At 37.5% G+C, this 288358-nt stretch overlaps 3 protein-coding genes and 1 pseudogene across 3 annotated transcripts; all 4 read right to left on the reverse strand.

Moving 5' to 3' along the window:
• Positions 1–1776: 1776 nt before the first annotated feature.
• LOC149305425 (protein FAN-like) lies at positions 1777–25214 on the reverse strand. Its single transcript, XM_089477249.1, has 28 exons — positions 25200–25214; positions 24469–24519; positions 22572–22643; positions 21769–21816; positions 21145–21197; positions 19032–19161; positions 18303–18374; positions 17314–17422; positions 16770–16946; positions 14997–15076; positions 14492–14582; positions 12376–12439; positions 12235–12286; positions 12007–12137; positions 11912–11922; positions 11634–11765; positions 8192–8234; positions 7913–8076; positions 7530–7626; positions 6086–6144; positions 5838–5905; positions 5241–5308; positions 4769–4892; positions 4047–4130; positions 3329–3479; positions 2753–2855; positions 2400–2509; positions 1777–1871 (listed from the first exon to the last, which is right to left on the reverse strand). Exons 18-28 carry the CDS (start codon positions 8046–8048, stop codon positions 1777–1779), a joined length of 1095 nt encoding a protein of 364 aa, XP_089333375.1. The 5' UTR covers positions 8049–8076; positions 8192–8234; positions 11634–11765; positions 11912–11922; positions 12007–12137; positions 12235–12286; positions 12376–12439; positions 14492–14582; positions 14997–15076; positions 16770–16946; positions 17314–17422; positions 18303–18374; positions 19032–19161; positions 21145–21197; positions 21769–21816; positions 22572–22643; positions 24469–24519; positions 25200–25214.
• Positions 11572–31841, reverse strand: LOC149305426 (protein FAN-like). Its single transcript, XM_089477503.1, has 20 exons — positions 31704–31841; positions 29055–29272; positions 26517–26590; positions 25721–25784; positions 25545–25623; positions 25336–25403; positions 25200–25236; positions 24469–24519; positions 22572–22643; positions 21145–21197; positions 19032–19161; positions 18303–18374; positions 17314–17422; positions 16770–16946; positions 14997–15076; positions 14492–14582; positions 12376–12439; positions 12235–12286; positions 12017–12137; positions 11572–11765 (listed from the first exon to the last, which is right to left on the reverse strand). Exons 1-20 carry the CDS (start codon positions 31839–31841, stop codon positions 11572–11574), a joined length of 1944 nt encoding a protein of 647 aa, XP_089333629.1.
• On the reverse strand, positions 14006–14186 carry LOC149305427 (U2 spliceosomal RNA; annotated as a pseudogene).
• Positions 31842–72332: 40491 nt separating the features above from the next.
• Positions 72333–194699, reverse strand: LOC149305428 (thymocyte selection-associated high mobility group box protein TOX-like). Its single transcript, XM_089477431.1, has 9 exons — positions 194598–194699; positions 130954–131019; positions 112544–112786; positions 94564–94842; positions 88922–89152; positions 85413–85493; positions 80046–80435; positions 73284–73435; positions 72333–72369 (listed from the first exon to the last, which is right to left on the reverse strand). The coding sequence occupies exons 1-9, from the start codon at positions 194697–194699 to the stop codon at positions 72333–72335; spliced, it is 1581 nt and encodes a 526-aa protein (XP_089333557.1).
• Positions 194700–288358: the final 93659 nt, after the last annotated feature.

Raw genomic sequence — 288358 nt, forward strand, 5'->3', positions numbered from 1 at the left:
CTACTAAGTATCCACAAGGAAGGGCCTGCCCTTCACTCGTAACGAAAGTTAAAGCACATAACAGGATGACCGGAGAATGCAGACGTCTGACAATGCTATTAAAAGCCGAGTGCGTTAGAAAAATAAAAACTTATTCAGATCAAGCTTTTTTTTTGTAGTTCTAGGATTTTAAAACATCTCCTAAAAAAAAAAAAGTTTATACAGGTTCAAGAAATATGAAAAAGGAGAATCGTGGCTTACACACGTCAAAAAACACCCACAAAAGATATTTTAGACCTGGGACTGAAGGGGTTAAACAGCTGCTGTTAAATAGTACACTTCCACTAAAAAAAAAAAGAAAAAAGTTACCTACTGTTTAAATATTTAGCTATGAATTTAGATTATTAACACATTTAGAGTATGGTTGTTAGAAATACTTGGTCACCACAAAGCAAGAAGTGTCTGTCACTGATGCCCTTCCTGCCAAAGCTGAGTGGTGGTGTCTTTGTAAATTACTATTTTACACCTTAGTGGCGGCTGCCCCTTTTCTTTGCAAGAAGTGCTGCTGACGTTACCACAGGAGCATTTACGCTTTTCCGATGGATTTCGTCCTCTGACGGGATCTGCAAAGGAATGATTTTCTGACCTTTGCTCCCTTCTATCCTTACAAGTCCAGATGTGTATTCCTCAGCTTTATCGTTAAGGAATAATCACACCTGTTTGTTGTCCTGACAACAGCTACTCTCGCTTCTCCAATACTACGTACATAGCATGCGCAGCTTCACACAGGTGTATTAATTGTTCTGAATTTGACGGTGACATTTGCCTCCGAGTCCTTTGCGCAGCACAAGGAGACGGTACTTTTTGCAGTATAATTCCCCCCCCCCCCCCAATAGATTTTCCATTAACTTTAACCCCTTCAGTCCCCTGTAGCCATTCCTGTACATCCTAAAAATGCATCTAGTAAAGCCTCTCTTGCAGCGATAGGGACACATCCTCAACAGCCTGGACTCCTCCTTGTCAGCAGAAGCCAATGCTGGTCGATTGCTTGTAACAACTGCCTTTACATTTAAAATGCCAGATCGCGCAAGTGGGTATTTTTGGGTTGCAATCCCTTGGAAAAAAACAATATATAGTTTACATGGGTACACTATTCTCAGGAAACGGGAATAATCGCTGAAATGACATACCGCAAAAATGGCAAAACTGCTCCAGGACTTGAGGTACCAAAAACCCCTAGGACTGAAGGGGTTAAAAATAATGAAATCTACAGAAACGTGGACCGTGTCACCACCTAGGCTTTAGAAACTCCATGGTTTTGCTCCATGATTTATTCTGTACGTTTACAAAAGCGAACCGAATAGACTACATCTTGTTGCCTCATTTAATTCTAACTTAGAAAATGCACAAGTTTGGTAAATTAGAGGCAAAATATTAGACTTGCTATTAAGACCAAAAAAGTCTATGCATGACAATTATACTTGTGGAAGACTTTATATTAATAGCCTGTCTTCAGAATCAAAAGGGGATCACCTTAGAGGTAGGTCTAGCTCAGACTCCTAATTTACAGTTTTTCATAAAAAACAACCCCATTAGAAGGATCAGTTTCTAAAAATCAAGGCACATCACAAAAGTGGTACAAAAAAAAAAAAATAATAACAAAAGGTAAAATGGCCAAGGCACAGTCTCGCGAGGGCATACATTCAGCGGAAACTTTGAATCGTACATTAAAATAAAAGTTAAAAATATATTCAAGTTTCATACAGAAATTCATGTGGAAAGAGAAAGATTTAGCAATCAGTATAGTAATTTCCAGAATAAAATTTGTCTGTCTGCAGATCCTGTAATCATAGTGTTGCATGGTTTATTCATCCAAATACACGTTACCGCATCTATGAGGGGTGAAAAAAAATATATACCTGAATGAACAACACAATATTTATTAAATGACATCCTACGCACACAAAAATACTGCAGAACACCTGAGAACCACCACCATAGACTGAATTCCGAAACCCAAGCAGGGAGAGTACTCAAAGCAATTACTCAAATATATGTTTTTACTACTAACTACTTTTCTAGATTATTTCCAAGATCGCATATCAGAGAGGTGTAGTAATGTGATATCACTGAGCGGCGTGCTGCAAGCAGATATTTAGTTCCAGAGACCAAAGGTGAAAGATAATGAAGGTGGCCTCACAAACGTCGTCTTTTGTTTTCAATATTCATGTGGTCTATCAGCGGGGATATTGGTAGACATCAGGACTTCAAACAGCCTGTTGCTGTACACCCCTCATTATCATTTCCCTCCGTTAACAGTTTATAGAAATGACATTAAGTTCATAAGCTCATCATATACTTATGTTGCTGTGCAAAGCTACGCTTGACAAAATATTTATAGGGGGCATTGGTTCAAGTACCTGAATGTCCTGGCATCCTTTCAAGAACTCGCCCTCCAAGTAGGTCCCAAACCAATATCTCACCAGCGTCATTTCCAGACAGAACTGTATGTCCATTCCAACAGAAACACCTGCATACAACAGAATAGGTTATAGTTTTATATATAAGATATATATGGTTTTTGAGTGTCCCTAAAGTCGCAGGCACTGTATTGCAGAATATCATAGTGGCCAACCCCAAAGATTAATATTCACACAAATGATATCACTATGATGTCATTTGCTGTTACACCACTTTGGAATGTGTACGTATGAATGGAAAGCTGACAGAATAACTAGACAAATAAAAGCACATATTTCCATGAACATGTTACCTTTGCTCTTCCCCTGAGGGCAGAGAGGACAGCAACATTCCAGTTTGAACATCAACCACTTTCAAGCATCCATCTTCTCCAGTAGAAAGAACGTGTCTATTGTCTGAAAGACGAGGGCAAGTATTTTGTAGCTGCAGGCACATATTCCTTGCACAACAGGGTCTCATTAAAATATTTACTCCTGTATTAATCAGTTAAATTGAAAGTTGGAATTCCCAACTTTAACATCCGGAAAGCTCAAGTCCTTGCTAGAATCCAAACAAATCCTTGATAGAATTACACTTACTAAAAAGGGACCGATGTATTGAGCTCAACTACACATTCATGCCAAAAATACTTCCTCCACAAGTCACAGGTGGCAATGTGTGTCTCCTTTAGCTACTGAACTGCTATATCATCAACATCTACTGATAGTAGGTCCTCGTATCTCCATTGTACAACCAAACAACCGTTTAAATGACATACCCATGGTGTTACCATTCCTATGAATAATTTGCAAAACTCTGCACAAATGGGTAAAGAATCTGAAGTCAACTCTAAAACACAGTGAATTTCGAGCGAGAATTCCCAACCTACCAGGACTGAATGCTATATCATGCATCGTTCCGCTGTGGCAAGGAAGCTGATGGAGCAAAGTAGCTGTTGGAATGTCCCATATGCTCATATGGCCCTCCTTTGTCCCAGACACTAGAAGGGAACCGTCAGAGCTCACCGTGATTGTGCTTACCTATAGATGAAAACAAGAAAAAAGATCCATTAACAAAAATGGTTATAGTGCCCACTTAAGGAGATCCAAGCAGGTATTATCGCCCATTATCTACATAAGGCACATTGCAAAGAGCGTATGAAACATAACATACATTTTTGGAGAAATGGCTTTAGAATGACTTTTGTGATATCCGAGGGTACCTGCTTTCGACAAATAAACTTTTTGGGGCAGCTTTGGAATGTGTGAATTGATGATGTGACAAAATGCGTGGGAAAAAAATCAACGTGTGTGTGTAATATATATATATATATATATATATATATATATATATATATATATATATATATAAAATCAAACATACTTATCCTGTAAATATATATATACATATATCACAGCGGATATATGTCCTAAACACACAATGTCAAGACAATCAACTTGGGCTCTACTTAAAAGCGATATCTATTGCAATGTGAAAAATAAGATTATTTTTCTGTACACATCTACAATTTATGTTATAATTTTAATTAGTAATATTATTCAGGAGTGAAACGGCAAGAAAATAACACAAGAACCACCAGAACTTACACCGGCATCATGTTCTAATTCAGCAAGCATTTCAAAATCGTTCCTCTTTGTTCCACATACATTGTCAGGGACACAGCTCCACACCTAACAAAATAAACATAAAGCCTTGATTTAACTTTATGAAAAGAAGTATTACCTTCAGAGTACAAATACAATATCTACAAAAGTATGGAATTAAATGTAAAGCAGACTAGAAGTAACTTTCACTTTGTGTTAAAAAAAGGACAAAAGACGTAGATATTTGTAAAGACAATGAGCAGCATTGGCCAGAAGTTCCAGGATTTGCTCACAGCAAATTGTATCAGACGTCGTCTTAGCAGATAGGAAGAGACAAGAGAGTCTTTTTCACAGAAGAAAAATATTTCGTTTGAACTGCCCTGACGCGTAAGTCGCTCGAGGATGCCAGAGTAACGAAGACAGAAAGAAGAAGCAGGGAACACAAAGAAAACGAGGAAGGAGGAGAAGAAACAGCTTTGGAGATACAAAGAAGGTAGGGAGAGAGTGAGCGACAACGAAATCTGTCCCAATCGAAAATCGAAATTTTAAAAAACAAATGGACTAACTAAACGAAAAATCTGCCTGAATAATGTTTGATCCATGTGCAAAGTCTAGTATTAATGCATAATATCAGTGGGTGGCAGTATATTAAGGATAAATGTAATAAAAACAGGGTGTGAAAACCTAGGTACTTTCACGTTGAGAAAGGGGCAAACCATACAAACCTTTACTGTAGAGTCCCAGGAAGCCGTGCATAGCCTATTGTTACTCCAGTGGATCTTACTCACAGCATCATCATGTCCCATTAATGTGTCTCGTCTTCTTCCAAACGCAACAGAATAAAAATAACTAGGAGGAAAAAATTAAATCAGCCAATTTATGTAAAAAAAAAAAATAAAAAAATTTGGATTAATACAGATTAATTCGCTAATTTAAATATTTAATTTTTATTTAAACCTACATGCAGATTTCTTTTTACAGGGCTTAATAGTGTTACACTGAAGTTTTTGTTTTGGGTTTTTTTTTTTTAATATATTGAAGGTTGGTGCCTTTTGATTTCATAGTTCTGTTTAAAAGTAAGGACTTTGTGGGCTGTGTTGCTATAAAACCGGATAATCTGTCATGTGAAAAGGATCATCTATTTTTGTTCTCAGTTTGTAAAAGTCCAGATTAGTTAAAATGGTGTTCAATACGCACACATTGTTGTCCCAGGAAGAGCACATGACAGTTGTATCTCCAGGCAGGAGGACACAGGATGACAAAGCCTAGTAAAAAAATAAATAATAAAAAATCAAATACCTTAAGTTCAAGACAATGCTGTGAACTCATCGCAATCACCGCACCGAAAGTAAATGTGTCACTGACTTCATAACTTTCACGCCATGTTCACATTCTGAGCGTTTCATCCGTGTATTTGGCCTCTGCTGTGTGTCTCACTCTGAATGCCCCGCTCCTCCATGGTTAATGCTGCGCCTTTATTCATGTGTGCGTCTAGCCCTCTATCTCTCTCTCGCTAGGCAAGACTTCTAACTACTAACTATCACAAGCAAAAGATTGATTTGTTTATGACAGTCTGTAAAGATTTTACAATAGCTTTAAAATCGCCATGATGTCATCAAAATCCAGTTAAGGAACCTCTCCTTTATTGCTGCTTAGTAGGTGAAACAGTGGTTGGCAAGCACACTGACTGTGTAAATATAGTTCTCACACTGCGGTCACACACTACGTAGGTATAATGCATTAGTTTTACTTCGTTTTCACATGCTTTATCATGCACACAAATCAGATTCTTACCATGTTTGAGAACGAAACGCTTCTTTGAAGAGACTTCTGACTTGTAGAGAACATTTTCAGTGTGGAGTCTGCGAAGTAATTTACAAATCACCATAAAAGAAATGGTTTGTGTATAAAATTAACACAATGCTGTTTCACTGGTGATTTAGAAACCTATCACAGTGAAAGGGTTCTATGCTTCTAAAACATTAAGGACATTTTAACACTCACAGTCATCACATTAACTATCACAACGGCTAAAGACTAACCTTGAGATGTTGTGAATACGGAAGATCCATCGGAAGTCACAGTAATCCCAGTAATAGACCTGTATAAAACGAGAAGACAATTTCAAAACATTTCAAAGTGGCCAAAAATAGTTTTAGATATTTGCTTACTACATAAGGAAATTGACAACAATATTGCATCAGAGTCGTGACACTGTTCCTAGAACTATAATTGTACAAATTTTGTAGTAATGGGCAATCAGTTGTTTGTTTCAAGGTACACTCCAACCCTCATATGTACTTTAATCCAACTGATAGCTGAACCTCAACTGCATTCAGCATTCGCCACAAAAATGCATATTAAAATACTAAGTATTTAATACGCTTTCATGTTTGACGAGGCTGTGTGTGGCAGCAGTCCCTCTACCAGCATACATTGTACATCACGTGCATATTAGGCTTCTCTAGCGTCTATTCCACTTGAGTAAACCTGCTAGTAATCTATCAATAGATATAAACTTCTGTCCTATTTTCAAGTATAAAAAATAAATAAATAAAAAATAAAATAAAAAATGAAGAGCATTGGAGATTAACACTACAGTCACCATACGCAGAATACAAATGAGTAAGGGATCCTGTGGGCTTTCTATGTATAAACCACTGAACTGAAGGAAGTGTTCAAACATACATGTAATCATTTGGAGAACTTGAGGAATAACCGTGTTCTATGTCTTATTTTAAAAGATAAAAGAGAAAATAATCAAGATTTACAGAGTGACAATCGATACTCGAATACTATATAGTAGGACATGAATTGCTGTAAGCCACACGAGGTAAAAGGAAGAATGCACAGGACTTTAAGGATCAGGATTAGGAAAATGGAGAGCTGTGGTAGATCAGGTATAGAAACATAATATCATGGCAGATAAGCACCGTTTGGTCCATCTAGTCTGTCCATTTTTCCTCTGCTCTTAAATCAGTCCTTAATCTTGTCTCAGATTCAGGATAGCTTTATGTCCATCACATGCATGTTTAAAACTCCTTACTATATCAGCCACTTCTGATGGGATGGTGTTCCATTTATCTACCACCCCCTCAGTAAAGTAAAAAAAACCAAAGACTGAATTGAACCAACAACAACAGTTTCCAATAAATTTTATCAAATTAAGAAATCAACGTTGTTTATGGCATTTCATGCACATCAGACCAGAACTTAACCCCTTAATGACAAAGCCCGTACATGTACAGGCTCCAAATGCATTGTTTTCAATGGGTTTAGGAACTGCCCATTGTCCTTAAGGGGTTAAGGTTACTTGGAGCATAATAGTAACTAAAACCCACTGACGACAGCATGAAAAGAGTTTATCCCTTTCTGTGGACTGTTTAATGACAAAAAAAAATACTTCATTGCCATCTACAGGAAACTGTGCAGGTTTCTGGTTAATTAAACATTTACATAAACATGTTAAAGGAGGTTTTAACTTACTCTTTGTGAATTTTATGTCCGTTTTCTTTCTTCAATTTAGTAATGTTGCTCCAAGAAAAAGATTTACTTTCTTCCATCAGATCCTCAAATAATTCTTCTGTGATGGAAACTGCAAGAAATAATAAATAAAAAAAATGTCTTAACTATTTTAAATCACTATAATAAAAAGGTACTTAGCTACATTACTAAGAAGAGACAGATGTAATCATACAGTCTTCATGGTTCATTACAAAATTAGTTTTCCAGGCATGTTTGTTGCAGAATATTTTAAGATCGCTGTAGATTGGGTCAACACACAATTAAAACACATTATCTAAGTAAAAACTTAATACACACACACACACTAAAAGATGGTAGCGCCTGTTTTAGTAACGTCTACTTACCTGGGGATTCTACTATGGACATATTTTGACTGGATGAACGAGAAACACTCCTAGTTATTGTACAAATTCTTTTCGGATGAGGTTTAGTGAAAAGTTGCTTTGGAGTTTGGCCAAATTCCAAAATTTGAGTTAACATAGCGATTTTCTGATCCGGCTCCTCAATGCTAAATGAAAAATAATAATACAAGAAAGTATGTATAATGGCTGAACTTTAAAACAAAAAGGTTGTAAATAAATAATACTACAAAGTTAAAAAACACAAACAAACCACTGATATACCTGTTTAAGTCAACTTCACCTTCATAAGTTACTGGATGAAACACTAAAACATATGGAATAGTAAAAAAGATTATCTCAGTAAAAATATACAGGCACACAAAGGTCATTTTATTAAAAATAAAATACTGATTTCCCCAAACTGCGTGTAACAGATCTCATTGGCCATCAGTCATTTACAAAGTGGCATTTAAAGGGGTTCATTCATTAAAGGTAGAGTTTGCAGTAGAGCTGTAGTTAAAACTCTCCAACTTCATTATACATTATGGAGGGCAGAGACTTGTAGATTCCTTGGGGTAAAATGGCTGATCTACATAATTTACAATTCATTGGATGAGCAGACTTGGAGCTCTTATTTAAACTATACATTTTTTAGGTTCAGCCAAGAGTTCCCTGCGGCAAACGCTCATTGGGGTTGGACCTCCATGATGTATAGTGAAGTCAAGGAGCTGAAACACAACTCTACGGCAAACTTACCCTCTTCAGGTTTCATTTCCTCTAGTCCAATAATAAACAAAGTCAATATTCCTAAAACATTAAAACTAAAAAATATATTAACAGATTACCGTATTTCCCCATGTATAAGACGCACCCTTTTTAGAAAAATTTGGGGTCTAAAAACGTGCGTCTTATACAGTGGTTGTAGATTGCAGTTACTACTTCCCAGTCCCTCCCTGCAGTCACACTGATGATTGGCCCCGCCCCTTTCCTTATAGCATCCACATGGCTAAGCAACTCATCTAACAGTAAGTAAAAAAAAAAAAAAATAAATAAATATTTGGGCTACTGAAAGTTAGGGGAGGTGGGGTCAATTTAGGGGCAGTTAATGGATGGGAGTGACAAGGATGAGTATGATTTTTATTCTAAATAAAACTTGAGTTCAATACCTATGTAATACATTCCCCCCAATTTCCGGCCCCAAAATTAAGGTGCATCTTATACATGGAGAAATACGGTAATATAATACGGTAATATATACCATCTTATTCCTATTCAAGTACAAAAAGGGTGTAAGGAACAAAAGATATCAGTATCTACATTACATAAATAATAAACAATGCTAAAGGCAAAATTATTCTGCATTAGAAAAGTGTTTGCAAAAAGGAGGACAATGCCACTTAATGAAAATATGAATATATTTATGAAAGTGAATAAAAATGCAAATTCATATTATATCATGCAGATTAGCAAAGTCAATTATCAATGCCTTGCTATGAAGATCAGATACTGGAAATCACATTTATGGAGAAGCATCTTCGAGCCATTAAACAACAATTAATAAAATTACAAACGCAGGCACTATACACAAAGTCTTAAATACTTGGTTCAGGATAAACCAAAAATACCGTATTGGCTCGGATATAGGCCGCACCCTAAAAGTTAGGTGCTTTTTTAAAGAAAAAAAATTCTTAGTAAAAAAAAAAAAACCACTTACATATGCTGCCACTCTGCCCCTGCGAGATATGCTGCCACTCTGCCCCCCCGAGATATGTTGCCACTCTATCCCCCCTGAGATGTGCCCCCCCCCCCGAGATATGGTGCCACTCTGCCCCCAAGAGGTCCCCCCTGTCATGATTAACTCATATAACGTAGTGGATGCATGGAAGGGTAACCCAGCAGAGGTGGTTCGTTTCTTTGTTTAGGCATTCAATGAGTTAATCTGAGGTTGATGTAAATGTGTTTTTGTGCATGCCCTCTGTATCTGTTCTGGCTAGAGGTGTCATCTTCCCAAAGGACCCCTGTGGTGATTCATGGCCTAACAGATAAGGACCCTGAGTTATCTTAAGTGGAGGGGTTTCCATCACCTTTACCCCACCATAACTAATTCTCACATCAAAGATGGGACCCGATTCTTGGGGATGGGGTCATATAATCAGTCATGTGGTCAGAGGGGCGTTTGCTTGCAAAAGTCTGATTTAGGGACAATGCAGCGACCTCAAAGCAGAACTCCATGATATACTCTGATCGGAACAACATCGTAAGAAACCATCTGGACTTAAGGAGTTCCCACAGGCCTACTTATTGGAGAAACTCGTGAGTGAGGGTCCTGTGTTTAAGTCCCATTGTTTTTAAGAACTGTTTGCTGTTTTACTTTTATTTTGTATGTCTTGTTTTTGTAATTTTGGCACTGTGTAATCTTTGTCTTTTTGTTATTAAAATATTCATAATCCAAGTCTGTCTTTGGGCTCTAGTATCGATATCCACAAACCCTAAGAGAGGATAACACGTTACCATATTGTTATTAAGTTCTACAGGAGATATATATATATATATATATATATATATATATATATATATTGGTTGCCCGGGGTGGGTTGATATATATATAGAGATAGAGGTTCTAATTCGGATTTCTCACGAATCCGGTATCAAAATCGTGAGTGGTGGCAGACTACCTGGGGGGATACAGGCAGGATTTGGGGGTTAATTTGGTGTAACTTATGCCTTGTTAAGGGGTGAAGTTAGTAAATCCAGAGGCCTGGTGCTATTAACCCCTTCATGCCCACGCCCTCCACACAGTCACGGCTTGGCAAGTAGTCCTGACCGTGACACCCCCCCCCCCCCCCCCTAGACTTACCGGTGCAGACTCCCCGGGGTCTTGCAGGGCCGGCGGGGGACAGCTACGCAGTACGCGTACTCAACTTCTGGTGCTGGCACTTCCACTGTGGGAAGTGCCGGCAAGGAAGATAGTTAGCGTACATCGCGCAGACGTTCACTGACTGCGGCGATGCAAGCGTTAACAACCTCCGCTGCCGGCACGTCTGCACGATGTGCTTTAACAATCTCCCTTGCCGGGACTCCCCCAGAGGGAATTCCCGGCAAGGGAGATTGTTAAAGCACATCGTGCAGATGTGCCGGCAGCGGGGGCTATTTATGCACATCGCCGCTGCCGGTAAATGTCTGCGCGATGCGCTTAGACAATCTCCCGTGCCGGCTCTCCCCCTGTGGGAAGTACCGGCAAGGAAGATTGCGCGCGCAGACGTTCACCGGCAGCGGCGATGCGAGCATAAACTGCCTCCCAGAGGGAATTCCCGGCAAGGGAGATTGTTAAAGCACATCGTGCAGATGTGCCGGCAGCGGAGGTGGGAAGTGCTGGCAGGGGAGGCTGTCTGAGCACATCCGAGAGTAGGATACAGGTCCCCTGCACTGTATCCTAACCCTGCTGACTGCACGTCCCGGGCGTCGGGCGCTAGACCCCGAATATAGGAAAAAAGTGCGGCCTATATTCGAGCCAATACGGTACATACAGCACAACAGACGCTATATAGAAGGTATGACATATCATTAAACAATCTCTTAAAATCCAGATTACCACGTATAGTTTGGTCACGTGGATGATAAATCAGGATCTTTTGTTTTGACAACAAAATCTAATCTACATTTTAGTGATCTGTAAGCCGAGGTAGCCATTGGCGTGGCTTTATAAACGCTACGTTTGCCTTACCATTATGAGCAGCCACTGCTTCACAGCCCCTCTGCTTACAGCCAAATATCAAGTCAATCCATTCATGAAGATGGTCCGATACGTACTGACTTTCTAACGCTTCTCTGTTTTTCTGCAGGAAGTCTTCAGGATCTAACAAGATTTAAAAAAAATAAAATCTTTGGGAGTTAGTGACACCTAAAGAAGAAGAAAAAAACCCAACTATTTTAGTATTAAAAGAAATGTGATGCAAAGTCATAAGTTATAAGGTAACAAGATGAAAGACCTTGCCTTTCCACTTCCCAGTACACTAAATGACTTTATTAGTGATTTTTTTTTTTTTTTTTTTTTTTAACTTAAATATGCTCATATCTGTTTTATGTTCACAATGTACGTTTACTGACCGGATGCCCAAGGAGGCAGCTCAATATCATCAACTAATTTCCCTCCTTGTCTCTTCCCCATTTCAAGGTTCATGCTGTTAAGTAGGAAGCTCCAATCATTTCCATAAAACTCTGGAATTAACTGTAAACAAACGATAAAAACAAATTATAGCTGTGACCGTACAAATGGAAGTATGTGTGGCATACTTAAAAAATAAAATAAAAAAATTGCAAATTACCTCCTTAAAGTCAGTTACCCCTTCTAGGCAGTTCTTCCAGGTTTCTGCAATACTAAACCGAAACACAGAAGATAAAGTATATGCAATACTAACATTATTAGGATCACGTTCTTATTAAAACAAATCAGATTTGTAGCCAACCTGTTGAACATCCTATCTGCATAGTCAAACTTCCCATTTTGGATACAGAGCATGTATTCTGGAGCTGCAAAGAAAATAGCAGTGGATATTCAAATAATACACCAAAAACCCCATAAAATTATTAATATTTTATTCACTATAAAATGAGCGCAAGCACTATTTTGGTGTATCCAAACAATAGCCCAAACTTTTTAACTGTATGCCAAATACTGTTAACCCTAGCCACCTTATTCTTTCATTTTAACCACCGGAGCTGTGTAATCTCATAGGTTTCAACAATGGCAACAATGGAATAAATCATTGACGGATTGATTGTCAGAAATGCATTCCTCCTGGTTATAATGGAGGCATAGACAAAAGACACAGAATGTACTGGTACTTATATAGTGCCTTTCTCCCAACGGGACTCGAACCTATCAATTTATTTGCAAAGTTCTGCGAGTGTGTGACTATTTTGGACTCATAGCTATTGACCTCACTGCACCAAGGCTGCTGAACAAATGCGGCAGATATTTAAATGCCGAGTGTCATACAAAATGCTGATGTTAAAGGGTTAACCAGGCATCGTGCATGAAGGAGAAACATTAGTTTTTCTTAGGCCACATCCTGCCATAAATGTTATCTGAAGTTCCTATCATAAAATCAATGGAGCAGGAACAGCACCTAAGTAGGACATCTTCAAAGGATACCAGATGTCCAGTCCTGGGGGCCATAAACTCTTACAGGGGACCAGGCACTGGGGTCACACAGGGGGCGCAGCCCCGAGCATCTTCAGAATTATGATTTGAGAAATATGGTTACATTTCCATAGTAGAATCATTACATGAAGATGTTCTCTGTGTTGGCCGTGTGCCCCTCAGAATGGCAGGAGGGAATTTAGCAGGGCCTGAGAAATAAGGATAGGTCACCTAGTTATCAGGTAGGTTGGGGGTGTTTGATACCTTCCCACAACATGGTGGGTACGATTACCCAAGAGTTACTAACCTCCATGGTGCCATAACAGCACATGAGATATTAAAATATCAGGCGGGAGTTTGCTGCCAGGTTTTACTAAATTGTGTTATAGTTTGAGCAGTTCAGGGGGTTACAGAAGCCGCCTCAGGTATTTTTAAAACCTTAAATAGAACTTGGTGGAGGCAGCAAATCAAGTTTAGAGGTCGTGGGGTGAACAGGTTTAGGGGTTAAGGTGTAGTATTTTTTTTTATTGGAGCCCGAGGTGCGTGCTCCTTGGGTGCTCTTCTGTGCCAAAGAGGCAACAGAAGCCCAGAATACGATACTGGGGGGGCCGGATCTTCGACTCTCACCCCGAAGGGTGAGACCCCTTTTGCCTTCAGGGCACTCCCGCAAGGGAGTAACCCCCTTTAGGCTTCACTGCCTCAAAAAAGAAAAACAGTGATCCAAAACATGGTATCAAAAACGAAATCTAAAAGGTGATCGTGGCCTCGCAGTGGGTCAAAGGAACCGTGAAAATCCAAACCAAATTAATAGGCACACGTGTTACACATTGTGATAATATAAATTATATAGGGGTCGGCCATTCATGGCCCGACCGGGTTCAAAAATAAAGTCACAAACCCAAGCCCTGATGGGTAAAGGGAAAGGACGTGCATAGAGAACTGCCTAGTGTGACCGTGCGCTCACCATGTGCAGAGGCGTGCAAGCTGCACATGGTGACTCCAGCATATGTGTGCTGGGGCAAATCAGCACCTCGGGCGCCATGCTTTCCCAGCCATAAGGCCAGAGGATCGGTGTTTCCCCCCCAGGCCATTGGGGTACTACATTTGATCTTAGCCAAAAGGCCGAGAAGCAATCAATCAACACTCATTGATAGGACTTGTCAGGAGTCCTCTTGTGCTGTGTTAGTTTTGTCCGTTACACGGAGTGCAGAGCTTTTGGATGTTATTATATAATGTGTGAAGTTTGGTGAAGTTTTTCTTGTTAAAATAATTCAAAGGCACTAAAGGAAAAGAAGCATGGACATCGAAATTTATCTTCTTATCACAAGGAGGAGTTTCTGGGACTCTGATTTCCATGGATCAAATGTCACTGGTAACATTCATAAAATAAAAAATAAAAAAAAAGACTAAAACAAAACCCCTGAAGAACAAAACCTTACCAACTCTGACCAAATAGAACAGAACGTAGCCCGGAGAGGAGTAGTGGCTTCCATAAATAAATTTTGGTTCTGGCATTTCATGGTAACGCATCTGTAATACACATACAATATATCACATAACAGAAGCTTTATGCCAAGTTCATGCTTCATTACCAAAGTTACACGACAATAAAAAAACTAAAAAGCAGATGGCATTTTTAGGAGAATATCCTTTTTGCACCTTATTCTTCCTATATTTTCTAATCATGCAGCAATCATAACATTCAGGAGTCTATTCACCATGCATTGAAGACTTCCAAGTTTTCTTATTCAGATGCTTTCTGATCTGGGACCAATACAAGATACATCTCTTCATTAACAAGCCCACCTACAATTCCATACCACTTGTTTGCCAGCTATGCTTCACTTGATGTAATCCTGAAAGTTTAATTACAACAATATACCTATAATAAATATATGGAGAGAGGTTAAATGTAACCATAAAAACCATCAGCACAATACATACCATTAACCTTTCAAGTCTTTCCTTATTCAATGCTCCCACTGGTTTACTAAGATCCCGGAAAGTTTTAGCAGCAGTTAAATCTTTAAGAAGGAAAAGGTACTTTAGTGCAAAATACATAAGTAAAAAAAAAAAAAAAACTAAAAAAACCAAAACTGTAGGGCTGAAACAACGAATCGATAAAATCGATAATCGATAACGGGAATCGTTGTCGACGATTTCCGTTATCGATTAATCGAGTGATCGATTCGTTGTTGGCTCCTTTTACTTACCTCCGCGAGCGTTCCCCGCTTCCGCTACACGCTCTGCACTCTCCGCCTTCTTTTAGTTGCGTGACGGATGTGACGCGTTCCGGAGGTAAGTATTCTTCATGTCTGTGCGATTCGCTCTGTGCGAGTGGCTCCGTTCGCACAGAGCGGTTCGCGGGGGTGGGGGTGGGGTTTCAGGGGATGCAGGGCAGAGTGGGGGGGGGGGCAGGCCAGGGTAGGAGACTGAGTGCAGGGCAGAGTGGGGGTGGGGATGCAGGGCAGTGTGTGAGTGTGGGGGCAGGGCAGGAGACTGGGTGCAGGGCAGAGTGGGAGACTGGGTGCAGGGCAGAGTGGGGGTGTGGATGCAGGGCAGGGTGGGGGCAGGGTGTGAGTGTGGGTGCAGGGCAGGGTGGGGGCAGGGTGTGAGTGTGGGTGCAGGGCAGAGTGGGGGCAGGGTGTGAGTGTGGGTGCAGGGCAGAGTGGGGGCAGGGTGTGAGTGTGGGGGCAGGGCAGAGTGGGGGCAGGGTGTGAGTGTGGGGGCAGGGCTGGGTGCAGGGCAGAGTTGGAGACTGGGTGCAGGGGCACAGTGCAAAGTGCTGGGTGCAAAGTGCCAGGGCTGGGTGCAAAGTGCTGGGTGCAAAGTGCCAGGGCTGGGTGCAAAGTGCCAGGGCTGGGTGCAAAGTGCCAGGGCTGGGTGCAAAGTTCTGGGTGCAAAGTGCCAGGGCTGGGTGCAAAGTGCTGGGTGCAAAGTGCCAGGGCTGGGGCAAAGTGCTGGGTGCAAAGTGCCAGGGCTGGGTGCAAAGTGCCGGGTGCCAGGGGTGGGGCAAAGTGCTGGGTGCAAAGTGCCAGGGCTGGGGCAGAGTTTCTTGAACAGTAATAGTCCACCTCTTTTCAGAATGTTTGGGGTTATTTTGTTTCATAAATATTGTGTTTGGGTTTTTGTACTTTGAAAATATTGTTTTTTTATTACATCATAACAAAATAAGAATGTTAAAGTAAATTTTAAGTTGTTTTTTAACATCCAGTTCATTAAATTATTTTAAATAAACTAAAAATTTGCATATTGGTTTTTTTTATCCTATTAATCGATTAATCGAAAAAATAATCGGCCAACTAATCGATTATTAAAATAATCGTTAGTTGCAGCCCTACAAAACTGTATGTATGGCATCAAGTCAATTAAAAACCTAAAACATGTGATTTACTGCACTAGAAATATAAACACCATCATTCAGTGTTCAAAGATTGATCAAAATCCAGAACGTGTGATATAAAGCAGAGGTAGCTATAGATAATTTTGAAATAATCATATGCTAGTTAGTTACATCACCAGAAAGAACATAAGAAATGACAGCCATACTTCTGTGATTGTTCCATTCAGTGTCTGCCTACTCAACCACCATTTTTTGAGACTTGATCCGCAACATAATTCTATATATACACACATACATACACACGCGTATACACCATCCATTCATTCACCCACCCACCCAGTAAAACATAGGGGCAGTAAAATGTAGGTCCGTACCCAGTTCAGGGCTAGTGTAGTCTGCTAGGATCCAAGGAAATATAGGATACTGAGAGAGGTCATTGCAGCTTCGATCTGCCAGGTTATTGAGGTGCAGGAGATACTGGTAATTCGAGATGTAGCCTCTCTGCCATTGCAGCATGTAGTTTTCTGCTGTTTGCTCAGTTAAATGATTCTCTGTAGGTAAAGAAAAGAACTGCGTCACATTTTTAGAAGACGTGCAATCATTTCTCTTAACGTGAATAGGTGATGAGGCAGGAAACAGACAAGACTTAAGAATAATCCACTGGAAAATGCTGTACACATTTCTTTGCGTGTGAACAATATTAGTAAAATTACTGAATTGCATTTTAAGCAGAGATTTACTTTTTTTCCCCCACTAAAAAAAACCAAAAACGTTTGCTATTTGTATTAAGGGGGTGGTACATAAATGGAACAGACTCCCATCAGAAGTGTTAGATTCAAATACAATAAGGATATTTAAACATGCATGGGATAGGCATAAAGCTAAGAGCAATCCTGTTTCTATTGGGTATATACAAACCTAGATAAGCTGCAATGTAGTAGTAAAGTCCATCGCGATCTTTGGGATTATAAAATTTCAGATAAATGTCTGAGCACAAGTCATTTTCAGTGCAAAACACTTCCAAACCCTAATAAAAAGAAACAAAATCGATAATGCTCAACCACACAGGAATTAAACTTTCGTCCATGGGAATTGGGCCGAAATTTTTTTTCAGAGGAGAAATGTTAGAACAAGAGGCCATAATCTAAAACTGGAAGATCAGAGGTTTAGCTGCAATGTAAGGAAGGTACAGTGTAGGTGTTACAGATATAGCATGAGAATTTAAACATACATGGGATAGGGGTAAGCATATCCTGGATCCAAGACAAAACCAAGGACCGATTAAGGGCCGCGTCTCTACATGGTTCTCATCTGCTATTAAATTCTATGTTTCTATCAGGGGGGCTCTGTAATAACCTTTGGATGTTGAATTGGTGTAATCCTTCTTGAGGTGTTGTTTAAAAGTTCACCCCAGTGCAACAGAGTCCTGCATCACAATGTGGCACAACTAGCATATCTAATCCAATCCTTACAAAGGCTGCTTGAACCAATCAACAACAGTCAGCAACCTAACGAGTTTAGACATCACATAAAAGGAAGTAATAATCATGCAGATCCTGAAAAAGAGTTGGCTGCTCCAGTGGTGTAAACATAAATGTTGGTTTCCGACAGACATAAGTTGTTTATTTTTTTATCTAAATAATTATATATATATTTATATTATACACACACTAAGCACATAGAATTGTACAATAGATCAATTTGGGAAAAAGTAAAATATTTTGTCAAATTTGCTACTACAGCCCCAAATACAGTTCCCTACACATGCTATTTCAGTTGTCTAATTCTTGTGTGAAATTCTAGTGTTCCTACGTCAAAAAAACAAACAAAAAACTTTAGATGCCAGATCGACACCTGCATGTGAGTAAAATTTGTATAATTCTATTATAAAAAAAGACCTATTTTACCATAGGCATCAGCATATGTCTTCTTTTATAAATCCGTCGGATATCTGTTAGACTAATGAAAACTACCGGCTTCTGCAGAAAAGAAAAGAAAGATGTTAATTTTGCACGTAAAGAGAATACAAAACATGCACATCAATTAAAATACTGGCAAGAATAAAAAAAAAAACAAAAAAAAAATAAACATATGGATTTATCTTTTAAGACTTGCATGCATTTTAACACATAGTTATGTCACCCTAACCGCTGGAACAGAGCCAACAGTAAAGAATGGTAAATATCAAAAGTGACTTGAAATTTATGTTGTATAATAAATAGGTCAGATGTTTCTTTTTTGTTTTTGTTTTTTAAAGTGGTAACTTCATTTGTCAGGTCTTAATTTTCTGCTAATGTATAGGCTTTACTTGCAGAAACAGATTTTAATACTTTGACTACTTCCGTCACATTGGAACATTGAAGCCTCATGCAAATCCGACTGCCTGTGTTGAATTTCTAGCACCCCCGCTCCAACAACGTCACAAAACAAACTTAAGACAGAAAATTGTTCTATATTTCAAGATCGTTAACCACGTCCTAATGAAATAACACATGAAAAGAGAATTCAATTTTATTACGTTTACAAAATAACAAAGCTAGATATTTCGATTTCCTATACGTTGAAAACTGAAACCAGTAATGAGGGGAAAAAAAAAGCTTAGAGGAATAATAAAAGTGATAAAAGTATTTGCTTACTGGGTAACCATTTAAAGGCTGGAAATACAGGCATTTATCAGTGATGCAAACGTGTCCTGGATTGGTGACGAGCGGCGTCACCATTTCTGCTTCGCATTCCATGTTCGATATTTCAGACATGTTTCGAAAACTGGAAGATATTTCACAATGAAAGGTTTAATATTAGAGCGCATTCACAACTACGCACAAAACCGTCAAAGTCACGTTCTGACATCACACACATCTAATACAATAATCTGTGTTTTCACTAAAACTACCCTATCTTACCTGAAACCGTAGGTACACAAAGTTCAGCAGCTAGAGAGAATTTGGGAAAATTATTTCTATGGTAAATACAGACTAAATTCTAACACTGCCTACCACAGCTGTATACCTCAACCCAGTAGAAAGTCTCAACCTTGAATTATTATTATTATGTGTTATTAATATATCACCAACAATACAAATATTTAATAGTATGACAAAACTAGAACTGACAGGCTATGATAAAGTGGTACACTAGAAGAAGAGAGCCCTGCCTGCAATCTAGATTGAGGAAGCTTTCGGATGGTGCTCATGGCTTACCGAAGAAGAGCTCAATAAAAATGGTGAGCTTGAAAAAAAGATGCATAAAGCTAGTCTGTTATTTTTCCAAAATCTGACATTTTACAGTTCCATATATTAAATAAGCTATAGAATTGTACTTGCAGATCAAAACAAATAAATTTATAACACTATGTGTGTGTAGTCATCTTAATGTCATGTTCTCAAGATTGTAAGCTTGCAAGCAGGGCTCTCTCCACCTAATGTATCGGTTTGTCTTAGTCTGTCAATTCTCGTCTTGTCAGACCCCTTGACTATATGTATTGTATTAAGTGCTGCGTAGATTGTCGGCGCTATATAAATAAAAGATAATACTAATAACAATGTTCTAAAGATCTGTCCTGTTACTCCTCACCATTAAGTCATATCCACCATATTGTTAAGTCGCTAAGGTAAAGGCAGTCTTTGTAACGATAAGTGGGGAAAGAACATAGTAAAGAACTTAAGGACAGGAAGTTGGACAATGCTGGTTTGCGGTTGATCTCAACCTTTGATAACGTGAATTTGTTAGATTCTCAAAATCTCAACAATTACACTGATTGACATACAAAAGGAATTGTAGCACATTAATTTAATTTATTTGCGAAAAGCTGTGAAGGCAATAGTTCCCCCCTTTAAGACTGATCCGTTGGCTTACATATAGCGGTTAAGTTACTTTTATGTGGGAGACACGAAGATGGAAGTAGTCGTGGAAAACTTATAAACTACGGTAGATGAAATACCAAGTGTTGAGCACAACATCTAAACTAGAAGGTCGACTTCCCTTAAAGTACGTAGAGGAGTCTTCTTTTAAAAATGCTTGAGGGTTACGTGGATAAATTCCCCCACCTACTAAAGATTACATAGAAATCACTAAACCATAAGGAATATTTTACAGTTCCGCTTTTAAAACATCGAAATATGTATGCAATATATATATGTTTTTCTATGCTGTACAAACTTAAGTCAAAGCCCATTGACCTAATGCCTAAGTTTAACACCACATTTTAAAAGGATGGTAACAATGACAAGAAAATGAAAATAAATGCGTGGTAAGGTTTCAGTTAGTAATCAAACACTATTAATTAGGTTAATATGATTATGCACAAACACTATTTCAGTTAGCTAGGGCCTTCGTCACAAACAGATCATATTCCCTTGATAGACTGTGATATAGCATTTAATGAGCACATTTGTGGGTATAGGAACTTGTTGCCTTAAGAAAGGAAAAATATCAGTATCCAGGCCCAATACGGAATCTAAAAAAAAGTAGTCATTGCCCATTGCCTCCATTTAACACTTAATAATAATATTAATAATAATCAGCAATCCCCATAAGCGCTAGTCCTGGTTAGTCTGGTTTTTAATTTGTTGATCTTCCACGTTTGACCCATCTTTGTTATTTTACCGTAACCGACTGACAAGTGCATTGACTACTCCATAATCTAACTCCTGCACTAATTCTGGGTCTACTCTATTGCTAACCGAAGCTGCACATCTCTATCCTATTCTGTATTGTACAACCCACCAGCAATACAGAAATCATATATACCTGTTCTTATCAAACGATGTCCGTGCCAAACGTGACTGCAGAATAGCTGTTATCTAAAGTGAAGGGGGGGAGGGGGGAGAGAAGAAAAACAAGTTATTTTCTCACCAACACTTTTTGTGTTAAAAAAATCCTTTGGAAAACACTAGCTTCAACTAAAGTCTAAAGAGAACTGAAAATGCAACAAATATGCCTTGGTAGAAAAATAATTTAATTAAACATAAGTTTAAAGAAAGGAATAAAAAAAACATTTAAAGGGGGAGGATCTGAAGAAGAAGTTAAGCCAGCGGCCCAAGCGTCTTCTATATTTATTATGTAAAATAAATTTCAACAGACAGCATGCCTGGAAATAATGACAACTACTTGAAGTATACGTGCCAAGGGAGAAAGTAAATAATTGCTTAGTTACACTTGCGCAGCTATATGCTTTCTAGTACAGCGGTGACTGTTCTTCGTAGCGTAAAACTTTAAACAAAAGTTTCCTTAATGCAAACTCATTTTGTAGAGAAAGATGTACTTTAATCCGGTCCAATGTCCCTCATATGTTCTCCTCGTTTCCCATTATACTCAACACTTTATTTAAAAATTTGGTGATGATTTTAGGCTACAGGAGATATTAATTATTACCATGGCAGTCTGATCTCCAAGCTTGTCAAGTCTCGAAGCTCTTTGAAGCTACGGAAGAAAAAAATATATAAATATATAAAATAAAAGTGCAATACATTATTTTAATCTCATGCCGGAATGTAACTAGATCAATTATTATTGTTACACTGAAATTAAACGAAAAACTTTCACATACAAAAGCTACAAATTAGTGCTACAAGTCCTGCTGAGCTGTCCCACAAAACAATACATTATCACATTTTCAAAAAAAAATAATAAAAAAAAAGCTTAATTGACTTATTAAATTTGTCTGAAGGTTTCATTTTAAAATAAATACATAAACTTAAGATTTTTTAACACTCTGCTTTTCTTTTTTCTATTTTATATTGCTGAAGCTCAACCACTACCCCCTTTGTGAATTTCATAAACTTAAGATAGGTTTTTGCTATAGAAACTGAAAACTATCAGTTCCTGCATTTATGTCACAAGCGTCCCAACAAAGGAATAGGAAGGAAACAATTTTAGATGAATAGTTAGTTAAGGGGGAGTTTGGGTGAAACAAGCACCTACGATTGTGACTCTGTCAAAACTCAGGGGTTTAGCTTTTAAAAAGCCAGCTCATGCACATAGCTTAACACTTACAGGATCCACAAAGGGGGGGGGGGGGGGGGGGGGGAGTCCCAGCCAAGTTCACTGATGAATTTACTATTATATACACAGAACACCAGAGCGGGTAGCCATCCACATATTTAAATGTTATTTGGCAGTGAACTAAACACACAATGATGAAAAAGGTCTCGCGAGTCCTCGTGAAATCTCCATACCTGATGCAAGGTTTGCACAACATCATCAACTTTCCTGGAACCTTCCAACTGAAAGGTAAAGTTATTTTCACCCTAGAGATTTTTGAATAGTAAGAGGGAAGAAAAAAACCCATTAGAAAGCCAGTTCTTTCATTATGCTCAACTTTAACCAGCTTTGTTCTGGCGCTTCTTGTTTTAATGCAAAAAAAAAAAAAAATCCGGGCAAATGAGACGCTGATAACACCTTTAACAGGACATGGACAGACTACAGCAGAGATTGTATTGGGTAATAAGGTTTTGTTACTTTTTCTTGTGGAGAAAATCTTGATATTTTGGTCAATTTGGGCTTGGCTATCGTAGAATAAATGGGCCTTTGCCACAAGTGTCCTCTGTTGATGACATCACACTTTGTCACAGCACTGCCATGGGACAGTTTTGACATCTGCAGACAGACGTTTTTTTAAGCTACTTCAAGACAATACTGAAGGGACTGCCATTACATTAATGGGGTTATAGGTTGGGCAAATAGAGGATAGCAAAGAGAGGATTTACCAAATAGCTTAATGCTAGTCTAATAGTCTAATAGCCTTTGTTTTATATCATACATTTACAGATGACCGTTGGTTTTAGAGTGGATATCAGAGCAAGAGACGTGATCTAACAATCTTCTGCTTCTATACAACTAAATTATATCAAGAAATGCTTAAGTGTAAAGGGCCCTTTAAATATTCTTTGAACTTTAAACACTGTAATGACTGCAACATTTCCATAATAATAAAAAAAATACAATATCTGGTTTTACGCAAAGCAATTCATGTATAGTGTTTGCTACCACAGCTGGGATCACTTAATTACCTTAGTAATATTAATAATGAGCCATACTGATATTCCGTGTTTACTTTTTTAAAGGTTTCATTATGTCAGAAAAGGAAGTAAATGGCACAGCTGTTGAAACCTTGTGTTTGATATTTTGTAAAAGTGTGGTTTAAGAAAAAACAGGAAGTAATAGGCAGAGTGTTTTAAACATAAAACACATGCAACTACATATACAACAAACTGTTGTTATTGTGCACCTGCATGGAAAATACTAAATAATGCTCATTTCTTGGCACTTCATGTTCAATGATCCTAGTTTTGGGGTGGCTTATACTTTTTTTATCACCTCTGATAAAAGAAACAAAATAATAATAATAAAAAAATAATAATAATTAAAAAAAATAAATATATATATATATATATATATATAAAAAAAAAAAATGTATGATAAACTTTCAAGTGAAGCTTCCGTTGGGTTATGTATCTGTGGTCATAGATGAATATCAGAAGTATGGGGAGTAACGTGTGATGAACAAGACACAATACATGGGTTGGGTTAATGGTGAACAGCAACATTAATAATAAAAATGGTGTCTGCCCCGCTATTTAATATGTTGTCTATAACACTACCTCTATCAATAATTGTTAAATATGAAAGAAGTTAGCACATGTTCTGTTTCTGTATTAATGTTGGACTCCTCATTTAACAAAACACCACCTCTCTGCTCATCAAGCCTCTTAGATCGCCTCTCCTACAGCGTACTATTTGAAATAACCTCCTCGTGCCACTGTACAGGCACATTTCCGCTTATCTAACTTAAGGTCGCAGATATCTCTCCTTTCATTTTTTTTTCCTAATGATTTCGTCAACCATGCATTTTGTTGGTTGGCGAGTCAAACATCATTAACAACACACCGACATAAACGCAAATCTTATAGTACTTCAAACTAAAAGCTATTGCCAGTGCCAAAAATCACCTGACAATGGTAAGAAATTGCAACATGTAGTGTTTGTGTAAACACTTGACCAGTTGGTAGGGTTGATAAACGTTTCAGGGCTTAAAAGACAATTTTCATAGGAATAATGCAAACCAATACTTACACGCTGAATCTGGTAAGGTGCAACTATGTTTTGCTCTTTAATCAGGTACACCTGATGACAATCAGAAAAAAAAGTTATGTACAAATGCACATTTTAAATCAAAGCAGGCAAAACACCGGTTTGATTTGATTATATGGCAACTGAACGACCACTGCAAATAACTGTATGCAAGCATAAAGGCTTGGGTGTTACTCAATAGTATTCGATACGTGCCTGCTTTATCTAGATCCATGATCAAAACATGCACTTCTTTGTTATAAAAATCATCAGGAACAGAGAGAAATACATTGTGTAGTTTGGTTAAGGGCCAATGAATATCTGCATCAAATGTTAACCATTGCAATGTATAATAATACCGTAGAATACGTCTGTTAGGCTTAGTTTCTTTTATCTATGCAAGGTTTGGGTCAATTGTGCAATAGAGCGCTAAATGTCAAGGAAACGAATATATCAATACGGAAAGGGAACAAACCAGATATAGGTTTATATATGAATGAGGTAGATATCTACAAAACCTGGCACAATTCACACTTACAAATTCACTGTGCTTTGTCAACAGGAATCTGGCATATTGCCAAAAAAAACAAAACAAACACCAAAAAACAATAAATACATTCAAAAAACAATCATAAAAATGAACTACATTGGTCATAAAATATTCAAAAAAAAAAGTATGAAGATGAAGAAGGAAAATGTAGGTGGTAAAGCTCAGTGTGGTATAAAAGCCTTACCTGATTGAAAAGTACAGAGATTCTCCGTTGTGTATGACTGCAAAAAAAAAAAAAATGAAAGTTTATATTCTTGTTTACTATACAAAACTACATCTTTACACAAGTATTAAAAAAAAATAAAAAAAATAGTTTATACCTTGCAAATAATAATCCATCTTCTCCTTCTTCCACTTCTTCTATTTTTGCACAGTCCCGCAAGGCTATCTGTAATACCCAAAATACAGCGAAGGATTTCTATCTCATGTAATAATGTACTCGACACCTCTCGTAACCAGCATAAAAATATTATTTTCAGAGAAAAAAAATAAAAAATAAAAACACCCTGAAAACAGAGTGAGAACATACCTTAAATATTGGTATTGTGATGTCATCTGGTTCAAAAATAAGTGATTTCGAACATATCTTAAGGGAGCCATAAATTTTTCTAGAGAATACAAAAAATTCCATTTAAAAATCACAATTCCAGAAAAAAAATTATTTGTAAAGCAATTTTTTTGCTTATACTCTGTATAAATTCTTACCTTTCTGAGAGTCCAGTTTCTTTGCATATATGATATGCCAAATGTTGTTCAAAGAAATACTCTCCTTGGTCCAGTAATAAGAGAGAAAATCTATAAAAGTCAAAAGCATAAAAATTACATATATAATGCAAAAAAATTTGAATTTATAATATTACTGAAGCAAAGCTGCACAACGTAAGTTCCCAAGGGCCACAAACAAGCCAGAATTTTTAGATATCCTAGCTTGAACTTAGGCACTTCAATTGAATAAAATATACATCTGATAGCTATCTATAAAATCATTAACCCCTTAAGGACAATGGGCAGTCCCTAAAACCATTGAAAACAATGCATTTTGAGCCCGTACATGTACGGGCTTTGTCATTAAGGGGTTAAAACTACACACACACACACACACACAATATATTCTACACAGCATCCAAGGCACCCCAATCACATACCTCCTAACATTTGAAATAAGAAATTTTGGTTTTAGAGAGAGTAGCTACTTGCGTGGCTGCGGGGCATTACTTTATTGATGCTTTTATGTGGCTTTGGGATAACTGTCTATGTAAACGAGTAAGACATAACCCCTATATATTTATAAACACTAGACTTGAGCAAATGGGTCAAAAACATTTTAGACACATTTTTCAGTTCGTTTGTGGCCCATTCATTCTTGGACAAATAATTCCGGTTCTTGTCAGTTTGTGTCAGACGAAAATCAGGGGGTCCTTTTTAAAGAAATTTGATGCCCGACACCCACATTCACTCCCATTCTCATTCACTCTCTCACGCTCTCTGAATGCCTGCCTACCTTCTTTGCTGACCACTGCCACGTCTCGCAGCTCTGCTTCTTCTCTAGCATCCTCTTCATCTTCTTCCACATGCCTGTAGACATAACCTCCCGATGAACTTTTGCAAAACTGGTGGTGCTTCCAGTGACATCCTCCGATCGGGGAGAGGAAGTCACCAGTAGCTCTGCCATTTTTGCCATCTTTGGGAAAAATGGCAGAGCTTTTGGGCGCACCCTCTCCCCAATCCTCCAATTGGGGAGAGGATGTCAGCAGAAGCTGCGCCACTCTGGGGGGGTTATCTCCTCAGAGCTGCAGAAGCAAGAAGATGAAGAAGATGCTAGAGAAGAAGCAGAGCTGAAAGGCATGGAAGCAGAAGGGGGAGAAGGTAGGGGAAGATTCAGAGTGAGAGTGATTGAGAGTGTGAGAGACTGGGAATGAATGAGTCCATACATTTCAAATGAAAACGGAGATGTTATGCTTTGTTTACATTTGTTTCAGGTGTTCTGCCTCGTTTTCAGAGGTTTGTACGAACTGACAATATATGCAAATTTCATTACATTTGCAAATTGTACAAATCTGAATGCATAAGTCTGATAAAAACACAATTCCAGCTGATCTAACTATTCTATATATTTATATTTTATTTATTCTCTAGATCTCATATTGTGAATTCTAGAACTGTGATACACTCATACCCAGAGTGTATTTAAAAAAAAAAAAAAGAAGAAGGACTGTTCCTCCTAAACAGGGACGTTTGGGTGGTATGCAGTCATTTTTTTTTTTTTTGCATCTTTGCTCACGTGGAATCTTCCAAGATAAACTCACAGCAGTTACATGGCAACAGACTGATACTGAAGTGGAATAAATGAAATTGCGCTTGCTTTACACCAAACATAGAAGTTAGAAACATAAATCTGATGGCAGATAAGAAACACTTCAGGAAGTCTGCTCTGTCTGCTGTCTGTTTTTCTGCTCTAGAGACTCAGACCTTAATCAGTCTTTGGTCTCATCTCAGATTTAGGATAGCCATATGGCTATCCTATGCATTTCTAAATTGCCTCACTGTATTAGCCTCTACCATTCCTGCTGGGAGTCTGGTTCACTTATCTACCAATCTCTCAATAAAGTAAACAGTTTATGCTCTGTTGCTTAAGGGAAAAAAAGGTGCCTGACTTACATTTCGTTTGTTATTGTTTCAATTTCTTGTATACTATAATTAATTTAAGTACTGTATAATATATATATATATATATATATATACACATATACATATATATATACATACATACACACACACACACACACACACACACACACGTAGTTACCAGCACTCAGGTCTTTTTAAATAATGCAATGATGCTCCATTAGGGTCAACGTTTCAATCTTTAATGACTTTCATTAGGACACAGGGATTGAAAGACGCCTCCTCCAGCCACCTAATGAAAGTAAAGGGGCTGGCGTGCACGCACCGCGCCGCCCAATGACCGTTCCTTAGCACTTCGTGCCACGTCTTAAAAGGGGTGGGACGAAGAGCTGAGGCACGGCCATTGGGCGGTGCGGTGCATGCACGCCAGCCCCTTTAATTTCTGGAGGCAGAGTGGCATATAGGGGGTTAAAAGGCATATCATGGGGCAGAGTGGCATATAGCAGGGTATAAGGCATATAAGGGAGGCAGAGTGGCATATAGGGGGGTGTAAGGCATTTTTGGGGGCAGAGTGGCAAGCCTTGGGGCGGATGTGCATAACTAGGGGGCAAATAAAAACAAAAAACAAATATTTCTCAATCATAAGTTTTTTTTTAAAAAAGCATCGGTAATTGGTATCAGTGAGTACTTGACAAAAAGTATCGGTACTTGTACTCGGTCTCATAAAAATTATATCGGTGCATCCCTAATTTAATGAACTGCAAAAAAAAAAAGTTTACAGATGTCTTAAATATATTATTGAAAATAACATACTAACAACATAGTAAATTATAAATACAACCTCTCTGAAATATTAATGCTGTATCTAATTCAGCTCACATGGCAATATGACAAACACATTAGCAACACATGGCATCAGCTCAGCACTTTTTGTTTTTAACACCAATGCCTAAATGTGTATTTCCTTTTAAAACGCTGTAAAGCGTCCATGTAAAAATTGACTTTCACCCTTAAATTCAGATTTTATCAGCTTAATGCTGCATCTGTTCCTCGTGTCAGACCAGCACAATCCCATCATGCTGAAAACTCTTGCAACTGCTGCCTTTGAGCATGGAATGCTGGTGACAAATGCAACTTGACACTTTCAAGAGGTTAGGCAGGTTTTAGGGTCCGGCTTTCATGAATATTTTTGAAGATTTATCACTGTTGAGGTCATCCTCCACTTCAGTACTGAAGGAAACTGCTTGAAGATGTGGACAAACACAAGCATATTCTTCATATATTACATCCATTGAAAGAGTTAATTTAGAACTTCCGCCACCGTCACCAGTTTACCAAGTTTATTATGGTTCTCCTTCACATTTAAGTGCTGGATTTCAGACAAATAGTTTTTGTCTGAAAAAAAAAATCAAACCACTGTCCTAAAGATTTAACAGCTTTTTGATAAAATGCAAGGGATTCAGATTCTGTTTTCTTTGCTTGCAGGGGAGGTAGCTTCTTTAAAGATTTCCCAACAAGGTATCCAAAAAAATTGTCTGTCTGTATTTGGATTAGCCTGTATTTGCCTCTCATTGATGTCATGATCTCATAAATATCAACTACAGTGAGGTCATTTTGCTCCAGTTTTAATATCTGAAAAATATCCACAATACATTTCCATATCACTTTAGGCGTTTCATCCTCTCCAGTGCTTTGAAAGTAAACTTTTACAGCTGGTCAATTCTTTAAAACTCTTTCAATTACTGGAAAAAGAGAGACGGCCATCTTGTACATGGCAAAGAAGTTCTGACCATTCAAGGTCAACAAAGTCAAATATTTATTTCAGGGTGGCAACTCTCTTAGCTGATGTTGAGACATAATGATATAATTTCAAAATGAGACTTTCCACACCACACGTTAAGACATCTGATGCTTTTTTAGCTGTAATATGAAATATGTGAGCTGGGCAGCCAGCTGGCAATATATGGTGATTTACAGCATGAAGTTTCTGGTATACACCATTATGCTTACCAAACGCTTGCATTGTCAGTAGAACATGCAGACATCATATCCACATATAGGCCATTTGTTTTACGAGCATTTAAAATTTGCTCTGAAATTGCAGCCGCATTTTTATCGCTGTCATAAAAATGCAACAAAGCCGTCACCAGCAGAATCCATATGTATAACAGGAAGAAGTTTCATGGTACACTCCAAAGATCTATACGAATGACTGTGGAACACAGAATGGTAAACCATTGATATTTTATCTGCTAGAATTAAATCTTGCATCGCCAAACCCAAATAAAACATTTGGAAAGCATGCCCCCACTAGGCACCAGGGAGTCCGGGGGTGCATTGGTAAATCGGAGTGGGCGGTCAGAGTGGCATATCGGGGGGGGGGGGCAAAAAGCATATCTGGGGGCAGAGAGGCATATCTGGGGGGGCAGAGTGGCATATCAGGGGGCATAATTGTATGTGCTTTTTATGGATGGAAAGACATTGAAGTTGCAAATATATTTTGTTATCCCTCCCTCTAACTCTATTCCCCTCGTGACCTTTCTATCACTGTTGACGCACCCACTATCTCTCCATCACCACACGTCCGCTGCCTCGGAGTGACCCTAGACTCTAACCTATCTTTCATCCCTCACATCAAAGAACTCTCTAAATCTTGCCCGCCACTGACATAAACTCCCCCTACATTAACATCATTCACTACCACTCAGTCCTCACCTCCTGTTTCTCACCCCTTATCCACCTAGAATGTAAGTTCCTGCGGGAACAGGGCCCTCCATTCCTCTTGTATCCGTATGTCAATTGCTTGTCATTTTGCACTTGTCGTTATCTGTAAAATTTTTAACTTGTACAGCGCTGCGGAATCTGTTGGCGCTTTATAAATAAATTATAATAATTATTATTTAGGATTAAGAACCGTAAGGTTTGAAACGCGTTGGCGTATTTTCTTTCAATCACTTGAGCACGTCTCTTTTTCTCTCTATCATGTTTTAACTGGTCTAATTAAATTTAGAATTTTTAAACCCTTATTTGTGCAGCGGGATCTTCTATCTATACTGTTATTTGGATTAACTGAGGATATGGCTTGGCTTTCTATCCCGTGCTCCCTGCAATTTGAAGCGTCTCTGCAAAACGTCTGAATGGTGAGCTGGAGTTATTTTGTTTTTTTGTTACATTTTGTAATACGCCCCAATATTAAATACACAGGAAACAGCGCCAGCCTTAGAGGTGTGCGACCCGAGTACTACGAGACAGGGGCCACCATAATGGGAGCGTGCGAAAGTAGATAGCAGTTTGTGTATGCTGGTACTGTGTGTTTCTCAGTGTATAGGAAGGGGCATGAGTCAGGACAGGTCTATATTTATGTATGAGTGTACCCCTGTATGTATTTACACACACACACATATATATATATATATATATATATATATATATATATATGTAGGGCGGAAAATATTTACAAAAAAGACCATTAAAATGACAATAACATTCCAGACAAATACAATCTATTTGTCCGCAGGCATATATAATGCACACAGCGTATTTCTAATATTAGTGTCACAGCGTGGCGTGTTTCTGTGGACAGTTCAAATAGGAAACCAGAAATAGAGGTTGATCCAGTTTACAGGATATAAGTCATTACATAACCAGTTGTCCGATGGCTTTATGACACAGCCTGAATTTTATTTATACCACTCAATGAACTACATATGTCTTTGCATCCAGACAACACAGCATCTATGTCTGCAGAGTTCTAAAGCACATGTATGTAGCTCACCTTCATACCCAATAATATCAATAGCACGCGAGCTTATAAGGCTCATCGTCTATCGATTAAGCGACCTGCTTCACTGATGAAGAATCCTGCATGCAACACATTCGGTTTAACATCACGGACTAGTATACCAGGAACCTAGTAACCCTTTAAGTGGCATGGGGGCTTGCAATACATAATAAAAAGAACCCAAATATCTAGAAGTGTTATGATTGGTCCTAAAAGAACGGATCTGTCCATTACACCAGACAGGAACAAGGTCAGTTTCATGACACACGGTAAGACACGTACCTCTCCTTGGAGGAACGCTGAAGACACGGTGCCTTCTTCCAGAAAGCCATGGCTTGCGCCGTCAGTGGCAGTCATCCGCTGGTCATCCGGAGCACCCGGCAATACAATAGATCCGGCAGGATAATACGAGTCCTGCATCTGCGAGCAGCCTGGCATAAGACACACCCCCAGTTGCTCAATAGCTGACTTGCGAGAGTGAAAGGAGATGTCTGATTGGCTAGAAGTTACTAAAGACGGTAGTGTAAGTCCAATCGTAATTGGGTATGGGTTGGGGGGGGGCAGCATCGAGAGGAAACTGATTGGTGGTTTGTTACTTCCTTATGTGAAAGTTCACCTGGGATTGGCTGTCAGTGCCGGTGTGAAACGCTACTTAATTTACATAACTAGAGCTGAAGTATTTCTGAGCCACAAAACTAGCGTTATTCATCGATTATTATTATTAGCTCTCATGGGAACATACACCATATTTGGAGACATATCTGTCTATCAATATACCAATAAGCAGAGGTTGTAGGCCGAAGGCTGATTAAAGTTTTACTTTAGGAAATATGGGCAGACTGTTTTTTTTGCCCTCAAATTCTAGGTTTCTATGTCTCTAAGCTGTCATCCTAAATATCGACAGATTGACGGATCATTGGACAGTATCTATATGTACAAATATCTGAACCACTCACTGACTGGGTTGTTTTTTTTCTTTCTATACCCCCCTTGACTGAGACTGTTTTAAAATTTTTGCGGTGCTTGTGTTTAGATGTAATTTTCTCCTCTCTTGTTTAGTGCAGCCGCACACGTTATACCGTATTTGCTCGATTATAAGACGAGGTTTTTTTCAGAGCAAATGCTCTGAAAAATACCCCTCGTCTTCTAATCGGGGTCGTCTTCTAATCAGACCTCAAATAGAGTCTGATTAGGAGACTAAGATCCAGATCCCCCGCACCGCTGCAGGGGACCTGGATCCTCCTGTCTCACCCCCCCCCCCCCATCATACACACTTACCGGTGCTTCCTGCTGTATTGCCGGGGCAGCGGGTTGACGTCTACACGATCCGCGTAGACAACGTCCGCTGCAGCCGGAAGGAGGTGTGGCTAGCAGCGGGGGTTGTCTGCGTCCGTCGCGTAGAACTTCCCCGACTGTCAGAGATCTCTGATCTCTGACAGCCGGGGAAAGTATACGCGACGGACGCATACAAACCCCCGCTGCCAACTCCACCTCCTTCCGGCTGCAGCAGAAGGCGACGTCAACCCGCTGCCCCGGCTGGAAGCACCGGTAAGAGAGGGCTGAGAGGGGAGAGAGGAGAGAGGGGAGGGGAGGGGGGGAGAGAGTGTGTGTGTGTGTGTGTGTGTTAGTTAAATGGGGGCATAGGGCATTTCTGGAGTGGCGTTAAGGGGGCATTTAATAGAGCACTCTGCCTCCTGAAATGCCTTATACCTCCCTATATGCCACTCTGCCCCATAATATGCCTTTTAACCCCCTAAATGCCAGAGTGGCATATAGGGGTATAAGGCATTTCTGGAGGCAGAGTGCTCTATACAATGCCTTTTAACTCCCTTAATGCCACTCTGCCTCCTGAAATGCCTTATACCTCCCTATATGCCACTCTGCCCCATAATATGCATTTTAACCCCCTAAATGCCAGAATGGGATATAGGGGTATAAGGCATTTCTGGAGGCAGAGTGGCATATAGGGGGTCAAAAGGCATACCATGGGGCACAGTGGCATATAGAGGGTTAAAAGGCATATCATGGGCCACAGTGCCATATTGGTGTGGCAAGCCTGGGGGCAGATGTGCGTAACTGGGGGACAGGCTGGAAAATACAAGAAATAAAAACAAAAAAAATATTTTTCTCAATCATAGCTTTTATTAAAAAAAATAGTTTACATGAATTAACATTTACTGGTAAAACTTTTTTCCTTTAGGGTCGTCTTATATTCAGGCTTTTTCTTTTTTCCTAAGTTAATATTCAGATTTTGGGGGGTCGTCTTATAATCAGGGTCGTCTTATAATCGAGCAAATACGGTATATACACTGATCAGCCATAACATTATGACCACTAAAAGGCGAAGTGTATAACATTGATAATCATGGCACCTGTCAGTGGGTGGCATATACTAGGCAGCAAGTGGACATTTGGGGCTTAAAGTTGATGTGTTGGACGAGGGCCAAATTGTGATGGCTAGATGATTGGGTCTGAACATCTCCAAAACCATAACTGCCCCTAAATTAACACTAAAGACCCCATCAACCATACCAATTTATTAGGTAATTTATCTGGAGTACATGCAATTAATTTAGGGACCGTTATGGTTAATGGGGTATTTAGGGTAAGTTATGGTTGATGGGGTGTTTAGGGTTAATTTAGGGGCAGTTATGGTTGATGGGGTGTTTAGGGTTAATTTAGGGGCAGTTATGGTTAATGGGGTATTTAGGGTCAGTTATGGTTGATGGGGTGTTTAGGGTTAATTTTAGGGGCAGTTATGGTTGATGGGGTGTTTAGGGTTAATTTAGGGGCAGTTATGGTTGATAGGGTGTTTAGAGTTAATTTAGGGGCAGTTATGGTTAATGGGGTCTTTAGGGTTAATTTAGTGCTGATGACTGAGGGTTAATTTCATGAATTTAATAATGTTAATTTAAGGTGCAGTTAGCGGTAAAGGGGGCACACTATGGGGAATCTAAATCCTGGGGACAGTGCAGATTATTAATGTATTTATTTATAAAAGTATTGTGTCAGTTATATTGTATGAATGATTTGGATCGCTGTAAGATCCAGATCCCTGTAAATTTCGAATCTTTGAATCATTCGAATCTTTGACTCATTGAGTCATTGTTCCTCTGTGAATTAATGAGCTGTAACCTGATCCCAGAGTCTGTGTCTGAGTGCTCTGCTGATGACTCGCTCTAGGATCAGGTTACAACTGAGTGATTCACAGACTGAACTGCGACAAATGAATCATTCAGTCTACTGAACCGATTCATCCGGATCACTAAAAAGAATCGGATCAAATGAACGATTCGTTCATGATCCGGACATCGCTACCTCCAATCGGGGGAAAAGACATCACTGCAATAGCTGCCATATTGCCCTCCTTTCCCATGAGAGCAAAATGACGGCGCCTTTGGTGACGTCCTCTCCTCCATTTGAAAGATACAGAATAAGACACGGAAGTGGAACCTCACTGGAAAGGATCAAAGTTGTTATAGTTTGATAGATGGGCCTCCAGTTGAGTTGCCACTACTTTTTCAATGATTTTCCAAAAAATGGAAGGTTAAATACTTGTATGTAATTTGCAGTCTGGGTTTTTTGTGAACACTACACATGTTACATGACCCCACATTAGTAGGATGGCAGCAGTCTAGAAGCTCAAATGGTGAAAGCTGCAGTGAAGACAGGGTCTGTAGAGAAGCAAGAGGGAGGGCTTTGCATTAGTATGTACATGTGTTTAGTTACAGAAGAGGTACTCCAAAGAAATACTGGCACCCAGTTGCCCCTAACCCCAGTATCACCCCTGTGCTTATTGAAGTTCTTTGACATGCATTGCTCATTGAAGGGAGGGATGTTGTATGGGACACTGGACTGTCTCTTTGAGAACCACAGGCTTTGTGCATATTGGATGTAATATGACACACGATATCTGTATAAATGGAGAGTCTCCTATAGCATGGATATAATTTATGGTTCAGTGCTCACTTACTGGAATGTTATACATTTCTAATAACACAAAGCAACAGCAAGTGCTGAAAGATTGTAAGAAAGTTGTAAGCTGCTATATGAATTGCATATTAAATTTCAACATTGTGAGGGGCCAATATATATATACACTCACTGGCCACTTTATTAGATACACCTGTTCAACTGTCTTGTGTTATTGTCAATATTAATGTTCTTATTAATTTTCCGTTAATACCACTACGGAATCTGCTGATGGTCTTTAAATAAATGTAATGTCATGTGATATCTGAGTCATATTCTGTACTCAAAAAACTAAAACACACCCACAGTTGATTTTTCATGGCAAAACTAATGAAATTTAACGCTAATAAAGTCTCCATAGACTTTTGTTAGTCAGTTGTCCCTTTGGGTGATTAAGACAAAAGCATATTTACAACATGACCAAAGAGTGTTTATCTAGTAGTCTAGATAACAGATCTAAATTATGTACATAAAAGGAAACATGCAGCTGCTGAAAACTATATTATGTGAAATCTTGTGTGCATCTCTTAAACACATCCATATTGGCTTTTTTGTTTGTTTGCATTAAATAGGAAATAACATGTTTTTAAAGCATAATAGTGAATGGAAAACATATGATTTAATCTGGTACTAAAGGTCATCTCTCACTTGTGTTACTGTTGTTTTCATTTCTGTTTTTTAAGTTTTCATATTAAGGACATTGAATGCATTTTTCATTAATTTCTTATGACCCTTCAGTAAAAATCCTGTTTCCAATCCCATTGTCGGTCCAAGGAGGGCATCAGGAATTATACCAAGATATGTGCTTCAATCAGTGACATATTTATCTTCATAGGCCTAACCCAGGGCCACCACAATCCCCATCCATGCTGCTTTTCTTACTGCTGAGTGCCAGATTATGCCAGATTATTCTTTTAACCCCTTAAAGACAATGGGCGGTCCAAAACCCATTGAAAACAATGCATTTTGAGCCTGTACATGTACGGGCTTTGTCGTTAAAGGGTTAAAGATGTGTGGCACCAGCAGGGGCGTTGCTACATATCCAAAAGATCCGGGACAAGAGCCCATAGTGCATTTGATAACAGTGGAGTCCACTTAAGGAGTTTTAGCTGTGCACACTGCGTGTATATATATATATATATATATATATATATATATATACCGTATTGGCTCGGATATAGGCCGCCCCCGTATATAGGTTTCATCCTAAAAGTTTGGTGCTTTTTTAAAGAAGCACCAAAAAAACATGCTGCCACTCTGTCTCCCCCCCCCCCGAGATATGCTGCCACTCTCCCCCCCCGAGATATGCTGCCACTCTGTCTCCCCCCCCGAGATATGCTGCCACTGTCCTCCTCCTCCCCCCCCGAGAAATGCTGCCACTCTGCCCCCCCCCCCAACTTACCAGAGCAGACTCCCGGGTGTCTTGCGGGGCCGGCGGGGGACATCTACGCAATACGCGTATACAACTTCCGGTGCCGGCACTCAGCAGATGTGCCGGCACTCAGCAGATGTGCCGGCACTCAGCAGATGTGCCGGCACTCAGCAGATGTGCCAGCACCGGAAGTTGTATACGCGTATTGCGTAGATGTCCCCCGCCGGCCCCGCAAGACACCCGGGAGTCTGCTCTGGTAAGTCTTGGGGGCAGAGGTAAAACGCATCGTGCGGACGGTAATTGGCTGCGGCGATGCGGGTAAACAACCTCCGCAGCCGGTGACCGTCCGCACGATGCACTTAGACAACCTCCCGTGCCGGCACCCCCCCCCCCCCGTGGGAAGTGCTGGCAGGGGAGGCTGTCTGAGTGTATCGGGGAGTAGGATGCAGCCTATATTCGAGCCAATACGGTATATATAACATCCAAAAATAGTTACCGGCACTCCAGGGATAATCACTCGAGAAACTGCAGTTTTCTAATCAACGTTTCAGTCTGTTTATTAGATTTACATCAGGACATGTAACTATTTTTGGATGTTATATGATTTGCTGTTGCAGCTACTTGGCACCGGGCTAAAAAAGTGGTGATTGGTGTGCAATTGTTAATTTTGGACTTAAACTTTAACCTCTGTGAAATATGCAACCAATTCTATCTACTTTAGACATCCCGTTTTAACTATATAAAATTTACGTAAGGATTTGTCACCTGCACCCAGATTGCTCAGATTACATCCACAGGATTACCACGCACCCAGATGGCACCCACAGTGGACTCCTCTCAGTCGGGCTCAAGCACACCCTTTATTCTTTATAAACCCTTTAGGCCAAAAACAGTAATATATAGACTGTCAAAATATACTACGAAAAAAGTCTGGGAATACATACACACACGCACATTCACACTTGTCATTACACATAAACATCCTGGCTGATCTGACATACAAACATGTTTCCCCTATATTATTATCTCTCCACTTTCTCCCCTTCTCATTATGTCTCCTCTTTTTCTTTATCTTGTCTTTTCCATTTGGCTTTATCTTTCCTCTTATTTCACTTTATTTCTCCATTTTCTCCCTAGCTCCCTCACTTCTCATTATATCTCCCCTTTTTCACTATCGCTTCGCCTTTTCATTATATCTCTCCTTTCTCTCCTCCTCTTTATCTTAATCTCTCTTCTTTCTCTATATCTCTCTCTTTGTCTCCATATTTGCTCCATCCCATTATCTTTTTCCTATCTTCCTATCTCTCCTCTTATTAATTATTATATTTGGCACCCCCATCTTTCCATTGCCTCTCCCCAGTAACTCACATGTGCACTGGCACACATTTTTAAACACATGCACATATACTATTATGCACTAACACATAGATGTCTATGCTCACACACTTACACATACACACAATGAATAGGCAAGAGATCTGGAGTTTACATGTCCTGTCAAAATATTTTCAGAGAATCATTCAGAAGCAGGGCACCACAGGGTAAGTTACCTGGAATTTAAGTAATATTATGAACCTTGAAAAGCAAAAGTAAATCACAAAACGAAAATGTTACTTTTTTATACCTTTTTTATAGCAAAAAGAAATGTTGTCCTTACTGCCCATTGTTGGGGATTTTAAACATCACAGAACAGGTACCAAAATTAAAATAGCAAGTTCTATAGTACATTTTCATGTTATTTTCTAACCTAAAAGAGAAATGTACATCCTGTGCAATGTATAAAACCAGTGCAAGCTTCCCCAGTGCCCTACAACTAGGAAAAAAGGTGCTAAATATATGCTCAATAAATAATGCCCAACAGTAAAACACTGTTGCAAAAATGTTATTGAGCATATTTTTAGTGCACATGTTCACTTTTCTGTTGTATATATTTTATAACATGACATGTTGCTTTCTTTAATGTAATTAAATAGTTTTTTTCAATCTGTAAACTCTATTTCATAGGTTTATATGTATGATCATGGAAAATGAATTTTTCACATAGAAAAGCTCAAAAAGTTGTATGCTCAAGAAGTTTTCAGATCTTTTGCTGTAATCAAATACTGCCATCTTGTGTTCAGATTGAAAATAACGCATGAGACAGGTACACTACCTGGCACAAGAAATTAAGGGGACCTCTGTCACTCATTTTTTAAAGCCTGAGTGACTGAACCAAATAGAGGACCAAGCCACCAACCTTGGGTGGTAAGTTGGTGGAGGGTGCCTCTATCACTTTTCTCTTATGAAAGAGTAAGATGTTAGAGACATAGTTCACACAGCATGTTAGAGACCCTTATGTCAGGTCACATATGAAGAAATATTTAAAACTGAAGAAATCAATATGTTGTTACATTGAAAGAAGTGATGGTGAATCTTCTTAGGATGTTCTTTAATGCAATTCTAACCACGTATTAAGAATGTTTTTGCTTCTTTAGCTGAGGCCGTTACAGGATAGTAGTGACTGAGGTTGTGATACAGAATATTTTATACAATAAAATCACTTGTTATTCTGTGTAGCAAAATCTACATTCCTTTGTTCCATATCACATTGCCATTAATATAATTTAAATGGTTTAATTTAATGGTTTATATAGATACGTAGATAGTGGAGGCGGAAGCAAAGCGATTGCCCCATCTTGTCTGCTCTTTCATTGGAAGATGAAGTCAAATTTGTGTCATCATTGCAGTGCAATGCAGTATAGTCTAATTCACTGATTGTATTTTATGTCAATAGATTGCACTGAACTACAGAGAACACTAGAGAATGTGTGAGCGATGATTTAAACAATATAACATAACACATGGTACATGTAGAGATAGACCTCAAGAGCTGATAAGATTTACAACAGGGAAAACTACTTGAATTGAAATACTTTATGTTTAAAACATAATATGCGGGCTCCCAAGGGACAAAGGATTGAGAACAAAGTGTTTCTACTGCAACTAGACAGGTCACTTAAAGAGACAATGTTGTTTATAATATACAATTTAAAAGACACTGGAAATCGAGTGGATTTGTTAAATACAACAAATGTAACAAGAGAGAATCATCATATACACCACTCATACAAGATGTTATGGAAATTGTTGCTAATGCAAATAATGTGACTGACTTGCGAGACGGACAAAGCTGTGTTGGGAAACATACAAAGTTAAGGAAAATTTACTTTTTCCACAATGACGATCTGAGCTCCTGCCTTCATAACTGCGTACATTTTGGCTCTTGCTTATTTGGATGGGTGTGAAACAGGCATACCTTGCCCCCAATTGGCAGAACGGGGGAGAAGCTGTCCCCACGACTCCACCGGTTTTGCTGAAGTCTTCATAGAAGCAGAAATCGTGTGACTGACAATGCGAGAATTTTGAAGTTGATTTCTTGATAATCCTTATGCTAGTTTAATAAATATACATAAATCTGAATAGAAACCACCTTTCAGTAGAAAGGGTTGTTTTAGTGTTATCCAGTTATGAAGGGGCATCCCCTACTTTTTATTGAGGTTAACTGGATGTGGGAATTAATACTTAACTAGCACACACAATTTATGTCATTAAATTAATATAGTAGAAAATTGGTTTGTTTAATTTGCTTCCTTCTAAGGAGGTGAGTTGAAATGTGTAAGTCAAGCTGAGTCTGTGAAGTTGCACATAGTGTTCTCCATTTGAATTTAGCAGCTGTTATACCCTATGATTATGCATGATAATTTGTGTTGACTTGCAGCTCTGTTGAGTCTTGAGAGCGTAGCAATATGTGCAAACTGAACCTGACTGCCAATTTGCATTCAATAAACTTGTAATAAATAACCCAAATATCATTAAGCATCAGAAAATAAATTATTGTAATTCAGAGATATTATCCTATCTGCAATTGTAAAACCATTTTGCTTAAGTTAAGAATAATGACAGATTCGCTGTGCACTTCCCCCAATCCTCTAATCGGACGAGAGTTTGTGCCCGGAGGCTCAGCTCTTTTGCAGAAGTTCACCGGAAGGCCATGCCCAGTTGTGAGGGAATATGAGAGAGAGAGAGAGAAAGAGAGAGGGAGGGGGAAGAGAGAGAGAGAGAGAAAGAGAGAAAGAGAGAACGTGATTGTGAGGGAATATGAGAGGGGGAGGGGAGAATGCAGGTTTCCCCTAGAAGCAATATTGTGATAAATGACATGGAACAAAGGGGGATAGTAAGAAAATATTCAGAAATATTATCAAAATTTTATATTGCAATGAATAAGATCCAATATCAATCAATATATATGGAACTCTAATATTTCACAAATTAGTTCCATCAAATTAAATGATTTGGCACTTCGGTTAATTTGTTACAAGTAAATGGATTTCCATGGCAAAAGTGGGCAGATGAGATCAGAAGGGATGAAAGATTGTTAAATGCCTTACGAAAACAATTAAAGGAAGCAGATGTTCAAGAAGGGGATAAAACAGGGATTTATATTTTTTATTAAGGGAAACATTTAGATATAAGATACAGCAGTCCCTAGATCCTCTTTTATAATGTTTTCATGTACATATCTCCCTGCATTTATTGAATGTGATATGAATTGTGAGTGAATGGACAGGACACATTTATGGTACATAACGATGTACAGGGGGAATGTAAGAAATCAATGTTTTCTTGGTTCCCCATGTGTATATTCACATTAGGCCTGAGTGAAACATGAGGGCTAGGAACACGTGTGTCTGATTATAAAACATTACTGTTAGAGGGTGTTCTTTGGAATGCTAGTATCTATTGTGTTTCTTAACACAGATAATGGAGTACAAGAGCAGGAGAAAGTCCACACACACATGCAAAGACATTGTCCCAAATAGCTGGAGATGGTAACAACTGTAAGGACAGTGAATGAGGGAAATTAAGAATTATCCACAAGCCAGGTACAAAATACCAAGGGAGAAGAGGCCAGAAAGTCTGATGATAGCAAAAGTCAGGGCTGACGGCTATAATTCATGGTGGAGGCAACAGGCAGAAAGTCAAAGGTAGAAGAGGGCAGGTAATCAAAAGTAAAGGGCTACAGTGGCTAACAGTGGTGGGACAAATCATATGTCAGGGCTTTTCTGGAGGGACAAGGATGTTTGGTTGGGTTTGTTAGGTTTGTTCAGGGCAGGCACTCACCAGCAGCAAGTTCAGTGCTTGCCTTACGTTGAACATATAACATCTGAAATACCAGAACAAAGATAAATGAGGGTGAAAAGTTAGGGCAACAATAAGGGTTGCATGTTTAATGGGGAGAAACTAATCTAATACCCAGGGCCGGCCCAAGGCATAATGCCGCCTGGGGCAAAGTTTAAAGTGCCCCCCCCAATTATCTACCCTTCCTCTGCCGCCCCCCCATTATCTACCCTTCCTCTGCCGCCCCCCCCCATTATCTACTCTCTCTCCCTACCCCCCCTTTCAGCAGTCCTGCGGCGAGTCTCCCTGCTCGGTCTCTCTCCTCTGCGAGCCCTCTAGCTCGGTCTCTGTGCCGGCTTGTAATGATGAGCGCCGGAAATGACGTGTTCTTCCGGCGCTCAGCATTACAAGCCGGCACAGAGACCGAGCTAGAGGGCTCGCAGAGGAGAGAGAAAAAAGGGCTTAGGGCGGCAAAATGCCGCTCCTTCAAAAGTGCCGCCTGGAGAAATTGCCCCACTCTGCTCCGTGGTAGGGCCGGCCCTGCTAATACCCAAGCTAAAGTCAAGGGAAAATGAAATGGTTGGTTTATACAGCTTGGTTGCATTTTGAGACGTTGTTTGTACAACTAATGTTTAAATGTGTTAGCAATAATTAGTGTTTTGATTGTCATGTATCATCTTTTATATACTGTTTTATGCTTAGGGTTTCATAATGCATTTCTGTAAGTGGAATTGAGCCCAGCTCAATGAGCATATGGATACTCCCAAGCATTTGCTTTGGTCCCTCCATGCCTCCTGGAGGCATTCTGGTCCCCCAAGTGTTCATTTGGATTCTCCCAAGCCTTCTGTTGTAAGTAAGTTCCTCATAGCTTGATAAGCCAAGCTTGTGGTCTGGCTAATTGTGGTGCCACACACCAAGATTAAGAAGTAATGTATTTTACCGTCTAGGATGTTAAGCGTAATAGGTAACTGTGCGTGTTTGACACTGACAATATTGAATAAGAAGGCACTTCAGCTTCTTCATAAATATATAATAAACTAACATCAGTACAAGTACATTTTATAACTTAATGAATTATATCGTGGGATGAGAATCATTCTTATTGTTTATACAGATGTTTAGAAACTCAATTAGATCAACAGATGTTGCACTTAATTAGCTACACAGTTTAATCAAGCGTAACTGAGCTCATTAAACAGGAGAGAAAATATAACAACATGTGTTAGCTACTATCTTGTTTCAGATTTTGTTTCAGAATTGTTAGCTGTTATACTTTATCTTACACCTATATGCAGTAGCGTACCTAGCGGGGGGCGGGGGGGGGGGCGGTCCGCCCCGGGTGCCACTCATCAGGGGGGTGCAAACCTGCCGGCACCCGGCACCCCTCCAGAGACGGACAATAATGTCCGCCGCTGGAGGACAAGGCTCGCAAGGGAGCGGTATCGGAGGTCTTTAACAGACCTCCGGCTCCCTTGAGTGATTTTAAGCCGGTTCCCTTGAAACTTGAAATTCTAATGCCCTAATTCACAAAGTGGGAGAAGAAAATATAAGATTTTTTATTTTAAGTATCCTATTCCATAAAATGTTTTATTCATCTAAAAATGAATTTGATCTGAGCTCATGCATGTTCATACAATTAGAACTGAGACCATTAAACTTGTTTTAACCCCTTAACGGCCGATGACGGTTCAGGGCCATCATGCAAAAAACGGTCTGAGACGTCCTGAACCGTCATTAAATTAAAAAAGCTTGCTTAAGCGGCGTTGCTGTTATGACACCAAACACCCACCCCAGGACGCATTGTGATCACTCCGGAGAACGGTCACAACCGTTACTGCGAGAAACTTTGCCACTCGCAAGATGGCGGCGCTTCCTGTAAAAAAACAAAGAAGTTGAAAAAGTTCTTTTGAGAGTCTCTCCAGACCCTCTTGAGAACTCTGGCTCCACTTGCAGGTTGAATACAGGTACTGCATTCAACCGTGTAAGTCAATGGCGTCCAGCTTTTTAATAACAATGTGATTAGTAAAATATTTAAAAAATAATAAAAAAATATGGAAAAAAATTGCAAAAAAAAAAAAAAAAGTGCTAACATTTCAAAATAATTGCAGTGATGTTCACTTATGGTGAAACATCTTGATAAGGGCGTTTGTTCACGCAGAAACCGGTCAGTGTTTCCAGAAATAAAGAAAAGAACTACTTTGACTATTATCCTGGCTGAGTTTTTGACTTTTTTCTAACTCATGATTGAGGGTGATACATTTTTATCCAGTGAGTACCTACTCCTCTGTATGATCCTTTGCTATACATTTTTATTAGCAGTCACAGATTATAGAACAAACCACCAGGGGAGGGCTGGCAGCCTAAGGCCTGGGGGGCAAGTCTAGTCAACTGGCCCGTTGCACCATCAAAGCGGCTGCGAGCGACATTGAAAGCGGCCGTCGTGCGGCAGTCACTCCACCAGCGCCTAATGAAATTAAAGTGGCCGGCGTGCACGCACCGCATGCCTCAGCTCTTCATCCCACCACTTTTAAGACGTGGGAAGAGGAGCTGAGGCATGGCCATTGGGTCTGACAGCCGCATGATGCAGGGGGGTACCGAGAGTATTTGGCACCTGTGGCAGACCCTGTATGTGGCACCCCCCCACACACACACACTTTAAAACTGCATAGTTTCTATGGTTAGGCAAACATTGACAGGGGTACAGCATATTTGTTATCATTATATGCTTAGGGATTATGCGGTACCACCGTCAATGTGTGCCTATACATTGAGCCAGACACTGACAACCCCTATCACTATATACTAAGCCAAACATTGATGTGGTGTAGGCTTACCACTTTAGTGACTGGCATAGTATATAGTAGGGATGCACCGAAATGAAAATTCTGGACTGAAACTAAAAATTCAGCATTCACTTGGCCAAAACTGAAAAAAAAAACAAAAAAAACCTTTAAAATACTTTATTAAAAGTAACACCAAAATTAGACAAAAAAATCAACAACAATATTAACATATATATACACACAAACACACATACATATAACAACAATCACAATCCTATCATGCCCAGGTTCTAGCATGTGCTGGCTGACTTAGCATGATAGGAGTGTGATTGCTGTTTGCAATTATATATATATATATTAATACTGTCATTGAATTATTCTGTCCAATAAAAGTGTTAACACACCGAAGTTGGACCAAAAAATAATTTATAACAGCAATCACACTCCTATCATGCCTAGGCAGCCACTACATGCTGGAATCTGGGCATGAAAGGAATGTGATTACGGACTCCCTATGCCAAGCTATGCCCCAACACTTACACATCCATGCTATCTGAAACCCTCATTCACAAACATTCAGCATAACACCCATCACTCTCACACACTTACATTCAGCATAACACCCATCACTCTCACACACTTACATTCAGCATAACACCCATCACTCTCACACACTTACATTCAGCATAACACCCATAACTCTCACACACTTACATTCAGCATAACACCCATCACTCTCACACACTTACATTCAGCATAACACCCATCACTCTCACACACTTACTAATCCACTCTTTCCTACCTTTTCTTCTTTCACTCTCACTTTTCCTCCTCCTCCTCTTCTTCTTCTTCCTGTCCTTCCGGTGCACTGAGCGCGGAAGACGGTGGGCGTGGCTTCAATGTTGTGCCGCGCGCATCGTTTCTGAAGGCGTGCCGGCATGGTGGCACCCCTCAGATGAGCGGCAGCCGGGGCGGACCGCCCCCCTCCCCCCCACGCCAGGTACGCATGACGGCCGCATTCAATCCTGCTCGCGGCCGCTTAGTTTTTAACTTTGCGGCCGCAGCCGCATTGAATGCTCGTCCGTCCGGCCCACCGGCCCGGATTTAGGGCGGCCTGGGGGGCAATTGCCCCCTGCCCCCCGGCCCAGTCCGCCCCTGCAAACCACTACATATTTGCGTTTAGAGGGAGTTGATTCCCAATGACTTTTGATTGTGCCATAATCTTTGTAGAACACTAGATGGCAGTATATGTACATTGTAATTTTTTTTATCATTGCTTGCTAATATGCTCCTTTTAATTTGCAATCAAACCTATCAGTGTTTTGTATATTATTCTTTATGTTGCATTAGATTTTACATTCTCCTATAAAGTATAGGCATACAATGCTGATAACTAAAAATAACAATGAAGAGTTTTGTTACCAATAGTTACTGATATAGATAATGTCAAGGAGGGGAATTTAAAGAGAAGTTGTCATCATCACAAATTTTAGCATGATTAACTTATTAAAAACAACTATAGCTTGTTCCATTAACTACCCAATCTTATTTCCCTAGCTAATAATATATATATTTTTAATTCAGTTTGAAAAAACAGGTATATTTTTATTTATTTCGCTTCATAAAACAGATACAGATACAACAACATATTTAATGGTATTTACATCTGTATTAGTATCTGTATTAAGAAAACAAATCTATCTTTTCAGAATACATTTGGTTTCCTGGGCCACTATTACTGTTGATGAAACAGATGGTATTTAAGCGATACCAGAAGGTAATACTTGGGATAAAGCTACAGGCATGTTTCCAAGTAGAATTTAATTCGGATTATTTGATAGAAGGGTGGAGTGTCTTAGTCATTTTAGGCATAGTAATGCACTCCATACTGTGGATCATTTAAATATAATACTCACAGTTACTTATCGAAAATAAACTGTTAAAGAGGACAGATGGGCTGCATAGAGTATACACCATGTAGTCTTGCCAAATTAAGTTTCTGTAAAAAAAAACTACAAAATATACACATAAAAACACAGCTTCAACAATGGATTATTTTAACATTTCTTCTGTTAATAAATATAACAAACCCATTATATATTTAACAATTTGATAGCAGTATATAAATCAATAAAGGTCAGGGCTCTGTGAAGGCCGGTCAAGTTCTTCCACCCCCAACTCATCCAATCATGTCTTTATGGATCTTGCTTTGTGCACTGGTAGGACAAACTGGTCCTACAAAGTTGGAAGTATAGCATTGTCCAAATTGTCTTGGTATGCTGAAGGGGACATTCAAAGACATTTTGGACAATAGCACCCTCCACCCTATCGAACATTTTTGCGATGAACTGGAATGGAAATTGCGAGCCAGGCCTCGTCCAACATCCGTGCCTGACCTCACAAAGGCTCTACTGGATAAATGGGCATACAATCCCACAGAAGTATTTCAAAATCTTGTGCAAAGCCTTCCCAGCTGAGTGGAACTACATATTAATGACTATGTATTTATAATGCAATGTCATAAAAGTCTCTGTTGCTATAATCCTCAGGTTCAGTGCATCTTAACTTCCTTTCTGTGTGATTACTTCTATCCCCTACATGTGTTATCTCTCACCTCTCTGATTGGTTGAGGCAGGCATTGTAAGTTTGATATGGCTGCCTCTTATGGAGATGGGAGAGAAGTTAAGTTAATTGATAAGATAATGCTGGCCCTGTCATGCTGAGGGGGATATAGCTTCCATGAGATTAACATTGAAACTACTCCAAAACAATTACACTAATTGCTAAACAAGAAGCACAAGTGAAAGGTTCTTTAATTAATACATTTAGTTTTGACATTTGTTATAGTAAGAATTCACCTTTAACAATAAGGGATAGGAATAATCTCCCTGTGTTATACATATCTCCATGTGGTATACAGCAAGATAAGAAGCTGTGAGAGGTATATGTATTAAGTATTAGTTTTTGTAGATGTGCATGGAAAATTTATATTGCCTATTCTAGGGCAACAAGTTGTTGCAAAGGCTAATGTTGTTTTCAGAAATACCAACATTTCTTAAATATAAAAACATTATTTACAAAAATTCCAAAACAGAACGTCTTATTCATACAATGCTAGCATTCCTTCACCAGTTTTGCTTAATGTTAATGATGCAGTTATCATCCCAACTCCACATTCTCGCTGCCTTGGTGTCATCCTTAACTATGACCTCTCATTCACTCCACACATCTCAAAAAAACAGCTGTTTACACCTTGAAAATATTGGCCACCACTATCCATTCCTAATGCAAGATTCAACTAAAGCTCATTTTTTCCTGTCTTGATTACTGTAACTCTGCCTTAGTTGGTCTCCCTGATACCCATCTTGCCCACTTACAATCTATCATAAATGCCGCTGCCAGATTTATCTTTCTTACCCATCGCTCTACTAAAACCTCTCCCCCTTGTGAGTCACTTCAGGACTCAATTTAAAATCATGGCTCTTACTTTCAAAGCACTTTATAGTTATTCCCCTACTTACATGTCCTCACTGATGTCCAAATACGCTGATTCCCGGTCTCTCTGCTCATCTGTTGACCTGTCCTCTGCTCTTATTTCGACTTCTTATTCATGCCTACAAAATTTTGTACTGCCCCCATCCTGTGGATCGCCCTTCCCCAGCATATCTGACTCTCCTTGTGCATTTTGTCCCAATGGTGTATTTACTTTGGGTCGGTCGCAGGGCAGCGCCTACAGTCGCCTCCTCGGCAGTCGGCACCCTGAACGCATTCAAAGGCGAATATGACATGGTGCCTTTTAGTGAAGTCTATGGAGGCTGTGCTGAGCTGGCACAGCATCCATAGCATAAGTAACTGGCCCATTAGGTTTTGGGTAGCAGTCCCCCTGGTTTTGTAACAGGGGGACTGGTGCCCCACCTAGACCTGTCACCCTAGATCTAGTCGGCCTAGGTCTAGATGCATCAATGTTTGGTCCTTCAAAATGTCCCTTAATACCCACTTCTATAGGGATGTTTCTCAATCACAGAGACAACCACTTTCCCGATTGTTGTGCGATGAGGCTCTGCCCCCATGCGAGGTGCTCCTCAGGCCACGGTAATGCCGCAGATCACCGGAAAAAGTGGATCAAATGAGAAGTATGAAGAAGCGGAGAACAGGAAGAATTGGAGAAGAAGTGGAGAAAAGGATCAGAGCTGTGGAGACTTGGATGAGGTGGGGATACATTGAGAGAGAATGTGTGTGTGAGAGAGAGAGTAAGAAAGTGTGTAACACAGCTTAAAGAAAGCCCTTGAATTACACCTGAACCAAAAGTGCAGGGAACTAAATCTCATTTGGTCCATGTGCACAAGTCTAATAGAAAATTAATCAATTATCATATTCAGATCATTTCTAATACTTTGTCCTTTTATAATTATAAAATGTTTAGTTAAATGCTTCCACCAGTGATGCTTAATTACCTTTTGGTTTTAAATCTCTGGCAAGTAAAAGGCCCCTGAGAACCGAGTTGGCCAGACCTTATTTCAGATGTACATCTCTGTATAGGAACTACATTGTGTAGTATGGGCTGACTAAAACGTCTGAATGTTTTTTTTTTATCTGCCACAAAGTTCTATGTTTGCAGCATCTTTCCTCGAGTATGTCTGGAAAATGAAAAAGCTGGTGCCACATACAGGATCCGCCCCAGGTGCCAAATACTCTAGGTACGCCCCTGATAGTATGATGGAGAAATTGTTGAAAATGTCCTGGCCTCCTAGAGGGGAATATTTGCCCACAAATATTCTGTCACAAGTTGTCATAGGTCATATATGCCATTTTAATGGGTGCTTTATGTTCATTAAAATAATATACTGAAACCATACAATGTTTCATTGTATAAACATCAAAGGGACTTTGTTTTACCACAACGTACTAAAGGGCAGTCATGGTAAGTGTAGTAATATATAATCTTTACAATATGACAGATATAAACATTTTGTCCCTTCTCCCGAAGGCAAAAAATGTCCCGGCAGCAAAATATTCTAAGTGTAGTATACACATCACAAGTGCAACATTGATCCTAATTTGTGCCTCATTTGTACATCGTAAATATTGCTGCAGATGCTGCTGGCATTGCAAAGGCACATTCCTAGACTGTGAGTTAACTATTGTAATCCTCCTGCTGTTGAATAAACCTTCAAAACTTTGTGCCTAAAAATTATGTTTTTACCAAGAATATGTGTTTTGTGAAAGCTAATGGGCATACTGAAACATAAGATACTTTTTAAAAAGTGGAAAGGCTTATCTTCTGTATACAAGTACCATATAAAACATGGTCTAGATGACAGAGGACTTGTTAGTACCTTAGACAGCCTGGAGTCCCCCCGGTCAGCAGGTGCCAGCATCACTAGCTTCCTGCTGAATGATCTGGGATTAAACCACACCCACCAGAAACAACAGTAAAGTAAAAAGGTTCCCTGAGGGTCTTTCCAGACCCTCATGAGACCTCTAATGAGGCAATAGAACCCTGCTTACTGACCACTCTGTGATCAGCAGAAGTGGAGATCAAAATGAAAAGAGAAAGAAACAGTGTTTCTCCCTGTTCAAAAATTTAAAAGAAAATAAATATTTTAAAAAATAGAAATGAAAATGATAAAATAATAACTAAACAGACTCCAGTTATTTCACCATGACATCATAAGGGGTACCATCTAGCTCCAAGAGAGATTGCTAGGGTCTTTAATAACCTTAAAGGGATCTCCCGCCAAACAAGTGTAAAATGTAAAATAAAAGTGGAAGTTTTTAAAAAAAAATAGGTTCCCAAACATCTTGTGCCCCTCCCACTAGAAAAATAAATAAAAAAAACAACCTCCTTGCGCCAATCTAAACTGAAGAAAATATATTGTACTATGTGGCCCCTTCAAGACAAACACATGTGCAATAAGTTATTGCAGCAACTGTTAATGAGAATGGACATTTTTAAGGAAAAATATTATTTGTTCATGTTTTATTGAATAGATTAGTTAAACAGGTTATTCAAGTTACAATTAATGTAAATGCTTGAGATTTCTAATAAAATAGTGTAGCGGCATTAGTTTAACCCCTTCGAGACAAAGGCTGATTTTACTTTTTGTACCCTTTGTAACAATGGCCTTTTTAACATTTCTGCGCTGCTTGTGTTTAGCTGTAATTTTCTTCTTTCCCGTTTACTGAACCCACACACATTAGATATTGTTTTTTTCAGGACAAGAAGGGCTTTCTTTAGATGACATTGTTTTGATTGTATCATATTATTTACTATTAAAAAAATTATAAAATATGGTGAAAAATTTAGAAAAAAATGACTGTTTCTAACTTTTAGTTGAAAAATCTTTTACTCATCTATAAAAGGTAATGAAAAAACCTGCTAAATAGATTCTACTATTTGTCCTGAGTTTAGAAATACCCAATGTTTTTATGTTTTTTTGCTTTTTTCTACCCATTATGGGGCAATAAGTACAGGTAGCGTTTTGCTATTTCAAAGCCATTTTTTCCAAATCTGGTAATTCTTCCCCCCATGTGCCATTTCGGGTATCTTTGAACCCGGCCAATGCAATTTACCCCATCAAGTCATATATTTTTGAAAACTAGACAGCCCAGGGTATTCCAAATGCTAGTATTTTAACTCTGTCCATGCACCATATCTACCACCAGTCTTTGTCAAACTTTATGGTAGTCATTTTTTTGCATTTGTTTTGTCATACACATTTTACTTCAGGTATGAATTAAAATGTTCTAGTTTATGTCACTATCACAAAACACCCCAATATGTGTTCAGCAACATCTCCTGAGCGCAGCGATACCCCACATGAATGATTTTGCCTGGCTGTTTGGGGGCAAAAGGGCCACATTTGGGGCATGCGCATTTTTCAATGTTGAACTTTGGCATTTGGGGATCCACTGCCCATGCCCTATTTGGTACATCTTTGAGCCGAGCCATTTCAGTGTGCCCAATAAACCCATATATTTTTGAAAACTAGACACCCCAGGGTATTTCAAATGCTAGTATTTTAACTCTTTCCATGCACCATATCTACCACCAGTCTTTGTCAAACTTTGTGGTAGTCATTTTTTTGCATTTGGTTTTCCACACACATTTTAATTCAGGTATGAATTAAAATGTTCTCGTATATGTCACTATCACAAAACACCCCAATATGTGTTCAGCAACATCTCCTGAGTACAGCGATACCTCACATGAATGATTTTGCCTGGCTGTTTTGGGGCAAAAGGGCCACATTTGGGGCATGCGCTTTTTTCAATGTTGAACTTTGGCATTTGGGATCCACTGCCCATGCCCTATTTGGTACATCTTTGAGCCAGGCCATTTCAGTGTGCCCAACAAAACCATATATTTTTCAAAACTAGACACCACAGGGTATTTTAAATGCTGGTATTTTAACTCTTTGCATGCACATATTTTACCACCAGCATTTTTTCAAAGTTTGCAGTAATATTTTTGTGTGTGTATTTTTCCCCCACACACCTACTTTATGTATGAATTTACAGCTCCTGGTATATGCCGCTGTCACACGACACCCCATAATGTGTTCAGCAACATCTCCTGAGTGCAGTGATATCCCACATGCATGGGTGTGTCATTTTTTGGGGGAACTAAAAGGCCACATTTGGTACGTGTGCATTTTTCTAATTGGAAATTAGATGTGTGGCCATCCTTCCCCCCGTGTTAATTGGGACGTTGTTGAACCTGGCCCATTCAATTTACCCCATCAAATCATACATTTTTTAAAAGTAGACACCCCACGGGCATTTAATATGCCAGTATTTTAACTCTTTCCATGCGAGAATTGTTTTAAGCTAATATGCTAATTTTAGGACTTGCTCACAAAAATATATTTTTTATATATATATATATTTTTATTTTTTATTTTTTTTTTTTTTTTTAAATTTAACATTTTTTTTCAACTTGGAGGTTCCCCTGATAGTGACATCAGTGGGAAATGATTTTTACATTTTACTGTTTTTTACTATTTTTTTCTAATTATTATTAATTTTATTTTATTTTTTAATTTATTTTTACTAATCACACTGTGATTAGAAAGCTGGGCTCCATTGACTTGCATGGTGAATGCAGTACCTGTATTCAACCTGCAAGTGGAGCCAAAGTTCTCTAGATGGTCTGGACCATCTAGCGAACTTTTAAAATTTGTGGTTCCTGTTACAGGACGGCGGCCATCTTCCTTGATGGCGAAGATTGCCGGCAGCTGCGGCTGTGACCGCTCTCCGGAGCGGTCACAGCCCATCAAAAGGTTAGTGTTTGGTGTCGCTGGATGCCTCCTGATCGAGGCATTCCAGCGACACCATTTAAGTTTAGGAGGCGATCGTCGATCGCCTCCTAAACGCTTTTAAAACGGGCGTCCGCCGCCATACAAAGTATGGCGGATGTTGACGCCCCGTGGAGGGGCCAGAGATGGCCCCTTCGTGCCGATCGCGGCGTTGCTGAATGCCTCGAGGTTGAGGCATTCAGCAACGCTTTTTGGGTGCAGAAAGCGATAGTAGATCGCTTTCTGCACCCGTTTAAAGACGTGCCGGTCCTGGCACGTCAATTGTCGTAAAGCACATGCTTTTCCGTGCCGTGCCAGGACCGGCAATTGTCATTAAGGGGTTAAAAAACTCATTTTATGGATTACAGGAATATTACTAATTGTTTTAATATTCTTTGTCTTCCATAAGGAACCTTGGGAATTAACAGACTCCATGTTGACTGCAGTACATGTCAAATCAAGAAAAAAAGAGTATTATACCGAGCACAGAGATGTTTGACGAAGCAAGTAAATTAAAATAAATTCATGCCAATATGGGCATGTCTAAACGACACACACAAGGATACAAGGACTTAAAATTGTAAGACAAGCTTGGTATTTTTTAAAATTTTGTGTTTATATAGATTCAATGCTTTACAGGGAAAGGAGCACACATGCATAGTGTTAAGATGAAAGAGACATGTAGAAATAAGAACGAATGTGTAATTAAAAATAAACTTACATTTGAGACACAAACTTTAATAATGTTGATCACATTAAGGGTATGATTCATGAAAACAATTGTCTGGTGGGTGTTTTTTATGTAATTTCCCAAGTATTGGTGGTTTCACATGTTACCATGGAAATCATTCCTTTGGCATTGCTAAAGATTTGGTTGCGTTCATGAGATTAATTAGCTAAAAGGTAGGAATGTGAGTGCCACTTTTTTGGAAATTTAAATATTGCACCTTTGTTGAAGTCATATTATTTTAGACATTAACTAGAAATGCAGTTATAGCATGTAATAAATCAAAATCAAATCATAATGAAATAATCACAGTACATTTTTTTTCTTTAGAGCATGAACATAAGGTAGGCATGTGGTGAGTAATTTAACACCCCAGCTTGGAAACAAACAATGAGATTTGTAAATAATAAAGAACAGATGTTTATACAAAATATTCTTTTGAAAATATGCATATTCTATTTGTTCACAATTTACAAATAAACTAAATGTGCTTAAATTGCTATAAAATAAGGTTAAATAATAAAGTAACTGAGTAATATTTTTCTTAATGTGAATTATGAGAATACTAAAATAGAAGCCCCGTAGTTTCCCTATGCCCTGCCAAGTGTTCTGTTAAGAAACACTGTAATGTATAGAGCTGTTAAGCCCATCCTAGCTTCCCAGTGGGAATAGAAGGTTGGCTTTTGGGGGCATGACAGTCAGAGCTGATCCCACCATATAAGTTACCTAGATCACCGAGCTGACGCTCCCACCTGTTTTGACCTGACGTCAGAAGTCACCCACCAAATAACTCAATGAACATCTCAAAATGAAACCTTGTTTTCTTTGCTGCACGAAAGAGACAGTACAGCAAACATACTTTAGTTGGCATTTTATTCTCCTACATACATTTCAGCTCATGGAACTACAGTTCATTGAGATCTCAATTCATTCATAATGTGAATTCAATTATATTATATTTATGTATATTTAAACAACAGTAGCCAGATACTATTTTGTAATATTACTGCCACCAAGTGCTTAATGTACTGTATAGATCTGTGTGGCATTCGGGGCCAAAATAGCTGCTAAAATTAGCTTTCTAATGGACAATTACAGATGGGTAGTGAATCTCTCATTGGGACATCTTATTCAGGGTCAGTACATTTTTTGCATTGAAGTAAAAATATATTATCTTCCCTTTTACATTTTCACAGTACACATCTACAAAGCTTATTTCTGAAAATCAGACTGCAAAAAACCAGAATGTTGCAGAATCTTGTAATACCTTTTTTATTGGACTAACAAAAAACAGAAAATAATGTTAGTCCAATAAAAAAGGTATTACAAGATTCTGCAACATTCTGTTTTTTTGCATTCTTATACACTGGACTAATACGGCTACCCCAAACTACAGTGAAAATCAGACTGAATTTGACAATATTTTCCAAAAAATGCATTTGGTCCCATTCAGACTTGTACTGCTGAAAAAGGGATGATTTGTACCACTTTGAACCAGCTGTACAAAATGATTTGTATGGGAAATAAGATATGATTTACTAAATAACATGAATATTAAATAATTTAATAAATCCAAACATTATTACAGACAGGTCCGGACTGGGACAAAAATAGGCCCGGGCATTTAAGCCTGAGCAGTCCATTTTTATTTATTTATTTATTGTTAAAGCCCACCCTTCATGTACCATCTTTGCATTTACTCACTCATTCACACAAATCATTAACACATTCATTAATGCAGTCTCACAAATCATTCAAGCAATTCATCCACACATCAATTCATTAATTCTCATAGGCATTCACACAATTCATCCACACATTTATTCATTCATTCTCATAGGCATTCACACTACTCCCTCTCCCCATCTTATCTGCCCCTTCTCACTATGTACCCCCTTCCCCACTTCTCAATATGTACCCCCTCTCACTATCTATCCCCTCTCCCCATTCTTCACTATCTATCCTCTCTCCCCCTTTCTGACTATCTAACCCCCCTCCCTCACCCTACTTACCTTGTTGCCGGAGCAAGCAGCAACTGCGACCGGGCCCGCGGCAGGGCCGGATTGACTTAGGGGCTGATAGAGCTGCAGCTCCAGGCCCCTACCTTAAAATAGGCCCAGTCAGGACCGGACTGACTGGGCCTATGCGGCCTCTACGGCCGCACTAACGCAGGGCATAAGGGGCACCTGCCCCTTAAGCCCGCCGCAACTGCGACCGGGTCCGCCACTCTAAGGGGCCGGGAAGCCCCCACCAGGGCCGGGCTTACGGGTGTGGGCCGCACAGGGCTTAAATTAAAACATCTGGGGGGTTTTTTAAGTTTATTTAACATCCTCCATGTTAAATAAAGTTAACAAAAACTTTATTTAACATGGAGGATGTTAAATAAAGTAAAAAACACCCCCCCAATGTTTTAATTTAAACCCTGTGCGGCCGCACACCCGTAAGGCCGGCCTTGGTGGGGGCTTCCCGGCCCCTTAGAGTGGCAGACCCGGTCGCAGTTGCGGCGGGCTTAAGGGGCAGGTGCCCCTTATGCCCTGCGTTAGTGAGGCCGCATAGGCCCAGTTAGTCCTGTCCTGACTGGGCCTATTTTAAGGTAGGGGCCTGGAGCTGCAGCTCCATCAGTCCCTAAGTCAATCCGGCCATGCCGCGGCCAGGCCTGATTACAGATGTTGAACTCTAGGCCTCGATGGCTGCAAAGATTAAAGGCCACTAGTGCTAAAGCAAACATATACAAAGGTCCTCTCCTGTCCTTTAGGAAAACGTCTTGAGTGCCACCAAAAAATGTGAATCGGTGTGGATTAATTTAAATATAGAAAATCTGCTCTCCTGCATTGAACTATATTTTTATTGTTCAAGGAAAGGCTGTATAAAAAACATTGAAATAGTGTATCCTGTGAGGGTAAATTGATTCATAAAGACATGTTAAAGTAAGACCATCTGTGACTGATTAATCAGAACAATAAACGTGACAATGTAATGTAACTTCCTCTCAGTGATATCATAGCGAGTCCGCAGAATAGTGAAATGTTGGCCTCGCTATGGCCTTGCGATGGCAAACCTTACTTATACGTGTATGTCTAGTCTCAGTACTTGTACTTGGTAACTAGAAAAACGCAGCAAAAATAATAACAGCATTATATTATTTAGCTATGAAAATGATCATAATAATACTATAAGACATAAAAACATGTAAATCATTGTATGTTTTTTTTTTCATTGAAAAATTTCATTTCAGTAGTTAATATCAAAGACCAATATGATTCATATATGAGTCAATATGTTTCTTGTAAGTGAAAGCAGGTTTACATATAATAACACAGATCATACAAAAACAATGAAACAAAGTAACAAACAAGGAACTTGCAAGGTAGCATTTAAAATAGTTAGTATGCTGTTTTAAGACTAAACACAATGGTAAATAAGATTATAAAATATAATGACGTTTTTTATTAAAAGTAACATACTCTCTAAGTAATTAAATTATTCTTTGGTGAAGACGTGAGTTAGGTTATAAATTCTGTGTTTTATTTGATAGCGATTATGCTGATTAAAGTTTTAAAGACCTTGGCAAACATTCCTTTCTTTTGCAGTTGTTTAGTCGAAGCCTTTAGGCGGTATGTTAATAACAGACATTTTTGTATAAAAACATTTGCACTAATGAAACTAATAGATTTTATCCAAACCATCTGTTGTTGAAGAAAATGTGAATTCACTCAGAGATCCTTGGAGAGCAGTTTAATGGTACATGTAGTAGCCTGTGTAAAGGCTGTTACTGTTTGACAGCCAGATAACTAGAGATAAATATATATTAATTTGCTTGTGTTTGTGTTTACCGTATATTAAATATACTAATGGTTTAAACACATACTTTTTCAGGATTCAAAAACATTCTACAATGAATGGCTTATGTATCTTATTTAGTATCTGGACAAGAACAAGTGGATGGATCTGTTGTCCTAATTTATGTTTTTGGATCTTATGCCACAAAAAATGGTCTCTGGGAAGGGAATACAATGTGAACGAGGCGACAGAGCATGCAACATCAGTAGGAAGGGGTATTGTTAATTAACTTGGGTTTGGAAGCATGCCCTTCGCCACCTCTTGCCACATCCCCAACGCAACTGTTGGCTAGTCATATCAAAATATTATGATATTACCTGATTGTAGGACATTTTGTGCACTTGTGGCCTCAGATTATTATTATTATCTTTTATTTATATAGCACCAACAATTTACACAGCGCTTAATACAATATTGACAGACTAAGACAAAGGCGGAGAGAGCCCTGCTCGCAAGCTTACAATCTTGAGGGAATGGGGTGACAAACATAAGGCACAGAGAAAGGGTGAGAGGTAGTGTGGTGGTTGTATCAGTGACAAGGAAGTTCTAGCAGCTAAGATGGTATGCTTCTCTGAAGAAGTGAGTTTTGAGATGTTTCTTGAATGTTGGGAGGGAGGGTGAATGCTGGAGGTTCGGTAGATATGGGTTCCAGAGATATGGGGCAGCCCGAGTGAAATCTTGTAAACGGGAAAAGGAAGAGGTGATAAGTGAGGAGGAGAGCCTTAGCCCATTATTATTATTATATTATTATACTTTATTTATAAAGCGCCAACAGATTCCGCAGCCCATGAGAAGAACGTAAGGATCGAGTAGGATAGTATTTGCTTATGAGCGTGGAAATGTATGGCGGAGCAGTGTTATGGAGTGCCTTATATGTTAGTACCAGGATTTAAAATTTAATTCTAAAGGTAATTGGGAGCCAGTGGAGGGTTTCACAGAGTGGGGAAGCAGAAGAGGAGTGGCGTGCAAGGAAGATAAGCCCAAGGCATCAGGCCTGGTTAGTAGGAGAGATAGTTGTGTTGTTAATGTTGATAGAGAATTCAGGTAGTGGAGATGGAAGGAGGGAAGATAAAGAGTTCAGTTTTAGAAAGATTAAGTTTCAGGTAGCGTTGTAATATCCATGAAGAAATAGCAGAAAAGCAATTGGTAATACGGGACCTAAGAGATCAGGAGAAGACAGGTAGATTTGGGTGTCATCTGCATATAAATGACACTGGAGGCCAACTGAGTCGATTGATTTACCAATAGATGAAGTATAAAAAAAGAACAGCAGAGGGCCAAGGACTGAACCTTGGGGGACGCCAACCAAAAGTGGAAGGGTTCTTGATGATGTCTTGCCAGAGAAGCTGACACGTTTTTGATACTTGTTTCACTTGAAACCTATAATTTTTGGATTTACTAAAATATCTTAAAAGCTGGCTTAAATATCTTAAAAGAGAATGTTCAAGTTTGTTTATTGAAGTTAAAAAAACCCATTGTGATTTGCCAAACAATATTACCAAGCTTGTTAGCAGGACTAACCCCATCACACAGTGGAGTTGTAGAAGCCAGCAGAGATACAGCTTAGTTCTGTGCCAGCTGCTTAAGTCAGCAACCTAGATACAACTGAACACTGTCTAATGATGTCACAAAACAGGAAGTTGAAAAAAACCCAAACACAAACAATTGAAAATAACATATATATATAAGATATATTTTCAAAAGGCCTGATCAGCCATTATGCTGTCTCTTGGGGGGTGTTCTGTGTTGACTTCTCTCTCCCTCCTGCAAGTTCCCCTGATACTGTTTTTCATCAAGGGATCCAGGTGTAACAGTGATCTTCCACTGTAGTTAATGATGTATATAGTTTTGTTATTTCCATTGTCCACTCATGTGAGTCTCGCCATTAAGATGTCTACCATGCTCCAGTAAAAACTAGAACAAAAATCACATAATCTGTTTACTTTTTCATTGAGCCTTTTAAAGTAAAAAAAATATATCTCCTTTTAACCCCTTCAGTACCGGGACGTACCTGGTACTTCCTGGTTAACAGTCACCGGTAGACCGGGACGTACCAGGTACGTCTCCTCCAAAAAACGCCCCCACATCACCACAATCGCGGTGATCGTGGGGGCGCTGCTGCTGTCTGCCCAGGAGTCCTGGGCAGGCAGCACAGCCTGTCTAAGCCCGCCCCCAAGCCCACGATCACTCCCACGGAGTGATTTTGTAGGCAGAAACAGCGATTGCAGAAAAATCTGCAATCGCTGTTTCAGCTGCCACAGGCAGCTTCAGGGAAGGGGGGGGTATTGAATGGGTCCCCACACAAGTGTGGGGACCTGATCCAACACCCCCCTGCTGCCTGATCGCTCCATGAGAGCGTCAGTGCAGCGTTAACCCCTTCAATGCCGCGATAGCGACATTGAAGGGGTTAATTCCCGTTTTTTAGGGGGTTCTGCTGCTGGTGGTCTGCCTGGAAGCCCAGGCAGACCAGCAACAGCAAAAACGAGCCCCCAGAAGTCCTCTGATCAGTCCTGTAGGACTGATCAGAGAGACTCCTCCCCTACAATCTCCAGTCTATTGGAGATTGTGTCCCAGCTGCCAGAGGTAGCTTCAGGGACAGGGAGACAGGGTTCTTTGGTCTCCACATGAGTGTGGAGACCAGACCCCCCCACCCCCACCCTTCCTCAGTTAACCCCTACCCCCCTCTTCCTCAATTAACCTCTTCAATGCTGCGATTGTGTATGACCCCCATCGCAGCATTGCAGGGGTTAATATTAGTCCCCACAAGCTTGTGGGGACTAAATATCAATCAATGCTGTGCTTCAATGGAGCATCGGCATTGAAAGAGTTAAAAAAAATAATGTAAAAAATAATAATAATAATTAAAAAAAAAATTAAAAAAAAAATAAATAAAAAAAAATTAATAAAATAATAATAATAATAAAAAAAAAATTACAGCACTGACCTGAAAGTCCAGGGTGCTTCCAGGTCAAATGCTGGGCTGATCAGATCACTCCTGGCCAATAGGAGTGATCGGATCATTATGGCAGCCCACGGATGACCCTGCTCTACAAAGAGAGAGGGGTCATCTAGGGTAATTATGAAAAAACACAAATTATTAATAAAATGAAAAAATCATAATTATTACCTGATCACTTGTCGGTGACATTTTAAGTCGCTGATTATTGATCGGTCTCCCTGATTGATGTCAGCGGCCTAAACCTGTCACTTACAAGTAATCTGATGAAAACAAATATTTAAAAAAATGTAAATGCACATGTTCCAGTTTTGCCCTCATAGCTTCCTCAAAAAATACATGAACCATGCATGTGAGGCCTTGTTGGAAGCGGGGGGTGTTGGTGAACAAAATGTGGTGCTTTCTTCCACTGTTGCACATATGCTGTGCAAGAAATAAATTTTAACATTGAAATGTATTTGTTAAAAACGCAATAAAATAAATTTTCCGTGAACTTTGGCAGAAATCAGTGAAGAAAAGGCTAGCTGAAAACTGTCAAAACTACCCTAGTTGAACACCTTGACTTGTCTACTGTTCATAAATATATACTTTTATGGGGTAATTTACAGCAGGGGGCTTCCAAAATGTCCCAAATGGGATATGGGCCCAGGAAACCAATTTCTGAAAATTCCAAATGTGAAAACGAAAATGCGCATGTTCCAGTTTTGCCCTCATAGCTTCCTCAAAAAATGCATGAACCATGCATGTGAGGCCTTGTTGGAACCGGGGGATGTTGGTGAACACAATTTGGTGTTTTGTTCTGCAGTTGCACATATTCTATACAAAATATAATATAAAATCTAAAGCAACATTGCAACATATGCAAAAAAAACCAAAAAAATATAAAAATACCTCAAAATTTGGCAGCAATTGGCGATAAAATCCCTGTTTGAAAAGTGTCAAAATGAACCTAGTTGTACACCTTGACTTATCTACTGTTCATAAACATATAATTTTGGGGGGGATAATCAGTATCTGTGACAACTATTGCAGTTATTAGACTACCATGCCTAATTTGAAAAAAATTACATTTCAAAAACGTGATGCATGCCTTGCAATATTTGCCCTATACTGGTCAAAATAGATAAAAATCCTGGCCATGTTGGGTGGTTTCCAAATCAGGACAAGTTAATGAATATATTTGGGATAATTTTTTCCCATTGGTTTAATGTGTGTACAATTTGTATGTATACAAAACTGTAAAAAAAATGCGTTTTTTCATTTTTTCCCCACTTTTTCCAGTTTTTTTTCAAACAAAACAATGTACTACCCAGCTTACTATGGTTTCAAATGAAAGCCCTACTTGTGCTGAAAAAAACAATATATGATTTGTGTGGGTGCACCAATTGATAAGAGAGAAATTACGGTTGAAGAAAGACATGGCAAAAACACAAAAACGGCTCCGGTCCTTTAGCGACACCTTAGTATCAAAATCCCGGTCCTGAAGGGGTTAAACATTGTAGATTTCAATACAATATCCTGTATTGCACATATGTCATACCGTATTTGCTCGATTATAAGACGAGGTCTGATTATGAGACTAAGATCCAGATCCCCCGCACCACTGCAGGGGACCTGGATCCTCCTGTCTCCAACCCCCCCCCATTTAACACCCCCCCCCCCACACACTTACCGGTGCTTCCTGCTGTATTGCCGGGGCAGCGGGTTGACGTCTATGCGATCCGCGTAGACAGCGTCCGCTGCAGCCGGAAGGAGGTGTGGCTAGCAGCGGGGGTTGTCTGCGTCCGTCGCGCATACCTTCCCCGACTGTCAAAGATCAGACAGCCGGGGAAGGTATGCGCGACGGACGCAGACAAACCCCCGCTGCCAACTCCACCTCCTTCCGGCTGCAGCGGAAGGAGCCGTCAACCCGCTGCCCCGGCAATACAGCAGGAAATTGGAAGCACCGGTAAGTGTGTGTCTGTGCGTGTGTGTGTGTGTTACATGGGGGCATAGGGCATTTCTGGAATGCCTTATACCCCTATATGCCACTCTGGCACTTAGGGGGTTAAAAGGCATATTATGGGGCAGAGTGGCATATAGGGAGGTATAAGGCATTTCAGGAGGCAGAGTGGCGTTAAGGGGGCATTTAATAGAGCACTCTGCCTCCTGAAATGCCTTATACCTCCCTATATGCCACTCTGCCCCATAATATGCCTTTTAACCCCCTAAATGCCAGAGTGGCATATAGGGGTATAAGGCATTTCTGGAGGCAGAGTGCTCTATACAATGCCTTTTAACTCCCTTAATGCCACTCTGCCTCCTGGAATGCCTTATACCTCCCTATATGCCACTCTGCCCCATAATATGCATTTTAACCCCCTAAATGCCAGAATGGGATATAGGGGTATAAGGCATTTCTGGAGGCAGAGTGGCACATAGGGGGTCAAAAGGCATACCATGGGGCACAGTGGCATATAGAGGGTTAAAAGGCATATCATGGGCCACAGTGCCATATTGATGTGGCAAGCCTGGGGGTAGATGTGCGTAACTGGGGGACAGGTTGGAAAATACAAGGAAATAAAAACAAAAAAAATATTTTTCTCAATCATAGCTTTTATTAAAAAAATAGTTTACATGAATTAACATTTACTGGTAAAACTTTTTTCCTTTAGGGTCGTCTTATATTCAGGCTTTTTCTTTTTTTCCTAAGTTAATATTCAGATTTTGGGGGGTCGTCTTATAATCAGGGTCGTCTTATAATCGAGCACATACGGTATTTGGTAAAATATGATTAGCACTTTTCTTAAATAAAACCTTCTCATGGTAAAACCTTAAAAGGGGTTATCTGAATAACCATCTACATAATATTCTGCAGATGGAGAAGGTAAACAGGAACTTTCTGCTGGGAGATGTACAAAACAATTTTCCTCTGCAGATACAGGAAATATAGGATGATAAACTAGACATAATATTAAGCATACACAGATGGGATGCCTCTGGAAAAGTTTGGTGGGTTTTCAAACTTTTAATCTTTAATGTGAACATGTTCACCTGTCTGTTCTTATGTTATCTACATAAAGCAGTTGGGTTCTGTGGTTTGTTGGCCTTATCAGGTCAACAACAGAAATACCACTAGAAAGAGGTTCTTCCCAGCTCCACCTTCTAAACCACCTGGTCTTCCGGTTTATGTTATCAGCTTACCCATCAGCAATAAACTGCCTTTTTAAATTCTAGTAATCTAAAAGTTGACAGATGGGGGAAAATACTTTATTTGGCAATACTTTATACTTTTCTGTTATGTTCGGAGTGAGACATACAAAGTGGTGTAAGATTGTTTAGTAACAGCTGGTAAGCACCGTTTGTATGGGTCTGATTTTCAGATATGACAAGCACTTACAGGAATGTTGCCAGATACAGCTGTTCAAAAGCCTTAATAAACAGCAAGTCAATACTAATCTTTGCCAAATTAATCTTTTTTCTCTGACAGCCCTTCAGAGCAATTATGCCTGCTCTCATTGTAAACACACAATGCTTAGGCACATTTTGCTTTAATTTGCAATATAGTTTTGCATTTAGCCTGTCTTTATTTGCCAAACTTTACAAATTGTTCAGTTTGTTTGTTGTGTATATCAGCTTTCTTTGTAATGTACATAAAAAAGAACAAAATATCCTGTAATAGTACATGATGATTTCAACAACTGGAGTTAAATAAAAGGAATGTATTTATCTACAAACATAACCATTTTCATTGCAACAGACAAACATTGTGTTCAAATGTATGACGTAAAAAAGAGAGTGAGTGAGAGTATGAGTGAATGAAAGTGAATGTGGCCACCAGGCAACAAATTTCCTTCCCTAATTAAAAATGCCACTGTATTTTTGGCTGAACTGAATAGGCAGGGAACAAAAATAGTTGCCCAAAAACAAATGGGCAAATCGCTGTTGGCCCATTTGCACATGTCTAATAAATAAGTTACGTGGCCCCACCTTGAAATTGAGGCTGCTTGCACAGTGTGCAAGTGCCAGTGAGAAAGCTGTGGGTGAGGTAAGGGGATGTGAAAAGGAAGAACGGAGGGAGCTAGTGAGTGAGAGGGTAAGAGAGGGAGGAGTATGTATAACTGTATGGTAGAATGATGTATGTATAAGTGTGCGTTAATATGAATGTTTACTCAATGTCAAGGTATTCAGCAACACAGAAACCTGCAGCAGAGGACCGGTGTCGCCCCTCCCCGGGGCATTAACATCCTCTATATTATATATGGTGGCTGAAGCCTAATTTAAAAAGCAACACCAAAAACGCACCCAGGAAGCACTGTGACTGCTCCGAAGAGTGGTCACAAGTGCCATTGCAAGAAGTGCCTGCGGCCACTAAAAATAAACAGGTTTTCAAGAGGGTCTCTCCAGACCCTCCCCCTACAGGCTGAATACAAGTACTGCATTCAACCATGCAAGACAGTGGAGCCCAGCTTTGTAATCACAATGTGAAAATTAAAAAATTTATTTTTATGAGCAAGTACTAAAATTAGTGCTGAACACATGTTTGGGCATTGTTTGACAGTGACATATACTAGGAGCTATAAATTCATACCTGAAGTACAATGTGTCTTAAAAAGCACACAAAAATGACTACCACAATCTTTGACAAAGGCTGGTAGTAGAATAAGTGCTTGGAAATAGTTAAAATGCCACCATTTGAAATGCACTGGTATGTCTAGTTTTTAAAAATATATGGTTTGATGGCGGTAAATTGGATTGATCGACTTCAAATATGTCCCAAATAGGGCATGGAGGCAGAAGGACCAGATGTCAAAATTCCAAGTTGAGAAATATAATTGCACATGTCCCAAATTTGTCCTTTTAGCCCCCAAATATCCTGAAAAACCCAAGCATGGATAGCATCACTGTACTTAGGGGATGCTGCTGAACACATATTGGGTGCCTCGGTCACAAAGGTTACAAAAAACAACCTGGTCCTTAAAGGGTTATACTTGTTTCTGAGCAACTGTAATGCACATGTAATTTAAATGTATGCCTATAGGAGTATATTTTTTTCACATTTTAGGCTGGTAATCATCATAATTTATAGAGCAGTACAATTGCAATTGCAGTACAATTGCCACCAAGAATCCCAAAGAGTATGAAAGACTTTTTCTTCCTTATGTCTTCAGTTCAAAAAAACAAAACCCCTATTACATCAACTTTCTGTGTCGCTATTGTAAGCATTACCAAGCTGAAACTTCACCTAAAGGTGTTGTTCCATTTACTTGTTGAGAAATATTACTTTATAAAAACATCATACTATTCATTGTACTGTTTAATGGCCAAACTATTCTTAGAAAAAAAATATTTAATCTTGTTAAATTTTGTGTCATTTATAATTTTTGCTAGGCACATTTAAGCAGGCGTTGATGTTGCCAAACAAGCTGAAAAAAACAGCTTCTTAAAGTATTTGTGTTGATTTTAGGTGATTAAACCTCAAAAGATAAAATAAATGACAGATCTGCAAGTGTTTATTTGTTGGGCATAATAGAGTGTGCAACTAATGTTTTGTCTAAATGGAACAGTTTCTTAATAATAATAATAATAATAATAATAATAATAATTATAACAATAATTAAGAATAAATATAATGATTAAGAAAAATTATAAGCCAACATAAATGCTGCCTACCTTTTGAGCGTGAATTTTGAGGGAACAATATTATATATACATTTCAATAGTAAATTGCTTTTTAATGTTTTGATATTATAAAGCTTTGGAATTAAAACTTGGTAGTAAAAACATCTCTAGTTATTATTGTTATAAAGTATTGCTGCTTGCTTTCTTTAATGAATGACCATTAATCCTCACATGCTTGTTTATTAATATTGAAGAATAGATCTATTGTATCTTTAATTGTTTTTTTTTTAACTATGTTAATTTTCACCAAATAAGCATGCATCTGTTCCTATGATTTGTTTGTTTCAGCCCTTTTCCATTAAATTGTTTACTGGCTCATTTCACAATATAAATAAAAGAACACAATTAATGTTTCAGTAATATTTTATAAGGTACCATTGGCGGTTACTCTCATTCCTTTTGCAGCTTAAACATCTGCCTATGAACTAACACAGCAATAATTTCTTTATGCTTAATACATAACTTGATGAACTAATGATAGAACATTTATCAGTGTTGCATTTGTAGAATCTGTTTAGCAGTTTTTTTTCAGCTTTTATGTACCTTTTTTTCTCCCCAAACATCCTACCTGTTCCAACTTTGTTAAACAGCTTGTTAGTCCCCCTACACAGCCTGCCTGTGCAAATATTGCCCGAAAACACTTACAGATCCATGTTCACACAAATGCCTACATAAGTACACATACACATTCATGCTCACATACACTTATACATAGTTTCATGTTCTAACATGCATTCATACGTACACCCTCCCTTAACCTCCCACTCAGTCCCTTACTTTTCCACTCACTAGCTCTAGCTATTTTAAGCGTCCACTATTCTCTCCAAGATTAGGACAAACCACTTTATCTCAGGCATTTTTCCAATTTAGCATACAGTCTGTTAAGGGGTAATCAATGTAGCACTTACCAAATGCACTGTCTGTGCTCTTGATTTGTAAAGAATATGTTGTTCAGGAAATGTTGGAATTTTGCTGTGGCAAAAAAGCCCTACAACATACTCACAATATCTATTTCAGGAACAGAAGGGCTCAAAAGTATATGCCACTCATCTCCTTGACGTATTTGTCCTAGGCCCCTATCAAATTGATATTTGCAAAGGTCTTTATAGTCTGTAGTCTACAGTCAGCATCTCGGATATAAGAGGAGCGAATACCAAGTATTGATTCTTGATTGTTAATTCTTCAGCTGGTTTATTCTTAATGAAGAAAAATCTTCAGTCCACATATAATTGGATGTTGCAGTCCTGACTGTACACTGAGGATTACTCAGAAAGGAGCATTTATTTTCCTGGGATTAGCATGTAAGGGGCAGGAGCAAAGGATCTGAATGTGTTTACTATAATAAAAACACAAATTGAGTTCTTCTCTATGCAATTTCCAACGTTGACAGGTGAAACCATATTAGTTTTCTTTGTATGTGTAGTAGAGATCACCATTGGTAAACATTTGAGCTAGTGATCTCATGGAGAATTGCATTGCCACAGCTGCTTGTTTTTGCCTTCTTTCATGAAGCCCCCTACCTATATATATTGTAATGATTAGCAGAGCATCTGATGTTCATGAGATGATAATTTTGACAATTCCAATACAATAGTAAGCTGAATGGAGAAGCATGGGCGTACCTAGAGTATTGGGTGAATCCTGTATTTGGCACCCCTCCCCCCCACACACAAAAAAATTAATGTTGACAGGAATATTTATTTCGCAAATGTTTAACTGTAGGCCAACTGGAAAAAAATAGAAATCGGGAAAAATAAATTGTTAATTAAATTATTAATTTAAATAAATAACATTTACTGAACATATATGGTACAGCATAATTCCCACCACTATACACTGAGCCAGACATTGACGGTAGTGCAAAATAACTCCACTATATACTAAGCCAGACGTTGATGTGGTAGGCCTCTGCCCCTGAGACAGCCTGTCTGTGTCACCGTTGCCCATTTAGCAGCCTGCCTATGCCACCGCTGCCCCTGACACAGTCTGCCTGTGCCACTGCTGCCCCTGAAGCAGCCTGCCTGTGCCCCTGCTGCCACTGAAGCAGCCTGCCTGTGCCATCTCTGCCCCTGAAACAGCCTGCCTGTGCCAAGTCTGCCCCTGAAACAGCCTGCCTGTGCCAACTCTGCCCCTTTAGCAGCCTGCCTATGCCACTTCTGCCCCCTAGTCAGCCTGCCTGTGCCACCTCATTCAATCACCTAACATTCATTCACCCACTCATCCATTCACTCTCCCGCGCTCCCTTACCTCTCTTAAAGATTTCACTGGTTTGGAGGCCGTCTGAGCATCACTGGGGGGCTGTGGCACCTGTGCAGTGTATGAGGAAACTATTCCTGCCCACTGTTCCTGCTCTCCCTGCTCTGAGAAGTGGCACCCAGGGTGGACCCCCCCCCCTAGCCCCCCTTTATGTATGCTACTGTGGAGAAGAGTACCTTATAAGCACTTGGTGGTCTCCAAATAAAGTATGTGGCAAAGGTAGATAAGGTTTATGAAGAGTTGAAGATGCTTCTGTAAAACCAGGTGTAAAATAGGTAAAAGCATGCAGTGATATGTCTAGGGCAGGAGATTTTTAAAGCATTGAGTGCTATTGAACCAAGACTGAAATAGCTTGTGCCATCCCAGTGGATTTCATGTTGAGGCCTGGTGTTTTATATAAGGTTGCAGTCCCAGTGCATGGAATAGCAACACAACTGGACTGAGGCTTGATGTAGGAAACAAAGATTGTACACTCTCTTTGAATTCTGTGTTTTTACATATCAAGACATAATCACCTGTTCCTTAGCAGGTCTAAAAATTAGGTAAATAGCCAAAATGGAGAAGCCATGTGTGAAAAACTAAGTACATCTTAACTGGTTCCATAGAAATTAAGATGCTAAACAGCAGACATGTGTGACCACCTCTATAAAAGCCAAAGTTTTAGCAGTTTGCTTGTCTGGAGCATTCAGGTGTGTGTTAACGCAATACCAAGGAAAAAAGACCAGCAATGATCTAGAGAAGCAATTGTTGCTGCCTATCATTCTAGGAAATATTATAAGGCCATTTGCAAACAATTTAAAATCCATTTTTCTACAGTGAGAAAGATTATTCAAAAGTAGAAAACATTTAAGACAGTTGCCAACCTTTACAGGAGTCGAAGCACCAGCAATTTCACCCCAAGGTCAGACCGTGAAATGCTCAGAGAAATTGCAAAAAAATGCATAAATACATATCAGACTATATAGACCTCAGTTAGCATGTTAAATTCAAGGACAGTATAAAAAGACTGAACAAGTATGGTTTGTTTGGAAGAATTGCCAGGAGAAAGCCTCCTCTTTCTAAAAAGAACATGGCAGCACAGCTTAGGTTTGCAAAGTTGCATCTGAACAGACTTTTTGAAAACAATGTCGTTTGGCCAGACAAAACCAAAGTGGAGATGTTTGGCCATAATGCACAGTGCCAGATTTGGCAGAAACCAAACACAGCATATCAACACCTCATACCAACTGTCAAGCACGGTGGTGGTGGTGGTGGGGTGTGATTTGGGCTTGTTTTGCAGCCACAGGCCTAGGAACCCTGCAGTAATTTAGTCGACCATGAACGCCTCTGTATACCAAAGTATTCCTAGTCAAATGTGAGGCCATCGGTCCAACAGCTAAAGCTTAGCTGAAGTTGGGTCATGCAACAGGAAAATGATCCCATGCACACCAGCAAATCTACAACAGAATAGCTGAAAAAGAAAATAATCAATGTTATAATGGTCCAGTTAAAGTCTAGACCTCAACTCGACTGAAATACTGTGGCGGGACCTTAAGAGAGCTGTGCATAAATAAATGCTCGCAAACCTCAATGAACTTAAGCAACTTTGTAGAGAAGATTGGGCCAAAATTCCTCCACAATGATGTGAGAGACTGATAAAGTCATATTGAAAATGATTACTGCAAGTTATTGCTGCTAAAGCTGGTTGTACATGTTATTGAATCATAAGGTGTACGTACTTAGCTCTTCACACATGGCTTCTCCATTTCGGCTTTATTCTTATTGAAGAAATCATGACATGGTGTAATATATCTGGTGGTGAAGTTACTAATAATTGCACGCACACAGCTAGACAGCAGTTGCAGGTTGTTCAACTTACATATCCTGTGAAGAGACTACGAATGTGTTTTGGCAACTCAATTGCACAGGCTGCTATACAAAAGGTTTTAACAATGTCCTACCTGTGGCCACCTACCTTAGATTAATACATTTCTTTAAGAATATATTGACTGCTGTCATCCACCAAAAAGTAATTAATCGCTGTTGGTTATTTGGTCCTCTGTGTTGGTTCACCTGAAGTAAATACCACTCTTTGCTAACATATATGAACATATGATAGCACATTACTGCTAACTAATCTAATCTGATTTATATTTAAATTATAAATAGAATAATATTTTGCATATTTTCTAGGAGAGCTATGTAGTGGGTTTACTGTATGGTATGTGCTATATACTTTGAGTATTCTTAAACTCTTAAATTCAAATTAAATATGAGAACCATAATAAAATAAATATACAATTGGGATATCTGTAGTACTAACATGAAAGAAAATTTTAAGGTTCTATGATTAATCTTAAAAGATTTGATTTTGCGTCTCCTCCATTTGCCTTTCACTCAAATAGACATTTTGACTGATCTGTGGCTTGGGGGAATTCTCCCATTTGTCAAAAGACCTTTCATATTCATGTTAAATACAGCACAACTAGGGCATTTTTCCTTGCTTCACGGTCCTATCACTAGATTTGACGTGTGATCATAGGAGTTTATAAGAATCATTTATCACCATCCTCTTGCTAAGTTCCAAAGCCAAAACATGATCGAGAAGAAGAGGACATTTCATATTTTAAGTATTATTTACTCTTGGGCCTTATAGCATTCTACCACAGGAAAAGACAAACATTTGCTACATAAACATGTGTTTCTTCTCATCTGCTTAAACTCATCTAGGAATGGGGGTAAAAAATGATCAGTTTTATTTTGTAGCTTAAAAATGCAAGTTTGGCTTTATTGAATGTCACAGTAGAAAGGAAAACATGTTCACATGATTTGTGAATCAATATTTTTTCCAGCAAAAGTAAAAACATCAAAAAACATATTTAAAATGCTAAGAAAAAAATTACTTACAAACACCTAGATTTATTATTTCATAAATAGGCGCAACAGGCTCCATTAAAAAATAAAAGATTAAATACAGACACAGTATGAAGAAACAATAGTACATAGCCATATATCAAGGTTATAATTTAGCTGTTTCCAATCTGTTTCTGCATCAAAAGTAACATGTCGGCATTTAGCAGTTTTATACAGATAAGGACATAATGACATTTACTAACAGTTACACAAGTGATACAAAAAGCCATTTGAACGCAGTACAAAATAAACGTGTTTGCTTTCCCTATGCCCCAAGTAGATTTTTTTCTTTTTCTCCATAGATATGTGACCAAATTCCTTATTTAATAACAGTATTATTAATAATATTATTTTCATTTTCTTGGAGAAATGTCTTCTCCAAAATATTTTCAAAATATAGACATATTAGGCATTAAAAAACAAGTAAAAATATGACTGCTTGCCAATTTTGCCCCATTTCTGAAATTAACCAACTGGAATGCACGAGTTTCAAATTGCAATTTAGCTACAAAAACATTCACATTTTTTTATGCTCTAGAAGAGAGGACATAGATGCTATTTACAAACTTGCTATGAGTGCTACATCAAGCCATTTAAAAAGTCTTTCATTGATTTATATAAACAACCATTATGAAAACCAATGGAGAATCCAGGACTTTTATCCGAGATGTCTACTGTTGCTAAGGCAGTTAGTTACTAGTGCAGCACTTCACAGCAAAACCAACATAACAATTGAATGATCCGATTTTCTTTCAGTAAGGAAAGGGAGACATGTCCATTTAAAGATTTTTTTGTAAAAGTAAAAGCAAAAAAAGCAAGACTAATTTTTATTTGTTTATTCCCAGAGTGGATAGCCCACAAACGTTAATGTCCTAAGTGCTTAGCAACTTATATTTTCTAATAAAATGCAAAACTCCTGTGATCACTTGGTGCAATCCTTGACAAATGCCGTCCCTGCATTCCTCGTCTGAAAGACGGTTCTTTGCGTGATTCGGGTTTCAGGTTAAGTACAGTGCTTTGTCTCTCTGCATATTCCTGGTCAAATATAAAAACAAATTCATGTTTAAGGGATCTTTTTTTACCGTAAACATATTTATTCAATAACATCTTTTTTTAAACCAATATACAACTCCAAATGAAAATATTTGATGTATTTCACTAAGGACCACTGTTAAAATATCCCTATGTTTAATATGTAAAAATATACATTTTATTATGCCAACATTTTCATATAAATACATCAAATTTTTTTCTAAAAATGTTTTTTTAGATTCTATCATTCAGCACTGCCTGCTGCCCCTCCATACTGGCGTCCTTTCTATTGAGTGTTGGGATATGACATCATATCCCATCGCTACACTTTTAAAGGAAGTGCAACAGGAAACTATGGAAAAATATGCCAATTTAGCACAACCCTCCATAGTGTTTATGGGCCGGTTGTGGAGATCAGTGATCTCCCTTATAACTAGCCCATTGCGTAGTGGGGTTATGTGGCACCTCTCCCTAGTAGACCTAGGTCAGAATATGCCTATTACTACATATTACATATATAAAAGAGCTGTTTTAAGTGAATATAAACATGTCAAGGAGATGGTTCCTCACTCTGTTTTTGTACCTTTTTAATTTCTCACTTTTGTCACCATACTATAAAATAGTAAAAAACGTCGCCCACATAAGAAGTTCAGAAGGCCTCAAGGCATAACAATAAACGTGTTCATATCAAGAAACATACAGGGCTGATCCCACTATATTGCCAAACTATGCAATGCTGATCCACAAGATGTTAGAAATGCATACTTAGTTTCCTTAAGTATGTTACAACATATTTGGTTCTTGTGTAAAAAAATGGGATAAAGGGAGAAATGATTGATAGATAGACATCCCCAAATATTGAAATAAATAAAAAAATCCTAATTTGCAACACTAGAGTGTGCTGGTTGGCTTCTCACCCATTACTGCAGTAGTCATTGTTCCAGTCTACAGTTTGTCCAGGAGGATTCCGGCAACCTGAACGAACATATTCCATTGCTTGTGAAACGACCTGGGCTGCTGTAGATGTCGGGTTAATAAGATTCTGATATTCTTGTTGAAGAGAAAATCCCTAAACAAACAAACAAACAAAATAATTTTACAAGAGGCCAACATACAAATAGAGCTATACCAAAAAAGACACTTAAAATGGGTTAAATAATGTAAATTTCAAATGAATCCTTTAATAACAAATATGAAAATTATTTTTCGAAGAAAACCAAGGTTACAAAAAAAAAATGCAAGTTTCCTTTCTTTTTTTGCATAAAAATAACACAGGATATATGCATTTTGTGAAAAGGAAAATGTAATCGACTTCTATACATTTTTTAAAAAAAACTCACGGATACATTGCTTGTTAATTCTGTAAATATGCAACAGAGTCTTTTTTGAAACACACTGGCAGCAGGTGGCTCGAGTGTTTTATAAGAGTACACCTATTCATGTATTGTTCTAAGAACCCCTTTTTCTTCATTCAATCACAAAGGGACCATCTGCTTCTTTTTGTACTCACTTCTTTTTCAACTAAAACAAAAAAATAAGCAAAGGGCTAAAGTAGGGATTTCAAAACTCGATGTTATGGGGGGAGGAAAATAAAGACTTTTAAATAAAATTAATTCAAAGCAAAAATGTAAAATAAATGTTCAAATTAACATATTTTAGGCCTTTTAAATTATACATTATACATTTTTCCATGTGCAACCTAATGGCTCTGTTGCTAACATAATATATATATATATATTTATATATTCAGCATATAAAATAACTAATAGTACTGTGCTATTTATGAACCAGACATTAACTCAGTACCTGACGTTTAAATGGTACAATTTTACCAATATTTTAAAGAGAAAGAAAAAAAATACCCTGGGGTCAAATAACAAGGCAGATTTTCTGCAAGTGTCTTTGCTTAACAGGGGAGATTGGTTTGTCAAGGTCAGGGTAAAAGAAAAAAAAAGTCTGGCAGAGCTATGCTTCCATTTTTTGCCTGAAGAAAAATAAATGACTCCAATTTATATTGCTGAGAAGAGACAATGATTGAAAATGGCTGCACATACATAGTGACTGAAGAGAAATGAATAATATAGAATTGTATTCAGTTAAAGATGTTTCCAGTGATGAGAAAAAAGCCACTCAACGAGTGTAAATAATGGCAGGAACTACACTAATGAAAAGTCCCTTCCAATAAATAAATTCTAATATCGATTTGTTGACAAACATTTTCAGAATGGCACAGTTAAATACGCTGCCGAAATCATGCTTGTTCAAAATGACCTTGAGGTCCAATGCTTATAAAATGAAGTTGTTTATTATTTTAATCCTCAAAGTTGGTAAAATCCTATGTAGTGTTTCATTATAGAAATGTAAATTTTGTCATGTAATGTGTAGCATGGAACACTGGTGGCCTAGAGCTGTCCTCATCTTCTGGTGTATTATTATCATCTTTTATTTATATACCGGCAACAATTTACGCCACGCTTCTTACGGTAAATACATTCAAAGCAAATGACAAAACCAGAATCGACAGACTAAGACAAACCAATACATTAGGTAAAGAGGGCCCTACTTGAAGGCTTTCAACATTGTGGTAAATCCTATTCAGTTAATTATTTTTAGTATTTGGTAGAAAATGTGTATTGTTAAATGCATTTCCTTTGTAAACTATACTTTTGTATTTATATTCGCTTAAAAAATGATTTTTCTGTTTTAACATAATGTTATTATAAAACTGTATGCACACTGTAAGTTTATCCTATGTCTACTTCAACACCGAGCAACTCTTTATCTGCCCCCATGTCTGCTTTGCTCTCTGCGTGTTGTCCACTTGCTGTAAAAATGTAACAAGCCGTGATCAAATCTCAAAAACATGTAAAACAAGTGCGGTTCAATTACATTTTATGGATATTTTGCATTGTTATTCTCAAGAGAACATCGCCAACTGTTTTCTATCATCAGAATTAACAAACTGATTTTTTTCATGCCAAGCTACAGGAAACTGACATTTAATAAAGATATATTCGATATGCAAAGGACATTTGTAGTATGCATTTTTAGTAAAAATAGGATTGTTGAAAAAATTGAAGAATACGCTCCTGTCTTTTTATATATATTGATTTATATAACACCATTATATTCCACAGCTCTGTACAATGGGTAAACAGGACATAAGTAAATACTACTACTAATCACATTTGGACATTGGACATTTTGTCCAATTTGGAAGGAAATATAAGGTGAGGAGGGCCCGGTCAAATGAGTTTACAACCTGGTTTTAAGATAAGTAATTTCATTTCCTGTCTCTTAAAAGGATATATTCCAAGTAAACATTTGCACATGTTATTCTTACCTTGTCATAATCTGTCAATTCTAGTTTTTAAATATATTCTTGAAATATATCTATTTTATGAAGCTCTGCTGAAATAAAATTCTTATTGGGACTATAACGTATTTATAAAACGGTTACATTTTTAGGGGAAAGGCATCCCAAGTATAATGCCTAGTTCACAGATATAGTGAGGCCTGCCATGTATACTTGTCACACTTCTCAAGTGTCCTTTAGGGGCAGCAGTCCCTCTTTTTGGCCTCAAATCCCCCTATGCCTCTTTCCACCCCTGATGTCTCTCCTTTCTACGATCTCAAACTATTTGGTGGGTATGAGGTTCCCACTAAGTAAGGCCTTAAAAGTAACAATAATGTGTATGAAACACCAGAAAAGTTAAAATGTTTAATTCAAATATATTATTCTTTTGAATGCCTTACTTGGCTTGATAAATCTAGAAGTCACAAATTCACAGAAAACCTGTTGGTAAAGCCCCCACATCCTAGACACACCCCATCCAAACAAAAAAGTCCCTCTTTGACCATATGAAATATTGGATGGTATGACTTCTTGATAAGAACACATATTTATTTTTAAGTAAATAAAATCATAAAATGTAGCCTTAGTCTGGGAAGCACTGTTAGGAAGTACTTTACATGTGGAGAGTAAAGACAGTAACAGTGTCCCCAAAAGTTAAATGGTTTCAAGAACCAGGCTGGGAGTTTATATGTGATTGGAAGACATATAAAAAAAAGTTATGCTGACAAAAATCAGCTAGGAAGTGAGACTGATGTATAGCCGGAATAACCAAAAGCTAAAATATGTAACATAACATTTTTTTTCCTTTTAAAGCCCATCATGGAGAACATTTACATAACAGAAAGATGAGGAAATTTCACTTTTAATAAAACTCTTCTCCCAAATATTTTAAACATTTTGAAATTTAGTCTTAAAAGCTGTATCTAGTTTTGACTTTCAGAATAAGAATTCTTATGAATTTGTTTGAACATGTATATTTAATTATATAGCAATGTAGTTAATAATTTGCTTGAAAATGTATATTTAATTATATAGCAATGTCATTTTTACCACTATAGCATATGAAACTACGCATATCATTTCAAAAGAAAATGTATATTTGATTGCAAATTAATATTAGTAGTAAAGGATCTATTTGTCCTAAAATTATATTTCTGGGTATCGGAGTTAGAACAGCAAGCTGGGTCTGCAAGTAAAAATAATAACCAATAAGAAATTGTGGATGTAGTAATAGTAAAGTATTTTTCATAATACTATCAATTTTGTTTTTCACACAGAGCAAATAGAAAGATAATATCCAGATTGCAATCATACACAGTCATTTTATTTCCTTCAGGAACCAGGAAAAAGGCAAATGTGTAAAAAAAACCAAAAAAAAACTCTAAAGGATGGATCAACATAACTAAACAGAAGTCAGTTCTTTAATACCTCTTATTTAAACCAAAAAGTCCCTTTGTAAATACTTGTCAATACTAGGCTTTCCTATTTTCCACCTAGTGATATAGGTTATCAAGTATAAATATATGGATTCCATTATGTCTTGTGGTAATCATTATAAACATTGCAGTTATTTAAATCTCAGAAATTCAAATAGGAACTAGTGCAATTTGGGTACACCTGTGGAACATCTATGAATCTTGTGTTTGTCTCATTATTTTTCCTGATCTCTAAAATATATTACTGAATAATCCTTGGTAAAACCAAGGCCTTGCTTTTATCATTTGGGCAACCAAATCATAAAAATATTTTAAGAAGCAAATTCTTCAAACCCCATATAAAGTCTTTGTTTCATTGACCCTCATTTCTCAAGAGTTTTGCTAATGCCTTTTAAAGGTGATGTTCCATTTATTCCACATATTCATTGTACCTTCTAAACAAATGTCTGATATTGTATTATTTCCTCTTAAGGTTTAATCACATAAAAAAACAAGGAAAATGTTAAAACAATATTCTATACAGAATACAGTTTCTATAGTAACAACCTATCAGTGCCTGCCGTAGTGTCATGGGAAATTAACTGTTTTGGCAAAACGTATTAATGAGGCAAAATATTACATGATTCAACAGTACTAGATATGCTATTTCTAAATCTGCTTTTGGTTGCAAAAAATATTACATTCAGAAGATAGGAGGACGGTAAATTCAAACAATATAAATTATTGATAAATTGACACATAATGATAAAATTCCTTTGACTGAAGGAACACTTACATATTATTTTAAATAATGCTTATTACAGTGTGTTATACCAGATATCCACCTCCTTATATGCTGTAAATATAAATCATATCTAGGATTTGACCCAGAGTCTCTGGAGTAAAGTTCTAATTCCCTGGATCTCCAAGCCACTCTCCTCTTTCTGTTGGGCAGAGGAATGGCATTTATCCACACCCACTGCCCGCCCAATTATATTTCTCTACGGCTGCCCTTGTCCATGGGTAGCCCCTCACATGGCTAACCACGCCCCTCAAACAACTAGCCTAGTCCATTTTCGTGGCTAGACCCACCTCCACACAAAGCCACTCCCTCAGAGTAGGGAAAGCTCTGGGTAGCCTTGTCAGGGATGTTCTGAGGTATGAATTTTATTCTAATAAAGGAACCTCATCGAACGCTGTTCTCTTAATTTATGGCAATTGAGCCTGTACTCTACAGGTAAGTGCTACTTAAAAGCTCAATGAAACTCTTGCAATATTCAACAACACATTTGATTTTAAAAAATCTAGCATTACAACCTTCTCCTTCTCATTCCAATGCCAGCATTTCTCTGAAATTTTTTAATACATATTATCCTTAATGCTCTTGTCACCCACAGATAGAGAAAGTATGTAATTCCAATGACAACTGCTCACCCTCACAAACGACAATATAATTGCTGTCAAGACATGTAAACACTAAAGCAATAAGAGATGCAGGAAAACAAAAAAAATTGTGGTTAATAACAAGTTCTAAAACGTACAGGAATATCATAATACATTTCCTCTTAAATGTGTTAATTTAACAGGAAATAAGAGATTATGCTCCTTAGATAATAATTACTTTTGTAAAATCAGTGAAATATGTACCAGTATCTGAATATGAGAAAATAGAGCATTGATTATTGGATTTATATTACTGGAGTTTATTTTATGAAACATCTTTCATTAAGTCTTAAACAACAGATGACTCTTTTGGACATCTGATTCTTTTGCAGATCAAGCATTTTTTAAGGGCATGGTATTCCAAAATGATTTTCCATTATTGATATTTGTATTGAAGCTTACAGGGCAACCAACCATGCATATTCTTCTAACCATCAGCTGTTGGTGCTGAATGTGAACCGACAGACCATGCATGGTAAATCAGCCTTCCCTCTAATGTGGAAGGATGACCATGCGTAATTAGTGTAATCCTTGGCATGAAAATGTCCCATGAGAATTGCCTTTAACGTTTCTACATAGAAATTAGAATTCCTATTGGTCACTATAAGGCAAATGGATCTCATTTGGTTAACCTATCATATTAATAGAAAATGCATTTATCAGTGCCGAATTTCTTTAGACTTTGAACACTTTTTTTCTTCCTGTTTTAAATAGAGATTTTGATTTGCAAAAAATGCACAACTGCATATTTAACTATGTTAAACACCACAATTACTCAATGTCAATTTCTCTGCAGGGATTACAATAAATACTTGTATTTGATTATTTTTTTCCCACATTTTACAAAACAATGATATTGGTTTCTTATTTTAATAATGAAATCTACATATTTAGAATTATTTAGTATCTAAAAAATGAAAATACGTGGTGTTGAAAGTTATTAAACATTTTGGTTACTTGACTCCTCTGGAACAACCATATACTTTTAAGGTTAATACTATGACTAAGAATATTACGTTTGTATAACATATTTCAAATTGCAGTTTTATCTTTCAGTACCCAGCACAAAATATTTGTGTTGAACTTGCTCTTATGTAATATGCTTCCTCCCCCTCTATGAAAACAAAAAAACTAGTTTTTTCAAATACAAAGCCTCACTGAGGTTTTGCAATATTAAATATACAGAAATCTCATAATTTGATCTGGACACATAATCATGTGTTTTATTTCTATTTCCATTTAGCATTTTAGACAAAGTTAATAATTAAAGGCGCTGTTCCATTTGGACAAAACATTAATTTCACTCTCCAGTATGGTAATCAGCTAAAACTTGGCAGAACTATATATTATATACTATATACTATATACTATAATTATTTCCTGGGGAGTACTAAAAAAAATAAGTTCTATAATCAGCCAAGTAGGTGGCACAGCACATTTAAATTCACATGACAATGCTGACGAACCTGCTGCATTGCTGATGAATGTAAAATGGAGTGGTTCTGCATCTGTAGCTGGTGGTTTCCAATGGACTGCTGCATCGATATTTGCTGGTGTTGGGGCATATGCAGATGCTGATGAAGAGGTGGACTCATCTGAAGACTTGGAGGAGGAGATACAGCCATGCTTGCTAGGGAAACAGTCACTGGCATTTGGTTGTTGGGCTTAAGAGCTATGTTCCTGTTGATACCTGGGTGCATGGCAGATAATTGAGGACTCATTGTTGATTGTTGATGATATGGTGAGCTGAGATAAAGAGCGGAGTGTGCTTGTGTAGGCCCATGAAACACAGGAGGTTTGGAATTCATCATCTGTGATGACTGAGATGTCTTAACATCTATAGGGTCATTATAGCTCTGTTGGAAAATACAGAATATATTATAAATAACACATCTATAGTATAAATAAATGAAATTGTGAATGTTTTACTTTATTACACCATAATGATAACTATAATCCTATACAGCACGGACTTATGGAAAGTTATGCCCCAGAAGTAAAAGGTTTCTGTATTTAAAGGAATATGAACAAATAATAATAATAAAACAATAATAAATAGATATGCACATACGTGTGCATGTGTGCCGTGTCATTAGAAAAGGAAGACACAGAACATAGTGGAATGACAAACAGTTCAGGAATGTACAATACTTAACAGTAATAATTTTCTGCTCTCGCTTGACTTTTCTGCAAAGAATAGCATTTTATTTGTGGTCACTGACCATATTTTTATGGTTAGCAACATTCTGAAAGAGCTGTCAGTGATCATTTGTTCTAGCTTCATGTCATTTCAGATTTATAGCGGAAACAAGTAAAGTAAATGATGCAGATTCAACAGCACTATATCTACCTGTTTCTTAAAAACGTGTAATTAAAAAACATTTGCTTTATAAAAAGGGAATCCACACATTTTCTCCATTTTATGTTCCCTTACAAAAATGACTTCAGTTCTGCATGGTATACAATAAAAGAAATTAAAATATAGTAATAAATATTGCATGATATCATATTTAACTGGTACCGGGCGTGAACTATGTAACTATGTGCTCTCTGAGTTGTGTTAGGCAGATATGTCGTCACACTCAGTACCAGTTAAATATGATATGATGTGTTGCCACTACTGGAGACTTATGTTTATATAATGTAAACTGCTAGTTCTGTTTAGTGAAAAGGCTATTAGCATGATAGATTACATACACGCTGTCCAGAATTTTAATTGCTCTTCCACAAGGCCTTGAAGCGGCTAGCGGCACATTGCAAATTCAATTAATGCCCTTTCTGGGGTGCTTGGGATGCATCAATTCTTGAAATGATATTTGTAATGCTTATGCACACAGAAAACATCAAGTAAAATTATTAAACAAAAAAGGAAGTGCTGAATGAATATATATATAGAATAATGTTATATTATGTATACTATCATACTATACAACGCTGGCCCCACCATTTAGGTGGCCTAGACAGATGTCTAGGGCACTGACTGGAAGGGAGCACCACTTAGTGCCAGCGAGGAGCAGTCTACAAATGGAGAATCAACACAGATAATACATCTGCCTGTTAATTGACCCAATATTTTTTTTTTTTTTTTTTATAGCATGGTGTGTACAGATAAAGATAAGCACAAGGGAGGGACCTCATCAGAATATTTTTAGCATGAGTATGGTAAGGATGAGGAGAATATTAAATGTAAAAAGGCATTAAGAGAAGTTTCAAGAAATTAGCAAGACTTTTAAAATGAAAAGGCTTACGCAGGAAAGAAAAGAAGAGAGAGTTTGCAAAGAGGGAGTAATTTGCAAATTACTGTATATATTTTATGACAATGTCTTTTTTTTTAGGTAGGCGTAACATTTGTTTTACTAAAATGATTTATCCTAATTTATATATGAAAGCAACAATAATGGTATTGATAATAACAACTCAAAATCTGAGAAAGGAAGAACAGATAAGCTCCGTTAAACAAAAGTTCCACTGTGACAATGGATTAAGTTATTTTTTTCTTTAATTATTTTAGGATAGGATAGGATATTTTAGATCCTTTCTAGGATACTAGATGCTATGCTGTCTCCTTAGCTTTGCTGTCAAATTACTTTTAATGTTTAATAAATGCATTCCTTTAATAAATCGAATTTTGTAATCAAGAAAAGATAATAGTATTTTAATGATGGGTTGAAGATCTATTGCAATCTAACTTACATATGTGTGAGTTTATGATAAATATGACATACATGTAAATCATTTTAGTGGCTTAAAGCCTCTAGGTCTATATTAGATTGACTTAACAAATGTTCCTTTGATTATTTGGATAGTCTTTCTAAGTCATCCATCATCTATTGAGAAGACAGGTTGTTACTAATAGGAATGTAATTATTTTCCCTTCAGGAGGTTTTGCAAATGATTTATGTATGATCATTTTGACTAATTTCAAGAGCTACCAGCTTTGGTCATATTTGATAAACTGAATTATACAGCCTATGCCTACTAAGCATGGACTAGCACATAAAGTAAATTCACACAGTCAAATGCAGATGAGGGTCATATAAGCCATCATTCATTTTCCACGCATGTGGTACAGTATTACAGGCCGGACGTGGGGTGTCTGTCAAAAGCTAACACTATTTCTATAGCCAGGTTACCTGTTAGTGGTGTCCCTTCAATGGCTTGGTGTCAAATATTTAGCATACCTGTGATCTCTGGATCTCCTCTAGAGGGACTCGGGGTACAGCAGCTTATTGACAGGGCTTCAGGGCAGACTATTAGTCATGAGTGAAGGAAATATTGCTCCCAAGAGCCCCTCTTTAGGATACAAGTCCCCTTTACTTCCAGGAGTTTTTTTTCTAGAAGCTCGGAATATTTGCTGGGTATTAGTGTATTACAGTGTTCTACAACCCTTAACATCACAATAATGTGTATAAAAGAATTATAAAAAAAAAGAATAAAACGTGTATACTATGTAAGTAAAATGTCCCCCTATGCATTTGAAATGCAGGAAGGTATGAAGGGGAAGTGGACATTTAGCCTCATCCATCCACTATGGTATTCTGTTCATTATCGGACGATTTCCCAAACCACCCATAGCAGACCCCACCTCCTAATGGCTCTACCCTAATCCAGACTCCCGCATATGGCAGGAGGAGAGAGGTATTCTTGTTCTGTTTTCAAGTATGACTTTAGGCATCTTTCATTTTTCCACTCTATATGTTTACTATGTTCCAGCATTTGAACTTACAGAGTCTGCCTTACTACTGTAAAGTCAGAATTTACCATTAAAGAGTAAAGCCTCATGAGTTTTTTAATAATGAGATTGCTTTACTGGTGGCTTGTTTGTTATGTGACTGTTCCAATAAATTGCTTTACTGGTGGCTTGTTTGTTATGTGACTGTTCCAGTCACACAACAAACAAGCCACCAGTAAAGCAATTTATTTTTTAAGAATAATGATATAGTTTTCCATGCCATCTATATCCAGTACACTTTACCTATTCTGTTTATTAATGAAGCAATTTTACATCGACAGCTTAATATTTGCTCCAAAATATAATAATAAGTATATATAAGTATAAGGAAAGCTGGCATACTGTTTTTTATTTACATTGATAGAATATTAATGTACATCAGTCAACTGAAATGGCATTAGAAAAAAACATTATTAACTTTCTAGTAACATATGGAGTCTTTAGTCTTATGAAGAGACCTCTGAAAGCTTATGTAACGTTACATAGTTTTCTATGTTGGCCAAATAAAAGGTATTAACTTGAACTAAGGATTCAAATGTCTCTAGGGCTAAAAATGCAATATCCATTTTTCTTAGTAACAACATCAAATTGTTCATACTGGCCATTAATCACAAAATGTATTTATTAAAATGCACTAAGGTTAGATATAACCTTTCATCATACTTTAATATGCATTGTCTTATTGCCTGAAAAAACGTCACACTTGCCCTGTACAATGCATAGTTAGATCTGCGGATATGTATTATATGGGCCAACTCAGACCTTATTACCAGAGAAACTTAATGGGGTTGGTCCGTCGTAGCGCATATGACATTGATGCAATTAAATCTGTTTGATCTGTACCATTGCCTTCCATTTTGCTGATCTTGTACCAAATTAAATATAGAGAAAAAATATTGTTTTAGTGCTGGCATTATTACTGATACTCAATGAGATGTGGCTATCCAATCTAATAGCTATCCCTCAAACTATATCATATGTATATGCTCAGCATAGTGGGCTGTAAATATTGCTAGTAATGAAGACTTCCTTTCTAATGATCACATGCTTCCTAAATGCCACACCTTTATATATTTCTTATGACACTGATGATGTTGAAAAGTTTGCTGTCAATATACTATGACTATGCTCCAGTCCCTATAACAGTGATGGCTAATTACTTAATTGGAAATACTCTTTTCTCGAAAGGGTTATGTACAAGTTAACTTATAGTCATGTATTTTTCCATTCACTAAATGTGTATGGCATATTCAATTCGAGAGGGTTGAAGAATCTTGCATTCTTGTGTATGCTTAATTTCAAACAGTTGGTGAATCATCTATCGCTTACCTCTTCAGATGCCACTCTGCAGATCTGATTAGCATACTATGAATTGTGTGTTTTTGCAAATGGAATCAGATTTTTGTTGACTTCCATTCAGAAAGAAAGAAAATATCACAGCCGAATATTAATTTTATGTTCTGTTTCCTCAGCTGTATTTATATGAATCCAGTGATGCATTTGAGTAGCTTCCCTAACCGATTCCATTTTATTTATATAAAGCAAGCTGATTCCAGAGCCTCACAACTCATTTTCTTGCATTTTGGGGTTCCTCTTTGGCAGTCTAGTGGCACAGTTGTACTTCATCAAGCCTTCATTTAGTCTAAAGCTCTTGCGTGTTCTAGTGACCATACTTTGCTTGGAGGTGAGATATAGGCTAAATTGGCGGTGAGGATGGCTACATCGTACAACCATTGTTTACCTCTACTATCATCTTATTTTCTACCATTGTCTCATCATGTCATCTTATCAACCACACATAATAATCATTAGCTCACACATTTTAATTAGCAATGTCATTGCCACTCAGATTTTATATTTCCCATAGCAACACCTTCATACATCATCTTTTATGTACTAAAACATGCCTGTTTCATACCCCACAAATACATGGTACTACACTTCTCTTTCTGTAAACTGTGGTTTAGCAAACACGGCAACAAATGACTTCTGTTGATGTGTATAATATAACAGTCTTGCACTCTTGGATTGCACTTGCTCTTTTTTGGCAATATATTCAGTTGATATTAGATTAACATATGTCACAAATATTTGAAGTTACCTTGGATACAAGACTTGCTCTGTATGCAGCCAATTGCTTAAGATACTCTTTTTTGGCAGCCTCTGTCTTCTTTTTGTACACCTGAAATAAAAATATATATGAATCATGAAGTTACATAATATTTTTTGCGGTCAGTGGTTAGTGATTTACATATTTTTCTGTCTACTACATCTATATTAAAGCACATTAATGATTATTCCACAAGTTTTCTACTTCTACCCATTAGTTTGGATTGAAGACGATGGGTGCCTATATAGAGAAATATAGTATATTATATTATGTTTTTTTCCATCTTTTTTTGAGCCTGAAGTCAAGGAAATAAAAAATACATTTACTTAATATTGTATATTGTAATATAATACAGCCCTTAATATTGATTTTATTTGTAAGAAATATAATTTAAATACATTTTTCATATATTCAAGAAATTATGTTTTTGGTTTTTTTTCCTTTGGTGAAAACAAAGTCTTGACCACCCTATATATTGGAGAGGTAATCTAGGACTCAAACATATGTCTTAAATTTGAAGTGTCTTGCCAATCCTACGACATTGTTTTAAGATCTGTACCGATTAGATTTGTATCTATATATAATCTTATTACTATGAATAAGCACAAGAAACACAGTCCTAAACAAATTACAGCTACACAAATCTCAGATTGCACATAATTGTCTAAACAAAGAGAGAAGATGGAATAGATGGATTGAATGCTACCGAGAAGTAAAATCTGTAGCTTTGTCATGAAGTCATCTATTGCTAAGGAGACTAAATGTAGCACAGCCATACATACTGAGACAGGAATTATGCCACTCTGATGCATGGCCACCTCAACACTGCCCTATGCATGTCACCCACAGAAAGGACAATTCAGCGATCAGTCAGATTTTGCTCCTTGTTCTAGACTTGTTCCTGACCTTGCCATCCTGTTCACACCTGGTACTATTACTACTTGTCATTATTTTCTGATCCTTGTGTGCCTCCATATGAAACTCTATTTGGTTTTATCCTGGGGGTTTTAGAGGTCTGTTTCTACTTTCACACCATCTGACCCGAGTATTAGTGTCCACCACTATGCTATATTTTGACATATTTATGCCTATTGCAGATTGGGATAAAGTTTGGAAGATGAGTTTCATTTAAATCAGGTTTAGTTCCATGAAAATGGAATTGAATGAGGAAAGAAAATGAATGCATCTATACTGTCCAAATTTGGATTTTATTAATTTAACTATTAACAGTATCACTGCGGCTTAAAGAAAAAGTCATTGGTTTGTGCAATTTTGTCATACGTATAATTCTACCTTAATTTCCCTGCTGTTTCTAACTTAGCAGAACAGGTTCATAATTGAAGTAAATTAACTATTCACTCTTGCTGGGGACAAGAGGATACTCCAGCAGAAAGGAGCACATGGCAAATCATATTCTTCTCACTTGTTGCAACACACTAGCAATATTTTCACGAGGTATCGAACACTGTAAAATACCATATTTGCTCGATTATAAGACGACCCCCCAAATCTGAATATTAATTTAGGAAAAAAAGAAAAAGCCTGAATATAAGATGACCCTATAAGAAAAAAGTTTTACCAGTAAATGTTAATTCATGTAAACAATATTTTGGTTATATTTCCTTCTATTTTCCAACCTGCCCCCCCAGTTATGCACATCTGCCCCAGAAATGCCTTATACCCCCTATATGCCACTGTGCCCCATGATATGCCTTTTGACCCCCTATGTGCCACTCTGCCTCCAGAAATACCTTATACCCCTATATGTCACTCTGGCATTAAGGGGGTTAAAAGGCATATTATGGGGCAGAGTGGCATATAGGGAGGTTTAAGGCATTTCAGGAGGCAGAGTGGCGTATAGAGGGTTAAAAGGCATTTCTGGATGCAGAGTGGCATTAAGGGGGTTAAAAGGCATTTCATAGAACACTCTGCCTCCAGAAATGCCTTATACCCCCCATTTAACACTCCCCCGCACCCCCCAAACTTACCGGTGCTTCTGACTTCCCTGTCATGCAGCCGGGGCAGCGTGTAGATGTCTACGCGATTCCGGTAGGAGGTGTGGCTAGCAGCGGGGGTTGTCTGTGTCCATCTTGCAGACCTTCCGCGACTGTCAGAGAGAATTCCCCGCACCAGTGCGGGGAACTCTGATCTCTGACAACCCCCGTTGCTAGCCACACCTCCTTCCGGCTGCAGCGTAAGTTGTCTACGCGAATCGCGTAGACATCTACACGCTGCCCCAGCTACACACCGGGGACTCAGAAGTACCGGTAAGTGGGGCGGGGGGAGAGACAGGAGGATCCAGGTCCCCTGCAGCTGCGGGGGATCTGGATCTTAGTCGTCTCATAGTCAGACCTATTTGAGGTCTGATTATAAGACGACCCTGATAAGACGAGGGGTATTTTTCAGAGCATTTGCTCTGAAAAAAACCTTGTCTTATAATCGAGCAAATACGGTAATAAACTAATCTGATTTTTTTGTAATTTCACTGCATATGTATCATGCAAAATAAGTAGAGGCCGTATAAAAAAGAGGTTTGGTTTTCCTGACCATTAAATCACTGCTACGATCCCTCAGAGAATCCATGCCTCTGTACTGCATGATTTTATGTTTTAATAAACAACACTAAATACACATGCAGACAATAGTAATCATAATAATTTTTACTTACTACCCTGAACTCTAAGTGGGTATTACATTTCAGATTCTAGCAAAACCACACGCATACTCGTATCACTGGCTGGGGCCTGGAAGCCATTGACAGTAATGTAAACAAGACGACTAGTTTGTAATATGGAAAATGTATTTTAGTCATACTGTGCTTTCAATTAGAGATGCAAGGTTTATTTAGCAAAGCTCCATCTGGTTTAGATCCCTAGTGCCATTTTCCACTTTACAACTATTTTACAAACTAGAAAGTTGTCTTGGTGTTTTTTGTGAATTGTTAGGCTATAGAAACGTAGTTAAATATCCTGAATGTACCAGCGTAACAGTGAGCAGTAGATAGTATATCTCATGAATGAGACACACGGTAGAAAACCCCTGAAATGATTATACTGGTACATAAAGTATTATTATCTTGAGAGGCAAAGGCAATCAGGGTCATCCTTAGAATTCCCAGTGCCCTAGGCCCTGTATCTCTGGTGCCGGTTCCTGCATGCCGACCTGTACTGGCCATCTGGCACACCAGGCAAATACCTGGCGGGCCACTGACCGTCAGAACCACACACTTACTTGATCTGCCGTGCTGCAGCCAACAGCTGGTTACGCATACAAATGTAGCGTGTAGCTGCGCATATTCAGCAGACGGCTGCATTTACTTCATCAGACAACATCTCTTTTTGTGTATGAGATACGGATGGTTCTGCCACATTTTTTTTTTTTCATGTAGCCAATTCAGGTATTGCACATGGTGACAACAGTCCCAATTTTCAGGATATCTGCTGAGACAGCTAACAACCAGCTATATATCTACCATCTAACTTTAATTGTGTATGATTTACCTGTTTTTGTTCTTCTCCTAGTCCATCCCACATTGAAGCAACTATTTTTGAAACCTCCCCAAATGTAGCATTTGGATTTTGGCCTTTAATGGCTGCTTGAGTATCTCGGAAGAATAATGCATAGGCCGACACAGGCTTCTGTGGCTCATTAGGATCTTTCTTCTTTTTCTTTTTGGGTGTTTTTGGCTTTTTTGCCATATCTGGTGCTGGCCTTTTTTCAGCTGCATTGATCTGTGAATAAATAATTATGCACATATATAATTATGGTCACTAAATAATGAGAGTAAAATACTAAGTCACCAATATTATGAAAATTAAATACATTTTAGGCCTAAGTGTAGGTCTAATTATGTTCATTGGATAAAATGATGTAGCAAATTACATTTTTAATAAAACTCAAGAAACTGCCGGGGTTAATTTTTTTTTTTAATCAAAATATTTCACATAAACCTCAACATAAACACTGATATTTTATTGAAACAGTAGCCATAACTATCTTTCCTCAGTATATAGTAAGGAGCAACTAAATAAAGTTAATGTCATCAAAGCTACGGGGGCCTGACGGTATTCACCCACGAGTACTTAAGGAGTTGAGTCAGGAAATAAGTGAACCTCTGTTTCTATTCTTCCAGGATTCTTTTCTTTCCGGAATTGTACCAGAGGATTGGAGGAAGGCAGATGTGGTTCCTATATTCAAAAAGGGTTCAAACTCTTTGCCTGAAAATTATAGACCTGTGAGCTTAATTTCGGTGGCTGGGAAAGTATTTGAAGGCTTATTAAGGGATAATATTCAGGAATTCATTGGGAAGGACAGTGTTATTACCAAAAATCTGCATGGTTTTATGAAACATAGGTCCTGTCAAACTAATTTAATTGCATTCTATGAAGAAGTAAGTAGAAGTGTAGATCAGGGTGTTGCAGTGGATGTAATCTACTTGGATTTTGCCAAGGCGTTTGACACGGTTCCACACAATAGGTTAGTATTCAAACTGAAGGAAATTGGTCTAGATGCAAATTCTTGTTCTTGGGTAGAACATTGGCTTAGAGATAGAGAACAGAGAGTTGTCATAAATGGTAATTTTTCAAGCTGGACAAAAGTGGTAAGTGGTGTCCCTCAGGGTTCTGTTCTGGGACCAATTTTATTCAACATATTTTCTAAATGACCTGGCAATAGGCGTTGAAAGTCATGTTTCCGTGTTTGCAGATGACACTAAACTCTGTAAAGTAATCCAATGTGAGCGGGATATTACTTTGCTGCAGAGGGATTTAGACTGGGCACACAAATGGCAGGTGAAATTTAATGTAGATAAATGCAAAGTTATGCACAAGCAACTTACACCCTAAATAGTAGTGAATTAGGGACAACAACAAATGATAAGGATTTGGGAATTGTTATAGACAGCAAACTAGGCAACATTGTGCAATGTCAGTGAGCAGTTGCTAAAACCATTAAGGTATTGTCGTGTATAAAAAGGGGCATCAATTCGCAGGATAAATATAATAAATATAATATAAGGATATTATAGCACTGGAAAAAATGCAGAGGCGGTCTACAAAATTAATAAAAGGAATGGAACACTTTAGTTATGAAGAAAGGTTAACAAATTTAAATCTATTTAGATTAGGAAAACAACGCCTCAGAGGGGATAAGAGCATTATAGAAATATATTCGGGGCCAATACAAACCATCGTGTGGAAATCTATTCGTAAACAGGACTATGCATAGGACACGTGGTCACGCATTTAGACTGGAAGAAAGGAGATTTAGTCTAAGGCAAAGGAAAGGGTTTTTTACAGTAAGGACAATAAGGATGTGGAATTCTCAGACTGCAGAGTCTGTACAGACGTTTAAACAGCAACTGGATGGATACTTAGAAAAACATACCGTATTTGCTCGATTATAAGACGACCCTGATTATAAGACGACCCCCCAAAATCTGAATATTAATTTATGAAAAAAAAGAAAAAGCCTGAATATAAGACGACCCTATAGGAAAAAAGTTTTACCAGTAAACGTTAGTTCATGTAAACTATGTGAACAATTGTTTGTTAATAAAAGCTATGATTGAGAAAAATATTTTGTTTTTATTTCCTTTTTTTTTCAACCTGCTCCCCCAGTTATGCACATCTGTCCCCAGGCTTGCCACTCTTCCCCAGAAATGCCTTATACCCCATATATGCCACTGTGCCCCATGATATGCCTTTTAACCCTCTAAATGCCACTGTGCCCCATGATACGCCTTTTAACCCTCTATATGCTACTGTGCCCCATGATATGCCTTTTGACCCCCTATCTGCCTCCAGAAATGCCTTATACCCCTATATGCCACTCTGGCATTTAGGGGGTTAAAAGGCATATTATGGGGCAGAGTGGCATATATGGAGGTAAAAGGCATTTCAGGAGGCAGAGTGGCATTAAAGGGGTTAAAAGGCATTTCACAGGGCACTCTGCCTCCAGAAATGCCTTACACCCCCCATTTAACACTCCCCCTCCCTCCTCCAAACTTGCTGGTGCTTCTGAGTTGGGGGGGGCGCATAACACAGGAGGCTCCAGGTCCCCTGCATCTGAGCCCCCGGTGCTTAGTCCGGGCAGCATGTAGAGCTCCACGCGAATCGCGTAGAGCTCTACACGCAGCCCGAACTAAGCACCGGGGACTCAGAAGCACCGGTAAGTTGGAGGGGGGGGATAACACAGGAGGATCCAGGTCCCCTGCATCGCTGCGGGGGATCTGGATCTTAGTCTCATAATCAGACCTATTTGAGGTCTGATTATAAGACGACCCATTTGCTCTGGAAAAAGCCTTGTCTTATAAATCGAGCAAATACGGTAATATCCGGGGATATCATCTTTAAATTTTGGGGAAACAGCTTCTTGATCCAAGGAGAGATCTGACTGCCATTCTGGGGTCAAAAAGGAATTTATTTTTTCAGCCTATGTAACTATGTAAGTACATAAAGATTAACATGAAGAGGTATATAGCATGAAACTATATGCAACACTTCTGAAAACATACATTTTAATAAATAACATTTGTTTAATGCATAACATTTCAATCTCTGATAAACACTTAGACATGTTTAGATGTTTAGATAGATGTGGAAATAAGTGTAGAGTATATTCTTTCACTCTTTGTAAAGAGTTGCTGTTAAATATTTAATCTCTAGAACACTGTCAAAACATGTCAGAGTGCCATTATGGTAAGATTGTTATATGTGATTATGAAACTGTAAATAAGATTTTTAAAGGCTGGGTAATTGTCTATATTAATATGGACAATACAAACAACAATGTTCTTTGCCTGTCAATGCACCTGATATAAACAAATATAACAACTTATTCAGGACAAATGCCTTATTGACATGAACACCTCCCAATTTTTAATTTGTAAACACAAAAGAATGATTAATTTGAGTTGAGTGCATTATGCCATACATGTTAATAATTACAATACTTTGGCTTGGCAATATTGTCCACAAAAGTTTTTTTTGTGGACTAATATTCCTCTCTGCTAAATGGTGGAAAAATTCTAATGCATGTATTAACCTGAAATCTTATGCTTGCTAGCATTCTGAAACAAAGTTGATATTGTCTAAGAATGGATAATTGGCTTCAGATGTCATCCAGACGTCACAGATGTAAAACTAGGTATGTATTGGTATAATTTTTCAACTAAAACAGACATTTCATAAAAATTGTATTTATCTATGCCACATAGCATTTAACACATACATTATTCATTATATATATATAGCTTAGCTGTTTTCATGGAAAACAAGGACATTTGTAGCTGTGCTAAAATAATTACAAAATTTGCATGATAAATTAGCCTTTTCAATTTAAACATGGATTAGCGAATACAATGTGCCATTGGAACACAGGTGTGATAGTGGCCTCTGTACCAATACAAAACAATACAAAGGAAGATATTTTGGATAAGGAAGAAGAGTAACAAAATGAAATGGGTGGTTGGATAACATAAGACATATTAAAACATTTTGCTTTAAATACAAAACTTCATATGTGGACCTCTGATGTAACAAACTGGAATTTCAAATTTAAATCATAGGACTAAACGATACAAAAACAGAAATGGGACATGTGTGGGGTACAGAACTAAATGTTGGTAAATGCACAAGAATATTTCATTTGCAGTTGGTAAGTGGGCTAAATTTGTCCCTTTAGCCCCAAATTTGCTTTAGTATTATCCAAGACATCTAGAAATTCTAGACTGCCTATCCAGAACTAAAACTAAAATATAAAGTGAACAAAACTTGTTTTATATATTTTGGGAGTTTTTTATGAACACACAGCACGGCCTCAGGATGTATGCAAGTTCCAACTTAGCTTTACATTTATAGAACAAAGTTTTTTGTCATTGAAAAATGCCTAACCCAATATTGTTGTTAAGGCATATGCTCACTCAAACACTTACAATTGGTGCTGTAGGGAACACAGAACATATGTCATACGTTATAGGTTTAGAATTAGTTTTGTAGGTAAACTCTGTTTAGTTACAAATACAGATTCATGCTCTAAACCAAGATAGCATTACCAAATGATACATGTTACAGACAAATGACTGAAGCATAAAGCAAATGGTACTGGGTTCTTGGACAATCTTATGACAGTACCTTTTTGAGAGAGGCCCTTTAGGCAAGGTTTTGGGATTATTATCATATTGTGTTATTTCTTTCACAAAAATTGCTTGAAATTATTGACAGTCAAATGGGTCAGCTGTAGGAAATGGGATGAACGATAACTGCCCTATCTAGGAAAGCCAAGTTTTTCTTTCACATTTTTTCCTGTATGCTTTAATTTGGGGAAAAATTGATTAACCTCTGCTAGAAAGCAAGAAAGAGGGCAAGGCATTCTTAGGTTGCAAAATATTTAAACATCACGTTAGAGTTGCGAAATATTTTCAGCATTGTTCACTGGTATTCCAAAACTGCCTTCATTTTAAATATAAAAAAAGTATTTGATACAAATACAGCTTCTTACTGGGCAAAATATTGGTTCTTAGAGTTCCCAATTAAAATAATCTGTTACCAATGGAATTTAATTGGAAGGTTGGTAAACTTATTACTCCTTACCACATTATTTACCACTTGGTCGCTTGTTAAAAAGAGCAAAAAAAGCAGCCTAGCTAACCTCATTAGAAGGTTCTCAATTTATGTTTCATACACTATAACCCCATAGACTTACACACATATATATATATATATATATATATATATATATATATATATATATATATATATATACACATACATACTATCTCCCACCCTCCCCGCATCAGTAACCCTAGGCTCACTCCTGATACTCAAACACTAACACTAACACTCATAAACTAACACACACACACACTGACACCATATACTAACACCACACACTAACATACACACATGCTCTAACACCATATGCTAACACACACAGTCATGCTAACACTATACAAGACTTGGGCACTACCACCTACTGATAAGCTATGCTATGTTGATTGGAATATGAGAATAAGATCTCATAACCCAATGTCCTTGTTTGCTGCTTTCCAGAGACACATGGGGTATTAATAGTAAGGCGTGTGAATGATCTTGTTAAGCCTAATGGTTTTACACCACACTGTTTGAAGATAATCAAGTCATACCTTGGCAGTTTCATCCACTTCATCTTCATGGACTGAACTAGATGGAGAAGGTGTTGCAGATTTACTTCCTGGTGGAGATGGAGAATTATGGGCAACATTGTTTCCTGTCATATTCAGTCCAAGTTGAGCACTCAGTTGTGATTGGTTGATTGTAGTTAATTGCCCATGCTGCATCATTCCTGCCTGTCTGATTTCTGATGCCTGAACTCTTGGTCTCATAGCTGCCATTTGGGAATGAGAAGAATAGCGCGTTCCATCAGAATTCTGCATCTCTTGCATCTGTCCAATAATAGAAAATTACTTCATTAAAATTTTCATGCAACTCTTCATGATAATTCAGATATATATTCTAAACATACTTAAACAAAATTATAGTTTACAGAATATATTATTTTTTATGTATTAAATGTAATTTCTAATACATTTTAAATATTTTATGGTTCATAAAAAAGAAATTACCTTGCCAAAAAAAATGCATTTACAATTCAACTGGGATCATCAAGCAATTGTTTAAATTATTAATACTGAATTTCTTTAGTTTAATTCTGAAAAAGAGACTAATAAATACAACATACTGAGTCTACATGCTTTTTATAAATCACATGATTTTTATAAATGTTATTGTAAATGTCCAAATCACAAACATGATATATTACTACATACTCGTGTATGCTTTATTGCAAATTATATAGTGCAATCAGTATAACATTTATGTTTTTACTATATCATTCATTTTGGAATTATATCTGAATATGGGAATATTTTATCTGAAATAAGGGGGATGTGAATACGGTGCATTAAGTGTATTGCATTTTAGATTTAATGACCAATATAGTCTAATTCCACAAGATAACAATTTTTATTTTTTCACAGTAGAAAATTTCATTTTTAAATAGTATTGTTGATTAATCCTCCCAAATAGCATATGAAGTAAGCATGTAACAAACACATGTGTATCTACTTGTTTATTTGTATTAATGTTAAATGCCATAATACTTAAAAAAATTGCACTCTAGAACATAATTATGAAATATAAGGGAACTATTGGAAATGGTAATGTGATAAAAAAATGCATACATTCATAATTATTAATGACACCTAACCTTAAAACCTCAAAAAGGTAAATCTAAATGTTATTTAGCAGATATGCTTGACATTTACCTTTTTTTTGTTTGCTTGTTTAATATTTACAATAATTTACCAATTACCTATTTCATTTTCCTTAGATTGCCTATTCTGATGAGTCCCCAGCAGAATAGTTGTTCATCTAGTACAAAGTTACTACACAAATACATTGTTGGGGTAGTATACACTCACTTACCCACCAGGGTAGGTAAAGGATAATAAAGATCCTGTGGTAACACAGATACACAGAGGAGAAAATGCAAATTAGATGTGTGCATTTGGATTTGTATGAATTGTAAATTTACCAATTTTTGGTAAACTTTGCGATTCAAATAAAGCCATGAAAATGAGGCCAGACCCCCACGAATGTCTTCCTACCTTCTCTGCCAACTACTTCTACTCCTGTTGACCACTTCGGCATCTGCTTCTTCAACTTTTAGCTTTTATTTTTATATATTCTCCCTCTTCTTTTCTACCTTCAATCTGCTACCTTCAATCTGCTATGTTCGCCACATCTCCGCGGACATAACCATGCAGGAACTTCTGCCAAAATGGCGGCGCTTCTTGTGACATCCTCTCCCCAATCCTCCAATTGTCACAGAAAGTGCCATCATTTTGCCCTAACTTGAACTCAGAGCAGTATGGTGGAGCTTCTGATGACCATAAGTGCTGTTATTTTTCCCTAACTTAAGCTCAGGGCAACATGGTGGCACAGTGACATCCTCTCTCCAATCCTCCAATTTTGGAGGATGTTCACACCAAATTATGTCCATGGAGATGCAGACAAAGATAGAAGATTGAAGATAGCATAATAAAGATAGAAGAGCAGGGAGAAGATAAAAGGTAGAAGAAGAAAATTCGGAAATGGAAGTGGTCGGAAGAAATGGAAGTGGTCGGCGGAACTGAAAGTGGTTGGCAGAGAAGCTACGGAAACATTTAGAGAGTGTGACAGCGTAAAAGAGAATCAGAGTGTGAGAGAGTGAATGAGAAAATGTGTCCAAATGGTTTTTGGCGCATTTGCACGTCTAATGCAAATATTGTGACATGGTTGGCAAAATATAGTCTAAATGCATAAGTTATACTCATAGTGACCTTAAACATCTAGTAATGTCTACCTTAAAGAATTTTTTTATTATTGGCAGATATGTGATGTTATTGGGCCATATTCATGAATTCCCTGGTCTAGTGAAAGTTGATTAAGTTGTCAAAATATCATGGTTACAAGTTCAGTAACTATTGATTTCAAAAGGGACTAAACTCACACGCACAACTCAAATGAAACTGGAGGCATACGTTTCCTGCAACCAAGTGAAATGCATCATTCATTTCAGTGGGACTCTCCATTGGTGGCACAAAACATTGACAAATTATTCCTATGGGAACAAAAGTGCCTTTTCAAACATTTCATTACATTTCTTGAGTTTATTATTTTAGCCACAGTGCCGATTAGTGAATGCAACTCTTGGGGTTTTTGTTCTAGATACAGAAAATTTTACAAATTTATAAGGTCTTTCTTAACGATCAGTGAAACAGTAGGAAACTTAAAGGAATCCCTGAAGACTGAAAGATCGTGGGAAATTTATCGGATGATCATATTATTATTATTTATTGTTTTATACAGTGCCATAATATTCCTTAGTGCTGTACAATGGGTAGACAGAACATAACAAGTAGTATATGACATAATTTGATTTACAGGAACAACAAGGTGAAAAGCGCCCTGCTCAAACAAGCTTACAATCAAGAGGGAGTTAGGATGTATTATACAATAGGTAAAAGATAAAAGTGCCACTGTTAGGGATGGAACAGCCACACTAGTTTAAGTATTGCAGGAGAGCGACTAGGAAAGGTCAGCTAAAGTAATATGGGAGGGTGTTAATGTGTAATGTTGTAAGTGTCCTTAAAGAAGTGGGTCTTGAGGGATTTTTTGAAGGACCGAAGGCAGGGGGAAAGATGGATAGGCCGAGGAAGGGTATTCCAGAGGATAGAGGCAGGCCATGAGAAGTCTTGTAAGCGTACATGAGAGCTAGAAACCAGAGAAAAGGAGACACAGAGATCTTCAGATGAGCGGAGAGACCGGTTAGGAGTGTATTTCGAGATGAGTAATGAGATATAAGTAGGGGAAGGGCTTTAAAAGTAAGAGTTGGGATTTTGAAATAAATCCTGAAGCGCACAAGCCAATGAAGAGACTAACAGAGGGCAGAGGTGTTAGTGAAGCGATGGGAGAGAAAGATAAGTCTGGCAGCAGCATTCATGGTGGATTGTAGAGGGGCGAGACGGGTAAGAGGGAGACCGGCTAAGACAGAATTACAATACTTTTAATACAAACAATAATTCAGAAATCACATGATAAAGCTGTATATCAAATACTGAATATATACCTAAATAATATTATATTTATATCATTTACTGCATTAGCAAATTTCTGTTTTTCATTACCATTTCCGTATTATTAATTAAGGAAGTATTTTTTGTTGTCCAATTTAATTGATCAAATATCCCTGTTTTCTGAAGACAGTACTCGGAGTAGGATGTGTGTCCAAAACGCTGCCCTATAGGCCAAAGTGTCGGCCACTGCTCATATATCTGTTATTTTAGAGAAACTGGTATTCTGCACCTGCTGTTGACAGGACTGGAATGTTCAATGGCTAGAGTTACAACTTATGATGTGGCATCAACAAAAGACCTCCAACATGTGACTACATCTTAAAAGAAAGAATGTTACCATTTATGTTTAAATATATTAGGAATTTGAATTAGTCACTGGTTTTCATAGCAAATTTTCAGTTATTTTATCATAGAAGAAAATATAACTTTTTACAAAAATAGAAAATATAATTTTTACACAACAAACTTTCTAAAGAACAACAACCCTAATAGTTTTATAATCACAAACATGTATTCAGAGAATATTCATAATGATAATTAATAAATATTAATATTTAATGACACACGTATTTTGTGTGATATGTAATAAGGTAATTGCTATAGTTATATGGGGATAATCAGTTTCATGGCAGATGACACGTTCCTTGTGTTTGTGGCTAAGCCACTTGCCCCCTGTGTATCATTTACCAAATGTGATTGCTAGGCTGTAAAATCACTGCTGCCTGTGCAGTATACACTGTATGAAAATAGAGAAAACATACCAGCATTACTCGCAGTCAAATATGTTCACTTGCAAAGCTATCATTATCACTGCCTCTAGCAGACAATCTGTATCAAAAACAGTTCTACACATAAAGCTCTAACTACATCTTGACTCAATCTCTTTTGATCCAGCTGTTTTACTGAATAGCAGTTGGTGAACAGAGAGCTAGAACATGGGTAGCCCTCAGGCCCTGTTTGCTAATGTTATTCACCAGCTGCTGCTTTATGTGGTGTTAGCAGGCAAGGCCTGGATGAATGCCAGCTTCAGCAAAAGCCAGAGACAGTGAAGTATATTTAAAGGATTTTTATTTACTTCTGTCTATCATCACTTGACACTAAACATTGACGGGTGCTGTTCCAAGGCTAATGAAGGACCCTGCTAGAGCTGAACTATACTAGGGATCACTGTCCAAACATTTGCCTGGACAGCCAACAGCTGTGGCATAAGTTGAGGTGTGGGTACTGTCTTGGCAACTCTGGGACCACTGACAGCCATGTTGTCGTAAATATAAAAATCGCTATTGTTTTAAAAATCCATAGTGTTAATGTGCTTACCCATGTATGCATTCTTCCATATCAAGTTCCACAAAACTTCAGGTGACATATAGTACATTTTAAAATTTTATTATTTGAATTATATAGACGAGTTTTAAAAGAACATAAAATGACTTTGATTCCATACATTTCTTTACTGTATTGGCTGTAGACACTATATTTGTGTGCATTTGTATTTGTGTGCAACTTGTATTTTTTATACAGCAGGGTACTGTCTTATACATTGTGTAACTAAAACACTTTAATCTTCTTTTCTTATAAATGGCACTTATTCAACTCTTTTGGTGGGAGAGGTCAGTTGTCCTTTTGAGTCCCTACCTCCCCCAAAGACTTAAGTAGCTCCCCATTGCAGTGGATGGCCATGAAGATCTAGTCCTCTTAAAGTCTTTTTGGCTAAGGAGGGAAAGAAGTGGCTGCATTCTTTTGGGAGTGCTGGCTCTAAAATGAAGACATGAGATCTGTTGATCCACTGTGGCTCCTCTGAGCAATTTATTTTCACTAGCATCTCTTCAAGAAAAATAGAAGCACTTGTACCCCCCACTACAATAAAAGTACCAATCAATAGACCACAACGTAAGAAACAGTCTTGGTAAACCTACACTTACTAGCCATGGTTCCAATCTCATCACTTAACACAAAATCGATGGAGGGCATGATTTTATTTAGCAGCATTTCTCTCTTTCATGTTTTACATGAAAGTGTAAAGGTCTGAAAACTAATCAAGAGTAATTGACTGCTATTCACCTTCCTCATGCCAACACTCTCTATACTCTCATAATAAAAAATTGTTAAAAGGGTTAAAAACCTATTGTCAGTGTAAAAAAATTGTCCCCTGATTTAAAGTTTTTAAAAAACAATCAGAATATGCTTTCTTCCTGAATTATTGAAATGTTTATGCTGACTAATCATTGGACCGTGAAATTAGAAATGTGTTGTAGCTAGAATAGTTTTTCTGTTTGTTTTTTTTGGTTTTTTTAATAAAACTTTTGAGTAAGACCATGGACCTAAGACTATTTGAAGAAATCAAATTTTGCCCCAGATACATGCTGTTTAGAGATACTTGTTTGTTATAATTAAAACTTTCTCCTGTAGTGTGAAGATAGAACTATAGTAAAGGATGAGGCTTTACAATTGACCAACAAATTGTACTTACTTTTTCATATCTCTTTTGACATTTTAAACGTCCACTAATTAAACATACTCCATCAATCAGACAGCATTTTAAGTGACTACATATAGGTTAATAATTGGTTTATTTATAATCTTATGCTACATTTTCTTAATCTTTTAAAAAACAACAAAGGGTTTAGAAAATATAAAAAAAAAAAAAAAAAAATCTTTGATTTCCTTATTTGTATATTACAGTCACAGTATAGGAATAAACAATTGTGGTTTATTCACTAGGGTGGGGGTTGCCAGGAGAGTTGTGTCTTCATCTCCCTTAATTCACTATACATTATGAAGGGTTGTCACTGGTAAATTTTGCAGCAAGATTGTCTGAGCTTGTCCTGAACAATGCAATTAGTGAGGTGATTAAAACATATTGATTTAAATATGCATTATAGTGGAATATCCAGGCTCTTCTTGGAGCAGATGTTCACTGGGATTTGCCCTTCATAATGTAAAGTGAAGTCAGTGAGATAAAACTGCAACTTTCTTGCAAACGTTCCTACCAACTCCTCTTTGTATCCAGGTCTCAAGTACTAAATCAACATATAATATATTCTTATCTTTTATTTATATAGCTCAAAAAATGTATGCAGCGCTTCTTACAATACATATATTCAAGGGGTATGACAAGACTAGAATTGACAGACTAAGAAAAACCGATACATTAGGTTAGAGAGGGCCCTGCTTGCAAACTTACAATCTTAATATATGGAATGATTAAACATAAATAGAAAAATGTAAGTAAAACATTGGAGAAAGCACAGCAGACACATAAAGCGGTACTTCACAGAGGTCATACTACAGCAAAGAATCATCATGTGATGAAAATGACAACATCTAGAGACAATGCTCAACATATCAGCTTAGCCTTTAAGCACATTCAAGGTAGGTTGGTAGACTAACTACATAGCTAGAAACATCTAAGCGCATTTTTCTTATACATTAGGATATATATTTTCTATTTTATATAATAGAAATAATAATTTTATAGAATACATTTACATAATATACAATACACACACATACACATACATATATATGTAGCGAGAGAGGAATGCATTAATATATATATATATATATATATATATATATACATACTATAGAATAACCTGTATTTTTTACATATATTCTGATAGTTTTATGTATTTGTATCTGCGGCCAGTATTGATTAGAAAACAGTCTCTTGTTTTAATTTGCCCAGTGGAGAATACACTCAAATGCTTTTAAGTTAAAATACTAATTAGATTTAAGAAGCAGAAGCATTCTTTGCATAAAGTACATTTTTATAAACTATAAATGTCAGTCATTTTATTGTTACTAGGAATAAGACTTCTTTGAATTTAATGTTGTTGCATTTGGTTCCAAAACCAAATGTGCTATTAAATGTGCTTTTAATCTTTGAAATTGCTATGTTGATAGAAACATTTATAAACATTGGCTATGTGAATTAGGTATCTAAATTAGATTTTGGAGATGGTGATTGGCATAACAAATAGAGGTTTTTCCATATAATTCACAGTAAAGCAAACAATAAATCTTCTTTTGAACAAAGATTATATGAATCTTCATTTATCCTGTGTGACCAGCTAGCAAAAGGTTGTAGTTTAATGAATGAATAGCAGCGACAAGGTCAGTTTTAAAAGCCTCCCAGGTCGAAAGTCTGACATCTCAGAACATTAAAACAGTAAGAATTGTAATTATTGTTTTGGCAGAGTCATTGAAAGTAGGGTTGTGGCTTTATGAAATGATCTCTGTTAGAAGAAATAAAAGCACAGTAAGAATATTTGTTTTTATACTGTGTTTATATTGCTTGCATCTAAATAACACTATATGGCACATATTAACTTTTGCCTTCTGAATTATAAAATATCAATTTATTCCAGTATATTTTAATACGGAATTAATTTATCCTCAACAAAAGATTTCTGTAAGCAAATAATATTTTTAATCACCTTTGAAACTTTCATAAATAAATACCAAAATAGCATTTTAGAATACTTAAATCAACATAATCCATAATTGACATAGTAGTGCAAAAATATCCATACACCATTTTTTCAATAAAATAAGAGATTAAAATCATATTTTAGTATGGTTTCCTAAATTTCTATGTCATGGATCATTGGACCCCTAAATGCTGATGGCATAAGTCCCAGCAAAACAAGCTTGGGTGCCATTTCTAGGGAAAGTGTTGTACTTACCTCCAAAAAATAATGCATGACATAATAGAATTCCATTAATCTGAGCCAATTTTACCAGTTGAAAATGTGCTTTACTGCTCTTTTAGCACTAAAAACATCCACTTGTACGAGTTATTAAATACTCCGTAAACATTATTAAGCGTTATCAAATAATTGGAACTTAACTATTTTCCTTACTTCTTCAAAAAATGCTTTAAGCCATTGCAAGATTCTGTTGCAAGCTATTATGTGTTAGTAAATTATACTTTATCACCAGATTTAACAGTCTATAGTACATAAAATAATTTTGAAATGATACCTGCACAGATTTACATGTGTTTAATAACTCAATTTATCTTTGGGTGAACATTGAACAAAGTGATAATTCCACTAATAGGTCTTGTATGAATTACATTTTTGTGGTAAGATTACATTTAAAGAGGTTCCTGAAGACCCACAAGCTTATGTGACATCCTGTTTTGTGTAAACCTTAGAATAAGAAAGAACATATAACAAATAAGGCTGAGTAAGCAAAAACCATAGCCATGCTAGAAATGTAACTGACACAAATACTTCCTACCCCACTCATCATGCCTGGGCTGTGCTGGGATCTGGCTTGGCTCCAGATCAGTTCATGCCATGTTACAGCCCTAGGGCCAGCCCTGCCATGGATCAGAGTGGGGCAATTGCCCCAGGCGGCACTTTTGAAGAGGCGGCACTTTGCCGCCCCAAGCGCTTTTTTTTTTTTAAGCGGAGGAGAGAGAGGGGTGCCGAGTGGTTTTCGCTTATCAAGTTTTCAGTACCCGCTCAGCGCCCCTCTCTCTCCTCTGCAAGACCTCTAGCTCTGTCTCGGTGCCGGCTTGTAATGCTGAGAACTGGAATATGACGTCATTTCCGGCGCTCAGCAGTGTAGCAGTGCGCACCGCGGCAGAGCAGGGAGACTCTCGCTGCAGGACTGCTGGAAGGTAAGTGAAGTACAAAGGGGGGAGAGATAGGGTAGATAATAGGGAGGGAGGTAGATAATGAGAAGGTAGGGAGAGGAAGGATAGATAATGAGAAGGTAGGAAGAGGAAAGGTATACAATGAGCAGTGGTGTCAGCAGGGGGAGCATTTCAAACTTCGCCCCAGGCGGCACTATGTCTTGGGCCTCCCCTATACAGCCCACCTACATTAACAATACATACACATCTTACTGTTTTTCTATGTAGAATGAAACCATAACATTTAAAACATAAGCAGTAGCCGTACTAAAATGGGTAAAAATACTGGAATTTGTAGTTCAGCATCAGTTTACAAGCTGCCCCTTAGCTATTTCTGCTTACAAGCAGGTCTAACTTTGTCATTAACAATAGTCAACTGTAAAGTGATGGTACAATTAAACTAAGCTATCAACTTTAAGTTTGAATGTAATGTACAGGTACAAAAGTATAGTATGAATAAAGAAAAAAATATTCAGTTAACTAATAGAAAATGTTACTGCGGTACCCCTGTGCATACCCTACAATTAAAAAAAATGCTTCAGATATAGCGTCTAAGTGTGCTGAATATCACAATTAAAATAAAAAGAAAAAATAAGGTAACACTATATACAGTCCTGCAGAATATGATGGTGCTATATAAATCAATAAATAATAAGATGATAAATTAGTATAGGGAAAGCCATCCATCTATAATAATTGTCTATAAATTAAACTTGCTCTACAATGAAAATTCTCATCATGGCAATTGGCAATACCCATGATACCAATATCAGAGAATTATATAGTAAAAAATAATAACTTTTAATCCATTCATTTATTTGCAGGATTGAGTAAAGGAAAGCAAAATAATTGTATTTTATCCTGAAAAATATTAACAGTTAGACAATGTTCAAGTATTTAATTACTAGAATAAACTGACACACGAATGCAAATAAACATGCAGAGACAAACTGCTTAAAAATATGTTAAACTGCAAATTATGTTAAATGGAAATGTAATAAAATCCATTAAAACAGAAGATTGCCCCAGATGTTCTCATGTAATACTTGATGAACATTACTGTGAGTGATGAAGAAATGTGGAATACAATCATTACAGCTAAAATTGCAGTTGTATTTGATGCAAACCATCTTATCTTATCCAAACCTTGCACAATTTAAAATCAAGGAAAAACTGTTAACTTTCTTTAGTTCTCCGTGTCTAGGTTAATTTTATTGACAATTATGTTACGCTGAAAATGATTTGAATTCTATGGAGGGGGTGCTGGAAAGGAACCATTCCATTCTCCATGTTACATTGAGACATTGTTATGGAAATGCTAGAAAAACCATAGTGCAAAATGAGTAATTGGTAGGAACAGTTCATTGGTTACTATGGTAACTGCATTACATTTAAGCTCATGTATAGCCCACTGTAAGCATATATATTAGGTAAGGAGATTTTTTAAAATAATTATTGATATTGTATTTTCTCAAACACTGATTTACTAATAGTTTAAAACACATTTAGCATGCATATATTACATGTTTATGAATAAAGTCATTTTGTATGTTTAATTGGGGGACATTAATTGGGGGATATTATCTACCTTTGTAAATTAGGGCTCCCTTAAAGCGTTCAGTGTTTTACCCAGTTTAGGCAGGGTTTGGATTATACTCCAAGAGTTCCTAAAACACAAAGCTTGCGTCCCATAGATAAATAAAAAATAAATAAGAAACACTGGTATAAACTTAAAATAGGTAGTGTGTGATCTGTCAAAATGGGGGTAGGGGTTTGATGGGACTGACACTTCCATGGTGGACCTAAAAAAAAAGGCAGTCTAGGTATATGTTCTCTTTGTCTATTGAAGCTCCCTCCCCACTATGACACAATTGTGTCCACCCTGATTTGGAGGTTTAAAATTCTCTTTTTGTGTAGAATTTCTTCATTAGATTGAGTCCTCATTTCAACATATCTGCTGTTGTTTTTTACGTTTCAATCAAAGAAGGCCCGGGGGGTAGGTAAAGGGAAGTGGCCCTATCAGCCTCTTGCCGCCTCCTTGGTTACAAACTGTGAAACATATTTTACACACGCTTACACTAACACGCATACACACTCATTCTACAAACATACATACCTTAACACACTCTCCCACATTTACACACTTACACATACACACACACGGTAACGTACACATACACACTCATGCTAACACATGCACATTCACTGTAACATACATGCATGCATACATATCCCCTCCCTCACTCACTTCCTTATCCTTTCTCTTAGTTCCTCATCCTCTCAATATGTCCGCCTTATCTTCCCAGATGCTTCTTTCTCTCGCAGTCTGTGTACGAGCAACCACATTTTCAAAAAGGGGGATTGTGATTTCACTACATTCCTGTTTCCGATGAGTGGGCCAATCAATGTTAGACCGGCCCTTTGAGAGTTTTGTAGTTGCCCGGGGCCCCTTAATTTGTTTAAAATCTGTTTGTTGATAATTGTTAACGGTAACGGTATCGGTATCTTAACAGTGATGTGATACAATTTAAACTATCTGGTCACAACACACGCAGTTGACTTAAGCAGACTTATAAGAAAAGGAATTTAACAATCAAAAAGAAATAACTCTTGGTTGGAGTGGATCACATAACTACATATAATGTAGTCCCATATGTTAGTAGAGGATACATGCAACACTGGGTACAACTGTAATTGTCAATGCCAAAGAAAATATCCCTGTTGATCACTACCGTACCATGGAACTTCCAAGAGTTGCCCCACCTGGGACTCTCCCCCTGAACTTAGTGGAACTAAATTGATTTATTAAAATTACCCATAGCTTCTGCCTTGTTGCTCTGTAATCAATATATTTTCTATGGGAATAGATTAGAAGTTCACGGTAGGGAAGCTGAGAACAATGGCAGACTGTAGCAGTCAACATCATCTAATCAATTTATTGTTCTGAACTTTCTACTAAACTACTATGAGAAATAACTGAACAATACAAATAATGGTATTAAGTGGGTTTTCAATATGGCTATTTTGTTTATTTTTATTATGTAAGCAACATATCATATTTATTTGACGTCATTTAAAAGTTACAGATGCACTACTTAAAGAACACAGGATAAATAAGAAAGGGTTGCATAGTTTATCAACCTATTTACTTTTACAATCATTTGGATAATTTTAAGTAGTTATAATCTTTTAGACCAAATGTAAATTTAACTTCAAATGCACAGACTCTTTTGCTTTATATTTGTAATTACCGTATTTTTAATTATTGCTAAAAAATGTTTTTATATTCCATTCAAATTAGTGTTAATGTTGCTGCATTTCCTTTTTCAAGTTTGCTCATATAAGTGGAAATTATTTAGGTAACATAAATATAAAAAAGTTAATCCAAACAATAAAAATAGATTTAATTCAAATCAAGCTCCAGTTCTAGGAGGTGTATTTGGAGGTAATTTTTGGATGAATTTGATCCAAAACGAAACCAATGTTTAAAACTTTATTAGATTGGAAAAGCCTGACAGAAAATATAATTTGGTAGAATTATTTTCAAATATTGATGCCTTTGATGTTTTAAGAGTTTTTTTTTTTTATTAAAAAAAGTCTTGCACTCAGTTATACATTGCTATAAATAGATTGAGGCCTCCATGTCAAATCAGAAATATTTTTCCATTAGACATGTTGAATTGCAAAATGGTATCTGGCCAGGTTGATCTATTAAGTTATATTTCTTTAGTACCACACCAAAATATTAAATAAAATTTTTTATAATGGAAAAGCAACACTACCAACAGATTTTTTAACTAGGGGCACTGCAGTGGCAACGAAGAAGCCATTTAAACAATAAATGACTACATTAAATATATATAAATGCAAGGATACATCTTAGCTCTGCTCTCTGATTTATGGCAAATTATGTTGTAACATTTTACAATTATTTTATTACTGATTTTTGTAAATGATTAAAAGCTGATCTCTATGTTAATATTTTGAATAAAAGTATGAATATGTAATATAACTATAAATATGAAATAACTTACAATCTGAATTCAAGAGCATTTAGGTTAATAAAAAGCATCCTTTAATCAAATGTTTTCATGAAATAATGGTGGCAAAGGCTTCAAAAATAACAATTTGGCTTTGGCGAAAGGGACATGGTGTTTTCGACCAAAAATATATAAGATGCTTGTTTTGTGTAATTAAAATCTCACAAATGTTAATTTCATTCTTCAGTCAGCTACTGCGCTTCTATAAATTCAGTAAGTGTAAACACATTGGTGCCTTGTCATACGTACGTATGTTTATATTTGTATGTATATTTTAGTTTAAACTTCAAAGAGGCTTCTATCAAGGATTTTGATGACTTTTTGCTTTGAAGAAAATGTATTTTATTATTTCTTTTAGTACAACACATTAACATCAAATATCTTGTGCAGTAAAATGATTCAAGCCCCTAGAACTCAAATAATTTTCTAATAAAAAATGCATGAGAAAAATAAATGCACTTTATGTTCCAAAAGAAAAGGCAGTTTGAACAGGCTAATGCTCAAAGAAAATTCATTTTATCAACCAGCCATTCCTTTCTTTGGTGCTGTTACAAGCTCTTTGCAGTTGCTAAGCAACCATAATTCATAGTACCTTTTAATGGATACTCTGCCTCTGCTGAGAACATTAAGGTGAAGAGAATAAATGCCTTGGGTGAATCTTGAAATCTTTCATTATGCATGTCATTCTATTCCTGTAATGCTATAATGCTGAAATGTTTCTGTGGCAGGAAACTGAGTTGTGGTAATTGCATATTCCACTCATATATGTTTTGTAAGCAGAGCAGCACGTACTTGTCTAAAATGAGTTATTTCAAACATGATTGAAATTGGCCTTTTCTACTCCAAAAGGTAGTAAATAAATCTAACGAAAGAAAAAAAATAGAGAACAACTCGAGAAAAAAAGTGTCTTAAATTTCTAGAAAGAACAACACAATTTTATAGCATAAAAAAATTTAATTACAGGGGTTGGTGATCAATCATGCTGAAAAAACATAACAATATATGAAAAAAACAATTTCCTATGTATAACATTGCTGGGGAATATCACTGAAACCATCAAAAAGGTTTATTGGAAACAGAAAGCGGTTGTATACCACATACCGATTTATAAAAACACAGATCTGAGTAATTTAAATTATCAGCAATTCACAGTTTATTTTTACTATCTACATCTGGAGTGGGTAATCATTTGTGTACAGTGATCACACTGTGAATTACGTTGGGTGCTACACATTATTATTTTTTTTCCTCGTTCCAGCCTTTTGCCTATCCTTGTGTATGTTTAAATCCTCTTACTCTACCATACCTTGGGTCTTCCTTTGGGCAACAGGACCTCTCCCTCTTTTGGGAAAGGAGCATTGTGTGGAGGTGTGGCTAGATATGTGTTGGGGTGGAGCAAGCATCAGTGAGGCATTTGAGAAGGAAATGTGGTCAGGGTTTAGGGAAAAGTAGGCAGGGACAAGGTCATACCACTGTTCTGTCGGAGAAAAAGATACTAACCTGCACATCCAGGGTGATATTTAAGAGAGTTCCCAGGTATGTCTACTACCATTCTCAGTAAGGTGATTGTTCCCTACACAACATCTAAACCTCTGACCCTCTAGTTTTAGACTATGAGCTTTTGTCTTAACATTTCCGCTCCTTTGAAATAAACTTTTCTTCTTTACTTTAAAATCACTTTAAGTGTTTAAATGTTTCTGTCACATTCCCTGTCTCATTTCTCTCCTCCACAGGTAGGCCCTGTCCTAAAATGGTCAGTACAGCCATTTCCCCTACAAATGATAAACCAAAATCTGCTTCTAAATATGCAAATATGTTTGCATACAGTACACCTAGAATACTTTTGTTGGATGAAACGGATATAGAAATTTTATGTTATACTAAAATAATTCAATATAAGCAGTTGAACAATGTAATTTTTAAAATAAGAAAACAAAAATATGACCAGCAGCAAAGAATAACTAATAAATGTGTCCTTGAAAATAGTTCAGAAGCATATGGCAGATTTTATTTACTTGAATTGTGATAAATGCATTTCAAGCTGAAACATAACTTTCAGCAAATAATATATTTCCCTTAACTTACTCTCTTCTTTCATTCAAAGAGTAAAAAAGTAAAATATTAAATTGTTTCCTGTTATGCAATGTAAAAGTGATTAGTATAAAACAATTTATAGAAATGTATTTTCTGTTCTTTTGCCCCAAATATATCAGACAACATATCATTTTTTAAATAATACTTTTCAATTCATGAAAACAATGTCTCAATGGACAAAGAATTCCTTTTCCTTTAGTTTTGGATGATTTTGTTTTAATTTCAGGAATGCATCCCTTTCCATGTCTCGCATCTTACGTGTTTCCCTTTCTACTATCTTCTCGTCTCTCTCTTATTTCTTCTCTCTTCATTCTTCATCTGCATCTCCAGAAGCTTCGCCATTTTGATGGAAGTTCCCACAAGGTTATTGTAGGGCAAAATGGTGGAGCTTCAAGTTACATCCTCTCCTGACTGTCCAATACTTGTCTTCACTCCCCAACTAGTTATCCCCCAGGTTGACCGCTTTGGTTTAAGTGGCCGTGAGAATTGCTGAGGACCTGAGAGCCCAGATAGAGTAGAATGAAGTCGGTACAAGAAGGGAGATGTATAAATGGACAAGAATCAGGCTAAAAGTCAGTACAGGCAGCAAACAGGCAGAAACAGGAACTAGCCAAGACCAGGATTGGAGAAGTCAGGAAGGTCAATACAGCAAACCGGGTCACAACAGAAGATCAAAACAATGAGACGCTGCTACTAGCAAACTAACAGCTGGGCAATGAGGATAAGAGAGAGCAGCCTTATAAGACCGGGGATGAGTGTCAGCTGAGGTAATGGCAGATAGCTCTTCCTGTGGCTTAAGTACATTAGGAAGCACTACCACCGCAATCCTTCTGTGAGGACTTTGCAAGGTACAGGACCGGCACACAAAAGGTTATTGCTTTGTATTAGGGCAACTTCCTCCAAGGAGGTGTCACACAGAGCTGTCTACATATATTTTATTTGCCAGTAGGGTAAAAGCATAGCTTGTAACAGGATCCTTACATGTATAAACATTAGATTGCATAGAAGATCTGTCTTCTGGGTTAAACATGCTTTCGGGCACCAATGTATATATGTAGTAAATGATTTTTTCCTATATGCTTTTTTCCATATAGCATTAAACCCCCACTCTCTTCACCAACTCCCTCTTTTAGTTCAGGCACGAACCACAGCAAACATTTTTACAAGAAGTGTGGGTTAGTGAAACATTAACTGAAGAAAACAATGGAAACTACAACATTGACATTGTTGCGGAACTACTATTTATGCTTTAGATGTCAAATCAGATAGATTTTGTATAAAAACTACTCAATAGAATGAAATCATTCCCAAAATAAAGAACTTGACTGATAAAGCTATGATAAATTGTGCAAAGAATATCTAATTATTCCTTGCCTTTATTCCCCTGTCACATTGTTTAAAAGCATTTCTCTTTATACAATCTGACATCCATTTCATTTCAGACTAATGCTTGCATTATTTGATATTGAAGTAATTAGAGCTGACATCATTTATTCTTTTCTGTCCTAAAAGGACTTGCAGCCGCGTCCACTGTTATGTTTTATGCATTACACGAGCGAAATGCCACAATATTTTGGAAATATCTCTCCAGAAACCAGTAATCAAATTGTTTATAATGAAATTTTCTGCTGAGCTTTGAAAGGTGCATCATTCAATATGCTACTGGCGCTTTCTGTAATAGCAACATACTGTATTAGAAATGCATGTAACTTTAATAAATCTCCATTTGTTGATTCACTATACTCCCCAAAGGCCCAAGAAAAAAAATCTCTGTCTTTTATAGTCCCTGTGCACAATATATATATATGTGTTTCAAAACAATGAAGTGGAAGTACAAAAGAAAAACAGCGACGTCAGGAGGAAAACAGAGCAATTAAATCATTGTTTTGTGTTCCTTATCAATATATTACAAAATTGAAATACTTTTTAATATATGTTTAATATAAAACATATGTAAGTATTATTTTAAGGATTAACTGTATTTGAAAACAAAGATTGTAAGGGTGTGTGAGGTTTAGCTGAAGGAGTTTTTGTGCAGTATATTTCAGGGTCCAGATTAAGCGCTGCGTAAACTGTTGGCGCTATCTAAATAAAAGATAATAATAATAATAGAAGCCCACACCCCAGTATTTTACAACGTTTGTTGAATCTAAAGTGGCTTTGAGCCTTGAGATATCAAGGGCTGGTGTCCTAGGAGCATTCCTGAAAATCTCCCAATGTCTAATACATACTAAACTATACATTGGGATTTATGAACTGGTACAGGCTCAAGCTAGATGTTTGTCGTGGTTTTAGAGAAGAAGCATGATCCAATTTTAAGCTACAAACATCAAGAAGCATTGACTTCCATCTTCCACCCTTTTATTCCGATGCAGGGATCTTACATTTTACACCCACTACTAGCAGCAGGTAGGTCTGGCCTTTGTCCCCGCTTATGCCCTACCTTTTCTGGCTCCCCTCCTTACTATGTATTGTATTATTAAAACTTAAAATGTTCCTTTAATGATGTAGTTGTGATAATTATTTTTGTAATTTTATTGTACCACCTACACTTAGAATCCAACATTTTTAAATAAAATGAGGACATATTTCCAATATATTTTTAAAAAATATGTCAATTGAAGATGCAACATATTACCATGTTTTGACATATTTCACACAGTACGTTAAAAAGTAATCACCATACCACTGAAATGGAGTTAGACAGCAGGGTCCCATCTTGACTCAGCATGTTTGATACAGTAATTGCAGGTAATTCCATATTCTGGGGATGAAATGAGAGCAGGCCATTTTGATTCATTGGGTGACAGAGAGAGGTGTATCCAGACTCTGTCTCCGATAACGGCACCAGTGCATGGTCTGGCAGTGATGGAGGAGTTATTGGTGGGATATTAAAATCTTCATTTTCTAAGCTGGGTCCAGTATATGACTGTAGAAAGAAAACATATATAAATGTATTGCCATAAACACAAATAGAAGAAGTAATTCAAGCAAAATCATTTTTATTCACTAAAAGCACATTTTGAAACCTAATACATTAAAATGCTGCTTTTTTTACTGCTGTGTTTGGAACATTATTTCCCCAAAGGCATAAGAAAGCCTGGCATTCGTAGAATTTCCATTACATGCAGTTTTCTCAAGAATCAAAAATCATTTAATAAATTCCTAGGGCCCCATTAAGATTTTTCAAGAGTCTCGTTGTTGTTGAATATGCTTCTCATCAAGTCTGGTAAAAACAAATGTAATTTATATAAAATCAACATTTGATCAAAAAAGTGCTTTTACCTGATTGCCAACAGATGAGATCAAAGGTCTCAGTTAAAAGCAGCTTAAGTAAAGTAGAAATACTAACAATACAGAAGCACATCTGATATTCAGTCTTCAGATACATTACGTTTAATTAAATACATAGAAAAATATACATTTGAGGATATATTGCTGATGAAAGCTGCACAGTCAAACAAAAAAGGCAATTACTGACTTGAGGCTTAGTGTTCTGTTCTGATTTGAGATTGCTTTTGCTTCACTTCTGTCATTGTATGAAATATGACAGTGGCAATTATTATTTTACTAGAAATAAAAATAGTTGTCAAGTGGTCAAAAATCTAAATGAATTAAAAAAAACGGCTTATTTCAATCTACATATTTCCAATGTATAAATATACTTTGTACTGCATTCTATCATTTAGTCTTGTCTCCTTATAGTTCCAAATTTCCAAAACTATTAAAATAAGGGAATGTCTTGGTATGTCCCCTTCAGCATACCAAGACATTTTGGACAATGCTTGGAAAGGAATTTGGTGTGGAAGAACTTGATTAGCCTGCACATGTGGTTGACCCTAACCTCAACCCTTTTGAGCACCTTTGGGATGAACTAGAATGGAGATTGCGAGCCAGGCCTTCTCATCCAACATCAGTGCCTGACCTCACAAATGCTCTACTGTATAAATGGCAAAAAGTCCCACAGAAACAATACAAAATCTTGTGGAAAGCCTTCCCAGAAGAGTTATAGCTGCAAAGGGGGGACCAGCTACACATTAATGTCTATGTATTTAGAATGCATTGTTATAAAAGTCCCTGTTTGTGTAATGGTCAGGTGTCCCAATACTTTTGTCCATATAGTATATATTTCGGTGTTTTACACTGCATTCTTGATACTGGAAACATTTTCCCCCTATGGGTCCTATTTCACAGTCTTTTCTAATTGCACTTAATAGAATTGATTTAATAAGCCTCATTAACACATCCCTTTAAAACTGAAATGTTTTACAAATTCCATGGTGCGTAAAAATACTGCCGCGTTAAAGCACATTAGAACGTTGAACTCAATTAACACTTTAGCGTAGTTATTTTGATAAATGCAATCTTACTAAATTAACATAGTCTTCTTTGTGTTACTCATTTGCCCAACAAAGTAACGATCACCAGTGTTCTGTTAACATAATGATGGCTTTTCCCTTGGTTCATGAAATTTAGTTGTAAATAGAATAAGGCTTAAGTTTTATTTATGGCCAGTGTATTCTGACTGCATTTAAGTCTTCCCTAGCAAACATTATTACATTAAACAGTTGTAATATGCAATATATAGCACAGAGCTCACTAAATTCATATTTTACTCACTCTTATATTATGATAAATGTATTTCACAGAGGACACTAAAATAGGATGAAACTTATCTTTAATTTCTGAATGTAGTATGTTCAGAATCAAGTGTTTCAGTTTCTTTTGTCTCAGCATGACTTAGTCTCAATAGTTTCAGAACATAATGTATTGCTTTGGAAACCTGGAGTCCATTACATAAATCATTTCAACTCTCAGCAAGAATTGTCCAACAGTGCCATTGATATGTTTAAGTCAATGATCCTGAAAACAACTTTTTGTCTTCAAATGTTCAAAAACGCTAATAGATCATCTTCATTTAAAAGCACTCAGCAGTATAATTTATCAAGTCACAGTTATCGAAACCATCTGATCTTTTAAAACATTTTTTATGTTTCTCATCAGTTTCTTATTGTATACAGATGATGTACAATAAGAATCCAACAAAAGCCAAAATGTATTTAGTAGGACTCATAACCTTACCAGGTTTTTTCACCAACATACATTCACCCAACATTGCAAATCAGGTGTTGTGCTACCTTATAAACAGGTTAAGATGCTTCTTAAAGAACCCCTAGTCTAAAGGGCTTCTTCAAAGGTTGTGAAATAATCCAAATCTAAAATCTATCACTCTAACGTATATTTTTTTTAAAACAATTTTGTGATTATATGTATTGTACTCTGTTAATGCCTAATTATTTTTTTCATAACTTGCATTACAGAAAGGGCCCCTACAAAACTAGAAGCACTCCTGATTGTAAATACTGTCTTACAATATTACAACCACAGATACCCTGATTTTGGCTGAATCAACTAGCTTAGACAAAAGTAAGTTGCAAATGTCACATGCTGGCTCTTTTGGTTTAAGGCAAGCCTGGTCAATTAAACACAGACATGAACAGTGATTTTCCCAGTAATGCCAATCTGTGATGAGGGATGAACAGTTTACAAAAATTATTCATGAGTCAGGTCCTATTAACAATTTTATGTAATATTTAGTAGAGTGTTTTTTAGCTAAACTCTGATGAAAAATACATCAAAGAGCACACATAGAAGTGAACCTGCAAAATAAATCTCATAAAGCTTTTCAAATACTAAAGAGGAAGTGTTACATCTGAGATTAAAAAAAGTGAAGCTAGTACTGAAAACCGTCTAGTAATCATGTCATTATTCATATGTTTCCAGTTCTGCCATTCACCAAGGGTGAACAGATACAAGGGTGGATCCAGAGCCTGATTTTGAGAGGGCCACTCACAATAACACATACACTAACTCAATCAGACAATAACACACACCAACACCCAGACACTCAAACTAACACAACCAGACACAATAACACATGCACACAGTCACCCATACTAACATACCCACACACACATATCAAGACACAAGGGTGGATCCAGAGCCTGATTTCGAGAGGGGCACTCACAATAACACATACTGTAACTCAATCAGACACTAACATACTAACACCCAGACACACTAAGACAAACATTCACACTAACACACATGCACACAGACATCCACACTAACAAACACCTTGACACTCACACTAATGCACATACCCTGACACTCACACAGAAACTCATACTAACACACTCATGCAAACACTCACACTAAAACACCCATCCAGACACTCACACTAACACAACCAGGCACTCTCACTTACCATGGTTAACCCTCAGCCTGTGTGAACTGCTGTGCTACTACCATGAGGCCACACAACACAATGTTACTCAAAATGAGGGGCATAAAGAGATAAACCAGGACTTACTCATTATGCCTACGACCAGAGCTTGCTGCTATCTTTCTTGGTGGGTTCAATTGCCCCGTTGCCCCCTGGATCCACCCTTGTACTGATATTCAAATATGTTTTATCTCCCATGATGCCTCAATGAAGACCACACTTCTTGGAGCCTACCTGGACCCTATCTTTGGTGTACGAGAGTAGAATTTAGCAATCCCCCTTTAAATGTTTGTCACTCATTACCATCATTCTTGTACTCAGTTTTTTCATATTACTATTTATTAATTATTAACAAGGAAGTAAGAATGAAGAAACCTAAAAAGGTCACAAATATTAGGACAGATATTTGGTACTGTAAATCAATGGAGGGGGACATTACCAGTTAGGACCTAGCTCAGTCTAACAGCTGAATGGAGGAAAGAAAGTAGAACACGAGTAGCATTAAATGAGAGACACCAGACATCAATACTTATATTCAGTGGTATATGTATCATCACTACTTCTGTTTGGCAGAAATTCAAATACGAAATAGAGCCAAGGATATTAACAGCTCTGAGGTTTTTTTACAGATAGGATAATGGGCCAAGTGGTTTTTGTATGCATCTATTTGTAGACCTCAATATTGTTTTCATATGTCTCGTATATGATTAGCTTTCTAGGAAATGTAATATGATAGTAAAATTACATCTTAATGTACTGAAGAACAGAGACAACTGTTAAGCTACAATAACAGAGAATTTAGAAATAAAACATATCTCATAATACTATACTAGGGCATGATATATGTGTATTTTAAAAAAATTAAATTATATATGAATAGTAAAATTTTTAGCATTAATGTTAACAAAACCTAAAATCCTTACAGGAAAGCTTACATAAGTGGCCTTTTCTGCTCTGTTTACATTTCAGTTCTTATGCATTAAGGTGACCGAATAAGATATCTAAGGGATATATATACAGAACCATTAAAGCCTTTACTAATTTCACACACCTTCCAATTTTGCATATGGATTAATAGTAGATTAGGAATATACAAGAATAATAAAAGCATCATTGGTACCCTAACCCAAGATTTTATTTCCTTATAATAAGGCTATATGAATATAATTATTAATTACAATAACTACATTTTGCATTACAAAGTAAAGGTTGCATTTATAATATAATTTTTTGTTAATGTCCAAATTCCTGTGTTTGTCCATATACAGTGTGTTGTTAATAACCCTCACTTACTTGACAACTACAATGGATGATGAGTATTTGGAGCACATTCAAAGAACACTATGAATAATTCTACAACTAATTATAGGTACTAAAAAGTCATAAAATAAACACAAATAAAATCCACTTGTCCTTATCCTAATAAAGCAGGTGCATAGCCTTCAATCTAGTCTGATATTCACTTAATTATATACTGCAAATGCTTTCATTATTAAAAGAGAATTGACATTATAAATAAAAAAATCGGTTTACATGATTTAAAAAATAAATATATTGTGTATTTAAAGTAAATTCACACAAAGGTTGCATTTTCCGGTTTAATCCCATGGGCTAAAGTTCTCCAACACTGCTCTCTGGAAACAAAGAACAATTATGTGTGCGTTAATATATGACAAAAATACTGCAATAAAATATGACTCCCAAGCAAGAACGAATATAAACAATAGTAGGTTGTGTGCTTACGTGAAGTATCTTTTTAATTTTGAATAATGAAGATGTCAAGCCAAATGCTAGAGTAGTTTAACTTAATTAGATGACCTATTTTTGTAGCCCTTTATTTTCCATTGAAAAACCAGCTTCTATGCAAGGCAGCAAGAGCATTTTAGCCTATAATGAATACCTCTGGGAGAGTATACTGTAATCATTACAATCTTGCACTGAAACTGGTTTTAGTTACTAGTTTAAAATCACAAGATTTTGTTCGGTCAATCAAAGCATCTCTCTTATCACGGAATGGTATCTGTCTATAATAGACATGGCTTAATTTAAAATTTATTTGACATATACTTTTCATTGACATGGGAAAATATGTTACTAGCCACACTAATTAGACTTTTTTTATATAAATTATTAAACATGCACAGTTTTGAGAATATTTAAGGTTTGGGGTAGTAACTCATATTGTGTAATGTTGGTTATGCAGGTCCCAAGAAGGTATTGTCAGCTCTTGTATTTTTTAATATCTATGAATGTAAAATGTCCACAATTTGATCATCTTGTGAATACACCAATAATTATACAATGTAATCCATTTTGTGGCTATTTACCTAGTAATATTTTTTATATTAAAATCCCCTGTATGGTAATCTTAATATGTATATTGAAAATATATTCCTTGCTCCCATGCAGTCTGTTTGCTGTCACACTGTACTAATTTCAGATAAAACCGCATAATCTAGGGTTGTCACTAACATTGTAAAAGACCCAAGAGAAGCAGTTATAATTTCTCTATGGCACAGCTATGTAGGGATCTGGCGTGGCTTATTTCCAACTACCACCATCTTGTTTACCTCTACTGCCACTATATTGGAAAAAATGGAAGTAACCCAAAATATATTTGGAAATCTTTAGTATATATTTAGTATTCCAGACACGTTGACGTGTTTATTCAGGAAAATCTTCAAATCAGATGGAATTTATCTAAAAATAAATTAAATAGGGTAGCACAAAATCACTTTTTCACTCTGTGATCTACTATTTGACAGATTCCCACTACACTACATTTATTATAGTGCACCAGCAGATTCCTATTACAATAAGAGAGCGCTGGAAATTAACAATAGTATTAAAATTGAAATTATACAATTTGACAATAAGATTAAGACATGTTTAGACATAGTGATACAGAGCTAGAAGAGGGCTAGATTGTTTATACAAGTATAAAATAAAGAAGTATATTTTTTTTACATCATTATTTGGAAAACGAAGAATGAGCAGCTTATTTTAAATGCCAGTAATAAAAAAAATAAACATATATAGTCTATTACAATATTAAGGGACTGCAACCTATAATCTATACAAATGTTTTATTTGTGTTTTTTCTATGCTGGGCTACAACATAATATTTGGCCTAGCAGAGGGCTACAGAGTTCTCAGTGTTAAATATTTTTAATTGAGGATATGCTTAATTACAAAAAAAAAGTGTCATACAGAAACAAGTTAATGTATGTTTCCAAAGGTAACCGTTACCTAGATAACAAGTGCATAATGCCCCAAGTCTCTTCACTCTGCTTTTAGGATTCACAAGGGAAAAGATAAACCCAGTGGAAGACGTTTTTAAACCCTCCAGTCATCATATGTATGTAATGTATATGATAGTTGAGTATTACCTTATAAATACCTTTTTTAACATCCAAGTGCATAAGGGGAATGTTTAAAAATAATTTCTATACATTTGCCATATTTCCCTGGCCTCTTGCAGGAGATGCATTTGGCCGAATGCAGGACTGTAGAAGTGTGAGGTACTCACTACCAGGCCCGGAGTGGACATCTGCAGGGGAGGGCTGGCAGCCTAAGGCCTGGGGGGCAAGTCTAGTCAACTGGCCCATTGCACCATCAAAGCGACTGCGATCGACATTGAAAGCGGCCGTCGTGCGGCAGTCACTCCACCAGCGCCTAATGAAATTAAAGTGGCCGGCGTGCACGCACCGCATGCCTCAGCTCTTCATCACACCCCTTTTAAGACGTGGGAAGAGGAGCTGAGGAATGGCCGTTGGGTCTGACTGCCGCATGATGCAGGGGCGTACCTAGAGTATTTGGCACCTGTGGCAGACCCTGTATGTGGCACCCCCCCCACACACTTTAAAACTGCATAGTTTCTATGGTTAGGCAAACATTGACAGGGGTACAGCATATTTGTTATCATTATATGCTTAGGGATTACGCGGTACCACCGTCAATGTGTGCCTATAGATTGAGCCAGACACTGACAACCCCTATCACTATATACTAAGCCAAACATTGATGTGGTGTAGGCTTACCACTTTAGTGACTGGCATAGTATATAGTAGGGATGCACCGAAATGAAAATTCTGGACTGAAACTAAAAATTCAGCATTCACTTTAAAATACTTTATTAAAAGTAACACCAAAATTAGACAAAAAAATCAACAACAATATTAACATATATATATATATATATATATATATATATATATACATACACATACACACATATATAACAACAATCACAATCCTATCATGCCCAGGTTCTAGCATGTGCTGGCTGACTTAGCATGATAGGAGTGTGATTGCTGTTTGCAAATATATATATATATATATATATATATATTAATACTGTCATTGAATTATTCTGTCCAATAAAAGTGTTAACACACCGAAGTTGGACCAAAAAATAATTTATAACAGCAATCACACTCCTATCATGCCTAGGCAGCCACTACATGCTGGAATCTGGGCATGAAAGGAATGTGATTACGGACTCCCTATGCCAAGCTATCCCCCAACACGTACACATCCATGCTATCTGGAACCCTCATTCACAAACATTCAGCATAACACCCATCACTCTCACACACTTACATTCAGCATAACACCCATCACTCTCACACACTTACATTCAGCATAACACCCATCACTCTCACACACTTACTAATCCACTCTCTCCTACCTTTTCTTCTTTCACTCTCACTTTTCCTCCTCCTCCTCTTCTTCTTCTTCTACTTCTTCTTCTTCCTGTCCTTCCGGTGTACTGAGCGCGGAAGACGGTGGGCGTGGCTTCAGTGTTGTGCGCCGGGATTTCACATCAAGTCCCGGCGCACAGCCACAGTTGCCGCGCGCATCGTTTCTGGAGGCGTGCCGGCATGGTGGCACCCCTCAGATGAGCGGCAGCCAGGGCGGGCCGCCCCCCTCCCCCGCCCGCCAGGTACGCATGACTGCCGCATTCAATCCTGCTCGCGGTCGCTTAGTTTTTAACTTTGCGGCCGCAGCCGCATTGAATGCTCGTCTGCCGGTCGTCCGTCCTGCCCACCGGCCCGGATTTAGGGCGGCCTGGGGGGCAATTGCCCCCCTGCCCCCCGGCCCAGCCCGCCCCTGGACATCTGGCACACACTGCATATCCAGCAGCAGATTTGGTCTTCCAGTGTTTGGCCCACTGCAAACTGTGTGAGTATAAGGAAGTAACGTGCAGCTATGTGTATCAAACAAGCAGCTGCACTGAACATAATTTGGCGCCAGCTGCCAGGACTACCTAGTCATCCCCAGTCCTGACCTGCTCACCTCCATCTAACATCATATACACTTTTGGTGGTCCCACTGATTTCAGTCATAGCCGATTCCTGCGAAGTGATTGTTTGCATTGAGCCTCTCTGCTTATGGAGAGCAGAGGGGGCATTATTCTGCATCTGGGATGTTTCCACAGGCAGGTTTTTAACATCTGACAAAAACATGTCAGAGAATGCCAATAGGTTTCATAATGCGCTATGAGGGCTGCTTCTTAACATGCATTCATTGTAAATATCACAAAATTCATAAATTTTTATACCATTGATTAGATTTTATAGCACCATATGCCAATAATGATACTATAATTTTACAGCGTGATCCGAAACATTTAAAACATGTTTAAGACACTACAATACGTACTATTATGTAGAAAGTGCTTTATTTAGGGGAAAATATAGTTCATATAAAGAAACATAGAATTTGATGATCGACAAATCTAGTGTAGCCATTTCTCCTGATGTAAAAACTCAAACTTTAATTGGTCCTTGGACTCATCTTATATCCTAGATAGTTTTATGTCTATCCTATGTATGTTTAAATTCACACACTTATCTAAAAATGTCCTTAAATTACTATCCCATGGTCATTTTTCATTGCAATCAATATCATTTGGAACGTTAGGTTTTTGTTTCTTCAAGTTGTTAAAACTGGGTAGCCTAAATAAGTTAACACTGCTTTGATAATCAACCTTAACCACTTGCATATTGATTAGATGACCAAGATAAATAAATATGTAAGAAGAAGTCAGCAACAGCCAACATAACCAATGCCCCATCAGACTGTGGTGCCAAACAGACCTCTGGGATTGTTTCAAAAAACATCATTAATTTTCACTGTATGTTTGGATTTATGGCATAAATCCAAAGCTGGGTTTCTGTAAAAATCATTTCAAAAGTAGTATTTTGTTATTTGCTTGCAGCTACATCACAGAAACAGTAGTGAGCCATATGTTACTACTTAGCAATTTTCTATGTATGTCCCAGAGCTGTGGTCTGGTTTAAAAGTTAACCTATTCAGTTCTTGAGTATAGACAATTTTAAGGACACAAATAGCTTTGTCTGACCATGAAAACAATTTGTAAGAATGACATATAGCAGGCAGATAATCAAAGCAATTCCATTTTACTATTATTTGTATGTGTATCTTTTTTTGGTTTTCCATTCTGCATTTTTCAATTGTCCACTCTTGAATGCGCCTTCATTGCATGATTTCTTTCTATGTCCATTTGCAATACAATTATATAAAAGAAAAATTATCTTAGATCTTCCCATGTTACACGTATAACTTTTTTATATATAATTCAAAATTGTATTTTCATTATGTAGACAAAAAAATAATACATATCATGTTAATGTGAATTCCTAAAAGGGATGGATAATATTTAGGACCTTTTATTTTTTTCTTCAAACCACTTTCAACTTCTGGGTAAAGAACTGGTTAATCTGAGCACTATTCCTTAGGGTACTCCAATAGAGAATATTTTTCTTAATACAATATTTATACAGATGTTCTACATAAACTATTAACTGTAATTATTTCTTTGTGTTATTATAAAACAACAATCAGTTTATTATACCCTCGTGACCTTATTGCAGTTATGTAAGTACAGAAGTAAAGCCTGTTCTGTGTAATTAGTGGCATACCGGTAGCCAGGCCTAAAGGGAAATAGGCACAAAGGTGGCTATACAAAATAAATTAAACCCATATAAAAATGTCTGGCACAATATTATGAGTATTTAAAACAGTGGTTCACCCGAGAATGTAAATTAATTTTCACTATGACAAGAAAGAGATAATTACATTTTCAGATCTGGATTTGCCTTCTGGATATCATCTAATTATCTGCTCACAAGATGACACAACAAACAATGACATTTAACAGCAACAACATTGTTATATTCATATGGGTGACTGTCTATTTTAACACTACAAAGATTATTTTTCAGGAACTGAAACACAAAACAAAGCACCTATGCAGTTTTTACTACATTTATTGGGTATTCTTAAAATGAACTGGCGATTGACCATGCAAACCAATATCACCACTATCACACTTTCTGATGCTTTCAAGTTGGCGATAAATTTCCAAAGCAGAATTTGATTAACATTGTGACAGCTCTGATATACACCACGTAAACAACTCTAGCTTATAGATAGCCTGATCATGTTTGATATTCAAAATTTCTGACTTTTTTATTAAGAATAATCTAATAAAACTCAAGCTTCAGGCATGTTCTTCCGGCCTGATGATTATTTATTAAAATATTACATTTTACAAGTTAATTTGGGTAGGAACCGAAACAGCTAGATAACAGCAATTACAATCCAGCTCTAATACTTGCTGGTCTGCAATATGTGGAAATGATATGTACCCGGATCAAAATGCCTGCTGTGGTCACCCTAGCGTAGATAACCAATTTTTCAGTTTACATTAATGATACCTTTTCATTGTTATAGGACACATCCTACAGGAAAAGAGTAAAGGAGTCTTATTGTAATCAATGGTCAAGTGAAAAGTATCATAGAAAATTGTTATTTAATTATAATTTGGCAAATAAATTTGACATTACAGTACAATATTGAACCAATGTAATATTGTTACAGATTATTAATGTAAGATACACGTATTAGAGAAACACCATGTGAGCATCCATCTTAACTTCCTAGGACACAAATAACATAATACGTAGTTTAGTTCTAAAGAGAGTCTCCGTACCACTGTCATAAGAGAGGCCCCTACAGCTCCCTCATTCCTAAGTGGCCCCCAGCACCAGCTCCAGCTGTTAGTGTTTTTAAGTATGTTAGTATATGTATGTTAGTAACCTTTTAGTAAATACTTTAAACTACTTCCTTTGGCCAAGATAACAGCTTTGAGTCTTCTCCTATAATGCCTGATGAGGTTGGAGAATACATGAGCAAGGGATCTGAGACCATTCCCCCATACAGAATGTCTCCAGATCCTTCGAATTTCAAGGTTGATGCTGGTGGGCTCTCCTCTAAAGTTCATCCCACAGGTTTTCTACGGGGTTCAAGTCAGGGGACTGGGATGGCCATGGTAGGACCTTGATTTTATGGTCAGTAAACCATGTTTGTATTAATTTTGATATATGTTTTGGATCATTGTGCTGTTTATCCTAACAAAATGTCTAGGTGCACTGGCAGAAAAGCAGCCCCAAAACAAAGAGCCACCACATTTAACTGTGGGCATGAGGTACTTTTCCATATGCCTACCTCTCTATGTATGCCAAAGCCACCTCTAGTGTTTATTGCCAAAAAGCTCTATAGAGAACCTGATCCTATTTTAAGTTTTAGTTGTGTCTGGCAAACTGAAGACGGTTGAGTTTGTTTTTGGATGAGAGTAGAGGTTTTCTTCTTAAAACCCTTCCAAACAACTTATGGTAATATAGGTGATGTTGGATTGTAGTTTTGAAGATTTTCTGACCCCAAATGATAACTTAATATAATTATGGGAGAGCATTCTCAAATACGACTTAGCTAAAAGTTTATTTCATGAAAGTAATAGCTTATTTGTGAAGCTGGTACTCATATAAAATGTAATTTAATTTCCAATAGACACTCTTGCTCATTTACTTACCCTAATTTATGAGAGAAATAAGACTACAATATATGTATAAAAATACTATAAGAAGGTTTTATCTTTACAATTACACTATCCTCGTCACTGATTTTAGCATAATAAAAATCAATAATCAAATCTACCTATAGCTCATGTTTACTTTGGCAGTCAACATAATTGTTTTGGGGATATTTAAATGTTAACCTCATGGAAGCACGGATCTATGTTTCATGATGGCAGGGTTACCATTTGAAGGCTGTTTAAACAAAAATCAGCAACTCAACAATATAGGAGAGATAATACATTAAATTCCATGTGGTATACAAATAAAGTGAATTTTGTGTCACATTTTGTTCATTTAGTGCATAAAACTGTAAAATGTAGTATTCAGGAAATGCAGTGTTATGTATATAATTACAGAAAAATAATAATTTACAAGAGCGTAAAGATACAAGATGTATGAATTTTAAGTCCTTTATTCAAAATAATTTAACATGGTTTTCTGGAAGGTAGCAGCTGTTTTATAATAACACTCATTCCCCAAGTTCATGTTTCCAGTGTTTCAAACAAATTCAATTAGCTCTTGCACTTCAAAACCCTTAAGGCAGTAAACTGATGATACCAGGACTCTTTAATCTAATGCTCATATGAAATTGTCTGCACTGTTTTTGGACTCATATCTGAAAAAATATTTTACTATTAACAAATATTTTAAAGAAGAAATGTAATAGTGTTGTTTGTTTCTTTGTAGTAATATAAATAGCCATACATCCAAAGCAATACAGAGGTCACAGAGAGTTCTCTAATAAATGAAGTAGAATCATAAAACAAAGCATACACATGCTTCTTTTTTTAATCCTATTTACAACCCTAATGCCTGTAGTGAAAAGATTAAAGGAAATAATTGCATAAAACACAAACATGGCTCCATATATACTGTTAAATTAAATTCACTCTTCACCTCCTATTAAAATTACTAGAAATATTTTGTGACTTAATACGTGCTGTGATCTCTGGCGATGACGGGGCATCCTGGCACTTTAAGGCCAGCGGCCGTCTGGTGACATAAGTTCGGACAATTTCTGGATATACTTGGTTGTGTTTTTATGCTCATGTGTTGGAGGGTGCGGCCAGCGAGTGGATTTACACAGATGCACGCTGCAGCACCTGTCAATCAATGCCCATATTATGTGGTGGTGTCATAGTGTAATGGTTGCCCGGAATATGAGCTTATAGCCATAAATGTACTGCCTGGATGGCGGGACTGTTCTGTTGGCAGCTATGCAATTGTCACTGGTTAAACAGCCAGGGCTGGATTGGGGATGATTAAGCAGCCCTAGCACTTTAATGCAGTGGCTGCCAAATTATGCACTTGCGGCCGCCGTCTGGATACACACAACCGCTTGTTATGTTTTTATGATATCATGGCGCACAGCCACACATACCCAGCCAGCAGCCTCTCACTGGGAGACTCAATCTACCTCTGGAGTAAGTATGTGGCCCTATTGGCCACTCACATTTAGCCAGTGTGCGAAATGGCCAGTCTCGGCCTGGGAACAACATTCTGCATTCAGAATTTAAACCTAACGTACCTAAAAATAAGGGGGGGGGTTGAAAAGAAAATCTTCATTAAGACTTTTTGCATGTTTCCCTTCAATGATTTTTGAGTGTCCTTCAAGGCCCACTGAGGCAGTGTAAAGTTAATATAGCAACAATATATAATAATTTGCATATCAGTTATTGCATATTTCTTATTTCTTTTTTTATTATCTGCAAGCCAGGTTTTTAGAAGAACCATATGTATGCAAATTCATCCTGCTATTATTCAAACTGTATAATTGTATGCAAATGTAATAGGCACATATGTTAGAAATAAACATAAAATGATAACATAGTTGTGGACAAGTAGTGATAAACAACTCACAGTGCATACAGAGCAGGCAATAAATATTGTTACAGTGTTTTAACCTATGTGGAGTTAGCAAAGGTTTAAATCATTTAACTTTTTTGATCAAATTTCCTTTTCCTAAAAAATAATGTCCTTTATGATGAAAATGAGAAAAAAAAGATCTATATCAATGTCAATGCAAAACTAGTATTTTTAGAAACATTGCCAAAGTCAGTATCAATTGCCAAAGATACCAATCATGTTTCTGTAGACAGCCCATAGATTCGCTCCAGTTTTGCCTTGAAAATGAAGGTTCCAAGTAGAAACTCTGCGGAAGGGTGGAGGAATCCAACACATTTTTATTGCCTGCCCTTCCAGTTAATTGTTGTTTGGCCGCTATGATATTCTGGGACTGATGGATCCAAATTATCTACCCTGGTTTCACTCTCATGACTCCCATAAGATATCTGAATACCCCAACGGAACAAACAAAACTATAGAGAAAGTAGAGAGCTCTGAAATGCTTTTGCATTTTGCTGCTTTTTCACTCACACTCTCTCATACTCTCTCAATATCTCACTACCTTCTTCACCAATCGCTTGTGCGTCCCTGGCTGCTTTTCCGCAGCTCCGCTTTGCCTCTTCTTGTTCTTGTTCTTCTAACTTCTTTCTTCGTCTACTTCTCCCCAGTATCAGCTCCAATAACCAGGCCTCCCGGTGCAGTTATGCACAATTGGAGGAACAGGAAGAGGCTGCTTTTTTGCAGAAGTACTCAGAGAGGCCAGAATAATACATAAAGATTCACTGAGAAAGAGAGGTGCTGAAACGCTGTCTTCTTTCTTTGTTCGCTTTTCCCGCTAAATAGGCTTTCATGGCATCAGCTCTGCTAAATAGGCTTCCTAGAGCGATTTCACAAAAGGCGGAGCCACAGCGAACACCATAGGAACAGCCTCTCCTTGTTTGTCCATTCGGGGGGAGAGGGGGTGCACGTGGCTCCTTTTTGCAGAAGAGCTTTAGGAGGCCTAGTGAACCGAGGTTATACCAGGGAGAAGCGGATAAAGACAAAATAGAGCAGAACAAAAATAGGCAAGAGAAAAAATGGAGCTGTGAAAAATGAGACAGGGACATGGAGGAGGTCGCTGGAGGTGACATCGGGTAAAAGCGTGAGAAAGAGTGAATGAGAGACTTTGTGAGAGTGTAAGAGAGCATAAGAGAGTGTGAAAAAGTGTGAGGGTGAGTGACAACCAATTTGTTTCTGAATGGAAAAAGCCCTCCGAATTTCATCTGAACCAAAAGTGTAGGGAACAAAATTCATTATCCGAAAACGAATGGACCAAAATCGCTAAAAATAAAACAATAAAAATCATTTTTGATCCATTTGCACAAATGTATCTAGATGGACATATGATAAATTTGCCTTAATTTTCTTTGTTCTGATGACAACAAAGCTGACATTAAGCTCAAAAGGTAATAAAGATGCTCTCATTTGTTCAAATCTTTAGCAGACCATACAGGAAAAGTCGATTCATTCTGTAGTTTTGTTTTTGCTCACTAAATAGAGAAATGAGGATATTTGAATGTGCCTTTGCATCTATGTGTACATGTACAAGCATGGAAATGAAAAGGGGACCTTGGTCATTGACAAAGTATTGTCCATCTTACTAAGATGTGTGAAGAGTGTTCATCTGACACAGGTATGTCTAACAACATTGAATGCGTGCTGATATAAAACCTTGCTAAAGTTCCAAAAGGCCTATAATTGGTAAAAGTTTGACATATGGGCACAACCCCCAAATAACGAAGATTTAAAAATATATTGATAGTAATCAAAAGAAGGACAATGTATACTTTGGATTTATCTAAAATAAGGGAATCATTTATAGTAACAGTCCAGACATCCAGAAGCTCGTCCATTACATATTTTGAGAGATCTATAACAAGTGTAATTCCAGTTTTGTTAACAGTGGCCACCAGTTCCAAATTCCATTTTTTACTTATCAGCCATCCACAACTGTAAGATAGCTGCAGCCATGTGAGTAATATGAAAGTACACCAAGATTATAAAATAAAAACATTAGTAATTGCCGACACAAATACAGAATTAAGAGAAGATAAAGGCTGCAGTATAGGAATTATAAATGAAACTATAGTTTTGCAAAAGGTTAACACAATATTCCGCATTTATGTTTTTATAACAGGAAATCCTGGAGCATAATTAGTATGAAAGAATGTCACAATAGTTTATCTAGGGAAAAACATATTACTTTCTATTGAATTCCTTTCCCTTGATAAACATAGAGTTGTTTTTGCTGTAAAGTTGTACCGAGATAACAGTTATAAGGCAAAAAGTAGTTGGATCATTTAACATGATTATTTTGTTTCTACTGTATTACAGGAAAACTGGTAATGGTTTTATATAACTCAGTATGTCATCCAACCAATTATTGGTTCGCCTTGGTATAAGTATGGCCTTGGGTGCTTTACATCACTATCTGTCTAGTGTACTCTATAATTCTAGCATTACTCTTAAATGTGGGACAGGGCCCATAGGTCAGACATAGGCCACTCATGGCATAGAATGCAACTATCACTACATTCAGCCAAATGGCTGCAACTTAGTGGAGTTGTAGTCAACGACAGATAAGGTGACAGAGATTTCCAGTCAGCCACTAGTATGGCTCAATACTTGAAATATTTGTGCATAATGGAGCAATAGTCACATTGTATTGAATGAGATATGTTATAACGGAGATTGTTGTTAATCATAGGATGGCTTGAGCAGAAATGAGGTAATAGTGTCTATTGCCACACCACGTGCACCCTATTAAGTCAGACAGCACATATGGAGTGATATGGAACATTAGGGGGTTATTTTTAAGAACTGTAAGCTTACTTGGCATATATTCAATCTAGGTATGACCTATACTATCTTTTGTTAAACAAATAAATATATTTTTAAAAACAAAGACAATCAATGTGTCTTTAATTATCTTAAGAGTCAGGCTCAAGGCCAGTAAGTAATACATACAGTTAGACATGGAAAAACATAAGGTTATGCATTTCAAAGAATATCTCTAATCTCCTCAACCAGCCCATCTCTCCAACTACACCGGAAAGGCTAATCTCCTAACGGGTTAATCTGCCCTTGCCACAAAAACCCAGAAGTTGCAGCTTCGCTCAGCCCTGGCACCCTAGTCCTTAACCTATTTGACTTAGGTCACAGTATGGCAGTGCAAGTCATGCTATTTCACTTTCGTCAGTACCTACTAAAACCAATACATCTTGTTTCATTGTACATTTTGTCATTGGGTGAGTACCGGATTATATTACACTATTAAATCTTAATTTATTCTTAAAAAACCCTACGGAAGTTCTATGCAGCTGCACTAAATGTTTAGATTCTAAGTACATTTTAAATAATATTAACCATACGATTAATCCCTTATCTAAACTGTTTGCCCTTTAAATCTCCACAGACTGTAAATAGAGAAAAAAAACCCTGTTTTTTCTATGGAAAACATCACAGATCTCACTTAAACTCCATTATTTTGTTAATGTGTAATTAGTAATTTGGGCCCTGCTGCTTTGTTTCTGAGTAATGTGAATTCCGCATTAAAAACTTTAACCATAAAATGTGCGCTGAAACTCAGCTTGTTTCCAGCTTCTAATTAAAACATTTTGTGACATGTAAGCTTAAAATGATTAACGTGTCTGCAGTTACAGATCCAAATAAGCAGCACCTGTAAGAGGTTGATTCCTTAAGGTAACAACAACTGTTTAGGCAGGATCATGCTGGCAAAACAGCTGCTTACACGTTGGAGAGAGAACAAGATAATTTTTCAGCAATGTTTTTCTTTTCTTTTTTTTTAATACATCAGTCCTATCTCATAAAATGGCGAAAAAAAGGTTTAAACACTTTGTTGATAAATTATGACAATTCTTGATTGCGGCAGTTATGTATAGTGCCACTCATTTGCATTGCAGCTCTTTCAAATTGTTTAATTACAATTTGAAGCAAGACATAGAAGATTAATTAACCCACCTGGCTTGCTGGCACATAGTCCTGGTTTGGTTCCGTCATACTCATATACATGTTCTCACCATCAAACTGCAAATAAAATAAAATAAGCTTTTTAGAACCGTGACGTCTTATCAACATCTATTGTTCATACAAACTACATAAGGCACATGTGTAGTTAAAAAAAGATCAGTTTCCATGTTGTTTTGTTGTAGTTCTATATCCATTGAGCTTGCAGTGATTTGGGATAATTAGTGCACTGGTAATTATACCAAACCCACAATAAATAAATGGTTTCCTTTCATCCACAATCTGTTACAAAACAAAATGGATCTGTGGGTACACCGTAAACAGATATTGCTGCCGGGCCTAATGAAATACAAAATAAATTGTGTATTTTCTCAAGGGAGAGGGTGAATCCTAGGCTGGTTCCAAAATGTATAATCATATATTCAAACGTATTATCATATTAAAACAATATATTTCTTAATGATTCATTGCGAATAAAAATGAAAATATGTATCTGATTCGATTTTAGGTTAGGGAGAAGAAACATGATTTCTTCATGAGCAAGTCATAAAGGAAAAGTAGGCAAACAGCCTTGGTTCTTGTCTTTTTATATTAGGGTTATCTGATGTTAATAGAAGCAGATATCTATTATAGTTATGAATATCATTAAATAATATAAGAAGTACTCCCTTACTGTGTTTATGCCTCCTTTTATAATATTTACATCTAGATATATCCACACGCATATATATTACACGCACCATCATTTCCTAATTCAAAATGCTTGGAGCTATAAAAATTAATTTATCAAATCAGGGACAACACCACCCCTTGTAAAGTAGCCCCCCAATTAGCACTCACAGAAACATTAATATAGGTAAATTAATTGATACATGTATTCAATACATCATATGAGAACAGCATCAGTGTGAATCACCGCAAACAAAAATAAATCATTTAAATATTCAGCACATACACATGATTGTTAGAGCGTCAATAAAAAAAAATAAATATATAAATATAGTACTAAATAGAATATATATGAATATAAATATAGTGCTATTCCCATACAAAAATTATACCGATTCATTCCATAAAGCAAATGCTATCCCTGATTTTGCTCCTGTATAGACCTGTATGGGATAGGACCAGATTTCATTTCACCATAAGGCTACTTAACAGCTATTGCACAGTCCCAGGGTCTAAGACCACATAATCAACTTATATGGCCATAGTTAAGATTAAAGGTGTTTATAAAATGGTAAATGGTAAATTATAAAAAAAAATTAGAAAAAAAATAAAATAAATAAATAATAAATAAAAAATAAAATGGTTTATGTACCAAATTTGCTTTCCCAAGTGCAGTGAATTATAACGTAACGTGTGGCCGCATATCTTGGGTTGCAAGTCTATGGAGGCCACTGGCCTTGGTGTGCTATGGTTGCTTAGACATACACAGTCCAGCCCTGAGTATGACATTGGACCACCTGTGTTTAATAGCAGTGTTAAATAGGGTTGCCTAATAACACACACATTATATAGTTATTGAGAAACACATACATGTATGTTTAAGATAATGATCATTCAGAAATTTCACTGGGTATATTAGCTGCATGCTGCAGGAGTCAGAATGTCTGTTCCATTAATTTTCTCAGAACTATTTTCAACCATTTTATATGGTTTCTTACTCATTGTCAACAGTAATGTAAGCAATGATGGTTTATCTTCCTATCACCATGAAAAATGCAGCCGTATGCCTCTGGCAAAATAATTATTGTTTGTTGTGTCTTTCTGAAATCTTCAAAGAAAGTGATTATACATGCCATCAGTGTAAGTCATAAAAATGTGTTCCTTTTGGCAAAGAAAATATTTGAAATCAAGAGAATAATAATCACACAAGGTCATGTTTTCCATAAGAGAAGACTTAAAAGAGTTCACATTCAATACATAGGTAAAAGTTATATTGCTAATGGTGAACAGATGGTTGCTGTGCATGTTTTCTGGTCAGTAGCCATGGTTTGTATTCTTATTGGGTATGCTTTCCATAAAGCTAACAAATACATATCTGTGATTTTGCACACGATAAAATAAAACATTTCAGCAATTTATACTCACTGCTCACTGAATATTGAATCAATAGCAATGTATTTTAAGCGGTTAAAAAATATACCAAATAAAAATTATAACATATGCAGCTGTAGCGCAAGAACTCCAGTTGTCATGGTGATGGGCTCACCCACAACAGTGCTGTTTTTCCTCTACAATTAGTAAGGTAACCTGTTCTCCATCAACCTGTAATAGGCATCAAAGTGTGCCAATCAGAAGTGAGCTTAAAAAAACAAGTGACAAGGCAGCCATCTTGAGTGCAGGCTGTTCTAGAAAAGTAAAGACTAAGTGACTTTCTGTGGAGTCCTCTAGTGCAGTCTAGACAAAGGCCTTCCCAAGGTCTGGTCTTATGTTTGTTGTCAATTCCTAAAACAATGTACCAGAGCAGGAGCATACCTCCCGAGTGTCCTTAATTAAAAGGGAAAGTTCCAAAATCTCCCATCCCTCTTTCCTCCTCCGATGTCCTTATTTTCTATGTTATGTTTAGTGTATCGCAGTGTTCTAGATCTCTAAAAGTTACAATAACGTGTATAGAAACAGCAAAATTTGTTTTATGTTAATTTATTTAAATAAAAACATTCTTCTTCTTCTAAATGCCTCTATAGATGCCCCTCCCCAGCCATACCTTTAACCACAGCCCGTAAAAGCAAGTGTGTCCCTCTTTGGCCATTTGAAATGTTACATACATAGTTACATAGTGCATAAGGTTGAAAAAAAGACCATCAAGGTCAACCCTTCTACCTAACTGTTCTGTGCCAAGCCTGGACTAGCCATGTAGCAAACTGGGCAAATCCCTACATGATCACCCGATCTGCTGCTCCAGCATGGACAGAATAAAAGTAGCATGTGGCTGCGCATTTCTAGCTGTTGGCTGCATTGGCATAATCAGGCCAACTTAAAGTGCCCGGGGCCACCTGGCCATCAACAGTCCGACCCTGTTCTGAGGCTATTCACATATGGTAGTGATATTAGAGTTTGCAGCTATATAAGCGATTGCAATATTATTTTGCTGGTTATTGCCATTAAGCATTCACATTACATTGTCTTTTTCTAAATTTGCATTTTTCTATACATAATCAGTAAATGCTAATTGCTCCTGGTTATACAGTGTCAAGGCATTTTCTTTATACAAAAGTGGTGGTACCATATCTACTTCATTCATAAACTATCTTGTTCAGCACTGAGTGGTGGCATTGAAATCTGAAGCAAATCTTCAATCTCTCATTCATGCAGAAGCTAAGGACCTCGCAAAGTAACCAGAGATTCCACCATCCCTTCACTAGGGGCTGATGAAGGTGTTACACATGTGGACACAACCACACAAATACATACACACATATGGATATACACTCCGACATTATCAGATTGGTATGTCTTCTCCATACCAAATCAACCTCTGTGTTATGGAAACAGGGCTCCGTGGTATCAGTTGCATCCCTAGTGGATGTCTGTCAAGATTCTGGCCTTCTTTGTGCACCAGAACAAATCACAGATTTGCCAGAGAAGTGACAAACATGAAATAGACACTCTGTACTCTTCAACATGCCTAGTCAGCATTGTTACAAAAAGCCTGGGAAAACTTACAGAGCCTTTGTGTTTTCTATACAACCACCAAAAATGATTACCTGATGCATGAAGTGGTGACACCTTTATAAATGAGGTAGTCCAATGATACTGGCCATGTTGAGATCTTATTTCAATAGGAACACTTGCTTAACCTTTTGAGCACCAGAGGGGACAGGACAACAGAGTACCAAAGGGATTAGCTATGCTCTGCTGGGCAAGGAACTATTGTTTCCCCTGGCACTCAAAGGGTTACCTTTTGCTGTCCATACCTGCCAAAACCCATCAGCGAAGTTCCTTTTTCCTTTAAAATATCAATGGAAGATTAAGAAATCCCTGATGGCGATTAGATTGCAGGTTAAGTAGCAAAGCAAACATTTGCTTTCACTCTAACTGGCTTTTCTTTTGCTTAATGGACGTAAACCTATTTAATTGAAGCTTTTCATGAGCTAATTGTTTCATTTGTAAATATTAATAAACATCTAGAAATAATAAAAGCCAAACATTTCTTCAGTTTGAATAGATGTAAAAAAAATAAAAATACAATGGGCTCTATTGTAAAGGTTTAAATAAAAATGGTGCTTGTTTTTGTAAGCTACTATAACGTTGCTGCTGTTTCGCAAGGTACAATGGTTAATGGTGGTCCTTAGGTTTAGCAGCCAGTGGAAGGCTCAATCAACACCCCTGGCCACAAAGGCCATTGTAGCTCCTGGCATTGTGGGAGACGCATAAATGACCAGGACATGAACAGAAAATGTGTGGGAACTGCACAGAGTTTAGTCAAAATCATAGCAACTGGACATGTTGACATTGCTATGTGCCTAATCCACCCAGAGGGAAATTGTCCCTGAGCAACTATCAACGAGTATCTTTCTAATGTTTGAGAACTATGGAGCCAACTGAAATGTTTTAAAAAGTATCAACTGATTTGATGACTTCCTTCTAGATTACAAATACATGAGATTAAAATAAGAGCAAGGACAGTATATTCAAAAAAGAGTAAATTTCTCTGGCTTCCATTCACAAATGCCCTATCACTTTCCTTTGCCTCCAATCACATCTATGATTGACTTTAACAACTCCTCCAGATTAACATCACCACGCAAAGCAGAAATCCTGGCGCTTGTACAATAAAGGAGGCCATCGCTTTGTGGTTTATTCTCTTCTTCGTGAAGAATGTGTGATGATATTTAGGGCAATCTCCTTCATTACTTTCTTTGAATTACTGAATTACCTCCTTTCTGCACAGTGCAACGGGCAGATAACAGCTCCTGACTGTCAATAATGCTTTTGTATCTTTTTTTTCTTTTCATGTGGCCTACTTCAGTTTTATAAACTTAAACTAAAAGTAAAAAAAACCCAACAACAACATAAAAGACTTAATTTGTGCATAATAATGTCGAGACAGCCCTGGCACTTTAAGGCCAGCGGCAGCCTGATTACATAAGTGCAGCTGATGACTGGATACGTTAGAATTTCTGAGAAAGGTTTATACCTTTACATGGTTTAATGTGTACTACAGAAAAACGTATTTGAAACAAATAATGACCTCTATTTTTTTTTTTCTTGGTTATTTAAAGGGAGGCACTGATTTTCCACACATACCGACTCAAGTTTAGTTCTTACATTCATGATGACTGGTGTGTCAATTACACCTTCCATTCTGTCATTTTGTTAGTCATAAATCAGTTGAAGGATTTCACATAGAAGAGTTAGAAAATAATGAACATTTATTCAAACACTGAAACTGGTACATATGTCATTTATTAATGCATTATTCCAGATGCTGTGAAAAACCAGGATGTTTACCTCCCCCGGGTTAGCCCCCCCATATTAAATTTTTTTACAAAAGATCATGGCATTTGTTAGATCATTGTTAGATCAGGTTTGATCAACTGTTTTTTTCGTTAGATCTACTCTAAAATAGGCAATATTAACAATCTTTTTCAGGGGGGGCTAACCCGTAGCCAGCCCCCCCTCAACAAAAATTTCAACAAAATGTTACTGATTATGATAGCTCTACGTTAGATCAGGTTTGATCAGACAAAATTTTTGTTAGATCTAGTCTAATTACTGAGATATTGCATATTTAATGAGGGGGGGCTGGCCCCCCCTCAACTGAAATTTTGATTTTTTTTAATGGATCTTGGTAGATATTCGTTAGATCAGGTTAGATCAACAGTTTTTTTCGTTAGATCTACCACGCAGGAGGCGGTATTCACAATCTTATTTTGTGTGCGGGGGATGGGTACACATACGGTCTGGCCCCCCCTCAACTGAAATTTGGATTTTTTTTAATGGATCTTGGTAGATATTCGTTAGATCAGGTTAGATCAACTGTTTTTTTCGTTAGATCTATCACACAGGAGGCGATATTCACAATCCTATTTTGTGTGCGGGGGATGGGTATACATAGGGGCTGGCCCCCCCTCAACTGAAATTTGGATTTTTTTTAATGGATCTTGGTAGATATTCGTTAGATCAGGTTAGATCAACAGTTTTTTTCGTTAGATCTATCACACAGGAGGCGATATTCACAATCCTATTTTGTGTGCGGGTAATGGGTATACATAGGGGCTGGCCCCCCCTCAACTGAAATTTGGATTTTTTTTAATGGATCTTGGTAGATATTCGTTAGATCAGGTTAGATCAACAGTTTTTTTCGTTAGATCTACCACGCAGGAGGCGGTATTCACAATCCTATTTTGTGTGCGGGGGATGGGTACACATACGGTCTGGCCCCCCCTCAACTGAAATTTGGATTTTTTTTAATGGATCTTGGTAGATATTCGTTAGATCAGGTTAGATCAACAGTTTTTTTCGTTAGATCTATCACACAGGAGGCGATATTCACAATCCTATTTTGTGTGCGGGGGATGGGTATACATAGGGGCTGGCCCCCCCTCAACTGAAATTTGGATTTTTTTTAATGGATCTTGGTAGATATTCGTTAGATCAGGTTAGATCAACAGTTTTTTTCGTTAGATCTACCACGCAGGAGGCGGTATTCACAATCCTATTTTGTGTGCGGGGGATGGGTACACATACGGTCTGGCCCCCCCTCAACTGAAATTTGGATTTTTTTTAATGGATCTTGGTAGATATTCGTTAGATCAGGTTAGATCAACAGTTTTTTTCGTTAGATCTATCACACAGGAGGCGATATTCACAATCCTATTTTGTGTGCGGGTAATGGGTATACATAGGGGCTGGCCCCCCCTCAACTGAAATTTGGATTTTTTTTAATGGATCTTGGTAGATATTCGTTAGATCAGGTTAGATCAACAGTTTTTTTCGTTAGATCTACCACGCAGGAGGCGGTATTCACAATCCTATTTTGTGTGCGGGGGATGGGTACACATACGGTCTGGCCCCCCCTCAACTGAAATTTGGATTTTTTTTAATGGATCTTGGTAGATATTCGTTAGATCAGGTTAGATCAACAGTTTTTTTCGTTAGATCTATCACGCAGGAGGCGATATTCACAATCCTATTTTGTGTGCGGGGGATGGGTATACATAGGGGCTGGCCCCCCCTCAACTGAAATTTGGATTTTTTTTAATGGATCTTGGTAGATATTCATTAGATCAGGTTAGATCAACAGTTTTTTTCGTTAGATCTACCACGCAGGAGGCGGTATTCACAATCCTATTTTGTGTGCGGGGGATGGGTACACATACGGTCTGGCCCCCCCTCAACTGAAATTTGGAATTTTTTTCATGTATTTTGGTAGATATTCATTAGATCCGGTTAGATCAACTGTTTTTTTTGTTAGATCTATCACACAAGAGGGGGTATTGACAATCCTATATAGTGTGCGGGGGGATGGGAATACATATGGGTTGTCCCTCCAACCGAAACAAACTGTTGATCTAACCAGATCTAACGAATATCTACCAAAATCCATAATTGTTTTTCCAAATTTCAGTTGAGGGGGGGCCAGCCCGTATGTATACCCATCCCCCCGCACATAAAATAGGATTGTGAATACCGCCTCCTGCGTGGTAGATCTAACGAAAAAAACAGTTGATCTAACCGGATCTAACGAATATCTACCAAAATCCATTAAAAAAAATCCAAATTTCAGTTGAGGGGGGGCCAGCCCCTATGTATACCCATCCCCCGCACACAAAATAGGATTGTGAATATCGCCTCCTGTGTGATAGATCTAACGAAAAAAACTGTTGATCTAACCTGATCTAACGAATATCTACCAAGATCCATTAAAAAAAATCCAAATTTCAGTTGAGGGGGGGCCAGCCCCTATGTATACCCATCCCCCGCACACAAAATAGGATTGTGAATATCGCCTCCTGTGTGATAGATCTAACGAAAAAAACAGTTGATCTAACCTGATCTAACGAATATCTACCAAGATCCATTAAAAAAAATCCAAATTTCAGTTGAGGGGGGCCAGCCCCTATGTATACCCATCCCCCGCACACAAAATAGGATTGTGAATATCGCCTCCTGTGTGATAGATCTAACGAAAAAAACAGTTGATCTAACCTGATCTAACGAATATCTACCAAGATCCATTAAAAAAAATCCAAATTTCAGTTGAGGGGGGGCCAGACCGTATGTGTACCCATCCCCCGCACACAAAATAGGATTGTGAATACCGCCTCCTGCGTGGTAGATCTAACGAAAAAAACTGTTGATCTAACCTGATCTAACGAATATCTACCAAGATCCATTAAAAAAAATCCAAATTTCAGTTGAGGGGGGGCCAGACCGTATGTGTACCCATCCCCCGCACACAAAATAGGATTGTGAATACCGCCTCCTGCGTGGTAGATCTAACGAAAAAAACTGTTGATCTAACCTGATCTAACGAATATCTACCAAGATCCATTAAAAAAAATCCAAATTTCAGTTGAGGGGGGGCCAGCCCCCCCTCATTAAATATGCAATATCTCAGTAATTAGACTAGATCTAACAAAAATGTTGTCTGATCAAACCTGATCTAACGTAGAGCTATCATAATCAGTAACATTTTGTTGAAATTTTTGTTGAGGGGGGGCTGGCTACGGGTTAGCCCCCCCTGAAAAAGATTGTTAATATTGCCTATTTTAGAGTAGATCTAACGAAAAAAACAGTTGATCAAACCTGATCTAACAATGATCTAACAAATGCCATGATCTTTTGTAAAAAAATTTAATATGGGGGGGCTAACCCGGGGGAGGTGGATGTTTGAATTGTAATTCCTGGGATAAGATGATGTTATAAGTAATCTGTATGCGAAGATTGCAAAGCCCACATATAAGACATTATATAATATATCACACGGTAGGCACACATAAAATGGGTTTAATTCCAAAAATATATATGTATATATATTGGGAAAGAGACAAAAACACCTGATACAATTATAAGGTAGATTATGTCTTTTGCCTCTCTTTTTATTCTTTATTTGGGGCAGATCAAAATGCAATACAAGCTGAAACTTGCTAAACTGTAGGCATATATGACACACCCAACAAAGAAAAGTAAATTATGGGTACTGAAAAGAGCTCTGACTGGAGTGGGAGTGTGTATATCAGGTCTAGAATGGCCATCTGGCACACACTCACCCGATCTGCTGTCCCAGCGTGCGGCCTGTGGCTGGATATGTCCGGCAGCAAGCTCTGTAACCATAAAAACGTAGCGTACAGCTGTGCATATCCTTACCATCAGCCAGAGGCGTAACTAGAAACCACAGGGCCCTGGTGCAAACATTGCCCAGGCCCCCTAAATTGTCTGTGCCCCACCTCCCAACATACACTATGGCACACATATGTAAACACACATACACAAATTACACACACTCATACTCACTAACACACACACTTACACATTTATCCTTACACACAATTACACATTCATGCTGACACACATACACAATAACACATCCATGCTGATACAAACACAATTACACATCCGTGCTCAAATACATATACACAAAACATATACAGCACATACATCCCACGTGCCCCCGCTTACCTCTAACCTTTCCTGCAGCTTGTTAAACAGAAGCTCGTACACTGTGCGGGCAGCCTCTGTTTCATCGTGGGGTCACATGACGTCACGTGACCCCAATACTCTCCTGTCTCCCTGTGCTGATTCAAACTAGTTTATTTATCGGTGCAGTCTGGGTCGGAAGGGCCCTTTCTAACCTATTTTGAACTGGTATGAGGATACAGGAAGAAGGGGTCGCAGTTATGCCAGTGCCATCAGCCACACTTTTGTCATCAGACAGCTGCTGCCCTTAAATTGCCACGGCCACCCTGTTATTGCAAGTTCAGCCCTGATGTACACGATAAAAGTAAACAGTCGAAGTATATACGAATATATGGAATATTGGAATAGCGGGTTTTAAAGACAATAATCAAGAACACCATGTTATATGTACTGTACAGTATGTGCCAATATCCACTTTCTAATGTACATTGTAAATGGTCTGTACATTGTAAATGGTAATTTCATCCCTTCTTGCAGGAGACCCTCGCTGTGCTTAGCTCTTTACAATGTTTAGCTATATCTGGGAGTGTAAATGTTCAGCTCACTTGCAAACTCCTAGTTTTGTAAATACACCTCAATATATTAGGCCCATCATCACAGCACAGCATGGTTTATGTAATTTATTTTAATTGCACAAAATATACAAATCGCTGGATACACTTAAATTGGAGTTTTATGAATGCAAATGGAAGGCAACACTTTTTCTTTTGCTTTACTGGGTTATTCAGTGTTTTAGACAGGATTATTCTACAGATTATACAAACAGCCTCCAGGGAAATCAGTGTTCATCTAAACTCATCAATAATACATAAATAAACTAAACAATTAAGTAAATAGGAGATTGTGCTAGGAAACATATTAACTGATAAGATGCACCATATTGTGACTACTTTCAAAAAATAAACAAAAATAAACTGTAAATGTTATGTGATATTAAGCTAAAGAACATTTAAAAAATAATTGTGTGAATTACTCTTAATAGCTCTTGTAACTCTGTTGTAAATCAGGTGTAGATTAGTCCTACAATGACTTGACATTTTAATGCCATTTGTTTTGCAAAACAATCACAGGTAAAACATGGCATCTTGGTTACATTTTTTACAGATGGTCCAGCGCAAGGCTTAGGTGGGAGAGATGCATGACAGAGTGAGGAAGCTGGCAATGTCAAGAGAGATTCTTTGTTGTTAGCTGAAAGAGTGTTGTTCTAGGATGAGAAGAACCCTCAGAAGAAACAGCATTAACTCCCACTCGCCCTTGCACTGGTAGGTTAGATGTATGTCAAAGTGGTTTTGGGGGGGTCCTGTTGGATATTTCTGGAAAATGTCTGGAAATGGAAAATAAGTTATGGGTCTGACTTAACATATATTATCTTCAAGTAACAGAAGTTGCAACAAGCATGGCCCACCACACTTGTGTAATGTGACTGATGGTGGAGAGTGTTTGGGGTATTCAAGAGGGTCCACATTTTCCAAAGGTGGTATTTGGAAAATTGTGAATGATCATTGATCTTTGACATGTGTGAATTCAGTACACCTTAATGTTCTTGTATTGAATCAATAAACTCTTATGTATGTGATGGATTAGCAGATTCAAATTAAACAATTTGTTTAACAAAATAATACTTTGGCCTAGATACAAATAGTACATAATTTTCGTGACTCAAAATTATTTGCGTCAATTATTATAATGATTCTTATAATACTACATACTAAAACTATGTAGATAAAGGATAAAAGAGCTACCTAATGTATATGTTACTATTCCTTGCAGAACTTGGGGTATTTAGAGCATCAATATCTGCCACAATAAAACAATCTTCCCTGGCATTTTCTTCCTTAAATCTTCTGGCAGAAAGTGAAGATTGCAAGCAAAACACATACCTTCAAATAGTCTTTCACATTGAACTTTTACGTATACACTTTTTTTGCAACAGGTGAACTTAAATTCTGACTTTACAAAATCCATTTCATGTAACAATTCCCACTAATAGAACATACCAGACCCTAGGTAAAACAGCAATATGCAGCATACCACTACTTTTTGTGTGTTTATTCCATGAAAACATATAATTACTATAGGGGAAAGCAGATCATAAAGCCACATATCCCCAACGCCAAGCTCTGTTACCTATAATGGTGCGGGACCTCTATAGCTTAGACAGAGTTAATCCTCTTTACAAAATAATCAATAAAAGCAGCATGATCAGCAGAGTCTAAATTTTACCAATCTATCACCGCAAAAGACCTGTGCTGGCAGGAGTTTACCACATGATATAGATGCTAAAGCCATGGTTTCCCTGTGTATACCAAGAAGGCCTTGTTATTTTTTTCACATTGATGAAATGAAAGCTCTCAGGTCTACCTTAGGCAATCTATCTGCTGTACAAACTATTCTCAGCGGCGTAGCAACGTATGTTAAAACAGTTGTTTACTAAAAAGAAAATATAAAATAACAGAGTAATGCAACAGCCTAGGGAGATAGCAAAATACATTCACACTATTTGTAAAGTGATAATATCAAGTTAACACACAACATGTTAGCTACACTTATAATGACAAAACAAATCAAACTGCATATCTGAACAAAACCGTATATCTTTATTTGTTAATTGTTCAAAGTCTTGAGTCATTATTACTTTTAATGTATTTAGTTTATCATTATATTTGCCATATTAATAAATTGTCATTGTCGCCTAGTCAGCAATGAAAACATAATTAAAAGCAGGAGCAATTTGAAAAGGTTTGCCTTAGTTTGGATATACACTTGTTTTATATCCTCTGTTGAATCTCCATGTTCCCTCCCACCATTGGGGTTTGTTAACTAAAAATTCTCTACTTTGCAGGTATGTTTCTAGGCAAGTTGAGTTTTCACCAACTTCACTGTGTAGTAGAAAAGGGCAACCTTAGTGCATGTCTCCTACAAGAAAAGCTATATAAATCACCTCACCAACCTATCTATCCATGAGTGGTTCCCAGTTAAGTGCTCAAGGCACACTTACAGGGCACAAGCTCACTAGGGTTGGTCTTTCATAATAAAGTTGAGATGTTCAACTCACCCGCTTAAATAAACCACAATCCAGAAAATGTATAACCTAGCTCTTACATAATAAACAATGCTGGCACAGCATAGACTTTATTCGGTGAGGGGTCTTAGGACAGTTAAACATATGGTCAAATAACTCTTTATTAGAACAACTTAATCTTTTGAAAAAGCTGAACCACATAATATCTAAATGCTGACGTTATTAAATCCTGACTTCAACTCTTTACAATAAGCCATGGATTATAGGAACTTTCAGCTGAGTCAGAGCTACTACATTGATTATACATTACATCAATATAGGGTTTCAGGAAACTCAGTTACACATTTAACAGTATAAAAGTAAATCTGATTTGCTGAGCTCCATTGAAGAAAAACTGATCAAATCAATTAATCAATATATTTCCTCTAATAAAAATTACAACATACTCACTCGGATCAAGTGGTTAATAATCAAACATATATTATGGGTATATAATAATAATAACAGTACTTATTTTGGCATTATATCAATAATTAATTGAATGGTTGATTGTTAGCTCTTCTTTTTTTTCGTTTTATTAAATGACAACCATCAATGATAAGGTATAGAAAACTATTTTATTAACGTATAACTTATTTAACGAAATTAAGTATTTTTTTCACTCATATTTGAAAATATTCATAATAGTTTTTAGGAGACTTGCGGAAATTACCCATTTGTTTTCGGGCAACGAATTCCGCTTCCTGCCCATTAGTTTCCAAGGAGAATCAGGGGGGCTATTTACATTTGGAAATGACATCTGTTGTCTGACATCCACATTCACTATCACACTTTCATTCACTCTCTCTCACACTCTCTAAATGGCTCCCTACCTTCTCCACCAAGTTTTTCTGTGTCTCGCAGCTCTGCTTCTTATCTGGCATCATCCTCATGTTCTTTTTTCCTAATTCTTCTCTTTTCTGTCTTCCGTCTTCTTTCTTCGTCTGTATCTCCATGGACACGACCGCCTGACGAACTTCCGGAGAAATGGCAGTGCTTCCACCAATTTTGCGTAACTTCACTGAATGTTGTGTTTAGGCAAAATGATGGAGCTTTGGGCCCATCCTCTCCCCTGATCCTTCAATTGAGGAGAGAATGTCACCGGAAGCAATGCCATTTTTGGGGAGGTTCACAGAAGGTTATCTTTGTGCAAAACAGAAAAGAGAAGAACAAGAAGATGATGAAGATGCTAGAGAACAAGTAGAGCTGCGAGACACAAACGCTCCTCAGAGAAAGTACAGATATATTCAGAGAGCATGAGTAAGAGAGTGGGAGTTTATGAGCCCACAAAATTTGAATGGAAATTCTGAGCTTTTTGGCTTTGTTTTCGTTTGATTTGTGGGTGGTTTTGCCTCGTTTTTGGAGATTCGTACGAATTGATAAAATCTGCAAATTTAGTTAAATTAGCAAATTGTACAAATCCGAATGCACAAATCTAGTTTTCATTAATGTTTGTCAAAATGCAATAATTCTACAAAATACCAACGATTCAAGCAAAATTCCAAAGAGCTGAAATCTACTGAATTTAAAATCTATATATGTTACATTGATCTTGATTCCATGACAAAATGTCAAAAATGACAAAAAGTCTAAGCCTTAATTGTTTTCAATGGGGGCAAAAAATGCATGATTTACAATTTAATGGCCTTTCTATCCCCAAATTCTAAGACATTCTATAGAACCTAGACAACTTCTGCTAAAAATGCTACAAAGATAAACAGTGCACGCTGAATTGATACATTTTTATTCAGATTTTCTTTTTTAAAGATTACTAATAATAATCACAGTAATTATATCACATTAATATCTGCAAGGAAACTCCCACAGAGACACTCCAAAATCTTGTGGAAAGTGTTCCCTAAAGAGTGAAAGCTGTTATAGGTACAAAGAAGAGACCAACCGAATATTAATGTCTATGTGTTTAGAATACAATGTCATAAAAGTCCCTGTTGGGGGTCATGGGTGTCATAATACTTTTGTTCATATAGTCTATACAGTACTGTGGAAACGTTTTAGGCAGGTGTAAAAAAAAATGCTGTAAAGTAAGAATGCTTTCAAAAATAGACCTGTTAATAGTTTGTTCTTATTAAATATATTTCTGGTTATAATATATATATATATATATATACACAGATCAAGGGGATCTGGACACATTTTAGGACATTCAAATGGATTCCCAGAGGTTTGCTTTGATCTGTGTAGACATGCAGATTTTAAATTGAAGTGTTTGCTATGAGGAAATTCTTAATAACTACTGAATAACGTAGATAAGAAGTTAGAACATGTTGATTTTTTTTTACTTGGATTTTAGTCGGCTCATTGAATTGAGTCCATTTTGAATGGCTGTATATTTACTCTATAAAATCCATCTGTAGGTGCAAGCAGCTAGAAACTACCACGTAGGTTTTTATGACAGTTTTGAAAATCATGTTCTTGTTATACTATCTTAGTGTATAACTCGAAACAATGTTTCTTTTAAGTAAATCTCTGGGCAGGGCAGCGGTGTTTGGTCATGAGCATTTCCCACTCCTTCAATGTAACCGAGGCTAGCTTCAACCCATTCATGGTCCTATAAGTAGCAAGACATGGGAGGTCTGGACAGCCATCTCGGGGAAGTTGCCAGTTATGTTGTTATATATATATTATTTGGCCTTCACAATAGAGTCTAAGGGTTCAGTGAACTATACCTCATCAATTGCACATTTCTCTTATTTCTTTCCCCACCCACATTGCTCTTTTGCACTTTTGCTGTTAATTCCTGTAACTGAGGAGATTTAGTAAGATCTTACTACATGCCTTTGCGAGGGACAGTCCTAATTTTGCCACTATATCATGCTGTCCCACTGAGCTCTACATCTATTCTGCTTTTCGGGACAGAGGCAGAGCTCAGCGGGACAGCGGGACTCAGGACCACAATCCTATGGTTCTGATTTCATTCTCTGGTGTCTGGCACCGGAGGATGCATACTGCACATGTGCAGAATTGTGCACATGCACAGAAGCACTGCCATTTTGAGTGACAGTCTACATCCCAAGCTCTGCCCCCGGCAGGGGTAGAAGTTGGGAGGTATGTTACTATTTTTATTTATGATAATGAAGATTGCCCTATAATGTATTATGAGTAAATATATTACAGCGTTCATTACGAAAACATAACGCCCAAAAAAGGTTGACACATTTATTGATATTGTTATTTTCATAAAAACTGTATGTAGTATGCAACAATCAAAAAAACACGTTTCTTAATATTTAAAATCTAAAAGTACAATATTAAAAAAGTACAAACCTAAATTATTAGCTTAAGCAGAAAGCAAGAACAGTGTCTTTTGTTAGATCTCAGATGACTGGAGTATTTCGATTTAAATGCAAATTTCTCTATTTAGTGTTTTAAAGAACAAGTAGAGGTTACAAGAAGTGCAATGAAAAGCTACAAAAACGAAACATGTTTTGTTTGTTTTTTAATACAAACACTGTGGTCTTTTTAGTTTAATACTGGATGCCAGAATTTATTTTCTTTGTTCAGTCTACAGCAACTTATAAGTAAATTGATTTCCTTTTTAATGTTTTTTTTTGTTTGTTTGGGTGTTGTGAAACCCAGAATTCTAAATACAATTGATCAAGTGCCTTACCTTTTTATATAAAAAAATACATAAAAGAATACGGTACATACCTTTTGAAAAATGAAAAATATTGTCATTTTTCAAGGGCAATTTAGGCAATATTATACATAACCATAAGATGTATACTTTCTTTCCATCTTTACTTCAAGTTCACAATTAGAAATTATGTTTTGACCATAGTTTTACTACTAAACAATCATACTTAAAACCTTTAAGGAAAAAAAACACATTTCTATTAAATACAGGGCAGAACTGTGTCATTAAAATGACTGAAATATGATGTTTATTATGTTGGAAATAGTCTTTGAAGAAATGGAAATCACGGCATTCTATTGATTCAAGCATAGAATTTTTAAACATAAGTCATCAGGGCTGACACTTTCCAATATATAAAATGTGGCACCTGCTCTTACAAATGCACTATCCCAGCTGTAAATCATCAAAGAGGAAAACAGTTCAATGTCATTTCAGCCCGTATAAGCTATGGTTTACAACTGTGAGATAAAAATAGCCATACTATTACTGTGACATCTAAACCACTTTTCTACTGCAGTATTCTATGTTCTAATTTATCTTGGAGGGGCATACAATCAATTCTAAACAAATACTGCACCCTCCTAATAAAATAATCAGTTCTTTTATCTGTCCTTTTGACATACCTTCTTAGTCAAAGGCCACCTCCACCCTTAATTTACTGTACAACCAATCCATTAACATATAATGCAAATAGAACATGATATGTCTCTCTATAGACCACAATACAGATGTATTAAACCTAAATATATAAAATCTCAGTGGTAAGACAGACAACCACAATGCACCACAACGTAGAAAGAAAGAATTGAAAAAAGCTGAATTTATTTAAACTTAAAAATGACCAGAAGTGGCATCTCCAATTTATATGATTCATAGAAAAAAAAATCAAAAACAAAAAAATTTCCATTAGTCTGCTTGACATTTGTATGGAAAGTACAACTACAAACCTACAAAAAAGTTGAAATCTAAGTTTGTGCGGTTTTTTTCTTCCCTGTATTTTTTAGAATTTGCATTTATCTGCACTGGTAAATAAACAAATAGCAATACCTATAACAAAACAATCACATCATACTTAAAAAAAAGATTTTGTAGCGTTTCTTTAAGATTTACTACCCATGGTGAAATCTTTTCTTTAGTTAAATTCTATAATTATGCACTTTTGTGTCTATCACAGAATTTTTTTTATTATGATTTCAGCAGGATATACACATACTGTATATCTAGCAAGTAAATATATATGTTATTGCTAAGTTACAACAGTGGAAAAAAAGGTTTTATGTTTTAAGTTAATTCTCCTTTTTTTCTTTTTGGTAAATAAATCTCGGTTTCATTGATGCCCTTACGATATATAATAGTACAATGGTGTATTCTTAAGGAATTTTAAACCTTTAGGAAACAATTTATCACAAGCCACTACAGTTCTGAAGAATGTAGAAATTTCAACGGGCTTTAGTTACACGTTATATGTAGCGTTTGTTCTGTAAAAATGGTAGCGGTACAAACAGTACGCACTATAAATACAAAAAAGAAAAGATACTTGGAGCAACACACTATATCAGTAAATCGAATTGCCCCACAACCTATTGAATATATGATAAGATTATGCTTCCACTTTGATATTATTATAATTAGTTAAGTTTATAAATATTTAATGAACTACCCAAAAAGAATTTTAAATAGTGTTCAATGATTCATTTCATGATTATTAAAGAGAGGAGAGTTTATGGATGACATATTTTGTTATTTCTTACAAAGTACTAATGGTTTGCTTACTAACACCAGATTTTTGTGCAACAGCATTATCTAAAAAATTACATATAACAATACGACTTTGATTTGAATAAAAAACATATAAAGTTTTGACGTGAAAATACAAATACTTAATCTTCTACTTGTTTTGCCGTATGTCTGCCTAACTGAATATTTAATGTTACATGATTCTACGACTTCGTTATTGTATCTACATATATACAATCCTAAGCAAACTCATTTATACACAGCAAACTATGCCATACATTTTGTCATTGTATAATGCCGCCAAAGACCCGATTGAGGTTGAAAATCGGTTCTGGCACTTTAAGGCCAGTTGCCAATAAGTCAGACATACAGCCACTTGATAGATACATGTGATACATGTGGCTACGTGCTACTTTTGCCTCACAGCATGTATCCAGCAGACAGCTTCATGCCAAAAGAGTACATTGGCCTTACAAAAGGATTTACAGCTAGGAAGAAGGCGGTATCGGGCACTGGAACACTAGGCATTTGCTCTTTGTGCCCTATGGTCAGTCTCGGTGTGATGCTGCGTCTGCTTTAGGCTTTCAATCTAAGCTTATATGGTAAACTAAATATTTCCAGAACAATTACACTAATTTACAAAAACAAATGCAAAAGCTTCAGGTAATTTCACTGAATTCATTTATATATCTTTAAATGTGTGCCAGTGGTGGTTAATATTTAAGGTACAACATGCATAGTGCCTGCTATGCATTTAGGGTTTCCAGTTTTAAGATAGTATAATATATACATACTTTTAAGCTGCAAAAGTGGCCTTATCAACATAAAACCAATGGAATTTTGCTTTGATTTCTAAACATCTATCTACATGTTTACACAAGTAGTCAAACCTATCAGATGTGTAAAATGTTTATGTACGTCTTTCTCTTTTAAAGCCAGGCCATATTGTAAGCAGTGCATTAACTGCACTACATTCTTGATCTCGTAATCTACTTTGTTACAGCTGGTAGGCATTTCAGTAATATTTATGGCAATGAGTGATGGTGACCAACGTGATACAATAGGGTGGGAAATATATTGGCTCCTTAAGTACGGGTTCTCAACTGAAGAAGCTCTTCCTGTGAGTATACAAATTTACACAGTTGTATTTCAGACAGACTACGCACTACAATTTAGAATGCTTTAATTTAAGCCTAAAGGACTCACACATTTCCTTTGTCACGGGTTGTGAATAATCTGTGTCTTCTACAGGATCACAATTTGTTAACAGTGTAAAAAGGGCAGTTTTAGAGATTAACCAATAAACAATGTAAGAAAAAACAAAGGCCTCACACCGTATCACGTCTATGAAGTAGCATACATGAACCAGACAAAAATATACACAATATTTAAATTATTAAAAATATTTAAAATATTTAAAATATTAATTTTCATTAAGTCACATTCTAGGTATCTACATAAAGAGGAAACACAGTCCATGAACCAGAGTAGGTTTCATACTAGGGGACAAGAATCAATCTTTTTAAATTAATAGTACAAAATACCTTAAGGAACTTTAATTATGAAAACATGTTTATGAAAAATTGCATATATACATAAAAAATCACATTAATGATTGACACGTGTGTATGATTGGCCAGAGAAGGGAAACCATGTATCTCATTTAGAAATACTGAAAACAACACGTGTAGCAAGGCTACTGATTGGCCCTCAGCTGAGCAGTTACAAAATCTAATTTAGGTCCATCTCCCCTTTGATCATAGATCTAGATTTGAACCAAAATAAGTAACCAATTATGCAAATCTAAGCAGTTAATTTTTTCAAAGGGTGTTTAATTTGATTCATTCCATAGCTCATAATAACAGGGCTACTGACTGCAGCATTTGCATTCAGGAGCAAAAGAAACATCTATCAAGGTACAATAAGCAGATGATTACTCACAAATAAATTAAAAGGAAAACGTACTCAAGGAAATCATACACCATTGCCAGAAAATTATTTTTGCATATTTACCTATTGAGGTTAGAGAGTCACAGGGCAACATGTTACTGGCTCTTTTGGAGTAGATTCTAATTACAGAATAGCGATACATAAGAAGGGCTCACAGAGAATTCGGCTTACTGTTTAACAGTTTCTGACTAATTTTATTAACCTGTACAACTGAAAGGATCAACCCCCTCTGGGTTTAATTAGAACAAAATTCAATTTAAGTCTAAATGTCAACAGTGGTTACTAATTATGGCAGGGCTCGGAACAAGACATGCCTTCTAAAATAAGGCAGTTCCCTGGAAACAATTAACAGCTTTTATGAGTAATGCATTATGCAGTTGAATTTATAAGTGTGTGTACATGTGTATTTATATATATATATATATATATATTATATATATATTCCACCTGGTTATATATATAGGTGCAAACATGCGCATATAGGTGCAGAAGAAGATGCCAAATTAAATTACACCAGTTCCTCCCACATATAACTGAATAATAATAAGCTAAAAAAAAACTAGGTCAGGGTTTCAAGCAATCGCCCATATCCCCTCCCCCAACATGCAAAATAAATATCCTCACAGCCTCCAAGTGGAAATCGTTCCTTTGTTATGCCCTTTGTCAAGAATACATTATTGCAAGATGATATTTATTTTCACAATCTTTTGCAGCTGCAAGCAGAACTGAATTAATCTTTTTCAGAGACGATTTCATTTGCTGCTCCAAGATTTTAAAATGTAAATTAATTATTTAAAAAAAAGGTAAATGTAGAGAAATGGAAAATGCAGTCTTTTGTCTACTGATTTGCAAAGGCTTAGGGCTAATGAGGTAAACAGTTTGGATAAGTTAAAACAAAAGAACAAAAAAAAACCCCAAAGCACATGTTAACCTGATGAAGGGCATCAGAAGGTCAACGTGGAAAGGAAAATCTGTTTAGCTATACAGATGATATATAGCTGTATACACTAAAGGCAGCAAAAAGACAGATGCCTATGTACTTTTCCATAACCAATAGCAGTTGTTTTAAATTGTAATTATGCTTGTAGGCATTTTTTCCTCCCCCAAATAAGACCATTTGGAAATAAAATGGAGAGGTAGAACAAATATCCACAATAATATGCCTCAGCAAAAATGAGTAAACACAGAACTAATTAGTATATATTTTCTAATTGGTTCAACAGTATTTTATTATGTATGTTTAAGTTTTTCTGCGTGCAGAAGCTATAAAGCAATGGCCTTTGAAGACCATTAAAAGGAAAACCCCAATTAAAAGAACATTAAAATTGTAAAATAACCTCTTAAAAATTTTATTTTTAGAAATGTTAAAGTTTACTGAAAACACCTATCCTGCTAATGTGTTTACCATTACAAATTTACAATTTATTTGAAAACTTCTACATTTTATGTTTCAAAATAAAAGATAAGCTTTTAATTTAATGGTAGTAGAATTATTCATGTTCGCTATAAGCAAGGTGTTCTGGAAAATTAATTTGTACATATAAATTCTATATTCTTATCTAGCAGAAGATATACTTTATTCTCGGTTCCCCATCTGGATGAAAATATCAAGTTGGATAAGCAAACATAACTCTGCCTTCTGCTAACAAGATGAGTAATGAATGCTTTTATGCTTCATGTTAATAATGTTTATTCTTTTGTCATTATTATCAGAAGTTTAATTAATATTAGTGACTTTGTCATTAGTTATTTTACAGTAATCATCAGTTATATTGTGGTAATTAAGCCAGACATTATTAACCATAAAACTAAAATTATTCTACAATGCACAAGCTTGCACTCAAGTGATCTGTTTTAAAGGGTTTTTTTATTTTTTTATTTAAAAAACATGATTTAATTAAAGCACTTAAAACATGAAAGTGACCATGCCCAAAAAATAAAACAGAATTTTAGAAATGATATAATTACCAGCTTCAGCTTTAAACAAAGTGTTACGTTTGTTTGGAGAATGAGCTCTAAATTTGGTATAACCAAAATCTAATAGAATTTTGACATGGCAAACAGATTTGCAATTTGCTTTCTTTAAACATATACAAAGACACAGGTCAAAAAATTGCACCATGGGAAAATCAAGATTCTAATCCAATTTCAAGTTCTGTGCAAAACAAGTAATGTTTATTTGTTGAAGATGTCAACACATTATTTAAAAAATCTAAATAATTTATTTGTATACAGTTTAGTGTCCCTGCAACCCCTACTACAGAATAATGTATGTTTGTAAATAACTCTGTGAATAACCCTAACCTTATGTGAATACGTTAATATGCATTCTTCCAAAAATAAAAAAAATAAAAAATAACACTTTTTCAGCAATACTGCAAAATCGTATTTCCTTTCTTGCCACTGTTGGCCAGTTAAGCGGACAATTAGTGTCGGTAAAGTACTTCTAATGTAATCACTGAGGATAGTCCTGTCATCCATTGACATCTTAAGCAGCCAATTGGGGCAGGAAAGGGCTCTCATAGAAGTAAATGGGAAAACTTTACACATGCGCACCACGGTCTTAACGGACTCCTGCATGCAGTGTTCACCAGAGCCAGGGCTGGAGCTGACTGGAGATGAATATATCATGTACTGTATAGTGTGAGGCATTTTGCCGAATACATTTGTCTAGTGGGTAGGGAAAGGTGCAAATTTTAGAGGATTCTTCAGAATCCCTCATGCATTTGCCAATGGACTAATACTAAAATTTAAGGGGACCACACACCTATCATATGCATTAAAGTGCATTCAATGGCTGGAGTGTACCTGTAATAGTCTTTAGAAGACATGTAGGTTATTGTCAATCAACTAGACTTAAGAAAACAACTATTATCTAGCCATATGTCAAAACTGATCAGCAAAAGGTAACACCACATAAATTGGTGATTATTTTTGTTACAATAAAATAGCTACATAGAATATTAATGTTAATGTTTGAAAAAAGTATTTGACTATATAGTAATCTGTAAAATAACGCCTTGGGTTTTGTGAAATATATATGATTTTATTTTATTGTAGTTTTACTTTGGCTTAAAATAGCTCAGAACGGTGCTAGACCAGAAGATAAAAACAATATTTTTTTGATATAGCTATTTCAGTTAAAGATGTGTGTAAAAAATAGGTTTGCCTCAACCGTAACTGCTCACCAAGATTTCCTGCAATGTTCTGTTTATAACAGCTGGGGACAGATCAAAGAATAAAAGCAAAAGGTAAGAAAATATATTTAGAAACCAATAGTTAGCTCAATAGCCATATACAACAAAAAAGGGGACAACTGCAATGAATTGCACTCCTAATAGATTGTAATAGATTGTAAGCTCGCAAGCAGAGCAAAAAGCTCTCCTTTTGTAGCAAAAAGTTTTAAAGCGTGTTAGTATTGTTGTCAGTTTGCATATTGCCAAATTTAATGTTATCATTAATTTTCACAGTCATTTTGGCAGTAGCTCTACAGAATCTGCTAGCAATCTATAAGTAAAGCTGAACGTAACACTATGCCATATTGTCAACCTGTATTGTTCATTCACAAACATTCATAACATGTTCAGGTTCTTTCCTTTATCTTTAGAGCAAAATGTTTTCATTGTTACTACAGAAAGTAACACTGTTGGACAGTCATTAAGACCCCTATGTTTTAGAGGGTTCATGGTATGCATGGTCAACAGAGGAGCAACATACAATATACATATATATATATATATATATATATTCAACAATCTTTCAAATTGCTTTTGTTGTGCTATCCCAAGTATAGGCACCGATGAAAAACAATACATTTAAAAATAAATGTATCAACACTTCCCTGAAACACCACAAGCCCTCTGCTAGCCACCATCTTGAGAGAGGCTCACTCCAAGTTATCAAAGCTTTCATGACACACCACAAGCCCTCTGCTAAAAAATAAAATGTTTTTGTGGACATTGTTTCTTTTTGGCCAAATGGTGTTGGGCAGGCTTCTTAACTCATGTTGTATCTGTAGTGTATATTTATTATGTATGTGTTAATCACGCCATTTAAATTGGACATTTCTGCATGATTTTCTGGGGTTTGAAAAAAAATCTAGGGACACTTTGTAGCACAGTTATCAATTATTTACTTGAAAATTACCGCATCTACTGGCCACTCAACTCAACCCACACCATTAGCATAATTTAGCTCCACCTAGTTATTATGGAGCAGAGGAGTAATCGGTAAAGAAGCTGTAGAGAGCTAGTTACACATGGTGCATCACACCTACGCACCGGAAATAATTGCTCTGCCCCCTACTCAGTGCTCTACTCCCTGCATGTCACTCTGTACACCATACACAAACACAAGTTCTAACACCTGATACTCAAACAATACACTAACACACTGTTCGTACACACTCCACCCGCTCTAATTCACTGAAAGCACTGGGACAAGCTCCCAAATCCTTGGCCTTTACCGGGAAAAATGGGACAGTTGCCAATCATGATAATCTCACTTTCTCTAATTTTGCACACGTTGCAGTAGTCACATTGGAATGAAGAGAGCTAAAACATTTTAAACACTCATACATAAGATTAGCATTCAGTGACAGATGGTTGTAGGAGCCATGACAGAATATATTAAACAAGGTGAGGAGATATAGGTCTTCTTGTCAGGGTATATTTAATGCTGAGACTGCAAAAGGAGTACATTCAGAGTGAGATAAGGTACAAGCTATAGGTCGCATTTAGACTGCGCTTGAAAGTTACTTGAAATGTTCCATTATAATGTTGTATAATTCTAAATTATATTAAGTATATGATTCCATGTACCTCATTCCATAGCTGTAATAGTTTGACATTTCTTACAGTAGCGATTGATGAATAATTGAGTTTATTTTTAGGTAAATGGTTTTTTTACAAAATAATGTTTTGGAGGTCATTATTTTAAACTTTCAAAAAAAACATGCAAACGTTATCTGCTTATTGCGAACTCTTTTGATTTAGTGTCCTTGTATTGCCTGCCCCATGTTTTGTAAATTTAGCATTTGTCATTGTGTCTCAAATACATTTTTTATTTGTGTTCTACATTCCACACGACATGTTAAAAGATATCACCAATTATTTACAAATTATAAACATCTCGCCAAAAGAAAAAGTTAACAATTCAATTACTAGTAGCTTGTAGACCACTGCATATAACAATGACAGAAAACCTTTGTATGATTACAGTGTGGTGGTGTGTTTATGATGAAGATAGATCTGACCGTCCGTATAAGGGTTTTTGTTTTTTTTACAGTTGATTAATAACGTTTAGAATATATGACAGAAATCATGAAAAGCGAAAAAAATGGTAATAAAATAAATGTAAACAAATTAGAAGAGTGTGATGACACAGCTTGCCAAAATCACTCACAATGTATGCAATGAATAAATACTTAAAAGAGGCGAATTTAAATATAAACAGCCTGTTCCTAACCCATCACCAGTGGTGCTGTCATGCTGAAAACATTTGTTTATTTTATACTAATATAAGCAGAATTTAACAACTCTTTTCCATCCAGATGGACTCCATATACATCATAAATACATTCTATACCCCCACAAACACACTGGATTCACCTACCTGTCCCCCCATACATCCATTGTAAACATACCACCATATCTAATGTTTTTCCCTATATTCCTGATCTCTAAGGCATGGGATATCCCAAAAGCAACATGAGATACAACACCTCTGATCATTACCCAAAGAACTTTTCCTCCAATTCATGTATTTATTTTGCAGAATGTGTTTTGTTTACTAGTTATACTAGTAAACTAGAGATTATAAACTCTCTGATTTCAAAGGTCTACTGCAAAAACAGCATTATCATCAACAAGAGAAACAGGTTTGTATCTGATTTAGATGTAGATCAGACCATTGCTATGTTTCCTCATATGGATAACTCCACTCATATTAAGGATTTTCCATTACCAGTGAGATTGCTGATATTGGCTTGCGTTTAAACTATGTAACTCAATACATTGGGGGGTAGAGTTGCATAACTTCAGGTATCATAATAAGAACTAATTATGTTCCCATTAAAAACTATCCTCAAGACTAGATAAAGGGTGGTGTTGCAGTCAACAAGAATACACAGATGCACATGGTGGAAAACTGGTGTAATATAAATGATTGGTTACTTTTCCAGAGGATAACAGTTGGCAAGAAAACATTAACTTATTTTACATAATCAGCATGCCCTTGGCAGACACAACAAGGTCTCCCAAGAATCATTTTAACTTAACTATATCATTTTAACTTAAATAGGGTCTAAGTCATAGGTAGGGATGATTTTCTAAAATCAAAGGTATCAGGTTGTGCTATCAGTCAACACTGAGCAGGATGGGATTACCATCTTGCTTGGTGATGTCCTATGTGCTAGCCCCAAAGAAAGGTGCTTGTGAACTTCAACTATAAACCTTGCAGGCCAGTGCCTAAAAGAAAATGTAGTATGACACTCAGGAAGATCAGAATTTGTTAGACAATGTCTCTAGGTTATCATCCAACATAATCCTGGGGGATTGCTGGATAATAGTCCATAGGACTATCTTTCCATCTTTAATATCTGAAAAAATGTAACAATAAAATATTGTTTCTTAACAATAAGAAATATTTTTGTGTAATCTTTAGTTTTTATTAGCATGTAAAGATATCCTCAGCAAACGTTTATTATTTAATCATTGGAATCATAGTTTTTGCTAGAGAATTTTTCCAGTATAAATAATTGGCTTAAGTTTTCTGATTTATTTTTGTAAGGTAATAGTTAGTGCCTGATCAAATGTATTTTACACTAAATTATTCTTATATATTTTTAAGCTGTTCCTCCAAATATCCACACAGTTAACGCTTTTATCAGTGTCGCAATACTTTTTTAAAAAAAAGCCTGGATAAATCATAATGAACAATCAGTAACTGGTCCTGCATTAAAATAACTATTAACTATTTCACACTTAATGTATGTATTCTTCTATAACAATAACCAATAGTAAGCATCTATACTGTAACTATGAAGCTAGATCATATTGAAACCATTTCAGAAGCTTTATCCTCTCAGCAAACACACTCAACTGATGAAAGCAAGCATACAATAAAATGCAACGATAATGAAAACAGACAGATGTAGGGCAAGCAGCCTACCTTTTTCCTGGCGGACACAAAAGAACTGTCAAAAGTATAAGGCAATCCTAAAATGATTGCATGATCAGAACAATGTGTTGAGAAAATGATTCCCAATCAGCATGATTTATTAACAAAAAAACAATGCGTTAATTACACATGTGAAAATTAGTGTTACATGCACATGACAAGAGCTATGCTGTTTTATTAAATTAACTTTTTTCTACTTTATGTGTGGAGATCTGGAGGTGTGTTAACCGAACAAATGTACATTAAGACGTATGATGACATAATTTAACCATAAAGAAAATGTTTAATTTGGACACACCAGTATATTGAGCTGCTTACATCACACTGTGCCGTTTAGGTAGTTAAAGTAATATAATAGTGCCGGGAGATTAAAGCACATTCCTGATGTATAGAACATATTTTCTTGGTCTAATTGGAAATATACTCTAAATTATCTGCTGATCCCACCATGAACTGCTTAATAGAAATATATGTCATGATTTAAAGGCAGGTTATATTAAACGTGTATTGTATGATGTATTCTGCTGTCACCTACCAATAAATTGAGTGAAATGGCCATCCTTCTAGTAAATTATAGTCTTGCCCATTCGTTTTCATACGAATGAGCTTTTGTGCTGAATTTTGCCGTTTCATTCATTCGTCTGCGTAACGAACAAGCAAATGCAACATTGGACGAAAGAAACAGAAAATGAATGTGAGCAATGCGTACATTTTCATCCGTTCGTTCCTCGCCACGGCCGTCATTTTAACTACACTAGGATGAGGACAACCTCGCCATTTTAATTCAACTTCTTGTTTCCATGGCAACCCAGACGGACGAATGGGATTTCCAAAAATGAAAAAGATGGATGCATTTCGTCAAAGATGGCGATGAACAAATTTTGTCAAATGCAAGGATCCCCCCTAAAACGAACACAAAAACGGACACGAACTTTCCGTCGCCACCAAAGTTACATTTGACATGACAACATTCAACTATACTTTTTGATACCACACCGTTGCAACATAGCAACAACTGATGATAAGATCCATTTAAAAATATACTTTAATAATGTTGATTTATATAGATATGTGAAAGTGGGAATATTCATTATGGTGGTCTCTATAGGGAAAGGATCTGTGTTTTGACCAGTTTTGGTCAGTTTCAGTGTTTTTGTCCCAATCTTAGAACTATCACAGATTATAGCATAATTAAAATCTACCTAAAGCTTATGTTTTTGTTTGCGAATCAGTATTGAAACTGAGAATGGCAGATGTCTGTGAAATGACCAACAGTATTTAATCAATCTAACCTTTCTTGCTTACCCTTACAAAGTTTACATGAACAATCAGCAATTTAAGGTTTGGAAATATGGGTAGTTAATGGAGAAGAATGATCATGCAGAGCCTGAGAATATGATACTTTCCCCCATAGTACATATGTAATATGAGTTTTAATACATGTACATATCTTATTTTAATATGTAAACATGTGTATGGGTCTGGAAACTATAGATTTTGGGTAAAGTGATAAAGTATATCCAAGTATATCCAACTTTTAACCACTACAATGATATTGAGAACACTTGACACTTTGTTAATTATGAGGGCTTCAGAAAGACTGAGAATTTGAGAAGAAAATAACTAATAATTATGGACTGATCATCTTCCCGTATAGGTATAGTCACAAATGGCACTGTATCCAGAAGGACCTTTGTCTCTGGAGTCACAAATGGCACTGTATCCAGAAGGGCTTTTGTCTCTGGAGTCACAAATGGCATTGTATCCAGAAGGACCTTTGTCTCTGGAGTGTGACAAGTGCCAGAGTTTGGCACAACCCTTACTTTAGCTTGTGCTGAGCAAACCATGCTAAGGCCAGCTTTCTCACCTTTATGTAACACCGTGATACAATATCTCTTTGAGCAAAGTTTATCCTGTTGATTTACAGAAAAATGTAGGGTTATGAAAATTGTAACTGTATTACACACAATATAAAAAAAATACATCCTTGATATACACATTCAGGGTAAACATTCTTAAACTGTTTACAAAGCTGCGTCAATTATGTCATTTGAAATGTAATTTACGCTTGTTAGATATACATCTTACACAGGGCTTACCATCAGCTAATCACTTCACTGTGAGCATTGTCTTCTTAAGTTAAACAGAATTTTAAAAATGGAATTGTTTGTTGATATTCATTACAGAAAAAGAAACAATCATCTAATTGGTCTGTTCTCGTCAATGTGAATGTAATGTAACTAGATGAAATATAGATATATTTTCTTCCCTTTTTGGCACGAGATATGTTCACAAGCTTTACAGTAATTAACAGCTCTTGACTGGAAAACTGCCAACAAGTAGAACGTGACACTTTTCCTTTGAACACTAACAAAGTGCATAAGTAATTTATGTTGGATTAAATATCCCTTACAGGGATCCTTAAGTAACCCAATCACTTTAAAAAGGCACCACGTGTATGATCCCGTGGAGTGAAAATGTCAGACGGTGATAACCAGCTAATAGTACGGTTCTAACCTCGTCTATGTCATTTCTATTACGTGACACTGAATCTTATTACACATGGCAAGGAAGAGGGTACTAAATATTAATCTACATTTTTTAGGATTTAGGTAGGAATATGTTCTTTAAAAAATGTTACACATGTACTATTGTGTGCCATTCCCCACCCTTACAAAAGGATTAAGATTTTTTTTAATGTTGCAATTTTGCATTAGTACCTTTGTTTTTATTAAAAGAGAGACAACAAAGACTTGAGGGCTACAAGGATCTCAGTGGAATTTAGCCAAGAGTGAGAGAAAAGCATGGTATTTCAGCTATTGTACTCGCTGTTAGAGCACTGTGCCAACTCATCCTCCAGCCCATTATATAAAATTTAATTTAACCTGCTATGCAATTAATTCAGATGTTCACCCTATTTTTCTCATGGCAGAATCACTCACACAATGCCTTATTTAAATATTAATCAGCCCTCTTTCAATTAGGACTAATTTGCTTCACAGGGTTTCTCTCATCTTCTGATTGCAAGAAAATGGAGGTAACTTGCAACGTTTGAGGATAATTAACATGGTATTTTTATAATACTGATACATCAAATCGGACCTTAATGAACCCTGCTGATTCCATTTAGTAAAGCATGCCTCAAAGTTATAATCAAGAGCAAAGCCGTTGCCATCTGTTTAAAATACTAAAGAGCAGGATTTAAACAGAGCTATTATTCCTTATAAACTACCTATTGCAAAGGTCTAAAAAAAATCATCATTAAAGCTTACTAATTGCACTGCACATAAATGTAATTTTTATAAAAATTAATAGCAATATCACTTGGTACACATCAATTTCTCAATTAAATAACTACCGTAGAACTCCACAGTCTTGTAGATCTTTTTTTTCTGTATGTTTTCATTGTAAACAGGATAATTTAATATACAAGTTATACTGAGCTGGCTTAATGCATCTGCCATGTGCCTAGCCACTTTTTAATGTTTGCAGAACAAGTAGATTTGAATGGTAATAAAACCTGATAACGTGAAAGTTGATCAGCATATGCTGGTAGTTTTTTACTCATTGCATGCTAAAGGTAAACAACTTAACATTTACACACGGGTAATTGTTCACAGAAGGTACCATCTGCTGTGAAGCAGGTTAAAGTTCATTTTTGTATGTTGTACACTGTCCTGGTGTTCAGGAAAAGGAGAGGCTAATTGTATGTTCACATAATTATGGAAATCATTTTAATAAATTTTTCGTGATTTTAAACTTTTTTTTTATATAAACAAACAACAACTAAAAGAAAGACAAGGGATGAAACTTTAGTGCATGCATTTATTTTTCCAAAGCAGGCAGTGTTATTTAACACATAGTCTAGAATTCCATTCTGACAAACATTATTTTGAAGATATTTAGCAACAGCTAAGAAAAATAAATGGTGTACTTTACTATAATAATGTATAACATGAAAATCACATGTTGCACACACAATGAGATGTAAATGAAGATCATATTCTAAAGACACCATTTACTCTGATTGTCTAAAATAATAATGCAGATATATTTCTCCATACATCAATAAAACAGCTGTTGAAAGAGATGAAACAACTGACTGTACAAATGCACATAAGGAAGCTTTTGTGTGGGGAACAAGACAATGGTGACCACTGTTCTGTTTCAAATTGTATGCCGTACAAATGGCAGATTTCCACTGTAGAAATAGTAATTTAATTATATTAAAGGAATGGGGGTTAAATCCCTGAACTAGGTTTGCAGAATTGATAGGCATCCTATGCTACACAACTAACATTTACTAAGAAATATATTTTTTATATAGGGGCTAAAGTTCCCATGGGATCCAGAGATTTCCTGTCACAAACTCTAAAGTGTGATTACAATATGTGCTATAAAATGTATTTCACTTACCACTCTTACAGAATAAGGACTTTAAAGATGGTAGAGCTCAGACTCCCGTCTTACAATGGCACAATATGTAATGTCAAACATTCTTATTTGTAGACACTTCTAATCAATGTGTTTTAACATTACAACAATAAAAAGATAAATTCCCAACATTACATATCCCATTGTATGGCTACATATAAATGTCGAGCTACATTACTTTGGTTCTCAGACGCTTTGCCCAGGCAAACTGGTTTAATCCCTTATACACTTTTATTATGAATGACAAGGCTAGTTACACTCTACAAGTACACTATACTCTTTCATTAGTTGCGAATACCCAACATGCTCCATGGGTTGTGGGCATCCCCAGAGCTAAAAGTTGGAGGAAGTTATATAGGTATGACAATAGTAAAAAGCTGGGGGTTTTGTCATGGCAACCATACACAGTTTTTTGGTCTTTTTGGTCAGTTTTTTGGTTAGTAAACTCCTGTGTATAGTCATATTTGCTGCAGGTAAGAAATCTATACTCCATCACTGACTGAATCCAAAACTAACATCCATGGCAAACAGTTCCACACATATGAAATGGTTGAAATGTGCCAAATAACTAAAAACCAAGAAATGTGTTCAGATCTGGGGACCCTATGTAAAAATCCTAGATTCAATACACATTTCAATATACTTCATGGTACGCTGGTAGACTCCTGGTTGGAGGGGACCTGCTGGGAAGAGGCACTGGGCAAGACCTAGATGGAATAGGGGAGAACATTGCTAGGGGGAACCAGTACCAAGGTAAAATGTTGGTAGTACAAGTTGTTGTTAAAGTTTTGAGTTATGTGTTCTTTTCTTGTTTTCAAATTTAAATATTCATTCTTAACTTTGATTTCAATATTTGTGAGGTATCAGGGATACAGATGAAAACAGTGTTATGGAACCATGACGCATCCAGACTAGAAAGATTGGAAGACCATTTGTAGAGCTGAGAGACCACCATAAATGTTCATACAATGCAGAACACACTGAAGAACAAAACCTTAGCTGAATAATTATCCAAAGTTAAGATGGTGGCTCCCACTGTAACAGTTGCCACATGGTTTTGCATTGAAACAATAAAGGTAAAGGTAGAACTTAAAATAACAACATAATTCTCAATGAATAGTAAGTTATCTCAGCAGATTGATGTTTTATGTTTTACATCTGAACATATTATTGTATTTGTTTCCAAGCCCACTTGTAATTTTACTGTAATGGAAAAATATTACAGTCACAAGCAGACAGGTTATTTTTACATTTTACCTACAGTATTTTCCATAGAATTTCTGATTCACATTTTAAAGTAGAAAATGTATATTCCAAATGAACTTAATTTCCATTTAAATTATTGCAGATAGAGGCAAAAAAGTAATATAAAACATGTCAAAACCACTGCACCATGCAATAATTGATAATGTCAGTGTTAAACCAATTATGAAATATATATATTAAAAAAAAGGATTGCGACATAGGCAAACTGTGTTCAGTCTCATAAAATAGATTTATTGTCTTAAATTAAATATCATGAATGATTTATGTTTTGCCATATATTATGTTCAAATACAATATGATATGATTTATTGCAAAATATTAAAACATGAATATATTAATATTAAAAATGATAATTGTACAAGAGAATGTAGGTGTTTTAATTTATAAAGAATCTATATATATAGTTATAATATTTATTGTATATTACACTGCTTAGATGCATTTTAACTTTATCCAGGGTAAAGGTTTCCGGGAAGGGGACAAAACATTTTTTTTATGTGAATAAAATATTTTTATTGTTGATACAAGACCCATGAGTGCTTTGAATTATTGGTAGATATTTTGTTGCTGTTTGAATGCACGTTGGGCGCTAAACATTTAAAGCAGGAGTGCCGTGAAATAAACATAGAGATATAGATAGATAGAAAGAAATTGATAGATTGATAGATATTCGTGTCAGTATGGGGTCAAAATGTCTAGAATCAATACTTTGTGTATTATATTGTATATAAATATAGGAACCTTGTAACCTTGTCTTGGGACACATATGGTATTGGAAAAATCTTCCTCATTCCCTCAAAATAGTCAATATATCCAGGGCAGCCTTATCTTTAAGGAATCTACTGTATCTGAGCCACACATTACTTCTTAACGCTACTGTTTTGTAAAGAATCATCCCAGTTGTAGCTGAATACCAGGCTGGTAAAGTCAGAGGAATTACTAATTTACCTGTTGTATGAAGCAACAATATTTTAACTTTTCGGTATATTCAAGAACAAACTAATTTCAAGAATTTTTCCTAAACCATAAACGTATAACACTCATGTGACTGAAGAACAGGTCATACTTTATAACAGTGTACAGATACTGTAGGTAGCAACATATAGTGACTTTGGAGTAAGATTAAAAAGTCACTATAGCAATCAATGGAAATTACTAATAAACAGGAACATTCCCTTGATAACTGTGAAAGGTACATAATAATCACTTTATATTAGGATAATGCTCAGAGAGTAAGGGATTTTTATGAAATCTTTCAAGGTCACAAATTACTTTCTTTAGAAGTTCATATTTGCATTAAAACATTTTAAAATAAACATAAACAAAAAAAATATGCAGATGAGTGATGCAAGATGGCTCTTTGTGTAAGGTGAGCGGGTGATCATGTCTCCTGCCCACTTCTGTCTTTGGCCCTGCCTACTCCCTTTACTAGCCAATTTGGGCACCTGAATTGTTGTTGGGTTATGGGCAAAGTATGACTGCATATTATAATACGAAAGATTCCAAGTGATGATTTAATACTGTAAAAGTAACTTGCAAAACCTTTGCAAAAATTAGGGGTAATAAGTAATATTTTATATTTTTATATTTGATTTTGTCATTAAATTTGATTTACACATTGATAAAGAGGTGGTGAGTACCTTGAAATGTTTCTCTTTAAATTCACTCTTCATGTGAGTTGAATTTGCAGATGGCAGCGGGGTACTACTGATCCATACAGATTGCAGTACTTTGTAGTACGACCCTAACCTGTGGACTAACAATATATATATATCTACTTTAGCTTATTAAACACAAAGGCCCAAGGCCTAAAACAGAGAAGCCCAACCACCCCTTCTTCGAGAACTCATCATCCTCACTATGGAGCGCCGGGATAGGACTTCATAGTGGTGGGTAAAGAAGGTAGGGAGACATTCGGAGAGGGAAAGCAAATGAGGGTGTGAGAGTGAAAGCTATTGTGAGTGTTGAACGAATTTAAAAAGCCCCTGATTTTCATCTGAAACGCATGGGCAGGAAATTGAATTTGTTGTCGGAAAACAAATGGCCCAAAAACAAACCGAAAAATGAAACCAAATCATTTTTGGTCCATTTGTACATGCCTAAAATAGAGTATTATAGATACCATAAACACTTACATAATGTATCTAAGAGAAAAAGAAAAACGTTATTTACAATGATACCGAATTTAACTAGATGGACTTAACTAAAGCACAAAACATTGTTAAAAGAACAGTGTATGAATGAACAGAAGAATGACGTTTTGCATATGTCCAACTGAAAATGTATAATCACCTATGAATGTTAAAATTTTTTTTGCAAAGTTGCCATTGTATCAGTTCATTTAAACAGTAATTAGCTCTAATGGTAAAAGAGTCTAATATAAATAGAAGCAAAGATACTAAGCACATAGAGGAAAGACTCTTCTTCAAACGATATAGTAATATTTTTGTTTGTTGCGATGCAGTCAGTACTTTATGCAGCTTAAAACTATTGACATTCCCTATGGTATTAATAATTTTAATGCTAGAACAAAGTGTACACATTCTTCTGATGTTATCAGAACGTGCAAGTCTGCATTTCATACAAATAACAAGGGTATGTATGACCTACATTTAACAAATGCACTTTTTACGGTTTGGAAAACACTGAGTTGCTGTATTTAATATAATCCTGGAAAAAAGCAATTTCAAAATTACTTTTTTTCCCATTATGACTATTTGTTCAAATCCCCTGACTCAATGCATATCAGTTATGTAAGTGTTATTTGTATGTAAACCAAAAGATATTCTCAAAAAGACGTGGGCTGTGAAATGCATCAATATAACCGATTTCAAAAAAGGGCTGCGTGACCATTTTTTCATTTGTACTCAAATCAGAATGTAATTTTATTGCATGGCTTAAAGAAGGGACCTACTACTCTGCATGACTCTTAATAAAGGAAAATACACAAATATAGTTGTGTAGAGGACGTGCCTATTCACAATGTAACGTACTATTGTGGACAGTTTCCTATTGTTTAACGAGCAGCAAGGTTATTTTTCTGGCAACACTTCCCGTCGCAGGTCATATGGATCTAAAATCCACTGCAAACCACCTGTCTGATTAGCAATGCAATGGACGCCTTGTACAGACCTTAGGTGGGACAAATACTTTAGTTTAATTGCACTATAAAAATAATTATAAAAAAATATGTACATAAGGCATATATTACAAAAGGCCAATTCTAGGGCAAAGTGATAAATGTTATCATAAATCTCCATTGAAATTAAATGTTTTGTCTAACTGCTCAGCGTTTAGCACTTCCTCTAGAATGTGTGCATGTAATACACGCGAGGCGTGTGCATGTAATACACGCGTGGCACTGCCCAGTGTCATAAGTTAACTGGGATAAATGCATAGGCCGTTGTCATCAGCCTAAATTTGCCCTACCTACGTGATCATCTGCTGTATACTTATTTACTCCATATTGAGGATTTCCAACATAATGGTCTATTAATGATCTTGTAGCATAACTCTACATTGCACCATGTTTGAAAAGACTTGTATCTATGTAGAGAAACAATAGTAAACTTTCTTCAATCTAAGTTTTAAAACCAATGATGACTTATTTCCATGCAAACAAGCTAGCCCAGAAAATACAGGGATAATTTATTTTTCTTTAAATGCATCTTCTGTGATATATTGTTATTGTTTTTTCAAAGTCTTGTATTCTAATTGAATGCTCCTAAAGTTTAGGTTAGTGCATTTAAATATCGTATTAACCAAATAAGTCTATTTTTAATTAATAATGCTCATAAAATGTGTTTCTCTCCAAGCAGCCTACTTTAACAAGAACTCAATCTACAGCCACACGTGAAATGAATAACAACATATTTTGCGGTCTCTAAAAAAGGAGAGGTCTTTTTAGTATTCTGTGGCTAATACATTTAAAGAATTACCAGCTGTAAGACTCAAAAATAGGAGTATATAAGTTTGTTTTCTAATCAATTTAATGACAAAAAGCAGAACATCTCATATGTAAATCAATAATATTTTGTAGTGTGACAGACAATGATACACCAGTCTGCCAATATAAAACAAAACTTTTTTGTACTAAATATCTAAACTAATTTTTGATATTTTTTATATCCATACATAGGTCTACGGTCAATTTAGTGTCCAATACGGTCCAATTTTGGAACTAGATGTGTAATGCTTTCTGGCTGTATATGCATGATGCCTTTAATGAGGAATAAGGTTGCATAAATTAGGAATGAAGAAGAATGAGCATGTTTGTCAGTTCATTTGATCAATGTGATCCAAATTAGTATTTTATATATTTTTTGTAGATAGTGGTTATATAAAATTATTTATTTTACAGTCATAGGTTTCTTGGAAATAGTTTTTTTGGTGAAACCCAATGTCAATATCCAAATCCTAAGACATTTAATAACCATAACTGTGGATGTATCAGGCTAGGGTACCCAGAGCTCTCGCTCTTCTGGGGTTGTTGCGTTTTGAAGGAGTGTGGTAGGAAGTGAGAGGGAAGTAGGCAATGTGGAATGCCATGCACTAGCTAAGAGAAAGAAGAAAACTGATTCAGAGACCCAGGGAAGTAGTGCTTCACCCAGAGACTGAGGGTCCATTCCAAAGAGTTCACGGGTCTGCTAAGAACTAATCAAAATAAATTCTTAGAGAACACGAATAAGACAGCATACATAACATACAGCATTCTCAGTGGCTTTCTTACTTGGACTTCTTAACAACAGGGATAAGTAAAGAACTTACTTGTTTTGCATGTACTGATCAATACCACTAATATGAATCAAATATAGTAAATAGAAGCATGATATCTTTATACACCATTATGGAAGTTAAATGGAATTTATGCAATGTTGACCAACCCAGAGGATGTTGAACTAAAACCCCAGTGTGGTAAACATGGAACTGCCATGGTAAAGTTCCATGGCAGCTGGTTAAAAGCAGCTCAGTAACACAATATGTATACAATCTATGCTACAAAATGCACATAATGTATATTATTATGTAATACATGGAACTGTTTTTAAAATAAAATCTACCATCTGGAAAAGCTACAAACCTTGATCAGACAAACTGCAGTTGAGTGAACTATACTTGACATTGTGCAGATGTATACCAGATTTTGTTACATATCAACTCTAGTGGAGGGCTACTTAAAAAATGTATATCCCCCTGGTTACAACACTTCATTAAGTGCAAACTTAACTGTATATGAATGATGCAATCACACTGAATAAAATAAAAGACATAATAAGGGAAATGAACCAAATCTACTGTCCAATGTAAAGTGTCTATATATATATATATATATATATATATATATATATATATACAGTTAAGTCAGTGAGGTTTGTTCATTGGATTAAGCATTACACAGGGCCAGCTCAGCCCTCCTTGATGAAGAACCCTACAAGGAAATAAAATCGTTTACAAAAAACTTCAAATTCCTTTTGCCAACTTAGTGGATCCAAATGTTACAGTTATATAGATCCTAACTCCTTTTCTTTTACATGTAATGTTAAGCAATAATTTTAGGTTTTTGGATGCGTAATACATGATGTTAAACAGAACCAGCTTCCTATAAGATACTAGAAAATTACGTTACAATAGGCAAAAGTAAAAAAAAAAAAAGTCACTCTACTTAATCACTTAACATGATACTCCCAAGTGTCCCTGTTTAGGACAGACAGCCTCTCTTTGCTGGGTATGAGTGTATCACACTGTTTTATAGCTCTTAAACAACACAATAACGAGGACAGAAACAGCATGAAATGTGTTTACAAATTAAATTGTATACATAACATTTAATATTCTTCATTTAAATGCCTTGCTCAATTACATTTTTTCCTATCAATAGGTCAGAAACTCACATTGGTAGACCTGTAAACCATGGTGACCCTCTCTAGTCAATATATATTTTGTGAGGACCAATGCAAGACCAATTTCCTATGAATTTTAAATATATTTTCTTGAACCACCTATATCTTTTGTTTTTTCAACCCTAAGAAATTTTTGCTTTAAAATTCAGGACTTTTGAGTAAAAAGTGAAGCCTATTTGTGTTCCTAATAACTTTCTTCACTATTTTCTGGGCATAGTCTGACTCACTCCTACCTGTAAAGCTTCCGCAATACGGGAAAAGGAACCGTGCAATATTTGGGAAGGAGTTATAATGGTTGCACACACTAGTACACATATAAGATTGGTTTTATATGCACATTACTGTTTTATTATTATTTTTATCATTTTTATCAACGAAATGCAGTGAGTGAACAGAAGGAAAATCTAAATCCTATCAATATTTGGTGTGACCAACCTTTGTCTTCAAAACAGCATCAAATCTTACACTTGGCAGGTAGGTTGATTTAGGCAGCCTCAGTTGCTTCTCTTTCTTTACATATCCCTAAACAGACCTGATTATGTTGATGTTGACCATACCACCACGTTAAAGATACTTCTTAATGACTTTGGTTGTATAGGATGTCATGCTACAGAATAAGTTTGGGGCAATCAGATGTCTGATGGCACTGATGCACATATTCTGATTGTGAAGGGAAGTAAACATGATGTGTACATCTGCTGGATTACGTCTTCTTTGCTGACCACTGTGTCTACGATCCTCAACATAGGAAACCCCTGTCTTCCTTGAAGTTCGGGCTGAGAGAGACCTTACCGATGCAGTATAACTACCTTGTGTCTTGTTGCTGTGCTTAGTCTTGCACTGGTGTATGACTTTTGACATTAAACTGTCTTTGGAAACCTCACCTTGTTAGTGAGTTTAGCTTTTCCTCACCCAGTCTTATTCCTCCTACACAGCTGTAGTTTAGTTGGGTTAATCATGTACCTAACTATATACCTACAAAATCCTTGACTTTGTGCAAGTGTACCTAAAATTGATGTTGTTTAGAAGGCAAAGGAAGGTCATCACAAATGTTGATTTGATTTAGATTTTTCTTCTGTTCACTTACTTCTGCATTTTGTTAAACGTTAAAAATTAAGATTAACATGCCTATTTTTTAAAGCATGTCTCACAGCCACCTAAAACTTTTGCCCAGCATTGTATATAAAACATATAAACATCATTGCAAACAAAATCATTACTAATTTAAGATAAACACAACTTACAGTGGTGTCCTATAAGTAAAGTAGTAATTCTTTATTGTTTGACAAGCTATGAATAACAAATCCCATTATGCTAAACCAGCAAAGAGCCTAAGGTTGCTTACTTTTATTAATGAAACCAAATCTTGAACATAATTATTTCAAAAATACTATCTACTAAAATAGGGAAATGTTCATATTTGACAGACCACTAATTCATATTTGTTTTACCCCGCTGGTGATTTAGGGTTTGTAAGAAAGCCATTTACTCTTTTTTTATCTCTCTTGACCTACTCTGCATGACTGCTGTTGTGAACAAGCTTATTCGCACTGCAGCCAAAAACTTTATTTTCAGCATTTCATTTTTTTCCATTTTCTTTTTTGGCAAGTAATTTATAATTATTCTTATTATCACACTGAGAGCAGAGTTGAGTTAAGATTACATGTGGCTCTTACCATGTTAAGCAAAAATAGGCCTCCATTCCTGGTCAAAGTCTAGAGACACCTGAGTACATTAGCACAGCCCTGTATTTCTTTTTGTGGTGCACAATTCTAAAATTACAGTGTTAAAAGGACATGCATATTAAAGTGCTTTGTAATTGCTTAAATATGCACTCCTTAAACCTACCAAAATAAAATAAAAAGCTCACCTTGGGGAGAAGTTGCAGCTCCAGGACGACTGCTATGTGGCCCGATGTCTGGCTCCCCTGATTGGCTGCTTAATAGAACCAATCAGTGGCGGAATACTGCTTCCACTGAACTTAATGGCAGTGCTTTCTGTTTATGCTCATGGGGGTCTGGTTAAACGTCTCTAGAACTTGCGGAGCTGAGAGAGGGGGCAAGGATGCCCTCAAAGGCAGGATCCCTCAATGTATTTGCAATGGGGACTACATGAAATATGATGGCTGGAGTGTCCCTTTAGGTGAGATTTCTGTCATTAAGCTAGAATCATATTTCTCTTACAGCACATTTAAGTTTTTGCCTATTAATATGCTGTTTTCAGTTACGAAAAAACAAAGTGCTTATTGTTGATGTTTGGGATGTATGTATATGGGTCATATTATGGAAAGTAATAGAAGGGGGGCTTGATAGCATACCTTAAATGTAAGCAGTAACGCAAACTGTTACAATAATTGCTCTTCCACTTACACATATTCCTTCACTTATATTTGTTATTCTGGGAAATCATTTTATTTAAAGTCCTTTAACATATTCAACGTTTACATTTTTTGAAATATTTTCTGCAACATATATAAAGTTTTAAGTCTAGCCTATCCCAATTTTTTTTTTTTACTTGTGCATATTTTTCACAAAGGAATGTTATATAAATACAAAATATAAAAGGTCTATTCTGATGGTAATTTAAATCAACCTTACAAGTATACGACTCCAACTTTGCAAAAGAGGCCCACTTAAAGGGGCTTTTAACATAGAACAAAAAAGAAGCCCTGAGGCAGTACAACTCACATTTTAACCTACTTACATGAAAAAAGGCTCCTTTCGTTAAGAATAAAGTTCCTAAAGCACTGATTAACTCTTTTGCAACCAAAGCAGCCTGGAATGTATGCGAGAGATAATGTATTACTAACCCCTCTGGCAGAAAAGAGATTAAAACAAAGCATGCCAATGTATTAGCAGGGAAATTAAATAGCAGAGAGTAACTCCTTTCATACTTAAAAAAAGAAGACTTTATTTTAAAAACATGACTGACATGTACTAAAATAACTAATACTTTCTCAAACAGTCTGCAAAAATTAGTCGGCCGTTGAAAGGTTTAAAAAAATCCGTAGAACGGTGAATTATTTTTAAAATGGAGCGTATACATTTATTTCAACCCCACCACATTATTTAATACATATATACACTCACACATATACATTTAGACATAGAGAAGTAGATGTGGTAGCACTCATGGTACCTATAGTAAGAGCAATTGTTTTTAACTTAAAACAATCAAATAAAAAAAACCAATTGTATTAAGGATTCTTTCTTTTCTCGGTTTTCTCTTTTTCTCTATGCATATACATATATTTCTACGTGCATGTTTATAATAAATAATGAAATAATTGACATGCGCATAATAAGTAATTGACCTTCACGAACAGACCTGTTGAAAAAAAAAAGGCACATGCATTTAATTTAGTCTACCTCAGGCTAAAATTTCAGATAATTCACATCAGAGCAAGATGAATCAAGTTTAAATATGAGGGCGTTTCTTGCTAAAAAATCTGTGTTAACCTTTTTTTTTTTTTGTTACCATGTGTCGCAATCAATAAAAAATTGACTTCAATTTGAATTTCATTGCAAAAAAAAAAAATCATTTGAAAATTATAGCTTGAATGGTAGATGAAAGTATTATCTGGGAAATTACTTTTTTTTGAACAAAGACATTTCTAAGCATGTTATCATTTTCTTTATCTTTTCCCTTCGCTGGGTCATTAAAATTTATATTTATTTGCAGACCTAGAACAATAGTACATCTGCTGCTTGTTTGCACAGGGATAACATATCGAAAGGTTCTTTGCTCATTTGCTACTTTGATAATACAGGAACATGACTGACTGTTTACACATAAGCATTCAGATTGCCATGGTAAGAGCAAAACTATTAACTCCAACAAGGCCCTATTTATGGAGCCGGGATCATTGGAAAAATGAACAATCATACATTCATAAGCCCAAACCTCATAAACTTATACTATTGCATATTTGTGGTAAGGCTAAATTTAAAAGCTTTTTCTGGCAGCGTATATTAGTAATTATGTGCTGCACGTAAGAAACCCCAAAAACCAAATTAACTGAATACAGCTAGTAAACTGTAATGCGAATGCATAAGGTCTCTTAATGCATGATTGAGCATACCTTTCAAGTACTTCTGCTGCAAGTAATGTTTTCTATTTCAGCCCCTGAAATCACCCTAGGCTTATGCTTTTCATGTATATTACATAGCACTTAAATTCAGGAAGCACTTCTCTAGAATTTGCACAAATAGCCTGTGTGTGGAAAATGAAATAATTCTGTAGGATACAAACAATTGCAAATAGTGTGAAAAAAGCAATAACACCCTAGAAATGCTACAAACTGTAGCTTTGTAACATTTAATACCAATATATGTTTTGATGTAATGCATCTAAAAATGCTACAATGTATATTCGACAAATATTACATTGTATTGACTTTCTTGAAAATATTTACTTTAATTCTTTAAACTTTAAACTTACATAAGCAGCGCCGAGCATGAATTTCTAGAATGTCTTTTAGTAAATGGCCATGACAACACATTCTGGAGACAGGGAGAAGCCAAAAAGTATAGAGTCCATTTGCAATGAACATCATTGTGGGTTCAATTATATTCCAGTTAAGATATAAGAAAATTCTGCAACTGCTTAAGGCTCCCAATGGCCGAAAGGGCCTCCTCTAAGAATCGGCAGGGCTGTTGGAGATTCATACAGGTCATTATAATGTATACTTTTTAAAGCAAAGTTGTTTGCTATGACGTTCTGAAGCTGAGCACCATAAGATGACTCTTCTGGTAAGGTAAGTGGGCCACTAGCCCCACTCTGCCACCTTTAAAAAAGTTATTTGTCTGATAGTAGTAATACAAAATGATGAGAAGACTCCCTTAAGTGTGATGCAGAGGTATGGATTCGCTAAAGAGTAAGGCCGGTATATACCACTGAATACAAGATGATAAGTTACATGATAAACCAGCATCACTAGATGGTGGAAATTGTTATTCTCATAATACTGCAAATGTAAAATTATCTGCAAAAAAATAAGACTACTCAGTTATTATGTTTTTTTTTGCATATTTCTATTGTTTTCTTTGACTTATGATCCAAACTGCATATTTCAAAAATAATAAACATTAACCTATTCTATGTATACTATAATGTGTTCATATTTTATAATATAAGACATACATTATAAGACATGTAATTATCTAAGCATTTGATCAGACCTATACAAACAAGAGTTATATAATATGCTCCATTGCAAACTCCCATTCTACAAACCATCAAAATGTTCCTTTTCTCAATCCGTGGGAGTTTGTTAAATCACACACTTCACATGATAATGAATTGAAAACATATTTGACTATTTGCATTGCTTAAGATTTCCATTAGTGTTAGATACCATAGACTAGAGTTAAATAGCTCACAAATGCACACAAAGAGGATTGTTTGACATCTCTAGGTTACTAATTCCCTCCAAACATCTATTGTGAAAAAAATAACAATTAAGCAGTATGGAACAAAAAAAATACTAAAGGGACTCAATCATTACCCAGTGATGAAAGCAAGGCACCTGCTGTCTGTTAACAAAGCAGAAGAACAATTACCATGAGAAGATAAAATGCTTTTTAAGCATTTCATTTTAGTATTTTTCTACTCAACACCAGGACAAAACATGTTCTAATGGGTGATTTAGTGGTTTAATTATTCCAACACATATCTCCATGGTAAAATATTAAAAACATATATAATATCATACCTCTTAACATTTCAAATGACCAAATAGAGACTTGATTTAGACCTTATATCCATGGCCAGTGCACAGAAAGTGCTCCCATTTATTTGAGTGAAAGCACTTTCCTAACATTAATTGGTTGCTTCAAGCATCCGATCAGTGCCAATAAATGTTGGTCTTTGGAAAAAGAAGTCAGATGCATTTTGAAGAATTTATATTAAAGTGCTCACTGGCTAATCATTTTTGCACTTCCTAGTACCCCTGCTTTTGAGAGCTACAACCATCAATATGTAGTACATAAAGGTCATCAACATAATTACAGAAGTAAATGTATTTGAATAAACCATTGTACATCTTTGCAATTGATTAGATAAGGGGAAGATTTTTTTCTTTAAAGTTTACTTTATTTTCTTAGAGCACCCCCAACATCACAATCATTGCATGTTGGCAGGAACCAGGGTTTTTTCCAGGATGCTAGCTGGTTGATTGCACAATACATCATTTTACACAATAAACATTGGTAGCTATGGTAAGAACATACTGAACAACATTTCCTTCCAAGATCCCTGGACAGAGGGAGAAGTCTAAAGGGGCGGGCCAGACTCTCTGAGACCCTGTAGCGTTGAGCTCTAGGCAACATTGTATTGTATATTAGAATTTGACAAAATGAAACATAATTTTGTATATATATATAAAAAAAAAAAAAGCTTACAAAAATACATAGAATGAGAATGGTGGTTAAATGTATTCTATTCCTAAAAGGTACCAAATGAATAAAACACATTATTATAGAATGAAGACATTCACTTGGGGTTTGAGTCATATCACACCAACATTATTGTGTGTTGTCCTTAATACATTGACTGGAACTTGGCTTTATTTGTCATTATGAAACGTGTGCTATATCAGCTGAGATGATGCTAATAAATAGAAAGTTAAGCTGAGATGTGATCATCACATGGTGCACATATCCTCTTGGTGCACAAAGGTGGATATGTTGGATTGTGTAGACTACAGAAGCCAACTTGCACTATATGGACAAAAGTATTGGGACACCTGACCGTTATACCAACAGAGTCTTTGAACCAGTAAGGTTCTTCCACATTAAACTCATCCAACCATGATGGAACCATTTATGGAACTTGGTTTGTTCACTGGGGCTCAGTCATGCTGGAATAGAAAAGGGCCTACCCCAAACAAAATTGGAAGCATTGCATTGTTCAAAATGTCTTGGTATGCTGAAGCACTGGAAGTAAGGGGCCTAGCCTGATGGAAGAACTTGACTGACACGCACAGAGCCCTGACCTCAATCCCATTGGACACCTTTGGGATGAACTGGATTGATGTTTGCAAGCCAGGCCTTCTCGTTCAACATCAGTTCCTGACCTTACTCTACTGGACGAACGGGCACAAATTCCCACAGAAACACTCCAAAATCATATTAATGTTTATGTACTTAGAATGCAATGTCATAAAAGTCCCTGTTGGCGTAATGGTCCGGTGTCCCAATACTTTTGTCCATATAGTGTAGCTCTTTAAGAGCAGTTAATCATATGGGAATTAGAAGCACATTGTTTAAGGCTAATTTTCACCCAGGGATCCGTTTTTTTTCAAGCCGACCCTGTTTATAACATTAGAGCACAGTTATGTAATTTCCTTGATTCAGTGAGATAATGTAACCAATGCCAGTAAATATATATTTTTTAACCATCTGCTAATAGTAATTGGTGATTATACATCATGACCCAAATCCTGTATTATTTTCTCTCCTGCTAAATGTTTCTTTTTAATTTCCTATAATGTTAGTCTTCGATGATACTTAATAGGGATCAAAATATTGTATTTGCAAATGTTCAATATTAGCTCCTAAGCAAATTGGTTTAGGTCAAATGAGCCAAAATATAAAAATGAGATCACTAAATACTCCTGGCTTGATAGCTTAGTAATACATAATGTGCTCCTATCCAATCTGTACATTAAGCCTCTTGTGTGGCCTAGAGGCAGTCTCTTATGGCTGTACCCATTACACCGTCTCCATAGAAACTGACACATTTATTTCTTTAGATTAGTCTGCCACTGAAAATATTAATATAATGCAGTAAATGGGGATTTAATCTAATCTGTTGATGGTAGAATGAAGTAAGTAAAAAAAGTGGAGTGCCCCGTGGCATGAATCATTTATTGGCTCAAAACATTAACTAAACAATCCAGAATATTGTATATTCTTTTTGAGACTCCACACAACATGGTACAAAATATATTTTGCAGTAAATCTTTTACAAACTCAATTTAAACCGTATTTCATGTGTTTTTTTTTATACGTACAAAACCCTTCGTCCAAATAACGATTGCATTGTATTAATCAGAAAGCAATCAAACCATACAAGAGAAATCATGACAAAGGTGCATATGTATGGCTGAGCGGCTGATTCCACTTGATCTACTTTTCAAAACAAATGTAACATGGTCCATCTGTTCTGCTTTTCCTAAATTAACTTGAAAAGACCAGCTGTGTATTAAGAATATTTCTTGATAGTTAAGCCTGGAAGTCCTAGGTATATTGGATCAACTATAAGAACATTGTGCTGGCATTGCCAAGCTGACTTACTATTATCTTTTATTTACATAGACCTGATAATTTAAACAGTCCTTCTTACAGTGCATACATTCAAAGGGTATGACGAAACTAGAATTTACAGACTAATACAAACTTTGATATTAGGTAAAGAGGGTCCTGCTTGCAATCTAGATTTACTACAAAGCCATTTCACTATATAACTTAATAGTAACTGGATGCAAATCGACTGAGGCTAAGGGCACAGCTATGATTGCCTCTATATACATGATATCTACATTTATTTTAAAAATCATCAACTAAATAAGAGCCTAGGCCAACTTTAATGGTACCATGGGCAAGCCTCTCATGGTGCACCCCAGTCCCACAGCCCAGTCATACCTGCCACCTACAGTGATCCCTCCACAACACACTGGCTTCAAACATGGGTACAGCATGATGTGGGATGAAAACATAATGGGCCATGAACTGGCCCACTGCAAATGAGCATAGGGAAGTATTATTTCCCATCCAGGAAGAGGAGGTAGTATATTCTGCTTATAAATCTGTGTTGTGTGGAATCAGACCTGTAACATCAGCTCTTAAAGTGATATATGAATATACAAGAGCACTTCTATGATAATTACAGATTTATTTTGAAAACAGCATAACAGTACTCCAGCATGTTCAAATTCCTGTTAAAATTCAGATTTAATTTTTACTATTACTAAAGAACTTTACATCACCTCCCAGTCCCTGTATAGTTGTTTGTGGTATTTTGTACATTTATTGACATTTCACATTTATAAAACATAAGTATCACAACGTGTTTATTGTGGTGTATAATGCATGATGTAATGTTTTCATTGCAACCAGCCATAAATACTATTTTCCGATGTTTCAATAGTAAGTTGTGAAATGTTGATGGCAGAGATTTGAAACATTGTTGGTCAAGAAATTCAACTCCGTGTATTGATATTGATTCCTTATATTAGAAAGAACAATATCATTGAAAAATAGTTCTTACTGTATGTACATTGTAAACTTTAAAATCTGTAATTCGCATTTATTTGAAATTTTTAATTCTGACATACTGAATAATGTAGCCTTATACCAGGATATAAACCAAATGGGACTTGTTGGTGATCAGCATTATTCCACGGCAGACCATTTGTTTTATCATAGTGTATCGGTGGCAACATTTTCTAACCTCCAAATTTATACACGTGTTCATGTTCCAAAATATCAGCTATAATATGTCCCCTTAAATTGTATTGTAAATACTATATCTGTTAATTAAACTTAAATGTTAAGGTATCCCACAAAGTTGTTGAAAAGATATGAATCTCATAAACACAAGACATTTATTTGTGTTTATTTGGCTAGTGAAACTATGGTGACCTAACAGTCATCAACAATCTTTTGCTTCCAAATATTATATGTAAATTGTAATTTGTATTTTTCAGCAACCATAATAAAAAATGTAAACATGCAATCGTAACTCAATGTTATTAAAAAGGGGATAGGGTTTTCAATGTATCTTGTATGTAATGTCTACAGCTGTTTTTGTTTAGTATCATCTGTCAGCATTGTTCCTGAAAATGTAAACAAAAGGCCACCATTGTTAGTATTTTTATAAAGTACTGGCAACACTAATATATCGTACAGTGTGTGTATTTATGATTTAAATCTAGTATGTTTCTAACATTTCAATTACATCAAAATAACGTATTTTGTTATTCATATTTTACTGCTTATTATGTTTCCTCCTTTATTTAATGTCGTTGTGCATAATAATGACATTTTTTAAATGAATATCTCTAAATTGTAAGGATAAATATTTGACTTGTTACAAATTATGTTAATTAAATATAGCATTTTAAGAACCTGTAAAACATTAATCTGAGACTGTAGTGTTTCTATAGTGTTTCATGAACCAGATGAACATAGTTTTTTTTCTCACTATCTAAGTTTACAGAATGGATAACGGCATTATGCATTGTTGCAAACACTGATGTAGAGTTGGGCAACATAATACTCATCATTTCAACATATTACTAAGAAGTAAAAGTACAATCAATTACATAGTTTAAACAGGGATTACTCATCTACAGTGGCAAGTAAAAGACAGTTACTCCTTTTGAATTACCTGTTTTGTTTGTATTAATTGTTCATAAATTCTGATCTACATCTAAGTCACAAACATAGACAAACACAATGTGCTTAAGCCAATAGCACACAAACAATGATAACATTTCATGTATTTTGCAGTGCTGGTGTTAAAAAAGTGAACCCCTGAATTTAATAAATAATCGAACCTTCTTTCGGCAGCAATAACCTCAAACATTTTTGAGCTGCGGATCAGATCTGCACAACATTTAGGAGGAATGTTAGACCATTCTTCCTTGCATAACTGCTTAAGCTCAGCCATATTCCTAGGGTTTTTGGTGTGAATGGCTTTCTTCAGGTCATTCCACAGCACCTCTAATGGGTTAAGGTCTGGCCTCTGACTGGGCCACTCCAAAAGGCAGATTATCTTTTCAAACCATTCTATAGTAGACTTACTTTGATGCTTAGGGTTATTGTCCTGCTGCATTACACAATATCTGCTGAGTTTCAGCTAATGGACAGCCACCCCGACATGGTGGGTGATACCTTGATAAACTTGGGAATTCATTGATGACAAGCAGTCCAGACCCTGAGGCAGCAAAGCAGCCCTAAATCATGTTTCTCCCTCCACCATACTTTACCATTGGGATGATGTTTTCACGTGGATATGTGGTGCCCTTTTTACGCCATACTTAGTGCTGCTTGTTCTTCCTGAACAATTCAACCTTAGTTTCATAAACATTTTTCCAGTAGTGTTGTGGAGTGTCAAGGTACTTAGGCGAACAGCGATGTTAAGTTGGAGAGCACCAGCTTCTTCTGTGGTGTCCTGCCATGGGCTCCATGAAAAGTTTTCCAAATGGTAGACTCATGAACGGAAACAGAAATTCCTAGTAAGCCTTTGGCCATTACTCTATGGTTCTTTTATACCTCATTGAGCATTTTGCATTGTGCCTTTAAGAGTCATCTTGGCTGGGTGCCCAACTTTACGAATATGTAAACACTTTCCAAATTTATGCAAATCAACAATTCTTGATTGCAGGTCTTCTGAGATTTATTTTTTTGTGAGGCATGGTTCACATCAGCAGATGCTTCTTAAAAATAGCAAACTAAAAATGTATGAGTGTTTTTTTATATTTTATCAAAGTAGCTCAAAAACACACATCTGTTTCATTGATTGGACTCCAGGTTTGCTAATTCCTGACTCCAATAGACTTTTGTTGAAATGATTAGCCTAGGATTTCACAAACTTTTTCCAGCTTACACTGTAAATGTTTGAATGGTGTGTTCAATATGAAAAAGTACAATACAATAGTTTGTATGTTATTATTAGTTTGTTCATTATTGTAAATTGGATAAATATCATTCACTTACTTTTTCTTGCCACTATATCTATCTATATCACATGAATGTTACATATCAAGGCTAGAGAACCCTCCAGGCAGCTTTATGATTCATACAATTAGTCCTTGTAAGTCTATCATTCTTCACAGTGGTGAAAAAAGAAGTGGTTTTCACAGATAAAGTTACTCAAATAAAATTATCTTCTTTTTGGATTGGGTTTGGTGTGATATCTGCACACACATTTTTCAAATTCCTAATATATCTGCTAACCCATTCAAAACCCTTTATATGCAAAACCTAAGATGTTACTTCTAAGACAGATGGGGGTTCTCATGGAGTACAAACAATGTCTGCCATTCACATCAATTCATGGGAAAAACAGGCTAGGTTTTTAGTGCATGGTTTTGTGAAATTATATCACATTATAGTATAGGAGGACACAAAAACTGATGCCCTGTTTAATCAAAGGGATATCTTTCAAATATTTACTTTAAGAGATATGCAAAAGCAGGGATCACAGTAGCTGGTGCACATTCATGTAAAAGTAAAATGATATTTTTTTTGTGATATTTAGCTTACTACAAAGCTAATGGAGCAAAAGCTGGGTGTGCTTGGAGGGAAGGCGGTTTTGCACAACATTAATTTTCTCTTCTATCTACTACTCCACAGATTCTTTCTCTCTTCCACCATGGTTTCCTTATGTCGAAGCCTACACAATAATTGTGATTAACATAGTAAGGAATTTAAACATACACATGGCATACATAAGATATGACCAAGAGCTGACTAAAGTGAGTGTTTACATCAGGAAAAACAGGCAGACTAGATGGGCCTAAAGGTTATCTGCTGTCAACCTCTTGTTTATATGTATCTCTGATTATATTCATAGGATTCGTAATTATACACGCTTATACACACTTGTGTGCAAGATTTTTGACATGTGTACCATTTGTAATATGATGCCTTTTGATGTCTTAACACAACATATGAATATGAACACAAGAATAGTAGAAATTAGTTAAAAAAGGCAAACATATGCCATTGGTCTTCACAGGGCCGGCCCTATAATGGGGCAGACTGGGGCAATTGCCCCAGGCGGCACTTTAGAAGGGGCGGCACTTTGCCGCCCCAAGCGCTTTTTTTTTTTTTTTTTTTTGAAGCGGAGGAGAGAGAGAGGGGCACCGAGTGGTTTTCGCTTACCCGCTCGGCGCCCCTCTCTCTCTCTCCTCTGCGGCGAGTCTCCCTGTTCGGTCCCGGTGCCGGCTTGTAATGCAGAGCGCCGGAAGTGACGTCAATTTCCGGCGCTCAGCATTACAAGCCGGCACCGTGGCAGAGCAGGGAGACTCGCCGCAGGACTGTTTAAAGGTAAGTACCGGGGGGGGATCGTAGATTATGGCGTCGGCGAAGTTTAAAATGCCGCCCCCCCCCGGCGTCGGCGGGGGGGGGCGGCGTTTTAAACTTCGCCCCAGGCGGCGTTAAGTCTTCGGCCGGCCCTGGGTCTTCATAACACATAGTCAATGAAGTGAGATAACATTTTCCTATAACTCTTTGCTTAATTAACTCTCTAGAGCCATATATTTTAACAACTGATATTTCCATAGTATTCTGGACAAGAACAATCCCATCAAACATTTGCTTAGGTTTGCCTGGACGGTTCCCATCAGCTGCTGGTACAAATATAGCTTAGTTCATATTGGAACAAAATAAAACCCACTTTTCTCTAGCCTAATCTTCAGTAGAGATTTTGAGCAGATCACTAACATATTGAAGTTTTCCGATGCATATCAGCACATATTAGTGTTTGCTATTTACTAAAATAACCAGAAATTCAAACTTGTTGCAGCTTAGAAAAAAAAACCAGGAATAACATTTTAATATAATCCTTTTATATGATTAATAGTAGTTTCTACTTCGGCTGCGTATGTTTACCCTCATATATTACTTGCTTTTTTATCCATAACATATAAAATATATAAAGAAGTAACAGATACTGTGATCTTTAAACACGTTACCCGGTACTAGTCTATTCCTTTCTCTGATGTGCACTGATGATATACAATTAAAATATCAATTCACATTCCTACAGGATTGTCAATCAGTAGAAAAGTCTTTTTTGACAATATTCACTGAACTGTACTTGCTCAGCACTGAACAGGAACTGAAAAAGTAAAAGCTTTTGTTAATAGAAAAATAAATACAAAATATTTTTCCAAGGCTAAGCTCCATTTTAACTCATGATACTGTAATTTTATGGCTTTTAATAATAATAACATGTGTGAGATGCAAAATTCAAAGTTGTCCTTTGTATTCAGGAAAGAGTTTATGATTTCACATTTAGGGTGGTGAACAATATCATTCTAAAAAGACATGAAGAACATGAAGTGAGGCCAAGCTGGTACATGTGGCTTTGTCATTTAACAAGAATCCATCTCTGCATTTTGACAAAGATATAATAAATACAGTCAAATGTTATTTGGGATCGACAGACAGGCCATATTCACAGAAGCATGTGATTTGTTTTTTAAGGTTTTTTAACTTTTTTTAAAAAAAAGCTCTGTGTCTACATATCTACTCCCTTAATCTCCTGTAACAAGTTCTATTAAAAATCAATACAATACCGTTTAATAATTAAGTCAAGGTTGGGAAGTGTGTGGCTTTCCAGATGTTATTTCTTCCAACCCTAAGGATGATGGGAATCACAGTTGAAAATGCGATGGATATTTCTTACAACATATTCTGCACATTATACATTTCCTGTTAATGAACAACAGCTATTAACATTATTATGCATGTGTGTGTTTACAGTGCGTAATCAATACCTATTCTGCAATGACTACAAAAATTAATTAGTGAATACTTAACAAAGGCAGATTTCCAAACTACTTATGCATTTAGAAAAAAAATAATGTTCAGCTTGCGCTAGATAATTTTTAAAGGTTTCCAGCCATTAACTATTGACTAGTGTTTTTTTAAAGCACATAATTCAATATATTGTGAAATTTGCCCACACAGTTAGTGAACCTTATACTGAAAAGATGCAGATGCATCCTGACTGTTAACAATCATGACAAATTGCCTTGCTAATGAATGTTACACACTGAAAGTGCCATAACTGATTTAACTACAATTTTCCACTATCAGATGCAGAACGACTTGGGGACTCTAGCAGTGGTCCAATAACAAACAATGCCAAAGGCCTCTAGGGCCTAGGGCGCTATTAAATAACACAGCACACTATAAATTATGTCTCAATACTGTGTTTACCCAACAGCTTTATGAAAAGGATAAGACTAAAGTTACAAACGGTTTTCCGAAACACAGACATTTTGTTGTAGATCCAGCCTCAACATCTAGTACAGCCTAGTATTATTTTTCCAAGGCTCTACTTATATTTTTGCATTCCACTTTGAAATGTTCTTTTCTTTTGTCAATCACGTAGTTTGTGCAAAATTGGCAGAAGTTCAAACTTAAAGTGCCCCTATTCATTTTCTGCCTGGTAAACTAACATCAGTCTAATTCACTTTGGCCTCAGTTTTAACTACTTTCATGCCAGCTGGGTAAACAGCTATTTCCTTTGCAAGCCATTGTACATACGTCTTATTGTAACAGTGTTAAAGTTACAAGCAGATGAAAATGGATAAATGAATACATTAAAAGTTAAATCAAGGCTATGCTACTGACCGATAAATAATGTGTACTTTTTTGATCTTGATCTTAATGCGTTTTCTGTATCCAACAATACGTTTTATCTTATCATTGTTTCCGCATAAAGAAACAGCTGCTGAAATGCTTACCACTTCAACACTGGAAATTGCTTTCCAGAGGTTTTTTTTTTTCTATACCATAATATACTGTGTCATATCTCTATGACAATTGTATAAGAATGAAGGAAAGAAATTGTGTCAGATTCAAAATAATGATGTGTAAAAAAACAATGCGTGACAAGAAACTACAAACACAAGACCCAGTGCCAAAGACCTCTTGGATCGTACCTCCCTGTGCAGTACATTAACCCTTTCAGTTAGACGTCTGTCAAGGTAAATCTTACTATATAATAAGTGGGGGTTCTGAAGACATCTAAGACCCTGTATGTATTTTCTTTATTTGCAACATAAAAACAATTATCTGCATGCGGTTAACCACCATCACATCTTGAAGTACAACACATTCAGTTAACTATGTGTTTAAAATCTGTATATATGTAGCCTCTATAGACATAGATTTGCATTAATATTAAAAGCCTTGTGTTGCATGTTCAACATATGCCAATCAAATACAAACTAAATCAATGACATATGTGACCCTAGTAAACGCATTTCAGCTACGAGATCTTCAAACAACAAAATCATATTATAAATTCTGTAATACAGAGGACCACTGTGCCTGAAAACATTTAATGCTGTTATTTTTTTAAATATAATTTTATTTTCTGCTGTCACTTTAACTGAGGCTGCCTGTTCTGTGCAAGTTCAGCCACCAAAATGATTAAAACACAGGTGTGCATTATTACATTACTGTAACCAAATCAGAATGTGGGCTCATTTGATTTTAAGGTGATTGATTTGTTTATTAGTAATACAACACGGTATCATTAAAATGAGCAGCTGTACCTTAACATTGACACTGAATATAATAGTCTTTTTATAGGCACCATGGGAGTGGGATAGAAAGTGTTTATAGTAACTAGTCGTGATTAGGGCATTATGTGAATTTTACAAGGCAAGTTATTTATTATTATAATAAATAATACATTGTTGGTTATGATTAGTAGAAAATGTCAATGAAAAGAGTCAATTACTGATACACGAATTCATGAATCATAATGGTTACAATCACCTTCATTTCAGTGAAATAAAAAAGGAAAAGTTAATGAATAAAAAAATCCTTTTTTTTTTTTAACTCTAATCATGATCACATTGTAAAAATACATTATTGTACATTGTTTTTGTTGGCTTATATGCAAAAGTATATTTTTTTCCCCACATTTTTGTAATTACCACTACAACCAGCTCTGTAAAATTAGACTTTACAATACATTTCCAGAATGAAGCTTGTAAAAGCAACAGCATGATTTACTTCAAAAGCTTGAATCTGGCAAAGAAAAGATTAGGCCATTAGCCGAAGCAACTGAACACACAACTGAAAAGTCCATTATAAGTATTCTTTTATGCTCCGGCAGAAAGTCATTAACATAAAATAAATCATTAGCTTTGATATTAAGCCTCCACTGTGAAGAGGTTTTTTATTAATAGCGGTCATGTCTGCATCTGTCAAATGGTGAAATATATTCTTTTTGTGAAAAGAATGTCATCATTTTGCATTCACGATTTTTTTAGGGGGCAGAACCAGATCAAGGTTTAAATAATGTATAAGGCAGTAATCCTCAGATCCACATCTAAAAAAAAGAAAGAAAAAAATATATATGTCCATGTAGGCAGGACACATTTGTTTCGATCTGGAGGTCTGGCATTCTCATTTTTTTTCAGTGTTGTTTTTATAAAAAATGGGGAAATTAACTTATTTTAAACGGTTTGCAGACAATCAGGGCCTAATTCATAATATTGACAAATATTCCTGCATAGAGGCAATTGCACAGCGCCAGTAGTTACTATGATATCTTTGATCAAATACTTAATATATCAATAGGAACCACAGCGGAGCCTCCTCTAAAGCCTTTTAGGATCTTAGCCAAGGTTCTAAGATGCAAATAACAGTTTTAGAAGCTTAGTTGCCTAAACACACACATGCTGTGCTTTTAAAACATACCCATCCAAGGGAGGGAGAATGATTCAGTCATGGAAAAGCTAAGAGAATGTGGCAGTATGCTCAGTATGAATATGGTATATAGTTACATATATGGTATATGATAATGTACTTGTACTGATAGAGTGTTAATGGAGTGTCATAGCAAAAAATAGACAGCTGACTCTTCAAAGCAATTCTGCAAGCAGTCAGGACCATAAATGCATTAGAAAACCAGGACCTTTTAATATTGTGGCAAAAGAAAAGAAATTAAATGTTAGCACAAAAAAAGTCTCTGTAAGCTAAAAATTATAATTCTGTACATTAAACAAAATCATATTGAGAAGCAGCAGAAGCCATTAAAACAGACTTTTATGAACCCATCTCATATAATGTGATATTGATTTAAATGACAGAACACAAACCACGTACAAGATACATTAAATCAGTAAGTCATGGTTGAAAGGCATAAAATTATATTGTGCTGCTATAAATATAGATAATGTGCACTGAATAGCAATTTTAAGGTGGGGAGTGTAAATATTTTAAAATATAAAAAGTAAACATGTTTTTTTAAAATCTGAGAATTTAATGCACAGTAGTTTTTAAAGAAATGATAACGACTTCCTGGAAATCCTAATTAGGATACCCGCCTGGATTTTGATCTGTGAAATGTTGGAAGCTGTACATAAGCAAAACTGGGGCATGTGACTATGTGTATTGCTGCGGACAGTTTTGTCTCATGCATACTGGAGCATGTACTGCAAAATGCAAAGTCAAGCTGTCAAGTTGTTGATCTTAGAGAAACCAACCAACTTGCTGTTCCTGTGTGCCCTTTGAAATGTTATGTGTTATATAGCAGCGAACGCACCAAACTATCCCATCATTTGTTTGAACTCCTGGCCTAGTTTGTTTTTATTTAGATGCTCTTTTGGATCCACTTGATGGCAGTCAGTGTGACTAGAGCAGTATCTGTTATCTAGAGATGTCAACATGTATGCTCTTTTTCTGAAGGTGTAGTATGTTCTTCTATACAGTTTCAGTTTTTGGGACAGAGAGATTTCTCAAGATGTCTTAAAACTTGAAATAGCATTGAAAATATCCTAGGTTATTATCAAAAAGGCTGAGCCAGTTGGAACCCAATAAAATGCAAAAATAATTGAGATGAAGTATACCACAAAAACATCTAATTCTTTGTGGCTAGTTATAGTTTCCAGATGTTGGTTATTTTAACCCATCGACATGCATACTTTGTCCTGTAGCTACCCAGGAATAACATACAAATTTATTGTAGATGTTATGGTTCATTGTAATACAATAGTAGAAATAACAGACAAACACTGCTAAAATAACCTCTCTCTTTATCTACAATAAAAGGTATAGAAAACTATTTTAATTGTTCCAAATGGACACCTTCTCTACACCTTCTCGACCCCACAGTGATGTAGTTTGATTACAGTGAATTCAATAAAATAATTTATTACAAGGATCACCTTTGTAGCAGTAAAACATTCTCATAAGCTTCAATCAGTTTAGAATTGGGAGAAAATCTTATTTTCATCATGACAATATAAAAAGGCAGTATATAATAATATGGTATATTCATATACATAGTTGACTATAATACACTCCATGAAACTCATGACCCTTTTCCCTATGACAAAATTTATTTAGGCAGAGGCATATGGAAAAGTAAAATGGGTCACTTAACATTTATCCAAATGTACACTCTTGCCGCTACCACAGGGTGGACCCTTCCAAATAGGTAAACTAGACATGTGCATAAAACACTGATGTTGTAGGAAGCACCACCATGTCACCTAGGACATTAGAAAAAGCTAGAAATCCACATGACTTTTTTTTTCCATACAACAAATTGGGCTATGTTCCTGAATGATATGTATTCGAATCTCTATACATGTAGTATGTGGGAAAATAGGACATATAGGAAAGCAAGTAATATAATTTTGGTCAATTTATGGGTTGAGATGGCATCCCTGGGGAAAGCAGTTTATTCAGTACATTCTAACAGAACACTTACATGTGACTAAAATGCAGCTGTCTCAAAACATTAAAGATTAAAAAAGACCTAGAAAGTATTTTAACTGATAGTAGCAATAAACATTTTAATAGGCACTCCTCTTTAAGGATCTTTATTGATGGCTCCATATAGTTCTTGTTAGTCCTTTAAGCTTTTGTGTTTGGATCCTCACTGACATCCAGAATGGTATTTGAGGAAACTATACATGTCAGATCTGGGTCAACTGTGATTTAACTCATGGGCTCTAGACCATTCAGACTTTAACTTCACTGGAGACAAATGCTAATGTATGATGGCCATAATTTTCACATAATTCGGTGAGAATTCAAAAATTCTTAAGGAGATCAAAGTAAACTAGATTGTGTAAGTTTTAATTTTTGTTTGAGAATTGGCTGCTTTTTATGCCTTTTATGTCTATTTTGTGGTTGACACATTTAGTGATGCTAACACTGAATTCAAATATTATATGGCACCAGAGTTCCATCCTTGGCTACCATGGTGGCTCAACAAAGATGATCCTTAATTTCAAACTTTACAATGTATTATATTACCATGTTGTTTTGCCTGTAGAAAATATATAGATGTGAAATAGTGTTTCAAATTTGACTGGCAATATCAGAAATGTCTGTAATATGTGTTCATTATCCTAATGATGCGTAGTTCAAATAACCCAGTAGAATTCCTCATTGTCCCTGGAAAACTATGTTTAAGATGATGTACAAAGCAACAAAGCATAACATCCATAATTACCACACAGCAGAAAAGAAGCAAAGTAATGCAACAATATCATCAGCTCATTATGAAAGATGATGAGCTACTACAAGGATAAAAACATCAAAAGGCAAAGTGTCTGTTGGAATGATATTAAAGAGAAAGTAGTCTGTTTTCTTGTTTTAAAATGACTAAACCTGCTAGAAACTTTCATGGTTGTTTCTTCTATCCACCAAAAAAGCTGCTTCTCTGGTGAGAATGTTATTGGAACAGAAGATGGAAATGTAATTTACCCAGTCACTTTAAGGGGCCCACTGCAGGATGATTCTGCTAAAAGGAGAAATTCACTAAAGTTGGAGATTTTTCACTTTTGCGAGTTGTTTTTAAAAACATAAAAAAAATCAGTATTTATATCTTCAATTCAACTCTTGGTTGACTCCGTATCTATTTGAGACACTGATGAGTCCCTTCGAAATGTTTCTGTGAGTTTCTGTCAGTTGCGCAACTTGCAGAAAAACTCTTAACGATTAGGATGACCACCTTCACCTGCAAGGAAGTTCTTTACAAATGCTGGTCAGCATTATATGAAATATATATGTCGTGGACAAATTGCTGAACATGGTCGCCCTACTTGGAACCCAGTCCTTTCAATGTTTTAACAAATTGTGCATATGTGTTCAGTTGAGATATATGAAACTCAACTGTTTCACTTAACGGTTTCCACAAGTATAATTGGTGATGGACTTGGGGATTGATTAATTCACAAGGGATTAACTGTGTATTTCTTTGACATCAATTCAACCTCTAGTATTAAATCACTCATTATTTTATTTAGATGTTTGCTGCATAATAAGATATACTGGTTTATTTTTAGAGAATACTACATACCAAGAAAAAAAATAGATTTTTTCCAGAAATATAGGATTATTTAAATACAAGGCTACTACTAGTTTTAGAGTCATGTCCCTTAAAAAATAAGAAATGTGAATGCTGAATTATTATTTTCTTCTTAAATACTCCAAAGTGAAGCTATTAAAACAAATCCTAGACCTCTGTAAGATATTTGGAAAAGATAAAATACTTGAGTATATCCAAACTACTATGGGTAGTGCAGTAATTAAACTGGAAATACCATTTTGGCCAGCATTTCGGCATTAAGAAGAAATTCCAGTTTGCAACAAACTTGGATCAATATCAAAACATGTCATATGTGAAGATGTTTAATAATGTTTACACATCACCCCATTTATCCACAAACGTAATCTGACACTATAATGGCATGTTTTAGAAATAACAGTAAATAAAAAAAAATGTTAAAAAATCATTCCAGCATGATAATTCTTAAAGCATGTCAAGATACCATAATATACTGTAGATATCAAGGATACATGATATGGATTTACTCTCAAATGATTTCCTTATTAGCATTACATAATATATGGGGAAATAGTTGGGCGACTAAAATGCACCCTAGCTATAAATGTTTGCTGTTTTGCAGTCCAAAGATCATTGGCACTGCAGTTTCCATTGGAAAGTTGAAGTGCATCTCCACACGCTTTCATTACCCCGAGAGGTAAAATATCTGTATGGCTGGAAAGTGAAGGGGTTGTAGACTTCATTTTCTCTTGAAGGAGCTAAGCACGCACAATCTAGTGCACATTTCTTTGAGGCTCACCATAGGGAGTAGGAAAGACCATTATTTTCTCTTCCACTGAAGGCAGGGGTCAGGCTCCCTCTCATCAGTGAGACTAACATGTGCTAGAAGTGTCAAAATATCATTAGCCTACCATCATTTTTATGTGAAGAGATATTCCATAACACATAAAAACATTGTACAAATACAAAACCCAAACAGCCTCGCAACTTTCAATGGACATGGAAAAACTAAATAAAAAGACACTGGATTATTTATAAAGCAATCTGGGCAGGTCTGCTGAATAGCTACATCAATCTCAATGTGGCGGGTGTCTTTGTCAATCTTTGCTTTGGATTTATTGTTAACTCAGTCGCTGTGGAACACGATGCTTAAAGAATCCTTGTATTGATTAGTGGTTGCTATTTGATAGTTCTACAAATGTCTGACAACTACCCCTCCAGCTAAGAACACCACAAGGTGTCTAAGTCTGTTTGTCCAGTCTAGCATCAAATCCTGCTGCTTCTTCTAATGCTAGCCAACCAATTTTGATGTATTTACTGTGAGATGATACAGAACTGCTTAATGCTTTAGATATTTTAGGTCAGAAGGTTAATAAAGCAAGCATAGCAGGAAGCAACTGTTATCTATTTCAGACAAAAAGGACTATGCTTAAATATCACACATTACTAACATATTTTTTAAAGTCGTGTAACACAAAATAAATTTATCTATATATTTATATATATATATATATTTGTGTTCAAAATTAATAGCTATGTTGGCCCATAATGTGATGCATAGTATTTTCTGTGGCATATTAGAAGCACTTTATTTTCAAATGTTTCAGTTTTAAAGAATTACAAAGAAATTACACTAGCTGACTAATGCTGATCCATTTATAGAAACAAAGTATTCACATATCATTTTTCTATCATCAGTATAGAATTACCCTTAGTAGCACAAAAAAAAAAGACAAAAACCCTACATTTATAGCACACTGCTTGATTAGAAGATTTGCTGAAACAAATATCACATAAATTGTTAATGACATGTTTACAAGCTGTGTCTTTGTAGAAGGGTGCATTAAAGGCCATTTCCCTCAGCCTATTAATCACAAATGATAAACTATCATAAATTTCTCATTATAGTAGCAAAATTTACAGGCATAACTTACTAAAAAAAAAAGTTACTTTTGGTTGCAATTTATTTTTAATAAGCGTGTGTTGAGTGAGTGTATTGTATGTAATATCATTTGCATTCAGTTTGTGACTTTTATGGATATATTGTATGCATATATTGTGCTTCTCTATTATCTAAATAAATCACACAGCATTTTAGTACAGATACTGTACTAATATATATATATATATATATATATATATATATATATATATATATATTCTATAGCATTTTTACCACTACATTGTACATTTGTCTCTTTCTTCTCTATATAATTTTAGACCACATGAGTGTGGTGTGCATGCATATTCAGTATCCTCTATGAATGATCTATAACAATAATTATACTGGGTTTACAATTGCAGCTCTGTAATGTGTTAAGTCGATAAATATAGAGATGAAAGAAGTGGTGTAGAATGTGTACTATGTTTCATTTTTATGATGCTGTCATTAAAAACCATCACTTATATATTAGGCAATAATGTTAAAGGAATAAGAACAGACACATTGTTTAGAGAATAGGCATGGAATATATTCACTGAATAACTGGGTATAATTATTGTTTATACAAAGTAGGTTTTTATATAGACAAAGGATCTGAATTTCATTATTAGATTACAAGATACAGATTTACAAGGTTAATGATCAACTAGTAATTGTAATAATAATAATAATAATAATAATTCTCAAAACATTTTTGCAAAAATAAAAGCACATTGAAAGCATGGAAATATCCCATAAGGTATTAAACAGAAGTCACTGTGAAAGTAAAGAAATACTTTATATGGATTATTGTCATTCTAGCAATTAGATGATTAAGACTCCAAGAGCTCCCACTCACCATCAATATCAAACTTTTAGTGCAAAAAAAACCCTGTTAAGCACAAGACTTTTTTGAATCGATGTTAAAGTGCCAAATGCTAGGTTTAGTCATATTTTTATCAAAATTAGTCACCCTCAATTCACACACAAGCTTACTATATTCAGTAAAGCAGATAGTAAAAGCCCACTGCTCATCAGTTGACAGTACTGTTTCACCTTTTGTTACCAGGTCTAAAATTAAATAACCCCATTAATTAAACCTAATTCTCATGTATCACTTAATGTACTTACTAGAAGTGCATTACTTTAGCAAGTATCCAACCAGATAAAAGAAATGATTACAGCCATTGGAAAAAATAAAAAAGGCAGGTAACTGGATACCTACTACCCTAAACACTAAGTCATGATTGAAACATCAGAGGCCATGTGGTCACTTGCCCTATACCCAGTGTTAAATGGCTACTGTTTACATAACCTTCTGCAACAATGTCACCACTCTAGACAGCACCTGTGCAGCTGTCACATCCCAAGTCACAAAAGACCCAATGACCCAATGTATTATTTGTTAAGAACACTGACCAATTCAGAGAACACTGGACAAACCTGGACTCTTTTGAAGTTATGGATCATTTTATAATGACTGGAGACTAAGAAGAACGGAGGTAAGGGACACCTATGATGTCTGTGAAGTATCAAGGACTTAACTCCTTGAGTCCCAGAAGGGGGGCAAGTAAATCGTTTTGGCACTCAAAAGGTTAATGGGAGGTTATGTGACTTCACCTCCCCCAACACTGCACCTTAACATAGACCCTCCAGCACATCATCCACACTGTGTCCAAGCTATAGAAAGAAGAATCGTGTGCTTGCAGCTGTATGTTGCGTTTACAGAGATGTATACTGCTTTGTGTGCATGCATATAAGAAAAGTAAACAAAATGGACAGATAATAAGGGTACAAAATCGGATAAAAAATAAAAAAAATCACCTTGTTGCAATAGTAGGGATCCAAGCAGGGAGAAGGTCCCAAACAGGGGGTATCAGGAACTGCAGCAGGCTGAGCTGCTGGTGGGTAAAATCTTACATCCATTTAAACATCAAGTTAACTCCTTTTAAACTCCTTTCTTGTTTCTATGTTCAACAGCAGAAATAAATTAAAAAAAGCAAAACAAAAAAACGATGGTTTCAAGATCCAGGCAGGGGTATCTCAGATTGAATTAAACCAGCACCTTTCTCCTTCACATCCGTTTGCGGTTAAGACACAGACCAAACCGATTTCAATAAACTCCCCAGAAGGCACGAGCCTGCAAAGATGATGAGAGCAGCTCAATCAAATCTACGGCAAGTCAGGAAACAAAAAGTAGTAATTCTCTTGGTCTCCGTAGTTGTGCGTCTGCCTGCTTCTACTCCTGCTTTGTCCAGTTGTGCAATTCTCTAAGTTGCTCTACTGTTGTTTTTTCTCTCCTTTGCAGAGGAAACAGAAAGAGAAGGGGATCTATCTCTCCCCAGCCATCGGAATGGCTGCCCCGTGCTCTGTTAAAGGAGGAGGGACAGTGTATGTGTGTCTGTGTGTGTGTATGTATGTATGAGTGTGTTTTCATTTATTAGACACGTTGGATCTGTTGACCAGTGCAGCGCCACCTACTGGTAAAAGATAACTTTCCCTTTGTCTTGAGAACACACTCCGTTTCTATGTATTTTCTGGTAACTATCTAATCTCACAATACGTATGATATTCATATATCCCTTTCTGACAGACATATGAACAGAAATATGATTTATGTTTAAATGAATACATTTTTAATTACACAAATGCTGTCAGAATTAATAAAAAATGGACAATGTCCCCAGAAGCATTTTCTACAATATAGTATGCATAGAACATTTTTTATTCTCCGTGCAACTTTTTGTTTCACAATAGAAAAAAACAAACAGGAAAAGAGTGATTGTAATTTATATTGCAGTAAGCTAAAAATGGCACACAGGATCTTTGCATTGCTTTGCTATTAACATAAATCTTAGAACTAGCCTTTCCAAATTCTATTTTGACTTTGTGGACAAAAACATATTTATTGTACATAGGTACAAACATTGTGATTGCTAATGCATATGTTAACGAATCCATATTGAATGGAATAAATGTGCAGAGGCAGGGCCGAACTGGGGACGACTTGAACCAAATGACATTAGTTCAGCCATTGGCTGAATACGCATGGACATAGTCGCACATTATGGTTTTAATCTTTCACAGAATGCAGCTGGGCATATTCAACCAGCAGCCACTCACTGCAGCACCTGATCTGCAGTTCCAGCAGCGGATCAGGTAAGCATTGGGGTGGGCAGCCAACCATTAGCCCTTCAGGCATTTGCCAGGTGGCCTATGCGGGCCTGTCCAAAGGCTTTTCAACCATGTGGACTGTGTTAGGCTAGGTTTCCACTTGTTTTTTTTTTTGCTAAAAACGCCCATAAAAACGCCAATTCAGCCACACGACGTTTTTTTAGTGAAAAAACGCTGCGGCCAGATGTTAGCTGTTCTTCAATAGGAAATCGCAGAATGCCATATCCACTTGGCGTTTTTCTGTTTGGCGTTTTTTCAGTCCTCGCTGGCGTTTTTCTGCTTTTTTGGGCTCTGTGGCAGTTTTTCAAAATCGCAGCATGTTGACACTCTGGCGTTTTTTGCAAGGAAATCTTGGCGTTTTTCTCCAATAGAAGTCTATGGGAGAGAAAAAACGCCATGAAAAAGCCATGTGGGTTTTGCCTTGGCGTTTTTTATGGCGTTTTTTTCCACAGTTACAATGCAGAGGATGGACCCAGTATCTGTGTGTCCTACGAGAAATAAGCTGGAAACAAACAGTTTCACACAAAACAAAGTTCATATTGAATTTTACACCATTTGGAACAAACATGCCATTACAAACAAACCAACTGGATCCTGCGTGCCAAAAGCAACAGCAAACTATTTGAACCATCATTTGGGGCCAATCTTCCTAGAGGAGCAGACATTCGGAATAAAGCATGCCTTACAAACCACAGAAAAGAGACAAAAGGGTCCGCCGGGGCTTGTTTAAGTAGAACTCTACCAAGGAAATTACATCAGGAGGGGGCAGATACTTGCCATTTATCCTAATCCCTTTTAGCTGGGTGAAAATTCCAACGTGTAAAGGCTGGAAAAACTGACTAAGGTCAAAAAAGCAATTTCCACAGAAAGGCTAAAACGCCAGAAAAAACGCCAGAAAAAACGCCAAAACGCAGGAGAATGCAGTGGCAGTTTTCTTGGCGTTTTTCATCAAGAAAAAAACGCAGGACAAAAACCCAAGTGGAAACCTAGCCTTACAAATACAAAAGTCATTGGTCCTCATGATCTTCAAACAGGGTGTTCTAGGACAGGAGTTGTTACTAGACTTGTGCATTCGTCTTCGGGCGAACATGAAAACGAACACGAAGAGTGCATTTTCGTGTTTGTTCCGAAGACATGAAGAAGAGAATATAGCGGCGGTAAAACGTAGACAAAGAATCTTCATGATCGTCTTCGTCTACTAATCTCCCTGGTCCCTTCCCCATCTAGCCTACCTTATCTTCGCAGCATCGCAAGAGTTGATAGAAGCGGAAATCCGTAGGTTCGCTGTCAGGGGTTAAAGGGCAGTGCAAGTGAGCCTATTGGTCGCCTGCAGGGACCTCCTCTGGCATCAACCAATTGGTTAACCCCTGCGATGCTGCGTAAGATAATGGGAGCGGAAATCCGTAGGTTAAAGGTGCAACAGTTAAAAGTCCGTACGAGTGACCAATAAAGTCGCTTGTACGGACATTTAACTGATAGAGCAAGGAGAACAGTGGTCTCTGCCGGACCTGCAGAGTTGCTGCATTAGGATTTTAAAAGTCTGTACGTACGACTCGTACATTTAAACTCCTGGCACCAAAGCTGCTGCGTAGTCCATACCGCGTTAACCCCGTAGAATGTCCCCGAATATTCGCCCTGAAGAGAAGACAGGAACGGGCGAATATTTGCGGAATACGAAGATTTTTTTTGGCCAAAGACAAACACTAGGACCTCCCTGGTGCCCAAGTCAGGCCTTAAGTGTTCTGGTGCCCTGTGCCGACTACTCCTGTGGCGCCCCCATCCCCAAAAAGGAAAGGTAAAAAATCTTGTCACAAATCTCCCCTTTCTCACTATCTACCTCCTCTGCCCCTTCTCACTGCCTTCCCCCCTCTGTCCCATCTCACTGCCCCCCCTTTAAGCCATCTCACTGCCTCCCCTCTGCCCCTTCTCACTGCCCCCCCAGCCCCTTCTCACTGCCTTCCCCTCACAGCCTTACCCTACTTCTCATTATCCTTACTTACCTTGTTGAGTCCTGCGGTTGGAGGTGTCCGTCTTCTCGCTCTGCCGCTCTGGATGTTAAATAAAGTTAAAACAATCAAAAAAACCCCAATGCTTTAATTTAAGTCCTGGGCAGGGGCACCGAGCGGTTGCGCGTGAAGTTTTTAGCAACCACTCGGCGCCCCTCACTCTCCGTGACTCCGTCGGAGCCGGAGCCGGCGTTTCATGCTGAGCGCCGGAATATGACATCATCAAGAGAACATACTCTCTATGGCAAATGAGATTGGAAGCCAAGACAGAAGCTAGCCAGCTGGTAGAACTACAGAAAGGTGTGAAGATTAAGAACCTACTGGAAAAATTTAAGGGCCTAACTCAATCTGAACTTCTAAACAAAGGAGATACACAAGAGAAGCAGATGCTAACAAAGGTAAATGCTCTGTTCTCCAAAGAACCCTCCAAGGTGTACTCCCAACTGCAGTGCAACAACAACACAGTAACATCAGAAACTGAGCGTTACTGAAAGGACATATGGGAGAAAGAAAAAAAACACACATAACACCAAGGCAAAGTGGCTCCGGGAGAGCAGACCACAGCAATCTCCCAGAACAGGAACCAGTTACCCTCACAGTAACAGACATCCAACAGCAAGTTAATAACATGAAGAGCTGGACAGCACTTGGTCCAGATATGGTCAGTACCTACTGGCTGAAAAAACTGACAGCAGTATATCAACACCTAGCAGCACAGATGAACCACCTGCTACCAACAGGCTTCCATACAGACAGTTCTGATCATAAAAGACCCCCATAAGGGTACAACACCTGCCAATAACATGCCTGCCCACAACGTGGAAAGTACAATCAGGCATCATAACCACCAAGCTAAGGACAACATGGGCTAGTACATGAGCACAGCTCAGAAGGGCATTGGGAACAACACTGGAGGCCTAAAAACACCAACTGCTCATAGACAGGGCAGTTGCCCAAAACTCAAAGTCTAGACAGACCAACCTGAGCACAGCCAGGATGTACTACAGGAAAGCTTACGAGTCCATGCCACAAACATGGATCTGTGACTGTCTGGAGCTATTCAAAGTCAACAGGACACTAAGGACCTGCCTCAAGAACTCAGTAGGAGTCTGGAAAACAACACTGCTGGCACAAGTGACCATCAAGTCTGGCATATAATGAGATGATGTGCTTTGTATAGGCTTAAATTCCCTCAGCCAGCTAATCAGAAGGACTGGATACGGGTACAAGTTCAAGAGTGGAACTACTGTCAGCCACCTCCTCCACATGGATGACATCAAGAGTAAATGAAAAAGTGACTCGCTGATCCACCTGACACGGATTTACAGTGAAGCCATTAGGATGTCATTCGGACTGGAAAAGTGCTTGTGGTAAAAAAAGAGGGACAATACTTAATCAGATTGAATTACCAGCAGGCCACATAGCAGACATACAGACCAGCTATAAGTATCTTGGTATCCAACAGTCACATGGGAACCACAATGTGGTGGCTAAGAGCACGGCAACATCCAAGTAGCATTAAAGGATAAAGCAGTTCCCAGCTCAATGTGAAGAACAAGATCCGCACCATCAACACATACGCCTTACTGGTCATCAGGTTCCATGCCAGCATAGTAAAATATTTGGCTGTAACAGAAGGCAGTTTGTTCACCAAAGGGCTGGGGAGCGTTAGAAGAATGACTGTTTACCCGCAACAGTGAAGCATGGTGGAGTTTCCTTCGTATGCCTGCATTTCTGGTGATTTGGTCAGAATTAATGGTCTCCTCAATGCTTCCCAGAACATTATCCTAGATTTTGTTTCCCATAATTTACACCTTTCTTTTTACCCAATCCAATTTTGGGAAAATTAAAATAAAATTTCAATGCAAAGAAACACAAAATATATTGAAATTTTTTTTAGATAGATAATATCGAAAACAGTACTGCCAGTAACATGTAAAATGCCTTCTTAGACAAATATAAAGACAAGCAAAAAGATAATCCTTTGAACTGTCATAAAGGTTAGTTTTGGAGGTTAAGAAAAGGCAAAATAGTTTGTTGAGACAAAGTAATGGATAAAAGTATCATGTTAAGAGACTGGTTTGTGATAACACTGCAGCATGAGTATAAAGAGGTGTACCTAACAGTGAAATATAGATAAAAGTCTGAAGAATAAAGTACATTGACAGTTCAACATTTTCTGGTTTAATAGAACTGAGCTTCTAGCAATAAGTCAAGTTCTAGAAAAACATACTGTAGTAATGAGATAGAGAAATCAATTTGGAAAGATGATAAAGGGACAATGATAAATAGGAATGGTCTGAGCAAGACAGTAAAGATTTCTACAGATGTACTGAAAGAGATCAGCAGAACTATAAAAACTAACAAATGCGGTTCCGTGAAAATTATACTTTTTTTGGAGGCATGGCTTGCTTTGTATATTTAACATGTTATTACAGATATGGAATACAAATGTTAAGACATATAGTTACCATCATTTTCTTTACATATATTAAATGTATCTATTTCTAGGGGAAAATCTCTAGCAGGGCCGGCGGTACCTATAGGCAAGGTAGATCTACGTGGTGCCCCCACATAGATCTGCTGGAAGAGCAGGGCCAGTTGGGGAGATCATGGATCTCCCTCTAACCGCCCCTAAATAAAGGGAGCACAAGGTCTCTCCAGACCTCAGTCTCATAGCTCCCTTCTGATGCTGCTGGTGCCGGCATATGATGGCGCAACGGAGCAATGAGAAAAGAGAAAGAAAGAGGAGGGGAGATAAAGAGAATGAGCAGGAGTGATAAACAGAAAGATGAGGACAGATAAATCAAAAGGGGAGAGATAGTGAAAAAGAGTAAGGTAAAGAGAAAGTGTAGGTGAGATAAAAACAAAGGAGAAAAAAGGGGAAAAGAAATGAGAGAGAGAAAGGGTGGAGAGAAGAGAACAAAGATAAAAAGAAAGGGGAGAAATAGACAAGAGGAGATAAAGAGAAAGAAGAAGAGAGTTAAGGAGGGAGGGAGAAAAGGGAGTGATAAAGTAAAGAGAGATAACAAGAAAGGGGGGAGATGTGTTTATGAGAAATGGGAGAGATAATGAGCAAGGGAGGATCAAAGAGAAGGGAAGAAAAAGGGGGATAGTGAGAAAGAGATAGGGAGAGATGGGCAGAGATAATGAGATAGGGGGGAAGAGTGTGTGGGGCAATTATGTCTAAGGGCAAGCAAGTATCTGGATGCAAGGGCAAGTGTGAGCTAGGATATTTATGTGTAGGGGCAACCGTGAATTTGCATATGTATATATGTGTGTAAGGGCAGGCGTGTGTATTTTTTGGCAGGCATTTGTAAGGGTAGCGTATACAGTATGTGTGTATTTTGATAGTTTATCCATTACTGTTTTGCACCTAAAAGATATACAATAAATAAAGGACGCGCGTGAATCTTGACTTTGAGGAGCCCTGAGACTCTGGTTGCTGGGGTTTTTATATGTGCAGTCTGGGTGCTGGGGCAAGTCCTGTGTATACAACCTAGGTGCTGGGCAAGTCTTTTGGATGCAACCTGGGTCATAGGGCAAGTTTTATGTGTGCAATCTAGGTGATGGCGCCTTTCCTTTTTCCGGAATCTAGGTGCTGGGCAAGTCCTTATGTGTGAAATCTGGGTGCTGGGAACAAGTCATATGTGTTTAATATAGATGCTGGGTAGATCTGTGGATGCAATCTGGGTGCTGGGGCAAGTTCTATGTGGCAATCTGGGTACTGGGCAAATTCTATGTGTGTGGGGCTGGCCTTTGGGGTGTGTATACAGTAATTTATGCCTAGTCAATGCAGGGGGGGCGGGTCATGTATATAATGCGGTCACATGACTCCTCCCCCAAGGGCGATACAAGGGGCAGAGTCAAGGTGACAATAATCCTTTCACCAGCCCTGGTCTCAGAAATACATAATTTATGGATATTTATAGATATTTATCCCTTATACTAACATATCAAAGAAAAGAAAATGGACCTTTGGACCTACAGTCAGTATCTCAAGCATCTGTGTCTGTCATCTATCTAGATGTTCAATTTTTTACCATTAGAAATATAGTAGCATATTTAGCCCCGTGCCACATGCAGTGATCTGTTTGGAGTTTCTACAGTCCTAGACTTTACGAATTCTTCCTCCTAACCCTTCTTATACCTTTAGCTATACATATACATTTAGCTGGATAGATAGATAGATAGATAGATAGATAGATAGATAGATAGATAGATAGATGATAGATGATAGATGATAGATGATAGATGATAGATGATAGATGATAGATGATAGATGATAGATGGAAGATAGATACATGATAGATAGATAGATAGATAGATAGATAGATGATAGCTGCTAGATAGATAGATAATATGAGGTGTTAACTGATTTGTTTGTAAAAAAAATAGATATCTGTTTTTCATAAGAACCATAAGTGGTTGTAGTTACCTGTGTGTCCTGATATTATACCTAGGAATTTATTAATATTGCCATCCTCTTGCAACAGTCAGATCCACATTTTTATCTATATATTTTATGGTATAAACCAGGGGTGGGGTGTTGGACCAGTCACCCAACCCAGTTCTTTCTTTTTCTCTATCTGTTTTTTTCTCTCTCTTCTTGAAACCTTTCATTTATTGTTCACCCTCTGTTGTTCATAATATGAAATACATGTAAATATAAAAAAGCATAAGGTATATTTTTGTTGTTTCGCAGGCTATAAACCATGGAACAATAAAACTATATGCCAAATAAGCAAATAATGAACTGTACAGTAACAGTGAACACATTTTATCACACTGTATTTGACTAAGAAAATTGCATTTTGTATCTTTATGAAATCTTTGCAAACAATATTCTTTTGAAAGAGAATTTGAATAAGACTCATAATTGTCTGTGGAGTTAAAGTTTCCAAAGGTCTAATCTGTACAGCCATCAAACCAATGATGACTCATATGCTGCAAGATGCACCTCATTTAATGTAACAGACCTTTCATTTCTCAACTAACAATGAAAGATAATGGATTTTGTTTCAAAATGTATAAAGATGAGCCATGCTCTGAGCACAGTTGTCAATCAACAGAAAAATCAATGCATTTTTTCTCCATTTTCCATTATAAATACATTTGCTGTTAAGCAACATTGTTATGATTTATTTGTTTGTAGATTTTATGTTCCAGCTACAGCTTCTACGGTTTCACATATTGAACACACTGACCAAAACTATACAAGGCTGTGACATGACAGTGTCATTTCAAGGAGAGGGATTTTTATTATACAGTTTGTTCAAGGACATTTAAACTGCAAAGAGAATTTAGTATTATCATTTATGTCTAAATATGTCAATAAATCTAAGCTTCTCAATTAGAGTTCCAAATCTGGAACAGCATATAAAGAGTAATTACTTTGTAACTTTTTGACTTCATACAAAATTAAACATTCAATTTTTTTTTTTTACCTGACAGTGATTTTTTCCCCCTTAACAAGCAACTAGATCCGTGCTACGATTATAAATAAACATTGACCTTCAGTATGGTTTGCAGAATAGTTCTGTCTTGAAAAAGATGCAAAAAAGCAAACTGATGCTTAGATGTGGAATTATTATGGAAATATTATAGCTCAGTATTCTAATATTTTGCAGTGTTGTTGATTTAGATGGTCCTAATTGTTGTCTGTTACTGATCTTCCACAAAACCAAGAAACGTATATGCTGTTTCTTTATATTTGAAATACTTGGGAAAGCATACATGACATATATGGTATATTTTTACTAAAATCAAAATAAACTATTTTTTTTATAACACAACTTTGCAATGCCAGGAATATATTTGCAATTAGGATTTTTTTAATTTTTACAAAAAAAGCTGCTTGCATTTTTTCCCTGTAAATGGGGCCAACCTTATTTTGAGTAGATTTGGTATTTATTTGCTTTGCGACACATGAACAGTATGCATAGAACCAACAATAGCTTCACAGTCTAAACTCCAAATCTCCTGCCAGAATGTGAATTCCATGTGAAATTTGTTTGGAATCTTTGAATATTGACTGGCTAATGTCACAATGCCTTACTATTTACATCCCAGAGACCTTGAGTGTTTCTTAATAGTGGCTGGTTTTACTGACAGACATGGCTTCCAGAAACTGGAATTTGACAGGCCTCATATAGAACACATACAATATTATACGTTTTAGGATATGCCTCATGAAAAGGACACTCACCAGGGAGACCCCTAAACAAATAGTACATACACTGTTCATACTGGGAAAAAAGAAATAAAAACACTTAGCCTCCCATCTGCACTTCTTCTCTGTAGTCCGACGATTCACACCATCGATTGGCTGGTTTGGGCCAGCCAATAAGTGACATGAAAGTGCTGCTACTGAACTCAATAGTAATGCTTTTCACGCATGCATGCTGGGATCTCAGTAGAGACCCCTTTTCTTAGCGTTCACAGAGCCAGCACTATAGCTGACTGGAGGACAGTATTTTATGTACAGGGATGTCCGAACACATCTCCTTCACAACAAATAGCTGAGGGACAAGCAAAAGGGCAAATGCATATGGCCCGGATTCTGCAAAATCCCCATGTATTTGCAAAGTGTCCAGCATGGGAATTTAAAGGGACCTTTTAGCTATTATATGGGTTAAAATACAATTGATGGCTTCGGTATCCCTTAAACATAAAATGAATGAGTAATGTTATGGATCACTCAACACTGTCCTATGAGTTACCCTGCAATTCCGTTTGTATCTATAGATTCGTTAAAACTAGATTTGATGAGCCATGTTATATGGTATGGGATGTATTTAAATAAAATATCAAATTATGGAAAGTTAAAGTAGACATACTCACATAGATTGTAAATATAAATCTAACGTGTGTCTTTGTGTCGGATTTCATGAGGCAGTCCTCAAGTTATTTTGCGTTGACAGTTTGAGACCCAGGTATGCATTAGAGAAACAGCTTTGTTTATACATTTCCTCAATGGAAGGATTTACCAGAATGACAATAATAGTAACATCCACTGTGATCATTCTGTTACAGTATATCATCCTTCACTTGTCTAGTATTATGTGCCCCAAAGCATGTGTTCCTTATCATCTTACAATAAAATGACTTCCAATCTCCCTGTTCAGCAGTTGGGAAGCAGGTGGTTGTTCATTGTTGCTGTTACCCATGAGTGTTTTTTGGACTGTAAATTGCACTGTGAAGAATGACAGGCATTTAACTTGTTCCATCTCCCTGTTTCCAAGTTTAAATTTAGATGCAAATTGAATGAATTGTGGTTGTTAAAGCATACAATAAACACAATAGATAGTAATTTGCAGTGTAAGCAGACATTACACATTAAATATATATACCTAGTGAGAGTCCTTCTTTAGGAGGGACAGTCCATCTTTTGGACCCAAGTCGCTCTCTGTTCTCTTGATGTGATAATGCATCATATCATCGAAACAATAGAAAGGGTGTTTGTATTTTTCATTTTGCAAATAAAATTCAGTTATACAAAAAGTTTCAGTAAAGACCTGCCCTATCCACACACATTTGCCTATTTGAGATGTTGGAAGAAAAAGGTGTAATAGATTGATAACCTCACAACAGGGCATATTCTCCATTGTTTGATACAGAGATACACATCATAGGGGGTTACAGGATGGGGACTCCCATTATACATTACTATTTAGCATCTGTTTCTTTGCCAAACTATAGACCGTCATGATGATGTCACAGCAAAATATAAAGGTGGTGTTATTTATGACACACTGGATGATTTTGCTCAAACAAATGGCAGTATCTGTGATCTAAAGGTCTACATTCTGGTTGAGCAACAGTAATGTGAAACCTGTGGATAGAGGAACCTGTAATTAAGCAAGCTGGATGGACTAAAAGGTTTAATACAGCTCTGATTCCCAATAAATGGTGTATTGTCTATTACTGGCCTGATCTGAATTATAATAGCAAATTGTAACAATAAAACATTTATGAGATTCCACAGCAAATTAAATATAGTCCGTAAATCTTATTCTTAAATGAATTAAGATTTGGTAGACAACCAAGCCCAGAGAAAGACAGATTGATTAATGAATTATAAATAGTTATTTATTTTTATGTGCACTCAGCAATTATTACACAAATGCATTCTAATGCATCCATCACTAAAAGATAAATATAATACAGTAACAGATGTCAATATCGTTGTAAGATGTTATCACGTTTTAAATCTAATATTTTAAGCTACATTACCATTCCTAGTGTCTTGAAATTAAAATGCTTGAATTTTAACAAGTATTCATTTGTGAATTATACATTTTTTACTGATTTTATTTATTATAGTTTGAGAAACCACATTCATCTTTTTCTATCTTAAGAATCCCATTAGGCATATTTTACTCTAAGAATGTTTTTGATTATGATTGTGATAAGAGGTTTTTTTCCCCTTAAAAATGCTTGTCAGTCACATGTGGTATACATGAATACAATTAGCATTATTATACTTCTTATGAATATTTTATGCTATAATTCTCTGCATAGTAAAAAAAAAATGTTTAGAATAGTGTGGTATTTATCACATCATTCATTGCTTTAAAAATGCTGTTCAACCACAGATGGGTTTCTTTTTGTTATCTAGTCTATGGATAGTATATCTGAAGTTTTTTTCCAAAATAATTTTCATTTAGTTTTTCTTTAGTATTTCTGAAGGTGCGAAAGGCATTTTTTGTCATGGACAAATTCATTCAAGAGAAGAATTTTTAAAATATTTGTCCCACAAGTAATTTCTAAATCATCTGGGAGACCTGAAAGAAGATGACTATCCACAGAGAGTTATGGGGAAACTGCACTATGTTAGCATTGTAAGGTTTCTTTAGGAATGACTGCAGATCTGACGTGTGTTATAGTCACATGCTTGTCTTGAGGGGAATGTCATCTGTTGTTTGTTCTTTAGACCATCAAAGTTTTCCAGGTGATAGTAATCTTGGGTGGGTGCAGCAGTGATCCACCATTTTTCATACTATACAGGTATACATGTCTATAGAGGCGGTATTGCTATACTTACTAAAGAATGTGCATAGTACTGGAACATCAGGATAGTCTTTTTTGAATAGTGTGGCTCTGTGCCAGAGATGCATGTTACAGGGCATGTGTACTTTGTATGTAATTTACGATCATGAACATACTGGGGATTTAAATGTGCCCTTATGCTTTAGGAATGGTGGCCTATAAATGACAGACCTACAGTTGCCTTCTAGATACACCTGACATTACACAGTGTGCATCAGTGTGTATCCCACTGGTGGCTATGCACAAAAGGACATGACTGTCCACATGAGAGGCATTAAAGGTACATAGGAGGGACCATTGGGCACTGGCCGATCAGTGTGCCAGATGTCCGGAGATGGCCTTTTCACAATATGCTGCTTGCAGAAAGACAAGCTCTAAAACACACACACACCAACTCAAGTAAGAGAAATACCTGTTGGTAGCTGTTCTAGTGTTTGGTATTCTTCACTTTTATGTTGTAGGAGAACAGTATTTTACTTAGGCCATTATAAATTTAGCAGATTACCTATAAATTTATTTAAACAGCATATTTACATATAAGATGTTTGTAAATATTATTAGAATTATTTGAGTTTACAAGAGCAGTATAAAAAGCAGTATAAAAAGTTACAGTAATAAAGCATCTATTTAGATATGAATACTTCTCAAAATACTGCTTAATGGGCACTGGAACATTTTTCCTTTTTATAGAAAGCATTTCCACCATTTTGCCATTTCAACTGATCAGGAGAAACATTCATATAGAGACTAAGGTAAATTCTAATTATGTTTCTAGTTCTATATCCCTTTTAAACTAAATATTAGATTTTTTAAAGCAAGAAAATTTGTGTGCCTTTTATTAAGTACCTTAATAAATTTAGTTAATCCGGGTAAACTACTATGCTTGTTGGCATGTGTACGACAATATTTAATGTCAACTATGTTATTGGATGTTTGAAAGCAACACCTTCATGGCCATTCTGTGGAAGGTAGTATACTGCTAACTAAATCTAGTTCTAATCCCAGATAATGATTATATTAACCATGACATCTGCAGGGATGGTCTCCAAGATCTATAACCGGTGAAATTCTGCAAAAATGACTGTGCTTCCTGTGACATCCTCCAATTGGGCAGAAGATGTCAACGGAAACTCTGTCATTTTTGCGGAAGTTCACGGGAGGTTATTTTCGTGCAAAAGGGTCGAGATTCCAGGCACACTCTCTCCCCTGATCCTCTAATTGAGGGAGAGAATGTCACCGGTAGCTGACAAAAGACAGAAGAGACAAGAAGATGAAGAAGATGCAAGAGAAGAAGCAGAGCTTCCAGACATGGAAGCGAAAGCAGACCTTGGTTAAGGTAGGAAAACATTCAGAGAAAGTGAGAGAGAGTGAATGGAAGTCTAACTAGGTTTCGTTAAATTTGCAATTCGTACAAATGCAACTGAACAGTAAGGGTAAGAACGCAAGCTATTGTCCACTGGCACACCAGGCATTTACTCTGTGTTCCAGATAGTTATTGGAATGCCTAACCATGCTTATTCTGCAGCACTGTGGCATCTGTTAGCACTATAGAAATAAAAGTTAACAAGAAGAATAAAAAGTGACAACTGCATTGTATTTTCAAACACTGTTCAGAAGATGCATGGACGGAAATATGGATAGAGAGATAGATAGATAGATAGATAGATAGAAAATTATTATTAAAAACGATACGTAGTTAATGTCTCAAAAACCTGTTTGCGAGGAAAATGTGCACAAACCTCTAACCACGATTCCTTTGTCTGTGCCTTCAAAGAAATTGATCCTTTTAAGTATATTAGCAAGGTACATTCGTCTGCTCAAGATTTAACATCATAGAATTCTCATAAGCAATATCTTATACATGTATCCCGAGTTCAGTTAATTGAAATATAAATTGAACTAAGTAACTGTAACATAAACACAAGAAATAAAGAACATAATGACAATATCTTGAAATACAACCTCCCTTTGGGCAATTTGATATTTTGATTATAGCTGGCAGTGAACTGAGAATGGATCTGTGTGTATATTTATATATTTATCATTACTTTTTAATAACCTGGCAAAGTGATACAAGCTTTTAAGTTTTGTTTAGGAGGACATTAATGGCAGTCAGCACAGACATATAATGTATTTACATGGGAAGATACTCCCTGTGTCCCTCATTTTCCCTAGAATAACTACACATGCCAAATCACAACTACAAGTGATTTATGATTTCCCTCAAGGCATTAATGTCTTGTAGTTACGCATATACTTGTGAAGGTATTCAATACTGTAATATTCTTCTTTGCCTAGTATATGTGTCATCATAAATACATATCTCTACAATTCTGATGTGCCTAACGTTCAAATAATGCAACAACATATTCTTACATATTAATAGTTTCACTTCTTCTGTATTTAAATGGAATGCACACTAATAGTTTTTAGCTAATTTATTAAAATAGATACCATTTGTACTGTCTAGCATTCTTCCTTCAATTAAACTATTGTACACACTTGCTGTCTCTACAACATTACAAGTAGACATGTATGAAAACAGGAAATTATAACACTTCCATTCCATTGCAAACATTTACTTGCGGATTCATCTATTGAGACCCACAACACATGGGCAAGTCTGTTCACAAAAGTCTGTGTAGTTTCGAGTTGGCAAAAAATGTGAGTTTGCAACATTAATCTCACACAGATTCACTAAAGCTAATTTACGGGGGAATTAACTAAACTGATTTGTATATGCTCCTTTATAAAAAAGGAGGCATTGACCCCAAGCAGTGCCACTCCCAACACTGGGAATAGAATATGGGAGTTAAGTGTAAATCATGCCACTTCGGATCCCAAAAAGGGTTTTCTTTATGGTTTGGGGTCTGTGCCTCGCGTAGGGCTTTCTGTCTATAATTTTTACCCCCCCCCACATTCACTGCTCATTTGTATGTACCCCAGAATTATCAATTTACCTACTATCACCGCATGCTGAGTGGAGGAAGAGAGTGGTGCAATCGTTAACCTTTTGTTAATATTAGGCCTGGGGGCTCCCGTTTAGTTTTTTCTTAAACCTATTAATTTTGAGGTTTAAATGTTAACGTACTAAAGGTGGTTTAATTTGGTGATTTAAAGGCGAGGGCTAAATTTGCATTGACTTGCATGCTCACGCCTGTTACTTAATAAATATGCAAGAAGCATTGCGAATTTAAACATGCAAGTCAAGTCAGTCAAGTGAACTTAGTGAGCAGACCCAAATGAGAACTCTTATTTTGTTGATATATTAATGTCTTTCACTATTATTACAGAAAATGTAAGATTTCTAAAGGCTTTTTTTATATGTATCTCAATTTTTTTTTAGAGTAAAACCCAATAAATATATTTAAAAAATGTTACTGTTCTCCATGTCAACTAAAGAATCAAATGAACATACAGTAGATATTAGATGCCATTTTGAATTGATCTGTGTGGTATGTGTGGCTGAGAAAGTTCTTTCAGTTACACATTTTGGACTCAATTTAATTACCTGTCTACTAAGCAGACTTTTTCAAAAGGTTGCACATACAAGTCATACACAAAAGTAAGCATTTCAACTCCCAGGATACAAATTATCAAAAAAAGGTTGCTAACAGTTCAAATGCACGTCTATATAATTTAACATAGCTATATTGTTCTTACAAGCAAGATCTTATACATGCATCCTTAATCTGGTTAGTTGAAATGTATGAAGAACTCAGTATTTATCATAACACAGGAAAAAGCATAAGAACCACACTGAAATAAAACATTTTAAAGTAATTGTACACTGTACAAATTGTCAATATTTTTGGTAATAAAGATTTTATGATACCACCTAAAATGCCTGGCGACAAGGGAAAAACATTTCCTCAACTTGCATTCAGGAAAATAATTAAATAAAAAAGATTTGGCTAAAGTATTCTAACCATGATATATTCTGAGTTCTTCTCAGTTAAATAAAATATTACCCTGGAATAATGTTAATGTTAATAATGTTAACATAATGTCATTTATAATACCTGTTAAAAGAAAAAAACATAGAGACATAGAAAATGACAGCAGATAGGAACCATTCCTCACTACCTGGACTGGCCATTTATTGAAGACTCTTTAATAAATTAGTTCTCGGTCTTGTTTTAAATATAGGTTAGCCATATGCCTATCCAATGCATGTTTAAATATATTTTGAAAGAAACTTTCGTACTAAACTTTCTTAAATCAATTTGTGTATTTAAATGTTTCTATCACATCCACCCTCTTCTCTCCTCCAAGTCAGAGGGAAGCCTAGGTCCCTGGCGCCTGGGTACAAAATGCACCTGGGTGCACTTATAGGTGGACCTGGCTATAACATTGACACTGCCCTATGATGACCCATCTCTTTCTGTTAATGCCCATCCCCTTCCCTACTATACATGCGCTTGCTATTAATGCCCCACCCCCATCCTGTTGACATTTAACCTATGCCTGCAGAGTAGACAACAACTACTATTACTTGTATTCTTGGACACAGTTTTACACAACAGCAGAACACAGCAATCAAATCAGGTCGCACAACCACAGCAGAACACAGGAAAACAAATCAGGTGACACTGCCACGAATGAAGGCAAGAAAAATACACAATTGAATACAATTCTAGTATTGGAATTAATATAACATTCCATATAATAACTTATTAAGGGCAAGCTTACACACTAAGGGGTAACTGTAGCATTACTTGTATTTTAAATGATTGCTACCAAAGGTAGGGTAGATTCTCAAAAGTAAACACATTGCTTCACGAGAACATTAATTCCAAACAGTTGCGTAATGTAACTTCATAACACTATAAAATTGTATTATTGTAGAAACAGGTGTCACAAAGGCAGATAATTATCATGGACCAGTATAGAAAAAAAACACCCATAACACCCATCACTCTCACACACTTACTAATTCACTCTCACAGAGTACCTACCTGTCACTTTTCCTCCTCTTCGTTCTTCCTCTTCTGTGTCCTCTCCTTCCTTTGCAGTGGAGGCGGTGGCCGTGGCTTCAGTGCTGTGCGCCGGGATATGACATCAAATCCCGACGCACAGCATCAGTTGCCACGTGCATCGAAAGGGAGCAGGATCGGAGGTCTGCATTAACAGACCTCCAGCTCCCTTGATTTTTTTTAAACACGGTTAGAGGGAGATCCTTGATCTCCCCAACCGAGCTTGCTCCTCTAGCGGCGGACATTACTGTCCGTCTCTGGAGGGGTGCCATGTGCACAACCAGTAGCGGACCTCCCCCCTTCGGTACGCTATTGGTTGTGCGCACAATTTTTGTTCGTGTGCGCTCCCTCTGAAAGCTATGTGCGCGCGCACAAGCGCACAGCTTAGAGGGAACACTGCTCATGATGCTGGCACAATAACTTCACAGAGGCTCACACATGATGTATGTGTGCATATTGCTGTGGAGATCTATAATATCTGTATTTTTTCCATACAGCAAAAGATGTTATTTCTCCAATGCTTGAAATATAATAGACATGTCCAATGAGGTCTGTGATACCTCTTCTAATAGTAATCTGAGGGCTCCTCTAAAGCCTTGAAGCTTATGTGACTCTACATCTTATGTATAAATGTTAAGCCAGGAAAATGTATTACAAACTTCATCCATGATCCAATTTCTATTGTTGTGTTAATAAATGCATGTAAGAAAGGTTAATCATTACTGACTAGCAGAAAAAAAATCAATATTAAAAATAATCATGTGACATTTTGGTTTTACTGTACTTGATATGTTACATAGATTCTGATGGGATTTTGCTGTTTTCCAATAGATCATTAAGTTATATTCAATATTGATTAAAATGACATGCCACTCACACCAGAGAATCCATATTTCCACTAATTTGTGTACTAAATATCCAAATACTCATAATGCAATTAGAAGATAATCAGGCTTGTAATTATGTTAATTGCAGAAGACTTACATCAATCCTCTAACAAAGTGATAGGGTTTCAAAGGACTATTAACATAAGTGGGAGAAGATAAAATGACTCAGTAATACAACTGGCAAACAACCAATGCAGTGTAATAACAAGATACATGAGAAATGATCAAAGTGGAAACTAGCTTAAATTGCCCATGTGATTAAAGTTAAAATGTCATAGAAGTGTAAATTATTTCATACATAGCAATGTGAGTAAGAAAAAAAGGAAGAAAATATAAAGGGTACACCTTTCTGTTTATATTTCATTCCTTACAGTTTTTTTATGCATTCCCCCTATCTTTATTTTTGCCTTTTCTATAAAATTTGCTGTTTCTCATTTACTTAATCATCAGATTCATTTATCAGTCTGCATTCCTTTCAGTTTTGCAAATCATGTGAAAATTCAAGATCTCTCTGAAATTTGACATATATAATAATACAAATAATATGAATGTTATTATATAATACACACCGTTATAACTTAGAATACATAGAATGAATGCTATTTTAAGCAAAACAAACAGCCATATGCTCATAACGTACATTTTACATGCATGTATTTTAATGTAACATAACAATTTATCTAGATATCATCCAAAATCATTGAATAATATTTAAAAATTATTTTACCACCAAGCTTTCATGATATTAGCTCCTACACCATCTTTAGCAGCCTTTATTTTCTTAGCCTGTGGGACATGTATCCTATACAGTACAGAAATGTATTCAAGTAACTTAACAAATAGATAGAATGGAAGGAGGTAGTATTAGGGGTAGTATTAGAGTACTTGAAATGAATATTGGTAGTTCTCACTACTTGTTGCTACTAGTGATGATTGCACAAGGTTTGTAACCTACAAGACTCTGGATAGGGCTGATACAAACATGTGAGATTTTAAATACAACAGGGTTGAATACACAGTAAAATATGTATGAAAAGTGATTATATGATATGGTAAAAATATATGGTAAGCAGATATCCCCCTTTTCAGAGGACAGTGTCCTGATTGAGTCATCTGCCCCATTTAGTGTTTTCCCTGGAACTTTCTTAAGCTTATATAAGTTGTATTTCAACGTCAACCTTTTATTTTGCTTTAAATGTTTCAAATACCATAAAATACATTTACCAAATTCAATGTCATTACAAAATTCCCTCAATAGTTAGTTTTTTGTATTGAATATCGCTCAAATAGTATATGAGTAAAGCAGAATTGAAGACAAATTACATATTTAATTGTAGTTGACCCCTCTTCTAACAAACTTAAATCATAATATGACAGAAATGCCACCCCCCCTCCAATTCTGTCCAGCATTCCTTTTATAATTGCATCAAAAGTGAAAATTTACACCAGAATTATTTTTGTACATTACCTCCATAGTATTAAAGAGAGTATTATAATTTTTTTTTGTGTAGTGCCTATTTCCATACAGAAATAGTTTTATTGTTTACTTCAAGCACAACCATGAAAAATATTATAATTATAAGGCATGGACTTGAATTCCAGTTTTATTAATTTATGGATATATGCTAGAATGCTTGTGATATTTAAATCACATACTTTAACATAAAACACTTAGTATATTCTGTCTATTTTGTTATTCTTTACTTTTCTTGCAACATACCCTGGAAATCTTGAACATACTCATTTTTACATCAATCACTTGATCTATTTTTATTTGTAAAGTGAGAATGAAATATCTGCCTATCAGTCACACCTCAACTTTCATCAAGCAATATGATTTCAATCAATAATTCACACAGTTATCCAGCTTCAATTGACATTGCTGTAGAAAGCTGTCAAGAAAATGAGTGTTACAGGTCAAACTGCAGATGTTTATTTACAGTGTCTTCTGAATTTCTAAACTCGCTTTAACTTATTATGGTCAGAAAATGTTAGATTGAGTCAGTTAATTTCAGTAAACAATGGCTTTTACTCAGTAAACTAAGCTATTGCTTAACTATACATTAAGAGGGGCCAGTAGGAATCTTCCAAATTGCAGGTGTCACGCATTGGAGACCCGCCACTGGCACCCAAAGTGCAGCTAGCAGGAGCGAGGTCTATGTGCACTAGAGGGCATGTCCTTGACATTCAATGAGGGGCAGGGCAGACTTGGTGCTGAGTTTAAAAACCCGGAAACTGCTGTACAGAAACACCCTAGTGTGGTGGGCTGATTGTTTCCTGGAGAAACTGCATCCTGAAGGTGTGTTTGACCCCTGACCTGTTTTACTACTCTGCCTAGTGTTTTATATAAAATAAGTGATATGTATAGATGAACATCCCAATCACCATAAAAATAAATAAAAAAAGTTACAAATAAACAAAATGATCAATCTACCATAAACCTACAAATAAAGCTCACTATTAGTATATGGTTTCAACAAGCTACACTTTGTGAACATCTAGTGGTCTAGCTCAGTGTTATTTCTTCAGTGTTCACAGAAAAAAAGCTTGGAATGCAGCACTCAGTAGTGAGATGGTGCACGAGCCAGGGTACCACCAAGTCCTTCAATAAATCCAAAATAAAGAAGCAGGGGCTCAGCACTCAAGCCTTGAGAAAGACCTGTGTGTCGAAACGTTGCCTGCGTGAAATGAACTCACCTTACCATATGAGTGCTGAGCCTCTGCTTCTTTATTTTGGATTTCTTCAGTGTTGTCACATGAAAAGATAAAATAAAATATTTACAAAAAATAAATAAAAATAAAAACCTTTGTGAGATACGGTATATATGTGTGTATATATATATATATATATATATATCATTACATAAGTTATGGTGGGTAAAAGGTGATGGAAACCCTTCCACTAAAATTTAAGGGGTAGTAGAAGTATTATTAAACACTCATCTACAGACACCAGACAAGCCAGAAGGCTTGCTTTTCCCTCAGAAATCTCATGGTGCTTTCACAACCACAAGGGATTCTGGGTAGGCACATGCAAATAAGGTTAACAATTATCACCTTTGCCTCTATATCCACTTTATACATGGATTCCTTGAAAGTAACTGCCCGCTGTACAAGACAGCCTTTAGACAAAACTCAGGAAGAGGTACAATAGCCAGATCACCACTCATGGACAGCTGTTTCGTCCTTCATAGGACTCGTCAGCATGAGGTTGTGATACTGGCTTAAAAGTTGAGGCTTGGGGTAACTAAGAAATATCATTACATAAGTTATGGTGGGTAAAAGGTGATGGAAACCCTTCCACTAAAATTTAAGGGGTAGTAGAAGTATTATTAAACACTCATCTACAGACACCAGACAAGCCAGAAGGCTTGCTTTTCCCTCAGAAATCTCATGGTGCTTTCACAACCACAAGGGATTCTGGGTAGGCACATGCAAATAAGGTTAACAATTATCACCTTTGCCTCTATATCCACTTTATACATGGATTCCTTGAAAGTAACTGCCCGCTGTACAAGACAGCCTTTAGACAAAACTCAGGAAGAGGTACAATAGCCAGATCACCACTCATGGACAGCTGTTTCGTCCTTCATAGGACTCGTCAGCATGAGGTTGTGATACTGGCTTAAAAGTTGAGGAATGATTACATTCTATACCAAATTTTACCGTCTCTACCACAATTACATCCACTTACTGTTTTGCCTTTTATCATCTCTGCAAATAGCATATTCACAACACAAACACATAAAACACATTACAAATTACTTTTTCTAGAGACCAAAGTTTACAAATACACTTGTCAACTGTGTAATACTATTGAAGGTTATGTGAGGCGTAGGCATTGCACTGGGATAAAATCCCCCGATAAAGATTTGGTGTTCTGTTTTATTATGTTCTAAATTATTTTTAATAGAATAACTATTAACACACTTAGAGCAGATGTCCGCTGTGCCAGGTTAACATTCTTCAATTTATTCCTTATCTAATTACTAATGATTTTAGATCATTTATCCATTCAATTTACAAATTTCTGTGCTGTCAAATACATCGGAGGCAGTTTATTTCTCTGTAATTGCATGTGTTCCTGCTGTGCCTCCAAATTTTTCCCACATGGTCAAGGAAGCAGATGTGTCTAAGGCATTAGTTTCCCTGTTTCATAATTTTGGAAATGGAAATGCTTAGCATGGAAGAGAACATGTTTTCATCAGAAATGTTCCTGAATATGTAATTTGTTACAATTGATCTTTTGAAATTATAATTAATTTAGTAGCCCGGCGTTTACCTGAAATTAATAATTCCAATATATCAAAAGTTATTATAAACTGAAATGAGAAAAAGTAAGAACATACACCATAAAATATGTAATTCAGCCAATTGAATCCTTTTTTAAGGGAATTTATGCATTGTCATTGTCAATAAGCAAAACTGCATATAAATCTTAGCCAGGTCTACTTTGTTTTGATTTTTTTTGTAGTACATGCTTCCTAATGACTGCCACAGTTATGATTATGAATACATTGATTTGTTAAACCAACGTAAACTACATATAACTTGTGCTTTTTTTGTATTTTGTTTCCCCCCACAAGACACTGAGATGAGTCTTAATGAGGCGCAATAGACATTATTCCTTTCCTGTACTGTACTGTTTCTTTCCCCTGCCCTTTCAAAGCTTGCATGAATAAGATCTTGGGTAAAAGTAGTTTGCCCCACAGATGGTCAGCAGTACAAGAGCACTTTTGGAAGTAGTTGGTATGTTTGGAGTGCCCTGGCAAGGGTGCAGAACAGTACAGTGAGGGAACCCTCCATCACTGGGGCCACTGGAGAGGCCTGACTGCCAGCCTCCTCCCCTATTGACTATGGGCCCTGACTTTGTAAAGACTTCTGTGGCTACCCCCAGCAGTATATCATCTCATCACTTGCTGAGTGGATTATCTCTGACAGACAGCCAGGATCTGCAACCAGGGAGTAACCACTAATGTTTCAGTTTAATATCAGAACCCCCGACCCCATGGTGCACTACTATGTTGTCCCCCTCCTTCCCCAGTTCCACCACTACAGACATTTACCCCGGGCAAACCTTGGAACTGATTTGGGCCAGTAATAGATAGTGGAGGTTGGGACCCTATTGTATTGTTAACCCCGTTACTGCCCCTGTTGTCTCTGGGAGGCACTGAGTCTCGGCTAGTGACTGGGAAACCGGGGAAAGTGTGTTGTCCCAGGCTAAGGGAGCACAAGTCAGTGGAGGTAGTCGGTCAGACTAGCCAGATCCGTGACAGCAACCTTATCTAGAACTGAGGCTCTTGTATGGTTGTACTGTGCTGTGGCCACCAGAGATGTGTCTTGACTGCTCTCTACCGCTACCACCACCCACCATTTGCCTCCACAGTCATGTGGCTGCATGTGTAGTGCAGAGTAAGATCACTATGGATGCTGTGCTCCATACTGTATAGAGGCTGATTACAGGGGTGGGCAACAATAGAGTATTAGGTGAGTTGTGGATTGCAAAAGGGTTGTTTTGAGGATAAAAATAAGAGGAAACCATTATAAACATAGGAAGTGAGATGAGGTGTTGCAGTTTCACTCTAGTCAAACCAAAGTGATTCTTATCTTCTCCAGTTGTGTAGCATGAACTACTGTACCTTGCTGTTCAAAGCAAAGGGCCTCAGAATTCATAGGACTACCTAACAAGTGACCAGAACAATTGATGACATACAGGAAGCACATGTTTCCCACCTCCATGCGTGAATGGGTCAATAGTAGTGTTGATATACCAATTCAAAAATAGTTAATCAAACCATGAAATGAGAAGGAGTCAGTTGCAGTGTGGACATACCTGGAAGAGAGAAGATATGACAGGGGTTAAAGCAGACTGCCAGGTAACGTGTATACGAATTTGAAGGAAAGCATGAAAACCAAAGATAGATGGCTCAATAGTATGGTGTAACTCTTCATGCGTCTGTTTGTGACGAGTTCATGGAGGAGCAAACTGCATTGCTTACAAACCTTACAAACCAACTGAACTAGCAAACAGCAGTCTAGTGTTTCTTAGTGTTGGATAGACAAAATCTATGTGAATGATAATATATTTTTTTGAGGCTTGATATAGACTCAAACAATACTAGGTAATAGGGAAAAGAAAAAATGTCGGTGCGCTAAGCTAGTCTCAGGCTCAAATAATACAAATGTATAATATAAGGCCTACCAAACAGTGTGAGCATGCTGCAAATACAGTGTGTTGGCTGTACAATGTATACAAAAAACAAAATACTGTCTGCGCTTCTCACCCTAATAAAGTTGGCAACAAATATATAAACATAATATAAATGAGAGGTTTTGGTTATATGAATTGGCCAAAGCATAATTAAGCTCACCCGCCACGTCAAGGCACACTCTCAATAGGGTGAGATCCTACTCTCACCTCCTACATAGTGGGCTTTGTGTGCGAAAGCGCAGACAGTATTTTGTTTTTTGAATACTAGGTAATAGTCCTGATACAATAGACACACAAGTTACAATACTTGGAAGGTCATTGGTGTCTGTAGGGCATTTTAGAGCTTGTTGTTAGTTGCTACCTACTTTTACTAGAGCATTCTCAGTTGGAGATACAGAATCCATATACCTCAAATCTCACATGATTTAGGTCTAGTTTGTACCATGGCCCTGGCAGTTGAGTAGAATCTGTAACGCCAGCCTTAGAGGTAAGGCCAGGTGTTTTAATAGTATCATAAAACCTATTCCCAACTCTTCCCACCCAGAGACTGTGCCAGAGAGAGACTAGAACAATAAGGACTTGCCTTGTTTGAAGACTTTGGACCAACTGAGGGTGTGATTAATCCCTCAAATCAAATCTTTTGAAATTAACAGATTAAGGACTATTTCTATAGTTAGAGCACAAACCACATCATCTGGAATTTTAGTTTTTGGATGTGCTTTCTGAACAAGAGGAAATAATTTATTTAATTTGTCTTCTTATAGATCAAACTAACATGTATATTAACCTGCATGTGTGTTAAATAAAATATTTTATATAGATTTATTTTAAAATGTCTTTTATTCACAGTTATTGTTGAATGTACCATATGTGTTACATTGGACTCCATTCAATAATATGGCATTAAAATACAGAGTTAATGTTCCATTGGGAAATATGAGCTCAGCTATTACTGAAGAGCTATTCTATCATCATTGATTTGATTCTGTGTATAATGCAATACACTAAAGTGCCATTTGATTACATTATTTTTCCAAATAAATGTAGCATTTGTAAAATAATACAGAGATAAATTATACTTCTATTTGTTTTTTAATTGTCATTAAAATTGAAGGCAAAATTACAGTTTTATGTTCACATTAGAATTTAATGGCTATCTTAAGCAAATCTCTGTGAGAGACTGTTAAAATGAGTATAAATGTACTGAAATTATGAATCATATAATTTCACTCTAATTTAAAGTAAAAAAAAGTTTACAACAAATATACATAGGAAGGTGCATTTACACCACACCAGAAAAAATAAAACTATACATAAATACAGAAACTATTTACCATGAGAATTCCAAAGGGGTACAGATTGCTTGAAATAGCGGAAATGTTTCCTCCATAGAAAGACTAAACAACAAAAAGATGGCACTAGTATGGCTTAATTAATGGCGCTATAGAGATTTTCTCTTCAAAAAGACTATTACCAAAAATATCACAATATAATGAAAGCCAACCCAGAAATAACATTATTCAGACAAACATTTAAAACTAACGAAAGAAGGCAGAAAGTTACACTTTGAGAAAGCCCATACATAAAGGGTGAAAATCTGCTTTTTATTTAAGCCAGGTGAGCTGGTGTGGTATTGATCTAGACTTTAGTACAATGTGGGATTTGCCCTTTTCTTGATGGGAGGGAAAAAGCATGAACATGGGCTGGCTCAGGATTGGCTTAATTTGGGAGAAACTACCTTTACTAACCACTGCATACACTAGAATTATATAAATGTTTTGACATGAGGATTATTAATGGCTTCCTACAAATACTTCCAATTAAAACAGGGTAAAAAAGTAGATTGATAACTGAGAGGCTAATTTAGAATAAATTCTGATACCTTATATAACTATTTTTTGTCTTGTACAGTTCTAGATACACTTTCACAATTCATATTTATTCCGGACATTTACAGAAGATTAGTTCATAATCTTGCCAACTGCCCCCTCCCCCCACAGTAAAATGAAGCATTATTATAAAAAGGTCAGAGGAAACAGAAAGGAAATGTCAGGCACACAGACTGACCTATTCAGACTGTAATTAATCCTTTTTTTAAGAAAGACGTTATGAGGACTTTTAATTTTTCATGTTTCGTTAATGCAGCTTGTATGTAAAGAAACAATGGACCCTTTAAAACAAAAAGGATGTAAGACAAGCAACAAGAGCTGCTCCAACCACTGATGTATACCATATTAGAGCAGTCTTGTTCATTGTGAGAATGTACAATTGCTATTACGTTATACTGACATACAGGCCCGGACTGGGACAAAAAATAGGCCCGGGCATTTAAGCCTGAGCAGCCCATATTTATTTATTTATTTATTGTTAAAGCCCACCCTTCATGTACCATCTTTGCATTTAATCATTCACACAAATCATTAACACATTCATTAATGCAGTCTCACAAATCATTCAAGCAATTCATCCACACATGAATTCATTAATTGTCATACGCATTCACACAATTCATCCACACATTTATTCATTCATTCTCATACGCATTCACACTACCCCCTCTCATCATCTTATCTGCCCCTTCTCACTATGTTCCCCCTTTTCACTATGTAACCCCCTTCCCCACTTCTCAATATGTACCGCCTCTATCTATCCCCTCTCCCCCTTTCTCACTACCTAACCCCCCTCTGCCCCTTCTCACTGCAGCCCCTTCCCTCACCCTATTTACCTTGTTGCCAGAGCAAGCAGCAACTGCGACCGCGCCTGTGGCAGGGCAGGATTGAGTTAGGGGCTGATGGAGCTGCAGCTCCAGGCTCCTACCTTAAAATAGGCCCAGTCAGGACCGGACTGACTGGGCCTATATGGCCGCATTAAGGCAGAGCCCCTTAACCCCGCCGCAACTGCAACCGGGTCCGCCACTCTAAGGCAGAGCCGGCCTTAGGTGTTCTGGCGCCCTGTGCGGACTACTCCTCTGGTGCCCCCCCATCCCAATAAAAGAAAGGAATAAAAACTTGTAACAAAACTCCCCTTTCTCACTATCTATCCCCCTGTATCACTATCTACCACCTCTGCCTCTTCTCACTGTTATCATTATATACTGAGGCAGACATTGACGGTGGTACAGCATAATACTTATCACTATATACTGAGGCAGAAATTGACGGTGGTACAGCATAACACCTACCACTATATACTGAGGCAGACAATGACGGTGGTACAGCATAACACCTATCACTATATACTGAGGCACACATTGACAGTGGTACAGCGTAATCCCTATCACTATACATTGAGCCAGACATTGACAATAGTGCAGCATAACCCCAATCACTATATACTACGCCAAACATTGTTGTGGTGTAGGCCTACCACTTCATTGTCTGGCTTAGTAGTAGGGATGCGCCGAAACGAATTCTGGACTGAAACCGAAAATGCAGCATTTACCTGTCCGAAACCGAATATGACCTCCCCACGCCATAAAAAAAACCCTTTTATTTAAAGTAAGTAACACACCAAAATAGGACAAAACAATTAAAAAACAATATTATATGTATATATATATGATTGTTAACAGCAATCACATTCCTATCATGCCCAAGCATACCCAGATTCCAGGATGTACTCGCAGACTTGGCATGATAGGAGTATGATTGCCCTATCTACCCCTTCTCACTCCCTTCTGCCCCATCTACCCCTTCTCACTCCCTTCTCCCCTATCTACCCCCTTTCCCCCGTCTCACACCCTTCTCCCTATCTACCCCCTCCTAACTATCTACCCTCTCCCTCTTTGAAGTTCACTTACCTTTCAGGAGTCCTGCGGTGAGGGTGCAAGGCCTCTGCCTCCCAGCTCTGCCACTGTATGGAACAGTATAGAGTGATGGGAGTTATGATGTACTTTTAGAGCATAATTAGATCATGAAAAAGACATTGGAAATGGTACAGCATAACACCCATCACTCTCACACACTTACCAATCCACACATATATACCAATCCACACATATATACCAATCCACACCTATACCAATCCACACCTATATACCAATCCACACCTATATACCAATCTACACGTATATACCAATCCACACGTATATACCAATCCACACTTATATACCAATCCACACATATACCAATCCACACTTATACACTAATCCACTCTCACTGAATATTTTCCTACCTTTCCTCTTTTCTCCTTACAGCTCCTTTTCCTCCTCTTCGCTCCTCTTCTTCAGTTCTTCTGTCTTCTATGTCTTCTTCCGGTTCAGAGGGCACGGACAGCGGTGGGCGCGGCTTCAGTGTTGTGCGCCGGGATCTAACAACAAACCCCGGCGCACAGCAGCTGTTGCCGCGCGGATCACAAGGGAGCGGTATCGGAGGTCTTTAGCAGACCTCCGGCTCCCTTGAGTGATTTTAAGCCGGGTTGAACCCGCCAGTCCAGTCCGGGCCTGCTGACATACATCTTTTTAAGCATATAATGTCTCCCTCTCTCCACGAGTTTCTCTCCTGTCCTCTCCATACACATCACATACTACTTCGCCCTATAGTATAATATAGTAGTTTGAAAAAAGACTTCAAGCCATCAAGTTCAACCTTTCACACAAACCTACCTCTAAAGTTCTAAGTTGTATAGGAGACAAAGTGTGCTGAGGAACAGTCCTGGAGATCTTTCCATGCTTAATGAGATCCTAACATAAGGTAAGGCCGCACCAAATGCATATAACTTTACTAGTACAAGCTATTTGCAGATGAATTATATCTACATGCTGCGTAACATCACATGCCTCAGTGGCTTATTCCGGCCTAGGCCAAATAGGTCTATGATGGTAGGCTGATGGCACCTGAACACCACTACACAGTGGGCCGGTCAAAAGGGGGATGACCCCACCCTGTCCATTAACTCTATGGAGAGAGGTGCCAAATCTGCACGGTCCTCCATAATTTCCTTCTACGTCTCACTTCTTTTGAAAGTGGAGCCCCAGGACATGACGGGAGGGGATGCCAAGTAATGCTGTCTTTGGTTAGCCTTTCACAGTGCTGGAGGTAAATATGCTGGAAACTAGAACACTGAGTCAGATAGGGTCTGAGGTGCAATGTTATTTGATCTTGGCTTTAAACTAGCACAGAGCAGTCAACAATTCCACAATGGTGACATGCTATATACTGTACTGTATTTTTGTAAATTCAATGATTTGTACAAAGCAACGAAAACAAGGCCAGACACCCCAGGAATCAGAAAAAACAAAACACTTCTGCATCTTCTATCTCCTCCCTTCTCTTCTCTCTTTAATTTGCTATCTTCTATCTTCGCCTGTGGACATAATCCGGCAGGAAAATCAGCCAAAATGGTGGCGCTTCCGGTGACGTCCTCTCCCCAATCCTCCAACTGGACTTCACTGAAAGCACCATCAGTCTGCCTCAGTTGAACCCAGGTGCTTCCAGTGACGTCCTGTCCCTAATCTTTCAATGTAAGTATGAGAGAGTGAGAATGAACCTAAGCACCAGGCAACAAATTTCATTTAGCCAAACCTAATGGGCAGGGAACGTAATTTGTTGTCCCATTGCACATGTTCATTATACACTGTATGGAAAAAGTATTGGGACACCTTACATTACACCAACAGCGATTTTTATGACATTGCATTATAAATACATAGACATATGTAGTTGTTCCCCCCTTTGTAGCTATTACAGCTTACAGTCTTCTGGAGTGTTTCTGTGGGACTTTTTGCCCTCTAATCCAGTAGCGCATTTGTGAGGTCAGGCACTGATGTTGGATGAGAAGGCTTGGCTCGCAATATCCGTTCCAGTCGATCCCAAAGGTTTTCGATGGGGTTCAGGTCAGGGCTCTGTGTGGGCCAGTCAATCTCTTCCACACCAAACTCATCCAATCACGTCTTTATGGACCTTGCTTTGTGCACTGGGGCACAGTCATGCTGGACTAGAAAAGAAAGAATTCTTACCTGGGAATTCCTTTTCCTTGTCCATTTCCAAGGTGGCACATGAGAAGAGAAGGCTCCGCCTACCAGGTAGGGCAGGAAACACTATAAAAAAAGGAGACCTCCCCCTTCCTCCCCAGTGTGGTTAAAAAGAAAGACTCAGACAAATAATAGCCAAACAAAAGTAAATTAAATGGGTGGGAGAAAAAGTGTGCCACCTTGGAAATGGACAAGGAAAAGGAATTCCCAGGTAAGAATTCTTTCTTTCCTTGCCATTCCAGGTGGCACATGAGAAGAATTAGCAAGATGGGGAGGGAAGGATTCCAGTCTGCAGGACACGACGACCAAATTGAGACTCGTCTGAGAGATGAAGATTCAGCCTGTAGTGCCTTACGAACGTATGAATCGACCTCAGGTTGCTGCCTTGCAAATGAGAGATGGAGTCACCCCGGAGAGTTCAGCCCAGGAAGTCGAGACGGATCTGGTCGAGTGTGCCTTCAGGCCGGAGGGAGGTACTCTTCCCGCGGAGATGTAACAAAGAGATTGCGTCCTTAAGCCACCGGCCCACGGAAGCCCTGGATACTGATCTGCCCTTGCGGGTCCCCGCAAAGGACAGAAAGAGCGAATTGGATTTCTTCCAGGCAGACGTACGTGAGAGATAAGACAGGATACACCTCCGCAGGTCTAGCGAGTGGAGTTCCAGCTCTTTGGGATTCTTGGGATCCGGACAGAAAGTAGGCAGGACGATCTCCTGATCTGAGTGGAAAGGAGAGACGACTTTAGGGAGAAACTCTGGTGGCAAACGAAGGATAATGCAGTCCGTCAGGATCCTGAGAAAAGGTTCCACTCTGGAGAGAGCCTGGAGCTCGCTCACCCTCCTAGCGGAGGTGAGGGCTACTAGGAGGACAACCTTGTAGGTGAGCAGCTTTAGAGAGGTATCCTCTAGAGGCTCAAAAGGAGACGTGGTGAGTTGGTGCAACACGAGGTTAAGGTCCCAAGGACGGAGCCTAGGGCGAAGTCTACACATCCCCTTAGAAAATCTGGAGATCCAGGGATGGGAAGCCAGATTGGAGTCCAAGAAGTTGCTCAGTGCCGAAATCTGGACCTTGATAGTAGCAGGTTGTAATCCTTTATCAAAGCCGTCTTGAAAAAAATGCAGCACCTCACGGATTGATGGAGAGGATACTTCGTGCACTTTGCACCAGGTGATGAACGTTTCCCAAACCTTCTGGTACTTAGCAGCCGTAGTATTTTTGCGGCTGGAGAGAATAGTGTTCACCACTGATGAAGCTAATCCTTTAGAGGTCAGGATCTCCCTTTCATGCTGAGAGGTTGAACCGGGAGGGATCTGGGTGGAGAACAGGACCTTGAACGAGAATATCCTTCACCTGAGGAAGAAGCATGGGCTTGTCTATGGACAAGTTGGTAAGGTCCGAGAACCAGATTCTTCGAGGCCAGAAAGGAACCACCAGGATGACTTTTTGAGGGTTTTCCCGAATTTTCCGGAGCACTCTGGAGATAAGGGGAAGCAGAGGAAAAACGTATGCGAGATCGAAATCCCAGGTCTGCGAGAGTGCTTCCAGGGCTCGGGGACGGCCGACTGGTGAAAGAGAAAAAAACTCCTTTACCTGTGTGTTCAGATGCGTGGCCATCAGGTCTATCTGAGGAGTACCCCATTTGCTCGTGATGAAGGCGAAGACCCTTTTGTTTAAGGACCATTCTCTCGGAGATACCGAGTTCCTGCTGAGGTAATCCGCCTCCTGATTCAGTGAACCCTTGATATGAACCGCGGAGAGAGTGCAGTGACTGAACTCCGCCCATCGGCAGATCTGAGCAGTCAGGGTCTGCAGACATCTGCTTCTGGTGCCACCTTGCTTGGAAAGGTAGGCCACCACGGTAACGTTGTCCGAAAGGATCCTGATGGACTTGTGCCGCAGGATTGGAGACCAGAACCTTAGAGCCCTCCAGACCGCTAGCAGTTCTAGAAGATTGACGTGCAGGCGTGATTCTTGAGGAGACCAGGTTCCCTGGGTAATATAGCTTCCCATGACAGCACCCCAGCCTTTCAAACTGGCGTCGGTGGAGATTACCACCCAATCTTTTGTCTGCCAAGAGAGTCCCTGTGAAAGATTCTTGGCTGACAGCCACCAACGGAGAGACTCCCGAACGAAGGGAGAAAGCCGGACCTTCTTGTGTAGGGACGTCCTGGAGCGATCCCAGTGATCCAGTAAGAACTGTTGGAGAGGTCTTGCGTAAGCCAGTGCCCAGGGAACCGCCGAGATAGAGGAGGTCATTAGACCGAGCAATGACATGATGGATCTGAGGGACACTGACTTGTCCTGTAGGACCGTGTGCGTGAATTCCCTTAATCTTAGGATCTTGTCCCGCGGGAGAAAAGTCTTCTGTAGTTGTGAATCGAGGATCATTCCCAGAATGGTCCGACGTCTGTTTGGAAGTAACTGTGACTTTAGTAAGTTTACTAGCCATCCTAGGTTGTGGAGGGTCCTGAGGGAAAACTCTAGATGGGATTGGAGCAATGATGCCGAGGCCGCTATCAGGAGCCAATCGTCGAGATATGGGACCACCTTTATGCCTTTTTGCCTCAGGAAGGCCACGACCACTGACATGAGCTTCGTGAAGATCCGTGGTGCTGAAGCAATTCCAAAGGGAAGAGCCCGAAACTGAAGATGCCGAACACCTTGAGGCAATGGAACGGCCAGACGGAGGAATCTTTGGTGGTCCTCCCTGACGAGGACATGTAGATAGGCATCCCGCAGGTCTATAGTGACCATGAACTCCCCCGATGAAATAATCTCTGTGGCGGACTTCAGGGATTCCATCCGGAACCTGTTGTATCTTATACAGGCGTTTACCAACTGTAGGTTGATTATTAGCCTGAATTTCCCGGATGGTTTTGGCACGACAAAGACATGGGAATAGGTTCCCTCTCCTATTTCTTGATGAGGCACCGGGACTAGAGCCTTTTCGTGAATTAAGTTGTTGAGTGTGGAGAAGAATCCCGCTCTTTTCCAAGGATCTGCGGGAGGCATGGACAGCAGGAATTTCTGGGCAGGTAGGTGAGTAAACTCCGGTGCATAGCCTTGATTGATGATGCGAAGGACCCAGGGGTCTGAGGTGATCTCTTCCCAGGCATGAATGAAACCGGTTAACCTGCCCCCTACCTGAAGCCTGCTGGCGTCAGAACCTTCCTGCTTTACCGTCCCTGGCTCTGCCTCTTCCTCTCTGGAATCTACCTCTTGCATAGGGTTTACCCCGAAAGGACTGGTAGTCTTGATTGGAGGTTGAGGGCCTGTAAGGACTCCCTGTCTCTTGGAGCTCTGTAATAATTAGACCTGAAACGAGGTGGTCCTTTCCTCTGAGGTAACCAGTGCTTGTCGCCCGTGGTGGATTCTAGAATCGTGTCGAGGTCGCTGCCGAAGAGGTGGTTCCCCTGGAACAGAATGCTGCACAGCTTGTGTTTTGAGGCATTATCTGCAGACCACGACTTAAGCCAGAGAGCTCGTCTAGAAACCGCTGAAAGCGCCGTAGCTTTAGCAGATGCACGGACAGATTCAAAGGAGGCATCGGAGATGAAGTCAATTGCTAAGCAGGTGTCGGACAGGTGTCTTGCGACCTGCTCAGTCCCTGGAATAGCTGCAAGGTCTTCCACCGCCTGTTGGAGCCAGATTTTAATGGCTCTAGAAGTTGACGCCATCGCAATAGCTGGACGAAAGTTCGCCGCTGCTGCTTCAAAAGCCCTTTTGGCGGCATTCTCAGCCCGCCGGTCCATGGGGTCTTTGAAATGGGACGCGTCCTCCAACGGAATGGCTGTTTTTTTCGTAGCCTTGGCTACTGCGGTGTCCACTTTCGGGACTTCCCAGGCATCAGAATTCTTACTATCGAAAGGAAACAGTTTTTTGATTCTGGAAGACGTGAAGAATCTCCGGTCAGGATATCTCCACTGCTCCGTGATCATGGCAGAAAGTGAATCGTGAACTGGAAAAGTCTGCGGTTTCCTAGAGTGACCCTGAAAAGGATCTGGTTTTGAGACTGGTATGTCATCCTGTAGATTCAAAGTAGATCTGACTGCAGAGATGAGCTTCCCTGTTTCTTCGACTGGGAAGAAAAAGGCTTCCTCTTTAATTTCCCCGTCCTCATCCGAAGACTGGGGGTCATTCGACTGGTAGTCATATTCAGAAAAAGGAGCCGAATAATCTTCCAGGGTATCTGGAAGAACATTTGGTGGACCCTGCTGGTAAGGTTGATGCTGAGGCACCGGCGCCTGAGTGGAGCTTGCCATGGCTCGAAAACAGTCAAAGGTAGACTGAAGTTCCCCCTTCAACCAGGAGGTAAATTCTGTTGTGGAAACTTCTTTAGGCCGAGAGCAGGAGCTGCACATTTTGGCCGTAGGGTCGTGTAGGGTCTTTTTACAGGATGAGCAGGCTTTGTGTTTCGTTTTTCCCACAGACTTCCTATGTGGGGAGGCCTCAGGAGCGATGTCTGGATTTTTGTCTGACATGACTGAGGAGAAAAAACACAAAGATGTAACCACAGACAGAAATGGAATAGGAAATCGAAATCTCCCTTCAAACCAAGAGGGAAACACCTACTTGAAACAGCAATATACAAACCTCAGGCACAGGCAGGCACAATAGAGGAGTAGAAAATCCAATAATATAGCACAGGAACGAAGAGCAAGGAAAGATCTTACCCATTCTGGCGTTTTTACAGAGGCATTTAGGCGCCCAGGCCCGGAAACATCATATCCGGAAATTCCCCGTCAATTGACCTCTCGTGACCCCGGACGCAGTGCCGGAAGTGATACGGAGAGGAGATTACCGTGAAACCGGCACAGCCGGCTATGGAATCCTGCTCATAGCGCCTGTTATCCGGAGCACTCTCCTGCCATGCCTCACGCTGAGGAATCCCCGGGATGGAGAGAACCGGAGCCCGGGGACGCACATCCCAGTGAGCCCCCTGGGCTGTGGGCAGCGTTTAACGAGGGCTGAGCCTCGTGTTGCCGCGATGACCGCGGAGTTACAGCCTCCGAGGCTGCCGCATAACCCTGGATCCACCGGGACCACTACCGGGTATCGGAGAGAGGACGCCCCCCCGGGGCTCCGAGAAAACAAAAAAGAAAGAGAAGGTAAGCTTCAGCCTAACCGCTACCTGAGTAGGGCAGGAAACAACACTGGGGAGGAAGGGGGAGGTCTCCTTTTTTTATAGTGTTTCCTGCCCTACCTGGTAGGCGGAGCCTTCTCTTCTCATGTGCCACCTGGAATGGCAAGGAAAGGACCTTACACAAACTGTTCCTAGAAAGTTGGAAGCATAGTATTGTTCAAAATGTCTTGGTATGTCCCCTTCAGCATATAAAGGCATTTTGTACAATGCTATGCTTCCAACTTTGTGGGAACAGTGTGAAGAAGGCCCTTTTGTATTCTAGCGTGACTGTAAAAATTAAAAAATAACCATCATATTTTATTGGACAACAAGCACTATATTCACGTTTCCCCCTCTATTTAAAAAATACCACAAAACTAATACACCTTCTTCTACATCACGTTGCCTGCTATTGTTTGCCAGAACCTAACCTTTCACAACAGATACAAACACTATCGAGCATCATCTTGAATACACAGATCCCACTACAATGTATCACTTGACTGTAGATGCATGTCAAACAGGCTCCTTTACTTTGCCACCCCTTCACCATTTAAAGCGCCAAACCTTGAGTTGGTGATTATTATTACAATATCTACAGACATCTACCGCATCGCAGGAGTTGACGGAAGCAGAAATCCATAGGTTCGCGTCAGGGGTTAAAGGGCAGTGCGAGTAAGCCTATTGGTTGCCTGCAGGGACCTGCAGGCGACCAATACGCTCACTCGCACGACCTTTTTAACTCCTGACAGCGAACCTATGGATTTCCAACCCGTTATCCCCTGCAACGCTGCGTTAGATAACGGGAGCGGAAATCCCTAGGTTAAAGGGGCGTGCAAGCGACCAATAGGCTCACTCGCACGGCCCCTTAACTCCTTAAGGTGCAACCTGACCACTGGTCTCCCTGCTGCAACAGTTAAAAGTCTGTACGAACGACCAATACCGTCGCTTGTACGGACATTTAACTGATAGAGCAGGGAGACCAGTGGTCTCTGACGGACAAGTTGCTGCATTAGGATTTTAAAAGTCTGTACGAGCGAATAACAGAGAGATCCTGCCCCCCCCCTTGCAATTTAAACAAAAAGGCTAATGCTGCTAAATTCGGGTGTAACTCTGCCACAGATACATCCCAAGAGAACAACCTAAAAACAAACCACAGTAAAACCTTCAATCTCACCGCCTCAAAAGACACCCCCCCCAACCCAAACTACTCCCTGGTCCCACAGATCCCAAACCTTATTATACACTGACCAAATACCAGGCGCCAATGATTCTCTGCAAACATGTGGTTCCAAGCACCCACATCTCTTCCGGACAGCTCTGCCCTTCTTTCCGTGCGCCTGGAGCCTCTGTCCGAAGACAAGAAAGAGAGTCAGCCACCATGTTCAGATAACCTGGCACATGCGGAGCCTTAAAAATCACATTAAGGAACATACAGACTAAAACCACCAACAACTGAACCACCAGAGCAGACGAAGCCGATAGGTGATTAACTGCATGCACCACCACTATATTACCCATAAGAAACACTGCCCAGAAGACAACTTGGCCACCATAAATTGGTGTGCCCTTAAATCAATGATTAGAGGGCATCTTATTAGCATCAATGCCCAAGAAAAAGAAAACTAGAGGACACTTTTTATCGACTTTACATATTTAATTGACTTACAAAAGCATTTAAACGCGACCCTTCATATAGCCTCTTACAAGAACTAATAGAAACTCAAACTAAAACTAATAAAAGTCTTATGGAGCTTACAGTTAAAAATTTAGGAAAATGAAAACTAAATTATTACAGCAAGGGAAATAGAGCGGACAAACTCTTAACAAATAAATTAAGAAATAAAAACTGTGCTAATAAAATAGTTAAACTGGTTAACATCAACGAAGTCTATATGTCTCTAGAGAAAATAGGCCAATATTTTAATACCTACTACAGTAGTCTCTATAACTTGCCCACAAAAACATCTGTGAAGAAATAGAAGATTACTTGATCAAAAAATAATTGCCTAAACTATCGGAGGCCCAAAGACAAAGTTTGAATTACCCAATAACAAAAGAGGAAGTAGATATAGCTCTAGAAGGATAATAAGTATACAAGATGCCACTACAAGGAATGAGACTCCCCTTCTGACTCTTGTCAGTGGATGCAGAGAAAGCATTCAACAGTCCATCAGCTAGAACAGTGGGCCCTAATATCTGTTCGGAATGGATTAGACTTAAAAATGGGACTAGACAAGGTTGCCCCTTGTGATCGATTTTATATATTTTGACAATAGAATAACTCCCAATTTATATATGGACTCATAAGGATATTACCACTCCCCCCCCGGTCCGAATTGACTAATCAACTATTATACCAAATTAAAATGGAAAGGGCATTAAGTAAATCTCAAGGCTGCAACTCAAAACTATTTAATATATGGGAGAAATGTGGAGATAAGATTGAAATGCTCCTGTCAGCAGAGTGCCCTGCCTATTTTTGACGTATGAAGATTCTGTCCCCTCACTCATCACTCTAAAAATTTGTATTTTTCCTTTGTGTTGTCTATTTATTTGTATTTACAAGAAATAATAAAATCTTTGAAAAAAACAAACAAAAAAACCTTCCTATTCCGCATTCCCAAAAATGACCACACCAATAACAAAAAAGCCATGTTCCAAATCAGTGGGCTCATAGCCCAAGCCTCTGGCCATGGCTTTGTGCATTACCTACCATTAAAATAAGCCCCAAAACCCATACTCCCAGATGCATCCATAAAATGCTTCAAATCCACTGACGATACCGCCGGTTGCCTAAAAATCACTGTACAGTTAAAATCCCTCAAAAAGGTCTCTCACACCCCCAAATCCTCTTCATGGTAACTGATAAAGTGCTGCACAGCCTTAACCTCTGCCGTTGTCCTTGCCAAGCTTCTATTAAAAATCCTCCCCATAGGTATGACTCTACATGCGAAATTCAATTGGCCCATTAAAGACTGAAGCTGCCTCAACATGACTTTCCTAGCTTCTCGAACTCCGCCGCTACTTGTCTCAACAACCTTAACTTCCTTCTACGGGAGCCAACACTCCCCTTTTCCAGAATCAATTTCCAGGCTCCTCCGTAAATGGCCTCACCATCCTCCCAAGCTACACCTCCTTACGCAACTTCTCCCTCACCGCCTCGGGGAACTCTAAAACCAACCTTAAATTCTTATAAAAACCCCTGCTAACATGATCCCAAACTGGAATAAAAAAACACATCCCCCACGCCCCCACATCCTGAGCACTCATGCTTAAACTTACATCCTGAACCATATTTCATTGGCCTTCATTAAAGAGCCAACATTAACCATTTCGGATAAAGGCAGATGAAGCACCGCTCGTTCCCCCACCAGCCCTCTGCTGAAAGGGTGAGGCCTTCTGCGCTGCCTAAACTGTTAGTTGTACTTCCACCACGTACTTACGATATGACTCCCAAATGCTATCTAAAAAACAAAACAGCGCTGAGCATTCGTCTGGCGCCCTTTCTCCCACTTCACTACCCATAATGCAAAATGCTCTCAGCCAGTTTACAAAAGTCTTGTGAATCTTCCTATACCTGCGCTTTTTCTCTTCCTCCTCTTTCATAACGTATTTTTTATCATCCTCCTTTAAATCAATTTATAATCCTCCAGAGGCAGCAGAGAAAATAACCCCACAAACTCCCCTTTCCAAATCTTCTCCTTCACTTCCATTTTAGGAAGCACCCCTTGGGGGCCCGCATTCTGGCGGGTTGGGTCTTGAACAGTACCCAAAAAGTCCGCCCTTTCACTGCTACCCTCAGCTACCCCCTCCACAGCTGAAGCTCCCCTAGACTCCCCCTGTGCCTCCAACCCACGTGATCCTCCATGATGGCTGGACTAATGTGCTGCTTTCGAATGACAACACCATCCTGACCTTGAAGACCTGTCTTTAACTTTGCTGTTCCATGTTCTACAGTACATGACATGATTAATAATATACACAATAAATAAAGAATGGGGGTTTGGCTATTTATAATAACTATACGTCTTGGAAACTTGGTAAACAGACAAGCTGTCCGAGTATGGTTAGGTTCTGACTACTGTTTAGTGGCTGCTTAGCAGACCAACAGTTTTGTTTCATGTATTTTGATTCCTGGAAACAAATAAAACATGCCAAGCATTAAAGAATATCACTCCAGTGTCTGATGTGTCTGGACAACCTAAAAGGCAATGTCTAAAGGTGATCCTAGAAGAAAAAGTGCAAAGCAATGAATGCTTTTGTATGATATGTATGTACTGTTTATGTGTAACCAAGAGCATTTCTTATATTGTATTTTTATGTAACATTAGGCATGCATCCAGTGTAATCCATATTCAGTTTTTTTATCACTGTATTTTCCAAAACATGATTTATGTAATCTTAAACATGTTCCTTAAAGTGCTGTAGAATGTTTAAACTAGATTAAAGCTAAAAGTTAATGAAAGGTCAAGTACATTATCCACAATCACCAAAAGTAGGAATATAATGCATTTTTTGGCCAGTGGACTAACAAGTAACATTTAAGTCTAACAGACAACCCTGGGTACGAGGTATGATTAACAATGAACATTGCCTGTTAGCCTAGTGGCCAATATATTATATATGCCTATGGATGATATATCTGATGCATTAGGTGCTAGTTAGACTTTGGATCCAGTTTGCAGTAATTAAAAATAATCTCTGTTATGTACATATGAATATATATTTGAAGGGGTAATGTTTTCTTATGTAACAGAATTTTAGGGGAACTTTCCTATATCCAGGGAGGCAGGTCTCTTTAGACACCTACTAGGGTTCCATGGACTTTATCGTTTCTCCAGTACATTTACATAAAAAAGCACAAGTGGAGCAAGTTAAGGTATCCCAATCGCTTCCTACCAAAAAGCTGATGCCTGTGTGTAATTGTAATTTCTTTGCTATGAGAATCATTAGATCGCAGTATAAAAGCTCTAGCAAATAGGGCTCCACGCATTTCTCTAATTATGATGTCATTTTTACACATGCCTTTATTGTACTGCGCTGCTGAATCTGCTGGTGCTATATACATTTAAAACAAAACTGTTGTTTTCTTACTTTGCATTAAACTATATATGAATTTCTAAACACAGCATTTGACAGATTGTATGGTTTTATATAGCATATTCTTTCATGTGGTATACTTAAAAAATGAATCTGCCACGTAAACAATTGGAGACAGACTGAATTAGATTGATATGATAACATAACATCATATAGCTTTTTGGAGTCATATTACTTTCCTCTCTATGTTAACCTTTCCTCTTGTACAAAATCTTTTTTTTTCATAATGGGCTTTGGACATTGATGCAAGAATAATGTAAACTGGCTGTCACTATAGACCTATTACAATTCACTAATCTCAGATATGTTTCAGTCATGATTTGACCTTTATGGGAATAGATAGCAGTATCTGAAAATTGATCTTAGTGACACTAAAATGAAACAAGTTTCTGGGCTAATAAAGTCTAACACTAAAATATATCTGATAGATGAAATATTATCTCACCCTTTCTACAAACAAACAGGATATAATCATTTTAACAGCTTTTTTTTCTTCCACTAAATCAAATGTTGAACCTAGAGGTTTTTAGCAGCCAAATAGTTAAAATAGAACACAACTTTATAAATAATTATATTGGCCATAAAAAGAAAATATTAGGGAAAGCAAAAAAGCAGCCATATTTTTTATGTTTTTTTATTTTAACCAATACAGATATTTAATGATATTTACTAAACTGGAATTTTCATTTAGTTTTTAGAGCATTTATTTTCAGGCAACAAATGTTGTTTCCAAGATGTTCAAGTTTAAGGAAGAGATCCACACTCTGTTCTGCACTGCAGGACCACCAGCAACAGCAGCACTGTACCAATGGGTACACATCCAGGAGTATACTATAGGACTCAATTTCTCCAAAAAATGTTAGTTTTATTAACTGATCCCTCCGAGTAAGGAAGGTGATTTGGCAGCAGCAGTAGTAGTAGTAGTAGCAGGGCACTGGGAGTAGGTGCACAGGGCACATATCCAGCTCCACCGTACAGGACACTGAATTTCCCCCCAAATTAAACGGGCGGGGGCTGGCTAAGTGGCATAAATACACAATGTGGGGCTGGCTGGGGGCAATACATAAGGGTGTGGGGGCTTTAATTCACAAAGGGGTGCTGGCTGGGAGCATCACATAAATCAATACTAAATGGGGGCTAGGTGGTGGGATAAATATACAATGTGGGGCTAATTTTTAAGTTGATAATTTTGTATGGCCCGTGAATGATGTTATAAATATCCAAATGGCCCTTGGCAGAAAAAAGGTTCCCCATCCCTGAAGTAGTGAATTACGCTATGGTGTACTAGAGAAAAGGGACACCCGCTAGAATCCTCAGATTTGATCAAATTGGAATAGGAGTATGAAGATGTCAGCTCCAAATGTGCTGACAATCAGTCCATTCATCCTGAATTCACCGGAAAGTTACCAAGCATAAATTTGTCTGATTAACTGGACTCCCTCTATGTTTACCAGTCTTTATTTAATTAAAACTTTTGTTTCATGTTAGGGATAAAAAGTGAATTCACCAACTTAGCTAAATTGAACTTGATAACATTCTGCTCTATCTAGTACTATTATTACATTACATTTTATTTATAGAGCGCAAGCAGATTCCGTATCACACTTACAATGGGGAAGAGCGAAGATCAACAATAACAAGTTGACAATATACAAAATTGGCAATAACATTAATATACATAGTGTACACTTTTGTTACCTTCTAATATATGAAGATGCAATGCCATTAATTAAATAACACCATTTGAAATTGGTTAATGTATAATTTACTATGATGCCATAACTAAACCTAAAAAAACGATTTACAATTATTTTTTTAGAGAGAAAATTGATCTTCTTCTGCAGTAATGACTATATTTAAAATGATAATTACTACAGCTTTAGCACTGAAAACTTGTGCATTCAGTTTGACGATAACCTCAAAGTGAATGTGATGATGTGTCATTTTTATCTGATCGAAGAGAGAAGAAATTTTTTTTCATTTACATCCAAATGCATAATATTGAATACATATGATTTAAAGTACCCATTTCCAGATATGACATACTATATTTCAATGTTTTTCCTTATGTTCAACGATTCCATATATCTACGATACCATTGATATTTTAAAAATCTATCTACAAAAAGAAGCATGTTGATGGAATTGCTGTAAATGTCACAAACTGGGTCCAAACAGATGACTAAAAGACCCAGCGCGCCCGATGATTGTATGCAGGAGTTACGGTGCAGTAGCGGAGTTGAACAGGGCCTGGTTGCAGGGTGACCACACTCACCCAGGTGTTGAGTATCTAGGGATGTGCAGCCAAACACCAGCGGATGTAGTCCAGAACAAAGTCAAATCCTGCAGGCACCCTGGAACAGGCATGAGACATCACACAAGACTCATATGCAGGATGCTGCAGGCTGGGAGTATGGAAGCTAAGCAGAGAAATATAGCAGACACATAACAAGCAAGGGACAGGGAGAAACATAACCAGACAAGATATACATGTTACTGAGCACAACAGTGAACAAGACAAGGAATAAACATAACCAGACAAGATATACATAACACAGGGCACAACAGGGAACAAGACAGGACACCCCGCTGCCGGGGATACAGGACAGACTGACACACATAAATACAGAAACTAGCCTAGGACTGTATGATAACTATTGGAGATTCCGTCACATCTTATGGCCATAGTATGCTTAGCCCACCACTATGCCAAAGTACTCCAATGACGGTGGGTCCTAACGCTAATGCCTGCTGACAGTGGTACGAAACAAACCAAACATGTAACCCAAACACATAGCACTGAGACATACCTTTAGACTGAAGACTGAGACAAACAGAACACACAGGTGGGGCTCACCTTATAAAGGAAACAGAGCTGAAGCAAAGAGCTGAAGCAGAAGCAAGGAATGGAAGATCAGAACAAAGCAAAAGGAAATCCAGGAATGGATCGAAGCAAAACAGGGAAACTGAAACAAGACAGATATGCAGCTCCGCAGCCTGGGCATAACGTGACAGTAAATTGTATACAGTGCCTTTCTAATGAATACGTAAAAAAAATGAAGAATGCCTCAACTTTCCTTTAATACCACAGGCTGGAAATGAGATTAGTGTCCCAAGAATGATGGAATACTCACAGAAACAATAATCAACATTTAAAGGTTTCTCAATTTTGGTCTTCAAGTACCCTTGACAGTACTGAAATTGACCTTACATAGCTCAGGAGGCTCTTTCATTAGTACGGTTCCCAAAAGACAGCAATCAGTCTACTTGAACTAATCTATAAAAACGTACAAGAAGGTGCATGTCTATGTTTTTCTTAAAAATCTAGTTCTAAATTAAACATGGGCATTACACATGAGTATGCATTGTGCCAAGGATATTGGTGTGATGATAGAGTTAGTGAGTATGCATAACATATGTAAGTGTGTATGTTAGCATGAATGTGTATGTGTGTGTTTGGAGAGTGAATGTGTAAGTATGTGCTAGTGGGAAGTGAATGTGTTAGCATGAGTGTATATTATATATATGTGTAATTGTATGTGTGTTGACATTAATGTGTATGCGTGTGTGTTAGCATGATTATTTATGTCTATGTGTGTGTGTTAATCTGTGTGTTTAAATGTGTATGTCTGTGTTAGTAGGTAAGTGTGTGTTTGCATAAGTGTGTTAAGTGTGTTAGAGTGTGTGTATATGTGTGTGTATGCTAGTGCATAGGTTATAAGGGGGCAAGGGACCAAGTTGGGCATTTAGCTTTACCTGCCTTATAGTCAAGTAGGTTCCAGCCCTCCCTGAAACTTGTGGAGGTGGCACACGTCTGTGCTCACACTTTGCAATGATTGTCTAGAAAAGGGCTGTATAAACAACTCTTTATAAACGACTCAGACCATAGAACAGAAAAAATAAGACTGCGCGTTAAAGTAAAGCTCAGAGTGCCATACAGTACAGTTATATACTGGTACAGTCTTAATATTGCTTTCATAAAACATGCTAAGTATTTTAATATCATTTAAACAGTAATATTAAAACACAGTGTACTGAGAGTGACACCTTTTCTAAGGTTTCTAATTAATCTAAAGCTTTGAATCAATAATAAGAATTATACATTGAGTTAGAGATTTAGGTGAATTCAGAAAACATTAAACATTTCGCGTCATTACCTTTACATATAAATGGAAATTCTCTTTAGGTTTATCTTGCAAGAAAGACTGTCTTTGCCCTGCATAATGTATCTCACAAAATCAACTGTGCATCGCCAACTCAGCTCTTTTTACAGTGAAAAAAAAACCTCTGGGGTTGTCCTTTCATAACATAAGGTCATGAAATCTTTCATCTCAATGATGGCTCACACCTACGCTCATGAATACCGTACTGTATATTGTTGTGTTGGTTGTATTGACTTCTTAGTATTAACACCAGCTACTATTTATGTGATTTCTAAAAAAATGAATTGAGTAAAATATAAGCACACACAACGGTGAGGACAGAGAATATATGTAAGAGAATATTACCTGTTTTCCAATTTTACTGAATGGATTATGAATTTGTAGAGCTCCAACAGATTTTGTAGCTGTTGTGAAGGGCTCAGTAGGTGAGGGCCAGGAAGGATTGGCAAAGTGGGGAAGCAGATGAAGAGCAATGGGATGAGAAGGCTAGTGTGGCCGAGATGTTCAGAATGGATTGGAGTAATGAAAGGCTGGAGAGGAGGATGCCAGTTAGTAGGACGTTGAAATAACCAAGACATGATATCACAAGGGAATTATTTAATATCTGTGAGCAATGGACAAATTCAAGATATATTTCCCAAGTGAAGTAGACACGATGTAGTGAGTGACTGAATATGAGAAGTAAGGGAGGGAGAGCAAAATCAAGCAAACTTGTTAGAGTGACAGCAGTTGAGCACTTCATGGTATACATTGCGTAGTGCTGCAGAATAAGATGGTGCCATCTTGCTGGCAAGAAAAGTAGTTTAGCTGCAGAAGTAACATCATGCGGGAGGAGGTTATATCTGATACTTTCAATTGTAGTTTCTAAAAGCTTATTCAGGATTCATGAGATATTGATTATATATTTTCTGCAATTATATATTTATGTACAATTTCTATATATTACCTTAACATATATAATAATTCCCTTGCAATACCAATAATGAATTTGTAATTTCTATTGTATAATAATAGTGCACTTTAATTTTCTATTCTTTTATTTAATTTAAAGAAGACTGCAACAGTAACTGTCTTGCACACCCTAATAAATAGGAAGACTATTTAAATAATTATGTACACAGTTTATGCTTATCAGTTCTTACCAGAAAACATTTTGTTTTGTTTCTTAGCATTTGTGGGAGATGGCATTATATTTCTCACTATATATATATAAGGAAGTTTTTTTTGTCCTTGTATCTAAAAATCTATTGAATTTGTGTGTTGGCTGGTATGTCACAAAAGAGGCTAGGATTTTTTCCTGTTATGTTTGTAGAATGAACACAATGGAATAATAAAACAGAACAATTCTGTCAAAATGAATTATTATCCCAAAGACTTACAAACTAATTATTTGATCAAGGTCGTAGAAAGGACATACTGGAACATTGTATACATACTATGTGCATTGTACTTTTTCCACATGAATAATCCTACATTATTTATGAACACAAGAAGGTTGTAATCAATAAAACACATAATGCTGTATATGACTGCATTGATGGCATTTGGAATTTCATATCACAATGAATACATAACTTCATCTAAATTCATAGTTTGTTTTCTCCATGCTTATATTTTTGTTACTTTCTCAGTTTTTGCATTGTACAGATGTACAGTGAAATATCTTGTCCCAAAACTTCCCTTAAGGAAATTGAAATATAAATGTGCAAAATATATAAAATAAAACTATATGCTATATTTAAAATATGTGCTAAATAACATATACTCCTAATTGTATTTTAATGATTTGTCTCAAAACATGAACATTGGAAAAAAAATCAGACATAATTTAGCATCACAAATACATCATCCATTTCCATGTTTCATCTTAATTTTATCTCACATTCTGTAGTCACCATGTACATTAGGAGTCTAATTAATAAATATATTAGAAATGAATAAAATTAGCAATTAACAAATCCTACATATTATACTTGCTCATCCTTTGGTTCTCAAAGCAAATGTATTGCTGACAAAGTAAATTGATGTTCTCCAATCTTGTATTTAATCCCCCCCCCCAAAAAAGTGTTTTTTAAACTATGAAAAACATTGGGTAAAATAAAAAGCTTCCTATCTCAGAGTCAGTAAATAAATACCTGTTTTCCCTAATGTATATTAGCCCCAGAGAATACAGAGTGTTTGCTTGGGCCAAAATGAAAAGTTGGGTCACGGATATTGTGATATGTTGGTTGAATATGTAGATTCAGTGGGTGGCTAGAGCTCACATAGGAATGATCAAAGGACCAAAAATTAACTAGACTCACTACATTGTATGGAGGGGAGGCTGTCTGCCCCCACATGACCTTTATAAGTAACATGATTCTGTGTCTGCCAGTCAGGAACCAGCTACTGTATGCTGACTTCTAGTATCAGAGGGGAGTCCAGGCTTTCAGAATGCAACCTGTCTGCAAAAAAATATCTCTCTATGGAGCTAGTCAGGGTATCCAACCAGCAACCGTCTTGACCTTTCACATTTTTAGTGCCAATCACATATGCAATGTTTGCTTGGCAAATTGTACCCTAGCTGCCAGCCTGCTAGAAAAAACTGTAGTGCAATGGTGGCCGCAGTCATGTCCCCTACTTGCAGTGGAAGGTTTTGAATTTTTTATGTACATACACAAATCTTCCATTAAAGTAGCATAATGGACCTGGTGTGGTAGGCAATATATGACTATCCCCCATACTGAAAAATATCAAACAGTAGTCCTACATTTGTGGTGCCGAATATATCACCTAATCCAGGAATGTATTCCAATAAATGAAAGTACAAGTTTTAAAGCATTTTCTAAATTATAGCTAAACCATCTAGTATGTAGATTTGTGCTACATTTTCACTTAGTGATTTTTTTTAAACACCAATAAGTTAAATCTGTACAGCTGAAGAATTAAATCACTGAAGCCTAAACGTTTCTGTATACAGTCCAATTATGTTTTGTTAAAACAAATCACTTAGCTTGACTGCTTGTGATACATAATGATGCTATAGGTTATAGTTGCCAGCTACATAATACATAATAATTTAATGTTAGCAAGACTTATTTAAATTGAGTAATACTTTGTGTCATGTATTTTAAAATAATATTAGATCCTGTAATTGCTAGGTAAATGTATATTCTATTACCATTTGTAGAATTATTTTGCATGTGCGTTTGCAAGCAAAAATCACAACTTAATGTCATATCCTAATGTTTTCAGTTTAATTATATGGATATATCCCTGGTATTTTTTTTTTAAATACTTTTATTTTTTTCTAAATATTTCTTGCATTTTTGCAGGTACTGACCAAACCTTAGGGTTAAGCAACCCCTTCTGCCACACATGTGCCTCATTAATGGTGTCCAGAGAAGGCTTTAAATTGCTTGACAGTCTCTTTTGGGGTTAAAATGTAAAAGCAGTAGCACTGATTTAGCTATGAAAAATTAGATAGGACTGACCCAAACTTTGACATAGTGGAGGCTAAGCAATATATAGCCATATAATGTGACATAATCCCCAATATTTATGCTTTTTTGAATGGGTATACACTAGACTTGTGCATTCGTCTTCGGGCAAACATGAAAACGAACACGAAGAGCGCGTTTTCGTGTTCGTTCCGAAGACATGTAGAAGAGAAGACAGTGCCGGTAAAACGTAGGCGAAGACGAAGACTCACACACGAAGAATCTTCACCTTTGTCTACTAATCACCCGGGTCCCTAACTTATCTTCACGGCATCGCGGGAGTTGACTGAAGCGGAAATCTTCAGGTTCTTCGTCAGGGGTTACAGGGCAGTGCGAGTGAGCCTATCGGTCACCTGCAGGGTCTTCCTCTGGCTTCAACCATTGGCTGATGCCAGAGGAAGACCCTGCAGGTGACCGATAGGCTCACTTGCACGGCTTTTTTAACTCCTGATTTCCGCTCCCGTTAACCCCTGCGATGCTGCGCTGGATAACGGGAGCAGAAATCCGTAGGGTAAAGAGCCTTACCCCTAGTTGCTATGTAGAATAAAGAAAAAAAAACTGGGACCCTGCTGCAACAGTTAAAAGTCCGTGCCAGCGACCATCAAAGTCGCTGGTACGGACATTTAACTGACACAGTGGGGACACCAGTGTTCTCCCCGCTGTGTCAGTTAAATATCCGTGCCAGCGACCAACAAAGTCGCTGGTACGGACATTTAACTTAGCATAATAACTTATTATAACTTCAGACACAATGCTGCCCTCTGTTGGTTAGATACATTGAGTAGCTTAATAAGTTATTATGCCACTCAATGTAAAACCAACAGAGGGCAGCATTCTGTCCGAAGATATATTTGCCATATGTGGCAGTGTTCATTTTCATTTATTAATTATTTAAATAAAATATATTCTCATGATCCGCTGGTCTCCCCGCTGCAACAGTTAAATGTCCGCACTTTTCTGTCGAACTTGCAAACTCTTTTTTTCTATTTATTTTGGGTTTTTACACAGAAGGATCATGGGAATATATTTTATTTTAATAAATGCAAATGAGCACACTGCCACATATGGGTAATATATGTTCGGACAGAATGCTGCCCTCTGTTGGTTTTACACTAAGTTGCATAATAACTTTGGATTTCTTTCAAGCATATGGAACAATGCTACTTAATGTAAAACCAACAGAGGGCAGCATTCTGTCCGAACATATATTAGCCATATATGTTCGGACAGAATGCTGCCCTCTGTTGGTTTTACATTAAGTAGCATTGTTCCATATGCTTGAAATCCAGTTATTTATTATGCTACTTAATGTAAAACCAACAGAGGGCAGCATTCTGTCTGAACATATATGGCTAATACGGTATATGTTCGGACAGAATGCTGCCCTCTGTTGGTTTTACATTAAGTAGCATTGTTCCATATGCATGAAAGAAATCCAGTTATTATGCTACTTAATGTAAAACCAACAGAGGGCAGCATTCTCTCCAAACATATACCGTATTAGCCATATATGTTCGGACAGAATGCTGCCCTCTGTTGGTTTTACATTAAGTAGCATAATAAATAACTGGATTTCAAGCATATGGAACAATGCTACTTAATGTAAAACCAACATAAGGGCAGCATTCTGTCCGAAGATATATTAGCCATATGTGGCAGTGTGCTCATTTGCATTTATTCAAATAAAATATATTCCCATGATCCTTTCGTGTAATGGTTTAATACAAAAAACCCCCAAAATAAATAGAAAAAAAGAGTTTGCAAGTTCGACAGAATTAATGTCCGCGAGTGTGGACATTTAACTGTTGCAGCGGGGAGACTAGCGGATCATGGGAATATATTTTATTTAAATAATTAATAAAAGAAAATGAACACACTGCCACATATGGCTAAAATATCTTCGGACAGAATGCAGCCCTCTGTTGGTTTTACATTGAGTAGCATAATATTCTGCCCGAGCTGGATCTCAAGGACTCTATCGAGAGAAAGTACCTGTCCTACCATTCAGTACTTTACGGACTTTTTCCAGGAACACACACGGAGAGCGCCATTGAGGATGCTTGGCGTCTCATGTGCTGTGTAAAGGACGCTCTATGGTTTGCCAGGAACCGCCTGGTGCTGAGGAGGGAGCAGGTCACAGTCCGTGACTGCCGCAGGCTTATCCACAGCCTGCTGAGAGACTACTCTCTCAAGGACAGTCTAGAGGCTGAAGACTAGCTCCATTCTCCTCGGCCCCCTCCCCCCCCCACTTCCCCAGGTTATGTTCCACTAAAGTGCTAAAGTGCTAACCATATGTGCCATGTCTGGGAATGTAATTGTACACTGCTTCTACTGAGCTTTCCGTAAACTGTAAAAAAAGTCGTACTGTAACGTGTATTGCCCTGCGCTGCGTGGCAGTACTGCTTATCGTCTATCTGTACCTATATTACTGATCTATATATTCCTGCTAAAACAGGTTGATGTCTGTTTTATCATAATCAGTTTTGTATAATAAACTTAAATACAAAAAAAATATTCTTCCCGAGAATATATTAGCTATATATATGGTAGTGAGCTCATTGGTCGCCAGCAGGAGGCCCCCTGCTGGCGACCAATAGAGTTGCTGATACGCACATTTAAACTACTGGCGCCAGAGCTGCTGCGGTACGCGTTAACCCCGTATTAACCCCTTAACCGGGAAAAACGAAGAAAAAACGAATATTCGCCCGAAGAGAAGACAGGAACGGGCGAATATTCGCGGAATCCGAAGATTTTTTTTTGACGAAGACGAGCACGAAGACGAAGACGAAGAGCCCCCTGGTGCACAAGTCTAGTATACACTGAATTCTTGCCTTGTTTTAAAATGTGTTCCACTATTTTTTATGCACTTCCTTATCAAGCTACTGAGCTGCCTGGTAGACCACACAGCCTGAATTCTAAGAAATAGTTGCACCAAGATTTGATCCTTCTTTGGCGTATCTACTCTATATAAGTCTTTTAGATGAGCACACGTTAAACAGGACTGAGTAGTCACCAATGAGTGTTATAAAGAGCATTCAGCTTTAATAACACAATATCAACTACTTGCCCATGTGCTGCTCCCACCAGATGTATACAAAGTCCAGAAATGTCAGAAAACTCTCACCTGGGAGAGTCTAGAATCCCTGTATAGGAGGCTGACCCCTTAGTGTTTGCAAAGACTATACATACATATATATATATATATAATGTCCAAAATTAACAATTGCACACCAATCACCACCTTTTTAGCCCGGTGCCAAGTAGCTGCAACAGCAAATCATAAAACATCCAAAAATAGTTACCGGCACTCCAGGGACTTCTTTAAATAATCACTCCAGAAACTGCAGTTTTCTAATCAACGTTTCAGTCTATTTATTAGACTTTCATCAGGACATCATATATATATATATATATATAATGTATTCATATCTTGGTTAGGGAAAACGGTGCATCAAATAATATAGTAGTAAAACTTGTTTACCTAGGGTGGATCATTTTTTCACAGAGTTCTACTGAACTATCTTCAGCTCAGAGAAGGAAAGACCAAATTATTCATGAACAAGTGCTATGAGAGGGATACAATAATCACATTCTGAGTGTATATCTAATCTATTTGTAGCAACACAAGTGAAAATAAAATGAAAGCACGTAAGATACCATCTCATAGCTCACTGAACACAGAACTGTGCTTTTTACTTAAAAGCTAAGCTAATTCATTCATTTTGGAAGACTGGAAATTGTATGCTCTATGAGAACTTTAATCATTTCTGATTTTCAAGTGTAAAGATGACTGATAGTAGTTAGATTCCGAACGCTCTTTGACATGGGAGTTGCTTCATAGGCTACATCAGAAGCCACAATGTGCTGTTAGCCTCATCTCATGTTTTCACCTGGGCAAACCCTTTGTATTTCTCAAACAAAGACATTGGACAATTAAATGGATTCTAAAATTTTAGAAACCATGATGATAAATGTTTAAAAGGTGGACTTGCAATTAGATGCTTAAAGCCAATGGGTAATGTTAATGATGGATCAGGGGGCCTTTGGTAAGCAATAAGTAATGTATATAGACTAAATGAATGGCCAACTGAAATGCAAACACCAGAGCAGGGGTGAAGCACAACCTATAAATATAAGATTATGTGACATTAGGCCATATATATATATATATATTTTAGGGCATTATTCAAGAAAAATGTGGTGTCAAATACAATAAGTACTGGTGATATAATAGTGAATTATGCTAAAAAATCGTAGATAATCTTAAAAAATATATATCCACCCAATTCAATGAAAATAATGAAACATTTCCAGTATTTCCATGATCTAAAAGAATCCCTTACTTTCAAACCAGATATTTAAGTTTTAATAGATGAATTTACTTATGCCAAGAGTTTTATCACTGTGATACCTACAAGGGTAATGAACAATTTTCAGTCAAAAGTCATCCAATCTCAAACATAAAAAAATATTGCTGTTGTTTTTGAAAAAGGAAATAGTACTGGAGTTGTCATCTGGATATATATTAGCATCTAAGCTGAATGCTATCTTTTTGCATTCCAATTTCCTATTACAGCATCTAAGAGACAAATCTGCAGAGACATGATAAATAGATTTTTTTAATGTGACTTGATATCGATACCAGTCACTGCCGAACAAAACTCTTATTTAGAGATGCAGATCTAAGTTAAAAATCCATTTTAAGATAATGATGCTTCTTTTGTTCTTTAATGAATTCATTTTCAACTTTATGTAGCTAAATAGCTTGTAGTATAATTAAGACTTTGGAATGCCAATATATAGTGATGTTATACAGCATTTCCTCTAGAAATACATACTGATCACACACTCAAACCCAGAGCGGCGTCTACTTAGCTGGTTACTCTTACTGGAGTTATCTTAAAAACAAGCAGATGAGGAGCCAACTCACAGATATCACTGTAAGTAAAACTTTGGGATCTAGAGGGAAGTGCTTTTGCCCAGGGGTGTAACTAGAAACCTCAGGGCCCCGGTGCGACAATCTGTTAAGGCCCCCCCACCCCAACCCCCAACCCATCTATCCCTTTCTCACTATCTACCCTCTCCCTCCCTACCCCCTTCTCACGATCTACCCTCTCCCTCCCTACCCCTTCTCACGATCTACCCTCTCCCTCCCTACCCCCCCTTTCTCACGATCTACCCTCTCCCTCCCTACCCTCCCCTTCTCACGATCTACCCTCTCCCTCCCTACCCCCCTTCTCACGATCTACCCTCTCCCTCCCTACCCCCTTCTCACGATCTACCCTCTCCCTCCCTACCCCCCTTCTCAAGATCTACCCTCTCCCTCCCTACCCCCCTTCTCACGATCTACCCTCTCCCTCCCTACACACCCCCCTTCTCATGATCTACCCTCTCCCTCCCTACCCCTTCTCACGATCTACCCTCTCCCTCCCTACCCCCTTCTCACGATCTACCCTCTCCCTCCCTACCCCCCCTTCTCAAGATCTACCCTCTCCCTCCCTACCCCCCTTCTCACGATCTACCCTCTCCCTCGCTTCCCCCCCTTCTCACGATCTACCCTCTGCCTCCCTACCCCTGCCCCTTCTCACAATCTACCCACTCCCTCACTTACCATCAACTCCTGTGTTGGGAGCGTGAGGCGTTTGCCGGCGCTCAGCGTGAAGCGCCGGCACCCGAGACAAACGCCTCACGCTCCCAACACTGCACTCTGGGCAGCGCGACGGCGGCAGCAGCGGGGAGCAGAGGCATCCTGGATTTCTGTCAGTCAGGGGGGCCCAAGAGTTGCCGAGCGGTCGTTTTCAGCAACCGCTCGGCACCCCTTGGGCCCCCCTGACTGGCAGAACTCCAGGGCCCGGTCGCAGTCGTGACCCCTGCGACCCCGGTAGTTCCGCCACTGCTTTTGCCAGACCAGTTGTGGTTACTTGTCTTCATGATCTCCATAAACAAAGCAAGCAGGTTTAGGTGAGCGGAATTAGAATCCTTCTCTATTTATTTTTCAGGAATCACTATTCTTAATATTAACTCCACTTTAGATATGAATAAGACAAATTGGCAGTACTTAAAAAATGGAAAAAACAACAGGGATTTTAAACCAAAAATAATTTCAATATTTGGCTATAAATACAAAATACCAGGTTTCATAACAGCCACCAGGCCTCCCCATAATTCCTGGGGTACAATAATTTCTTGAGTTATCCAACAGATATTAGAGGTCAATTACTTATATAATATTATTCCTCATCCAAACGGCTGCGGAGCAGCGGATCTGAATACTGTGCTACCCAAAGGGAGTTTATACTGGAGGAAATAAATCCACAAATAACAATTATATATTTAGAACAAGCCCATATATTGAAATTGACATTTTATACAAAGGCATTATCCAGAGAAGGATCTTAAGCAGATTCAGGGGTGAATCGGAGGTAAAAAAAAAAAGATTTAGTACTATAACAGATTGGCAATACATTTGCATCTATTGGCTAAAGATGCTTCTTTGAAAGGAATTATCCCCCCAAAATTTAGAATAATCTACAACTCCTAATTTAAAATCTAAGTTTTTTTTTAAATGTGGATATATGGATATGAAGTTTATCTGCTTTAGTTAATATGAATTTAAAGAAAATGCATGTACTCACTTTTGAGTCCCAGAGTGGACAGGAGGAATTTAAAATGAAATTAACATTCACCTGTTATTAAAAAAATGTAGTTGCACTTATGCCAAACAATAGACTAAACTAATTAAACTAAAAGACTTCTCCATGTTAGGATAGAGGAGCATGTCCATAATATTAACAATAAAAGTCATGCATTTCACAGAACATCATAATCCCCAGCAGAGTTTTATAGGAACTCAGAAAGTGAATCCCAATTGGTGGGGTGATAACTTAACAAACAAAATTGGCATGGGAGAAATATGATATCTTTTTAACATAGGCACTTAACAAGGATTATTACTTATTTTTTAAAATTTTTTTTTTAATAGCTGTTGTATTTTAATGACGTAAGTTTTAATTGTCTTGTAAAAAATAAAGTGTAATATTTATTAACGATTGGAACTGTATTTAAATTAAAAAAGTATCAGGGGTGGAACATTTTGATATTTTCTGAGTTTTTTTAGGGGAATCAGAATCTTTGTAGGCTTTTTATTTTTATTTATGAAAAGATCAAAAACTTGTTACATCCTTTGTGTTCGTTGCCCATGAATATGTTGCAAAGTGACTTTGAATTTAATGACATGTTCCCAATTCCTATTTTTAACATCAAAAAGACATTCTTTAAGATATTGCAGAACATTGTATAGATTGTTGGTGACATTGTTCAATGATGCATTTACAACAATTCATCTGACTGGTAGTGTGTGTTGTCCTGTTAATCACTGGGTCATTAACCTTAGCAATGTCAACATCTTCTCACTACCTATTTGAACTATCTTTTCTGCCTTGGGTAAAAAGATAATAACCTATCAAATAGCGAAATAAGTTATTGCGTTATTAGGACTGCAGATATAGTATCCAGTTTCTGATTTCAAATATGCTCTGGGCTTTTTTCAGTTGACCTTTCCATAAATTTATTTCTATAAATTGCTTACAAAATTGGGTAAAGAACCTAGAAGATATATTCTCTGTAAATTATATATGTGGCTATGAAGGTTAAGTTTGAAAATGCTATACATGGACCAATTAAAGTGTTCTGTGACATTATAATATAGCTCTATTGTCAAAATGGTATGCATCTTTTTTTGGTTCTAGTAAATTCTCCATCGTAGAAGAGAACATTGTGTGGTACTGCCTTCTAGATGTTAATGTATTTGAATAGGTAGGGAATTTACTAATAGATAACTATATATGAATTGGCCAAAGCATAATTAAGCTCACCCGCCACGTCAAGGCACACTCTCAATAGGGTGAGAACCTACTCTCACCTCCTACATAGTGGGCACACAAAGCAGTTTATACTGCTACCAAAACCAGATTAATGTATTGGGGGAGGTGCAATTAAACCTCCTCCCATTTAACCCCTGGACAGCAAGCTGCAACCAGACTGATGAGGAGCCAACAACCTCAAATATGTGCAAACAGGGAAAAGAAAAAATGTCGGTGCGCTAAGCTAGTCTCAGGCTCAAATAATACAAATGTATAATATGAGGCCTACCAAACAGTGTGAGCATGCTGCAAATACAGTGTGCTGTATTTGCAGCATGCTCACACTGTTTGTATTATTTGAGCCTGAGACTAGCTTAGCGCACCGACATTTTTTCTTTTCCCTGTTTGCATTTATTTTAGTTAGTAATACTGCATTCAAAATTAAATTCCATGATCACCTTTTGACCTTTGAATTTTTTAATGTAAGTCTCAGTAAAGCAAGTTCTGTCTAAATGTCATTGTTTAAAATGTCATCTGAACTTCATCTGTCATTCTGTTATGAAACTAATCCTTGACTTGAGGCTAAAATGAAATACATATATATATATATATTTATACAGGACTTTTAAACATATTATGAGAAATATTTTGTTCAGATTTTTGTTGTTCAAAGGAGTATTATGACACGCATATCAAAGAAGTTCTAGGGAACAAGAGATTGTAAGCCTGCGAGCAATGACTTATTTACCTAATGTATTCGTTTTGAATTCTAGTTTTATCCAGGTTTTAAAATTTGAATCATTGTAAATTATGTTACCCACAATGATGTTGCATGTACAATCTCAGAAATATTTATACTACATGCTATATTCAACTGAAGTAACAAGAAACCCCTGGGCCCTAATGCGAAAATTCCCCTCGGGCCCCCCAACTTCAACAGCTAGTCTGTGCCATCATTGCCCCTTGCCCCCCTCCTTCCAACATAAAACATATGTAAACATACAAATTACACACACTTACTAATACTCACTAACACACACTCCATTTCACCCCACTTACACATCCATGCTCACATACACACACACAATTACACATCCATGCTCACATACACACAATTACACATCCATGTTCACACACAATTACACATCCATGCTCACAGACACAAAAGTACACATCCATCCTCGCAGACACATACTTACCCCTCACCGCTCCTGCAGCTTGCTATCCAGCTGCTCACACACTGTTCGAGCAGCCTCGGTTTCACCGCGGGGTCACATGACATTCCATGACCCTGATACGTTCCTGTCCTTCGTGCTGATTCAAAATATTTTAGACAGGGCCAGGTGCGGTCCGGGTCGGAAGGGCCCTTTCTAAACAATTTTGAACCGGTACGAGGAGGCAGGAAGACACAGCCGTCTTATTAACTGGGAAGTAAAGTTGGCTTCCTGATTCACAAAATACAGCGATGTTGCAAGTTTAGACAGCTTAGTAAAAAAACCACTTACATCTGCTGTTAGTGAGCACTAGCTAAACTGTGTACTTTACCACCTCAAGCCACACTTTATCACCCAAGCCACAGGAACCAAACCGATCTTTAAAGGAAGCCAAAAACGTATGATTCCTAAACATGATGTTTACCAGAATAAACCAAGCTAATGTAAATAAAGTTAATCCGTGCAATGCTTTATAAGGGCATTTAAGAATTACTGTAAATGTACATAGAATTCAAAACATTCAACTTAAAAATAAGTTTATAGAACAACTGAGATGTCCTTAAACCATTGCAAAGAGGGTGGGGGGCAGTTAGCTGGGTCTAATTTTATGCTTGATGATAGAGTGAGATAAATAGAACAAGGATTTGGTAGAACTTGAATAGAATAGATTGAACTAACCAGAACCCCTCTTACCTTGTGATCCAATGAATGCCCCAGAGCACAATTCCCATGATTACATTTAAATCAATGTTCAGATAATAATCATTTCCATTTGACATTTCACATTTTTTAATATTAATAAAGAAACAATGGATTTATATGCTATGATTTAAACCGATTAAGAGAAATGGCTTACATTAATTAGGTTTTTCAAAAATACTCTAAAATTGTTAAATCTTTTCATGCGTGCTTATTATGGAAAATAAATGGCTCCCTTGACCAGTAGCATTTTCTAATTTTTTTTTATATGTTTCCAATTCTTGCAGAAATGAACACGCTTTAGTTATAATATTTTATAAATTCTAATGATAAATATTTGCCGTGCTCATTACAAAAAGTTATGATTAATTTCTACTTTAATGCAAATAAAAAGAATGATTTTCTTTGTGTGCTGTATTTAACATAGCAATTAAAATTTGGTGGTGTGTCATGAATAGGGTCATTCACACCTAATTATTTCAATGTGTAGTGGATCGTACTTCTTTAAATAAAACATGACTTATGTGCACAGGCACTTAATTCTAAAAAACCTCTCTAGCATTATCCAAACATATGTATTTTATTTAATCTTGTAGTTAAGTGAAATGGAAAAAAGAAATTATGTGTTTTGCATTGCAAAATGTGAGGGCATTTTCGAAATGACGATGAGAAAAAAAATATCTAGAGGCTCTTTAAGACTGACAATGTATTTTATCTATCTATTAAAAAAATACATGCTTATCAACTGAAAGAAAAAAAATATGAGATGTCATCGCCTTAGCAACTTCTAATAGTAAAATACTCAGTATGATTAATGAATCTGCCAGATGTAATGGGGAGGATATGTAGCAAGTAACTCCACAATACTTATGTGATTTTTATCTCATATAAACTAAGCCATGTGAAGAGTGATAAGATTAACTTTTAAATTATAAAAAGGTAAAACTATTAAACTATAAGGGAACAGAAACAGGATACAATCTGGGTTGTAGATTTGTCTTTTCGCAGTACTAGAAAGTATATTAAAGGCTTAGCATACATTGAATTTTAAGCATGGATATTGTATTTCTAAATTGTTACCCCTTTTAAAAAAAGAATAAAATTTTAATTATTTTACTGTGAAAGAATTGCTCACCTAACAGTAATTATAAAGTGTTGCTATGAATCATAATGAAAAAGGGGCATGTCCTGGAATGTATTAAGACTATTAAATGGGCAAATGCCGTATTGGCTCGATTATAGGCCACACCTTATTATAGGCCACACCCTTAAAGTTTGAAAAAAAGAAATAATACACATGAGTGGAATGGTTAAACAGTTTCAACAGGAACACATGTATTTAAACATTTTTTGGTATCTATTATGCAGCACAGTCAGCATAGGTTATATACAAACAGAAATTTGGAAAGCCAATAGCCATTTTAAGGTCCCCCCTTAATTTATAATGCACCTTACTTATAGATATGCCCTTCTGCCCCCCCTGATATGCCACTCTGTCCCCTAGATATACCACCCTGCCCCCCAGATATGCCACTGTGCTCCCCTGATATGCCAATCTGCTCCCCTGATATGCTTCATGCCCCCAGGTATGCTACTCTGTCCCCTGATATACCACTCTGCTCCGCAGATATGCTTCATGCCCCCCCAGATATGCCACTCTGCTCCCCTGATATGCCACTCTACACCCCCAGATATGCCACTCTGCTCCCTAGATATGCCACTGTGCTCCCCAGATATGCTACGCTGCTCCCCAGATATGCCACTGTGCTCCCTGGATATGCTTCATGCCCCCCCAGATATGCCACTCTGCCTCCTGATATGCTTTATGCCCCCCAGATATGCCACTCTGTCCCCCAGATACGCCACTATGCCCCCCCCCGACTTACCAATGCATCCCCAGACTTCCTGGTGTCTAGCGAGGGCAGCCGGTAGACAACCTCTGCTGCTGCTCGCCACTTCTGCCGGGGCTTCTATGCCGGCTGTCCATCATAGAAGCCCCCGCGAAAGTGCCGACAGCAGCGGAAGTGGTCTGCGCATATGGCACAGACGTTCACTGGCTGTCAGAGAGGAGGATACAGGTACTCTGCAGGCCAAAAGAAAAAAAAAACAAAACACCTGCCCGGCACCCAGAACTGCATGTCCAGGGCGTCAGGCAGTACAGATTGCACATCCCTGCACTAAACCTCAATTATATAGACTTAAAGTGGGGGTGTGTGGCCTATAATCGGGCCAATATGGTATTGAAAGAGGATGGGATACTTTGTTGTCATTTATTGTATAAAGATATTGATTATAGGGGATACACATGCTTTGTATATATCATACATCATATTATTGTACACTACAGAGGCTCACTAGTTGAGAATTAAAATGGGCCAGACTGCAGGCTGCATTTCACAGAGCACAGTTCATACCGACATGATATTTTATTTAATGGGCTGAAAACATCCATGTCAATACTTCAACAGGATTCACTACTTTCTGGTCCTTGACAATGCTCCAGCACAATGTTCTTGGTCCTCCACAATGCAATGTGTCCTTATGCAAACCTTAACACATTATATGTACAACTATTCGATTGTCATTTACAGTTTACCTTTACTATGGAAGATTGCTGTTACTCTTTATTACTATATTTGGGAACTCTCTGAGTTTGACCTGTAGAACTAGGAAATCAGCCTCCTGGCAAAGTGATGACATTTAGCCACACCCTTCCCCTACCCAAACCACTCCCAACCTATTTAAGACAGTGGAGGATACCCCATCATTGCCCGCAGCTAGCCCAACCCCTTGCATAGCCAGCACCACCACTCTAATGGCTATCTCCACCCGTACATGTGGCTAGCCCTTCGCATTGATGTAGAGTTCTCGGTAGCCCACCTTGGAAAGATCACAGCTTTTACTCTTTATCCTCTATGGTGGGCCATATCCTTATAGTGAAAGGAAGATGCAGTTATGTGTGCCTTCCTTAAGACCTGTAACCTAAGGATAAATAAGGTGTGAACTAATAGTTTATTTTTGATCAGGCAAAAAGGCATGCAGAGGTAGAAGACATATGACATGTTGATAAATGTAAAGTAATTCCACCAAAAAAATGGCAATATTTTAATTATGATTAACCACATTACCAATTCAACATAGAGTAAAAACAGATGTTGTGTTTAATTTATTCAAGATCCAGGACTCAAAAATGCTGTCATAGAGAGGTTTAGCAATGTAGAAATAATTTAGTGCATATAAGTGCCTTGAAATCATGTGCAATCATTTCCCCTAATTTAGGGACAGAATTACCCACTCATTATACCTTTACACATTTATTTACATAGGTTTTGCATTTTTGTGCAGTTAAACGTTCTTTAAAATGTACACATAATATAATTTATTATGGGTGTCTTTTTGGTAATGTGTTTTTCTCAATAATTTCAGCAAGTATGCATTTATATTAAAAATAATACACCTCAACAGACTATTTAATTTTCTTTCTACAGGAACTTCTTGAGACCCTATAAGTTATGAAGAATTAATCTAATTAAAAGTATATTTGCCTTCAGTATCTCAGCAGTTGAATATAGGTCAGTGCCTGTGTAAATACATTTTTGTTCATATAAATGTTCCTGAAATAAAGTAATGCATTTTTATACATTTTCAAAAAAACTATTTATTATTTGTACCATACATAATTATTAAGTACAGTGTACATTAAGAAGTTAAACTATTTTACTAAAATTGAAAGTATTTGCTTCCATTACATACTTAAATCATGGGTTCAGTATATGGCTATAAACTGTATATAGATACAGTGGGGCAAAAACGTATTTAGTCAGCCACCAATTGTGCAAGTTCTCCCACTTAAAAAGATGAGAGATGCCTGTAATTTTCACCATAGGTACACTTCAACTATGAGAGACAGAATGGGGGAAAGAATACAGGAAATCACATTGTAGGATTTTTAAAAAATGTATTTGCAAATTATGGTGGAAAATAAGTATTTGGTCAATAACAAAAGTTCATATCAATACTTTGTTATATACCCTTTGTTGGCAATGACAGAGGTCAAACGTTTTCTGTAAGTCTTCACAAGGTTTTCACACACTGTTGCTGGTATTTTGGATCATTCCTCTATGCAGATCTCCTCTAGAGCAGTGACGTTTTGGGGCTGTCGCTGGGCAACACGGACTTTCAACTCCCTCCAAAGGTTTTCTATGGGGTTTGACATCTGGAGACTGGCTAGGCCACTCCAGGTCCTTGAAATGCTTCTTACGAAGCCACTCCTTCGTTGCCCGGGCGGTGTGTTTGGGATCATTGTCATGCTGAAAGACCCACCCACGTTTCATCTTCAATGCCCTTGCTGATGGAAGGAGGTTTTCACTCAAAATCTCACGATACATGGCCCCATTCATTCTTTCCTTTACACGGATCAGTCGTCCTGGTCCCTTTGCAGAAAACAGCCCCAAAGCATGATGTTTCCACCCCCATGCTTCACCGTAGGTATGGTGCAACTCAGCATTCTTTCTCCTCCAAACACGACGAGTTGAGTTTCTACCAAAAAGTTCTACCTTCGTTTCATCTGACCATATGACATTCGCCCAATCCTCTTCTGGATCATCCAAATGCTCTCTAGCAAACTTCAGACGGGCCCGGACATGTACTGGCTTAAACAGGGGGACACGTCTGGCACTGCATGATTTGAGTCCCTGGCGGCATAGTGTGTTACTGATGGTAGCCTTTGTTACTTTGGTCCCAGCTCTCTGCAGGTCATTCACTAGGTCCCCCCGTGTGGTTCTGGGATTTTTGCTCACCGTTCTAGTGATCATTTTGACACCACGGGGTGAGATCTTGCGTGGAGCCCCAGATCGAGGGAGATTATCAGTGGTCCTGTATGTCTTCCATTTTCGAATAATTGCTCCCACAGTTGACTTCTTCACACCAAGCTGCTTGCCTATTGCAGATTCAGTCTTCCCAGCCTGGTGCAGGTCTACAATTTTGTTTCTGGTGTCCTTCGACAGCTCTTTGGTCTTGGCCATAGTGGGGTTTGGAGTGTGACTGTTTGAGGTTGTGGACAGGTGTCTTTGATACTGATAACAAGTTCTAACAGGTGCCATTAATACAGGTAACGAGTGGAGGACAGAAGAGACTCTTAAAGAGGATGTTACAGGTCTGTGAGAGCCAGATATCTTGCTTGTTTGTAGGTGACCAAATACTTATTTTACCGAGAAATTTACCAATGAATTTATTGGAAATCCTATAATGTGATTTCCTGTATTCTTTCCCCCCATTCTGTCTCTCATAGTTGAAGTGTACCTATGGTGAAAATTACATGCCTGTCTCATCTTTTTAAGTGGGAGAACTTTCACAATTGGTGGCTGACTAAATACTTTTTTGCCCCACTGTAGATAGATAGATAGATAGATAGATAGATTAGATAGATACCCCTTGGATTTCTGCACCTTTACTACAGTTTATGTCGTGGACAGTTGAAGGACTGTAAAATTTTTTATGTTTTATAAGAGCACATTGTACATCATAAAAATATTGATTAAAATATTGTTAACAAAGATAGGTATCTGGGCATAGAGACAGACAGAGGAATATCCATTACTTATTCCCTTGGCTTATGACCCTAGTCACTAATAATGTTGGTATCATGCCATGACTGGGCTCTCTGCCACTTAAACACTGCACTAAGGACTTTAACCTTTCTATTCAGTAAGTGTATACAGTAGTGTTTGCTCATAAGGAAGATTTGATGGCTGCCAGAACCTTCCATCATGTAAAAAAATAAAAATTTAACAGCATTTCTTTTAATTTTGTCTAGAATCAAATGTAAAATGCAACATCTTGGGTGAGTTCATAAAAAAAAATGTTGCGTCAAATGATGTGGGCCATTTCAATTACATGTTCAAGAAAAAGAACTAGGATGGCTTAGGATTGCATTTATTCAGTTTGCTCTTTGAATCTGTTGTAAGCACATAAATGCTAATTTTAAAACACTTTAACGGCTGTGAATAATGCACCAAGACTACACTAAAAAATTGTGTCATAAAGAGATGGCACAGACGTATTGCGACAACTTTCTGCAGAGCAAGCATAATCATTCCACCCTACACTTCATTGTAAGACAGCCAGGTACACTAGGTCATCTTTCTCCTAGACCTAGGATGGGTATTTGAAGGTATAAATGTAGCCACATTTTACTTTTTTCCATCTTCTCATCTCTGATATACTGGCTGTTGGAAATTAGCATATGGTCTGGACTGTTTGCTACTCACTATGTAATTGCTATACCTTATATTACTGTTTTTCCTCCTTTAGTCATGTTACGTCTGTACTATGGAAAGGCAAGTTTTCTTTTTATGGCTTTTTATGCTTATTGCTTAGAAGAGTTTGGAGTGGAGTCCTTTAAAACTATGGAGTGTGTCAATTTAATTGAGAAAAATGAGATAAAAATGAAATGAAATACACTAATAACCAAGTGAGACCATTGTGTTTCTAGTAGTTTTGTATGGTCTAAGCAAAATAAGGACTATGCATTTTAAGGCTGTCATGCTGTATTTGATGTGTTTGTCGGACATTCTCATTTGTACCCATATAGGCTGCTTTTTCCAATACCTGTATTTGATTCTAATGGCTTACAAATCATTGTGCTGTTAAACCTACCTCATGATTCTGGGATGCTCTTCACACTCTTGGAAACTGTCATTATATAATTATAGATCATATATCCATAGAAACACAACAAAAGCCTAAACATACATAAGTTTTGTGAAATGTATGTTTTAGTGTAAGAACTGTACAGGAAAGGACATTTTGATTAAGTGTGAAATATGAATTTGAACAGTCTGAATTTAGCAATTATGTCTGAGAAATGTACTTTCATATACACATCATGTTAAGGTAAAAAAGAGTTCAGCTCTTAGGGCTATAATGTTAAATAAGGATACCTCTAAAAGTCTGTTTAGAGTCTGGCGGTCCTAGAAGGTAGAAGTAATGATGATATCTCACATCCAGCAGTGCTTTACAAAGTCAATGATCCTCAATTTTGGCCCAAATAAAAGTCAACCAAGAAATAAAATAATAATAATAATAATAATAATAATAAGAAGAAAATAATCCAGAAAACAGAAATAAAATAAAATGAATGAATCTTTTGCTCGACAGCAAACAATGGACATCTTGCATAAACCCCACTCTTATTTAGTTACAATTACCTCAATCACAGGTGCAGAATTGTTAAGGATAGAAGTCCGTGCTTACAATGGTTTAGCTACTTTTGACCTATAATTGAAGTAGACTAAAAAGGAATTGGTACTTAAATTAGTATTGTGGCAAAATCATTTTACATAAGATTTTTTTCTATTGGTGTTAACCAACAAGTATGTAATACTATACAGAGTGGCACAACATTCTTTAGTTTTTGTTTTGTTTTATCCAGTGTAGTAATATCTCATGCATGGCCCCATTACTGTGCTTGCAGGAAGGGCAGGTAACTGTTGGCATATTGGACAAGCTCAAAACACATTTTTATCATTATTTGGATTCCATTACCTCATAAAGTCTTTGTAAAAGCAATTATAGTTAACATATAGTACAGTGCTCAGTACAATGAGGGCCAAGTGGGAACCATTGTATGACCTTGTGACATCTCATGACTCGTTACTGGGTTCCTACCCTAAGTTTGAGGAACATAGCTTTGAGATAGCTCATTTACTTAATACTCAGAGCATATACCACACAATGTCAACTAGGCAAGGTTCCATATCCACTTCTTTTTCTTTTAAAACTGGATTACTATGGTCAATTATGTTATCTTGGTACACAATTATAGCTAAAAGGAAACATTAGTTTGAGAAACAAAATTCAACCGGATACATTAGTTGCGTATAAAGCTGGCAAACAGCCTAAGGCATTTTGTTCTCCCTTTGTTCTTGAGAAATTAATTTTAATTCTAAACAAATAAACATAGAATTTGATGGCACATAAGAACCATTTGGCCCATCTAGACTGCCTGTTTTTTATGCTTTAAAGACTCAAACCTTATTCAGTCTCACCTTATTCGAGATAACCATATGCCTATATGCCAACCCTTTGCATTTTTAAATTCCTTCACTGTGTTGACCTCTAGGCACCAGCTTCTCAGTAAAGTAAAATTTCCTTACATTACATCTAAGCCTCTGACCTTACATTACATCTAAGCCTCTAGTTTTAGATTATGAGCACTCGTTCTAACACTTCTCTTTTGAAATAAATATCCTTTCTGTGCTATGTAAAATCCTTTTAAGTATTTAAATGTTTTTATCACATACAACTAAAAAATCCTTAGTCTTCCTTGATAATAATAATAGTTAAGTATTCATTCCATCTTTCACACATCTACATACTGTTTAAACATTATAGTCTACTTAATTCATAAACCTGCACTAAGTTATCGTAAATTAGCGTAATAGGTAAATTGGGACTATTGGCTGATGACTATATTTCAGTCGCACAGAGCAGGTAATCGTATGAACCTAATCTACAGCCTTGATCAATTCTGGCACTGATAAAACACTCTTTAATACCATAGCATATTAATTGTTTCTTTATTCCTGGACTTATTTTTATTTGTTAAATGTAGCTGTGAAGGTTTTCGTTTGATAATCAGGACCATAAAATTAGTTTGCTCTTTTAATTTTTTATTCCTGTTATCACATATGCATGCTTCCACATGTTTCCTTTGAACTATCCTTGCAAAACACCCAATACTGTACACATTCCTCATATAATTCCATTGTTTGAAAGACAATAATGACCTTTTATTTAGCTTACTAGTCTTTTTAAACATTCAGTGACACAAATGTCTATAGAAAAAAAATCTATTATAAATAATCACCGAAAACTGTAAAATGTACTTAAAGATTATTTAAGCCACTTTATCAAAATATCAGAAAACCCCTTGATGCTACTAAAATGGAAACCTAGATTGATATTTTACCAACAATCTTTAAGAAACTTTATGTAAAACCTTATGTAAAGACTCAAACATGAACCCTATAAAAAAAGATTGCTAGTGCATTTATGTTTTTCTTGCTTCTGTTAACTTGGCCATATTTTTGCCAATTATATTTTTGGAATTACCTTTTTAAGGAGTAACATTTGTGGTTTGTTTACAATGCCAGACACCAACTGAGGGAAGTAGAAAAGCATTGGCATGCCTTCTTAAGCAACAAAACAGCTCATTAATCATTTAAAAGGTATGCTAACCACATATAAAGACATAATTTCTTAGAATATGAAAACTTTCTTTCGTAAAATGGGATGGGGCCAAACCCCCACACAAAAGAGTGAGACTCAATGGAGAACAGCCTGTGATTAAGTAGCCTACTCTATGGTGACTATAAAATAGGAAGAGTCTCAAATTGTAACTCACAAACTTTAATACTTCCATTAAAGACTATGGGCAGTCTAGGCAGTTTCAGCCTCTCCTAGGGCTGGTTAATCAGGGGCCATTAATATACTTCTGTACACATTTGGACTCACGCACATAAGGAGATGGGAAATTTAGACTGTTTTCAGTAGGGATTCACCAGTGGACCGGCCACTTAAGTGCTGTCTAGTCTCACTCTTCTGTGTATGTATATTTTCAGTTGGAAATCCCTTGGGGTTCTCTTGGGGGCCTCTTTGTGAATCTCTATGAGTTCTCTTGTGGCCTATCGCCATATTAAATACCTCACAACTTCATAATAAGACGCTCACTCATTTTGCAGCAGCAGATTATTTGGCATCCAAAGCGGATTCTATATGTACCCCCCCACACACACACACACAAAAATAATGTGAAATATATTAAATCTGTTTAAATAAATTACATTTACTGAACAGATATGGTATAGCATAACTCCCATCACTATATATGGAGCCAGACATTAATGGTGGTACAGCGTAACTCCCATTACTATACACTAAGTAATTAACGTGGTAGGCCTCTGCCCCTAAAACAGACTGCCTTTACCACAGCTGCCCCTAAAAAAGCCTGCCTGTGCTCCTGAAACAGCCTGCCTTTGTCAGCTTGGCCCCTGACACAGCCTGTCTGTGTCATCTGTGCACCTAAAACAGCCTGCCTGTGCGAACTCTTCCCCTGAAACAGCCTACTTGTGCTACCTCTGCCCCTTTAGCAACCAGTCTGTGCCACCTCTGCCCCCCTAAATAGCCTGCCTGTCCCATTTCTGCCTCTAAACACACCCATTGGCTCACTCATTCACTCTCCCACACCCCCGTACCTCTCTTGCAGATTTCACTGGTCCGGGAGCCGGCCGAGCAGTACTGGGCCCCCGCAGACATGTATGTGACCCGACAGCTGCCTATCGTGGGCCCGCAGCTTAATGCTGGGGCGCCCGCATACTGTGTGAGGAAATTGTTTTCCCACGCTGGGGAAGCAGTACCCCCATTTAGGTATGCTACTCTGTATTTCCCCCAACTTCATCTGCTATATGTAGTTAAGGTTACATAGATTAATTTATGGGCAATTGATGCTTTGCACTCCAACACTGAAGATCTTAAATAATTACTTACTTATGCACACACGCTCACACACAAAGTTTGAAATCCATCACCAAATAGGTAAAATACACACATCCCTCACCTCCTAAAACAGCTTAGCACTGTCTGCACTTCCTCTCTCAAGATGCTTCTGCACAATCAGTTATTGTGTAAAACATATAAGATTGAGAGAAAGTATTTGTACTTTGTGAATTGGTTGGAAGACACACCACAGAGAGTTCCTGCTAATGTACCATTTTCCACCTGGACAAACATTTTGAATGGTATAGCCCAGGGCCCTGTCCTTTGTACCATCCTTTTTATTTACTTATTTATATACTGATGACACAGAGTCATATAACTTAATGTGATTGGAACTGCATGCTATTTCTCTGCAGATGGATAAAACAAAACAATGGGGCAGTTAAATGGCAAAATTTGGGTATTTGGATTGGTTGAAAATTTCTAAACAGAAAGTAGCACTTTACACTGGTCAATAGATCTTGCAAGAAATGCATAAATCTTTCCAAGATTATCTGCAAAAAAAGGGTGCCTCTCACATAACCCCTGCATTCTTCGCTGGCAAACACATGCCTTTTAACCCCCTATATGCCAGTCTGCCTCAAGAAATGCCTTTTAACCCCCTATATGCCACTCTCTCCCATGATATGCCTTTTAACCCCCTATATGCCAGAGTGGTCCTTGCTCTAGAGGGACTAGCAGATCTGCACTCTTGAGATTTATACCATGCCTACCACATTCCAAAGAACTGGCCGGGCATCCACACACACCACACTTAGCTACACACACACACCTTTCTCAACAACACACGCACCCTATACTACTCAAATAAATACACATCATAGTGTGACACTAATGACCCCAATGGTGTGCATTCCACCTCTTTCTATGTTGAACAATGTTGGACAAATGTTGAAGAGTTTCTCCTGGTTGGATGTGTGACCTGGGGTGTGGTTTACATATAATATACATATAATTTACAACAAAAAAGTTTGAGAGGAGTGAGGGAGACAAGAGAAAATAAGAGATAACATTAAGCAAAAGGAGAGGAGATGAAAGAAATGACAGAAGAGAGAAAATGAGGGAAGATGACAAGTACAAGAAAAAAAGAGGATGATGAGAGAAAAGACAAATGAGAGGAGATGGAAGAAAGACAAGAAGGGAAAAAGGAAGAGTAAACAAGGGAAGAAAGGAGGAAAATGACAGGAGAAGGGCAGGATGAGAGAAAACGAGAAAAAAGAAGAGATGCAAGAAAGTACAGAGTACAGAAGAAAATGAGAGGACAGGAGAAATGAGTGAGACACACATAGACGCTCACACTAACACACTCGGTAATGCACACACACGCTGACGCTAACAAACACCCAGACACTCACACTAACACCCACAAATGCACCCAGACACAAATACCTAACTTATCCTGCATGAAGCCTCAGACTGTCTTAAATGCACTAGTGGCAACCCTAGTCAAAGCATAGTTATCAAAGTATGGTTATCTACAGTGCCTGCTGTTAAACACACAGCAGTCCTTGGTGTACCTCCTGACTTGATAGAGGTGTGTGTGTGGGATCAGCTACCTCTCCAGGGCAGACTTGAGGTTGATAAATCTAGATAGATTGCCTGCTTCTATCAACACAGGAGCTGTAAATCAGCTAACACCTCCTGCCTTATGACAGTGGTCTCTATGTCTGTCTTGTAAGGGACAGTTCAGATGGCCTGTTTTGTAGCAGTAAATTAGGACATTGGAACTGCCCCTACTATAGTTATGTAGAATGTGGGCTAAAATCCCTAAGTTAGGGACCATCCTGTAGAAATCAGGACAGTTTGCAACCCTTTTGTTTATTTACTGTGGTAATCACCACATCATGCATGTAAACCAGAATGTTCTGTCAACATTAGAGAGGTATGAGCTATTACAACCATCTATCTTCATTTTAAACACTGAGAGTTAACAGTGCCCGGTAAGCTCAGTCCATGAAAATGCGAGTGAGTTTCAAGGTCAGCATTCACAAATCTTTTCAAAAGGTTAGATTCAAGTATTTGGTGATCAACACAATTTTTCAACACAATTTATGATCCCGATGTTATTACAGTTTTAGCCCATGTTTCAGGCCTTCCCATTTGTCTTTAATAAAATATATTCCTTTGCTGAAGAGATGGAAATTGAATTTTTTTTGTACTAAATAAAAAATAACTTTTTATTAGCCATTAAAAGAATTTTGGCATAAAACACCCATTAAAAGGTTTGTTTTCGTAAGTATATGTTCAAAGATACTTAAGTATGGATGGTTTTTTTTTTAGTAAAAAAGTAACCAACTCATACTAAAATAAAAAAGACAATTATCAAATACTGAAAAACTACATTCACCTGTATATACATTTCTACAATTTGACAATACTGCAATGTCCTGTGCCAAATGTGTTTTAAAGTATAGTCTTGTCAGGGTCCACTCTCTGCTCCCTGAACCATGGCTGAATCATACATAAAGCTAATACATCTGCTACCACTAGTGGCCACCCTCCTCCCTCTGGAGTGAGCTGAACCTGATTATCAGGTACAGCTGCGCCTCATGAACTGAGTGAAGCCTGCCTTTATAAGACCTTCCCTGCCCATCAGTCAGGGCCTTGGCATTGATGTTAAAGGACTGCCTTTGCTCTGAGCCGCTACCTGTACCTGTACCTGTACCTGTACCTGTACCTGTACCTGTACCTGTACCTGTACCTGTACCTGTACCTGTACCTGAGCTTGCGCTTGCGCCTGTGCCCGTGCCCGAACCTGAACCTGAGCCTGAACCCGAACCCGTGCCTGAGCCTGAACCCGTGCCTGAGCCTGAACCCGTGCCTGAGCCCGTTCCTGTACCCGTGCCTCAGCCGGTACTCATGCATGATCCAGTACCCGAGCCCGGTAGTACTCCGTTCCCGTCCGCCCTGCCAGTGGGCCTCCGTTCCCGTCCGCCCTGCCAGTGGGCCTCCGTTCCCGGCCGCCCTGCCAGTGGGCCTCACCTGTACCTGTACCTGTGCCTGAACCTGCCTGTGGGCTTACCTGCCAGTGGGCCCGCACCCGAGCCTGTACTTGTGCCTGAACCTGCCTGTGGGCTTACCTGCCAGTGGGCCCGCACCCGAGCCTGTGCCTGCATCTGCAGCCGAGCCTGTGCCTGCATCTGCAGCCGAGCCTGCGCCTGCACCTGCAGCCGAGCCTGCGCCTGCACCTGCAGCCGAGCCTGCGCCTGCACCTGCAGCCGAGCCTGCGCCTGCACCCGAGCCTGTGCCTGCGCCTGCACCCGAGCCTGTGCCTGCGCCTGCACCCGAGCCTGTGCCTGCGCCTGCACCCGAGCCTGTGCCTGCGCCTGCACCCGAGCCGGTACCTGCGCCTGCACCCGAGCCGGTACCTGCGCCTGCACCCGAGCCGGTACCTGCGCCTGCACCCGAGCCGGTACCTGCGCCTGCACCCGAGCCGGTACCTGCGCCTGCACCCGAGCCGGTACCTGCGCCTGCACCCGAGCCGGTACCTGCGCCTGCACCCGAGCCGGTACCTGCGCCTGCACCCGAGCCGGTACCTGCACCTGCACCCGAGCCGGTACCTGCACCTGCACCCGAGCCGGTACCTGCACCTGCACCCGAGCCGGTACCTGCACCTGCACCCGAGCCGGTACCTGCACCTGCACCCGAGCCTGTACCTGCCTCAGCTCCCGTCTCTCTGCCTCAGCTCCCGAGCCTGCACCTTCCTCTGCTCCCGTCTCTGTGCCTCAGCTCCCGTCCTTTCCAGTTCTGCTACTCTGTCTGTACCTATCTCTCTGTCACCATGCATAAAGGAGTACAGACAGAGTCCCCCGTATCCCATGCACATGGACTCCTACCAGACCTGCTCGCCCGGGTCCTGACAGAATGCCAAGGCCATACCAAGGAGTCCGCGGGGATGACTGCAGTTCTGGAATTACTGGCGGAATGTCTTTTGCAGCTGTGTAAATCCGTACGGTCTGTGTTGGAATGTGAAAGCACCAAACAAAAGCCTATGACTGTGACCAAAGGCAAGAAAGCACCACAGAAGAGTGTTAAGCGTGAGCCTCTCACCAAAGAAGAGAAACAAAAACGGCGAGAGGACAACTTGTGTTATTATTGTGGTGAGACCGGTCATAGGATCACGTATTGTCTGTGGAAACCTGCTAAGTCACCTGCAACCCACACTGCCAACCCTGTGCCCAGGAACCTGCATATGACACCAGCAACCTGTCACAGCGGGAGCACACCCCGTCTCTTCCTCAGCCCGGTGAACCAGAGGCTTCTCATGTCACGGCAGCAGGAGAACCTACGCCATCTGAAGCCATGTCAGAGGATCTCCAGACCATGTCGGACGACCCTGACTGGTCTGACATGGATTATGCTTCGTCTGAGGCTGATATGGCATACTCACCCGAGAACAAAGACACCAAGGCTGTTTGTGCGGTTGGGATCACCACTCCCATCACTCACAAAAGGGTACATAGGAAACCCCAGACCGCTAGACACTCTCTTGGGGCTCCCGGTAACGTCCTGGCGTCCGATGGGACAATCGTGCACAGGAAAGACCTAAACTGCTACGAGCAACTGCTGCGCGATCAGAGGTCTGGTACACCCTCCTACGTTCTAGCCTCCACCCAGTCCAGTCCTGGTGTTATCCAACGCCAGGTAGAGGGACTCTGTGTACAGGGGGAATTCCTAACCCCTGACGAATGCAGAAGTCGGACAAGACAATTGCTTCCCGGAACCATCGCCTCTGCGCATCCAGCGGCTAAGGCCCATACCACCCAGGCCAGCGCACCTAAGGCCATGTCATCAGAATGTGTGGTGGCGTCTAATGGGACTGTCGTACGTCGAGGTGACCTGCAGGTTTTCGAAAACGCTCTACGTGTGAGAAAAGCTTTCAGCACCATTGGCTACTGCCACACCACTGCCGTCCTAGGAACGCCCGGAGGACGCTCCTTGAGGGGGGGGTACTGTCAGGGTCCACTCTCTGCTCCCTGAACCATGGCTGAATCATACATCAAGCTAATACATCTGCTACCACTAGTGGCCACCCTCCTCCCTCTGGAGTGAGCTGAACCTGATTATCAGGTACAGCTGCGCCTCATGAACTGAGTGAAGCCTGCCTTTATAAGACCTGCCCTGCCCATCAGTCAGGGCCTTGGCATTGATGTTAAAGGACTGCCTTTGCTCTGAGCCGCTGCCTGTGCCTGTGCCTGTGCCTGTGCCTGTGCCTGTGCCTGTGCCTGTGCCTGTGCCCGTGCCCGTGCCTGTGCCCGTGCCTGAGCCTGTGCCCGTGCCTGAGCCTGTGCCCGTGCCTGAGCCTGAACCCGTGCCTGAGCCTGAACCCGTGCCTGAGCCTGAACCCGTGCCTGAGCCTGAACCCGTGCCTGAGCCTGAACCCGTGCCTGAGCCTGAACCCGTGCCTGAGCCCGTTCCTGTACCCGTGCCTGAGCCGGTACTCGTGCATGATCCAGTACCCGAGCGTAAGTCCGTACACGTGCCTGGCCTGGTAGTACTCCGTTCCCGTCCGCCCTGCCAGTGGGCCTCCGTTCCCGTCCGCCCTGCCAGTGGGCCTCCGTTCCCGTCCGCCCTGCCAGTGGGCCTCAGTTCCCGTCCGCCTTGCCAGTGGGCCTCACCTGTACCTGTACCTGTGCCTGAACCTGCCTGTGGGCTTACCTGCCAGTGGGCCCGCACCCGAGCCTGTACTTGTGCCTGAACCTGCCTGTGGGCTTACCTGCCAGTGGGCCTGCACCCGAGCCTGTGCCTGGGCCTGCACCCGAGCCTGTGCCTGCACCTGCACCCGAGCCTGTGCCTGCACCTGCACCCGAGCCTGTGCCTGCACCTGCACCCGAGCCTGTGCCTGCACCTGCACCCGAGCCTGTGCCTGCACCTGCACCCGAGCCTGTGCCTGCACCTGCACCCGAGCCTGTGCCTGCACCTGCACCCGAGCCGGTGCCTGCACCTGCACCCGAGCCGGTACCTGTACCTGCACCCGAGCCTGTACCTGCCTCAGCTCCCGTCTCTCTGCCTCAGCTCCCGTCCTTTCCAGTTCTGCTACTCTGTCTGTACCTATCTCTCTGTCACCATGCATAAAGGAGTACAGACAGAGTCCCCCGTATCCCCTGCACATGGACTCCTACCAGACCTGCTCGCCCGGGTCCTGACAAGTCTACAAGTCTCTAGAGTGTATTAGTGTGGTAATTAATAGACTTGTGGATTTGGATTTGTATGAATTGCAAATTAACAAAATTTTGGTAAATTCTGCAATTCGTGCGAAGCCCTGAAAACAAGGCCAGACCTCCCACAAATTGGATGTAAACAAAGCAAAATATATGGGTCCACATTGACTCACATTCTTTCACACTCTCATTCACTCTCTCACTCTCATGCTTAAATGTTCCTTTAATTTGCTATTTTCTTTTTCCATTCGCATCTCGGCCCACATAGCCCACTGGCAACTTCCACCAAAATGGTGGCGCTGTGTGGGGGCCCCCCCGAAAACAATATTACATAGGTTTATTTAGAGTATTGAACAGCAGAAAGCAATATTTGGGAAAAGTCACAGAACTTGTTTTACAGATATGGTATTAGTTGTGAAAAATAACTCTATGAATTGATCTGTAGTTCTCCTGAACTTGCCAGCAGCTCTGTGAAGGGTGCCTGTAATTTAGCAATATATGATTCAAAATATTTAACATTACAAAATGAATTATTATATTATGGCTTGACAATATTGAGGTTGTTTTATGTGTATTATATACATGTATAGATAAATATAACAAAGCTGTCTGAATGCAATTAAAGTAAAAAGTAATTCATATTATTAATCATAGAAGAGTTAGAGGACTAAAGTGCTGAGCAAATAATCAAAGGCTTAAATATCCCATACAACAGGACCAAAGTAATTACTCTCCCTGAGCGACTATTGTTTCCAGTCCCAGGGAACTCCGGACTAATAAAAGGTTTCATTTTAAATTATATGAAAGGAATGTCAATACAAGTATGTGTTCAGCTGCTGAAAGCTACATTGTATGAAAAAGGCTATGTAATGATTTTGTTTAAGAATAGGCCAATGTATTAAAGCTTGGGATATATCTCCCTTTTTCTTTCCTTATCATATATGTAGCTGTAACATAATAATGTAATAGTTGGATTTTACTGTTGAAAAATAGACATTATCAGTCTGAATATTGCTTTACAGGTTTGTTCAAAATCTCTTCCAAAAGTAGAATTAAACTTTAAGGGTATATGATTAAGTCTCTTTAGATTAAAAACTTAATATTAACTAGTATAAAAAACAATGTGATTTAGAAGCTAACAGTTGTCACAGAAATACTATAGTTCAAAGTATTTTGGATCACCTTTCAACAGTTAAACATAACATATAATACAAATACATTTATTATATTTGTTTTAAGACATATTCAAGCAATCACAAGATTGCATACAGAAACATAGTTTTGATTTTTTAACACAATTTTTTTGAAAACATTATGAAAGAAAAGGTGTCAACACAGAGAAGGGAAGAGTTGGCGCCTTCTGGCTCGTGGGAAATGTACGTAGCACACACAGACACTAGCATGTTTACACACAAACACTAACACACGTTTACTCTAACACACTCACTTACTGTAACAAACAGACACGCTCCCAATGTAACATAGAGAAAGACCCTCACTCACTCACCCACTGTAAAACACATTGAAATATTACTTTGTACACAGGTATGCAGAATTATACACTAGCCTGTTTTCAGGACACTTTGTACATGGTGTGAACTATTACAAAGGGCTCGAACCGGGCCTTGGGCTGGCCTTATTTGGGAAGTTGGGAAATAAATATTTAAAACTGAATAAATTTAATGAATATAATGTAAAAACATACAGTTCTTCCCTTGATGAAGCCTTATAGAAAAAACATGTTGAACTGGTTTTGAGAGTATGGTATGGCAATCTTAAAATGAATGTGTGCAGCACCATATTCCCAGATAGTTTGTTTTTAATTCAGAATGTCTACATATTTTATTTCGCCACTTGCCACATTTGCTATATTTCTGGCTTCTCATTCCATATGTTTAATAACCAACTCCTTTTGGTGCATGTGTTGCTGGTCTGTTCACTTTTAGATTAGGTCTAATTACAGTCAAGTTTTTATATTTATAGGTTACCAAACTGTTCTCTATATTTTGAAAATTTTTGGGTTAACCATTTTGGCATCCTTATTGTATCCATCCTGCTTTTGATTTAGTTGAAAAATGTGAAAGTTTGAAAGGAAAGCCCTACTTATTTAATATATAATTTGTAATGGTAACCTAAATATGAAAGAGGGAAATTGCAGTGTCAGGAAGGGAATGACAAATCACAGCAATGGCGCTGGCACATGCATTGCTGGGGATCTCCATGCTGATGCAAAATTGCACCGGATAACCTATTATGTTCTTAAGTGACTATGTTTTTTGTATGTACTATTGCCTTCTTTGGCCTTAATAGCTTAAAGGGCTTCTGTCAGTGACAAAGCTTTTAGTATAATAAGTTAATACAGCAAGGGAAATATGATCATGCAGATCCAGTGAACAGAAATTTAAGATGGCTGCCCATGGTATACATATAAGGTTGGTTTTCTATAAATAGAATTACTTAGGTTTATTTGCTGACTTTTTTTCATATCAATGTTAATTGCCAGAGAAGCAGATTGTGTAGATGGAGTGTAATAGAGGTTCGTGAATTTTCTTCTTAAATGTTATTGTATTAAATTCTCAGTATTTGTTTTGTGGCCAATTTTTCTTAAATACCATTTTCTGTTCTTAAGTTATTCATATGACTATAATAATAATAATAAATTAACAATCATATAACACTGAACATTTCTATACTAAAAAAAAAATCAAAATCAAACTACAATATCTGTCTCATAATAAATTCTTTAATGCATTTTTGCCCACGGCCAGTGCCATGCTACCTCTAAGATGTAACAATTTAAAGCACATTGATCATGCGACTTAAGTAGAAAATGTGGTTAAGCAAAATGTATATGTGTTGAGTCACTGAACATATGAAACCTCCAAACGCAGTTCATTTCATTTGTGGATAGAGACAAATAAGAGCATGTTCATATAAGCTACTGAGAATGAGAAATATGATGTATTATCTGGCAATGGCTAATGCTGCTGTACGGATCAGCTGAGGGTGCTTATACCTATCTGATTAAGTTCTTACCTACAATTTGTGAAGGGTGCCAAAAAATAACACAGACAGAACTAAATTTCTTTTGATAAACTTATTCATAAATGACATATAATGGTTAGCAATCATTGCATTCACTTGGATGCATTTGTATGAAATATTTAATACACGCTCAGATCCTCCATTAAATGTATTATTATTTTTCTATAAAAATAGATGGCTTTACATTGCCTTGGGATTTGGGGGGTAGTTCCCAATGTTTTAAATGTGGTGTTCTGGAAGCTGATTTGTTTCATGGCTTCTGGGTGTATCAGAGTGTTGGGAGGTTTTGGAGGGACGTTCATCACTTCGTGGTGCGGATTTTGGGCGTTCAGTTTGATTTAACGCTAGAGTGGGCCCTCTTTGGGATTCTGCCACCCCCAGAGGGTAGGTCCTTCTCAGCCAGAGACAAAGCGCTTTTGATGAAAAATAACGTGGATCTAAGACTTGGGCTTTTTCCTAATTATTTTTTCCTAATGAATTCTGATATCTAGTGTTTATATCCCTATGGACTTTAATTTGTTCCTTATGATTTCCGTTGATTCTTTGATTTTGTATAATTTCTTCTGCATTATTTATTTACTCCATTAAGGACAGTATTGGGGTGAGCTTTATTATCTATAATTATCCATTATTATCCACATGGGTCTTGAAGAGCATAGCTCAGTAACTCAGTATTCAGTATTTTATTAAAAAAATGATGCAGAAAATATATAAATTGTTTTTGTTTTTTTTTATTGCTAACAGGAGTGTTAGCGACTACTTGCTGAATGTAAAAAGAAAATATTTAAAAATAAGCATGAGGGCCCATTCATAAAATGTTTAATCCAACATGATATCAAACAGGCTTTTCTATTGTAAACATCAATCCCATACATCTCTGTCGAATGATGACCTCACCGTCAAGCGTTAATGATAGATATGAAATTGGCTGCTAATCAGATGGTAATTTCAAAAAATCTAATGCACAACATAATAAATGAAAAAAACAATAAATCAGTGTAACAAGTGTAACAATACAATAGGTATCAGGTAAAAATGACCTTTCTCCAGAACCCTCACATGACAACATATGATGAAATAGTGTTAAGGAGGGAGCTGAAAGTGATAATATATATTATTCTTTATAATAGCAAACATAGTTGTGTTGCTATAAATTACTTTACATAACAAAAAAAATACCAGGGTGTGTGTATATACAGTATATATATATATATATATATATATATATATATATATATATATACAGTATATATATATATATATATAATCTTATACTTTATTGTAATGTTTCATACATGCTGAACCAGTATGGAAACCAAGTATTTGGCATTTTTATTAGGATGGAGAAACTCAGTCATTTCCTTTGCAACAACATCTCATAAACTATTTTGACAGTCTAATAAACTATAAAAAGCTGTGGTAAAAACTGGCTCAGAATGTTATAACTGAACAAAATAGAAAGAGCAAGAGAAAACATCTATCACTGGGATTATTATCACTGTTGTCATGGTAACCTAGTTGCAAAGGCAATATCTCCATGGTTCTGGTGTTTGTTATCATCTTTCTTGATTTTACATCATTGAAATTGTAGTAATTACACTCTGCCTGATGAAAAATGCATGCTGTCATGGCAACTAAGTCAAATATTCTTAATCATTTCACCTCTTCAATCTAAAATATAATTGTTTGTCAGTAAAATAGGTTACACGGAAGGCTTCTACAGAATCATGATTGCCCTAAGTGTTTAAAAAATTTGCTCTTAGATTTTTAGCTTTAGGATAAAATACTGTAATAGCCTGATTTTGTAAACAAAAGGGTTAGGCAAAATAAACTGGCGTTTATGAAAGTAAAAGTTATTTTTGGAATTTAAAAAGCACAATGTAAATACCAGGTATATTTGAGGAAACTATTATGGAGAATTTTCTGTTTTACTTAAATATTTATGCTTTATTTTAATGTACACTTCATACCACACTGTGACAAGGGCATCAATAGACATGAAGCACAGTAAAGCTATGTTTATGATCTAATTTTAATAACATAATCAAGTGAAAAACATTAAAATCCAAAATTGCTTTTACATTTTCATCTAATTCTACCTTAAGAAGTGCAATTCACAAATCAACTTACATTCATGAATTTTAGTAAATGACAGTGGAAAATTAGGCATTGAGGGATTGTTTAATATTCAGAACAATATTTTTTAGTCATAATGAGCAATATTCTGTTCAAATGTTTCAGGAAATAAAACGTTGCTGCAGGGACTACCTTACCCAAGTTGGAAGCTATGGTTTCTAGTCATAACTTACACCAATAAGGGCATTCCCCCCAACTGTCCCGATTCAGGCGGGACAGTCCCGATTGAGCAGCTGCAGGATTGGTTGGGGAGATCACAATCCCCCTCCAACCGGCCCATCATTAGGGACCCACGGTCAGACACTTCAAACCCTGGCTTCCGTGTTCCCTAACCACTACCCGCCGGCAATTGATGCTGAGCACCGGGATGTGACGTCATCCCCGTGCTCTGCATCAATAGCCGGCGCATAGTGGTGAGGGAGCACAAAAGCAGAGGTCTGAAATGACAGACCCCACACTCCCAGGACAGGATAGAGGATGAATGATGAGAAGATGGTAAGATATGGGAAGAAAGGGGTGTAAAAGGAGTGTATGTGTGTATATATGTAGCGGGTACTCGAAACTTACCTCTCCTGCAGTTCCGGGACCTTGCTTCGAGGTGCCAGCATCCAGCAGGCACCCGGGGCAGGTCCTCCTCAGTATCCTCGTCACAAGTGATGGACGGTACGCACGGGGGCGAACCACACCCCCTCTCTTATAGTATGCCTCCCTGGAGGCAACGTAACGTAACTAGCGTTCCGTCATCCATTGGGGGCGGAGCTTGGGTGAAGCGGCAGATTCAAAAGCCGAGCACTGACATTCAGTGCTCGGTTATTGTTCTGGCTGAGCAGTTCCTATCATAGAATACTTACCTGATTGTCTCTCCGTTGCTGAATTGTGCCTGTCCCTGACTTTTGCTACCTTCTCCATTTCTGATCCGGCTTGTATGACTACCATCTCTGTTGCTGAATTGTGCCTGTCCCCGACTTTGCTGCCTTCTCCACTCCTGATCCGGCTTGTATGATTACCATCTCCATTGCTGACTCGTGCCTGTCCCTGACTTCGCTGCCTTCTCCACTCCTGACCCGGCTTGTCTGACGATTCCTACAATTCATCAGTGCCATTGCTGCATACTGGGTTCCTCATTTGTATTCTCAAGATCCTTGTGCCAATATGTATATGTGTGTTTATGGGCAGGTGTGTCTAACGGCAGTGTGTGTGTAAGGGCAGTGTAATGTGTAGGTCTGTGTGAGAGAAGTGTAGGTGTTTGTAAGCTGGTCTGTGTATGTACATATGTGTGTAAAGGCAAGGGTGTGTAAGGGCAGTGTATGTGTATATGCGTATTAATGGGCAGTTGTGTGTGAGGGCAGTGCATTTGTATATGTGTGTTTTATGGGCAGGTGTGTAAAGGCAGTGTTTAAGGCTACTGGGGGGAGGCTAACATTAGCCTTTTTGTAATAATAATTAAAAATCTCTGCTGCTGTGGGCTACTCTTCCAATGATGCTCGGCCAGCATCATGGTTGACACTTGGCTGGTTGACAATTCTAGGAATTGTAGTTCACAGCTAATGTCTGCACTTCCCGTGATGCTCAGCCAGCACACCGGGTGCCACTCCTGTCAGCTAAGAACAGGAAACTGAGGCTATAATTCGCACAAGCTCACCAAAATTGGACAATGGAAAACTGGAAGAACGTTGCATGGTCTGATGAGTCTTGAATCCAGCTGCGACATTCAGATGGCAGGGTCAGACTTAGGCGCAAACAACATGAAAGCCTTGTATCAACGGTTCAAACTGGTGGTGTAATGGTGTGGGGGACATTTTTTGGCACACTTTGGGCCCCTTGGTACCAATTAAGCATCGTTTAAACGAGACAGCCTACCTGAGTATTGTTACTGACCATGTCCATCCATGTCACAAAGCTCAAATCATCTCAAACTGGTTTCTTGTACATGGCAATGAGTTCACTGTACTCCAATGGCCTCCACAGTCACCAGATCTCAATCCAATAGAGCACATTTGGGATGTGGTGGAATGGGAGATTCGCATTATAGATGAGCAGCTGACAAATCTGCAGCAACTGCATGATGCCATCATGTCCATATGGACCAAAATCTCTGAAGAATGTTTCCAGCACCTTGTAGAAAGTATGCCACGAGGAATAAAGGTAGTTTTGAAGGCAAAAGGGGTCCAACCTGGAACTAGCAAGGTGTACCTATTTTAGTGGCCAGTGAGTTTAAGCTGGTCATGTTGCTAGCAGGATTATTACTAAAAGTGTATAATGTATGGGTCTATTCACATAAATGTTAACCTAACTGAACAAACTTGACTTCAGTTACATGCCTGGGAAGGTTTTCCCTCTCACCTCTTTTTTCTGGTAATTTTCTGGTACTTTTGGTTTGTTCTTGGGCTGACATAGAGCAAGGGTTAACCACCTTTAGGTGTGGTTTAACTCATGGTGCGCAGACCCTCGGCCTAAGTGCAGGACACTCCTTGGGCTTGTACCTGAGTGAATTCAGTCACGACAAGGGCTGCCGTGCATGGGACGCCGGTGGTCTCTACAGTGTTACGGTTTTACACCTGTGTCAGCTGGTTCGGTGTAGTTTACGGTTATTAAGTGGTGTTTTTAACAATTAACACTTTATAGTTATATTTCAGGGCTTGCACGTGCATTGCCATATTGTTTCATGTTTTTCATGTGTTTTCAAATATTGTATTTTGTATTATAATAAAGTCATTTTATATCTGTGTCACGGTGTGGAAGGCGAAAAGTGGACTGGACCTTGGCCTAAATTATCCAAAGTCGACTTTATAATAAAGCATTGTTTATTATATCTGCAAGATGTTTGCAAGGGCATTGACTTTGAAGTTTGTGTGTTTAGGTGTGGGCATGCACATTCAATTTAAATTTAATTGTCCTTGCCTGGAATTAGCGGAATGATTACATTGCTATATGAACTACAAATGTTCACTTTTCCCCTCACCTCATGCATGTGACCTATAATGTGAAGAATGAAATTGCAAAACAAGCTGAAATCTTTGAGAGGGGAAAAAAACTCACAAAAACCTGGTTGCATAAGTGTGCACACCCTCTTATAACTGGGGCTGTGGCTGTGTTCAGAATTAACCAATCACATTAAAACTCATGTTAAATAGAAGTCATTACACACCTGCCATCATTTAAAGTGACAGCATAACTCTCATCATTATATAGTGATTCAGACACAGACCATGTTACAACGTAGCTCCCATCATTACATAGTAAGCCAGACACTGAAAGATGTACTGCATGATTCTCATGAATATATAGTGATCCAGACACAGAAGGTTGTACAACATAACTCCCATCAATATATACTTAATCAAGCACTAATGGTGGTGCAACATAACTCACATCAATATATACTTAGCCAAGCACTAATGGTGGTACACTATAATTCCATCAAGATATACTGAGCCAGACACTGACAGTGGTACAGCATAACTCCCATCATTACATAGCAAGCCGTACACTGGCAGTGGTACAGCATAACTCACATCATTATATTGTAATCCAAAAACTAAAGGGGGATAGAGTATTACTCCTATCATATAGTGACCCAGACACACAAGGTGGTGTAACATAACTCCCATCACTATATACTGAGCCCAGAACTGGTGGCGGTATATCATAACTCCTATCGCTTTATACTGAGCCAGACTTGGATGGTGGTACAGCATAACTCTCATCATTATAAAGTGATGCAGACACAGACAGTGGTACAGCATGACTCCTATCATTGTATAGTGAACCAGACATTGAAGGTGGGGCAGCATACCTCCCATCACTAAATGCTGGACGAAATACAGACAGCATTACTCCCATCACTATATACTAAGCTAGGCACTGATAGTGGTAGAATAAAACTCCTATTACTATAAACTGAGCCAGATACTGACAGTGGTTCAGCATAACACCCACAACTATATAGTAAGCCGGGCACTGATTGTAGTAGACTGTGGTATCTCCTTTCTTTCAGCTCCCCTCAACCCTCTCCCCCAATTGGAGAAATGGGGGATAGGCTGTCCAAAGGATGTGTATCACGGCTTTGACCTTTTGCACACCCTTCCTACAGCTTTGCTGGGGTTATATTTATACCACAATCTCCCCTGATAATGAAGATGTAAGATGAAATATCAATTGAAAACACTAAGGAAGACAAGGACCCCAAGCCATGCCCCTCCCATATCCTCTTTAGAAAAGCATAAACCTCATACCCTTCTCCACCCTAATGAACCCCACCCCCTTTCCTATAAGTAATGGCACCCAAATGGTTCAACTTATGTATAAGGAGCCATCCAAAACACCTATAAACAGCCGAAAAAATAAATAAATAGCTATCTTCAACTTATTAGCTTTTTACAGACAACATGTTGAGAGCCATTACTTCACTACAGTCTCTTACAGAATTATGGTAAAATATCTTATCATTAAATACCAAATCTCAATCCTTAATTACCCTCTGAGCAGAGGATATTTTTGTGCACTTTTTATAACAATTATACTGGCTAAATCCAGATACCAGTCTATTTGGTAGTATATCTCTAACAATGCGAGAATTACAAATTTTTATTTATATTCTCTCTTCAAAAAGCCACCAATCCCTGCATCAAACCGAGAACAAAACCATTGCGTGTGAAAATGCCAACTCCAGTTGTTGTTGGTTGCAATTAGGGATTCTTTTCCTGAGAGGATCTTCCTTATCTGAAGGAATTTTCCTCTATTTTTCTTAAGCACCAATTAGAGTCTTGAGCACCTATAAGCTCCCATATAGTGTGTCATGAAACATGTTTGACACAATGTTTTAAAGCCTTTTTGTAAATACTACTAATAGTTTTTCTATAATAGGTTAATTGGACATGAGAAAAAGTGGAAAGAGTCCAGCTCTTTAAAGGTAGTTTGGCATAGGAGATTTAGAGCTTGTTGGTAAAGGTTAATCCTACAAGTACTTCAAATTAACACAGTTTGGGGTGGTACAGACCTAAGGTATCAGTACCTGTGAGGCAGTGCTTTGATTAAACAAACAGCCAAATATGAGGATGACATTTCAAGTTATTTGAAAGATAAAACCTCACATTTAAAATATATCCAACTCTTCATGCTTTACACAGAATTACACAGAAATTGTGCCATTTTGATGTTATTATTGCTCTTTCAAAACAATGTTACAGTTATTATTTGTTATTGTGTGGCAAGTGACCCCCCAATAAGATGTTGACCAAATATTTCTATTTCTATCTAGTATTAAACAAAGAGACTGCAGCTACACTTCTCTGACCCCATAATCTGTTGGAAGACCCAACAGATATTGAGCCATGCCACCTTTTGTGGATCTACCATGCAAGAAAAAACTAGATATTTTATGCTGTCCAAGAAAAGGATACTAAACTACATGCTCAGTGAGAAGTAGTAATGTGTTTTTCCATTACATAGCTTGACATGGAAAAAGTTCATTGCAACCTCAGTTTACATGATATTTAAGAACTTGTTTTTGTTTGTTGTTTATCTTGGAGATGCCAACAAACGTGGTGACTAACCTGACCTGCAACCATAAAAGTCTGGTTTCACACATGCAGGGAAGTTTGTACAGCTATGGTATCTGTTAAAACAAGAGGTCAAATGGCCGAATTAAAGAACTTAAAATTCAAATAGAAGGAGCTAGGTTTACCAGTCGGTCGATGAAAATACAATGGTGGGAGGACTTTAAGAGGTACTAACCCCCCTTCGTCATAAGATTGAGATGTGGTAATTAACACAAACAGGAACCATGTGGCTAGAACTTATGTACCATGGGTGTTTAGGCTAAAACATAGATCAGACTGCCAGTACTTCTATGTAGAACACCTTAACAGAGGGACATTGGTTCCCATGATTGAACCATTATATCAACCTTATCCAACAATAAGAGGTGTAAGTCGACAACTCTTTCTAGATAATTTGTGCTGTAAATATTAAGAAATAGTGCAAATGAAGATTTATAAATTTAATTATTAAATTACATGAAAACGGTGTATCGTCATTAAATAAATACGTAGTTCGAGTTTTGGTGGTTTCGGTGTTGTTCAATGAGCTGGTAGAGCACACACTGAACCAGTCAGTAGAGCAAAGGCTGAGCTGATAGAACACTCTAAAGTATGAACTGAGCCGGTACAGCACATGCTAAAGCGCCACCCAGTGATACTTACAGAGGTACCAGTACAGAACAAATGGATACACACAACTGGTCTGAACAGGGTGTAAAGCCCTTTCTGAGAAAAATTATTTTTGTAATCAAGTTTGCCTGCCCATTGAAGTCCATGGAAAGGATTTTCAAGATCTGTAGAACACAAGGGTATACTCATACCAAGCAAACATTCTGTGCACCTAGAAAAAAGACTCTTATCTGCCCCTTTCTCATACACAACAGGAACCCTATAATAATTATAATAAATCCAGGTGAAGCTAGTTCCCAAAGACCAGCTAGGAAGAGCACCTTTCAACTGCTGCAAATCTCTGTGAGTCAAGCTGGGAAACCAGGAAAGGATACCATATAAAACTTTATATAGGTTTTCCTGCTTTTCCGCTTTGCGTAACAAAAACCTACTTAGCACACATTTCTAGGTACCCTACTGACTATAAATATACAACAAAAACTGTGGAAAGGCTGCCATGTCATCTAGTATGTGTGGGACATTCATGCAGACCATGTAGATTAAGTCAATAGGCATGACATCAGATAACAAATATAGCTTGGCTTTTTATATATTTTTGTGTTGCTAACCAAGTTACATTTATGAAATCAGAGTTCATTTTATGTAATAAAAAATACAACAGTAAACAACTCATTATAATGTGGGTGCTGAAGAACACCTAAGACAACTATTATTTCTAGAATGTGGTAAATGTGTCAAAAATATTAGACTCTTCCCTTGATGTCATCTTTTCTACCAATGTATATGTTAAACTCTGCCTGGCAATATGATTTATTTAAGAGTGTATTTGCAGTACATACCCAGAATGAATACAGTAGGGAAATTAAAATAAAAACTGCATGGTCAAATTAGATGTTCCGCTAAACTGGTAATCAGTTATTTTTGTATACAATATATATGTAACAATTAAAATTTGTCAATATTATGAGACTTTTCACTTACAATGCTTCCCTTCATAAAAAAATCTAATGCAATAGGTACATTTCTATTTCCAAGTAGTACAGAGGAGGTGTTAAACCAAGCATCCTATTTACAGAGTACTTGTGAGATCTGATCTATGTAACCGTAGAATAGAGTAGAGTAATCTTGCTTGGTTGTTTGAAGCATTTGCAGCCTGAATGATCGGTTTCTTAGATTTCATAGGTGGACATACCAAAGAATTTTCTTGATTTCCTATTTTGCTCTGGAAATTAGACCTGGTTACCAGGCTTCTGGGTTTTGTTTAATCTTGAGGCATGTTTCACCTACTCAAAAAAAAAACAAAGGGATCGATCCAGCATTTGAAAAAAAACTTCCAGCTTTATTTTACTTAATGATTAAAAAGCATAGTTCACACCTGTGCATCTAGTGCACAGGAAACCCCAAATCTGACGCGTTTCAAGCGGCACCCCGCTCTTTATCTGTGATAAAGAGCGGGGTGCCGCTTGAAACGCGTCCGTGCGGATCCGTGCAGATGAATATATAGGGAGGTGAGCTGGCTTTTGCATTTATTCAATGTTTCACCTACTCCCTACCTATTTCCACCCTTTCTCTTGGCCTGTTCTACTTCTCGAGGAAGAGGAGGAGATTAAGGGAACCAGTCCTTGGAAGTTCTAAGGTATGTAAATAAACATTACATTTTCTGGCATTGGGGTTTAAATACAATCACACATGATATCTGTACTCCAAATTGTGAACTTTAAAGCCAAATATTTATATCTAACATTAAATCAGTTCCTATCTATGCACAGAGAAAGCTGTTTTGTTGAGTTAGCATATGACAATCCAAGAGACTAAGACTTATCTAGACTAAATATTATAACAGTTCAAACTGAAAGCATAGACTGTGGCTCCTATGACATAGTTTATAACAGTTTGAGCATTTTGTCCAAGATTTCTTGATTATCATGGAACTATTCAAGACGTTGCCTCTAATACATAATTAATGTAAGAATATCTGATGAGCATTTGAAAGAGATCAGATGCTATTAAATATAAAATTCTGGTTCCTTAGCTTGATACATATTATGCACAACAAATACGGTTTAGCATTATGTTACAGTCTGTATATTAAGCATCAGCAGATTCAATCGCACTATTACAATAAATGGAGCACATAGATTTCTTAACAAAATTAAGTTTCACAATACCACCAACGAAAACATAGTTGTGCAGACAAAGAATAGGGCCCTGCTTTTGTGGCCTTACTGCATTTTAAGATGATGAGGGAAAATGAGTCAGAAAGTGAATAACTACTTATACAAGTATATTGAAGTAGTATAGCATGGTGAGTTGAAAGGGGCTGAAAACAGATTGTTTGTAATTGCACCAGGGTTGTTGTAAGGGGAGGAAAAAGCAGTGAAATTATGATAAAAAAAGATGAGAAGGTAATGAGGAGGAAACTAAAATAGTAAGTTAGGGCCAATGACAACAAATTGTAAATTAAACAGAGCACCTGGTGATACCAAATGGAGATGCTGTTGCAGTTTCTATCCAGATTAACTCCAATATAAATCTATATCTCCAGTTGTGAAGAGGTCACTTAGCAAGAGTGACTACCTGGCAATTGGCCAGATCAGTTGTTTACTAATACCATGATTCACATTTGATTCATCTTACAAAAGCCAATTTGAAGGTCTTGAATTGCCCATTTTTTTGAGCTGTTGGGTGATGTGTAGTTACAAACACAATGCTGCTGGGACACTTAGTGACTCTTGCTAGCTTTGAATTATGAGGCAGGACGAAGCAAGTGCCACAAGTTAACAAAGCCACATATCTATGCCCCTGGCTGGTGGCAACCAATACTGTGGGTACTTTTGCGTAGGTATGAATTTTTGAGGGTGAGGGAGACTTTGAAGCTTGGGCGTTTAGGGTGGCACTGGGTGGGCGACCTTTTTTGTTTGCCACTTTGTTTGCCACTAATTCTGAGTTATTTGGCTGGCTCTGGCATTTTTATATCTTTAGGTAAAGTATTTATTTTTTTACAACACTTATTTTCTGTCATTTATATCTGTCTTTTTTAAGATTTGTGGGTTTTTTTTAATTTAAAATGGTTTGCCCTCGTTAAAGTGATTTAAGCAAAGATGAAAACCATAACACTTAAAGTATGCCAAATCAAACACAAGTACTTTTCTTTCAGCAAATTATTTCACATGTGTGTCAGTGCCACAAGTTTATTGCAAGGGCATTTTACCCTATAACATCTCCTGTGCATCACAATGGCTAGTACACAAGCAATTTACAACATGGATATAGAACCATGTTTGTATATTTTTCCAACCAATACAAGTTCTTTCTATTATTTATTTAAGAATGAAGTTACTAAATGAGCCACATATTTGTACAGTAAAGGCAGCTCTGTAGGAGATAATTTCCTTTATAAAATAATGATCAGACTATCCTTTTATTTTAATGGATTGGAAGAGTGTAATTGCTCTTAGAAGACATATTGAAGGTGAGTACTGTTGCTAATTAAATTTGTTGTGCAAGTTTATGGCTGAAAGAGGGTCATATATCACTGAAATTCTTTACGACCGAAATACTATACTATTATTTCTATGGTGTAGATGTTTTTCTATAACATATAAATGGACAGTAGTGATTTATGAATTTAATTATAGAGTAATATTGAACATTTCTGCCTAGAATGAAAACCTGAGTTTGTTCTAAATCTAAACAACCAAATGTTGAATTTGTATTAGATGGAAATGTATTTAGTTTAATCCACCAATAAACATAATAAAATGAGAGTACATTTGGGAAGATTTGCATTGACTGATGTAATGTCCTTAAATTACACTATATGGTAAGGAAAGTTATCATTTAAATTAATCAATCATTTCAATTATAGAATTAGAATTAATTTTATTCCACGTTATCACTGTAAATATATTTAATGTGTACTAGTTTTTACTAGTCACAATAAATAAAGCCTTGTGAGACAGTATAAGATAAGGAAACAAAATATGGCCAGATTAGCCCAAGAGAAAATTGAGTCTTTAGTTGAAGCTAGTATGGAGCCAGCATAGTAATAGATGAAAAGTTACATAGGCTTTCAGGACCTCAGATGTCTCTTTTTCAGATAGATGAGACCTGAAAAAGTCCAAAATATAAATCAAATAAAACCCTGGTGCATCATAAATCAAAGTGAAAAGCATACCGGAAATGTATCTAAAGAAAATATATATTGTATCCAACATGTAAGAAAAACAAAAACTGAACAATCTCAGTTAAGAGACCTCATAAAAGTCAAAATTTGGGGCTGAAATTATTTATTTGTTCTTTCTTTTTGGGTGATAGAAATTAATAGCTAGGTGCTTCGTGAAGGCCAATAGCAAGAAGAAAAAAACAGAGTACTTTTGCTAAAACAAAGCTGCTTTGTTTAATCCCTTCAATCCCAGGGGTTTTTGGTACCTCAAAGCCCGGAGCAATTTTGCCATTTTTGGGGTATGTCGGTTTAGAGATTATTCTCCTTTCCTGTGAATACCCATGTAAACTATATATTGTTTTTTCAAGGAGAGATAGCGCTTTCGTTTGATACAATAGTTGGATGATTAGCTGAGAATTTAGAATGAGAAATTTAGTAAAAACTAGCGAAGATTAGAAAAATAAACTAATTTTTTTTTACATTTTCCCTGAATCTGGATTCTCTGAATCCTCACAAAATTAGGTAAAGTGATGGAAAATCCCCTCCAAGTTTATCAATTCAGGTGTCCTGATTTCAGAAATACCTAATTTATATAGCTTTTCCAGACTTTCCCAGCACCAGGGAGCATACTATAAGGTGTACAATTTTGTATAATTTTTATGCCTATGGCTTAACGGGTTTGGGGGTTGTGAACGGGGGCAGGAGGGTTATACTGGCTAGATGTTATGCTAGGGCAATGGGAAGTAAGGTTTTTTAATAATTTTTTTATTATCTTTTTTTATATATATATTTTTAATTTTTTTACATTTTTTTTGTATTTTATATATATTATTTTTACACAGAAATTGTTAGAGGTCCTCCTAGGGACCTCCTGAACATGCCAGTGATGTCACAATGACATCACAGCTCACATTATAATTTTTTTTAGTATTATTTATATTATTTTAATGATTTATTTAATATTTTTTAAATGAATTAATTTTTTTCCCAGCTTTTCTCTTTCAGGACGGGAGGGGGAGTGAGAGAGATGGTTTCTCACTCCCCTCCCCGCGATCCCCCTGCACCGATCACACTGTGATCTCTATGCAGGTCCTCACAGACCTGCATAGAGATCGCAGCATCTCTGTGCCTCATCGGAGGGCAGGATATCCCCGCAGGGGATATCCTGTCCTCCGATGACCTTCCGGGTTACGTCAGCAGTGACGCAACCCGGAAGGGAATGCCTGATCGTGCGTTTTAAACTGCGCGATTGCGCGATCGGGCAGTTTACAGTGTAACAGCTTACGGGCTTTCATGCTGTCAGTGGGGTCCCTGACGCTGCACGAAAGGCTGGACGTACGGGGACGTCCATAGGGGTTTCATAATAAGCGTTTTTTGGACGTCCCGGTACGTCTATAGGGGATTGAAGGGGTTAAGAAATAGTAAGGGCTATTGATAATTGATCCTGTACTTTTGGGCCTTATTAAAAAATGACCTCATATCTTGAGTATGCTCCTTGTTACTGAAACATTCTGTGTTCAATGTGTGTTGATCATTACTCAAAAGCAGAGAAGGCTTCTGATGTCCGGTCAGAAGGAAGTTGCTGATGAGCTATGTATTGTATGTAAAGAGCCTCACTACGTGTACCACCATTCTACTGAAATTGCTAATGGGAAGGTGGAGGTTGTGGGGTTACTGACTGAAGAGAGTTCTTTTGTGTGTTAGCTACTACTGTTGATATTAATACACATACACATATTAATTCCTTTGTGAATAATATTATAAAGAGTACTGGTTGAAGAATATAACCTATATCCTAGGTTACTAGCCAGGTGGAGGCATGACCAATAGTTAAAGAAGACCATTTTCTCAAATGTACGCAGAGGCTCAGAAACCCCATTTGAGAACCACGGTGGTGACCATGGAAGAGTCTTGCAAGTTTGACACATACACAGCCAAAAATGGTTACACATAAACATAATTCTGTCATTATTCAACTATTAAATACTTTATTCTCTCTCAGCATTAAGCCATTTAGCTGAAATGTGTTAGTTTTACAAATGTGGCTTCACAATTCATTTAATGCTAAATGATTCATTAAGCAAAGTGCCAACTCTGTTCTTTTATTATGGTTTTATCTTTCACTTTGTCAAAATATGTCTACTTGATAAGAAATCTGACAGAAGTTGCTTATGATGGGATCACCAACAGTCATCAGTTTCTCTATAGTGAATAAAACTGTAACCATGGTAACAATCTCTTTTTTTTTGTCAGAATGAAAATGAAGCACTCTGCTGCAGCTATTAGTAGCATATACACATGTCCCTGAAGGCAAACATCTAAAGCAAATGGACTGCAAAGTAAGGAGCACTAATTTATATTTATTTAGGATTTGTAAACCTAGCAGAGCAATGTATTAACAATGGAGCAAACAAAAAGCACTCCTGAACCTTCTGTTTATGTTTTTCTTCTGTGAAGCTCTACTTTTCTAGCCAATAAAATGAGGAAAAGCTTTACCTTATAAGTATAACTCATTAAAAATTAAGTAAAAATTCTCTATCACTATTAAGAACAGTATAGTTAATTAGCATTTTAAGTATTAACATTTGACAGTACATCACAATCAGAAAAGAGATTTTTTTTTTACAAAAAATATTAAGGAATTAGTAATATTATGGGATCAATGTGAGAAAACACATGCCTTACTAAAAAACTTAAAATAGAATAAAAAATTATTTTGAAATTAAGGCAATTTTATCATTTGAACATGTTTTGACCTTACAGGCATACTTAAAATCAGCAATTTAGGTTTTGCACAGTCCTTCATTGGGAACTAGACTTGTGCATCAGTATTCGGGCGAACATGCGTTTTCGTTGTTCAAACCGAATACCGAAGAAACAAACATGGCGGCGTAAAAACGTACATGAAGACGCACAAAACGAAGAATCTTCATTTCTTTGTGTTCGTCTTCGTTTTTGCGGCGCGCCCGCCAATTTTTGAAAGAAGAGGAGGGACATTGATTGCTTCTCTTTCCTTGACAGCACACAGGTGGCAGCCCCGTGTGTCTAAGGAAGCTGCTGCAGCAGGCTACCGATCATTTCTTCTCCATGCAGAAGTGATGGATGAATAGCACACTTCTGAAAATATTCTGCATGCAATAAAGAAAATGTTTTCCCTTTGGGTGGGCACTAATGTTGAAGTGGGGTTTGTGGTAACTGACGGAGGTGCAAACATGGTGAAAACACTGCAAGATGGTCATATTGTTGCACAGCGCACATCATCCATTTTATAGTCAAGGCAGCAATGGCTGAAGGAAGTAATTTGGCAGCAATAGTTCTGTCATGCTGTAGGAAGATGGCTGGGCACTTCCACCACAGTGTTAAGGCTAGCCAACTTTTGAGGGACGAGCAAGAGAGGGCAGGTCTTCCCATACACTGTCTACGACAAGTTGAGA

This window comes from Sceloporus occidentalis, unplaced genomic scaffold (assembly GCF_023333645.1).
Source record: "Sceloporus occidentalis isolate IW3139 unplaced genomic scaffold, rSceOcc1.0.p SCAF_11, whole genome shotgun sequence".
Lineage (NCBI taxonomy): Eukaryota > Metazoa > Chordata > Lepidosauria > Squamata > Phrynosomatidae > Sceloporus > Sceloporus occidentalis.

Coding starts and splice junctions, on each gene's coding strand:
- LOC149305428 (XM_089477431.1), bottom strand. CDS start 194,699: ATGGATGTAAGATTTTACCCACCAGCAGCTCAGCCTGCTGCAGTTCCT. Junction 112,787..130,953: donor ACTATGTGCCAGCAAGCCAG/GTGGGTTAATTA, acceptor TTCTTTCTACAG/TCATATACTGGACCCAGCTT. Junction 72,370..73,283: donor AATGACTACTGCAGTAATGG/GTGAGAAGCCAA, acceptor ATATTTGACCAG/GAATATGCAGAGAGACAAAG.
- LOC149305425 (XM_089477249.1), bottom strand. CDS start 8,048: ATGTTAACTCAAATTTTGGAATTTGGCCAAACTCCAAAGCAACTTTTC. Junction 7,627..7,912: donor GTCCATAGTAGAATCCCCAG/GTAAGTAGACGT, acceptor TTTCCATCACAG/AAGAATTATTTGAGGATCTG. Junction 3,480..4,046: donor AATTAGAACATGATGCCGGT/GTAAGTTCTGGT, acceptor TTTCATCTATAG/GTAAGCACAATCACGGTGAG.
- LOC149305426 (XM_089477503.1), bottom strand. CDS start 31,841: ATGCAGGACTCGTATTATCCTGCCGGATCTATTGTATTGCCGGGTGCT. Junction 15,077..16,769: donor CTACACTAGCCCTGAACTGG/GTACGGACCTAC, acceptor TCCTTCTTAAAG/ATTTAACTGCTGCTAAAACT. Junction 11,766..12,016: donor GCTGCCTCCTTGGGCATCCG/GTCAGTAAACGT, acceptor AAATCTTGTTAG/ATCCTGAAGACTTCCTGCAG.